Here is a 288,358-nt window from a genome sequence, read left to right on the forward strand (position 1 = left end):
GCACGGTGCTTAACTTTAAAGAAACGTCTGGAACTCTGGTGCTTTATCCACTAGAAAATATGAATTACCCCCCCTCCCCTCCAACATTTAGTTTACAGTATCATAGTTTAGGAAAGTCATAAGTAGAAGTGGGATAAATATTTCAAAGTTAAATGGCAACTGCTTTGCAAATGTCAGGCCAGCGTTGTATTTTGCCATTATAAAGAAAGAACGCATCCAGCATTAATCCTCAGATTCACTGCAGATACAGGCTCCTCCTGTTATCTACCTTATCCTTTAAGAAAAAAGTTGTTTCTCTATCATTATTTTTGTTTGCAGATATTTTCCTCCATCCTCCTCCGTGGATGACTTGTTGGGATTTCAAGAGACAAAAAACGGAAAATGCACAGAGGGGATATTCTCGATAACATCTGTTACTATTTCACTCAATATGCAGAATCAGTTGCCCCCATAGACCCATTTCCCTCCCTTTATTTTATTTATTTGGAGAAAAGCCTATATTGTCTCATACACCACAAGCTGCACCTAGGAACCTCTACGCATGGCTAAATGGGAACTTTTATTGCGGTCCCTACCCAGAATGGCAATTAGCTGCGGTAGACTGGGGAAAAACACAGAGCAGAGTTGGTATGCAGAGAGCTCTGCAAAGTTAATGGACTTTTAAATCGACGCCGTGCACCAAATTCCCTCATTAATGCCATCCCTGGTCCCTGCCTACACGACCGTTTGATTTCAAAGGTCAACTCTCAAATGTCAACATAGGAACGGTAAATAGAGTACACTTTTATGATGCACGCACTGTGTGTTCAAAGAATGCGAACTGAAAGAGTGGCAAAGTGAAGAGGCCCTTTGGATGGGGCTTTTTTCCATCATTAGTTTTCTTCCTCCATACAAGACATAGTGAGTTCTTCTGCTCTCAAACGCATCGCTGCAAAGCATCTATAAAGATAAGTGTGTATACACTGAAAATAATGTAATACTGTAAGTTTACTGTAAGTAACTGTTGTTTTAGCACAATATCACAGCAAAGCTTATTATACATGTTACTGCAATGCCGACGGCATCACCCGGGAGTCAGACATACCTGCCTACATATGTGCCAACAATATACAATTATTTTCATGATGGCAACAAAGGTCCACAACAAGAAGGTGGAGAAGACGGTGCGTCATTGATCTATTGTCAGATTTAGCTCCAAGAAACTGACATCCAGTCAGGAATTGTTAGTGCCACGAGGGAGGCTTTTTGTTTGACTTTAAATTTTACACATTCTGTGTTTTATGTTGCCATTTGGTAGCTTTATGCAACAAACTAAAACAAAACCATTTATGATTTGGAAATTATCACGGTTTACGTTCAAAGGTCGCAACAAAAACATTCATAATTTAGTCATTTTAACCCTGGTGAACAAAGGAAAAATGATTTTCTTGTGAAGTCTTAGTACCACGTGACACAGACACGCTCTCCCGTGGTGGACCTCCTGGTTTATTAGACGCTCAGGTGTGATTCTAGACCAAATATTCTTTTCTTTTTTTTTTGTTCAGAGTAAGTAGCTTTTCATTTTAAAGTGTTTTTTTGGTTTCTGAATGTTTTATGAGTTTTATGAATACAAAACACTGGAGACCAGAGCAAACAACAGTCCATAAACTGCACATGTGCTAAAGGTGCTGAAAGATGAACAAAGGACTACAATAAACGTGTGTGTCTACAGCAATTAGACTGATAATCTGGTGTAATAAAACACAACAATAACGTCCTCGTTGCAATAGTAAATCTGATAGTAATTGTGGGTGGTAATGGTAAATGTGATCAGAAATGGAACGGTTGGAAATCACAGCCAGTTGAACGAAGTGGGGGACCGTACTCCATCATATCATCAGTGTGATTGTAATTAATTGACATTACATTCCTGTTTTCTGGCTGGTTTTGGATGAACTGAGGAAAGCTGATGTCACATTAATAATTAAATTATTGCAACAGCAAATAAAATTTGTCTTTTGGTCTGTATTCAATGAGTTATTTGCTTATTGAAGAGATTAAGTTTTCCAATAACACTTTGGCACATACTGACACTTGGTCAGGGGCCCATCTGACATTTGAATGACCTATTAACATAATTATTCAATTTGCAGAGTAGTGATCTGTATCAGTGGTCTGATGTACGGCGATATGCTGCCTGAGGGCGGATAGAAACTGTCCCCATTTGGACGTTGAAGGGGTGTGCATGAATAAAATGTCGAAGTCTCACCCAGTAGTTCGGTTGTGTATCATGGGTTTTTCATTTTTGCTTGTAGCTGCTGATTACTTGTTATTAGGGATCACTCCTCTGCATCTCAAAGCTTAAAGGGTACACTGTACAATCAAAGGAAGTGCTATTTATCTCCAAGTTTATGACCCTGAAAGTGGTAGTTTTCAGGTATTGTGAACACAAAGCAAAGTGATGTCGCACAGAGAAAAAGACGGCAGAAGCTGGTCTGCTGATTGAACCGTGGAAAATGGAAATATCAAACTGAAAAACAAGAATTTACTTGTATAATTCCTTTATTAAAAGAGGATAGAATAAAAAAAGGGGGGGAAATCTTTGAAGACGTGGAGGTGATCTAAGAGAGTTTGAAAGATGTGATGACGAATAATACCAGGACAGAAGCAGGAGAGGTTGTCATGAAAAGAGATGAAGATGCAGAGCATCGTGAAGGGCATCTCAAGATGAGGACCATGCCCTGGGACTGCTTCACTGCTCTTGGAGCTGGAAGCAGAAACATACCATACAGCAGATCTTTACATCCAGCCTGAGGCTGGAAGATGTGAGTTTTGACCCCCCGACTTTGACTGACTGTTGAGGAAATATTGCAACAGGCCATAGCTGCACTGAAATGTGTCCGGTATCATCGAAACCCTGCATTATTTTCGCTCGCAAACACACACATACACACACACACACAGAAATATCCACACAGACGCTAATCCATTAATCTGTCAAAGTGAAGATGTGCTGTCAAATGTACCTCAGTATTGATTGCACTGATGTAGCTCAAAGTGCAGAGGGACACCAGAGCAGTTAACAGAGTAGAAAGAATAAGAAATGGAAAAAGAGGGGGGAAAGCACAATTCTAACATGGCCTCCAGCAAGCTGAGTGTATCTGTCTATTTTAATTTGCTTTCCTAATTATCTGATTACTGCTTATGCCTGTGGATTCATTCCCTGCTCTAAATATAGTCCCAGACTGTTCTAAAGCGCTGCTCACAAAATCTCTTTGATTGTTTGTTGATGAAAAACCTTCAATGCATTGAAGGGGGCCCTGTTAAAAAGTCCCCTCCCCCTCAATTTGAAAAAGAAAAAGAAATAAAAAATTTAAAAAGCTCAGCGTTTGTTAATGTGCCTGGAAGGCAGGAGCGTTTTCATCTCCTGTCCCAGTTGAAAGGCCCTCATCTGACTTTCCAGATGTTTCCGTCTGCCCTTTAATCCGCCTGCTTTGTTGTCAACAAAACAGAAAAGTTTTGTCTCATTAATTATTGTTTGCTCTCTGCCTTTGTGTTGATGTGTCTTAAATGCCACGTTTGGAGCCCGTAATAGAAGCCGTGTTGTGTGCCTTCGTCTGGGCTGAGGGACGCGGACGTGGAGAGGAAGTTAAAAAACACAAAGACACAAGGGAGGGAGGAAAATGTTAGCATGTGGCAAAGAGAAAACCGGCACCATAGACACATACCCACAACATTTATAGGGGAAATATGAGGAGAACTGGTCTCTTCTGGATCTAAAGATAAGATAGAATAAAGATATTTCTGTGACATATCGCTTAGAATAACCAAGTTCGGCTAGCAGGGGAAGTATACATTAGTGATTCTAGTAGTAATTCCGTCTAAAGGCGATCTGTATTTAGACTGACCAGCAGCACTAAAACCGCAAAAATATATAACTTTAGTAAGATTTAGGAATTGCTCCACAGTAAGTGTCAACACTATAATGGTTTCGGTGGTCCTGAAGGTTAGCAAGGTCGTGTAGCTCAACGGATCACACAAAGCCCAAACATGAATGTCTTGTGAAAGTGCTTTAAATGTCTGAATGTCTTTTCATCTGTAAACTCACTTTTCCGTACAAATCTTGTGAGCTAGTGCCCTCGGGGTCGGATGTTGACACAGGCAGATTTTCTAACACCAACCCTGACCGTTTGAACTTCTAAGCATGACGAAACAGTTCATTTCTTAAGGTAACCATCATGTGTTTACGTGTTCCCAAGGCAACCAACAAACTGCAGACCATGTTGATTAGGTCATTTTTTGAAAAGAACATATTTAAACCATGCGCGTGGCTTGAGCGGTGCGTCATGTTATTAGATTGGAGCATTCGCAGCGGCTGGGCGGCGTGATGTGATGCAAACGTGAGGCATCTAGTTTTGGTGTGGTGCCGACTTTTCACACGTCACGGAAGCTCAGCAAAACTTACGCTAAAAACTGCTGCACCACATTTTTAAAAGGGTCCAATCTTGAGTTTTTAACTGAGATATCTGTTGAAAGAAACTGTAGGTGCGTTTATATGGACACGTTTCGTTTAAAGAGATTACATGTAATCGGTTTATTAGAATTCGACCGAACTGTATACATGAGCCACAAATAAAGAGATTAAATTTCTTCCGAGTTTACATGTTACAGCAATTTAATCCGATAGGACGATGTTTTAACAAATGTTGCAGTATGTCTGAGCTGTTTCTTTGCTTTGTGTTACATGAAAAAATGAGGTGCTGTTTTTTTTCTTTAAAAAAATAAAATAACATTTAAAATCCCGACTAGAACTCGTACGCAAAGATGTCTATTTGGTCGCGCAAGGCTGTCGGTTTGTTTTTCTAACCGTTTTATACACTGGAGTACGGGAACCTATGAAGGAAGAAGAATGTGATGCTGATGCTGCCAGCCACGTATGACCCTGCCTGCCTGCCTGCCTGCCTGCCTGCCTGCCTGCCTGCCTGCCTGCCATTAATGTTAATGCCCTGTTTGATTTTAAATTATGTTATACAACGCCTCTTCTTTACAAAACATAATACGCGTTAAAAATTACATCTGCCGAAGAAAACGGATAAACTGAGAGGATTGTACACAACTGTTCAGTTGATGAGGATGCTAGCACGTCTGCAGTTGCTTCATCTTCGTAAACCAAGTGGATTAGTTTGACATAATTGTTAGCTTTCCTGTGACCGAGACACCGATTTCAGGTAGGACAGTTGGATTTAATGGGTTTGATTTTATTAATTGTATGGACAACTTAAAAAATGTAGCGGATTGTGGTGACACAGGCTAACTTCCACTCTTGGTCAGACAGGCTGTTATAGCCTACATACTGGTGCTACACACATAGAAAAAAGATCTTTGGCTACTTACTAGTAACATTTATCTCCTCCTCAAATCCGACATCGACACCATGGCTGACGTCCGAAAGGGGTCTGCCTCCCAGTATGTCGTCCATTTCCGTCTGATACGCGAAATTGGCCGGGCTTGATCCGCTTTTACCATTTTGCCTTTTGGCATTGGAGTAGGCGGCCTTCAGGGCTTCCATCTTGACTTAATCTGGTCAACGGACCGGTCAAACCCTGCCTCTTTCAAGGCTGTGTGGACATCATTAAAGATTTCCGAGTTCCTCATCTTCCTCCCGTCCAGTTTTGACATTATATTTTGCTCTTGCAACGTTTTCAATAAAAACACCGTTTCCTCCCCCGACCAATTTTTGTTCTTCTTCACTGTCGCCGTCATTTTAACTTCGATATCTTCCGTTATTTGCCGTTTAACTAGAACTACACAGTCTTTATTAACTTTATCTCGCCCGCCCTTACACTTGCGTAGTGCCATGAAACGTGTTCTAATAATCGTTTTATCCAGGTGCGCCTGTATATATGGGGAGTTTCCTCCTTCAATAGGATTATATGAACGGTCCAAACCACCTATTGTAATCGGTTTAAATATTTAACCCATTTATATTTAAAGAGATTAATTGACTGTTTACATGACGCATATTTAATCTCTTTACACGTGTAATCGGTTTAAATGTGCATTTAATCAGATTAAACGTGTCCATATAAACGCACCTTGTATGAGGTCTAGTGTGTAATCTTTGGGGTATTCTATTTCAAGAGGGCATTTATAGAAACCACAAACAAGTATTGCCTTAGGAGAGTCTTGAACTCGCACCCAAAAGGTTTTGAAAAACAGTTTTTGGTGCCTTGCCAAACAGGTGAAACTAAAAAGGAAAGAGAATATAGTATTCGCAGTCAAACTCAAAATATTTGGCCCACGGTCGTGTTGAACGTGGGTTGGCCGACTTACACCTCCAAACGCGGGATTATTTACAGGTCAATTACGTACGTGCTTGTGAAGAATAAGGCAAGTGCTGTCAAGAAACATTCACTGCCAAAATACCAAATATTGAGGTGATGCAGAGTGTCAGGTTTTCTCAAGGGGAATGTCAGTGCCTTACCTTGGCGAATGGGCTGAAATAAGTGGAGGGAGGGGAAGCAAGAGAATGCTCAAAGAAAATGTGGGTCACTGTACGGCCATCTCCTTGGAACATCAATGTGGCCATGAATCCACACACAGCTTAGATTATATGCACGCGTCAGATTCCTCTTCATGTTTCTCTGTGTGCATCGATTTCCCTGTTCCTCCTGCTTGATTGATAAGCCGGACACACTCATCTATTAGTTTTGGTTCTCCGAAGCAACAACTCGAAATGAAAGGGATGCAGTGTTTTTGTGGCGAGAGTCTTCGTGTCTGTGCGCTAGGAGGCAGCTGCCTGTCCACCATTGTCTAGACAGAATCATGCGCTTGCATACTGAGAGGAGGAGGTGGCACGCCGAAAGCTGCCCGTTGTGATAATTTTGTGCCACACTCATTTAATGTGGCAGAAACGCAAAAGTTAGTTGTTGCAAAAGTTTTTTAAGAAATTAAAGCAGCGCAGGGATTTAAAGCAAACATCGGCTTTTCAGCATGAAACACTCAACAAATATACCAGCACTGCGTTAAGGGGATTATGATTATAAGGCTCGCAAACTTTCCAATACAATACTATCAAATGTATGCATACCCCACTGTGTCTTCTCTGGGTGTTTTCCACCATACGAGGCAGAACTGATGTCATAAACTGCTCATTATTCACTGGGTACAAAACCACGGAGAAATACTTTCAATGTGACTGCATGAAAGGTCTGACACATTTTCCACTGCAACTTCTCAATCCTCCGCATCTCCTCTTCATCTTTAATGGAATCACCACATACACCATCCCCAATCGGCCCCCATAATGCCTTGCTGTCTGCATGCCCGTGGGTTATGTCTGTGCCACGCTATAATGGTTGCCCCTTATCTGACACAGAGTTATGCAAATATTAGGTTCCACACGAATATCTGGTGACAAGAGTTTCCCTTGCTCTCTCCGTTTACCCTGATTATGCAGCGATAGGCTCGCTTGGCCTGGAATAGACTGCTGGCGTGTAAAAGTGATTAGTCATATCTTGTATTCGCAGCGATGTAGAGCCCATCACTGCCTGGTCTTCATTGTCAACGTGTGTGCTTCCGTTTGTGTGCATGTCGCACTGCCGGACAGCAGGAGACAGACGGGAAATTCTTTTTCATGCTACCGGTTCGGGTGTTATATGTAATGTGCTATGCACTGTGTTTACTAATGACGACTTGTTAAAGCTTGAAAGCTGAACAAGCAGTCAAACACTTTTTTTTTTTGTACCAGCCGTTTAATTACTGAACCACAAAACTGAGATCACATTCAGGTAAAATGGTAATCAGTTTGTGTTTTAAGCCGTTGCCCCGAATGTGACTTTACTGCACTGACCGACTTTGGTTTTTCTACTTCTGCAACGCTGCACTTTCGACTGCTGGCAACACAAGCCTACACAATCAGAGCTGTACACTCTGAATTCATGATTCTGTGGATGTCATGCCTTAGCTCTGTAGGGTTTAACTTCCCTGACAGCGGTTGGATTTTAAAGTAAAGCGACATATCACGGAGACCGACTGGAGCGCAAATGACAAATGTTTCAAAATTCGGGAAAATGCAGCCTAAAATTATATGAGACTGACCAAAAGGTGACAGAAAATCAACATCATACCTCTATAAACATCATCAAGGTATAGCGGGCGTCTTTCATTTTGGTTTGGATGATTTAAGCAATCATACCTCACCCAAATAATAATAATAATAATAATAATAAACAAAAGTTACAATACTCTATTTAAAAAAAATAGTAAATGTTAAAGCCGTACAATCTAAGATGGAGGAGGTGAGGTTTTAGGAGAAAACAGGTTCCATAAACAGGGTTCATGTCTGCGGTGTGGATTTAGCCCAAAAAAAAAAAAAAAGGAGTTCCAGAGTCCCCATAACTCTGCATGAACTCTCTGAACTACCTCGTCCAAAAGTGCTTAATGCTAACCGCTGCACCACCATAATCCAAAAGCTACTACAGCAAAGCCACATTGTCACCTTATAGAGAACTTGTTCTCAACACAGCTCAAGTTGACACTCATAGCAGACGCAGAGTAACATCAGATTTCATTTAGAGTTCCCAGCGGCTAAAAGCTCCCTCTGTTGCTGGCTACAGTAGTTTGCATTTGTGTTTTTATGTTAGCACAGAGAAAGTTTGTCCGGGGTTTCCAATTGCGTCGTTCTGCTGTACAAACAAGCTTCATTAACTGTAATTAGGCTTGCTAATTAATCTTAATCCGACTGTAGCGCATACCATCGTCAGAAAAATATCATTTAAGAGAAAACATACTGCGAATCTAATGCGAGTTTGTTAAAAATGGGAAAACTGGAGCAGCACGAGGCACAGGCATGCATGTCAAAAACCTGGAACATTTGTTAACATGTAAATACAGACAGCCTCCTCATTACGGTGCATAATTGGTCACATAATGTGTTCATGTGAATCCATCTGGTCAGGTCAAGCTCTCGTATGGCTCGACTCGGTCAGGTAATAGTGCCAAGCGAGGCTCTGACAGCACGACGGGGTGTAGTAGAAGAGTACGTGAGGAGTAAAATAACAACCAGTCCCTTTTTCACTCACTCTCCCTTTCCATCACACACATACACACATCGAAACACTCTCCCTGCTCTCTAACGCACACAAACTCCATCTCCCTGAGGGCTAGTGATCTGTGACTCCTCAATGTTCTGTGCACATCTGAGATGACAGCGCACACACAACACGGCCGGCGCTCCAGTCTGGGTTCCACATGATCACCCGCAGCAGTACTGTACGGCAAACAAGATACAACCGCAGTGTGTACTGACAAGGAAACAGCCCTGGAATTCCACTGAATCCAACAGTGTCAAACACAGACTGGGCTGCACAGAATGTACAAATGCAGCTCGTGGTGTTTCTCTGCGAGCCGGATACAAGGCCTTTGTCAGGACACCAAAATGCTTGTTAGTCGTTAACATATTAGTTAGCCTCTTTGCAGATGAGATTTATTTGTTACTAGGGCTGGGAAGGTAAACTCGTTATTTTCGCGTTAACGCAATAATTATTTAATGCCGATAAATATTTTATCGCGCATTAACTCTTATTTTTTTATTAAAACAAAAGAAAATTTTGAGGGCTTTTGTGTCTTTAATGGAAGTTCAGAGAGACAGGAAGCAGGGGGCCGAGAGAGGGGGAACAACACGCAGCACAGAGCCGTCCGATGCGGAACTCAAACCGGGGCAGCTGCAGCGAGGACTGTAGCCTCTGTACATGGGGCGCCTGCTCAACCCACTACGCCACAGACCACCCCTGTTTTATTATTTATTTTATTATTGTAAAACTCTGTTGCTCACAGGCTTTTATTTTGTAAAAGTCTGTTGCTCACAGGCTTTTATTTTGTAAAAGTCTGCTGCTGTCTGCTGTGGAACCGGAAAAGAAAGTAATCGGCGGATCCACCAAACATGGAGAAGGGTACGGAACTTTTACTCGGCCATTTTCATTTTAAAGTTCTTCCAGACGACAGAGTCGACAGAACCAAAGTCATCTGTAAACACTGCCAAGTTGAATTGTCTTCTCAGCGTAGTAGTTCCAGTCTAAAATATCACTTAAAGGCAAAACACACAACTGATAGCAGCAAGTCATTCAAGGAAACAGACAGTGGAGCGAGGCTTCTACATAAAAACTACAGAAAGATGCTGATGTTAAAAGTGTGTTTGCACAACAAATGTTATGTCACTTTCATTCATATGCAGCACATTTAAAATAAAACTAAATGCTAAAAGCTATACACTACTTTTGAATTCATTTTTGGATTTTGCGTACAAATGCGATTAATCGTGATTAATCAGGGAAATCATGTGATTAATTAGATTCAAAATTTTAATCGTTGCCCAGCCCTATTTGTTACATCTGAACCTTTCATGATGCATTTGCCCTTAATGTGACCCTGTAAATGTTGGAGCTACAGCAGGACTCATTCAATTCGAGGGGAATGCGTCTTTAAATCTGAGGAAAAAAAAAAAAGGAAACGCTAAAGAAACGAAACCTATGCACTTTTATATCTGCAAGGTTTAAAACATGAGAGCGTTTCCCCCTTAATATCAGCAGAGGAAGTGTGAGCAGGCCAAATTCAATTTAAGCAGAGGTATTGGATCATGAAGGCATTTCAACAGTCGGGTACAAATTTGATATCTGTCTGGAAGTCAGAACCCAGAACGTAAGTGTTGTCAGAAAAAAGTAAAATGTTGCTTTACGTGCCAATCCAAGTCCAATTTCACATCACTGCCCAACTTTTTTTTTTTTTGATCATATCATTTTTCTGACATTTTCATTTATTTTTGCCCCTTAGCAGCAAATCGTCCTGGTTCTGCTTAAATTGCATCTCATCAAACTCTGACCAGTCACGCTTTGAAAATCCTCTACAGCGCAGCAGATTTCCAAAGTAGACAGAGGAAAAGGTGAGATTCCCATCTTATTCGACTTTTTTCCTTTTGCAAGATCAGATTTGTGGCATGCCAGGAACCCAGGCATCATCTCCGCTCGTTTGAAACGGGATGAAACCAAAAGAAAATCGACAGGTCAACAAAGATGCAGCTTATATATGGATGATAGATACTGACAGATTCCCCTAAATCCGCCCCTCCTATTGTTTTCTTATGTATTTACATTATGGAGGAAACAGAAGTAAAGAAAATACGTGTTCATATGACGTGAAACACATATGTGCATAGAGGTGACCCATTTACATTTATACATATTTTTATTCCTATTTCTGAAACCAGCAAAGCATGTGAGATAACTGATGAGCAAACAATTCCTGAAGTTGTTTCAACACTCCCCTGGAGGGGTAGTAATTTACCACTGTGCAGGTCAAAAACCATGCATGCATGTTCGCGTATGGCTCCAAACAAGCTTCGCCTATACGCTGCAACTGTGAGCGACAGGAACACATAATCAACTTGTGCGAATATAGCAGCAGATAACACGAACAATTAGTAAAGCAAACAGTAACTCTGGAAAATTCTCTTCTCAAGTCAAGTCAACAAACGCATAAGTGTCATGTCATAAGTGTGTATGAGCGCCATCAGCTTATTTTTCTTTTTTAATCCATTTCTCCGAGCTTCGACTGCAATTTTTTCCATTTTTCCGATCCGTGCATTTGCCTCGTGCCTTTTCTTCCATTAATGAAGAATCAGCCGTTATGCAGGGGTCTCTCGCATTTGCTAAAAAGGCAGCAGTTAATAAATACAAAGCTACCGCTGACCCATGGATTGTTCAAACAATGCAAGCTGCTTACAGGGCAAAATTTGATTCAGTAATATAATTACAGACCATAGCTCTAATTGAAAAGAAACATATTTTCTGTGCTGCTCTTCAAAACATGCTTTGTTCCACAGATATTTGCTCTATGACCTTTTTCTAAATGAAATGAACAAGCTGCCTCTCCTCTCTCTATAGACGTGGAAGGTATTTTTCTCCCAGGTTCTCTTGTGCAGCCCCCCCCCCCCCCGATTCTCCAAACTAGTCATGCCACAAAGTCAACTTAATTTGGTTGAGTGGCTTGCAGTCAAAAGCTGGTTCATCAAATTTTCCCACGAGTCATTTCTCTAACCTGATGCATCGGATAGTAACGAGAAGTACGTATTTCAGGTCATCCAATTAAAAATGTTTGTAAAAGGCCAGGTTCTTAAAAAAAATAAAATAATAATAAAAATACATGTGTGTGGATAAACCATCCGTCTCCTGGACGTAGTTTTAACCAATAAGATCAACAAACCATGACCAGTTTGTGGAGCCAGTTTGTAAAATTAAAGGAGAAATGCAAAAAAAAACAAACAAAAAAAAAAAACACCTTCCCCAGAGGGAACTCATTGTTTTTCTTTGCTCTCCTTTCAATGAATAAACAAGTTCCAGTTCAGATTTTATTGATGATATAGACGCATTACACAGAAACCCCGCTCGTAGCTGCCAGCGTAGGACAAAGCCTTTTAAGATGCACCCTCTTTGGATCGTGATCTTGCAGATCTTAGGAGAATCTCTCTGGCCGGCGTGGTCGCCATCACTCAAGTTCATCACAATTTTATTCTCACATTTGTCAGGGAGTCGGCTTCTGCCAACCCATGTGTTCCACCGGGTTTAACTAACATGCATTTTCTCAGTTTCCCGTTTCTAACTGTGCTACAAACTGTGGCAGCGAGTGCTCAGCATGCTGACCCCATACTGGATCAGCCCGCTCTCATTTCCAAGTTGTCAAAGAATTACTTTTCATCAAAGCCGCTGGCGTCTCTGGGGGCGCAAGGTGTCCTTTGACGTCAGCTGCAACAATATTAGTCACCAGCTCGGTGTCAGTTAAGCTGCAAATGCTATTCTTAACCATTTACCAATGAACAAGCAACAAGGTCCCCATGGTGTGCCTGAAGCCGAGTGGAGGCAAATCACAGGACCTGTAAACATTATATCAACTTATGGGGACTATTTTTTTCCAGTCCTGGTCTTCATTCATTCAGTGTTTACTTCTGAGTTTCACTTTGCTGCCTGGACAAGTTTTGGCATCACAGCTACTTGGTAAAGCAACTTCATTTTCTGGTTAGGTTGAGCTTCATTAATAAACGTTTATCGGGCTCATCAAGTGGACCAGAGAATGACATGGAAATACACGGTTTTACCATATTTTACAGGCACATTAAGAAGCTCTGCATTTCCAGAAGTCCTGTCAAATAGCGGTGTATGACAATACTCGACTGAGATCAGGCTGGCCTCAGCTGCCGGTGGCTGCACATATAGGACACTAACAGGGCTCTAAATTAACTTTTTTGATCACCAGCCAATGTGGCTAGTAAGTTTCTGAAGTTACCAGCCAATCAGAATTTCCACTAGCCACATATTTTTCTGTGCAAAAAAGACAGATGAGAGCCACTGAATTCATTTGATCAATTTATTAACTAAAAAGCTTTCAATTCATTTTACAGTGAAATTGGGAATGTATATCCAATTAAAAATAATTACAATAATTAAACTTATGTACATACAAAACTTATTCTAACATTTCATTACTCCTCAACCCTCACATAGCCTACTATTCAGGGTCACGTTTTTTGTACATAAAAAAATAACTTTAAAACTGATTTATATGTGAACCCTGAATCTACAAAAATTGAAATATTTAACAACTTTCTAACCATGTTTTAGTGCAGATAATGCACAAAATTAAACACAAAACTATGTGCAGAGACTAATTATGGAATTATGGATACTGTGAAATGCTTAAACATCGTCCGAGCTCTCTGAACTGTCTTCGGATCCATCTAAATCAGTTCCATTTTTCCCTTTTCTCACAAAGTGTGGCCGGCGTGTGCACAAACTGACACCATGCCAGATTCAATATATTCAAAATATCATCCTCCTCCCCTCCTTTGGCAGGCATATCTTTTCTCTTCACGGCCGGCTGTCCCAACCATCGCCACATTTTGTTAGTGTCTGTATTTGTACCAATAACACGCTGTTAAATAATGCTCCCCCTTCTCAATGCATTCATGACAATGATGGAGCAGAGGCACCTAAATAAAGACAGAAGTGTCCCAAATACAAAAATCAAATGGTGAATGACACCCCATTTGTGCACGTTAAGCTAACTGCTTGTTAATACGATAAGTGTTTTATTACTTTGCTCGTCTTCCTAAAGAGAAAATAATCAGACGCAGGGTAGCAAAACATTATGGGCGTGAAAACGAAACTTAGAAAATCGGCTCGGCGCATGCGCAAAGTAGCAATTCTCGACAAGCAGGAGAAATCGACTGAACACCGGCGTCTATTGTATTTCCAAACCAAGAGTGACCCACTCCCCTAGAACGGCAGCCTCGGCAGATGCGTTCCCATAGAAACTGCGCTCGTGCGTCCCGTGCATAGACTGTATATAATAATTTCGCGTCCCGCGAAATGGATGGTAAAGTTCCTCATTTATCATCGGCCAAGCCGGCTAGTGAGTTTTTTTTAAATACACGCCAAAAATAACTTTCACCCGCATTTGGCGGGTTGGCGGGTGTTAATTTAGAGCCCTGGACACTAATTAGTCCGGACTTTCCCTATGCTGCCTCAAAAAGAATAGCTTGGAGCCTGGCAAGATGGACGATTGGGACTTTACCAAAGTAATGAGAATCCAACTTGCTTTGTCACATTAAAAGTTGCAAATAAAACGCATCAGAGTAGGAAAATCATTATTGTTTGTTTCTTAGAAAAAATTATTAATTTAGGGCCTTTTCGCATAGTCCAACATAAAATATCAGAAGTGTTTTTTCAAGAGGAATTTCAACATAAGTTTACTGTTGATAATCTTTTGTTTTACTGATAAATGGTCGTTTTAATTAAGGTTTGAAGTCCATAGCTTCAAAAGCCTTTTTCACACCGAGTTGTTTTTGTTTTTTCGTTAACCTTCAATATTTAATACTCTCTTCAGCAGCACTTACATATTGAGTATTCTGTTTTTACAGAGAATTTGATCCATGCATCATTTATAATCTGATCATCTGTTACATCGTGTTTTTGACTGTTGACACAGTAGTGCTTGATGTATTTGATAAAAGGAGATAAAAACAAAAAACACCAAAGATATAATTATTTCTTCGCAAACACAGATTTTAATTACAGCCCGACTTTTTGTCCCTCCTATTTTAGAACCAAAATAATTCTTTTGAAATGCATCTTTTTTCTGTCAGAGCTTGTGACAGCCGAGCACGGCGAGTGCTTGAGTGAAGCATCAGGTTGGCAAGATAAAAAAAAAAAAAATAGATGTAGTGAGAAGACAGAGTGAAAAATGTGATGGTGCCAAAGGTGCCGAGGGAGGCCGGTGATGCAAAATGAAAGCATAACAACAGGACCAAAAGCGAGGAGAGAAAGAATGAGCCAGTGAATTAGATGTGTTTAACTGCAGGGGTTTGTGTAGGAGTGATGGGAGACCCTGCGGGGCCCCAAGGTAATCTGTGGGTTTACTCGCTAGCTCTCCGTGACCTTGCAGGTGTGTTGTAGTGGAGATGTCACAGATATTTTTATTTTACCCCCAACACACACACACACACACACACACACACAGCCACATCCAGGACAAACATAAAGATCCACAGCAGACTGTAAAAGTGCACTCAGCCCCTCGTGTTGTCGTCTCAGAATTTACTTACTTCAATAAAAGCAAGAAACAACAAGCTCTTTTCATTTTCCTCCTTAAGCCCTCTTCTCCTCACATTTTATTTTTTATCCTAGCTCGGTTTGCTAGCGATATTAATGATTCATGTTTGTATCTATGGTGTAAGAGGAGACCTGTGAACACCACCTCTCATTAAGTTAACGATATACGAGCAGCACCGAGCATCTGAAAGTCCTGGTTATCCGTTTAGATTCAGGTAAGACTATCTAATCAGATGCTGCCGTTTGAACCGTCTGCTTTTGTTTACCCCCACAGTCATGCACACTTCACTTACAATCTTTGAAACTTTGAAAACTTAGATTTGGAGGACTTTATTTAATTTCTTCTCATAGATTCCTGCACTGTGAAGGGCCCCTGTACTCCCGTAGTCTACTTCTATGCCGCAGAATGAAATGAAAAGAAAAAGAGATTTAATCAGCCCAATCTCCTTTTGCAAACAATTAGATTGCACCTTTGTTTTCTTCCAATTTGATGAAGGAATCCAACCTGATTCTTCCCCACAGTCCACAGTCATACATTATGGAGATGGCAGAGCGTGCTTCTGTTAATAGGAATTGACAGGAGCTACTGCAGAAATAACAGAAGCAGACTTCTCCATCATCTCGAGCCACACCTAAGACACTGCGCCTCCGCTTATATGCATGTGCACGCACGTGCACGCACACCGCCGTCAGCGTGCAACAGCAGTGGGGCATCCGTGAGACTTCCTCATCAATTATGAAGGAGCTCCGAGTACCATCCATTACACCCAATCAGCTGGAGAAATCACTGTTTTACCACCATTAGCATTTTTCTATTCATTAGGAAACCACATGCCCCCCCCCCCCACACCCCCCACACACACACGTCTGCAGACAATGCATCCAATAAGCCAGGATTATTATGGAGGAACTAAACGGTGTTCGGAATGCAAAGAAACCAGTTGCAGTCCCGAGTTTATTCGTGACCTAGATAGCATGCCTGCACAAACGGGCTCCGACTAATGCTAATTAAGCAGAAAAGAGGCTTGTTAGGACGAGACAAAATTGATCAATCCAACGACAGTCGGGCAGATATGATGGATTGTCAGGAGTTAACATACAAACAACCAAAAAATAAACATTGGTGAGCTTTTGTGTTTCAAGCAACAGGATGGTTTTGGAAGTGGAGGCATATTCCAGCTGTTGGCTACTGGATGGTCAAAGCAGTGGCTCTCAAGCTCAAGCAGGGGGTCTGGACCGCCAAAAGGGATCACAGGACAACTATGAGAAGACACGAGATGATTAAGGGGGTTCTGAAACAACCCCCTACTGGGCCAAAAAGATTAATTAAACCAAAACTGATTTAACTTTTGGTTTCATACTGCTTTACTTTAAATTCCTGCGACTGAATTTCAGCTGAACATGCAGATCCAGATTTGAGAAAAGACCCAAGGAAAGTTCAGCGGCGTCATTACGGAGGGGAAAAAGTGTGCAAATCAAACTTTTGAAGTATTTGTACAAAAACAACAACTGAGAACTGCACTATAACCTTTATGTACTTTAAAAAGATGACTTAGCTCAAAGATTAATTAAGGACAGGGCCAGTTATAACAAAATTGTAATGACCAGAATCATCTTCCAAATGAAAAAAGAAATTAAATAAAAGAATGACATCTCAGTGGCCTTTCCCTGGAGGAGGAGACGGAGAGAAACAGTGGTCCGGCCCCCTTTATATAAGGATTACCTCCAATCAGGCCAGTGCATGTTTGCCTGAAGGGGAAGCGCATAAACAATGATGAACAGAGAATGTAGATTGCTGTGCCAGGGGAGGAAGCATATGCAGCAACAGTGGCCCCAACTGGTAATTAAAAGATACACTGAATGACCCTTTATTTCCCCAGATTCTCTAAAGTCAGCTGCTTCAAAGACACAATCGCATTAATCTTTTTAATTTTCCAATTACAAAACAGCTGTAGAGTTAGCACTCACCACTCTGGGCACGCTCACATAGTCACCCTTTTTTTCTTTCCTCGACAAAGAAAAGCTTTGGAAGCCAAACCAAAAAGTTGCTACGTGTTGCAGTTCCTTGCTCTGGAAGACTTTAGCAAAAAAAAAAAAAATAATAAGTCAAGACCCACCACACTAATGCAGACTCACCACTTTGTAATAGATAACACAGGCGAGGATTAGGTGGCAGCTCTGTCTGCAACCATTACCCCAGAATTTAATCCAATTCCCCCAAAGGTATCTCCATCAGATACCTGTTTTGTAGCTTGGTTAGGAAATTGAAAAATCAATCAAAGTGTTGAGGTGGAACATAATGAACAAGAGGCAGCCAAGATTAAAAAAAAGACATGTGGATGGAAAAGAGTTACTGTTTAGCTGTTATTGGAGAAGTACTGAAGATCTGCAGGTGTGCGCCATCTCCCTTGGAGAGCTGTCAGGCTGTATTTTTGATGTTGTTGCATTGTGCTTTATTATGCATGCCATATTGAACCAACCCAATAGGTAATCAAGGCGAATCAAATATTTATTGGAACGCATTGCACTTAAGGCCACAGAGCGACCCCGGTCGGAGTCACAGGGGACGCATCAAAGCCAAACAAATGCCGACTGTATTGTAAAGGCTGCAGACAGAAGATTTAGTTGGCGGAAATTCAGAAGTGCAATGGTTTGAGGAGACGTTCTCAGTGTGTGAAAAACATAACATTTGAGAATCTCTTTGGATCTCCCAACAGCAGCAAAATCTTGCTTTTATGCTGTGCTCTGTTTTCCAACAGTGATCATCCCTAACACAGATGTCTTCATATCGGACAAGTTAGGAAGGCGATTTTTAATTTTTTTTCCCTACTATGAAGAGAAAAAAAAAGAAAAAAAAGTCTGCCATTGGGTTAAAAAACTGTTGATGCGCTGGAACTACTCTTATCATCTCTGCCTTTATCTTCAGCCGTCCCTTCCATCCCTTTCCCTCTTCTCACCACGTCTCACTAGAGCACTTGCCCCTCACCCTCGGTCTGCCTTGATCTCTTTTATATCCCCTTGTGGGAAATCAACCACATGCACGCCAACAAAGCACACACCCAGGTGCACCCACACAGACACATAATTTTGCAGCACCGAGGGGCTGACAGAAACTTCTATCAGTGCAGCTTTGTCTTTCGGATGGTAATTAGCAGCCATTGTTGCTGTTCTGCTAATCAGAAATCTCACACACCGATGAGGGTCATTATCTCGCCATCAGGGGGAAAAAAAGACCAGCCTGGCTGAGGGAAGATGGAGAGAGATGTGTGTGTGTGTGTGTGTGTGTGTGTGTGTGTGTGTGTGATGTGATATTTGCAATGATAGAGTTCACAGTCTTATCAAATGAAATTGCAAAATTAGATATTTTTCAAATCATTTGCATTTAGAGGAGCTTAATATCAATTATGAGATGGGATTCAGTGATTCTCCGAGCGAGTCGCACCTTCAGATCTATAGATACATTACTTTGAAAAACCTTTGAGGCTAGCTACAGTGTGAACAAAGACGTGCCGAAAACTGTAGTTCAGAGGTTTAAATGAAGCTGAATACAGTCAGCAATGACAAAGGTGTGGTAATAATAAAATGGCCTCCAACAGGCACTGAGCACAGGCTTGCTGACTTGAATGAAATCCAATCATACGTTTTTAAATTAATAGAATGATGGCGGAAATGGCAATTTTCCTGTCACAGAGAACTGTGGTTTAAAGTTACAAAATTCTTAGTTAATTAGCCATAACTATAACATAAAAATAGAAAATGCTTATTGGCTAAGGAATATTTAATAATTTTGCTAACAGACTGCTGCTGTGGTTTCAGAGCAAAGTCGACAGCACCAATGTTCCCTCCAAAAATCTCTGCATTTTATTTTTAAAATCTATTTAAATGTCTATTTTTTATGTCAGCAACAATTTTTAATTATCTTTTTTAATTTTCTCTTTACAGAAAGAGAAAATTAAAGAAATACATTTCTAGAATTCCACTGATCTGTTTCAAGTTTGGTAACATCAGCCCTACAGACTGCTAGCAATATCAAAAGCTATATTTTTTTCCAACATAATCTTTACAAATATGAAGACGTAGATATAACAACATCACAGGTTATTATGCTCTGAAGACTCGAGTTAAACATTAGGCAGCAGTAGCAGCAGCTTATGCTAGTTACCTAGCTTAGTTAGCAACTTAAAGCGGCACTATGCAACTTTTTCATGGTCATAAAATTGCTTGGCAATCATCAGATTGCTTGGCTGACCCGTTCTGATGAAAACGGTGACATTTCCATCTCCATCTGGTGGCCCTAGCCCGAAACAGCGCTTGCAACTTTGCCTGTGGCGCCGCGTGCTTTGTTTACCTCTGGAAGTCTCGCGACACACGAGAGCCGAGAACTACTGCTTCACGGCAGGTCTAAAGGGCTCTGAGCCGAGCCAGGGAGCCTGATAAGACACACCTCTCTCCATTAGCTGTCGACGGCTAAATTGAATGCGGTTAGCTTCTAGAGTAGTAATATATAATATGGCTAGACTGTTGCCTTATTTTCTACGGAGCTCCCCCTACAGCTTTTGGGTGTGTATTGCATGGTAAACAAACCCCGTATTACTGAAAGTTGCATAGTGCCGCTTTAACACATTGGGCCTCATGCAAGAACATTTTCGTATTTTTAATTCTAAATTTCTCTTACTTTTTTCGGAAGGTCTCGTACGAACACGCCACGTCAGATTCAACAAGCGCTCTTAACTTCGGAAAAAGTGTGTAAACGACCTGCGTAAATGATGAATCCCACTTGTGCGTATCTAAGTTCACGTGCACGAGGATAGTAGATTTGCATACTCCACGCCCAAAATGATACCATATAAGGCTGTGCTTCCTCTCTCCTGTGCCAGGAAGTGTTGAGTGTTGAGTCATGAGAATGACATCAAGGTGCAAAAAGAACAACTTTACGGGCTCTGAGACTGAAGTTCTGCTTCCAGATATCCAAAAAGGAAAATCTGTCATTTTTAGCAGTGTCAGCAGTGGAATTACGGGACCTGCTAAAGCGAAGAAATGGGAAGCAATTAGGAGTGCTGTTAATACCATATCACCAAAATAAAAAAAATAAATGGTTTGATATGAAAATGGCTTAAAAAAAGACGTCTCGCCCTGGGCAGGCGTTCGATGACTGCAACTAAAGCCGTGCAATCAGTTGTTGCCTCATCATGATGGCACTTTGATGGGGTGGTCCATGAGGGGGGTCTTCTGGCACCACAACTTCTGGTCTGCCTGGGCTGGTTCAGGTGGAGACCCTCGTTCATGGCAATATTGCGCCATGAACGAGGTATTGAGACACACCCACCTGGCCTTCAGCTCAGTGCGCTCCACGACAGCACGGGTGCTTTGATGCGTATATGTGTCTCGTGCTCCAATTATGATTGGCAGTCCAGCCACGGCATGAAAGTCCCTCTTTAAGCCTGATTTATACTCGGAAACCAGGTCGTCTGCGTGTGTGTCGCAGTTAACGCAGACATGCCCCCCCCCCCCTACGCAGACACTCTGGTGCACCTCCTCAAAATTGTAACTCACCGCAGAGATCGTAATCTGTGGATGTTGTGACATTGTACAACCATTACATGTTCAAACATTCTTATAAGAGGGCATGAGGACAGAGACAGTGGACATATGCCAAGTTCCAGTCCCATTTGACCTCTTATTGTCCAACTACCTTTTACTTTTTGACAGCTTTGAGTCAGAATCAGGCATAAAGACTAGCTGTTTAGGTCTTGTTACATTTTTATTCTCTAATACCACCGAGTTACTTTTATGCAATGACAGTAAGATGTCAGAACTTGACTGGTGACTAAGATGGTGCATCAGATGTTACAGATACCCTCAACCAAGGACGCCTAAACTTCAGAGGACAAGCTCCCCGCCACTCTATAGACTCTTTGCATATTTAACAAGAAATTGTTTACAACCCGTCAAGTTTTTTTTCCTTCTGCACCCCCTGTGTTGATAACTTCATTTAGAACAAACAATCTCCAGATGAAGGTTACTGTGAATGAACTGTGTAGATTGGAAGGGAATAAATAAATAATGGACACAGAATGAGGTAACAAATTGAGCTAGTCTCCAATTCAAATCAGTGGTGTTCAATCTATATGTGTGTCCTTGGGATGGTGTGGTGTAGAGAGCCGTGGGGTATCATGGTGTACAAGAAATTGCTGACCGTCTCATGTGGTGTGCTGCTGGTAACTCAAGGGAGCAAACTGCCTGCTTTAATAGGATGGTCAAGGTCTCGGCATATGAACTGAAAAGCAAAACAGGGACTCTGGGTTTTGGGGTTGTGAGTTGGTTCAGCATTCTTCCTCTCTCCCTCATGCACTTCTACTCTAGCTGTGATGAATCAGTTTCAAAAAGTTATATTTCTCTCTGTCATGTCCCTCTTCTGTCTGCTTAATCCTGTGTTTGCTTCCTCAATAGAGGTAATTCAGACAGTCAAATGAAGGTATGGATAAGGCAATTTAGCTTTACTTATCATTGCATTTTTGGAGCAGGTCACTAAATGAAAATGACCGCAAGGTTCACAGGTCCACCTTGATCAATTCAAAGCTCCCACCTATCAAGATCCTGCGCCTTCACCAAGTGTCGAAACTAAAATACAGCCTGTCAGACTCTGGTTCTCGCTGAAAGTTTATCAATAGTAGAATCATTCTCATCTAACAGCAGTGAACACAGTGTGGAGGCGACATGTCTGTGTAAACCTGAGGATTTTTTTTTTTTTAATCATTATCTTTAAAGGTTGCTCCAGAGATGTACAGAGGACTTGAATACATATAGGAGACTTGCAAGAGACAGTTTTTTTTTTTAAGAAATAAATGGTGAAAAGCTGTGCAGCAGTGCCAGAGAAAACCTGACCCATGACTGACCCATGCTCCAAATATGCTGAGTCTTATTGTATCACAGAAATGCATGGTAAATGTCATGGTTTAAAGAACTTTTATTTTCAGACCTTGGATGTCGTCACTTTAGAGCCTCAAAAGACTTTATACAAGGGTTTTTACAGGCTGAAGAGAAATCTGCATGAAGTAACACAGTCTTCATTCAGGAAATCAGCCTGGTCCGATACACAGCTTATCAGCATCTCCAGATTTTTCAGAAACGTAATTAACTATGGTGCCGAGGAAATTGAAAGCCTTTTTTTTTTTTTACCATAAATGGAAAAATAACCAAACATTTCAGAGGTTCATAGACAGGAAGTTCACTCGAATGAATCATGTTGCAGAGTGCAGTGAATTCAACTAATTCACGATTCCTTTTCAAAAGAGAAATTTACCATTTTAATGACACACAAACAAATTACCTTTGTACCATCGTGCATTGATCCACTTTAAATCAGTCAGACTAAAAGAAAACTTCACCAGCAGGAAATTCATTTTCCATTTTGGACTGTACACCTCGGCAATCTCTTCCTGTGCTTCCATCGACTAAAGCACACACGGACACAAATTTACTTTGACTAACTCAGTGCAGTCCCATCAGACAATTTACAGGGGTGATTATGGCCGTCTCGATCCTGAAATGGCTGAAGTTTAATTGACTCCGACTGGTCATTCATATACCATTCATGGTAGTAGTCACATCAGTAATTAGACCAGTGCAGGCATCATAACAACTCGCTCTTACGCCCAACTTGTTATATAAAGATGCTTAGTCAAGACCCTACTGCATCGCTTTTAGACACACAAGGTACCCCCCCAGCCGTCCCCAGGTTGGACAAACATTTATATAGGAGCACAATGGAATGACATTTTCCTGTCTGGCTTAGTCAGCACATCGCTTACCACCACAGAAATACATCCAAGATAACTGTCAATGTGAAGTTGCAGAGCAGTTCCCTGTGCGTCGGAAAGTAATGGTAAAGGGGTAGCCCACGTGTTGACAACTGACAGGAAAGGCTCCCGACAAAGTGTTAAAATGTGAAATATGTAGAATATGTTGATCACTGTTGTATAGTTCTGCCAGCAGAACGATGAAGTTCATAGGAGTTGAGAATGAACATGTGTTGTAAACAAGCACATAACCTGTGCTGGCTCTGAAGTAGTCTACATGTTCACACACAACTCTCCAATGCTGTATTCTTTCTCATATTACTTTTGTTCTTTTTGGCAGCATTTCTTTGGAACATGTTTGTATCTTGCTGTGCTGTCTCTTAAAACTGGAGGTTAGAAAAAAAAAACCTAATAATATTGGCAGGATTTATGTGAAAAATGCATGTGTTTATTCAGCTACGGATAACTCGCCTGCCTCCAGTAATTTAAAAAGCAAAATGGGAATATGCTTTAGTTAAAAGCCTGTAAGGTTACAACAAAAACAGTGTTATCACTGAGATGTCCTCCATCTGGAAAATTCTTATAATCTTAATACTGTAGAAAAATATGAAAATGACCTAAAAGTATTTTCGTTTTTCTCTTTTTCTGCCACAAAGTTTAACTGGAATGTTTAATATTCCCTTCTTTATTAGCTCTGCAGTGACATGCTCCTTTCTTCAGCCAGTAAGGGTGGGGTGGGAGTACTGATTGAGCTTTTAAAGACTCAATCCCAGTTGAAGTGCAATTGCAGAGACTTTTAATTAGATAAAGCTTGGCTGGTTTGAACATATACTTTACAGCCATGTCAGGCTAAAAGGGTCTATGTGTCGTAAATATCACCCAAGACATTAACAGAATTGAGATTAGAGGCTGGAATGTGTGGATCAGCGCAAAAAGGCAGCTAGCAGAGGGACTTCATCCAGTGAGCTATTCATAGCTGTTAAAATGGACGTCCCCATTAATATAAGGCTTACCCTTTCTGGAAATGTAAATCACCAGGGCCATGGCTCATCGTGCATGTTATACAGCTGCAGTGTGTCAGAGTTAACAGGACAGTTTGTCTGATTTACAGCGGCCAGGGATAAAGTAAAGAAAATAGCTTCATTTCTGCACGTGTACCAGCCTTACAGACATTTGGTGCATTTTGAAAATCCAAATGTGTACAGAGCCATGTTGAGCCCTGTCACTCATCTGTGCTCTATCATTTTTGCCCTTGATGTTTATATTATTCCCTGCAAGAGACAAAGAGGGAATGAGAGATCGGATTGCAGCCTCAGTGGACACTTCCACAAGGCCGGGGGCTGATCAATAAGCTCCACATTTCAAAACTGCATCGGATTAAGCCCAAGAAGGCTTGCTTTTCAAAGCACAGGCTGCAGCTATAATTGAGAAGCATCTCACGTCCAATCAGAGGGTTCATGTCTGTTCTTTTGAAATGACTTGTCATCTGTTCTATCTTTCAGCAGCATATCAGTTGCTCCTTTACTCTCTAATCCCCCCCCCTCCTCCCTTCTGTTTTGCTGTCTTTACAGTCTGTGTGAACGACACATTCAGCTCAGGTACTCTATTGCTACTACTGCTTTTGTAAATCACTACAGGCATGCAGTGTATGACTCAGAGCAAACATCCTATGAACATTTAGGATGTGTTCATGCAGACAAATCAGATTTGTGCTTCAAATCTGGTAATTAGCAGAAACAGTTTGCATTATTATTTGCAAGTGACTGGATCAGGTTTGCATGTCCAGACACCATTAATTTATCAGTACTGGTTGCTGTGGTAACCATTTGCCATATGTTGGTGGTGCGGCTTTCTAACTTTAGGTACCTTCAGAAAGCCCATTCTAACGAGAAAACGTGTAACAGGTTAATTTGTCCACATGTCCAAAATGTAGAAGTCTCATAATTCAGGGTTGTAAATTGAGAAAAATTGCAAATAACGCCCAAAACTAACTATGGTGCATGGGTGAGACGGGAGCATATGAGCCAGAGGGGTTCCAGTTGGAGGGGAGAAAGAAAAGTGCAAGGTCTGTGAAAATGGTTGTGCCGGACAAATTTCTCAAATGACAAATTCAGATTGGCACCATCCTCCCCTTTTTGTCAGCGTTTGTGGACAAATCAACAGTTTGGCGGAGGCCGCCTTCCTCACAAATAAGACCCTGTGGGTGTTGTTCTCATACAGGCCAAAACTACGATTTAATTTGAAAAATATGCAAACCTAAATGGTTGTGAGAAAAACTGCAGGTGAAAATAAAAACAGCGTTCACAAAGGTAACGGTCCCACTGCAAGAAGAATGTATTTCAGCCCTGTCCACGAACGTTTTCTATTCCTAACCAAGTAGTTCTGATTTCTAACTTTAATCCCATTATTGCTAAAAGTGTTCAGTGATGTAATGTTGTCAAGTGAACATAACTCAGAAGTATAAGAAACAAAACTGTTGTCATATGTTAATCTTGAATGTGTATCTCATAGTTGAAAAGGCACGAACAATTTCGCTTACCCTCCTGCCTCCATAATCACGATTCTGTGGCTTCTTAAAGGAACACTTGAGAAAGAAGTCTGTTCCGATGTGAAAATGTTCAGATAAGTAATGTTTACCCACTTTCGCTTTTAGGGATGGCACTTTACAGGATGCTGTTATGGGTCATATTTCAGGGTAAGAACAAATGCAATGAGAGGCCATGAGTGGATTTTTGGCCCTTTAGTATCTGTTTGCAACTTTTTGTGATTTGGATCAATATGTTCTGAGACTGGGTCAGTACAGACTCCCTCCAAAGGGCAACCTTGACAATTTATTGTCATCTGTGACGCTTGCAGATGACCGAAAATACAGAACAGAGGCAGGTATAGAAACCAAGAGCCTTTCAATTAACTTACCAAAGCGATGGAAGGTGCAGTCAGGAGGATATCCAAAAGATAAGTCCAACAGAACAGAGTGGGTCTGGGTCATGGAGCTTCTCTACTGAAAAGAGTAATCAGCTGATGAAATACAGGTGCAGAGGCACCTAAAGGCAACTGAACGCTGGTGTGAAACTAGGACAGGAAGCATGGCTCTACAAATTAAAAAAAAAAAGGAAGTAAAGCCAAATAAAGTGCTAGAAGGAATTTCCATTTCAAAATACACCTAAAGGGAACACAGAACATTCTAAAAGGGCAAACACTGACGGAACACAAGGTGCTTTACAAAAGGAATGAACAAATACAAAAAAGACTAAAAAGGCTGACCTAACAGAGCCAGGGGACAACAAAACATAGATTTATTAACAAAGAAAACTTTTACAGAAACCACAGACGATGACATTTACTTCAACATCTGTCAGAAAACTGTTGTTTTCCGCAGTGTCTCCCAGAGCTCTCTGTTAGATTCTGCTCAGCACTGCCATCACTCATGCATTTGATATCCTCAAGGTTTCGGCACAATGAACGACACATTTCTTTGACGGTTCAAACTTTCAAAAATCCATAAAGATACGGTCTAGATATACCAAAAATAAACTAGACTGGGTCTGGCACTGAACGAAGCTTTTGATGCTTACAGTTGTACATAAAAGTAGAAATGTTGCTCTGACAGAGTAAACTTCAGCAGGTCCAAGGAAAAATGGTTTGAGTATGAAAAATAAAAGAGCTTTCTCTCTTTTCTGAGAGCCCCCCCCCCCCCCCCCCCCAATGATAAAATTAGATATAATTTTGCTGCATTAACAAACAGCAGCATGTTCTTGGCTTAATTTTCAACATCCTATTCCCATGCTAACTCATGCCACGTTTCCATGGTAACAACTACAACTACTACCCCAGCGGCAACAAATAAGTGAAATTTGTTTTTGTTTTTTTGTTTCTCGTGAGGCTACAAACACTTTGCAAATTAAAAAGAAAAAAAAGACAACATGAACTGCGTCGGTGGCGTTTAGGGTCGGCACGTGTCACCGGAGCAGCTTCAAAGGCTTCAACCACGGCACCCGATTCTTCCCCAGGATACCACACGTCTGTTTTCACATTGCCCTGATGGGTTAAAATACCCCCTTAAAATACCCAGACCACAGCTAAATTAATCCAGAGCGAGGGGAGCTAAGTTGTTTCACATTTTTTAAATTGAAAATTGCCTCAATTTATTCAGAATTCACAGCAAATTACTTCCAATTTAGGTCAAACATGAATGATAGCCACACAGCTTTATCAACACCTATCAGATCTACACACAAACTGAGGGAGCTAAGTCTCACAAGGGTTAAATGAACTGGACTGCAGAGCTGTTGTACTGGTTTATGTAATATTCTGTATATGGATCCACTGAAATGAGCTCGTGATTGGATGTAAAATCCAGGCCTCCCTAACTAGAAACTCTGGGAGTCAAATAGACGAGGTAAAGTCAACCTTAAAAGTGAGCCTAAATACAGTGCGTGACACTTTCCTTCTGAGCTACTCACCATCATTGCACTCACACAAGCTGCTACCCTCCAACAGAGTGATGTGGTCAAAGTCAGCACATTAAAAAAATGCTCATGACTCTGCAGGACTTTTTCACTGAACTCTCTTCCACCATATGGTGACCTTTGGACAGCGTAGGCCTCGAAGGGATGAAAAAAAATGCTGGGTTATACAGACACAGAGGACAACAGAGGTAAATATACATTCAGACGACAGCCCAAGGAAGGACACGGAGGACGTGAAGATAGCATGGTGCCAGTACAAGTAGAGCAGAGGGTGCCGTCGCTATTTCTTTGAAAAGAAGTGAGATTTTAGACTGAGGCTTCCATGGAATGCTGAACTAATGAGTCAGAAGCACCTGACTTGGACCTGAATGGAATTAACAGGCTTCGGTATCAACTGTGCGCCTGCTTGCCAGCTGAATGACGGAGCTCACAACAAGCCGGTTAAACATCTCAACTGGTAAAGTAGAGTAGTAATATAATTAACATGCTTGAATATAGAAAACACACCTTTCCGCCATGCAAACAAAACCATAATAAGAAATGCTCAGACTCTGAATGCGCTAATGTGGCCGCTCTATGATTAGAATATAAGGACGCGAAACAAAGGACAAGCAGCTGGAGTATGAAGCATAATGAAAATAAATATGAATTTTTCATGGAGGAACTTGTGACAATTGCCTGCGTGTGCATTTTGGAACCCCTATACATTATTCAACAAAGGAGTGTGACTTGAGACATGGAGTTTATTTTTGCATTTCACTCGAGATGAAGCAGATTTTGGTGTAATTTATGAATAAATAGACAATTTAATTACATATTAATAGGACAAGGACGGATGGCGTCTCCTTCACGTTGAAAGCCGCATTCCGGCTTAAATCGCAAGACTCTACATCTTAGATCTTGCAGATGTGGTCACCGAACGTAATGTGTCCAATAAAAAAAACTAAATCCTCGAGTAGCCGGAGCACATTTACCTGGTGGGGAGAAAAAAAAAAAAGCTCAATTAATCTATTCTAGCAACGTAGAGACAGCAGATGCATCATTAAAATAAAAATAACACAGATAAAAAGCTTTCGGCAGCTGAACAGGAAGAAGAGGAAAAAAATCTAATCATGATGCATAATAATAAACCTGAGAGCAATGTCTAATTATCAGTAAACATCATTGATGTTTATCACTCTCTGAAACTCCACATCCCGCTCATCATATAAGGCTTGTTTTATTTACTTTACTCCTTAGATCTGGATGCAGTCTCATTTTTGTTGCTATAAAAAAAGTTGAACATTGCCAATTTAAGGAGAAAGAAAGAAAGAAAAAAGAAATAAATCTCCTTTCCTGTTACACACTCGCACACGGCCGACACCTCTACCAGCTCCACTGCTCCAACCATCTGTAATTCTGTGGAAACACAGGAAGAGTAGCTCCTTTTGCCAGAGCTTTTGGCAAAGATGAGACATTTTTAATTTGCACTACACAAGAGGTGCAGCAGTGGCACCAGGGAGAAACCAGCATTCATCCGTTTTAGGAAAATCTTTTTAAAGTAACAAGTATCATGCATGCGGGCACACCTAGCCGTGTTTTTACATGTTACATTCAACAGAAAAGAGAGCAATTTGTGCTCAAATACACTAAAAGCGTTCCCAGGGTGGAAGAAAAGTGACATATGGCAGTAATTCTGAGGCTCACCGAGGCCCAGTAAAGTAAACCACCTTCTGAACACGTTTCTGTCTGGCTTCAGATGAAATGACAGCACTGAAGCCGCTTTCATGAGTACGTTAAATGGTACTCACCTGAATACTGATTCAGGTAAAGCAGGAATTTAGTTGCCGCTTGATCTTCGCGCGACCTTTGGAACACGGCGTCTCTATGCTGATGCATCGAATGATTAAAATTCCAAACAGATCATTGAAACAGGTGTTGACCCCTCTAAGCTAAAATGAGACTTTATGGCAGACGGTAGCTGTTCTACACTTACTGCTCTGGTGTGCTTTAACTTCACACTGCTATGCACCAGTTCTGAAGAGGCCGATACACCAACATAACCTTAGTTAAACGTACAGAAACAATGAAGCGGGAAACAACACAGAATGTAGACATAAACATACAAGAGGAAGACAAATAGGCACCACAGAGAGCACGAGGGAAAAGGTACACAGAGCAGGGAATGAAGTAAAACTCAACAAAAAAAGGACACGTACAACTTCTCTTTGTTATCAGCATCCATCTTGCTTTCTTTGCACATGCTCAGTCGGTGCTCTTTTCATTTCAGGGTCGATCGATTTCTGAGCATCATGTTCCACCCGAGCTGAAAGACTTCCATTTCTGCGTTTTCCCGGGCTGTTTGACACACACTGCTCCTCTGAGGCCTGTCCAACGAGGTTTAGGTCGGTGGACTGTGAGGGCAATGGTGAAACCTTTGACCTTTGAGGCATCCGTAACTTCTTTGAGGCACGTTATGGATCTTCAGGTGGATGTTTGCATTCACAATTTGCTCGCTTTTACATTGAACCCATTCTTTGTTCTTCCAGTGAAAAGTTTCCAGTCCCACGAGCAGCAACACAAGCCCCAAAGCATGACCGATCCACCTCCATGCTTGCCAATTGGAGAAATATTCTTACAATCAAATTCTGCACATGAACGTTTGCAAACTTCTGTCTCCTCTTCTGAGGACTGACATGGCTCTGCTTTCAATCACCTGTTCTAAAAAGCCTTTCTGTCAGGATTCCCGTCATTTTCTCTCTAATTTTGTGTAAAAACGTCTAAATATTCAAAACGTCCTTTGGAGAAAGGTTCATCTGCTGGTTCTAAGTATTCAAAGTAAGAGACAAACCTTTGCGAGGTTCACCAACAGACTGTCGTCTGATGGAGTCACTCCATCAATGTTCAGCGAGAGCTAAAAGCCATCCGTCATCTGAGTTTTTTCTAAAAGCAAATCAAAAGATTGAAAGTTATGACTCAGCTTGATTCCAAAGATGAAAGGCTCATTTCGAACTCCCTGTGTCTTATTTGAGGTTTAGCAGCCACAGCCAGGCAATAATTAAACCAGTATTTTATCAACTCATATAAATAACCAAGAGGCAACAACTAGAGGAGTGTAGTCTGGTGCTCCAGAAATTCAGAAAGCTGCTGCCTTCTTCTAACAAGTATCCAGAGAAATGAGCACATTACTAATGCTTACATTAGCTCACCATTATTTATGGAACATATTCTAAGAAGCTGCTGCTTATTTATGAGTCTCTTGTTAATCTCAGGGACATACAATCCTCTTAAACCCCTTTTAGAAACCAAATGAAGGCCTTCTTGTTTGGTTTCTAAATGCCTTCAGGAAGCGGTCGGCTTGTAGAACCCCTCAGAGCAGATCCAAACAAGATGGAACAGACTGTTAAGTCTTTCCCACTGACCGATCAGTTCATCTATCCTCCTGATAGGCGTTGTTTAATGTCGTCAGGGTGAAGTTTAGCATGAAATGTTTTCTAATGGGAATAGGAAGGTTCAACATGCATTAAGTTGGTGGCCAATTGGAAATAAGTAACCATAAAAGATTAAGTTGATGTTTATTAATATATTCACGCTGTACATTAAAATTACATTTGAATAAAGTTTAAAGTGGTATGCCACTGAACTATGAGCTTTAAAAACACTGAAACCAGTTGGACAGGTAATGGTTACAATATTAACAAATGTTTAAAAAAAACAAAACAAAAAAAAAAACAGACACTTTATTGAAAATAAATAGTAACAAAATACTTAAGTTTGTCCCCTCATACCTGTTAATATTGACCCACCATCAATGGCTTAATTAACCTGCTCTTTCTGCATTTCAGCTGCATGAACACACTGAGGAATGTTTCAATCTTGTGTGGAATCTAAAAAAATGGGAATGCTGAAGTATATACAACTAGAATAACATTCTTTGGCAAAAGTGCAACTAAGTAAAAAGCAAAGGTTCATGGAGAGAATAACGTCAGTGCGTTAAATAAAAACACTTTTTAGTTGTGGCTGAAGCACGAAGCATAAAAGCATGAAGTAAGAAGTGTTGTGCGTGCTGGGGTCGGCAGCCGAGGTTTAACTGAGCTCCGCAGTACCCCTCACCCGTTTCCCAGATCCCACGCGCATCTCTCCTGAAATACCTTAAATTGGGGGTGTTTTTTTGCCATTATTATTCAAACTAAACAGGTTTCTCTTCCCTTTAGTTCTCCTCCTGTCAGTCACTGTCCTTGCGACCGGTCTTGCTCAGCACCAAGTTTAGTTCATTGAGCAGATTAGAAGGCAAAAGACCCTCCCCACCTCCAACCGGCCTTTTGTTGAGCGTCTTACAGCCCCCCTGAGGAGGAACGGGCAACGGCATGGGCTGCAAGTGTCTGGAGAGGCAAGGGGAAGTCGACCGATGCGGCAGGCAGACATCCACAGAGGTTCTTCTGTGTTGGAGCCCTGAGGCCTTGTGCTGGTCACTGGTCTTTGGAGGGGGGGCTAAAGTTTTGGTTTTGGGGTTGAGACCGGTAACCTTGGCGGCGGTCTGCCAATCTGCATCCCCAAAAGAAACCCTCCTGTCTGTCGGCTGTGGGCAAACATAAAAGGCAAAGGTCAACGAACCATTAACAAGAGAAATAAACCAAATAAATTGAAAAGGAAACCAACAGGTGATTTATTTCTCACCCGTTTGCTGGAACTGTGGTTGTGTGACGGAACCTTGACGGGTTTTGTGACAGCTTCCCCTGTGGGAGATTTCTGATCTGCTTTTTCTTTGGAGGTAATCGTCTTTGGATGGAGCTCAGACCCGAACTAAAGACACACAGAAAACAGAGTAACAGTAACGACAGGTTTGGTCCCTGGTGCAAATTCTCCTTTAAAGGACAATTCTGGTATTTTTAACCCTGTATTTGGGTGAAAAACTCCATATTGATCAAGAACACCATCACAACTGCAGAAGCACAAGAAGAAGAAGGGGGGACAACGTCTTCCGAAATGTTTCTGACAGGGAGATTCCACCTCATATAAAATACCTACAAACCTCACAGAGCGTATGTCGTCTACCTTCACGAGATTGGGACGTGCTGAAAAGGCTCCAATGGGGGGGAGTTTGGAAGTAACCTAATTCACTAGCATCATCTGGCTGTAGCGCTCTCCTCTTGCTGCAGTTTATAGGAGCAGCTTTTCCTTCTACTTCAGCTCAAATAAGTAAGAATAGAAAATCTAAATCTCAATCAATAATCCGTTTTGTCTGCATCTGAGGACATCGCTGACATAAATTTGAATGGTTTTGTACATGAATACAAATAAATTTGATTTGATTTGATAAATGGTTGCCATGACTTCTCTTTTTGACATCACTAATAACGCAGCCACTACACGGACCCCATCCAGAAAGGTCTGCCTATAAAGGAGCTTTCCTTAACGTTCTCAGTTGTACAAATATTTTTACTCTGTCACAACGTTTTCCTCATCAGATCCCTCTGCGGTTGTTTTTGCTTGTTGCTTTCGTTCAACACGTGAAATCCAAATCCAGAAGGGGAAATGGGCTGAAATATAATAGCTGTGATTTTCCTTTAAGCACCACATCTGCTTGGTATGTGAAGATGTCAGAGTCAAAGGTAATATACTGAAGCACACAGTAGATTTGGGTGACATTAGGTGTAAAGTAAAGTTCTGCTAACTCAAAAAGAACTATGGCATTTACTTTTTGTTTGACCGGATTAAAGCCAGCCCCTTTAAGAATGAGTCAGACTGTGATGATTTGCTGCTCCGTGGCAGCAGTCCAACTATGTTCTGATCTCTGGCTAAACTTTCACTTTAACAATGTCCCCTTTTAAAATCACTGCGACTCCCAGACCTACAGAACCATCTCTTCTTAACAAATCCTTATTTCATCGCTGCAAGGCCCTCTCCTTGGACCTTCACGCCCTCTCTCTAACCCTCATCACCACCTCGCTTCTGAGTGAAGTCCTCCATTGCTTGTTGCTATGGAAACTGTGGGAGCGAAATGCTCGCTACCAGGTAAGGCGAATCGAGACCGCTGAAGCTCTCAGTCTACTTTCTCATCTACACTTTCTCTCTGCCCTTCCCAAAAGTCCCGTGTCCTTCCCACAATCCTCTCTGCTGGAGGCTGACAATCCTCATATTTAGAGGATTTGGGTGAGGAATCCTAATATGTTCAGCCGGCTCCAGTCTACTATAGATTTAGGTCTATCGCTAAGAGCTTCTCTTGATCAGGATAGTCCACTGAAATAAACACCATGAAACACTTAAAACAAAAATTGCCCTTCCCTTTAGATCAATCCCTCCCTGATGGCGTTGCCCTTTTTACTTGCCAAGTTAAACTAAGGCACTAAAAGGCTTTTACAGTAAGCACCTGTGATAAACAACACCGTGCCGCAGACGGGTTCCCATAAAGGAGGATGAGGAGAGTGCTAATGCTGATAAAATGTGCTGAGCACACAACGCAGAGCTGGAAGATTGTAGTTTGATCTTTCTGTATGGGAAGAGCGTCGTCTTCAACTTTGGCTATTTACTTAAAAACGAGCAGAAAACAGACTCGCACGTCTAATCTAATGAGGAAGCAAGAAGCTATTTAAGCATAAAGAGGAGAGCAGCACTGGCTGCGAGAGTGAAAAATGAACCCAGAATATGACAGATCCATAGCTGCTCTCTCTGTGTTTGCTTGGCCTGCATTATTTATGTCGTATGTGCTGTGTCAGCGACTGACAGCGACAACACAGGGCTCTATCTGGGGGCTAAGTACCACAATGTGATTGTTACAGTCGCCTTGACCTTATTCTCACAGCTTTTCCACATAAAATGATTTATGCTATTGTTGAGTGACCTCAAAAAACTTTTCAGCTCTTCCTTGTTTATGTTTTTTTTTTTTTTTTTTAATCTGTCTTACAGTTAAATGGAAATGGATGATTGGGGGGAAATACTGTTCATCATTTCACCTTGTACCGAGATAGGGATCTTAAAAGAGATTAATTATTTCCCCAATCGAGTGTGTTTTTCATTCAAAGGACGAGAAAAGGATATTTTCTGCAAGTTATTGAAATCATACCCCACGCACTTCTCCGTCACTCCCTGAGCCACAACATCCTCCTGTCGGGTGTCGCCTTACCTTCACGCCGATGATGTCCGTCACCCAGCTGACCTGCGTCTCCCTCTTGTCGCAGCAGAAGTACCTGAAGAGGCAAAGCTCGGCCACGTCACTCACTGATTTCCAACCATTTTATCCAGGAGACTGAATTCGGCGAATCACCGAACATCGTCTCTTCCGAGAGGACACTTGAATGATTACTGTAAATAGACTTGACTAGAAGGCGGAGCCTTTGCCATTAACTATCATTATGTGAGTCTGCCTGAGTAAAAATATGCCTCTAAAGCACTGATTATTGCTCCAAGCAGGAATCTAGGATGATGATTAAAGTAATACCTACCATCCACTCAGCGTTGGTGCTACTGTGGTTCTGTACTGTACCGTTGGAGGAAGGACTCGCTATTATGGAAGTCCTTCTGGTGAATTCAGTGTATAAATAACACCAGAGGGCATGGACGTCGGAACTATTTTCTGAGAGGGGGGGCAGGGTTTTTGTTGGGAGGGGCGGGGGAAGCAGGCACACTGATCAATGATTTTATAATAGCATGCAGTTATAAGAGAACTAGAATGGATGAACACGGCATCTTTATTGTTCAGAAAATGAAACTTTGATAACTAAATCAAGCCATTTAAGGAACATAACAGCATTATTTATACGTTTGAATGTGTCGTTAATTCAGCAGCGATACTTAACATATCCAGGCAGAGCAGATAAAATACACCACCCGGTTTTTGCTATGGACAATGTGGGCGACCGCCCAGGGTCGCCCTCAAAAACAAAAAAAACAAACAAACAAACAAACAAACAAACAAACAAACAAAAAAAATCGCCCGCTCAAGTTAGTGGAGTGGGCGCTGGGGCGCCCTCATTGTCCCGTCAATTTGCTGCTGAGAATCAAGGGGCAAGGGGGGGAAGGGGGGTCGATTGATGCCAAACTGTATTTCATTCCTAAAATGAACATAGACCCATATACCTTCATGTAATCAATTGGGTTATGTGAAAAATGTAAAAAAAATCTGTGCAGTCATCTACGTGAATTTGTTTATGTCACGTGACTCCGGTTGATTGACGGGTGAACGGACGGTGGATGCAGATTTCTATGAGTGACGTAGGCTATAGGCTATTTATTAGCCTCTTGCTAACATGTTGCTATTAGCCACGACTGTATTTGATTTTTAGTTTTGCTGAACTAGAATTAGAATTGAGGCATCATGTCATGCAACTAATTTCACCCATAGGCAACCTAGTCTAGTTTGTGTTTGCAACACAACAAGTGCAAATTCCCACAGAAGTCCTGACTGTGGATTATTTTTAAATTAAATGACGTAAATAACTCCTAATATACATTGACATGGCATTTTGTAAGTTACATGTGGTATATTTTTAAAATAATACAAACAATATAATATGTTGTTGTGTTGGTGGGGGGGTAAGTATCTGTCTGACAGCATGGAGCGGGTTTGGGGCTGCAAGGTTTGCAGGATGGACACAACATCCTGTGACCAACAGATCAAAACAACAATGCGCGCGAAACAAAAGTCATGTTTTTTTTATTCGTTTAGCCTACGTCACACTGGGCTGTCAGATGCAGATACAGTAGACTATGCAAGAGGGCGCTTCTCAAGCAAACACTGTTCACCGTGTTGGTCATCTCAGTTTAGTTTTGCCACCATTATTCACATTTTTCATCCGGACCAAAGTTCTGCAACCATCTGCCCTTTATGCCTGAACTCCTATCATGGTTTCTGAGAATCTACAACCAGCTTTGTTGTTGTATAAAAAGTCTGTGAGTCAAGTTTGTCATCCTGTCTTTCAGTTCTCCTACATTTCACCCTTCCATTACTAGTGTAATTAGTGTATAAGCATTTTCATTACTTTTGTTATACTACTTGTTTTAATTATGTTTTCCTAAATGATAAATGACAGATTTTCTGTTGCAAATTATATGAATAAAGAATGCAACCCTTGAAAAAAAACAGAGGCCTGGTTTTGTCTTCATTATATCACAGCTGTTTTAATCAAAATGGCTTTGAATTGATTAAATTACTCGATCGTTTATCACTCGTTCCTTTTCAAATTTACACACAATTTCGCTGCATCAATTTTTAATTCTTATGCATTTTCATCACCTCCACTGTTATCATTTAATCTCTGCGACTTCCACCTCTCGCCGTATTACGTGAGAGACTTTCAAAGCCTTTTTGATAGCACACACAACGGCAATAAATACCCTTTCTGCAGCACAACTAGTCAGAAAATAATCGAACGCAGCAACAATTAGGCCCTTGAATGTTTTTTAATGCAGATGTTTTCTGGCTGTACGTAATAAAAGTTTGTATTTGTAACAGATGTTACAAACACCATGCTATAAACAAATGTTTAAGTGGTCAGTCAAAATATGAACTATCACTCCTGAGAGTCGAGCAGCAGCATTTATCATTCGGTCACCATTAATATGCTGTTAAAACAACTCTGTGCCACTTCATTCCCTCTGTTTTAAGCAATTTTAAGTGGAAATATTACATTCTTCAACCATGCTGTATCGTGTGCATTACTCACCACTGTTGTTTATCAGTATAGACCGTGAAACCCCAGCTGTGAAGAAAAAAATGAAGACAGATAACTGTCAGATATGCAAATTTCTGTTCTGTCAACCTACAGAAACCCAGAGGACAACCGAGTTTTTGTGACAGGACAAGAATGAACCACTTTAAATCAGATATAACACAGATATAAAACTTTTTGAGTCAGTTGGAGAAGAAAAACTTTTCACAAATACAGTGTAAAAGAAAAAAAGAAGGAATAAACTTCCCAATAAAAGCTGGTTGCTTAACAGTGGAATTAGTTAGTGCAGCTCTGGCCCGTATGTTTATGCATGAGCAGACGTCGATATGCTCCGGGTCAAACTCTACAATACAAAGAGGACATGCTGCTCACCTATAAGACTTAAAAGTAGAATTTGCTGGAAGAAATGGCTAGAAAGCGGCCTTGCCAGTGAGAGACTGTAACTGATGCCGTTTCAGGTACAATTAAAATCTCAGTATGATGCTGCGAGCCAAATAAAACGACTCTCTGTGTGCTTCAAAGTGCGCAAATGCTTGTATCTATGCGCGTTTCAGTGCGAGTTAACCTGCGCCCAGGCAGTGGAAGGTGAAAAGACCACCTTCCTCCTCCCTGAAAACCCTCCCAGCTGTAACCGAAAAGAAGCAGAGCAGTTGGGGAGGTGAACAAAGTCAAGGAGGGGGCAGAGATGGAGAGCCTGCAGCCTGGAGCACCACTCCTGTGAGTTAAGGCTGCAGATCCAACGCCGCAGCAGGCCGCTCACAGATAGACCTCTGCCTAATGAGGTTCTGAAGCCTGCCGATCCCAACGCTCTCACTACAACTCTCGCCATTCTCCTCGGCACTCTTGTCTTTATTTCTTTATTCTCCGTATCACCTCTCATGCAGCCCACTCAACAGCACATCTCTGATACAACGCTGCAACATCCCTTCTTTGTGTCCCTCTTCATCTTCCCCTCCCTCCTTCTCATCCAGTTTTTCTCCTGCGTAATGTTGATAATCGCTTGCTGCACTCATTTTTCACACTTCCCTCGACTCGAAATTGCGACACGGGGGAAAATTATGAGGAATTAGAACAAAGTAATGTGAAATATAGGGCTTGGCTTCTCAAAAAATTTCCTCTTCGTGTGACCAACAAGAGCCGCGGCGGTTTTGGCATGTGTCATAAATTACAATAACCAAAGATCATTAAAATAAAACAGTGGCGGCAATGTTTTCTATTTGCAGAGGCAGAGTTTAATAATTTGTATTTGTTAAAATGCAATTACATTTAATCAATTTCATTACAGTGAAAAATAAGATGGGGTCAGGAGTGTCCTCTCTGGTCGCAAAACTTTCGGGGGGGAGAGAAAGCGTAATATATCTTTGGGGACAAATACCTGACACACAAAGAGTTGTGGGGAAGCACACGATTAAAAAACCTGCTAAATGATCACTGGTTGGTCTCCAATAACAAAAGGCCTAATTTGATTGGAACTTGTGCAGCTGCTCCTTTGGCACTAATGAGTTGCTATCTGCATCACCGCAACCCTGCTGCCAGAAATGGCTGAGACGCTGAGCAACGTGTAAATAAATACGGAATCATACCATTTACGTAGCATTTAAACTCTGTTGTTATTGCAAAGAGTAGAAATTAAGCACATCAAAGGTTTAAACTTGAATGTACACCACTTTAACTGCGCTCTTAACTAGGGCTGGGCAACGATTACAATTTTTAATCTAATTAATCACGATTTCCCTGATTAATCAAGATTAATTGCATTTGTACGCAAAATCCAAAAATGAATTCAAAAGCAGTGTATAGCTTTTAGCATTTAGTTTTATTTTAAATGTGCTGCCATATGAATGAAAGTGCCATAACATTTGTTGTGCAAACATACTTTTAACATCAACATCTTTCTGTAGTTTTTATGTAGAAGCCTCGCTCCACTGTCTGTTTCCTTGAATGACTTGCTGCTATCAGTTGTGTGTTTTGCCTTTAAGTGATATTTTAGACTGGAACTACTACGCTGAGAAGACAATTCAACTTGGCAGTGTTTACAGATGACTTTGGTTCTGTCGACTCTGCCGTCTGGAAGAACTTTAAAATGAAAATGGCCGAGTAAAAGTTCCGTACCCTTCTCCATGTTTAGTGGATCTGCCGATTACTTTCTTTTCCGGTTCCGCAGCAGACAGCAACAGACTTTTACAATAATAAAATCTGCGTTAATGCGCGATAAAATATTGATCGGCGTTAAATAGTTAACGAGATAATAACGAGTTAACTCGCCCAGCCCTACTCGTAACACTTCCTCCTCTGTTGTGTTTTTCCATAATTCTCGACATGTTTTCATGCTCTGGATTGCGGGCAGGTCAGTTTAACACCTGGACTTTTACTACCTTTAGAGTGCGGCTTAGCTTTTTGTTGCTGGAATAAGAAAAACCTTCGATGAAACGGATGGCAGCTGGTGTCGAGCTTTATTGATGTATTCGCAGATGTTCAACAGTTGTATCAGACAATTCCACTGATGCTATTCTTAGATGTAGTTTAGTGGAGACAGGAAAATATGTATCAAAATATATATATATACGTATACATAAAATATGTATACGTTGTTTTATATCATATATATATATATCATCAGGGAGCCCGGATTCATTGAATTTTTTTTAATGATATTGTGCACATCAATCGTAGATTGTGAAAAATCCAAATATTTCTAATTGCATATTGACAAAAGTTATTCTTTTAATGTTTTGGATTGTGTTTTATTTTGCACTCTTGTTGCACTTCCAAGCCTGCTTCCTGTCTCACTGTCGCTCTGTAAAGCGCTTTGAGTTACACTTAAAATATTGAACTTTTTGCCCACGCAGTCCACCCCCGTGCAGCACTCCACCAGGATTAAGAATTGTTTTGGCGCTGGCTCTTTTATACACTCTACGCAAAACGTGCAGGTTCTCTGACCTTGCCTCTCGGAGGCTAAAGGCAGTGCTCCACAGATTCCAGCCATTTTGCTTGTGTTATGTCCAACAACATGAAGAAAAAAATCCATGTGAACATGTTAATAAGGATAAAAACTGTTGGTTAATCCCTGAATTCTTTCATTTGCATTTCACTTAGAGAACTTTTTGTGAAACAGGGTTGTGTGAAGCCGCACTAGCAAATTGCTAAGAGTTAATGCTCCACAAAATATGTGAGGATGGAATGCAAATTATACCAATGAGCTTGAAAACTGGTTTTTAAAAACTGTCCGACTGTTCTGGGCACAGGAAGCCGCGCCTGTGATTAAACATCTGGGAGAAGCCAGTGTGAAATCAGGGTCAATGTTGTTTTAATGGCAGCAAATGGAAGACAGAAACCTGCGCTGTGAACATCTAAGTGATATCTATGAGGTAATGAAAGCCTTTTCAGCTATGTTGGCAGATCATAAAGCAGCAAATGGTTAAACACACATTAAACGCACTTTAAGAGGAGCTCAGAGTACAAAACCCAAGGACAAACTCTTTGTCTGAATTTCGGTTTTCCAGTTTTAGTCGTTTGTTCTTTTACAGCCAGAAAAAAAACTTTTTCATGTTTTTTTTTGCTGTGAGTCACAGACCTTCATGTTTAGCTTAGTTTCTTATTAACCACCTTATAGTTGCTAGTAGACTTACTGCATGTATTAACACCATCAGGTGCTAATTGCATTGCCGTTAGAGTAACTACGCAGCTGTACTGATTTAAATCAACAGTATAAGGGAAAACATTTTGCAGTGCAACATATGCAGCTGAGATTGTAATTTATGTGGTTTTATTTCATCTGTGCAGACTGTTGAATCCCTTTAGAGTTTCATTATGCAGGTGAGTGCAGTTTACTTGGTTGGAGGCTTGAGCTTTTTCTTCAGGCCCAGGTAACACTTCACACTCTTCAGCTGGATTGCTTTCTCTGCTTTGTTGCTCTGAGAAAAATAATAAAGGAAAACGAAATAGATCTGAATGAAATAATTAGTAAAGAAAACAACACATCAAACTGAGGTCAAAATAAAATGCCAACTAACTATCTGCGCTATTTCAATTAACCACTATACGGCAATCAGTCTGAATCGTTACCGGCAAACCGCGTCTTCCATCTGACGAAGAACAAAGTAAAAAGAACAAAGCAAACAGAATCAAAGTTATAGCTTGCTTCTGACACCTACACATCACAACCCACCACCCGTTCTGAGTTTCATCCAACATCATTTGCTCTATATATAGACCTAACAATAATTGCAGAGGCTAAAGAATATCAATTAGATTCTAGTAACACTTCTAATTTCCTTTCTTTTTACTCAGTAATTAGCCACGTTATTGTGCAACCTCATACTTAGAAAAGCTTTCAGAGAAAGTAGCCCCCCACCTCCCAATCCCACCCCCTCCGATACACACACACACACACACACACACAAAATACCAAAATACCACCCTTACCCATTAGACCTGGTACCTACTCCCCCCCACAATCCCACAGCCAGAATTACTGCAACTCCATCAATTATTAACACTTCTTCACAGTCTTTTAAAAATCCCATGTTTCAACTGCAGAAATGTGGTGAGAAGAAAAGCCCTCCAGGGAACTTGGTCCTGCTGGTCCTCTCAGATGTGCACACTGTATTCTTCCCTTTTTTTTTAAAAAAAAAAAAAGGGTGGGAAGCCCGCTGCCATCAGTGCGTTTTATTTTTCATTGTAATTTGAAAACGTAGAACCTCAAGGCACATTTCCAGGGTGATGAAACACACAGAATTCATGTCACAGACTCTGGCTGGGTTTTGGTCTATTCGGCTGCAGTGATGTAAGCTCCACTGTAACACATTTTTGTGTTATTAAGCACTTTTAAACCCTTTTACGATCCCTTGGGGTGCCAGTCATTCTCTGTACCTTCAAGGATTTGTATTTGGAAGATAAACCAATGTTGAATTTTTTTTTTACTGCAAATGTGACAGTTGGTGAAGCCAAAGCTAAAGTAGGGTACTTACTTTGTTATCCCTGTAGAGCAGCAGCTTCTCTGCATGTAGCGCGACATACTTGTCCTGAAACTTGTGCCCCGAGAGAAGTTTGGAGGATCCATCACTGAACTTCAAGTAGTCACGTTTTATGAACTGCCTCTGGTCTGTTGCACGATAATAAAACAATTAATTGAAAGATTAACAAATTTGTGCAATCTTTTAACTGATTTAATATTTGAGTTCAGAAAATATATGTTTTAAGAGTAGCCTAATGCATCATATTCAATTGAGCTAATTCTTAGACTGGTTTAGTTGACGGATGGGACTGGACATGAACACAATTTCTGTCATATTAAATATATTTAGGTTGTAATTAGCATTAATTTCAGAGCATTCACATCCTAAGTGAAGAGAGACTTTTTAATTCTATTTTTTGTAGCATGTCCCTCGAGTCATTTTGAGACCTTTCAACCACTTATTAAAACACAAATAATGTTTAGAGTAAATTGTCCATGTAATACATTTTCATACACATTAGCTAATTTATTGATGTTTCTAGCAAGCGTATTTTATATATTACCCTATAGCCTATATGGGAATGATAAAAAGGTAGAGAAAAAATGCTAGCTGCAATTAGCTAACATTTCAAGCTAACATTAATTGACTTATATCTATTTCTCAATTAGCCATGGCTAAATATTTTAATTGCATCTTTATATTTCCAGTATTCTAGTTCACTGTTTATCAAACACTGTAAATTAACAACAGTTATGATGTTTAAAAGCTACATTTAGCCAACATATTTGCTGTGCTAACATTACTTTTAGCTAACGACATTTAGTTATTTAGTACTTTCAGCTAGCAATTTATCAAATATTTGCACAGTTTGTTTTCTTTAGTTATTTTTAGCAAATGCCAACTATCTCAGCCTATGTTATTTTTAGGTTATGATTGCAACTCCAATGTAGGATTTTATGAGTAAATTATGCTTATTTTCTTTGAAGAAGAAGTGGGCAAGATGCTAGCGGTGCAGACAGATTCAAATGAAAAAGAAGAAGAAATCATCAGAATGATGACAATAAATCAGTATAATTTTTGTAGTCCCACAGAGACTACAAGGACACCATAAAGCTCTTTGTGCAAATGCATATGTGTATGCATTCAGCGTTAACAGGAAACATTTTGTATGGTTTTGCACCTTTGATAGTACTCTACCTTTACCATCAGCCATTTTTCTGACCCTTGCAAACTTCTTTATGATAAGAAAAGCAGAGCTTGGGCAGTCCAAGCTACTCCACTCCAACACCTGCTCGAGTATCTTCTCATTATGATGCAACGGCCGCTCTGTTGAAAAATAACAGACTTGGAGTCAGTAGGTGGAGAAAAGGTAAATGTGGTTGTAGATGGCAGTGGTCAACAACAACAAAGCTATTCTGTCCTGTGGCCTCGAATCATTTCTAAATGCCCGAAACAAATCCACAGCCCCACATCACGCAATGCATGTCTAAATCATGGTAACCAAATAACACAATTATGTTGTTGTTCCTCCCATTTTCAGCACAGAGCAGTTTAAATTATCTACAGCCTATCAGGATCCGATTATAAAAACACACTCATGTGCAAAATAGACCCATTATCTCTTCCTAATTGGCGAACAGGGTGCATGCTGTCAGCCAAAAAAAAAGCAGATAATTTGTGTACCAGCATCCCGACTCTGATGCTTCCATTTCTACACTCCCATGTTTTTCATAACCGAAGGAGGTAGCAAGAGACACAATGGCATAACTTACTAATAGCAGTGGGTTTATCTTATTTCTAAAATCTCAGCAGACCCTGGCCATATGGAATTAGTTCCTAATTACCCAACAAATATCAGCTCCCCTTTCTGCCTATTGTCCTCGGTAACAGTGTTTATTTGGAGCTATCCTCCAAAATGGCTAATTATCGCACTTTCCCTCCCCTCTTTATGGTTTTATTAGCCAAACCTGTCACGCTTCAGACTTTAAAATAGCTTGACTGTTTACTCTTCCTCTGACACACTGATTTTAGAATGGAAAATATCCTGAACTGTCAGCAAATATATTCAGTATTCAACACACCTTTCCCTTTTAAAAGAGGACGGCGTGTCCTCTGAAACTTTGTGAAGAGGAAAACAAACATGAGAGTGAGGTGTAAACTCTCATTGAACTGACGAGCGCACGGGGACAGCTTTTGCGACAAATCTGACTTCCTTTCTCGCCTGCCTCTTCTATGATCAAATGCAGATGTGTGAGGCATGATGAGCCGCCGGTGCATATTAATGCAAGATGAGTTGGGTCAGCTCTCTAGGTTGATCATGCAAGAAAGATGAAGGTAATCTATGACATATGATGGCAAAGATAATTAATTAATGTGCATATCATCAAACCAATGATGCTCGGGTGATTTCTCAGTGTGCCACCACGTTCACAGACACTGGTTCATTAGAGAGATAGCATAATCTTCTAATCATGAGGTCCATGGATGAGAGGAAGTGCGATCATATGAGAATAGTCACTCTAAATGGTGATGTGACGCTAATTGGATATATAGCACAACGAAGGAAAGTTAGAGCCAAGACTTTCACTACTTTGGGATGGGGGGTGTTTCATTTAATTTCACTTAATGAAATCAAAGTTTCACGGGGAACATAGCATCTTCTGGTTGTATAGCAACAGGTGTGTAAGGTTATACGATGTATTCAGAAATGTACTGAAATCAAAGCTGCTGATAAGAGCAGTCAGGAATAAAAGTGGAAGCTCAATGATGAAAATAATTAAAAGAAAACAACTGAAGATTACAATAAGAGGTACATTAAATGTAGATGACTTCATGACTTAACTGTACAAAAGCACAGTAATAGCATGACTCTAGACTAAAAAACATGGACTAATAAACTACTTCCAGGGGATGTCTGTGTGGAAACACAACATTAGCAAGGCTTAAACGTTGCCATTCAGTTACAGAACATATGGCTCCCTCAGACTTAAGTATTTGTTAACAAAGATGCTTTTCTACTTGATTAAAATCTGCCTTTAATGTAATCAAATGGATTCTAAAGAGCGCTAATTTGTCAAGAGCGTTACTGTAAAAAGCCTTACCTATCTGAGGTGCACAAAAACACGTTGCCCTATAGAGAAAAATACTCAAGTGTTGATTACACTGTAAGACAATGGAGAGTAGCGGTTTACTTTGCGCTTACAGGAGATGCATGTTCGCAGGGCTTCCTACGATGAACCAGCATGAACTGACGATAATTAACAGTGAAAGTAATTATATTTCAGCTGGAACCAGAACATGCTGTTGTGGAGAAACATCCGTGAATCCACAGTGCAGTTAGTAGGAGCTCAAAATGTCATCAACACACCTAAAAACATGTTACCCATGGCAGATCAGACTGAGTGATCGACTGGCTCAAATGGCATGCATGAAATCAAACCTCTGAGCTAAATGCTGCCCTCAGATACTACTTTGCAGAGCTGATCATTTTCCAGTTGCAAGATGGTCATCTAGTAGGATTGACCAAGCAAGCCATAATAAATATAACAAGTTAGAATCAAAGCCCTGTGACAGATGTGTGAGAAAACTGGGTTTGTGACGGATTTAACGAGAAACAAACTGACCAAAGTGCTCACAAACAGCTCATTACAGCAGCTGTCACCACTTCCTTGCATGTGGCAGCTGTTGGATTTCTGATGTTGAGGTTGAGGAGTTTCTTCTGACTTTTCCAAGTCGTAAATTCAACTTCCGGGGGTGTTCAAATGGAAAGCCCCAATATGTCAAAACATGATCTGGCTACGGGTGAATAGTAGTTTTCTGATCCACGGGATGCAGACTGGAGGGAACCAGAAAATCCTTCATACCTAGCTCGCCATTTTCAATGACTTCAAAGGTGGTCCAGAGGTCATCGGCTTTAAAAGTGGCGTTCTTCATACTCAGCGCAGTTTCTGCAAGCTCAGAGGGCCGCATACTGGGAGAGACCTACCGCAGACACAGCCAGCAAAACACAGAAGTAAGCAGAACACAAAGTTAGCACATTCTGTGTGTAAAAACTCTTTGTTGAGGAATTCCATGTGGAGGGCTCATAAAATACAAAAATGCAACGAAGAGTCAAGGTCAAACGCTGCTGCTGAACACTCCTTTCTAATTCTTAGCCCCTTGCTGCAGCCCCATGAATAGAGTTTGTGACCTAAAGAAAATAAAATTACTCACACAATTTGAACAGATTTTTTGATTAGTTTGCCTTTGATTAATTTCAGTAGCGGTAATCCCATTAGGTTAGACCACAGATGTCCCACCTCTATTCAATCAACCTCCACATCTCTACCCACCTTCTTTCGTACTCCTGCGTCCCCACAACCCCCATCTCCCCTTGCTCTCCTGCTTCACCTTCCTAACAGAACACGTAGAACCCAGGGGTATACACACAGGCGCACACCCTCACCTTTATCAAACAGCACTGCTCAGGCTCTTTTTTTTCCAGGTAGACCTCGAAGATCAAATCCCCGGCCGGACAGAACTGGATAGGAACAAAATGCAGGATGGGAAATAAAGAAAAAACACGTCAGCTGAATGAAAAATCAGAGCGGCGGGATTTATTTGACTAAATTCTATTTAAATTTCAGCTCCACGTTGAATGCAGGAAAGTGGGAGAACTAGTTAAAGGGAACCAGAAGTTGCTTTTGGAGCCGGAGGAAAATGAAACAAGATGGTGTTAAATGAATGCAAAACCTCTCTAAATAAAGAGAACGTGTGTGTAAAAAAAAAAAAAAAAAAAAAAGGTGGGAGCTCTGGGTGAATGTTTCACCTTCACAACAGCGGTGCCAATGACTTAACTGACACCGTGTTTATTTAAAGTTTCAGTCAGTTTAAAAATAATAAATCGGTTTAACAGTTCTGAAAAAAAAAAATATGAAAAATGGTCAAGCGTTATGGTGAGACGAGTCATAATCTTTCTCTGAGGTCTTCAAAAAACCTGAGAGAACAAAGATGAAACAGAAAAGGAAATATATGTTCATTGGGCAGGGTGCCCAAGTATAATAATGGCTACCCAAAGTGCTTTGTTACAGAAAATACTAAATAAAACATTAGGCTCATTAGTAGGTCACATAAATGGATCTAGTAATTCAAATACAAGCCGTGTATAATTTTGGGAAACGTGAGAAAACAATAGCTACATTTGAGAAGACCAGTTGTGAAGAAACACCAAAATAATGTCACTAAACTTTAAGCTTTTCTCTGGCTGTGAGATAATGACCTCCTTGGTGCAGCCTCACAAAGACACAAAGAGTGCTCTTTACAGAGCAAGTCTCAGAAAAACATTTCAAAACAACAAATTAGTAGAAACCCTCTTCTGAAAAATGCAAAACTTACCAGTAATATCTGATTTATCAGTGAAAATCATGGCTACTTTTCTTAATTCATTTGACCTGAAATTCTCTCAGAGTCTAATCTAAAAAAAAAAAAAATCAGTTAAATCTGGATTTCTGGAAGCTAGTGGGAGAGATAAACTATCTCTAGAAGATTAATCAATCCATAATCCTCCGTTTATCTGAGGTCGGGTCGCTGGGGCAACAGGTCCAGGAGGGAAGCTCAGACAACCCTTCTCCCCAGCGACACTTTCCAGCTTCTTCCTGAGGGATCCTGAGACGTTCCCAGGCCAAAAGGAATACATAATCCCTCCAGTGTGCTCTGGGTCTGCCCCGGGTCTCCTCCCAACTGGACGTGCCTGGAAAACCCCCAAAGGAAAGCAACTAGGGGGCATCCTAATTAGATGCCTCTTTTCATTGTGGAGGAGTAGCGGCTCTCCCTCCAGATGTACGAGTTCTTCACCCCATCTCCAAGTCTGAGCCCCGCAACCCTCCAAAGGAAACTCATCTCAGCCACTTGTTTCCGTGAATCTCATTCTGTCTGTCAGAACGGGTCTTACTTTTTAAGCTATGTAGAATTCACAGCTACTTTCTCTCTTTCTGGGAACTTTAATGGCCAGTAGAACTCAAGTCCATTACTGGCTTGAACTGTTTTATAATAAGAGGGATGGGGCCCCTCCTGACTCCTGTCGCCCTAAAATGACACAAATTACAGTCATCTAAACCGATGGTGCAAAAAGCTGTAATTGTGAAAATGTCACAGACAGATATGGAGCCACCTTGCACTGCTTGCCCCCCCCCCCCCAATCCTCTCCCTTCGCTGTTGTGTGATGGGAGGACGATCAGACACACTTTACAAACAGGAAATAAAGAGAACCAAAGAGAACCAAGGCCTTTCTGATCTCTCTAATTAAAGCCATCCTCCACCCTGGCTGTAAATGCAGGCATCGATTTTAAAGCAGCAGCTCGAACTTAAAAGACATTACAATGCCTCGCACCTCATTATAGCACCGATACACTCTGCTCCCCACTGTAAATCGAGCCATCCTGTCCACAAACCCCCCCCCCCCGCCTCTTACTCTGTACACTTAGAAGCAAACCGGTAAAGTCGGAGCATTCACTTGCAGGTAAATGTCAAAAGCAGTGTGACCCGAGATTCATTTTTCTGAAAAATCTCTCTCATATCCAGGCTGAATTGTTAAAAATAGCTGGATATGAAGCTCCACCTGTTTGCTGTTCCAGGCTAAACATTCAAGCAGCTGTGGAGTTATCGCCATTAACTTTTATGCAGGACTTCTAAGCTATTCCTCTATTGCTAACATGACATTTATATTTTGTGGTTTTGAGTTAAAACTGTTAACAGCTCTCTGGGATCTCCATGGAAACTGGCATTAATGTCACCACTGGGATGAATACTAAGAACGTTTGTAATCCTTTAAACACGCTATCACTCAATGCTAAATCTCAGCATTTTAGCACTTAGCTTACAGTACAGCTGTGTCTACATTCAGCCTCACTGAGCCACCTGAATAGCTGTTGACATGGTCACGAATCAAACTGACAAAGAGGAAACAGCTTGCTGTTTCCATTTGGCTTCCTCAAAAGGAAAAAGTGCAGGAAGTTAGTTTGTAGGTGCATCACATAATAAAGGGGAGGTCAAGATAATATATGATAGCGAATTATAGCAAATATTGGAGTTTTTAACACATTGTGCTGTTGCACTTCACCTAACTTCTGCTAATTCAGCAATACCACAGGACTACGGTGGCCCTGAAGTGCAAATCACAAAACAGAAAAGGTAGGTACCCTCGGGCGACATGAATCGTCGCTGATTGGACTGGTGTTGGTCCGTGCTTTAAACCGGAAAGACTATGGTTAACATATTTTCAAAATATGAGCGCTGCTAGTGACAACATACATACTGCTATTAAGGAATATTTTGATGCGAATATCCCGCCTTACATGCTGCTTTATCTCTTAATGTTAACAAAAAGATCTCAAAAGATGTTGAAAAGATGTTATTAAACTTTATATGGAGGAACAAAAACCACTGTATTAAAAAAAAAAAATCAGTAATAATGAACTCATATGATAATGGTGGCCTTAACTTTTTTGACTTTTACACTTTAAATAATTTTATACCAACCAATAACTTCATACCAAATTTTCTCTAAATTAGGAGGCCAAAATGTCTTTTTACTTTGTAATTATAATGTTGAAAAAAATCCTCTCAAAACTATCCTACTTTCATAAGCAGATGCTTCTTTCTTGGTCATTGATCTACAAACATATTTTTCCCCCACATAGATACTACATATGGAACAATATTGGTATGAAGTTCCAAATTGAAGATGGGTTCTTGATAAATTGTTTAAGCCAATTTATTTTGAAAGTATTATTTCCGTTTGGTTAATGTCGTTGTGTTTTCTCTTTTGCTGTTGTGATTTGCACTTCTGGGCCACCGTACAGGACAGAGGCATGAGGCTGCATATGTGGTAGGGCTTCAATTTCAGTTGGTCTCCATTTAGAAACTTACAAGGTCAACTTATTGACTGCTCTTGTCTCCATTTTTATAGCTTCTGAAATGTAAAAGAGACCCTGGGCACCAGAAACAACTGCTCGCTCTGGTACTGGGAGAATGCTGGGAAAAATTCCCCGAACAAATGTATTAAGTTTGAGAACATTTCTTAATATTTAACGCCATCCTACAAAGAGGCTCCTCGTGATATTACATCAAAGGCTAAAAGCTACACTCAATATCACATTGCTCTCTGTCAAACAGCCTAGACCTAAAAAGCAATATTTTTGCAGCTTTCTCAGACAGCCCAATGAATAAAAAGGGCACTGGAGTACTGTTTCATATTAGGATCGCATATATATATATAAGCCTCAGACAGATACCTCTATGAATAAACTGAATGTGTTCACTGTAACCGCTGCAATGCAATCTTTTATAAATCTGTGGGTGGAAAACTACATTTTCTTACACTTTTTTTTTTTTATATTTTCAGGTGCTGAGAGCTACTAGAAGGCACCTCTCCACTCAAATACATGAATAAAAGGAAGGCTTTTGCTTACAGTTTTTAAAAGGTTTCACCAACCCTTAGAGACACGTCGTTTAGCGTTTAAATGGCTTGCACAAGAAAAAGCCAGTGAGTGATCAACACTGACACGAATAAAGTAAAATAATGGTTATTACGATAAACAACTCGATGCTAAATCATCCCTAAAATAAAGCCACCAACTGCGCTCTGTGCTTACTTGTAATTACCATAAACAACTCTGTTTAATTGGAAAAGTCTAATGTTTTCTCTATTTCAAAACCCTAAGAAAAAAAGAAAACTTCAAATTCAGAGCGGTAACATAAATGTCATCGCAGTTCTCAGCTCTGACAGTTTTATAATAGTCCTAGCTTTCCAATGACTAACCCTCCCGCCTGACAGCAGCAGACGTTCTCTGAAACCCTACAGGCAAGGAGGAGGGAAGACGGTGGGGGCAGAGGAAAGCAGTCATAAACAACTTATTCCAGGTTCCAACAACAGTGGCACCGAGTGATTCAATTTTTCCCCCCTCTGTTATCGGAACAAAGCGTTTTTCTCGACATCCAGGGGGGTTGAAGTACTTGCCGTGAAAGGTTAACGGGCACAAAGCCCATTTTTCTCACCCACCTGCTCCTGCTCTCTCTGCGTCCGCCTTCATTTTCGCAAGAAAAACAGGAATCTGGATCGAATAAATCCCACCTTTGTGTCCCTGATACATGCGTGCAGGCGGGTCAACGCACACATGCAGACGTAAACAGAACACGCGTTTCCATTTGGGCTCTGCGGGTCGACTTACTGAGGTGTCCTTCTTGTCATTCCACCGTGTAATGAAGCCATTTTCTCTCTCCATCTGTTGCACCTGGTCCTCATTGACCTGTTGGTAGCACCAAAAACACACACACATCGCCGTTGGAAGTCAGCTACAGAAAAAAACTTGCTGATCAAGAAAAAACACATTTGAGAAGGATGAACAGAATCTTAAAGCCATTTTGCGACAGTCCTAGGAACTTTCGGCACTTTAATATGACACATAGCACATCAGAAAAGACTGGAAAACGTGCTGTAGGAGTGGGCCATTCAGCAAAGGCTGAAAGAAGTTGGCTGAATGTTTGACACAGCTCTGCATCAAGTGAATACTCCAAAGTATTGGGGAAGGATATTTCTTATTCCAGCATTTTTATTCATATCATTATCACTTTCAGAGAACAATTTGCTTTGTTACTTATACACATGGCAGAGAAGATTGTGGAGTACTCACAGACCTATTGTGTGTGTTTAGGCCTGATAATGGGCCCTGTCGACAACATCCAGCACAGAACTGGCACTTTAATTAGCGAGATGTCTCACTCGTTTTATGTCACAGTTAGTGTATTCATTGCCACTGGGCTCGTGATTGGTGGAGCTTAATGTGCTATTTGTCATGCGAATGATGGCGTCCCGAACTGATTCGGAGAGAGTATTCCTTCTTTCACACGTGAACAGGAGGGATCCGGGCGCTCCGCGGGGGAATTAGCGGCGCTCTGGCGCTGCGTATCCCGTAAGCCAGACGGCTCTCCGAGGGCAACGCTGATCCCGCCCATCCTCACATCAGCAAAGTCAATGCTGTTGTGGAGACTTGACAACAAGAGTTCTGCTCCACAGATAGTTGAAGTAAGAGCTTGGTTTAGATATGCAGTATAATAATATCTGGATTCTCCGTTTATCTCTGGTACCGATGGTACTGGCCTATTCCATTAGAAGTTACCAATAGTGTCTGTGGCGGGCTTGCTGGGACAGATAACGAACAGATCTCACACTGAGGACTGAGCCACACAGTTATTGTGAGTGGTTTTTAACAGGGCGGTTACTGACCATATAATGCAGCTGTGGTTCAGGGGTCAGAGCAAGCTGCCCAAGATAACTGCAGTGTTGTTGGTTTGGCCCCCGGCCTTCTCCAGACCCCACAAAGCGACCTCGAGTGTGTATGAGGAAATCAATACACTTAATGCAAAGCATGAATGTGTGTATGAATAAAGCGCTCTTGTGGTCAAAAGACTAAAAAATTCACAACACAAGTGATGTTTGTATCATTTGAAATTCAATTAAACAACTTTTAAAGGGAGATTTTCACCAGTTTTACTCTTCGAGACAGAAAGGCTCTGATAAACCTTTGATATCTACGGCAGTTACAGATGGAACTTTGTAAAGGCTGAGAAAATAAGTATTGATGATGTCACCAGGGTTATGATGAACACTTAAAGTTTCTGTGTTACAAACTGGGAGGGGGCAAAGTTTAAAGGCATTAAGTCCACCAGACCAAAAAGTTAAGAGTTTGGCAAAGGGATGGAAGATGCTCTGTGTGAAATGGAAGCTTTCGTGTTTTTGGAAGCATATTTAGTAACCAAGTACAACTCGGCTTTCTGTTGTCTTCCGCAATGTGTCAGGAAAAGTTCCGCACCCCTATCAACGCCGTCTAATAGTAAAAGAAATGTTGAAAACCACTTTGACTCACACTGAAGAGTGTAATGTAGTTGGTGATTAGGTCGTGAACCACGCTCGTTTCCTGCGGGGTTTGTCCCCGAGTCTGAAACAAGCAGGAGGAGAAGACGGAGGCCAGCTTTTCACTCGGCATGCTGTTGAGGTGGGAACACTGCTGAATCCTGAATCAAAGAGAAAAGCGATTAAAAAGGATCCCTGAATGTGCATCCCTTCCACAGTCATTCTAAAAATCCCTCACATTAGCACAAGTGTTAGCTCTGAAGCCAAACTCAGCCCTGCGACAATTAGATCTTCCTGAAACAGTCCACATAATTAGCAGCTAAATCATAACCATTCAGCGCAGGTATCTGTGTAATGTGAGCATCAGTGGATGAGACATGAGGACAGCAGAGTGTTTGCATTTTAATCCAATTAGATGTGGAGGAGCTAACGGCTTTGTGCTGTGATGCTGCAGCAGGACGGGATCCAGGCTCTGCTGCTGGCTTTCTCTGAAACTGCAGCTTCTACACAGCACTGTTGGTCGTGTTAATTACACTCCATTCAAACAAAGTTCGGCTATATTTCCACCACGAGCTCCTCTGCATACCAAAGTGTTCGAGAGTCAAATGTGAGGCCATCTGTCTGACGGTAAAAGCTTGGCTGAAACTGGGTCACGCAGTCAGAGTTCCTGAGGAGACCTCAGAGAGCCGATGCTTGTGAACCTTAATGAACTGAAGCAACATCGTAAAAAAAAAAAAAAAAAAAAAAAAAAAAAAAAAAAAAAAAAAGAGCCACGATTTCTCCACAAGGATGTGAGAGACCGAAAACATCAGTGGGAAAAAAAAATAACTCTGAGCTGTGGTTCTACGGGCTCCTGAGTGATAATATGACCCCTTGCTTCTGCATTTTGTTTTTGTTAAATATCTCACCATGAGGTCATTTTAAACACATTAACATACAGCTGGTCTTCAGAAGTTTAAGCTTAATGTGTGTTCGGTATACGGTGAACTTCATGATGTTAAATTCAACCCGTCAAAAAGTGTCATTCTGATACGTCGCACTAAAGAAGACAAATATAGGATTTTCCCTCATTTTAAGCTGTCTGGGATCTTATTGAACATCTCAAATGAAGTAAAATATCTCGGTCATGTGCTGATGTGGACATTTTCCGTCAGGTTCAAATGTTATACGCTCAAGCTAATGTTCGAGTTCGGAAATTTGGATATTGCTCTGATGAAGTTAAACTGAACTTGTTTAGATCATATTGTACCTCACTGTATACGGCACACTTATGGTGTAATTATAAAAAAGCCAGCCTTCAGACATTGAAGGTGGCTTATAATGATGCATTAAGACTTTTGTTAAACAAGCCCAGATGGAGCGGTGCCAGTGAACTGTTTGTGTCTGCGAATGTCAGCTCTTTGATGGCTGTTTTAAGGAAGCTTATGTATAAATTCATTTGCCGGTTAAATGAGTCTAATAATAGAATTATCCTACTGTTGACTAACATTAAATATAGTGCAGTAAGATATACTTCTGTATATTGGAAACATTGGTATGATTGCCTCCTAAAAGATTAGGAGTGTTTTTATTATTATTATTATTATTTTTTTTTAATGTTTTTTTTAAATTATTGATTGTTTTTCTATGTGATCTGGACTACGAGTCTTTAATGAAATCTATCTATACATACAGAAAGCTTATAAAACACCATAATGCTTTAGTAACATCGTATTTAGGGACCTGTTGTGCTCACTGATTTATTATTCTTCGACTACATTGCAGCAGTGTTGCTTTGGCTTCTTCTTCTCCCGATTTTTACATGTTACACACTTGAACAAATGAAAGCCCTCTTCAGGACTTTAACGCTAATCTTAACGTTGAACTTTGTACACACTCAACTGAATGCGTCTGTTGTGTAAAGCCCGTGTGTGAGCCTGCGTGTGCACACCTGTACAGATGTTGTAGCAGAGCGTCGAGGGTTGACCTGTTGATCTTTGGCAAACTCTCGATGTAAGTAGAGTACTTCTTCACTCTCTGCCTCTTGTCCTTTTCATCTGCCGAATCAGACGGGTGACAAACGCAGGCAGAGAAGTACACAGATTTGACTTCAAGTGTAAATTTAGAAACTACTTGGGGAAAAAGGCAACAAATGAAAAACGAGGGTTTTGTTGTACATTACAAATGACTTAAAGTAAAATATTCGGTTGCCAATTCGGTTTAAAAGCCTATCTAATCTAAAAGGTTCGAGAATCTACGGTCAAAAGTGACATCCCTCCTGCACCACCGCCTCACAGACATGACACGTACCCAGAGCTGACACCCAGTAAGGATAGAGCTCCTTGGTCAGCAGCGCGTCCTCCGCCTGGGATAAGAACGTCTTCAGGGTGTCCGTCACATCCTCGAGCCGGTGCTCCTTCTCTCTGAGCTTCACATTTCGGGCATCGCGGGTGAAGTCCTCCAGGAGGAGAGACACTCGAGCGGGGTCGCCGGGCCTCTGGTAGAGCCCCTCCTGGCACAAACCTGAGAGGAGCGTCAGAACGTGGTGAATAAATGGGAGATTGGCAGAGCGCTTCTGTCCCTGCGCATCTTTGAAGGAAGAGCAAATGGAGCGGCCTCGCGGTCACCGGAACCCGTGGGATTTAAAAACATTTCTATTCAAATTGCAGGTAGGATGAAGGAGTTGGCGTAAGGCGTATTAACCCTCTTTTCCATGATTCAGTTTCAGGCAGAGTGTTTGGAATAATCATGCACTGCCATGGCAACGCTCACTGTCGAGTTCACATTTTGTTGGGAGCTGTGCCACAGTAACACGGCAGCACTTTCCACATCATAAACAGAGGGTAACATCACTGCAGTGTGCCAGAAAACCTTAGAAAGGAGCAGAGTCCCGTCTTTGCGCAGCGTATCGGATGGATCAGCGCCTCATGGGGAAATATGATTATTATTTACCAAGAACTTATCTTTTAAAACTTTTTCCTGGAGATAAATTTACTGTAACTCACCATACTGGGTGACAAAAGCAATGCAGCTGTCGAGAATAATGGGGACACCGTTCTTAGTCAGCTGTTGGTCACTGAGTGCTTTGCCATCTGTGCCTGCAGCCAGCGTGATGGCAGAGTGCCACAGATCAAAGTCCGTCTTGTTGAAGCCATGGATGTAAACCGTTCTGTTGAAAAGGAGAACAGAGGGGGGGGCAATATCAGTTCATAATAATATCGAGTTACAACATGGTGTTTTTGTGTTCTAACGCTTAAAGTTTATATTTTTGGAAACGCACTTCTTATTCATTAAAAAAAAAAAAAACAGCCAGCAAGATTAAAGGAATCCAAAAGTGCATCTGCAGAGCACGCATCTATAAACAACTGCTGCTTTCCCACAAGGTCTGATCAAAAAACGCACAAACAAACAGCAATTAGCGGAGTAAGCACAAAGTCTTGTTGTATTAGTCTGAAAGCGAGACTGAATTTCTCAGCTTGTGTGAGAGCTGCAGTGTGGAACCGACTAACACCTTCTCTCCAACTCAGGCAGCCAGTCTAGCGAGTCTTTAATTACCACGAGTGCATTCGGACTAACAAGACAAAAGGCAAAGTCAAAGCTAACAGGACTGCCCTAATGCACACTGTTGCTGTGGCACACATATATTGCCAATTAGCAAATGCTCTATTGTTTTTCTCCCCGAGTCGTACCTTCCACCCTCCACCATCAGAAGGACTTGGATCTTGTCCTCACCCTCGGTGTGTGTGGACACAGCTGTGGAGAGAAAGGACAGAGAGTTGAAGAATAAAAGAGACAACACAAAGAAATGCAGACTCCAAAGCTGTGCGCAGCATATTCTGAGTTGGGAATGGTTTGGTAATTGCAGCAGTTGATGCATTCATAACCCGTCACTAAAGCTTATCCAGAATACTGCCACAGCAGTGGCCCTGTGGGGTCAAAGCCCTTCTTAGGACGGCCCGGACAGGCAGAATATGTCTGCTGCACCAACGCCAAATGGAGTCATAAGCAGCTGTACGACAATACAGATAAAAGCAAAAATAAATCTGAAGATATTGAATCTCGCACAGCTGTGTTCGTGTCAGATTAAAGAACAAACATAACACAAAGACTTGTTTTCCTGTGCTATTTTTGTTTGAAACAGTAGCCGTGCCTCACCTCATTCTGAAATGCATTTATCATCATTATTTAGTTAGAATTTTAGACAAAAAAAGAGGGGGACAAGCAGACCAAGAGTCCACAGATGGGTCACCACAGGGCAACGACAAATGCGCGACACGCTTGATGTCGTGGAACAAGAACAAGCCGATTGACTTTTTTTTCCTTTAAGAAAATAGAATTAGTAATACTGGATTTGCAAAGGATCATGCAAATTATTAACGGTTTGGGGTCTGCCCGCTTCTGTATCCTCAGGTCCATTGTGCCAAACTGCAACCCCTGGTTCACAGATTAGGTATACAGCCACAGCCACGCGGTCAAGTATAGTTTTTAGCTTTTCCAGTTTTTTTCATAGCATATGTTTATATAAATAAAATTATTTCTATGCATTTCATCGATAGAAGGGAACTCCTTGCAGAGCTACATCCTGGTTATTGTGTTTTTACTCCCTTCCAGTAGTATTTATTGTAAACATCTGTCCCGTGTTTTCAGCCCACTAAGAATGATTATGTTAACATCAGGTCGAACCCAAAAAATGTGTAAATCCTCAGCAAACCATCACTTCCACGCTTGTACTGAGGATCGGATTAATATCACTATATTCATGTGACATCACTGCAACATGCACAGATTCTGATAGCCCAGTTGGGCTGGAGAAAAAGACATAGAACCTGACTGTGGATATGAGGGTTGAGGATAAAAAAAAGCAATATCAGATAAGAAGTGCGCCTTTCCTCTAACATCCCTTCTGCTCTATTCCCATTAGAGAAAGCAGCATAAAACCAGTCAAATAATTTCCGTGCGGCCGAATGCTATTCTCGCTGCCGCACACTCAAGGACACCCTTAGATGTTCTTTGTCTGCATCCTGACTGCTCGGAGCCCTTTTATTGGGGATGATGTCGTATGCAGCAGTGCCGAGCTCAGCAAATTTAAACCATCTGCTCTGACTGGACTCGACAAGGCTTCTGAAGGTATATCCTGAGCCGTGTGAGGAGACCGATCGATGTGCTTGGCGTGCTCCTTGTGCAGCTCCTCATTTTCTCAGCTTTGCATCACACGGGCCGTCTGCACAAGGAAATCACAAACTAGCTTTAAGGTAACCCACTTTTTGAGGAGTGCAACCTTAGCAGGTTAAGCCAAGGTCTTCAACTCTACCTGCGGGTGGTTTTGATGTTTTAATTTTTCCAGTACAAAATGCATTCCCCTGGATTTAATGGATTTAACTTGTTGTGATGAGAAACACAAATTCAGGCTTGGTGCTCAGATCATACACTGTTATGCGTATACAATTTTTACATAAATGGTCGAACTTCGAATACACAAGCTTGTTTTGCAGCCAGTACTCATTAAAAAAAACAGACAGCTGCTGACCTTCGTCATCTGCACAATCAATCTCTTGAAATCGGAATAAGAGCGCAAGCTTCAGGAAAACTGTGCTGACGGACTCAAAAAAGCTCTGCACGTAATCTCTTCGGGGGCTTCAAACAGCTGCTTGGATCATGGCAACAATCACACAAACAGGAGAACGCTCTGCTCAAATCTCCTAGCAACAACATCTGGCACTTTCATCGCACTCGAACACTGTGTGTTCTCAAGTAATGGATACAAAGATGAAAAATACAGAGAAGATGGAGGATTTCGCCTGAAACTGGCGATCTTAGTGAGAACGATTGCCACCTAGATACTGTAACTACTAGTTTATCTTCATTTCTAATGAAAGAAAGTTAGTTTTCTCACTAAAGAATCAAAGATTTAAAAAAAGAAAATGCCTACAGTTTCATTTGAATGTGAGAAAGAAGTGAGCAGCACAGCTCTTTGTATACTCAGCCAGACAGTAAAAACAATTAATCCCCAAAAGTCTTTTCGAACTAATTTCCTCGTTAGCTTTTTGATTTTGTCTGGCACATTTTCAAGGGCACAGTGTTTCATTCTGATCCAAAAAAAAACCAAGAGAAGAAAGCAAAGGACCTAAGATATGGACTTGAGAGAGGTTTATTAACCGCGTTATCAGGTAAATGCAAAACATTTGTCATAGTTGTTTGAACAAACACGCATAAATCCTCTTTTATCCATCTAACAGCTCCGTGGAATTTTTTCTTCCTTACTTAATAATACTTGCGTGATAAGGAACTAAGTCTGCAGCCTTGTTCTCACCAAAGAAGATTTTGTTTTAAGGCTTTCTCTCTTAAAATGAGGAAAATGTGTTTTTCTTTCTTTCCCCACATTGTGCTCGTTGTTTTTCTGCCATGGCAGCGGCTCTTTCTGGTCGGGTTGGATAAGACACGTGCAGATGTGATAACAAGCTCAACTAATGTCTGACTGGCGGTGGATTCATGAGGTTGATTCAGAGTTTTTCACCGCCCAAGAACGCTACTCCGGTTTTTGGCTTTGTGGTATTTTTTTTGGGCAATACTTTTGATGAGCCTTGTGGAGGGTTGTCGTAAAGAGCCCCGTTTCCTGCTAACTGTTAACATCCAGCGAGCGGTCATCTTCCTCCTGTCATCAGTGGGACATGATGAAGAAAAATCAACAATCAGGTGACCCTTCCCTCTCAGGGAGCCAAACCAGAACTGCCAAATCCCTTCACTCTATCAGCGAAAGCACAGGCGGTCCTGGCTAGATTTACGCCCTGGGCGAACCATCCCTTGCCCCCCCCCCCAAAAAAGACTTACCCCGGCAAAAAAAAAGGCAAATAAATTAAATCACATCACTCATAGAGATCTGCATCCCTTTATGTTTTGCCCATTTCTCCTCTTCTTCTTTTCTTCTCTTTCTAAACTGGGCACCAGATGGCTTCTTTGGTCTTTTACCATGATGATGACCCATGATGACTCCACATTATTACCTTTGCTTTTCCCATTAACACCGTCCATTCACCCGTCAATCAACTGGAGTCACTGGCGTTTTTTTTTTTTTTTGAGGGCGCTCATGCGCCCTGGGCGGTCGCCCACATTGCCCATTGCAAAAACCGGCCCTGAGCGAAGGTTTCAGCTTTTTCTGTTCATTCATCATCCATCAGTGTTGCATCATTTTACCATCCAATTATCACATTTGTATCTTTGCGTGAATGCACGAGGTTACTGAACACTTAAAAAAACTGCCCCACAGCTCAAATATTCCACAGAGGACCTTTAATCGAACACTTTATCTGTAAAAACCCATTTGAAAGAAAGAATAATCAAAATTGGGATTTAAGTGGTTGGCACCAACTGAGGCACTCGAGATCATTGTTCAGATTTATCTACACCGGACTGGTTTTATTAAAATTATCTTGCGTATTGTGCGAGTGCAGCCTGTGGCATTAAGCGGAAAAATATCACCCCGATCCAAATCGACATCCAATTGAACATAAATGATCGTGGCCGTTCCTTCTCTTTTTGAACGGGTTAGCCGTGATTGCTAAATGTAATATGAATGAACTTCGTCGTGGACATACTGAAATGTGGCCAACGCGGCCGCTGGACTGCAGTCTTTGGCTGATTCTCATCCTCAGCAGAGCAGTGGGATTCACGTTCTTATCCCGAGTCGACCGCTGTAAGACAGATCGAGGTGGAACACGTTTAAAGTTAATGCGCTTTCATTTCCAGATGCATGCAGATTTGTGCTTTCTGACGAGTTAATGATTGTCCAGCTCCTTCTGCAATTCTTTTCCCCTCATCTTACTTTTGGGTCTCACCTTTACCCAAGACAGGACAAAACGATCAGTCTCCTCTCAATTACACAATATTGAGAATATAAAGGTAATGTGCTCCCATTCTTTAGGGAGAGGGTTCCTCCTTTTATTTAACTCGCGAGTTTGTCGGAAACCACAAAGAAGTTTGCCGTCGAGATAAATTAAACTGAACAGCTGACAAAGATAACAAAATCATGTCTAAACACAAAATAATGGCACTGTAGATATTATGAATTATCATCATTGGGTGAAGTTGAGTCAGGGTGAATGACAGACAAGAAAATGAAGAATAAAATGAATAAAAGTCAGATTAGAGCTGCTTAACACTCAATGTAAAAAGCATTTACATATGAATTGGAAGTGGCAGAATGATTGAATCTTTGGAATCCTAAGGCCACAAAAAAGAAAAAAAGAAACCCTAGTACGTCCGTACAGTTTGAAGTAAACGCCTTACACAGTCTGAAGTGAAGCATGTTGGGAACATGTAGTGATTTTAATTGAAAAGTGGGTTTATTTAATCCCTCAGTGCGACACAGGGGGCACCTTTCATGTGTCGGTGTCACTGTAGAGAAAATAACAGCTAATCCCGTGTCACAGACTGCGAATCCTAAAGCGATCCTTTTAGTGCTCCACAACCCACCCCCCCCCCTGACAAAACCCACTCCCCTTCTGGCACCAGCGGCTCCCCGGCTGTGACAAATATGGTTTGTGAAAACTGGGAATAAAAATGAACACCGCTGCAGTTCTTTATCCCGCCCCAGGTGAGAAGATGGGGCGGCACTTAGCGCGATTTGATCCATGTCGAGCTGTAAGTAGATTAAAAAGATCCATTGATTCTCTGCTCCTTCTGTTTGAACATCACACTGGTGCAATCAATTGAAATCTTCAAAACTCTTCATCATCTGCTGAAGTATGCTCCAACTTCAGAGTCTTTCACTCTTTCTGGCACATTCCCAGACTTTAAATAACTCCAGTAATGTGGAAATATGGTTCCACCATGAACTGCTATTAACCTCTTCTAAAATGATGTTGTCACTCCGGCCAGCGTTGGCCAAACTGAATCCCTTTCCGTCTGACGACTCCTTGTCAAAGCACGATGTGATATTGACCCCTGCTCGCATCTTCTCATATGTTTTCCTTGCTATTCCAGGCGAGCCGGTTCGAGCGGCGTTCCAACTGAAATGCGTAATGATGTGAGAAGCCGAGACGTCTTCCGACACCGGTCGCTTGCAAGGAGCCTCTGACACCATTAAGGAGTTATGAATGCAAGCGGTACGAGGCCTGCATTCGTAACTACTCCCAGAGACAATAGGACAAATACTGTGAAAGTTAACAAGGCGGAAATCTCAACACATCCGCTGTGAAATTATTGCCACTGACCATTTGAACTGTCAAGTGAAAAAAAGATAGCAAGAGCGCTCGTAGGCCGAGAGACTTTAGAATATCTGATTTGTCGCCTTCTAAAAGGTCAACAGCAGCTATTAAAGGGACGTCTTGCTGTAGTAAACTGCAGCAGCTCACAGAGATCCCAGGTGTACCGAGCTTTTGTTTTTATTCTAATCTAAGTGTTTCTGCCTCTAAATAATCGATAATTCGCCCAACTTCCCACAAATAAAGCGCTGAAGAATTCGTTGAATCGAGTTCAAGTTTTTCATTCCGTTCTGTTGAATTGGATTCCATTAGAGGTAGAATAGCATCATGTTAGAGGATTACTGGTGTTTTTGTGTCTGCTCGTACCACGAGGGGTCCAAAAACTGAGACGAGTCAACTTATAATGCCGGCCTGGCTTCTGCAGGGATCTGCATTCATATCTGTTTGCAGTGCAGTTTTAACTGGACGGCCAACAATGGGGCTGCTCTACAAACATATTAGATGAGGAGCAGGTTATCTTAGCACAGACACCCCTCCTTTAAACAAGTGCTCTGTGCGCAGTAAAGGATGCATTCACACACTTTTTAAATAAAAGTTATGGTTTTAGTTATTATAGTTTGTGTTTTGTATCTTAGATTTTTCTAAAAGACAAAAGAAAAATCTGAATTATTTCTACTCAGCAACAGAGGCGGACCCAACTCACGCTGGGAAACTGGAAGTGTTGGGAAAGTGGTTTGGGGCAAACACTGGGCTGCTTTTTCAGCCTTTTCCAGCAGTGTACACATACAGGAAGTGGTAGAGGAGTTACACAACTTCATTTTTTATGCACAAACGTTTTCACTTCGCGGTGACAGGTGAAAGAAAAATACCATCAGCACTCTGCACTTACAATTAATTGAAATTAAAGTTCAAATTCAGTTCAATTGAAGCTTAACATTCTTATAGGGTAACAAATAATATTGCACCATACTGTAAAATCTTGTTCAGACTGAGTTCACTGACACCTTCGTTTTTTCAGCTTCCAAGTAAAAATCGCAGTGAAAAGCGTATTTATGGAGGACGAAAAAAAACCCAAACCATTAAGATAAGTGTGAAAGTAAGTGAAACGCTCACTGAGCTCCTGTAGTTGTTTGAGTTGAAGGGCTTCCTCCTCTCCCTCCTCGTCTCCCGAGCTGAAGCGCAGGGCAGATCCTTCAAGCATAAACCAGCCCGTCCTCCAGTGGTACAGGTCGTGGCCTTCTTTGTAGTGGAGTCTGCCGATCAGTTCCACGTCTTTTGGCACGAGTCCCTCCACTTTAGACGGAATGAAGCACTGCAGATAAGACGAGTAAACAATAAGAAAACAGGCCCACAAACCAACAACGTCTGCCGTTAACAGTGAAACTTTTTTCAGTGAATCATCTTAAAACAAGTATAAGACAAACACAAAACAGGTGCGAGCTTCTTTGCTAAGTTTCCAGTCCCTGAGCTCTGTCTGGCCCATTGTGTTGTGATTCAAATTCATATACGGAGGCGTGTGAGGCCTCTGGTGCAGATGGAGAGACATATGGACTAATGCCGCAGTGCCTCTCACTACCAATGACTGGGATGCCTGGGACCAAAAAGATGAAGGCGGGAACAGGGGGCATATTTATTTTGGGCATTATAACAAGATCAAGGCAGCATGCGGAGGAAGATGGCAAAAACCTCTTCTGTTATTGGAAGAGGCGCCGGCAGTATGGGCCTCACTGAGGACACCGTGTGTGCTGCAAAGCACAGGTGTGAATGAAAGAGTGAGATACAGTACTGAGCTGCTGGAACAAGTTTTAGTGGAAAACGAACATGTGAACTTACAGCAGAGGAAAGTGTGTTTCTGTGTCGGTGTGTCACCTTTGTTAGGGCCTGGATCCAGTCATGCTGCGTGTCCTGGGTTTCAGCTCCCACAATGAGCACTCGCTCCGCCTGCAGGTACAGCTCCACGGTAAACACGGCCCTGCCAAAGACACAAAGCTCGCCTTTTAGATAGCGGCGATTTAAAAACGTCCACACAAACACGTACATCTAGCAGATTTCTTTCCAGTCATATCAACTTAAAGGATTCTCCATGGTCAGAAACACATTTAACACCTTCACCAGGATCAGTGGTCTCTGAAATGCCCATTAAACCCACATTCATATTTGCTGTAACGGAGCAGCATCACTGTAGCAGTTGAGAGCCAACTTGCTGAACGTCCCCACCCAAAATGATCCTGTTAAAGTCCTCCGGTGCAGTGATTCCATTTATTGAGGTATGTATGCTCTTAATCACATTTAAACTACTGATTTTATCTATTGTTCTTATTTCTTTCTTTTTTGTTTAACATTTAAATCGTGCTTTTTATTTCTACTGTTTTAATGCATCTGTAAAGCACTTTGAATCGCCCTGTAGTTGAATTGTAGCCTGGGCGAAAGCCGACTGTTGACTCTGTCAAACAGTCTGGGAAAACCCAAGAGGAATCCGTTTCCATGGAGGGCGGGACCTTACCCAGCAACTTAAATTCATTGGAGTAACGGAGTTCCCTTAACCAATCATAATGTTTAGAAATGACGTTGGTTATGCGCCGAGGTTCATGCTTACTCTCGTGAGGCTCTAGCTCGCGAATCACGCTTCCCACATCCGCTTTCATTATACCGGTACCATTTGATAAATCAAACTTTTCCCACAGCCAGTTGGAAGGAGAGCTATGACATCCTTGCCACTAACAATATTGAAGAGGCATTCCTCTTGCTCTCGTTTTAATTGTGTAATGCTCTCCAGAGTTGAGACAACTTCATGGATAGCTTCTAGCGTTCTTCCGTCGCCATGTTTATTTCCGCTGCGGTTGAACTACAATTATATGGACTACAATGGACTCCGCGCGTGAGTTCTGCGTCACCACTCGCAACTGTTTGCTGATTGGCAAAACACTGAGCGAACCGAGGTAGGGGGATTTGGCCAGACTATGTGCGGAGCCAAAATCTTTGGGCGGAAGTACGTAGGATGGCGTCGCCAGGCTAGTTGAATTGTGCTGTACAAATAAACTTGCCTTGCCTTCGACAGGACACACGTAGACAAGCAAATGTGTTATCTACGACGCCTTGTTCCATCATGCGTCCTGATAGGCCACGTCAGTAAATGTTTATGCCCAAAAATGGATCACTAAATGGATCGGAGCCATCAGTTAGCTCCTGACGCGAGAACAACATCCATTTCCAAGAGTGTGTGCTTAGGGTCTACCACACAATGTTGATATCTGGAAATATATTTGGCAGCATGACTATGCATTCTTATACCACACTGGTTTAACACCCTGTCACGCACTCGTTGGAATAATCGTCACCGAACAGATTCAGCGACTTTTCGGCGAGCTTTTGCTCAAAAAAGCACTGAGCAAATGAACGTTTTGAACAATGATAATTCCTCTGTCCTGCTGATCGTAATACGGTGGTTAGCAGATTTTAGCAGCAGGTCATTTGAGTGTTTGACCGCATCTGTTCAGTGAGTGGCAGAACAAACAAGGAGCAGCGAGGACAGAAATGTGAGTGTGAGAGAGGAGAATTTTGGGTCTTTTTGTCACTTCTAATGTAATTTGAATAACATTAAGTGGAAATATTTCTCCACCTCCCACCACTCCTGTGTGTAACACCATGCTTGTGAACAAAATCCATATTTCCTCTTTATTCTCCACATGTCCATGTTTACGACGCATTAGAGCTATAAATAATAGTGGGAAAGAAGTAGCGAACATGGCCTCCAATTAAAGCTTGTGTTTGTTAAGTCCTGACATCTGTTTGCTTGCAGAAAATTTAGAGCTGCAGCTTAGTCAAGGTTTGCTTTCCTTTTTTTTTTTTGCTCAGTAAATTCAGAGGTGCAGAATGATTTCAACATTGTGTATGAGTCAGTCATTAAGAGACATTCATCTGTTTGGATTTGAAGATGAAATTATACGTGTGCATTACACACCCACCAAAACACAGAAGCCTTCAAAGGAAAATGAATTAAGTGCGCTTGGACTTTTACAGTCTTTCACTCACATATACAGACACACACTTTCAAGCTAAACCCCACAGTCTGAAGCAAAAAGTTAGCTTTTAATCTCCGCTGAGTCTTTCTCGCCTTGTTGTGTTTGCCTCCACCCTCCACCTTTGTAACATGGAGGTGTTACAAAGGTGAGTATCTCTATCTTAATGGGCTGCACACACACAGCTTAGCAGCTCTTCTTTTTCTTGCTATATGCTACCACAAGGGCAGCTCTAAACGCTGTAGCACCGGGCGTTTAGGGGGACGCGTCACCGGGGTCACGGCAGCTCCGAGTTGCTCTCTTTCCACGTGCGTCATGGGAACAGGCGAACGTGGCTGTTTGTGTGCCCTCGCTCCTCCTCGACCCCTCCGTGAACCCTGCAGTCTCCGTGCTGGCAGGTGTGCAGGAGCTTGTTAGAGGGGGTCCCATAGGGAGAGAGTGGCAGAGGATTATATTGTTGTTCTTGGCGAATGCTAAGGTAAAGAAAGAACAGTGGGGATGAGAGATGAACACTGCATTATGGGAGTCCCAGAGGGGGAGAGGGCGTGGCAGAGGAGAGGAGGGGAAACCGAGGTGATGAGTAGAGGAATGTGAGCCTTCCATCTGAAATAATCTCTGCCTCTCATGAACCAAATACCTTCATATCTTTCCCGCCTACCTTCAACCCTATTCACTTTGTTGAATTTTAGGTTTAAACTGAACAGTACTACTACTACTACTTCTTTATTTATAAAGCACTTTAAAACAACAGTAGCTGTGACAAAGTGCTGCACAGACGGAAATCAATAAACATGCAAAATATGGAAAAGACAACAGAAACAATAAATTACGATAACAGAATTAAGAGCAAAAGTCTCAACACGTGTTAAAAGCCAAAGAATAAAAATGTGTCTTAAGATGAGTTTTAAAAGTGGACAATAAAGGGGCACGTCTAATATGTAACGGCAAATTGTTCCATAATTTGGGAGCAGCAACACTAAAAGCTCTGTCTCCTCTGAGCTTTAGTTTAGACCTCGGTACCTCCAGGAGCAGCTGATCAGCTGACCTGAGGCAACGAGCGGGAGAGTATGGGTGAAGCAGCTCAGACAGGTAAGATGGGGCAAGACCGTGTAAACTTTTAAACACAAATAAAAGAATCTTAAAATGAACCCAAACATGCACAGGCAGCCAGAGGAGAGAAGCCAGGATAGGGGTGATGTGCTCCCTCTTCCCGTTAAAAGCCGAGCAGCAGCGATCTGGATCGACTGGAGACGCCTGAGGGAAGACTGGCTAACTCCAAAGTAAAGAGCGTTACAGTAATCCAGCCGAGTTGTCATGAAGGCAAGAATTACTGTTTAAAAATCTTTTCTTAAAAGAATCTGCTTAATCTTTGCCAGCTGCCTAAAATAATAGAAGAGTACAATTGTTGTCAAACTATAGCAGGAGCAAGGCCAGTTTAACCGCCTGTGAACGATGACAAGACAGTCGGGCGATTATATGCATGTTTACAGGTTCATAATGCTTAAAAAAACTGAAGTTCCCATGATGCTGCACTTCTTGTTAGTTTCTGCCTGAAACTCTCACTCTTGGAGACTTTTCTCCATAAAAGGCCCAGTTTGCTCCGATTGGTCTGCAGTTTGGTTAAAGGTTTGGTTAAAATGGTGAAGTGCAGGTTAGTTTGTTTGCAGCGTGCCAGGTTTGGTCACTGTGGACAAGTGAGTGAGGAAAAGTCAGCGTCTGAGACGGCTCCAGCTGAGTGTCGTCTTCAGGAGAGAAGAACGAAGGGGAATAACTTTGCAAATGTTTTACGTGCTCAAAAAAAACTGACAACACGACGAGGAAAAAAAACAACAAAACACTCTCTCTTTAATACTCTTATTAAACTCGAATTAAACATCATTTTGAATGTCATTAATACGTGAATAATTATTGGTTAATCTTCTGAAACACACCTAAAAGCAAAAGACAGCGAGCAGACATCCATCCCGAGAGGCATATGGGAGGCATCCTTCCACCCCACAGCACCTCAAAGCGACTCCTTTTGATCAAAAGAGCAGCGGCTCAACTTTAAACTCCCTGCAACCACTGAGCCAAAGGTGACGCCTCTTGGAGGGAGCTTATTTCCCCTGTTTGTATCTGCAATCGTATTCTCTCAGTCGCTACCCACAGCTCATGGCCTAAGGTGAGGATAGGAACATAGATCAACCGGTAAACTGACAGCTTCAACTTTTGGCTCTGCTCTCTCTTCACCGCGACACACTCGTAATTGTCTCTTTTGCACCGACGCGCCTGTCAACCCTCTGCCTCGCTCTTCCCCCACTTGTGAACAGCAACCAGAAATACTTTAACTTGTCATCTCCGAGTCATCTCAAGTGTCGCGGCAAGCACCAACAGAAAGCGTTTCGCTGCGTCTGACCACGCAAATATCAGGCTGCGGCAACCTTAATTATAACTTCTGCATCATAGTCTTCTATTTCAAATAAATACGTTGAATGTATGTATATTTTGTAGCTGGCCGGCTGCCATACGCCTGTTTTTTTCTGGCTGTAATATTCCAACATATTATAACACATAGTAACATTTACATAAGCAGCTTACTGACATTATTTGTATGTTTACCATAGAAATGTTTTCAGCCACATTCAAACCTCTGAGAGGATACACACCACCTAAATTTGGTTTCTCACCTGAAGAGCAGTTTGTTTCCGATGGGATTCGATGACAGGGCTACAGATCGCATCATTTCTCAAACCCAACGATCTCTCCTCATACAGTTTACCAATCTGTTCAATACGACAGCGCCGCTGTCAAAGCAAACCTGTGCGCACAAGTGAAACGCTTTGGTCTGTTCTTTAATTAGCTCCGATCAAACTAAAGAAAATAGGATTCGCTGCATTTCGTTAGCAAAGAAATGCAAAGTAAATTAGACTTTCCCTGTGGAGAAGTCTGCTGAAAAGGGTTCACAAGCACAGTTATCTTGTTTTGTTTTTTTATTCAAACCTGAAGGTTTTGATTGTTCTTAACTCTCTACCCCCCCTCCCTCCCTATTATGTGTAGAAGCCATGTTTAATTGGTGTGATTGAGAGAAGAGAATGGTAAAAAAGAAAAGAAATAAATAAATGTTGTAAAAAGCAAAAGTCTAACAGAAAACAAAGAAAGAGCAGATGGAAAGTGGGTTTTTCCGAAGATTATTCATTGGATTTCAAGGGCAGTATTGAATTACAAATATTCCTGTTCAAACAGGCAGATAGTCTAAAAAAAAAAAAAAAGTCCCTGGAAAACCTCAACTTATCACCAGCCAACATACTCCCTTTGCATTAATTCCTTAGGAGTGGGCTTGTAATATTCATGCAACTTTAGCAGACGCAGGTTTCAGGCTGCTCTATAATTCACGTTGTCCTCTGCCACGGTGAAATTACCCAAATGCCGTGTTTAATGGAAGCGACACCTACGGCCTCCTGTAGCGCTGTGATAGGCTGCTGGTGGGAGTGTGTCATCTGCATACATTAATATTCATGAGTGGCAGACAGTCAAGAGGTGAGACGTCCCTGCGCTCTCCGTGCTTCGGCATGCTGGGAATGCTGGAAGCAGCAGACGTGAGAGGGAGTGAGGCAGAGTTTAATCTAGTGAAACGTAGGGCCATTAAGAGTGTTAGCCACAGAGAAATAATAGCCTTTCTCGGGGTGACGCCGTGACCTGTGACTGGGATGTATGCAGCAAGCTAAAAACGGCGCTGCTTTGTGGCGAATGTGCACATCCAGTGACACTGTAACCCGTCGTATTTGTGTGTACGAGTCCAGCTCATTACTCATTAGACAGGTCACAGTTTTACCTGGACAGATGCGCTTCTTATTGGCGGTATATAGATAGCAATTTACAAATAAACGCATTGTCTCGTCTTTAAACATCTGCTGGCATCATTAAAGAGCTGGCTTCTGCTTTAATCATAAGCCATTATCAGACTGCTTGCTTTGGAAGCGAAGCATATGCACACGGACACACACACTGTGTGATCCAGTGGGAGTGTGAAACACAAGAGGAAAGGATCCAAGCATCTGTTTCTTCTTTGTGTGTCTAACAAGAAGAAATAAAGCGAAAGTTTGTTGGAAGAGCAACTTTTTAACTGTATCATAATCTGACAACAAAGTGAGGAAAGCGATAGGGAAAGCGGTAACAGTGAAGTTAAGACAGGAAGTGGCATTTACGGCTGAACTATCCGCCTGCGTCGCTGCCAAAGCAGACGGGAAATATAGCGCTCATAAAGCCCCGATGGTTCAGTTAAAGTGGCTGATGCTCCGTCTCAGATTATGGTAACAAGACAGATGATGAGGAGGAGAAGCCTGTGTTTACAAGCGTGTGTGTGCTTATGTCAAACCAGGATGGCATTACGTGTGCAGCAAACTCAGCCAATGAAAGAAATAAGTCGCTGGGAGGATTTTTAGTTCTATGTGTGGTATGTCCTAAAAGCAGGCTAAATTTGGATGAAGAAGAGGGGATGCAAAGGGAGCTTTTTAGTTGGGTTCTGTTGTATAATTGGGGCTTCGCTGCATAAGAGCAAATTTGAAAACTGGCTGTAAATTAAACATGGCTGATTTCCTTCAGAAATGCATTTAGGGTGTAAATTATAATGTGATGTATAATGATTACCAAACACAATATTTCATTCTGAACAAAAGTACATACAATGTTTTAAAGGTTTACCTTTAAAATTTTACCTAAAGAGTCAAATGATCTTAAAGAAACATCTAAATCGAAGTTCTGGACATATGATATCCTTCATGGAAAAGCAGTCTGTGTGTGTGTGTGTGTGTTCATACCCTGCTCCGGTGATTGTCTCCGACTTGCTCACAGCCAGGGTGACCACTTCAGTGATGTCCACTCTTCCCATAGCTGAGGGGCTTCGTTCAGTCTCATAGTAACTCAGGAAGCCGCCCTCAAACGTGCACCACCGCCGTGCCATATCTGAAGCACACACACACACAAATCCATGCATTAGAAATACTTTAGCGTTCCTAATTGCAATATTACTTATTATGCTAGTGGCCGCGGAGTGGCTGAAATGGGTTTCCTTCAGAGGGGGGCTGGGCTCAGCCTCAGAGACCGGCTGAGGATTCGGCCATCCGGGGGGGAACTCGGAGCAGAGCCGCTGCTCCTCCACATCGAAATGAGTCAGCTGAGGTGGTTCGGGCATCTGGTCAGGATGCCTCCTGGTCGCCTCCCTTTGGAGGTTTTCCAGGCACGTCCTACTGGGAGGAGGCCCCGGGGCAGAGCCAGGACTGGCTGGAGGGATTATATGTCCCTTCTGGGCTGGGAGCGCCTCGGGATCCCCCGGGAGGAGCTGGGGAGTGTCGCTGGGGAGAGTCTGGGTTTCTCTCCTGGACCTGTTGCCTCCGCAACCCAACCTCGGATAAGTGGATGAAAATGGACGGATGGACGGAATATTACTTAAAAATAGTTATTTATCATGCTGCAAACACTCTCCACTTACATGTGGCAATAATTTATAGCTCCTTTCAACTTAATCTTTTCCAAAATCTTCAGGTCTTAAGGGAGGACTTAAGTAATTTTTGACTTTCAACGACAAAGTAATGAAACTCAGTAGTAATGAAGGGACAAAAAAAACCCAACAACCTTTGAATAAACTGAAGACTTTTTTAGTTCTCTCGACATGTATGAAATGTGTCATTGTTTCATTTGTCGGAAGCTATCTGAAATGAGAGTTAAATCGACCAATCATATCTTCTCCTGAAGTGAGTGGGCTGTGTGATCACATGACAAGTTTGGCCTGCTGTGGGACAACCAATCACAAGCTACCTGAAGGCATTTCAGTGTAAGTCTCAACTTAGCCGGTAAACCTGTTGCTCTCGATAGCAGCAGAAAGTGGGGAGGACAACATCAATGTTCAGTTTATTATCCGTGCTCAAGACAACTTGGTGTTAGCTGCCAAAAGACATACACCGAGTGCATGTGGTGCAGCATATTAAGGCTTTTGTGCAGCATTTGGACTCCACCAGCTCATTTTAAAGCGCGTTTTTCACTCAAAGATGTGATTTCCCAATTCAAAAAGTCGCACGCTAACCATCAGTTTTCAAGCATCATTTAAAGATAAGCCGTTCAAAATGTTGTGGGCTGCTTTAATTCTTAGCCAAGGTTTTGCAACCCGTGTTGAAGTCATTATTCTCAATCAATGTAAAACATTAAATTCATTTACGAGCCGGTGTTTTGATCTGATATCAGTTATTAGTGCACGTGGTCCCCGCTCTCCGATGCTTGGCTTGTGTGTGTGCTCTCACACCGCGTGACATCGCTGTAATCGAGTTGGTTTTCCGTGCTCAGCTGGATTTTGCGTCCCGCTCCACTGTTGCCATTCATCACCTGAGTGTACACAGAGCCGGTGTGACGGCGTAATTATCAATCAGGAGGATTGACATTTTTCTCCAAACCTGAGCTATTTTTGATTTTGATAATCACGCCGTCTCATACAGTGAACTGCCACTGCTGTAACTTTTGTTACAGCCGGAGAGGTTAAGCGTGATTTCTGCTCTTGGACAATTATTCAAAGAAGACGGTGGCGATGGAGCGAGGGAATGAGGGTCAAAGGGTCGGAGGCCCAAGGTCTGGGAGCCACTGCTCACGACTGGTTAGCATGCACTGAGCGAGCAACTGTTGGACACCTTTTTACTTTTATTTTCAGATTGAAATTGATGGCACAGAATGTCAAGATACTGAAAACGCTTCTTCGTTACTGTTTTTGCTTCCATACAAGCAGAACAGAGGATGAAAATAAACAAACTGACCATGGCGTGTGGAGTAAAAAGAAACAATTAATCAAAGCCTGCAATTTGAGCGACTGATTTGAAACAATTAGAGCCACCCCAAACATATTTAACCTTGCTAATGAACCTCTGCAGGACAGAGAATATTCTGCATTTCAGCTTCCACACCAATGCAGACGGCAGATGTGTCTCAGGTCTCCCTCGTAAACTTCCTGTCTGATATTCCTTCGTTTTAAGAAGGTAGTTAAAAGTTAAAATTAGGGCTGGGCGAGTTAACTCGTTATTATCGCGTTAACTTGTTAATTATTTAACGCTGATAAATATTTTATCGCGCATTAATGCAGCTTTTATTATTGTAAAAGTCTGTTGAATGCATCACATTCACACAGTTACAGCAAACACCACAAAGCATGGAGTAATAAAATAAAAATATATAAGCAGGTAACATCAGCGTTACAGGTGCTCCTCGGCCTCTGTGTGACGCTCACGGAGCTAACCGGCGCTACTTCCTGTTTTACTTGTTTCAACATAAAAGCACTAATTTCAAAATAAATTTAAAAAAAAAAAAACTCCTGCATTTACAGCCAAGTTGAATTGTCTTCTCAGCGTAGTAGTTCCAGTCTAAAATATCACTAAAAGGCAAAACACACAACTGATAGCAGCAAGTCATTCAAGGAAACAGACAGTGGAGCGAGGCTTCTACATAAAAACTACAGAAAGATGCTGATGTTAAAAGTGTGTTTGCTCAACTAATGTTATGGCACTTTCATTCATATGGCAGCACATTTAAAATAAAACTAAATGCTAAAGGTTATACACTACTTTTGAATTCATTTTTGGATTTTGCGTACAAATGCGATTAATCAGGGAAATCATGTGACTAATTAGATTAAAAATTTTAATCGTCGCCCAGCCCTAGTTAAAATACAACGTTTTCATCCAAAGTCGAGGAGTTTAAATCATCCCGTCACTTGAAGGCTGGAGTTTCAGGTCACATCTTACAGGAAAGCGCCAACAATAAAGGATGAAGAGAAAAAAAGGACGTTTGTGCACCAATCAGACAAGGAGAGTCCAAACAGGACTGACAAACAGCGGCCTTCATTTCCAAATGATCCAAACATCTAACTGTTAAATGCCAACACTTGTAATGTAATGTATGAGCAGACTGACTGTCAGTTTTCGGAGTATAAACAGTATGTGAGGGCATACATATGCGCACGCACATGCAAAATTAAGGCTGTCAAGTACCAGGCAGATTTCTATCGACAAACATCATCTCAGCGGAAAAGCTGGAAAAACACACAACATTGTCTTTCATGACTGTCTGACTGTGTGATTTACATAGCCAATGAGCATGAAGTTCATAAAAACATACCTAATTTTGGATTTTTTCAAAGTCACCGTGCCATCTGCTTTTTTGTTCCGCAACAAACACACACACGCACGCAAACAGCTTCCCAGCCCGCACCCCCCGCCGCTCGCAACTCCAAAGTTCCCACTGTATCCATCTCATGAATATGCTAATTGTGCTTTCCTCTGCCAACTGCGTGTGATGTTTCTGAAGGAACAGATATAGTTCCAATAAAAAGGAAGTGTCTACAACTGGATGTTAAAAGAAAAAGGATGTGATAAGCATGAAAAAGGAGGATGTCAGTTTTGCTCCATTCACCCTTGCGCTGCCACTCCATGGCTTCCTCCGACTGCATCTTTGTGCTCTCTGTTTGGGAAAGAAATCAAAACCGTCGGACGCGGCTCTGCAAACAGCTCGAAAAACAGCTAAATAAGTCGCATTTTGTTTCCCGCTCGGCATATAAAAATATTCTCCATCTGACCTCACTTCACTTCAACAGAGAGATTATTCCCGCAGCAGCAGATTCATCATCTCCAGTTAAACCCCACGCTAAATGAAGAAGTCCTGTTAAATGACAGAGAGAAAGTGTGTCATTTAAGGCCATCGCCACTCTGATCCATCTGACAGGATGCAGCACTGTCTTGGCAACGCAAAAGACGGAAACACACTTCACTTTTGGTCTGTGGATCGGTGAGGTTTTGTAGAAAATGTCGCGTCCATCATTCTCAGCAGTGGAAGGTTAAGTTCTTGTTTTGTGCTACATGTCTTTTTCATTTGCTTTTTCCCCATCTCTCTTTCACCTATGATACGTCCATTTGCAGGTTATCACATCAAGCATTCCCTATTTCTGCCACATGACTTTCTTATTCCTGTCTTTTTTTTTTTTTTAACATTCTGTTTATTGGATTTTTCCGTATTCAAGACAAGTATTTGAATAACTCATTGGCTGTGTTCGAAACCGCATACTTCTCCTACTACTCATACTGACTTTTTTCCAGGATGCATACTATATTCGCCGAAATCTATGCATCATGGGGTTACTACTCATACTCAAAATACCCAAGATGCAACGTAACTTGACGTCGCCGATCATCATTTCCTGTTAAAACGGCAGTTTCAAGCTGGCTACAAGGAGGGTAGGTTCACTTCCTGTTTTCAAAACAAAAGCACCAATTGTATCGTAATGGCTTTCCCTATGATAAAAGGCAACGGGTATGAACGGGTACAACGGGAAAGTGCGTTGCTCACTGCGGCTAGCTTTAGTAGCGCCGAATTCGTCGGAACAAAATTGTAAATAGCCGGTATTTTGGCAGGTTTTCAACATGTTGGGGATCTAAAAGACTACTTTCTCACCTGAAAATGTTTCAAATGTTGCTAAAGTTTACAGAGTTTAGCAAAATCAGCTTCAGGCCGGCTGATTTCGGCTCGGGTAGGAGCGAAATGCATTGTGGGTAAACGCTCTGCATACTGTCTGATCGATGATTATGCAGTATGTAGTATGCTGTTTCGAACACCGCCATTGTGAACATATTTTCAACCCAAGCCCCCCTCCCCCCATTTCCCATTACTGGTATATTGGTCTACAGAAATGTACTTAAATACAAATTCTAATACAATAGGATCATAACATAAAATAGGCACAAAAAAAGGGAAAAAAAGTAAATAAATAAATAAATAATATAATAAAACAAATGAAGAGAAGTACATAGGATTATTCGTGTCTTCATTTTCTAAATAATCTGATCATTTGTCTTCTGTGACTGATTTTAAGAAAGAAAAGTAAAACACTAAAAGTAAAAACCCAGTAATCTTGATGGTTTTCAGTCGGAAAAGCTTGGAAACTTCGAAGTCCCAACGGTCATAGACTCTGAAATATGTCAGTGAAGGGACTTAAATATCACAAAAGCTAAAAGCTCTCATCCCATGTTGGTAAATGAAGCACTCAGATCTCCATCTATATCAAGGTCACCGAGGAAATTTTAAGAATTTCCTCCGCACCCTAAGGACAGAGACAGTGGAAATCCCACTGTGGATCTATAAAACAAATTGCTGAGGGATTACGGGTCAGACACTGTGGACACAATAATGGGCTCACAGCTCACAAAGCAGTTTGTGAAGAATTATTCTAAAAAATGGCACACACAAATGTGTCAGATGCTTTAACATTCCCAGGTAGACAAAGAGCTTAGGTGTGGTTTTACTACTTCAGTGAAGTAAAGTCTGGGCAGAAACTTCTGTGATCATGACTCCAGGGACGGAGCGGAGAAAAATAGGTTTGAGGCCCTTTCAGTAACAAAATGACTGTGGCATAAATGTGGAGCAACTCAGTGAGTTTAAAGCAATACAATGTAACTTCTCAAAAAGCCCTACAATGTAACCTCTCAAAAAGCCCATTATGGAGCTCCCCCTACAGGCTTGGAGGTAATGTACGGTTACACTGTCGTAAATACAACACCCTTTCGCTTTCACGTTTCACGTTTGTTGACGAACCGGCGAGGAGTCAGAATGTGCAAGCTATGTCGACCGAGAAGGGAAGAGTAATCAAATGTACCTGGGAGCGTGAGAGGGTCTATTTGTTTTTGCGGTAGGTGTGCCAGAAAGCAAGTCGAAGTACTTCCGCTCAGCTCCCGGGCCGCTCCCGGGCCACTCCCGGGCAAAGTTACATAGCGCAGTTTTTCCAACTCAGACCCACGAAGGGCATAGGAGACAGGCCAATCGTAATATTAAAACTCATTCTAGCCGCACAATTTTTTTCAAGCTGTTATTTTAAGGTAGAAATGTTACATAGTATTGCTTAAAGATCACGACCGCTGAACTACGCACGATGAAATTTGTGAGAAAAAGTTTTTTTGAACACCATTAAGACATTTCACCAGGAAGCTGGCTTCATCAGAAAGCTGCACGCCACCCAGCGATGAGCATCTTTCCCCCCTTCTTTATTTGTGGTTCAGCATTTGCTTGGTGGCTGGGACACCACTAGCGTCTACACAAGCACCGGCACAGCACGGGGAACAATAGTGCTTGATTTACAATCAGGCAGCTGCGTCCATTGCCAGCTGTTCCCCCACACACACAACGGCCCCGTGGCCCAGCCGTTCTCCACGGGAGTCCGCAACCAGCCGCAAGAGACAACGCTTGCGGAAGCCAACCGTGGTGCATGCTTCCACCAGATAAATTGGGCCAATTAGCTCGTGCGCCAAGAGAGCTCGCTGCATAGTATTTTCCAGGGGATAGGCTCTTAAATCAGAGTAGAACTTTCTGTCTCTCTTTTTATGTTTCTTCCCCTCTTTTTTGCAGCAATTTGCAAGATGCGCTAAATGCTCCGAGAGTGGAGGATGAGAAGGTTGATTCGACGAATCAAGTCATTGATGCGGCAGTTTAACCGTCTCATTGTTCTTCTGAATGGATCGAGTTGGATGGGAACACATCTGCCTCAAAGGTTTCGACTCTGAATGTGTATCAATGTCCCACTGAACTTTTTTTTTTTTTCTTTTTTTTTTTAAAAATCGACATGGCGTCCATTTCAGCTTGCATCAAAATAGCAGGATGTGTCCGTTTCCGCCGAACCCCCCCCCCCCCCCCTCACTCACACTCCCACGTCCACGTCTTCAACCAACCCTCTGCCTATCTCGCCATCAGACTAAAATATCTGGGACGAAGACATGTGGTAGACAGCTTGTCAGGGGAGCGGGAAATGGAAATCGAGAAACTGAAGGGATCCGAACGATCTGTCTGTGCCAGAATAAGAGTCCACTTCATTACAAGGGAGGGATGGACACATGCGGCATAAGAGAAAAAAAACACAAAAAAACACAATCTGCCGTCTATTCCTGGCTTTAGCAACAGTGCCACACGTTTATGTTGGTAAGCACTTAAGACAAAGTGACTTGATAGTGACTCTGTACTGCTTACGAAACGTTAAACACAGCAAGCGTCAATGTGACCGTTTGGAAAACACAAAGAAGATCTGGGTTATCATAAAAAAAAAAAACAATCTCAAACTTTGCAGCTGAAAGTAATTGAATTGTTCATATGGGCTCAATAAAACGTAATTTGACTCCCATCCACGGCCGCTCCTCCTCAGGCGAGATCTGAGTGGCTGTTTCAAGCAAAAGCAGAGCGGCGCTGATGAGGAAAAGCCTAAGCTAATCAGGAATTAGGGGTGCCATTTCCCTGCTGCTACTCACCATTTCAGACAGTAACTGCCTACCGTCTCCCTTTTCCCTTCCAAGCACGCAGACACGCTGACGTCCACACAAAGCGCGCACACACTCCTGAACGCAGGAGCAGAATGAGTCACTGCTCTACCTGTTCAAGGGGGAGCACTTCATTTCCACTGAAATCAACTGTCTGCGCCGGATATGCTGTGGAGCTCACCATAACGGCAAATAGTGTCAGGAAGATGATTTTTAGCTCCAATAACACAGCACAGATCACTGTTTTTGTTGTTTATCCAGAACTATACCACGTGCCGTATTTTGGCTGACTATGTTGTGTCTTAATGCCCCGTCCCACTATTAATGTAGCTTCAATCAGTGGAGGTACAAAAGCCTATTGGAGTCGTCCCCTGACGGAATAAAGAAAGTTTAAGACACTGTAGCAGAGTGCTTTTATTACGCCCCGAGCACAGCCTATGAATTATTAAGAACGAAGGCACATCTATAGACCATCAAACCATTAGCCTGGGAGCGAAAGGCATCCTGTAGTACATTGGAAAACACCTCATCTCCCCATGCCCACGCAGTCCTGACAGCGCTCCGTTTTGATCGAAGAAGTTGGAGCATGTCGAGTTTTAAACCCAACCCCTCTGAATTTTTCAACAGCTGCAGTTAAAGCGCCATTAATGCACAAAAGCAACACTCGGCATCAAATATTAAATAACAAGGTGTTTATCGGCTGACAAATCACAAGATCTCATCTGTGGGGGGGAACAACGTTGGAGGGGCCTGAAAGAGGTGCCTAAAGTGGCCCTCAGCAAAAGAGACACTGGTACTGAAAGTATGTTTGAAATATAGACTAAAGGCTTTTATATGGCAAGTTTATCGTCTATTTTCTTTTACTGCAGTTGTAACCCGATGGAAAGAAATTTCAGAAATGCTTACGGAAGGGTTCTCCAGTCAGTTTTTATGCTGCTAATCTTTGGCAAGATACCACTGAAACCTGCAGTTAACTTCAGCTCAAAGGAAGTTTTAGTGTTTTTCAGCTCATTGCTTGTTTTCAAGCCCACCAACGACCTCACTGTTTTGGTTTAACTACCACAATTCTCCCGGTCTTTTTCAGACAAAGCAAGGAGCTGCTTTCAGCATAAATGGCCAGGCAGATCATCTCTAACTGCCTGCACCAAACAAATGGGAAGTGGAGCGGCGGATTTAAAACAACCGTCTCCCGAGAAATTTGTGGAACCCAAAGCAGCACTGGACGTAGTGCGAATATTAAAGTTGCATTTAGCGGATTAGCTGCTTTAAATAACTGTTTGCTAACAAGCAACATAAGTTAAAAAGAAGATGAGCTGTGTGTGGTTTTGTTGTAGAGCTTATCCCTGCATATCCCTGTAATCAAACTGTATCTGGGAGTAATTTTGCACACGTAATTTGTAAATTAGTTGCTGTTTTAATCCATTACGATGCACCGCTACATGCGTGTGCATCCCTTTAAGAATCAGACCGAGTACGGCGAGACAAAACATAACAAGAAGCTGCAACGCATCACGCATGCATGAATCACTGAATCGTGTGAGGTGATACAGTCAGGACACCTGCGTCCTGTCATCGTCATGTCACATTGGACTCTAATGGCTAAAGCATGGAAACACAGTTCAGGTCTTAAACGGTTGCACATGCTGTTTAAATGCCATATCAGGTGAAAAGGATAATGCAGGTTTGAGGCAAAAATGTAGCTTTTTTCTCATTATTAACAGCATTTCAGATACGCTCCCTCTTATTAAAGGCATTAAAAAAATCTACTTTTGCGAGTATAATATGGTTGTAATCAACACCGGTGAAACAAATTTCAATGTATCCTAATTGTCTTTCTAAAATGACTTTAAAATGAAGTTTATTTGTACAGATAATGAGATTTTGAGGAGACACTCGGATAACATCTCTCTCCAGCGCCTGTGCGAGGCAATCTCCCAGACCTCAGCTCTGTTCATTAGCCAGTGTGAACAGCCACCAACGAGAGGCCGAGGCCGCGTGGGGTGATGGAAATAGAGATGGATGTCTTGCTCAACATGAACGGGGCTCAGCTTATTCAAGTGGCAGGTCCCGTTTCTCCTGCATCCCCTCGTTCCTTATCCCCTTCCTCCACCTTCCAAATAACCCCTTTCCCCAGAGGCAGTACCCATAGCAGGCTCCTTCTCCTAATTACCCATGGGCCCCCGAAAGTGCTCCAGCTGTTGGGAGAAGTGGGACCGCGGCTGAGGAGGAGGTGCAGCAGCAGCTCAGGCGTCTGAGTGGGAAACTGGAGCCTGATTAAAAGTTTTCAACTGCCTTGGAGGACAAAGAAAGAGGAATTCTAAAGTTTTGGATGGAAGCATCTCGGGTACATTTAGGAGAATGATGTAAAAAAAAAAAAAAAAAAAAAAAAGTTCTTCCATTCGGTCTATTTATCTTTTTCTTTTTTAATCAACTGACCATAGTTTGGCCTGTGCCGCTAGAGCATCGCAGCTCTGTCATCCAGCATACGTCGCTCTGACAAGGACTCCCAGAAGACTATGCAAAGCGCGCCTGAAAAACACATGCATTGATCCTTTTGACTGGACTGTTTGCTGTACGGATTAAACGATTGGCAGTTTGACAACTGACAGACTGACACTGATTGATCGATCAGTGCTTAAACCCCTGACAAACACGCGGCTTAAATTGCTTTCAAATAGATTGACGGATGGATCGGCCTCGCCAGGAGTTCGCAAAGCGGTTTGCACTCACCGTCTCTTCCGCGCCGATCCAGCGTCGCCTTGGCGGGGCCCGAGGAGATGTAGAGGAAGCCGTCCATGAAGAGGGGAGCATCGGGCAGGGAGGCCGTCTCCGACCACTGCTCCAGTCGAGGGAAATCTACAAGGAGACCAGACACAGTAGATGAGCAAGGGAATGGTTTCATCCGGGAAAAAGTATTCTGATCACATTGTCACATTCACCTACTGCTGGAACATTTTCCAATCTCAAATACTTTTCATTTAAACTCAACCTTCAGTGAGTCCAAGTGTACAACAGTGTCTTATTCCCATTCTGTAAAGATCTGGCGTTAAAAAAGAAAGAGATTTGAGCACAAAGGTAACTTTTACCAAGGCCTCATACCTTATTTACCTCGAATACCTACCTAGAAATACAAATCTGACTCCTTATTGGACTGTCTCAGACCTTTAGGAGGGTGTAGTGACGTTTCTCTGGAAAAATGGACAAAAATCTCCAACACAAGAACCAACAGCCTCTTTGCTGGCAACAATCTTTTTAATGCTGACCAAATAAGGTGCCCCGACTTCTGCTCCGGTCTTTGTCCTATTTTGCTCTTTTAAAAAACTGAAAATGATCAGTCATTGACACTTTATAAATTACTGACTTCAAAAAAAAAAAAAAAAAAAAAAAAAAAAAAAAACACTCGCATATGGTACCAGGATAATTCTTCAACCAAATAACATTAAGATTGGATCGGTCCGAGTGCATCTGAAAACAAATTGTGATGTGCTTTGTACCTCAGTTGCGACACTTTACATGTCTACATCATCCATGATTCAATCACACTTCATTCATCACCGATACCTGCCCCCCAACCCAAAAAGAAAAAAAAAGATCTATCCGTCCCCAAGCAGGACAACGAGTCCCCACCAGTTTTCTTGATTGCCGTTCTTGAACCAATGCTCTGACCTCTAACTTGAAGAGTGTTTTCCCAGGAGTATTAATTTAGCAGCGCGGCATTATCCATTTTGTCACAAGTGGCATTAAACATGATTATACAAGCCGCTGTTTATTTAGTCATGACTTTGTCACATGGTCACACTCCTGCAAAGTCAAAGATAAGGTGCTCTGAGAGCTTTTCAAGGCACAGCCCACCGTGTGCTCGATCTGTTAAAAAATTGTTTTACACTCTGTCCTCATTTCATCTTTGTCCATTTAAATTCAAAGCCTTCCTCGCCCCCCCCCCCTTTACTTCTTAACTCCATCTACCCATTCCTTTTTTTTTTTTGCAAGCTTTAAGAGCTCCCTACATTCAACCATATCATTCTCAAATTCAATTAGCTTCAATTCTGAGGCTCAATTTTTCTGCCAGAGCCTTGGTAATATCTTTACAGATTTTATCTTCAGCACCTCCAGCGCTCTCATCAAGCAAGGTAAAACAGCTTTAATTGAAACCACTTTTGATTGAAGTGACATTTCCACCCTTTGCTGACGCCTCGTCCCTGGTCCCATCGTCTCACGGAGAAGAATCGTTTCATTAACAAGACAAGAGGAAGTATTTGCTCTGCGTTGACTCATTACGTCAGGCTTATCAACTGCGTTTGACTGAGCATTATTAATCTTCACTTCACAGCAAGGCAGTCATTCGTTTAAAAATAAGCAAAACGGATGTCATGTATCGTATTTCAGAAACTAATGGGAACGTGTTTCAATGCTTGATCGTACAAAACAGTGATGATAAGAAAGTAAAGGCCGCTTCTTTTAAAGATCTTAATTTAAATACTTGTGAGTGAAGAATTTAAACTCAATGGACAATATCTTTTGCAAGATGATACAAATCTGAAAGTCGTGAAAATTTAAGATAAGTTGGGATAGAGGCATCCTTCCCAGCATGTAGTTTTGGGAAAGAAAGCAGGATGTTCTCTGATTCTTGCTGGAAATGGTATTTAAGTGTTTCTAGTACTTGGTGACAGGTGTGGACTGTAGAAAGGTCAGTTTAGCACACCGACTGTCATGATGTCATGACACAGGCAGAACGTCTTCCTAAAATGAGCTTTCCTGAAATAGATGCCAACAAAACCTCTATATATAAGGTTCAGAATAAACGGTGCCTTCGTTCGCTCATGCCATGTGAACTTTTTACTCCCCAACCATCACAGACTGCTTTATATTGTTACGTTTAACTTGGAACTGATTTTGTTTTTTTGGTTGTAATGAGAGGTCGAGTGAGAGATAAAACGAACACCTAAATGCAGAGATGGGGACTCGAGTCACTGTGACTTGGACTCGAGTCGTAGTTTTGATGACTTGTGACTTGACTTGACAAAAAAGAAAAGACTTGAGACTCGACTCGGACTTGGAAGTTGAAGACTAGGCACTTGACTTGACTTGAGACGATGACTTGAATGACTTGAGAGTTATTCAGTTCATGTTTTCAGTTTGAATATAAAAATTTATAATTAAAAAAATAATATCGTTTACAACATGTCAGCGGGAGGGGGACCGAGAGTCGGCTTCGGCTTTCGTAATTACCATTTTGACGGCAAATGACGAACAGCATAGTGCAAGACATGCGGCATCAACATCTCGGACAGCCAGACGACAACTTCCAACTTTGTTCGTTATTTGAAAATCCATTCAGACCAGTAAGTGCTTGTCAAATTAGCTCCTGTTAGCCTAGTTGGTAGTTAGCTAACGTTAGCTTGAGGTGATACGGGGTGGGGGTTGAGGACAGTTACTTGTATCTTGTCTTTTCACTTTATTAAGATCAGATTCTGCAGGTAAAATTGTAATAATAAGGTGACTTGACTTGACAAGAAAAAATTACTTGGGACTTACTTGAGACTTGAAAGCTAAGACTTGAGACTTACTTGACACTTGGTCCCATCTCTGCCTAAATGCACCATCATCATAGGTCAATTACAAGTCTGCCTGACAGTATATGCAGCAATTGAGTAAACAACAGGGGCATTTCTGGCATCACACTGTCATTTTAATGCACGATGGCCATCTGTAATAGGTGCTTTATAATTTTGAAGCGAGGCCAAGGAATGCAGCCCCAAGTTAGTTAGCAACATCTGTAATCTTTAAATCTAATATAGAGAATGTGTGTGCCAATATCAGCATAATAAATACATTGAATCTGACATACGTTTTCAGCAATAAACCCCATCAAAGTGAGTGTAACACACACACACGTTTCTCCAACCACTCAGATTGAGAAAATGTAAATAAGCTGGTTGCTCTATGGTGAATCAGTCTCTCTCTCTCTCTCTCTGTGAGCCTGCTAAAGAATCCTTCTGGGGCCATAAAGCTGGACTCTGCTAAGATGAGACTGTGATGTCTGCGAGGGCGGCAGTTGAGAAGTCTGGCCTGAGCTGATTGGTTCATTCCCCAGTGAAGGCTGGTGACATGACAGAGTGCTCAATTAGCCATCTGGTCGCCCACGGCAACAGTCACAAAGCGGTCTCCTGCAGGCGGCGGACAGTGGGGCTAATCAGAGACGCTTGTTCACACGCTTGCTCTCAGACATGGGCATCGAACGTCAACACGAGAGATAACCTGTGCAAGAGGCAAGAAGACCGTAGTCCCAGGAGAAAAAACATAACCACTCACGTGATGACGGAGGAAAAGATCTTAAAAGGTTTGGAATTTAAACCACCGCATCAGAGAAAAAATAAATAAATCTTTCATTTTCCCAAGATGCTTGTGATCTCTTGACCCTCGAACTGCCTTGTTTACAGTTGTGTGCATTGGTGGAAAACAAAAAAAAAAACAAAAAAAAAAAAGCAGAGTGGAATAGAGACAGGGCGTCTGATTTAGTGTGCATTTGTGTGTGTAGTGTGTACGTTGTTGTTGTGTCAGTGGCATCTTTTTATTGTCCTCTCAGAAAGCCTGCCGAATACATTTTTAATGTGTTGCAAGATTTAAGGCGCCAGGGATGCTACTGTTGGGTGGCAACAATAAAACCTGCTTGCCTCTGAAACCATGATATGTCATTTAGAGAGAATGGTAACAGTAAGAGGCGCTGCCACAGAGCGTGTTTTTACCTATAACACAGAGGGTTTGCCTTGCTTACTTCACAGTCTGGGCATCGAATTGTGTTTTTATCCAATGACTTTCTGTGAAATAGCTGGCAGGCCTTCAGGGTCCTGCTGCAAACCAGGCCAGGTGTTTAATTCAAACATGCATGCTTAAAGCCTTTGACATCATTTGTAAAAATTCACTTTGCATTTGTAGAGTTAAGACCTTGATAAATAGTCTCTACATGTATGAGAACAGTTTGGAGAAATGTGAAACAGTCCTAAGGAACACTAAGATTTCTGGAGGGTTTGTAGCAGCACATTTTTGACCAGGGAAGTCAGCATCTAATTTCAAAACGGTTCTTTCCATTTCCACAGCCTAAATACCAGCTGTTGGTCAGCAAAACTGGTGCTAGTCTAGCACCCGCTCCTTACTGGTTTTGAGCGAATAACCATATATGTCAAGGGCCAAAGCTGTGCTGTCAATTTCTTCAAATGTCAAGTCGCATCAGTGCGTTTCATATGAAAAGTGCTGTTTACAGTGGGCGTATCCACAGTGACTCATCACCCAACTCTGCAAATCCTCTATGGTGCAATATAACATAGGATGTACACAAAATAGGGAGGTTTCCACATTAATGTCAGACATTGGTTCTGGTCTTTTTTGCAGTCACAATTCATGCTCTGTACAAGGGTTAAATCTGTCTGAGAGCCAGAAGGACACAATGTAATGGCTCACTTAAAGCTGTGGCTCCCTTAGTAATGCAAAATATAAAGCCTTTATATCTTCATATCATAATGTATCTCTTGTATGTGATCAATGGGGAGATGTTTTGTACCAGCCTGTAAACATGTTTATTTCTGCTGTGATGTTGGGCATTTTAACTTGGAGTTCTGTGGGGACTGACTCGCTGGGGACTGTTTTACTGGATATGAAAGTTTTCTCTTTGTTTAACAGTTCACCAAACATATCATATCCAAACTAGAATTTCCTTTCAGATGCAATTCAAACAAAAACTGAGAAATTCAACACAAACGGTAACTGTGGGACTGCTGCTTTTGTACTTTTTGTTTGTTTTTGCAGTTTCTGAAACCATGATTAATGTTCTGTAACGTTTTCATAGACTATTAATGTTCATTGTGGATTCTTGGAGGACTCGTTGCATATAAAGGCAAACCATATGGGACTTCAAGTCATTCAACTCTGCCTCATTTGCAGCAGGTACCTTGCAGACTGTACCTTAGCACTGGGTTAGCAAAGTTAGTTAGCAAAGTTAACATGTTAGCAAAGGCTAAGTTGGTTTGGTGCACAACAGCAAGATGGGAAAGGAGTAAATACTGGATTTATATCTACCATCAGGATAAAATAAGTTCAAATAAACAACAACATTTTAACATACTCAAATAAACTTTATGAAATATATCTGAATAGAATTAGCTAATTCTTGTGTGACCTTGCTAGACGCTAGTTAACGCTACAGCTGTGGGATGGTGGATGCGCTCACAAGTTTCTATCGCAGGGATATGTCTGTTATATTTACAGCTTTAGCTTATTACACTGCCCATATGGCTCCTGCAACGACAAACTTAGCATGATATGATGTGAAACAACAGTCTGTGTAGAGATGGTTGAACATGTCGTGTAGCGACGCTATCTGCAAAAATCTTCCATTAACGTGCATTCAAAGCCAAATTTACATCTTAACATAAAACTGAATGTGTCTGAATGAATTTAAAGATTCTAACTCTATGACAGTGAATGTAGGAAGAAAACTGCAGTTGTATTTTGTTTCAAACAGTGCATACAAACAAGAATAGGGAACTGAAACTGGCAAGGGGGCCAAGTGGCAGGTGCAGCTTGGTGGCTAATGTTGCACACCTGCAACATCTATGAATCAATTACCAGCTTGTGTCTCCAGTCCGACAAAGATGGGTGGCAAGAACAGGCCTGGGGACAAGGCTAAATACAACCAACAACTACAAATCATTTAAGCTTTTGAAAAGCATCATCACCATCATAACAAAAAGGCATTTAAATCAATTTGAATCAATTTTTAGACCAAACGTTTGCTGATTTTTCTATTTTTTTTACAAAGTGCTCTTACAGAACAGATCCATTTACATGTTCAAGACCTCAAGACATGTTGCAAGTCTGCATGCTCATCTGCAGATTGCTTTACACATTTTCAAATCAGGCTACATACCCTCTAGGTCTAATTCATGAATCTGAGGCCACACATCTAAAATGAGGTTAAGCTTATCTGATAAAACCATGTGCTACAAACAACACCCCTGATCACACTTCTATCAAAATCGGCTTCTATTATAGTGCAAAAAGTTTCATGGAGAAACTTTTTATTCAGGCTCTCTAAAATGTCCCTTTGTGTCCACTTAAAAATCTTAACAACTGTGGTATTCTGCTGCTGTAAATTAGCTTTCAAAAAGTGGAAACATAACACATAGTTTTGACAGTTAATTTTATTTATATGGTTTATGTGCCCTCTGGAATGAAGCATATGGGAATACACTCATAAAAAAATATATATATATATGTATAAAGTAAAAATATGCACGAGACACCCACAGTAGAAGCCTTTGACTATAAGGGATAGAGCACATCACTGAAGTTGCCTTCCTAAAATGCGAAGACACATGGCCTCAGAGAGCTGCATTTTTTTTAAAAAACAGAATCTGGGATGGTAATATGGAAATGAACATGCTCCTACGGTATCCCAGGGTGCTCTCGAGCGAGCAGGTGTGGGCGGGAGAAGGAGGCCCGTCGAGGCTCACGTGCATGCACTCACATTTACAAAGAGAGAGGGAGCTAATGAAGTGGCCGTGCTCTGCTACGAGTGGAAGTCCTAACATCGGGTCTACAAATGAGCTGCTGTGGAGGGAATAGGCTGTTCTGGGATAAGCAGGTTGACAGCTCTCTTTTCACTCACTATATCCAGGGGAAATAGTGGATTTTCCTATTTTTATTTTTACAAACTGAGAGCACGATTCACACTGCGAAGACAGGCGGCGGGGAAGTTTTCCGCACACTCGTCCAATTCAGAGTTTAGTTCAGAGGAGACCATTTTTCCACAGAGTCTGATTGCTTACTGCCAGCTCATTCCTGTGTCCCGGGGGGTCATTAAAAAGGGAAAAGACCGCATTTGTCATTATTTTCTTTTAAAATGGTGTGTGGTTTACTGCTCTATGTGGTGGCTGAATGGAGGCCTGAAGTGTGCTCTTGCTGTGAAAACAAGTTTTACAAGATAAGCGAATTGAGGAAAAACTGTGCTCAAAGCCACACACACCGGGACCCTGCTGCAAACAAGTGAAATAAATATATCTGCCCTGATGTTACCTAGCATGTGTGCACTTGTTATCCCGCTGAAAAAAAAATTAAATCGGCTATAACCCAAGGCTGAGCTCCTTTAAACTCCAAAACAACTCTGAACTCTGTTTTGTCCCGTATATTGGCTGTCGTTCCTCTCCTTTTATTCTCGCCTCCATCTTCCCTCTGTCAACGCCAAGCTACGCAGTTTAGAATGGTGTCATATGGGAATTGAATTGTTCCCTGAACCAGCCAGACACACGAGTGAAAAAGTTCCATTTCTGTTTAATCAAAAATGTTCACGAGTCTGTCTCTAAACACAGGGGAACAATGCAGACGCCACTTTCCACAGCTTTGTGCGACGTGAGAATGTGTCAGACAGTCGGAGAAAGTCAACGGGAGGAATTTGGACAGTATTTCCTTGGGAAGCCCTAATCTTTTCACAGCCCAGCTTGCTTCTTCTTTCTTTATCTACCGTAGAGCACGTCTTCAGATTCATCTTCATTCATCAGCGGGTTGCACTGAAGCTCATTTCGAGTGGTTATGGATGACAGGCCGTATACAATACCATAATAACTGACATCAACAGTTCTCTTTTTGCAAGTAAATCCAGAGAGTCTCTATTATGAGGAGAGGGAAAACTGGCGGCTATTTCCGGGTGGTACTGCACTCTAGGGGCGCCAACGAAGCAGTGCAGAGCACGCCAAACTCTATGGTGGTACTATGAAATCCACCTTAGATCCAGCCATTGCTTTGGATATAATTTTTTATATTTTTTCATTTTAATTTTCCTAAAGGCAGGATAAATTATCCTTTCAAACGGCACTTGGTTTGATTTTTTAGACTCACTAGATTTGTTTAAAATACACATTTATTGTCAGTATTGCATCCAGAGTGACTAGCGCTGAGCTAGCAGAGAGGTGTTAGCTCAAATAGTTACAGATTTCAGCACAGCCCTTTTACATACTCTCTGACTAGCCTCTGACCAGGTTTAGCTTTCGTTGTTGTTAGCGGCACCAGGTTAGCACTCTGGCACAGTGGACGAGTGCCGTAAAGCAGCCGGTCGTAATCAGCCGTGCGTTCTTCAGATTCCGTTAGCTAGATGCTAGCAGATACTGACTCGCAAATGCCAGACCTGTAAGAAAACAGAAAGCTATAACTCCCAGGTTATTGTACTTTCGATATAAATCCACATCCCTCTGTCAGAAATCACAGTATTATTTTCAGGTTTCAGCCGCTAGCGGGGACATTTTTTGAGTTATTAGCGCCAGCCCTATGGAAAATGGTCATTCTGCACTCGCTCGCCAGCGCCCCCAGAGAAAATCAACTGAACTGCAGCCAAATTTTTTATAATGGGGCGAATAGGAAGTGGAACGGCTGTCTGTAAAAGGGCTGTGGTAAATCCCAAGAGAAGACCAAAGGTCACAATGTGTCTTTTTCATCCCGTCTGTGACATTCAGACCCCCAAAAAAAACACTCATTCAACAGCATGCAGTTTCACTGAAGTGTGTGCAACTCAAAAAGGTGTAAATATTGCTTTTATAGACATTAGTGGCATTAACACTTGCTGGATTTGTGGCTTTTTGTGGCATTTGTGACCAGGATAAATAGAATAGCAATTTCCCCTGGCCCGACCGCAATTTATTCTCTCTCTAAGAGCTATACTTTGCAGCAAACACAAACGTTTTTCTGGCTGTCCTTCACAAGAAAATGAAGCTGCAATATTGACTGGAATATATAACACTCCAAAACTTTCACTTAAACAGTTCTCCAAAGGAGGTGTTCCAGGTTATTGGTAAAAAAACTTTTTGTACAGATAAAAATCAGCTGATTCATTGCATCATATCCAACTTTATCCCCAAAACACCAGTGTGTGTTTGTGTTCTCTTTGGCTTCAAAGTCTGAGCTGATGTGACTTTCCCTGCTTTTTCAGCAGTTCAGGATGTGTTGGCGCTTTAGTGGTCTGATGTGATTGGTTTCAGGCTTTTTTTCACCAGACAGTTACTGAATATTTCTAAGTGCTTCTTTTAAGTGTTCGTGTCACAGCCCACCGCACACATGTGTGACACATGATGGGAACCAACCTGCAGCTTGGCCCACCTGACAGCCGGCTGATCGATCAGTGAATCTCTAAAAAAAACAAGAAAACCATCCAAAGTGTAGTCGGCTTATTGTATACATTCGCAACACAAATGTTTCATTTGAGAAACAAAGTGAATCATTTTGTGAGACGTCATTAACGATGAATACATTTGCATGTACGGTGGCTCAGAGTGGTCAAACGACTCTTGCAAAACATTGGCTGATGCGAAAAAACACATAAAATCAAACGTCTTCGCAGAAAAATGTAATTACTTTCAAGCTTAGTCAATAAAAAGGTACGCCGCTTCCTGCGCTGGTACTAAATACCTGGACTGAACATAAATCATGAGGCTGTCAAATACAAACACAATTGCAGTGAATAATGTGCTTCTATTTCGGGCCATCATGAGAGAACTGGGGTCCACACACATAAAGACGCGAAGCAAAACACCTTCCTTAAGGGTGGTGTCGAAAATCCCTTTTAGAGGGAGCTCATTTAGTTCCAACTTGCAAAGTGCTGTGCCGACTGCTGTCCCTGAGGCAACATGTCCCTACAGCCAAGGGGAAGTGTCAATCTGTCAAAGTAACAGTTGGGTTCCTTGACCCAGGTCACGACTGCCAGCCACAGTAAGTCAGCTTAGTTAGACATCAGTCTCCGTAGGAAAAGTCTGGTGAGGTCCATATCTGTCTGTTAACAATGAAGCTCAGTAACTTCCAGTCACATAATGAGCACACAAGCCATCTGCATGCCACACATTTCAAATGGGCCCGGCCACACACATGAATACCTGTGTGTTTCTCTAGCCTTCATCTATGTGAGTCTTCTGGCACACCTCCAGTAATTGCCATCACCATGGTTACCAGGTGACCCATGCCACCAATTAGCGAGTCCCTAACAGGATCGGTGCCGGCGAGCATACACAGATATACGGTAAACATTATGTAAAATACAGTCTCAGAGAGAGCCCCCCCCCCCCAGCTCCAGCCAGCGGCCTCTGCTGCTCCTTTAATCCGAGAGCGCTCTTGTCTTCGGCCCCGCGTGGAAGCGCACCAACAACATACACCAGTCACGATGAAGCCCAGCGACGCGGCACATCTGCGCCGAGGCTCCGATGCAGGGGCAACACAAGGTGGGTAATACAAAGGAGAGTTTGGGGGAAAAGTAGGAGAAACCAAAGCCGTAGACACAGAACCTTTAACTCAAACTTGCCGGTTTCATATTTGTAAGTTTTTCTGCCTTCATTTCCTTTTCATGAAAAAGACAAAAAAATTAAAAATAAATCTCCCACTGAGCTTTCATGAATGCGGCAGCATAGTATTGAGTATGATTTTTAAACCTGAGCAGCTCGTTAACGTATCAAGACAATGGGTAGAATATATTTGGCACCGATGGTTGTAAGTAGCACATCAAGTTTAAAGGGCTTTTCACACATTTATAAGGTCAGACCAGCTTTCTTTCTTTATCTATTTATTTATTTCAGGTCTGGCCAGGAGAATCGTAAGTTACTCTTTTGCGGCCTGGCATCTCACCTTGGTTTAACACTGGCCCTGAAAAACTCCTCTCTTCTTAGTAGAACTCTTGTTACCTTCATTAATGGATGCATGAGCACGAACAGCAAAAAGTATACACAATGTGGACAAAAAAAATGAAAGCATAGGAACAGTGAATGCTTTCAGTTTGCGGTTACCTTGACCGGCAGATAAACTGATGGGGGGCTTACCGGTGAGTTTATTCTGGTGCAGGAACTCCATCTGCAGTTTCTGTCCTGCACGCTGAGCCAAAAGGTAAGGGGTGGAATAGGTTGAATCCCCGGTGGCACACATAACATCTGCCCCGCTGAACACGAGCATCATGCTCTGCAGCACATCAGGCGACACCACAGCTGCACACAGTGCCTGTGTGGAGGAAAGAAGAGAGAGGAGCACACCATGACTTATCTATCGCATGCACTCCTTTGGTTTATGACGGACCTCTCGAGGGCTCGACACCATTTATAAAATCATTCAATAATGCATCCATTCTCTATACCAGCTAATTACTGTTAAGGATTGCGGTGAGCTGGTGTCTGTCCAAGTTAAAATTGGATGATAGGTGGGATAAACCCTGAGCAGATCGCCAATTTGTTATTTCCACATGATTCTAGAAGCTCTTTAGTGGTCACACGTCTTATTTATCAAAACCCACCTGCTGCAGTAGCATAATATGAATTATTGGAGTAAAGGCTCATTGGATTTCTAAGTAGTCTTCTATGGCTGGATTAATTGCTTTAAAAACATTCACATCCCAGACAATGAGGCAGTGAAAATCCCTGGAAAACGCAGCCGTCATCTCCCTCCTCTGCGTAGGAGGAGCAGCTCCGAGTCGTGTGCGAGTCCACGCTAGGCTGATAGAGGACAAAGAGTCTATAAAGCGGCGTAAGAAAACCATATAAAGTTTGAAATTGACTTCCCCTCGCTGATCTCAGGCGATAAGTTAGAATATGATCAAACTTTAATACTCCCCGTGGGAATCATTACAGCCCTAATCCCTGTGAAAAAAAGGCAATATAGAAAATAAGAACAGTACAAATGGGCCGTATTAAATATAATGAAACACACAATTTCAAAGAGGAGAAATGTGGGAATAAAGACGAGAAAAACAATTAGGTGAGCAAAAGAAAATCAGCGGACCATACTGAGGAAATAAAGTGTCTATATAACATAAGAAGTTCCATCAAGGACGCAAAAACTATATACAGAAGGAAAGAGAAAAATGGTGACGTGACCTTCCAACAATGTGTCAGTGAGGAAACTGTAGGGGTGAAAAGGCTAACTGAAGCATATGCACTTTGTATGCATGATAAAATATACAATGTACTTCCAGGACTGTGCAAAAGCCTTGATCCACTCTTTATTTCTTCTTCAGGCTGACGGGTTCTTCCTTTCGTCTGTTATGCTACAACACTTGTATTACTGTTGAATCAGATGCTTTTTTAATACTTGAATGATTTATAGGTCAGTGCTAAGCGACTTCAATGGGGGGAAGAAAAAAAAAGCACATTCCCCTAGAAACTGTCAGGCCAAGGACGGGGCAGAAAGTGAAGGCAAAAGCAGCCAACGTCCAAAGAAAAAAAAAAAAAAAAAAAACACCAAAAGATCTTCAAAAAGCACAGAGAACCTTTGCTTTACGACCACTTTAAAAGAATACGAGAAAGTCTGACTGCTAGGAAGCAGGATAGATAAAATAAAGGATGTTTCGAGACTTTTGCTCAGCACTTCATGTAATTCATACAAACACACAGGTTTGTCAGCTTTTATCTTGAACTCCGTCAGCAACAATGCAATCTTTATGGGACTGACCACACAGAAGATGCATTAGGATGGAAGATGGTGTCGCCAGCCTGGGGTGTGCATTGTCAGACCTACTTAAAATATTAAGAAGTTGAAACAAATATGGCTTCCATGGTTTGCGAAACAGCCTTTGCGTTGTGTTTTCCAACCTGCAAATTAGTCATGTGGTAATCTCCTCGTCTTGGATGCTGTGGGAGGGGATCTCGGGTTATATATCATAAAAGGATTCTTTACATAACTCATGTCTGCCTTTGTAATACACTTGCATCACAAAACTCCTCAAAATAACATTTTATGAACACGAAGACGTGGAAACCTATGAACGGTATGCACCTTTAAATGAGCATTACGTGGGCACTCGAACAAACGTGCTTGTGTTCTGCTTCTCAAACTAAAAGCTTTTAGAATACTTTTATAATTTCTCAAATATCTGAAGCTTAAAGCTACTTTAGAAAGCTCATCCGGAGCATGAGGAGGTCAATAGAACTCTTTTCAACAGTCCTAAATCAGTGGATTGCTCTTAAATGAATAACTGTGACCTCAAACTGGACCATTTTCTACAATCCTGTCTCTGGCATAGAAAGGCTCAGATCAATTAAGCGGCAAACACCCATAACAGTTGGCTGTTGTAGGCTGTGATGAGTCTAATGTAGAATATTTGTACACATGGAAGAGTTTGTGATCTTAACAGAAAAATATGTTGAAAAGGTACAAAAATAGAGAGGAGAAGAGAAAGCTCAGCTGAGACTTATTTCTTTTCTCTGTCTCTTTCAGTAAAGCCCATGAAAGAAACAACAAAAAGAAAAATTCAGCTTGGTTTAAATATAGAAGGAAGGTTCTTAAGCACCAGCATCCAGTGGACACGGACAGAACTGCAGTGCAGACTCACTTCAGCCCTGAAAGCTGGCACCGAGGACCGCTAAAGCTTGTACTCTTTAGATAAAGTCTGCTCAAGCCCTCCTTTACAGCGGGATAAGAAATAAAAAAACGTATGCAGTATGTGCACCGTCTAGCCACGAAGAATTTCTTTTCCAACAATGATCCGGCAAAGATTAACGGATAAAGGAAGCAAAGTAATACAGTCTGAGCGGGGACGATATTTTCTTTCTGCCTCCGTCTCCTTCTACCTGTCCAGCCAATTGATGTGACATTGTGCTCGATGACCTGCGACAAAGTAGATCAACAGAGGAGCCGAGAGGCAAATAGCGGAATTTCAACGAACAACTTCTCCTTTCATCGGGCTCGGGCCGAGTCAGTGGGTTGCATCGATCTGCCACAAACAAGCAATATCCGTCTGAAACAGTGGCACGGCGAGGCTGCGCGTATGGACACACAAACAAAGTACCTGTCAATAAAACCTGCCCACACACACACACACACACACACACACACACACACACACACACAGGGCCAGCACTGAGATGAAGATGTTTAGGTAAGTGTGTTCCAACACCGGAGATTCATTTATCTCCATCTGTGTGCGCAGTTTCTGCAGAGGCTGCTTCATCTTCATCAATAGGAAACAACAGCTTAAATTAATTCTGTCTTCATCTCTTTTGCTCACACACAGGACCGGGTCAGATTATGGCAAAGCGCTCCCGTGCAGCTTGGCCTTATTCTGTATTGTCTCTGGAAATGACCTTCCGTGTCAATGCAATTACTGTAGCCGCAAGAGGCTTTGAGCGTGTGAGCGTGTGTGCGTGTGTGTGTATGTGTGTGTGTAATGATATAAGAAGCTCCTTTGACACCCCCTTCTCTAGGTCATGTGGTCTGCGGAGACTCTGTGGAGGTCAATGGGATATGAGCTCCTAATGGGGAACATGGGAATAAGAAACAAGAGAGACTGGGAAGAAGAGAGGGCATGAAATGACAAAATATAAAATAAAAAAATAGCAAAAACATCTCAAAAGAATATAGTTACGATGCTGCAAGTGCGCATATTTTAGTGTTGCCTTATACGTCCATTTCTCTTTTTTTATATAACTTGAAACGACATCTTAAACGCCGTTTAACAGAACGCTCCGGGTGAGATTTGTGACCCTTGAGCCCAAAAAACCTATTAAATGTCATCCTTGATTTTAATAACGCATGAATGTCAATGAGGAAAGTGTCAGTATCGTTGTCTTTGTTCCAAACCGAAGACTCCCAAAGGAAAAGGTTTTATATAGAATTTGATATCCGTCCTCACGGTAAGCACATGTGACGCCGCTCTGGAACAACTTGTCCAACCAGATTAAACTCATGGCCCTTGTTTTTGTTGGTTTTCTTTTCCCTTCTTACGATTCTTATTCTTTTTAAATGTATATTTGGCTTTTTGAGGAGTTTTCTAACTGCACAAACACAAACACACACACACACACACACGTGTTGAGTCACGGTGTGTGCATTTACCTGTGTGACACACTGATCCCCATCGTATCAGCAGAGCACTTCAATAAAAGCAGACCAGACAGTTAGAAAGCAAACACGGCCACCCACTTCCACCAGTTTCCTACCTTCTTCCGTCAGTCTATTTCCCTCATGACACACACACACACACACGCACACACACACACACACAACTCCGCTGGACTGACCCTTTTAGGCAGCCACACTCTGTCACACTTCCCCTCCTACACCACCTGGCAAGAAACTCCCACTGGAACAGCAAATTCACACATCTCAAGTGGAGCAGCACGCATGTTCACACACATGTACACACTCCCATGTACGCACGCTCGTGCACAGGCCGCAATAAAACCAACCCAAGCATTTCTGTTGTGGATCCTAATCCACTTTTCCACTTAGCTTTGCTGGTATATCTTTTCCTCACTTTCTCGCCCCCCGCACGCGCGTCTCTCCGTCTCTGCTGCGAAAACAATGCGAGGGGTTGATCTGCGTAAATGCTGAGGCAGGTGGAAACTTTCTTCATTGCTTTGTGTGTTTAAGAGCCTTTTTTTTTTCTTTTTTTTTTTTTAAATAAAAAGAAGGCCCCAAAAAACCTGGCTCTATTTTTTGCCGCAGCAGCAGCGATAAACCCCCGAGCCGTATCAGGTCTGAGCGCCAGCGTGCTTACACTCCAAAATCGATGAGACTTTCCCTTTGACGTCTTTAGTCTTAAAGTAGAGATTTACTGATGGTCACGAGGTCAGGAAAATATGGGATTTTTCAGGTCCAATGGATTTAGTTAATGGAGTGTTCCGTGTGACATCTTTTTAAAAGAGCATACAATGCTATAGGGCAGCGGTCTCAAAAGGTTTTCTAAAGAGAGAGATTTTCCATGTAAATTACAGTAAATACGCCTACTGTATACAGCAGATCCATCTTAGCTGAATTTTAGCTTATTCAATGAAGGTTATTGTTATTATTTATTAGGGCTGGGCGACGATTCAAACTTTTAATCTAATTAATCACATGATTTCCCTGATTAATCGCGATTAATCGCATTTGTACGCAAAATCCAAAAATGAATCCAAAAGTAGTGTATAACCTTTAGCATTTAGTTTTATTTTAAATGTGCTGCCATATGAATGAAAGTGCCATTACATTTGTTGTGCAAACACACTTTTAACATCAGCATCTTTCTGTAGTTTTTATGTAGAAGCCTCGCTCCACTGTCTGTTTCCTTGAATGACTTGCTGCTATCAGTTGTGTGTTTTGCCTTTAAGTGATATTTTAGACTGGAACTACTACGCTGAGAAGACAATTCAACTTGGCTGTCAATTCAGGAGGTTTTTTTTTTAAATTTATTTTGAAATAAGTGCTTTTATGTTGAAACAAGTAAAACAGGAAGTAGCGCCGGTTAGGTCCGTGAGCATCACACCGAGACCGAGGAGCACCTGTAACGGTGATGTTACCTGCTAGTTTATATTTATTTTATAACTCCATCCTTTGTGGTGTTTGCTGTAACTGGGTGAATGTGATGCATTCAACAGACTTTTACAATAATAAAACATGTGTTAATGCGCGATAAAATATTTATCGGCGTTAAATAATTAACGAGTTAACGCGATAATAACGAGTTAACTCGCCTAGCCCTATTATTTATGTTATCATGTTAAAATGACAAAGCATAGTCTTAAATGGAAATAGCTGAAATCACCAAATAAGAATAATAACATTAATGTTAGATAAAAGCCTGTTTGAATAATCATATTTTATTCCAACATTTGTGAACTCAAACAATTCTATTTGGCATAAAAAAGAGAACGAGAGTGAATAACAGTTAAGACCATTTTAATGCCATATAAAACCACGGCTTAGAATTGTTGAGGAGCCTATTCTTGACACACAATACTGAGGTGAGAGCAATGTGAACGTAATGTCATGATGACTGCATAGGATTCCAAATACGGTGGCCATAAGAGGACAAAAATCACTTTATGTTATTACATTTGCAGCATTCGATAAATAGGCCAGAGCGTCTGAAAAAGGCTGTGCAACAGCGCCAAAACATACCAGTGTCCAAAAAAGGAATGACATATGTACTCTCCATAGAGAATGAACGGGGAGAAATAAGTGTTGAAGTGGGAGGGATGGAATAGACTGCGGACATATTTTGGAGGGCCATAAAAAATTATGTGGCGGGTTGAGTTTGGCGACCATTGCTATAGTGGGTGGTTTGAGCACTGGCTCAGTGAACTTCAACATAACTGAATATTCTTTACTGTGGGATAAGTTTTCAGCACCATTTGTTTGTCTGTTTATTTGTCTGTGAGGGTCGGGTCAACAGATGATAACATTTTCCACTCACTCAGCCACACATACACACACACACAGCATGACCAAACAGCGCAGATGGTCAGGCAGCAGCAGAAGGAGGGAAGCAGAGGCTGCACACGAGCAGCTTCTTTCATCAGATAAGTCTGTAAAAGGTATCCACGGAGCTCTAAACTAACAAAGTTGTGAAAGTAGTGTGAGGGGCACATAAAAAATAACACACGGAAAGAGAAAGCTGGCTTCGCTTTGCAGTGAAAAACACAAATGAACTTTGTTTGATCTGCAGTATGTGTGCTAGTATGGGATGAGGACGGCTTGGACATTTGGTTTAACTTTTGATAACAATAGAAAAAGTCTCACAACACTTTTGTCACAACAAAAGTTTTGATACGTATTTAAAGATAATTTGGCACATTACCAATAATTTACTCGGACGTGTTTTTTTTCTGCAAATCCAAAAGAAACTTGCTGTTTTTAAAAGTTTGATGCAGGGAATACGGAAACATTTGAACGTCTGTTTTCCTTTAAGCGTGTACCTGATTGAGCTGCTTCAGGTCCTGAAACCCCTCCAGGACCCTTCTGTATTTCCTCTCCCGGTACTTCCGGCGAATGAACGTGGCGCGCTGCTCGGCAGAAGCTCCGCTATGGAGCTCCTCCTCCAAGGGAAGGTTAGCGGCCCAGAAACTGTTCGCATTCCTGTTCCCCACCTCTAGGAAGAGCTGAAACATGTACAAGAGATGTCTTTAGGTGTATATTGTTTCTAGAGCAGTCCCTAGGATATGAAATCAACCTTTAGCAAGTCTTAATCCACATAAGAAATCCGAATTCTGGTAGAAACCCTCAATTATATTCATATTTTAAGCAAACATGATTTGTATTGAGACGTAGAGTAAAAATGTGGCAGATACCTCCACAAGTTCGTTACTCCAGATGCTGATGTCCAACTTTAAGCTCCGGACCTTCGAGAGGCTCGGCCCGAGGGAGCGGTGCTGTCCTAGCAAACAGGAACAACAAGCTGTGAGTGTATGGATTTATCCAAGCCTTTGTTCTATCAAGCATTTCTCAATCAAACATGAATCCCAGGCTCTGCTTTCATTCCTCAGAAGTGCACGTGACAGGAAAAAAAAATATATGCGCAATGCAGTCTCCTTATTGTGCACAAACACACACCAAATGTCAATGATGGAATAAACAGTAAACAGCTACAAGATGGAGAAACGGAGCATGACTGCGAGCTCATTCTCTCACTCACAACAGACATATTTAGTCCCCTCAGCTCTCCTAATTGGAAATGAAAGCAGAGAATGAGGGCCATTAATTGCTAATGAATCATGAGTAATTCATTGTGTTTGTTGGTTGGCCTGTTTATTTGGGTGAACGGGAAGCTTCTGGGGTTGCTTATGGCCAAAGACAGAGCAGACATGCATAATACATTAGACAGAAACACGCTGTATGTGTGAATGTGAATTATTGTCCTGCGAGTAACGGCGGATAATTTTAGATTTACACTTGGCATGATCTCATTACGGTTTTCTATTCAGTAGAAAAGTAGAGCAGCTGTGAATGAAAATGAGGGGCTACAAGGTGTGACGGGCCATCCTGACACAGTTCGAGACAGCAAAGGACCCCAGCAACCTTTGAATTGTTTGCCATTTAAGAAATGAGAAAGGAAATTTAAATGGAAGTCATTTCCAAGAACTAGCTCTCAGCATCTGTCTCACTCTCTTGAATAACACCGACATAAAACCATGTCTACATCGAGCAGAGCGAAAGCAAACATCATCTTAGGCTAAATGGCATTTTTGTTCAATGTGATGTGATGCAATCTCACGTTTGAAATAAAGCCGCTGCGGTTTTAATCCTCGGTTTAAAAAACATCGACCTGCTTTTTTGTTGTTCTTCTTCTTCTTTTCCCCTTAACCCTCATACCCGATTTAAAACACAACTTAATTTCTGAAAGGGGACATTTTTGTCCCCTTTTAAAAGAACTTAAAAACATCATATGTTAATATTTTTTCCCCTTTAAATACTGTTTTTTATCCGATGTGATGTGATGCAATCTCACATGCAAAATACCATATTAACATATGGTTAATATTAATATATGGTTAATATTAACATATGGTATTTTGGGGATCATTTTAGAAGGGGACAAAAATGTCCCTTTTCAGAAATTAAGGAGTTGTTTTTTTTTTAAATAAAGCATAACAAAAAAATTAAATATCCCTAAAAATCAATGTTGTTGCTAATCATTGACATATCGCAGACCATAATTATTCCTACTCAATAATTCCATTTTGCATTCCATATTTTGAAAATACTGGCTCCTAAAGGCTTAAACGTTGGGCTAAAAAGTTCAAATTGGCATCTAAAGGGTTCATTTTTTTTAAATAATTGAAAACTTGGTAGTTATGATCAGAACTGAAGTGGAATAAAAGATTTATGAAAACAAAAGTGGAAAAAAAATATTAATATATGATGTTTTTAGGTAGTTTTAAAGGGTTTTTAATTGCATTGTATATGATGTGTGTTTGAAATTCGAAAAAATAGTACCACTGGACCAAATATGTTGAGTATCACTATTTCCAGTGTGAAATTAGAGCAGAAAGTACACCCCAAGTGGACAAAAATGTCCCCTATCAGAGATTAGGGTTAAATAAGCACAATAACTCCAAATCACTACAACTTGGACATTGTAATTAATGATGTCATTGCATGTGCAAACTGTCATATTTCCAAGGCATCTTATTGATATTTGGGAACAAACGTTATTGAAAGTCATGTGTAGTGCAGCGACAGTAGTAGCACATATCATTGTTCATTTTGTGGGTAGACGATGAATTGATCTCCACAAATAATGTTAAAGATGAGACGCTTTTCCCCCAATTTCTCTTATTTCAAGCAAGAATTAGCTTGTTAGCACTACGGTCTGTTTGCAGTCAACATGTGGAAAGGCCAGGAGATGCAATTTCAAACCTCCTGTACGCAACTGTCAAACACACTGAATGGAGGCTTCGCCACGGCCCTCACCGTCTCCAAACAAGCCTTTTGCATGAAAAAATGGTTAAAACCCAAACACGAACCAGAATCAGAAGCGGATTGTAAAAAGCAGCAAAAAACAAAACTTTGACAAAAGCAAAGAAATCTGTTCATCGTTCGCTTGTTTTGGTTTTACAAGAAATATAGATTTTGCATGTCACTGTACCACTGAAAATTAGACCTTTTATCTCTACCAAATAACAGCATCGAAATTTTGTTGCAGCTTGTAATAAAACGAAGGGAAGACGAGTAATGAGCCAGTTTGAAGGACAAATCGTTTAGTTCTTTGTCTCAACAGCCGAGCACAGCTAATGTGATGTGCAATGACACTTTTTGTCTGAAATTAAATACCTTTAATTAAAGAATTAAAGGTATTTCAACAGGAAGACACAGTATTCTGTGTTCTTCTTGTCTCTTACCGTTTAAAAACAAATGTCAACTGATTTATGGGTGGAAAGTGTAACTCTTTTACCCCGAGATGTTTCCAAATATTGATATGAAAGAGGAAGGATCTGGTGTGGATGAGGTTTAGTTTAAATGTGGGTTCTCTAAGTCACATCACAAAGATCTTTGAGATCTCATGTGGCTGGTTTGACAAATGAAGGCCATAAAGCCAGATTTTGTCACATGTACCTGTGAAGGAGGGACAACATTTGGCTGTGGTAGCCTGCTGCAATGCGACGGCCGTGCTCCATCCACTGAGCCGTGCAGCGCCACAGGACCATTTTCGCTTGTGTAAGGGTAATGAAGCCGAAAAAAGTGTGCATGCGCATGTGCCACGGGGTACACAGCGAGATCTTCTCGGATAAATAGCCTGTTGTAAATGTCTTCATCTTTCCTGTGGAAGCAAAACAACACACAAAAGGGCATTCCCATCATGACAGCTTTCACAGAGTGAGAAAAAAGATGGCTCAACCCACCGTGGATTTCACCTCCAATTAAAAAACTTTCCAAGCGACTCAGCCGACAGTTCACGGAGCACTTTTCCAGCCCTCTCTACTGTTGTGGCAGTTTCCCCTTCACTTGGTCAAGTCAGAGCGAGACAAGGTGGACTGCATTTCTGCGTTACCGTGGCAACTGTTACCAGAAGACACATCACATATGTGAGTTGCCTCCCGGTTAAAAAAAAAAAACAAAAAAAAAAGTTTACTGCATTTACTTGTGTGGGGAACAGTCTTAAGGTCATTTCAGGTGATGCCATCTCCTCTCTGCCAAGGGAGAGAGGGGGAGATGGTGTGCAGCAGAATGGCTGAAACCGTGGTTATTGGAGAACAAAAATGTCAAAAACAGAGTCTGTGACAGAAATGCTTTAAAATGGAAGTAATTTACTATAATTCACCACGTTATGTGAAGTAACTTGGTCACTAAGAATAATAAAACAACATAAACAGCTGGTTGGACTGCTGGACTGGACTAGTGATCCTAACTTAACATCCACCCTGAGTCAGTGAAGCATGCCTGACCTGCACATTACAGCATGGTGGACACGGTTAGCACCGGGGCTGAGCAATTTTATCGATACTGCGATATATATCAATATTTAGTTTCCCGATAAAGTATCGATTTTTCAGCCGCGAGTAACTTTATTTATTTAGTTTAATTTTTATTTTAATTTAATTTATTAATGCAAACTTTATTGAAAAGTCAGACGCTACAATTAGTGAAAACACTGAACATTAAGGTAATACAATACAATGCCAGGGGGTCACATTATACAAAACAGTGATAAATTAATTCATAAAAATGTTGTATAAAGTGCACAGCTCTCACGTTTGTGACATGTTCGTTTGTTTGTCTGGCTGTGTTGTCCTTCCGTTCAAAGGTCGGACCACCAGTCCAATCAGCGACGATTCATGTCAAATCACACTGTCCCTTTTTTTCCCCCAGAAAATGATGTAAGTGTATCGAATCGTATTGAATCGTATTGTTGGCTGAATATCGTGTATCGTATAGTGTCGTGAGATTAGTGTCTCACTACAGCCCTAGTTAGCACCTAGCTAAAGGATACAGTGGAGCATAAAGCAACTCCAGAGACAGATGTTCAACTCGTGGTTGATAAGAAGGTGTTGATAAGAAAAAAGGTTGAATTTCATTCAATGAAAATTGTGAGAGCATTAAAAAGGACAGAAACTTGACTCGAACATAACGCTAACGGCACTACTTGAATGGAATTAGGACGCTGCCTGCACCTCAACTCATCAGCATAACTTGTTTTGAAAATGTGTTTAAATGTTGCTCCGATGCCCCCAGTGGCCAAAAACATTACTGCAGGAAATTGAAACCTGCTTTATTGTGTGATCCGTTGCTTATGAACAGAACGGACTGGTTTGGCTTCCTGTGCAACATGAGCTGTGATAGAAGACGTCGGTTCATGTGAGCGCAGATAGAGAAGATCATGTTTGGTTGCTCTAATGAAGACGCACCTCCTTTGTAGATGAACAAGCTGCGAAGACAAACTGAAGCTGATTGGGAAGTAATCTGAACACAGACTCTGTTATTACTCTATGGCCACAACTCTGTCCAATCAACACTTACTTCTTAAAGCGAGCAGATTGTCAATTGTTAACATGAATAAATAGAGGATGATTCCTTGAATGCTAGCCTTGCAAACCAAGACAAAATACTGCATAGAGTGACGTCAGACGCTGTTTGAATTCAGTCTGTCTTGGCCCAAAAAGGGGAAAGCCGATCTGGGATCATTTTCACCATTCGCCCTCTCATTACTGCTTACCTCTTGTTCAGCATTTCTCTTTATTGTCCATGATAATAAAGCGTAAGAGGGTTAATTAAAAGCAGGAATTGGCATTCCGAATGAACAACTGCCTGATTTCAGGACTGGAGGACAGCTTCCTTGTTGCAAAAATTCATCCGTTCGCTCCCAGCATGTCGACAAAATGTGATATTAAACACCTCTGCAAATTAAATCAATTTAAGAGCGTTTAGAGAGTCGATGTTGGACATCTGATGCGTACGAGTTACGCTAAGGAGAAGAATCCCATTATGCGTGACTGTGGGAGAAATCTGGAGTGTATTAGGAAAAAAAACCCAACCAGATGATATCCCTCCACATCAAGCGTGTCCACTCCATTTCTCTCTAATCATGTCCAGCAGGTCAAGAAGCAGTCTGTGATACCCCAAGTTCTCGCCTGTGGGGGTAATCCTTGTTGTCATTTCATCTGAGCGATCCAGCATCGCCAAATAGATTAGAGAGTCCAGAGGCTGGACACCGACTGCCATAAGTGGCTTATCACCTGAGATCTTATTCCAAAAGAGCCTCGGGGTCAGAGCACTTTCTCACACAGGCACAGAGAACAGACCTCACATGCAGAGAGAAGGGCCAACCACGAGTCCTGAGTGCAACTTTTCACACGAAGCATGGAGTTCATTCTGCTCTCACTGTATAAACCAAGAGCGGAGAGAAGAGTAAATGTTATTCATCTGGGATAAAATGAGGAGGGTGTCTGTTGGTATTTCCAGCTGGTTTCTCTTGCAGCTTGTGACCTTTTATAACCAAACAGTGCCAACTTGTGCTCCCACATCACCGGTTGAAATAGAATTTCTATGAGCTGTGAGCAAAGAGTGCCGCTTCCTTTTCAAATCATTTGATTTGAAGAGTCTGGAAGATATAAAGCTGTCTGAGACAAATGTAGGGAAAAAAAATAAGAAAAAGCCTTTTTTTTTTCATCATGTCTGCTGAAGTTTGCTGTAAATAAATTATATGGAAGACATCATCTCAGGACATCACAGGATTCAGTTGGAACATTTTCAACCGGAAGTTCCAGACCTTTGAGTCTCTCCACTTAATGTTAAAAAACAGTAAGTGCAGTGATGAGAAAACTAAGCCAAAAGAAAACTAACGATTAGTCAATCAGCATCATGGATGGAGAGCATTAGCATTTTAAATCAGAAGAGCCTCTTTTTCAGGTATGACTACAGATGGAGTTTTACTTTTGCTCCACAGCACTCTGCAAACCCTGGAAGACAGACACGTTGTAGTGGGTGCCTATCTTTGATCCTTTATCCACCAGACTCCACACCTTCAGGAAGAATAAAGGCTCTTCTGCTACTGGATCAGAAGTGGAAATAGCCTACTTTGTTTAAACATAAAAGATTCTAATAAAAGGAGGAACAAAAAAACCTCTTTATTGAATTATTATTGACTCGAACGGCATGTGTGTGTGTGCCTCTTACCTGCGCATTTTTTACAGATGACCACACCCAGGTTGACCGACGCCCACTCCGGCTGGGGGGCGCGACACTCCGCGCAGCTCTGATTGGCCTCGTTGAACCAGACCTTCTCGGCCACTTCGTAGTCGTAGAGTGTCTCAGCGATCGATTCTTGGACCGCTTCAATCCACTCCTCTTTCTCCTGTTCTGACTCTGCCGTGAAGCTGCAACAATCAATTTTTTTTTGGCACACCCCCCCCCACCACCACCCCGACCGCAGACCTCAATGTTATTGATTGATTTGAGAGAGCAATTAAACAGCATAGTAGCGCCTGGCGGTGTGACAGGGTGTGCAATCTTTAGAGCACTTTTGGGAGGGAGTTGCTAAGTGCGTGGGTCTGTGTGTGACTGCGACAGATTCAGTGAAACTGATACAGGGAATGGGAAGGGGAGACAAGTAAATCAATCTGTCGCAGCGTGCAATTCAACAATCTATAAACTTCTAATGCAGGATATTTTTCCAGGATATTATTTCAACATTAGACCCCAGGAAAAGTTGAGAAAAGTTGATGGGAAAAGTGTACCGATATATAACCTTTTTAAAGCTTCAATATACATTTAAAAAAAAATCAAGACTTGGAAGGAGAGCGTTGCCACGGTGAAACTGATAAGATTAAAAAAAAAAAAAAGAAAGAAAGAATGAGATTGGTGATATACAGTCATGTGAAAAGATCATTTACCCTCCTCCAAATCATCTAAAAAAAAATCATCTGGTCTTAAAGTTAGCAGCAAATGTTGCTCCCCATCGATCTCCTCAGGGCTACGAGGTCATTTTCAGATGATTTGGACTCATCGTTCTACAGTGAGAAAGACTATCCACAAGTGGAACACATTTAAAACGGTTGCCAATCTTCCTAAGATGTCCAAGCAGGTTCATACTAAGGCCGGACTGTGCAGGCAGAGCAAAGCGCCATCTCAGACTCTACGGGCCTCAGTTAGCATATTAAATGTTAAAGTTAACAACAAAAAGCCTCTTCTCTCTAAAAAGAACGTGGCAGCACAGCTCAGGTTTGCAAAATCACATCTGAACAGCCCACAAGACTTCTGAAACAACGTCCTTTGGAGAGATGAGAGTAAAGTGAAGATGTTTGGTCATGCACAGCAGCACAAACACCTCATACCAGTGGTGGCCATCAAGGCCATCAAAAATGTTTAGCCCAAATCAATAGGGTGTGCTTAGTTTTAGAATATGTAATGACTGATGTTTACATGCACTGCAATAAGCTGGGTATGAGTATAATTGGATTACTCCATACACACTTAAAGATGCACTGTACGTCATTCATGTCCCTGAGACACAGACATGGTGGAATGACTGCGTATTATTACTGCATCTGTCTGACAAGCATGTCCAGATATATCCTGAAAGGGGAAGTCAGTAGTTTGGTGTTTACATTCCAAAGAAGTGGTTAGAAGCAATTAATAGCTCGAGATTATCCACATTATGTATGCTGAGTGTAGTAGGTTTAACAAGCAACGTGCATGCGAGACCAAACAGGGGTCAAAGAGACTGACAGCGTCAACGACAAAGATGGACGGAAATATACAGCTGGGAGGAAAGAGAAACGGAGAGCACACTAGCTTGACTGAAAGAAGCACTTAGAAAGAAGAAATTAGACCACTGGTCTCCATGGCAACTTGGCAACCAGTGTAAAGTAAGACAGAAGATGTGAAGGGTGTGTGGGGTGGAAGGAGGCCGCACTGAATGGTCGGCGGTGGGGAATTTCGCCTGGAGTGGAGGATGTGCACCAGGCCAGCCTCGCCCCAAACACCCCAGCAGAGGTCAATAGGTTGATTGGTTCGGCTGTTCTGTGCCCAGTCACTTTGGAGGGCCCCAACGACTGCTCACACTGTCTGCGGGACTACTTCACAGCCTCCGAAAACCACAGGGGAGCAGAGGGAGGCGGCGAGAAAGGAGGTGAAAGTGCCGCAGAGTGGCAGCTTAACGTGGTGAATCGGATGGAGCCGCAAAATAAACTACAGCTTCAAGGACAACGAGCGTATAAAAGCAGCCGAATAAAAGACAGAATTACAACTACAAACAGAGTAATTATCTAGTTATCAGAGCTGAGTGATATCTAAGAGAGCGATGACTACTTTTAGATATGAAAGCAAGTTGGATTATTGAATAACCCGTTTTAACAGAGAATAAACATGTCAAATGTTTAGAGGTAGTTTGAAGGAATACGACTACTCGTTCCTTTTCGAGGTGCCGAAAAACAGTGACAAAATGATCACTTTTTCTTTTCTCGGCTTGATAAAGCGACACTTTGTCCACAGCAAGAGTTGTGAAGCTGTCCGAATATTTCAACGCACACCAGCGAAACCCAAAAAGCAGACAAGCTTGTTTTTTCTCCCATCGAGCCCTGGAGCTAGGCATTCATCTGCCGCTTCCCTGTAGCACAAGCGCTTTGTGATCAACGGCGGCCATTGCTGCACGTCTTTGCTTTGTATCGTCCCCCCTCACCTGAGCCTCATTGTCATTCTCTGTGCTCGGAGAGAGCTCGCCGTTGTATCCAGCACAACGGACTGCACGCTCCGTCCATTTAATGGGAGCAAAACAATGGAAAAGCCAAAGTGAGTCTCCACAGCTTAAAGTGATTAGATGAGTTTCTCACTAATCTCCACCTTGAGCGGGTTGGAGAAAGCTTCCAGGGTCACCAATCGATTGGATCCACAAACACACGCTCGCATACAGAACAAAACCCTTTTAGCAATCACCTTATCAAAGCAATTCGGAAGACCTGAGCTCATTTTAATTTCACTTTTTTTTGTGGCGGTGTCCAATTACGACGGGGTTTGTTAACGAAGCGGCCGTACGATGGGACCATTAAGGCAGCTGCCGCAAACAGATCGATCGGACATGCAACAGACAGCTCGGGAAACAAAAAAAATAATCTTTATACATGGCAAAAAGAAGGGGTAAAAAGAGAACGCGACGAACAAGCGTGCACAAACAAACGAGCCGAGCTTTCTTTCCAGGCAGCTGTCACGCTCCTCTTCTAAATGGGCCATTACAGCACAAGCAAGCAGCGCGCTCATTGATTGGAGGCCCCCGGGGGACAGGAGTCACCTGAAAGGCTCTGTGCCCTACAGAGGCAGAGATACCTGCACACGTCTCAGGGGAGCCTTCGTAAAAACAAGCCTGATCGATAATTAGTGCTTTTTGTACAGGACCCTGTTCTCATGTAGTGTGCACAATAAACTGATCAATACATCTGCGAGCCGTGTTGTGGGTTCAGTGATTCACAAGGTGCTCTGTGAAGGAGATTTGACAAAAGTGCTAATGAATGAAGGAAAAGTAAACTTGGGAGAAGATATTCTTTTGCCTCATTAGAGCAGAGTAATAACTTTGAGACATGCCTGCTCATTACTTTCATGTTTCACCTCTCAAAAAGGGACAACTGCACGTGCACGGATCAGCTTTGAGTGCTTCGGCTGCTTTGGAAGTGAATCGGTGGGTCGTCGTCTTAATGTTCAGAACCTTTCCAAACAAACGAGTAAGAGTCGTATGGATGGAGAGGCAGCTTACTGATCAGATGGTTTTAATGATGAAAAACAATCAAACTTAACTTAAAGCGAATTCTGGTGACCAACAGTGAGGCACAAACTTCCGTTTTTGGCAGACCAACAATCTGAATGAGCTTTGGTACGACTTACAGAGGAATGATGTCCTCTGAGGTATAGATTAGCCACTGAGGTAACTGGTTAAACGTGCATGTAAAATCCAAGTCTAGCATTTTCTTTCCTCACCTCCCGTTTCCCCTGACATAATAAGTCCATGTCACATGAACACAGAAAGATGTCCAGTTCACTGGTAATTCTATTCGTGGCTGTGGCAGAGCGACTGTAATTTGGGGAGAATCTTGCCAGGAGGGTTTTTGGCTTTCTGGTGTGAAACGTCATCTTTATAGATTTCCAAACTAATTGCGTATCTGCTCACATGATCACAGCCTTTCATCGACAGAGCACGAGAACTGGAGCGGAAAACGTCATTTTGATGACTTCTGTTTGTAATTTGCCGCTAGCAGCTGACAGGAGCCAAAATAAAGTTTGTGGCGCAGTTTTGTGACTTCTCAAGAATTTGCAGCTCTGCCCACACACTCTCACACCACTTTTTGTTTTTTCCCACCATGCCAAACTGCATGTTAACTCGTCGCACATGCACATGGTTTACACCCCCTGGATCTTACACCTTGAATGATGTGACAACTTGATGAAGTGACAAGTTTAGACCCCAAATTAAACGAATCTCCACATGTATCCCCCAGTGACCACTTGTCATCAGATCTCACTTTTGTGCTTTATATCCAGATAAACTGCAAACAGGATAGCAGCAGGCCCCGTTTTTCTGGGAAATCTCAGATAGAGTGATCTGTGAGATCTTCGTCAACTCTCAACACTTTCAATTATGGACCTTTTTTTTCTGTGCAGGATTTGAGGAGACGCCTGAAACCTTTGACAGAGCTGTGCTCGTTGTCAAAAGTAACTTTACTGCCAAGAGTTTCCTCAACTATGAGGTTGGATTGAGATGAAAATCCATCAGAGGACTATGTATTGTGTCTGTAAATGCATGAACATTCACGTCACACATATCCTGTTGTTGTGGGAAAAGGGGGCAGGGCCAAACGCATAGATTGAGATGTACACACAGTCACATGCTCTGCACAAATGCATATGAAGAGCCAACATACCAGAAATTCTTGAAGGGCGTGTTGACTTCAAAGCCCCGGCGGTCCACGTCTCTAATATTGGCGGCAGTCAGTTCCACTTCACCGATAGCCAGCCCCGCTTTATAGTCCTGAAACAACAACAGCGCCAAACACAGAGATGGAAATGAGTAGGCACAATGATAAACAGTTATTTTTCATTTCCAAAACTCCTACAAGGGACTGTCAGCACATGCCATGCTGTAGGTTTATTCACAGAAGATCGTAGCCAGGTTCATCTGTGGCTGATCAGTATGAGCCCTGAGGTGGTGAGCACCTGGGGCAAAAAGACAGGAAGGCAAGGACAAAGTGAAACAATTTGTTTCAAAGTGAAAAATTAAATTAATTTTTATTTATATAGCCCCAAATACAACAAATGTCATCTCAAGGCACGTAATAATAAAGTCCAATGCAAGCCAATTGGAATTGAATTCATTGTAGTCATAATTATTTATAAAATAATCCAATTCATTCATATAGAGCCAATTCAAAAACAATTTCCTAGCAAAAGGAAACCAACAGATTGCACCGAAACTTGTCTTCAGTCCAATCTCCCGTCAGACGCATGACCGGCGCCCCGCCCCTCCATGAATCTTATTTATCAAGTATGGCCTATATAAAGACTTAATAGTTTTTATTGTAAAAATGACACTTTCCATGTTTTTGGGAATAATTCTTGTTTTCATTTCAAAGCGAGTCATTAAATGCAAAATGTACAACATCTGAACAACGGTTGGTACTTAAATGTTACCACTAAATGCAAATAAACACAGAGAGACAGCTGTTAGAAGACTTTCTTCTGAAGGTTTCCTTCCGATTTATTTTTTTAACACATATTCAGCAGCAGGATGTTTATTCATCAATTAGCCTATTTTAAGAGCGACTCATCATTTATATTTATAATTTCATATTTAAATGTAAATAAAAGATATAATACTTAAGAGTTCCTGATTATTTATTTATAGACTAAATCCATCCTCCTCTCTTTATGATAATCATGATAAGCCAAGAGAAACGTTACAAAAAAGAGAGAATAGACTATATGAAGTAAATTCATACAATCACCCCCCCACCTCTAGTGCAGCGACCCTATGCGCCGCATATAGTGCATACCCACTTTTTGCGCCACAGCCTCTAAATGCATTGAGTTGCGGCCATGCGATTAGCCGTTTGTGTTAATGAGCAACTGAACAGGTGAGGCTCAAGCTTAGGGACTACAGGTGGAAATTAGCAAATGCTGCTACAACCTGGCACAAGGCATCTCTTCTCTCACAATTAATGCTTTTGTGCATTGTCCCCGTTTTGACTAAATAAAAAAATGCTTTAAATAAATAAATAAAGCTTCATGTAAACCTAGAAAAAGTTGCTGCAAAGTGGTGCTTGTTGTCCAAGGATTCTAGTAATTCATTCTTAGGCCAGAAATATACAGAGGCCTGCTGAAAATAATGGCACACCGGGCAGTCGCTGGCTTTTCTTCTTCTTCTTCCCAATGACGCACAAACTGTCTGTATGTGTCTGCATGGAATAAAGAGAGACATTAGGGAGGGAGAAAGAGGCTTCCTGTGTATTGTTATGTTGACCGAGATAGTGTATGTGTGTATTTACACCTGAGCACAAAGGCAAATCTCTATGAAAGCCAAAGCAAACCACCTCAAGCTTTCAGCCTCAATGTTTCCTGACGCCCATTTTCGGAAATTGGGGTTAGATGCAGAGGAACAGTTCTCATATGTTCCGCTGTAACTCTGCACCCAACCCGTTTCCACTTGACCCTCAACACTCAGAGCAGTTTGGAGCATTTTCTATAGCGTTGAGCTCCGAGCCAAGAAAGAAAAACAAACCGGAAGACCGAGGAAGTGCCCCAACACCCACACATTTACGCTAAGCATCAAACATACAGGCGTACAACGTTACATTACAGGAAACTGTTCACAGAGGCAAAGATGAGGGTTACAGGGAGCAACAACAAGGAGATGAATGAATGGAGAAAGTGTATGTTAAAGAAGGTTAGAATAGTAATCTGGGTGAGGGGGGCCAGCTGAGCATTTGACAGAGGAAATTACGTGTGGAGAAAAAGCCAGAACAAAGCACTATTTATGCCAATACAGCTCGATGGTATTCCAAGATTCTGCTTGAACGGGGAGCACAAAACACTGGCGTGCTCTGCCAGCTATAAATCATGTGCATTTTCTGTGCCGACTGTTCCTCACCAGCAAAACAATTTACACTAATTACACTAAACAAAGAAGAAAATGAATCAACACCATCTTTGTTGATTGGGCGCTTTTTTTTGGGGGGGGGGGACATGGCCCTGCCAGTGAAAACGAGTGCGTCTCGTGTGCGTGAAAGGGAGCGCTGCCGCGTGTCTCACAGGATAATTAGTGTCAAACTTTGCAGAGCAGCCAAATTTCCCAGACTGCAGCACAAGATGGCACTTCCTTAAATATTTGCATGTTGCAGAAATTCCAGCCTGATCTTTTCACATCGTGTGGGATGGTTCAATTTGGGCTGTCAAAACCTTTCGTTTTGACAATCGTAAGCTTCAATTATACCATTTCACACTAAATTAGAAGACTGGTGACAATTTCCCCTTCTCGCCACAGTGATACTGAGAGGGGACGATGACACAGAATCGTGAGCAACACTCAGACCCTATGAAGCGTTATGGGTAATTAAGACGCTCTGATCTTAGAAGAGGATGACAGAAGAAGCCAGAAGAAGATAATGTGTGTGAGGCCAGTGAATACAGAGTATGGAAAGGTCCTAATTGAGCTAAAACTTTTGATGTGAGGGCTTCGGGGCAGCTGAAACTTGCCTCTATGTCCTATCAATTATAACTATGTGGAGTTATTGCTCTTTTAAGTTCAGTATGTTCGGAGGTTTGGAGATGCGTGACGCGATAATGAGAGCGTGGGGGTGACGGAGTGTAAAGCAACCTCATCCCAAGCTCATTGTTGCTAACCATTCGGTTCAATCGAGAATCTTGGGGAAACAGAAGACTGTAATTCAAACACAGAGGGATCAATGGTGTAACATGCAGAGCTGGGCAATAGGAGAAAAGGAGCAACAATGTGTACGTGCATATACATGCAAGAGCATTCCGCCAGTGTGGATGTATGTGCTGAGAGGGCAAAGCAGTCACCTATACCAAATGACCCTCATCCCTCTCAGGCAGCCAATTAGAGAGCTGGGTGTAAGCGGCCGTCCAGCCTTCGCCCCTCGTTACCTACCCAATATGTGCAGTGGCCTCCTGCCCCTCTCCAGTTAATTCACCAAGGATGGAAGGAAGGAGGCATGGAATAAGGAAGGAAAGGGATAAGGGGTAATAGCAACTCACCCAATTACAGCCGGCAATGGTCAGGTGGCAATAATGGCGCTTACAGAGGAAGAAGGGGAACGTTTGCATGCATGTATGACTTGATTCACTTAGATACTTCTTGCCCACGTCCAATGCAAAGATAAGCATATCTAAGAACCTAAAAGCAGAATAAAGAAAAATCTTTGCAAGATGTTAGTACAAAAGAACTTTTCTTGCACCTACAATGGAAAATGAATAGCGTTCACTTCTTCATGTTTGTTCAAAGGTTGGTCTGAATACACTAGAAATGCATCCAATTATAATTTCTCTCAAAAGGTTTCCGACCGCTTATTGTTCGAATCAGTCACTCGTCAGTACAGAGCTGCTCAATAAGGAACCCGACAAATAGAGGCAGCCTCTACTACCTCCAATTCTAAGTTCACTCAACCAATCAAGCTGCTCTAAAAGCACGCCGGGTAAGACTCGCTTCACAAAGAGGTAGGCGAGTTGAAAAGAGCGCACGCTCAATGAAGAAAAATGTCCGTGGATTATTTCAAACATCAGGCAGCGAGACAGCCGGGCCAAGGAGGCAATGATGAGTCACGAAATAGGAAGGGCAAAGACAGCTGAGACGTGGAGGATAAAATAAAAACAGAAATAAGCAAGCGACGGATGCATTTACAGTTGAAAATACTAAATAAAATATAACCATAAAGACCTTGTAAGTCTGACGGCTGCTTGAATGTGATCTAGCCAGATTTCATGAATCTGTTTCGGACAATGATAAACTGACCACCTGACTTTATTCAAGATCCACTAGGAGATAGTATTTTGTAAATATTTTGATTTATTTCCAAAAACATGGCCTTCCCATAAGCCTCGGCTGCACTACGTTGTAATAAGCATCTTTCAGCTCCCTGTACCACGTTTCCCAACTTTCCCATCTTTGGTTCATACACTGCTCACACAACCTCCTTTCAGCCAATGTTCACTGTACACTACCTGCACAGCAATAAATAGAACACATAACCAGCAAGCAGCCTTTTAATATATATATATATATATATAAATGTCATGGAAGAGTAAGTATTGTACATTGATGGGTGAGCAGGAACACAACAGCTCCAAATAAATACTAATCTTTGTCTGAGTCTGCATCAATCGGTAAATGTTTTCTGGCACATTCACCTTTTCAACTTTAATATATCAGTTTTGGGGTAACATATTGTTGCACTGCCCTGAAGTAACAAAAGGGGGATAAATACAGGTTCTCCAGAAAAAGGAGTTTAAACTTTTTTTTACTATTGTTAAGCTGTTTTCAGGTCAGAGAAAAAGGGAAAGCTCCTCGTTGTTAGCGGATTCAATTGAAGTATTTATGTAATAACACTTTGTTAATCCTAAAATTAGAAATAATGTTGTAGCATGAAGAATAAAAAACGTTATTAGTCATCAGTAATTGTAAAAAAAAAAAAAAAAAAAAGTAATTGTGTATCATGGACCGTTTTTTTTTTTTTAAACGGTGACGGAAAAATCTGAAGGCCATCTGTCATTTTGACAGATTGCAATTCACACCCTGACCACTTGGTGGCGAGTGAGCATATTAATTAGCTATTGTCTCTCTTGATGCATGACCTCGATTAGCCTGGGAATTCCCATGCTGCTTTGCGCTCGATTTCATTCTCACTGCAAAGTCAGCCTGGAAACCACCGCCCTTATTTTTGCTAGAGTTTGGGAACCAATCACAGAACGGGGGGGGGGGCAGCAAGACAATGACGACGTTTATGCGCTACACCGAAGCTTGTAGAGTGTTAATCCAACATGGCAGCGGACACAACGTTACCGTTCGATGCAGCCTTAGAAAGTGTTTCGGAGTAGATTCACCCTGGGGTCATTTGAACCGTGACATCCAGCCAAGTAGCCCACCCGAAGTTTTTCCGATATTGGCTGAACATCAGCTGAGTTACTGAGTTATCCCGAATAGCTTAGTACAAGCGCTAACGGACCCTGGCAGTATCTCCAAAATTACCACACTAAAATCACATGTCATGACACCAAACTTCTACAGTTGTACAAATATGGTCTGTACTCACAAATCGATGCATTTGGAAGTTTGTACATAGTCCAGGAGTTTATTATTATCATCAACACAAGCCTGATAGCTTTTCTGCTGCTAAAGCTTCGTTGACGTCACTTCTGGGAGCTGGGAGCTTCAAAGTAAGATGAGGGTTGATCTACTACTGTAGACAACAAAGCAAGGCTGCTCAATTTCTCCATTATTAAAATAAATTCACAACTCTACAATATAAAAATTCATGTAGAATATAGCATATAGGCCTACTTTGTTGTCAATTTAAGTAGCTTAGAGCGCAAGTTTACTTTTATTTTCCATTTTTTTCTTCTTCCTCGTCAAATTTCTGTCGTCATCTGGTATAAGTGATACAATTGGCTATGAATCGCGCGCAAAGCAGCATGGGAAGAACTTGACGTCATTTGATAGACATTCGTAGCGCCCAATAAACGGCTCTAGGCATTCGTAAACCACGCCTCAAATACGAGAAAATGCACACCTAGTTCCCAGACCACCATCTCATCGAGATTGTGGACGCGTCAGCCAGGCTAGACCTCGATGGCTTCACTAGGAAAAATGTAACGGCAGCTGAGCGTCCGAAGTTTCTTCAAAAAGCCCAATAACGATGATGGTGTTGATAAAAGAGGTGAAAAAAGAGGGACTGATGCAGTGGAAGATGAAGGACTAACAAGTGATCAGACTTTCAGTCTTTCAGTGACTGGATGCAAAACAAGGGAGCGTTTGTGATGTATGGGATAATAAACATGAAACAAGGAGCTCTGCTTGTAGCAATTTACCTGCGATGCAGCACGAACCGGGGAGATCATTTTCAGAGTAAAGGTGAACATGCGCGATGCACATAATGCACCGTGTGACTTTCTTTGCCTTGGTGTTTAAATGACCTTAAAACACAGCTCCATCACAGGGCTTGCGGCCCGTAAGAATGGGGTAGGGGTGGCGAGGGAGGAGCTGGGAGGATGATGTTTCCAATAGCTCGTTCATCATGTTAGATTAAATACTCCACTCCACTGAACTTGAACGGGACAACGGTCTGCCTCCCTCTCTGCGCTCTTGTTCTCCATCACTCTCTCCCTTTCTTACAAACAACCAATGCTCATTTTTTTGCTCATGCAATCCATACATCATAGAAGTCTCTCCATCCCTGCGCTTCATTTATCTCTTTGTTACTGTCTCTTAACTCTCTCGTCTTTCACTCCGTGCCTGCTTTCCCCTCTGCAAAATGCACTGCCGCTGCTGCAGCATTTATGCAGGGGATTTAGCTTGTAAGCTGAAATAATACAATTAATTTGTCCTCCCCCCCCCGATTCTCTCTTTCCCTCGGTTTCTCCCGCTGTCTCAGATCAAGGAAGTGGAAATGTGCTGACATGGAGGGATACCCAAAAGAGAATTCTAACAAAGATGTTTGTTCACGCTAATGAAGAAAATAATGAAAGCCAAACAACAAAACTGCAAGTGCGAGCAAAACGAATTGAGAGCCAAGGAGAGATGGAAATGAGTTGAATGCAAGCAGCATTATCAAGTATGCACAAATATGAGTGAGGTAATAGTATCACTGTGGAGAGGTATCTTTCAATCTCACCCTGCTTGTGGGACAAGAGCCGGGGAACAGAGCAGAGAAGCTGTGCATGAGCAGGGACCATCAGGGTTTAATTGGCCTGACATCAAATAAGAAAGACTCAAGAGAAACTACGAGTAAGAGAAAACCCATTTCCTCTTTATTCCACAGCTAAAATTGGAGATTAAGCTCTTCTTATCAAAAACAGTGTGTTAATCTCTGGCAATTTATTCTGGGCACACAACAATACCGAGGGAGATTATTATGGGCTTCTGTGCTGTTTGTTGCTTTTCCTTTTCAAACCGAAAAGTCTGAATTTCAGAGTTCCCCTAGAAAAGGACTTCAAAAGGATCACGTTCATAAATTAGAACTCCAACCTGGAAAAGCGAAAGCCTCAGCCAACACGGACTTAAAGATCCAAGATGGCCGCTTTGCTTCTTAACAGTGGTTAATGCTGTAGTGACATACGGTACATTAAACTACACTTACATGTTGGGGATAGTTGAGCCTTCTCCAACACATATTTAACGGCTCAGAACTGCATCTGACTAATTTACATCTATATGGGGAGTATCAGGCTCGTACAAATGTTTGTCTGTTGTTGTTTTCCCCCTTTTCCTGATTTTTGCTCGCCCTATCCTGAAAAACCCAAATGGACAATGGTTGTAAAGTAAATCCGTCACCCCTATGTGTCTTTCTTTGTGAACTGGGGGGGGTGTTTTCACCGCTAAACTAAAAATAAAGATGTCTAAACTTCTCGTTCATAACCCACCTGCACCGGAAAAGGCCAGGAATACTCACTTTAAGATGTTAAATGGGAATATTGTATCAAATCACCCATAATCCTGAGGTTATTTTCCAGATAAGAACTGTACTGCGCGGCATCGTTTCAGATTTTGCCCTTTCAGAGAAGAATTGCAAAGCTTTAAGTGCACAAGGTCAGAGATAAAAGGAATGGAGCCTGAAAAAAGTTTAAAAGGGTAAGTGCGGCACTGTTAATATTTGATAGAAGAGAACTCTGGATTTAGTCCAACAAGCAAAAACAATCAGAATTCTGACGGAAGCGTTGCACCAAACTTTTGGACTGGAGGAAAAGTACACGATCATTTCCTAAATTCCTCCATTTTAGGCTCTGAATTTCAATTTTTTTGAGTAGTTACAACTGCAGTGTTAGAGTTTTTAACATTTTTCAAGGTGGTATATAAAAATAATTAAAGTAGCTGAAGTGTTGTAGCATAAAATTAACAGTGCTGGTAGTCCCAAAACACTGGCAGTGCTTAATTTCCGTTTTTTTAAATTGGTGCAGCTTAAAAGGAGAGCGGTACCGATACGTCGTATGAAGGACTGAGAATCTACATCAACACAGACATCTTGTTCCATCAGCTTGTTTAGGCTTCATTATCTGTGACACAGATCGGCTCATTCCCCCCAGGAAGACAGAGAAAAAGCAGACTGGACAATTCTAACCTGCTTTACAACTGCTTGGGATTTTACAACCACAGACCACAGGTCAGAGAGAAAATAACACTAAATGGGTGAGAAAAGAGGCGCTGCTCCCGCATCTGTTGCTTTAAGTGCGACACTCCTGCGTCGGCTGGATCAAGGATCAATGGGAACAAAGCGGCACCCGAGATTTATCTAAACAGAAGGTCATAAAAGTATTCTGAGGAGCCGAGACTCGGCCTGCAATTCTCTTTCTTTCCCCCGAAAGTAACAACAACTCACCTCTGAGCTGATCAATCGCACTAAAAAACACCAAACCAGGGCTGGGCCCCAATCTGACTCAGTTTCACATGAATAAAACGTGTGTTTTTCATTGTGTATTAATATTTTTGATTGATCTCACCTATAGTTGCAGTTCCTGACAATTCAAGATCTTTAAATGCATTTCAGTATGAAACCACATACCAATAAACTTTAAAAGAGCGTCTGATCATTGAACTGAGAGAGTTAATGTTGTGTAACATTTATTAGTTTAATTAGTCATGCAGTCCTTTTAATTGCCTTGAATTGCCTTGAATTCCTCCCTTGGCTCTCTTTAATCAAAGAGGAGACACAGACTTGTGTCTTAACTTTATTTCTGATATAAATAACAGACTTTGAAATTCTTGATGCTGACTTTTGTAATCGTTCCCATTTTGACCGTTCGTTTTCTCCTGTCCTGTTTTTATTTGTTTGCCTTTAGGTTTAGTTATCCGTTCTTAGACAGAAAAATAGTATTTACAGTGACTTCCCTCATCAACCGCGTATATTATAAGCAGCCACTCTAGAGTGGCCTCATTCAGTTCTCCGGCTTTGATATCGCGCCACTCCCTCCAGAGAGTTTAATTAGTTTTGCTTTGTTTGGTCTACGACCGAAGTTGTAGAACGTCTTCGTGAGGAACCGGCTTGTCAGATTTATCACCAACTCCAGAGATGCGGGGCAGCAGAGAGAAGGCAACTCATTAAACTAACAGCGGTGCAGAGCAAAACTCAATCCAGCAGATCTAATGTCTTCAGGACCACCCACCTTCACCCGACGTGTTCTGGCTCCATCCGACACCCGATTTAAGTGAAACTTCACAGAAGGAAAAACACCGTCTCCCGAAGTGCTCATGGCTGATGTAAGATTGGATATATAGTGTACGGTTATCATGTATTTATAAACAAAACATAACCTAGTCTTTTATCAGGCCACACATCAGGCGTTTTATTTTTCATTGTCCAATATGCTGCAACGAAGAGAAGAAAACAAATAACTAGGGCTGGGCGAGTTAACTCGTTATTATCGCATTAACTCGTTAATTATTTAACGGTTAATGTTAAAAGTGTGTTTGCACAACAAATGTTATGGCACTTTCATTCATATGGCAGCACATTTAAAACTAAACGCTAAAAGCTATACACTACTTTTGAATTCATTTTTAGATTTTGCGTACAAATGTGATTAATCGTGATTAATCAGGGAAATCATGTGCTTAATTAGATTAAACATTTTAATCGTTGCCCAGCCCTACAAATAACAAAAACTCTACTCAGTTTAAAGGCTCACTCAGGGGTTACATAGAGTCCATGTCTCACATCCTGTTAAATAAATATTCGTATGCGATCTCCAAAGTATTTCGGACGCTGACGTAGGCTGACAAAGTTTCCATCTTTGAGAGCCGTCGACTCGTCTCTATTTGCACACCACGTGCCACTTCTTCCCGTCTTGCTGCTCTGCACTAATCATCTGCATAAAGATGCGATCGGGTTGTCCCCTGCTGCTGGAGGATCCTTGCAAACTAATAACATTCGACCAATTACACTGTGACACCTGTCCGTTTCTTCCAGCTCACATTCGGTCCGCTGAAACTGCAGCTGCAGAGACACGAGCGCGGCTTTCAGCTGGCGTCCACGAAAAAAAAACAGCATGCCGACTGCTAACGGCAACGGCCACACCTGCAGACGGACAGATGTTCAGTACTCAACTTTCTGAATCTCAGCAGTTGCGCCGTGAGCTGTGCACCCTATTTGCTCCCTTTCAAACCACTCTTTGTGTCACTCTTTGGGCTTTTCCCAAAATAAATAATAAAAATGCTTTAAGAAGATGTTCAGCAGCACGATGTAGTCGTCAGGTAGGACAAAAAGGAAAAACTCTGTACCGCCCGACACTTAGTGGGAGTTTCCAGGTCATGGGTTTTATTTCTATGCCTGAACACCTTAAGGCTAAACTATTTTAGAAAAATACATAAGAGATAGAAGAGTCTGAACAAGCACGTAATTCTACCAAAATGCTTTTTTATCAACTTAGAAATCTTTTCAAAATCTCAGAAACCCCTAAATATGTTGCAAGAGCACCGTATTTTGCATTTCTGTTGGTAATTTCTCAAGAGAGGGCAAATTTGTGACTCAAGGTGCATATCCCCAAAATAAATCTTAAGAAATGAACAAACAGTAACAACAATTTATTTGATTGGCCTGAGTTGAGGATTGCTAATGAATGGGGAACAACGCTGCTTGATTCAGCTCTTTTTTTGGGCAGCAGACCTCCAAAAAAAAACTGTCCGGTTAAAGCAAACTTGAACAAGGTCTGCTTGATTGAAACATCAATATAAAAGAAATATATAATAATCAATGCAAGGGTGAAAAGTGTGGGCTGAATGTGTTGTTTTCTCTCAGCTGGCTCACTTCCTATCGCTGCAAGGGTTTTAATTCATATTCACAGCATAAATCTTTTCTCACCTGATCTAAATAGTCATGGCTTTGATTGAGCCTCTGGTCAACATGAGTATAATTAATCTTTTTTTTTTCGAATATATTTAATTTGCCTCAGCTTTTGGCTGCATAGAACAGCAATGGCTTCGCAGACAGAAACAGCTGGAAGATGAGGTTAAGGGAAAACAGTCGGAGAAATTCGTACGGGCTCATGACAGCCGTGTCCAACAAATGTCCGACCGCACGGAGCTGTGATGTTCGTCTTGTCAAGATTTGTCATGGAGGATAAATCCTATCCAAGATGTAACAGACAATGTTACATTATCAGGGTTGGTAATTACAAAAAGCGCCACCAAAGGAATGTGTGTTGTCACACATTCTCCCTCCCGTCCTCGTGTTTATTTGTGCGCCTCACACGTAGCGCGACAGTATGGGAAGAATCGAACTTTTCCGTGAACGTCGCACTCACACTTATCTTCTTTCCTTTCCTAAACGATACTCCAGTAATTCCCACAATGAAGGGCGCACTGAAGTGTTTAGAGAATTCAACCAGCGCTTATCACACTTTCTGGTTATTTCGCTTAATTTTATCAGTTCCCAGAGTCAGAAACAGTGTTGTTTTCGTCAACGATGACGAAATCATTTCGTTGATGGCACTTTTTTTCATGACGATAACGAGACGGTGATGAGATAAACATAGCTCTCTGATGACGAAAACATGACGAGACGTGTGTGAGTTTTTGTTGACGAGACGAGAATGGACGAAAATGTTAGTGGGTGATCTGTCAGACGTTTAAAATGCATGACATTTCTGCTTATTGTGTGTGTCAATTAAAACCTAAAAAGTATCTGCTGCGGCACCTTAAGGCTCGCCACAGGGATATTTTTTCAAAGGTAAGTTACAAATGCTGTTAACATAATCGATAAATTTCATAGTAAGCTAATACATTAGTACCTTTTCCACATACTCCAGGCGCAAATGGGCTGCTAACTTCAGGCTAAAGTTAGCTTTTGTTACGCTAACGTCAATTCATTATGTGTGTGTTATTTTAGCAGCATGTTTAGCCATGTTTACATTCAGTGACGGTGTGGTTATCTCTTTGTGTGTACGTTCTGTCAGCACGTAACTTGATATGTTAAACAGGTCGAGTTACTGTTATACGTAGAGTCTGCTAGCTTTAGCCTAAAAGCCACAAGTGACGTTGTGCAGCCCTAACCAGGACCTGTGCGTTTAGTGCGCTTACAGTAAAGTTGGGACACACGCACAGTACAGAATGAAAAATCAGAAAGCTTTAGTACAGGGTCAGTTAATAAGCTATGTATTTTTGTTCTGCTTGTTGGATAGTTAAGACCATACTATTTTCTTAACACGGTAGACTATACTTATTTTTTCTTTTTTTTTTTGACTAAAACTAGACTAAAACCCTTTTGAGATTTCGTCGACTAAAACTGGACTAAAACTATCACATATAGAAGTGACTAAAATGTGACTAAAACTAATAAGCATTTTAGTCCAAAAGACTAAGACTAAGACTAAATCTAAGATGGTTGTCAAAATCAACACTGGTCAGAACCAGACACGGAGAAGCTGCATTCAGCTTCTATGCTCCACATGTCTGGAACAAACTCCCAGAAAGCCTCAGATCAGCTGAAACACTCAGTGTGTTTAAGCCCAGGCTGAAGACACACCTATTTTCAGCTGCGTTTGAATAAAGCTCCAAATCTGAAGCTTGAGTTTCAAAACTTAATCACATTTTAACTACTAATTTTATCTATTGTTCTTATTTCTTTCTTTTTTGTTTGTCATGCTTTTTATTTCTACTGTTTTAATGTATCTATAAAGCACTTTGAATCGCCTTGTTGTTGAATTATGTTATACGAATAAACTTGCCTTGCCTTAATTCAGTTCAATTCAGTGTTATTTATATAGCACCAAATCACTATAAATATCGTCTAATGGCAGTCACACACTCAGGTGGGACCCTTCCTATCTGACTGGACCCTCAGCCTTGCTGTATGAGGGCATGTGCTCAACCAGGAGAACAACAGGGAACCAGAAGTTTCTGTGCGTTAGCATGTCCTTGCACTCAAAGCACCTTACATTTTTGTGTAGCCTGAAGCACTTTACCACATATATATTTACTTTTTGCATTACGCATTCATGAACATCTCTCCTTCTCCCCGTCCCTGCTTCAAGTTAGGCTTTATCATATTCCTTCTTTTAAACACGAAGCTGTCATTCTGTGCAGAAGGGGTCCCGATGGTGTTGGAAGTACCTGTTCTGTTTTGCAGAGCCTGACTTTACTCCCCACGAGGGACACCAGCACTCTGCCTTTGTAGCCACGGAGCTCCAGCAAGCCCCGCTTGTTTGTGGAGGAGAGGTGGGAAAGGCTGTCGGAGCGCTTCTGGGAGCCGCAGGCGGGGGGGCGCGTGGCTGTCTTAAGAGTTTCCATCCACTCCTGGCGCTCCCCTGTGGACACGTGCATGAGTGAGAAACAGAAACAGGGAAAGAGAGAGAGAGTGAGGCAGATGGCTGATAAGGATACAAGAGTGAGTGTGTGAGAGTGTGAATGCAAGAGGGAAAGGGATAAAAGAGGGATCAGGGAATGCTAAAGTCTTCCAATCGATGTGTTAATTGATCAGTTTTGCATCTCTTCTGTGAGTTACACTGGTTTCGTGGCTGAGAAAGTGCCACTGAATGCTGAGACTGAAAATTACAGTAAAAAGAAAAGTAATTGAAAAACAGAGGTAGGATTGGTGTAAATTAACGGAGCCCTTGGAGAGGAAAATCCTGCAAAGTTAAAAGTGCCAAGTTTAGCACGAAAGACATACATAGCTGCATCTCTGAGATTCGGAGGCCTCCAGCAAGATGTGTTAAAGGTGACATATTTTACCTCTTTAAACAAGTTAGAATTGGTCTATGGGCTATACAAAACATGTTAATGAAGTTCTTTGCACAAAATCACTCTCACATAAAGAGATTTCACCAGCTATTCTTGCCAGTTTCAGTCTCTCCCAAATTGAGCCGTTTAAAGGGCTCTGTCACTTTTATGCAATTTATGTCATTTCAGTCTAACGCATCGTTAAAATATATACGACTGAATGAAATGCAGCTTCTAATGAAACAGCAGCCACAGCTGCGTGAATCCACTGATTTATCTCAGGCTGGAAAACAACAAGGAAAAGTCACGGAAGTGTGGGTACGCATTTCAAAGGAAAGTTTATCTTGGTATTTAAGGAGTGTAACTTCACATATCGGTGGTGTTTTGCTGTCAGATCAGAGACAGTTTTGCTAAGCCTCGCTATTGTTGTTATATAAGAGGAAGAAAAACTGAATGTTGCAGATGAAGCTCTGCACTCAGGATAAAAAGGGCCAATATACACAGCATATTTGCTGTGTAGTTTCTGTTATGACAAAGAATTCACTTGACCACAGCATCTCTTTGATTACACTTCGTTCAGTCTGCCAGAGATTTGCTGACATTTTAAGGGACAGAACTTCTCTCAATAAATATACACACAAATAAATATATATGTACCTGCTACTTTTTTTCATCTTTAGGACTAAATTAGTGTAACATGGCACGAGACGGAATTAAACTCAAAGCATTACTGTATCTAAGCAATGAGCAGCTCTCTCTACGTGGCACGCAAAACAGGCCTGTGACTGATAAATTAAGATCTCTTTACCTAACGTGTACTTCTAAATGATGTTTTCATATTCATGATTAAAAATAAAAAGGCTGTAAGGGTGAAAACTGTGTGCAGAAACCACAACATTAGTTGGGTTCTATAACAACTGAGACTGATGGAAACCTCCATCCATTAGGGTGGTAATTAGCTTGTTGGACACATTAGCATTTGCTATCACCTCAGAGCAGCATTTACTCGTCCACTGTGTGAGTCGTGTGTTCTAGCGAGTGAAGGAGTGGGCGCAGGCTCGGTATCAAGCTTTCGTACAGCCATATTACCAAAAGACAGGCACAGAAAGGCTCTGAGCTAACCCTAATACCCGACCCTTTTCAAGCAGGGACTGGTGCGATATCCTTGTGTAAATTGTTACATGAAAGTACACAGTTGATCCGCCGCTGAGCCGTCAAATGAGGTACTAAATGGGCCCACCTAGTGTGTGCTTGCACAAATCGAGCCAGCATCGTGGAACTCGCCACTAGCTAACGCTGCTGTCGTCACTCAGCCGGTTCTAAGTAAGGACACAGCGACACGGGACAGAGCCGCCTCCTTAGCACGTGCGTACTGCATGGAGCAACAGCGGCAGGTTAATGAAGATGTTTTTCACCTATAAAGCCTTTAGCATGGTTGCCGCGTCTGCTACCGCGAGCGGTGTTGATGACGTCACGATTTCGTGCCGGCTATATACGGTGGCGCAAGTCGATGCGCCAGTATTTGCAATTTTCTCCGTCACAGAGGTGTCGCTGCTACGTGAAGGTTACCGCTACTCTACAACCACGAAAGTCGAAAAGAAAACAATGCCACTGTCAATAGCAGGAACACTGTCATTAATGATGCTGCTGCAGTATTCGGATAATTCTAATTTTTTAATACAGTTAAAAGAGGTGGAGGTCTGAAGCCCCCGGCATCACCACTTGGAGTCTCTGCTCTCTTCTTTGCCTTCACGTATCTGTCCTGTAGCTTCTTCCACACATTCTTACAGAACTCTCCCTCTTTCCCCAAAGTTCTGCCAATCTCCGTCCACCAGTTTTGGGAGTTTACGTGCTCCCTGTTCTCTTTCACTGCAGTTTCGTACAGCTGTCTGTACAAACGCACCTCCGGACTGAGACTGGTCTCAAATTGGTCCATCCGGTTGGTCGTTCTCAGCGCAGCCAAATTACAAAAATCGACTGGTGCACGACAACGCGCTGCGCCGCCTTTTCAAGGCAAGCGGCAGGCCTGAAACGTCATTTTAACGTCACGGGCCGCCACCGCCGTGAGCGACGCATCAACTTTAAATCCAGCTTAAGGCGCAACTGAGTCGTCATAGTACAGAGAAATATGGCCAAAAATCACTGCACAGAGGTCTGTGACTTAAGCGGATGATGATGTGTTTGTGAAATCATAATTCTATTAAGAGCAGAGCAGCAGCCTCACAATTCATTCAAATGGGCCGCGGTTGAGCACTTGGTCTTAATCGACCACTCTTCAGGCATGATTTCAGAATTTTTTCACCGTCTGAGAACAGGTTCAGAAAAGTAAATGAATCAGAGCAGCTTTATTGGAAGTTTGGCTAACTTAATGTATAATTAATGTATGTTAGTACAGAGAGTGGAAGACGAGCAAGCGGTGCGCACGAGAGATAATTACATCGATACGCTAATTAACATGTCACTTCATTTAGCAACATCTGGCAACTTTTCAAGCAGACTTTAGCAACATTAAATTAGATATGGTTGGCAAGACTGCTTCAACAGATTGGGGTTTGCACATTGGAGTTTCATAGGTTTTACACATGAGGTAAGTGTAAGGAAGGCTGCTCTCAGCTAAAATGCATTCACTGGTCATTATAATGACCTGAGATCAGGAACAATACAGTCTTCACTGCAGTTTCAGAGTTAGGACGCATAAGGACACCGACATCGAAAATATACCACCAAGTTATGATGATGATTTACTTTGTATGCCGTTAAAAGGGACTTTTGTGGCTGTATGAAAAGAGCTGCTGTGGTTATATTAGAAATCCAAAGTGGGATACAACTCTATTCATATGGTGATAGAGGTAAATGCCACTTCTGGAGTCTTTCCAAGTCGCCTGTCTCAGTTTTCTAATCATACCAAGCATGGATTACACAAAACTTTGTACATCTGGCCATTACAAAAGCCAAAAAGCTTTGAAGAAATCAGGTTGTCCCGATACTAGAATTTCAAACCCAAAACAATACCATGGAAGGAAAAAAATGCAATTTAAGATCAATAAATGGTTTTTAGTAGCACTGGTGGTCAAAGGCCAGCTATTTTCTTTCAGTACATTACTAACACATGTATCAGCACTGATGTTTAGAGGGAATAAATTTTCATGTGTGATGTAGCACGTTGGCTTAAGTTGCTTGGTTGTCACCTTCAGTGGGCTGCACACGTACCGTGTTCTTTCTGAGGGTCAGATATGCACTTAACTGCGTTTTTCTCATGATTATGATTTAAAGCAGCACATGGCAGCTCTTCCTTCGTGCCGTGATCGAGTGTAATGAATTTTGTTGTCATTTCACTTTCTCCTGCAGACTAATTAGCCCATTCCAGCTATTCAACATGCTGCTGGCAGTTCACCTGCAAAGTTTATGCACGAAGCTGTTCTTGCCTTTAAAGTTTGTGGTGGAGTCAGCACATTTGGAAGCCTTTATAACAACAAAAACAATGTTAAGTTGGTTTCATGCTGGCATCAGTAGCAGCTCTAAGTTGTGTGTCCCCGTCTCCTGCTGCCAGTGAGGGGAGGAGCTGCCTGTCTGTCTACGATGGTGCTGGATTTAATCAGGTGCTACATTTTAGTATCGATTTGTATCTTAATATTTTTTGACAATGCTCCCGGGCAACAGCTTGGCCACAGAAAGGTCAGCAGGTCGGTTCAGCCACACGCAGCCGGCGTGAAGCCGACCTAATGCCTCAATTCCTGATGCGATTGCTGTGTTAGGTTTTAAAAAAGGTCCATCAAAGCATTTGTATACACACTCACTACAGCTCAGTGCAAACAGCGAAATAAAAAGATTGACGGGCATGAGAAAGTAAGTATCGGTTGCTAAGCAACAGTATGATTGGACAATTGGTGATTGAAGGAGGGGTTTAGAAAACTGTCAATTGTTCTGTAACTGGCAAACCTGACATGTTTGGTGTCTTCAAAATGTACGCGTCCTTGGGCAGGACACAGAATCCCTACCTTACTGTAAACCCCTCTGGATTACAGCTCAGCTTAATAGCCCCAACACAGTGAAACGCATCTGTTCCATCCAGAGTTTACATTCAAACAATGTACACTCAAAAGGCCTGTCAGACATCTTCCGCTGCAACTTTTCAAACGGACTTAAAAGAAGACATGAAGCCGACGCTGTAAAGCCCATTCCCCCACCGCCCAAAACACGCCGCTATCAAAGCCTGCAAAGTGGAAACACAAGAATCACCAAAGGATCGCAAACACACAGGCACACGTAGACTTAAAGACATAAACATCACAGGTCCAAAGCAAATCCCACCGAGGCCACTGTTGAACAGAAGCCAGGAAAACAAACTCAAATGAAATCGGCAAACTGATGTGATTCTCTGCGATCGGTCGGGAGGGTCCTGCGAATTTGGGAAAGTCAAGAAAGTACTTTTCTTTTCCTGTAAAAAGGGACTTTTATTCAAAGTCTGACAGAAGGACAGAATCTGAAATACACAAAGTGATGCTCTCAGGGCAAAAATGAACATTTGTGTGGTTTACAAGCAGCATCACACACACAAATGTTTGGATTTCCGTACATTTGAGCAGGCTGGAAGACCATTTGAGGGTTCTCTGTATGTATTTTAAGTTGTATTCAAATATAATGGCTGCAGAATAAAACCCTAACTGTTCATTATTATGCTCATCGTGTGCCCAAAAATTAAGGAAAGCATAAAGAAATGTTTGTGAAATGTTAAAGGGGCACAGCGGTATTTTCAACATTAAGCCTCTGCAATGTTTTAGAACCCCCCTCACCGCTTTTTTGATGTTTACTGCTGTCTCCGGTATTTGCCTAATTTTGATTCTTCTCAACCTGCTTCAGAACGGCAAGTCATGCGCATGTCTAGAAAGGTCCGTAAAAGCACAATAAACGTCCGTTTTCAAAATAATCAACTCACCGGAGTGGTTACTGGTGTGCACTGGTAATCCATATCAAATTTCGTGGCGAAAAGTTGCTTCTGTCGTGTTTTATTTGGCAGCTCGTTCATGCTCGCACTATTTTCTTCGCGGTGGCGGAGTAATATCAACGAACATCCAGTACAAAATGTCAAATAAAACACGACAGAAGCAACTTTTTGCCACGAAATTTGATATGGATTACCAGTGCACACCAGTAACCACTCCGGTGAGTTGATTATTTTGAAAACGGACGTTTATGGTGCTTTTACGGACCTTTCTAGACATGCGCATGACTTGCCATTCTGAAGCAGGTTGAGAAGAATCAAAATTAGGCAAATACCGGAGACAGCAGTAAACATCAAAAAAGCGGTGAGGGAGGGTTCTAAAACAATGCAGACGACTCAGAAAAGAGGCTTAATGTTGAAAATACCGCAGTTCCCCTTTAACAAATCATATTGCTGAAGTGAGTCAGTTTAAAAAATAGAGACTAAATGCTTCTCTCGTAGTTTATTGATCACCTTGATGGAAGAATGTGTCCTTTCACTCTCTTCCAGCTGCTTATCTAAAGCACAGAAGGCTTCTGTGCTAACCTTTTATCACAAGTTAGCATCAGTCACAGATGCCACCGTAGCGTGATCCCGATCACGTGACAGGATGACCTTTTCCAACTTCACTTTCTTTGTCACTTTTCTAACATCAACCATGGAGAAAAAAAAAGCAGTCAACAGGATTTAGCAACAAAAAAACTAACACTTTTCATGGCCAGCGGGAAACTTTTTGAATACAGAGCAAGGAGAGAAAGAAAAATCTCTCTGTATACATAAAGCTAGATCAACAATATAAAAACATGTCCCATACACCACAGAGGGGTGCGCGTATGTCTGCTGAAAAGGCGGAGAATGGAATTAATATTCATAACTAACAAGCTGCGCAGCTTTTATGCAGCGACGACTGTCAGTTCTCTCCAAGCCGTTCACCCGACATCTTCACAGGCCCACATTGTTCTCCAACTTCATCTTTAAATAAATCCATTTCAACTGCTGCAAATGGAAATATATAAAAATGTTTTTCACACTGTTTTCAGACTTTCCGAGTGTCCTTGGGTTTCTGTTTTCCTGCAAAGCCAAAATAAGTGCACCACGAACGCTTCAGTCTGAATGAGCACTATTTAAACAAATACTTAAAACGCACGAGCACACTCACTCCAACCGATGGTTTAGACAATATGCAACCGATCTATAGGTGGCGCTAACAGGTCAAGTAACTTCAGCCGTCAAAAGCAGGGAGGAAGAATGCTGTTAAAGGGATATGCCACCCCCAGGCCAAATTAAGTGTATCCCCGCATTCCCAATACATAAATAACCGACATGAGCAAACCCAGCCTTCCGTGTAGATTTACACAGTCATTTGCACTCGATGTGAAAGTACACCACTCACACAGTAATTAGAAGGTAAATCAAGTAAATTAATTCACGTTGGGCGAAATATTTCGAGTGGCGAAAAGGCAACGGGTATTTTATTTTGTGAAAATAACCGGAAGTGCGTTGCTCACAGCGGCTAGCTTTAGTAGCGCCGAATTCGTGGGAACAAAATTGTAAATAGCCGGTATTTTGTCAGATTTTCAACACGTTGGGGATCTAAACGACTACTTTCTCACCTGAAAATGTTTCAAATGTTGCTAAAGTTTGCAGAGTTTAGAGCTTAAGAGAAATCAGCTTCAGGCCGGCTGAAAAAAAAAAAAAACAAGGTCAAATCGCATAACAAAACCAAAAGAATTGGCAGCTTTTAATATTCAATGTTGATTAAAGGTGAATATACACAGCCTAAAGGAAAATACAAGTATAAAATTCAGTTAATATTTTCAGAATCATCATTTAGTGGGTATTAAATGTATTGATTTAAGACAAAATCGACTTCTTCTGACAAGTTCTCCGACTACTTTCTCTGGCTTGAGGGGCTAAACCGTGAGCGTGACTCTTGGAGTCAGTGTGTCCTCCACACACTCCATCTCTCTGGAGTGACGGAGGAAGAGGGGCAGTCTGTGTGACCTGTCAATCTCTTTTTAGTCGCTGTCAGCCTGTCATAGCCGTAAATAGACCGTAATTATCTTCTTGACTGCAACCTTTCGACCCTGCTGCAGCCTTTGCGGACATGTCTCTCCTCGACTTTGCATGCAAACCCAGCCGCCGTCGCCCACCGCTCCTGGGAGAAAGTTCCTGATCTCTTGCTTGTCCTCCTCCACACTTTACTCACCTGAGATCCCAAACACTGCATCTGCTTCCTGTACCTGAGCTCATCTTTAGTCAAGCAACCCTCCAGTTTCTTCTGAATTCACAAAGAGCCGGTATTAATAATGAACCGCCTGCTCAATTATTGACTGCTCTTTACATCACTACTCTTTACTGTTCTGTACCCCACCCTGCTTTCTGAGGTCCATTACCTGTCTCGCATTCACTTATTTGGCTATTCATTTATTCAGGGCCTCCTTCTTCTCTCCCTCCATCTCAACCAGACTGTCAGTCTGAGCCCAGGAAAAAGCTGGGAGGACTGAAACAAAGTGCTGCTTGCCCATACGTCTGCATGTCTGCACCTGACTTGTGTGCCTGAGTGTGATTTGTATATGGTTGAGTGCATGTTTTCCCTTCATTATGACATATGAACCTTCATTATTTCTTGCCAAAGGGATCTTTAACTCAGTACGCAAACACGCCCTCACCAAAACAACGTCCACCACGCTCTGCCACTAAAATCCAACAGCCGCCCAGCTTCATCGCTTATTACAGTGTACATGTACGTATGGACGTCTAACCAACAGATGATTCCACTTTACATGGAGAGAGACGAAGAGAGAGGCAGATAATCCTCTCTGAAAGTGGATGAAATCAGAGCCCGGTCCACTCGGCGCTCGACAGAGATCTTAGAAGCCGCCCACAGTCTCCATCACCGACAATAAAGAATAAAAAAAAAAGGAAATAAAGCCCATGAAGCTGATAGACTTTAGCCACTTTCTTTGTTTCTCCTCATTTCAATCCTTTAACTGAATAAAACACAGAATCTAGTGTTGAATCTACTTGATTGTTATTTACTCCAATACTGCCAACCTGAAAGATGTTATAAGCCAATTTGAGTTTAGCACAGATTCACTGCCATGTGAAAGGATATCAGTTCAAAAACAAGACATTGCCATGATATCAACTAAAAAGAAGGCATTCTTTTTCAGCTGTCATATCAACTATGTTTATTGGTGACAAATCATTATCTCAGTGAACATTATCAAATGCATTGATACTTTGACAACCCAGAGTGTTTTAGCAGTAGGTGAATACAAATGAGAAATGCTTGCAAGTCTGATTATTCCGCCTCGCAGCGTTTCTGTCGGCTATACCTTCCACTTAATTCTTGTACTGTGCCAAAGTGAACTATGCCCGAGCCAAGCGGGGCAGGTTCCCGGTACAAGCACGGCACACCGTTATCAGACTGGTCAAAAAAAAAAAAAAAAAAAAACACGAAGGAGATGGATTTTAGAGTCCCGAACAGACGGTGTGTTCCACTTAGTGTGAGTGCAGCCTAAAGGAGGGCTAAAGGAGCAGTGAATGTTGGACTTCTCCACATCGAGAGGGACAAAGAACTGCTTATTTAGATGTTTTCTACAGTCATTTTATGGCAGCGGTACTGTAAAGCTGCTATCAGTTAGATTTTTACAATATAGGGTGAAACGCTGATTGAAAAAGGTACAATTAGTGTGAAATGCTCAGTAGTCAGAGTCAGCTACCCTCTTTTTTTGGTCAAAGAAGACAAACGTTTGCTGCCAAAGCTGCCTAAAAAAAAAAAAAAAAACTAAACACTAGTAGCTAAAGAGCCAGATATTTCCCACAGCTGTTGGAAGACACCGAGCTGAAGGAGGGACTATGGGATTTGCACTCGGCGGGTGTGCTGCGGGTGCACAGAAGGAGGGGCAAGTCTAAAACTAACAGGAACAGGGAAGCACAAAAGAAGTTGAAGAGAAATATGAACAGGAGCATTTTAAAAATCCCTTTGGACTTTTCAGTGTTGTATTTCTTGATAAATCTGTCATCATCCGACTTTTACACATAGAGATAAGGTGTCCCTTTTCTTTGAGGCTCAAGGATTAGTGATTGTTCAGCAACTGAAATGGCCCCCAAACCCCCCAGCTGAAGGGTTAGATGACCAACACTCCTCGGTGCCCGAGCTGTTGACCCTAACTGGAGGAGTAAGGCGGTTGGTTTGGCCTAAAATCACACAGTTGGTCATTTGGTTACGGAGGAAGTAACGCGGTGTTCCAGAACTGTGAATGAGCCACGTGAACCTTTGCTTTCAGTGTGATGTGAAGACGTTGCGTAATAACTGCTGCGATGGAACATTTCTGTTGCTCAGTTCCGTCCATCGGCTTGGAGGAAATTCAGCTTCATGAACTGTTCATTTCGGTTCCGTCCACGATTTCTACTGGATGACATTCGGGACTTCTACTTGGACATCTCAATATATTTACTTCAGTTTTTCTGCTATCTGCTATCGTTATGCCGCCAAGACCCTCTTTCTCATTTCTCATGGATTCAGAATTCATAGTTCCATCAACGATGGAAAATCGTCCTGAAATGAGGCTCAAATCATCATACTACCACCACCGTGTTTCAAAGATGGAAAAGGGTTCTTATGCTGAAAAGCTGTGACCTCATGTCTACAAACACAATACTTTGGTCTCATCTGTCAGTGTGTAACAGTTTTCCAGCACCTGAGCTTCTTTGCTCATGCGAACGTTGAAAATCTTACTTTGATACGCAGATATCTACACGATTTTCTTACGGGTGCAAGAACTTTCATACACCGCTGCACAACTACAGTCCGAGTAAAGCTCTTCCTGAGTTTAGCATTCTGCATTCGTTCCGTCTCTGGCCAGCTCCCAACCAGCAACCATTGTGTTGTTCTGACTCACTCATTCTTTACAACTCTCTAACCCTCTTTCCTGTCATCTCCAACAAAACCAACACGTGTTAGGAGCAGACTTGTGGAAAGACAAATGCCAAAGCATCAGAACACACATTTCTTTACACAATAAATCTCATCCTGTGTCTTGTCAGATGTTTGTCTGCAGCCTCTCCACAGCCCACCGACACTCTCCCCCTACGTCCTGTCTGCTTTCCATCATTCTCTCCCCGCTCTCTTCTCCCTCCTTCCCTTCCTTCCTCCTCCCATCTTTCCTCTCTCAAGCTGACAGTACCTGAGGGAAGAGGCCACCTGCGGACCAAGTGGAGAATCAGCCGACAGCTGTGTGCATACTCTCTCCGGTGGCCTTCAATTATTCACTCACTTCTCCCCATCTTCACTCTGCCCTTTTCATCTCTCCCCACCATCGCCGCCTTTACCTCTCTGTCGCTTTTTCACACAGGGATTGCGTGTCTGCCTCTCTGGATTTATTCACTCTTGTTATTCCCCGACTTAATCCCCCCCCCCCTTCTCTCGTCGCTCCTGTCCCCTCTTCTTTTACCCCTCTTGAATGCCTTTAACTCACTTACACATACCACCGACCATCACTCCATCATTTTGTTCCCCTTCTCACCTCGACTGCATCAGCCCAGCAGCTCCTTACCGCCACTTCACTAACCTACTCCTGCTCTTTCCCGCTGTCTCCTCATGCCTCCCTCTTTCTCATGTGCTTCCCCAAAGATTGATGACTCTCCAGCGCGAGGCGAGTGGGCCTGTTTAAAGATGCATGAGGTGATGAGGCCAAGTTTTTCTCCTCCTTCTCTTTTGCTCCCTCTCCATTCCTCCTCCCAGCCCCTTCTCCTGATAGCAGCCGCCACCTCTGCGAGAGGCTTCCCACGGTTCCCGAGCGGTCAAGGGCCACCACCGAATCAGACAGCTCCCTCTTTTTCCCAGCTCTTGTCAGGACGGCTGAGTGTGACGTATGACAAGCACCAAGCAGACCGTGTGACAAATGATGCCGCCGAGGACCCACGACACACGAACGGACAAAAAAAGCTGGCAGCCATCGATATGACGGCGCAGTGAATCGACGGGGGGAGAAGGGAGAGTCACCGACGCTCTGTGGCGAAGATGAAAGTAGTCTGAAGGACAAAATGTTGGTTACACGGCTGTTAATGAACAAGCTGTGATGCAAAATGTATGAAAAGAAGATTCAGTGCCAGACTGGATATGAAAGCAGTTGATGCTACATGTGTAGCATTTCTATGTTCATGGTTGATTTCTCATGCATTTAGTTTTTGGGGTTTTCCAAATCCCAAAGACCTTTAGTTGGATTTTGTATGCATTGGTTACAGGAAGGACTGTGCGGTATTACCAACGCCGTTTTATGTCCATATTATGCTCCAAAAGACTGGGATGGGTACAACTTGGTAGCATAACTTTGAACAGTTTTTAAAATTGAAGGGTTTGAGCGATTGGCATACAATATGGAGGGGAACTCCCTTGTATAGAAGAACCCTAACCCGATGGAACATTTCTGTTGCTCAGTTCCGCCCATCGGCTTGGAGGAAATTCAGCTTCGTGAACTGTTCATTTCAGTTCCTTCCACGATTTCTACTGGATGACATTCGGGACTTCTACTTGGACAATTCAATATATTTTTTGCCGCCAAGACCCTCTTTCTCATGGATTCAGAATTCATAGTTCCATCAACAATGGAAAATCGTCCTGAAATAAGGCTCAAATCATCATACTACCACCACCGTGTTTCAAAGATGGAAAAGGGTTCTTGTGCTGAAAAGCTGTGACGTCATGTCTACAAACACAATACATCCGTAGCTCTTTGGTCTCATCTGTCAGTGCGTAACAGTTTTCCAGCAGCTGAGCTTCTTTGCTCATGTAATCTACATGATTTTCTTAAGGGTTCAAGATATAGTTGATACAATATGGAGAGCAACTCCCCTCTATAGAAGATATACTGTTTGTGTCCATCAGGGAAGCAAATATTCAATCCCTTTTTTCACAATGGAGTCGACCAACTCTTGAAAAAAAAAAAAAAAAAATCTCTCTTTTGCTGAGAAATGCTCCACTATACTCATTACCGTCTGCAGGATCCTTAAGTTATGACCTCAGCTTGGCTCGGGATTTGTTTCCAGGGAAGAAATGTATTTGCATTCTGCTTCGTGCCAGCCGGCCTTTACGTCTCTTTGTGTCTCTTCCACTCCCCCTGGTCACATATACTGCGTATTAATACGGCCCATTTCCCAATAAAGCTGCTCTTATCCAAATATGTTTCTGTTTCTTTTGTTAAATGGAAAAGCGATACTAAAATTTTAACTTAAAAGCAGACAACGTGTTGATCTGATGGCACTATTTGAGCATTTAAAATCCTGATATTTAAAGACTGTGCTGGGGTTTCAGCTGTATTCAAATAGAGTTAAGAGAAGAAAAAAAATAGACACTATGAGGTGCTGTAGTGCTGAGAGTGAATAGGTCAACAAGACTGGAAAAGCGTTAAACAAATGCAGTCCATTTACCATTTAACTGCGGGAGCTCGTCTTAAAAGCAGCCAGATTTGAGGGGATCTGAACAGTAACTAAAATCGTTGTTTTTCAATAGATGAGAAAACGGATGCGAGTGTTGAGAAAAAGCATAAACGGCTCAAATCTCAAGCTCAGTGTGTAAAACCTGAGGGGCCCCAAGCCGTCTGGGTTTATCGTTGCCTTTTCTGGAGAAAAAAAGCTTGCTGCTCCACATCTAAAAGCACCTGTGGTGTCTGAAACGAGCACCAGCAGGCAGGTATCCTGTTGGACCAGTAAAATCTGGGAATGTTGCTCCAGCAGCTAATTGCTCAAAGTAAATCCAAAGCGATGAGCTGGACGATGCTAAAATGCTCAGTGGAGCAAAACGGAAAAGTAGCACCGAGTGAAAATCAATTGAATCCACTTACAATCAACAGAAAATGATTGATCAATAGAGCTGGATCAGACTCAACCTCACTTCTCAACTACTACACATCCACACTAAATGTTACTTTTTCAGTAAAAAGAACATGTTATTTCTGGTTTGTTTTGCTGATACTCTTCGAAGCATAAAAAAATCATCCATTCAAGACCTAAATCAGTGAGTTTGTGTCATGTTCGTAGTTCACAGCTCAAACTTTTATACCTTTAAACCAACATCTTTGTTTTAAATAATGTTTCACCCAAAGAAGTCCACATAAAAATAGCTTTAGCGTCACTCGTCTTTTAGTCGAGCTTGTCAAGTTAAAAAAAATCTGGTGCTCAGTGCCGATGATGGGCAAGTTAAATATCGACGCTTCCGTTCTTGGCTCAACGCGTCAATATGTCAATAAAATGCTGATTTCAGCTCAGCCGGTTCTCACGAGTTTGCGCCTGTGCCGCACGATGACTCAAAGGTCCTCATTGCCATCATCGTGCAAACCTCCATCTCTCCAACCTCCCTCATTGGTGGGAATCAAAGGGCGGGCAATATCTGACAATAAATGAGCTGTTTGACCTGAGCCGCCTAATAGAGCGCCATCGAGCAGGCGGGGGGTTTATGGTGGGAAGAATGGAGCGAAAAAGCGTCTTTCTTCTCTCTTTAAGGCCGACACGGACAGTCTCCACCTGAGAGACGGTAAGCTGAGACAACTCTGGCTCCGTTTTGTCGGATGAAGAAAGAAAGCAGGAATGAGACTTTTTAAAGAGGCATCGACTTTCTCTTTTCCTCACACTTTTCTCTATAGTCTGAGCCTTTAGCTTGACTTTAGAGCACTGCATGAAGTCATTAAAGCATCCAAGATTTCTTTGATCTCCGCGCACACGCAAATGCCCGCTACGTAATATTTTGTGTATAATTTCAATACTTGAGGAATAGCATTTCATTAAATCAATTTACTGCTCTTACTACTGTTTGCCTTGAGAGTTTGTTTCTTTTTCATCTTTGGATAGAGCCACACCAGCCATTTCAGTCCAGCTTTTCTCATCTTTTTTACAAATACAGTAGATTACACTTTTGATGTGACAAAAAGGACATACAAAGTGTTAATTAGTGAGCTTTAGAGATGCTGCTTAGTACATTTTTTCACTTCTCAAGAAGCCTGGTTTGCTGCAGGAAGCCATGCTAACTAGCTGCTGATGCTTCAATGACCGGGTATCTTCTGTTTATCCCAAACAACTGTGTTTTTAAGAAAAAGCTCAGTTATTCATTCGCAACTCTTCGTCTCTCCACCCCTTTGTGCTTAATGCACAGGCATCAAACGGTTATTGATCTCCTTTTATGCATTTTGAAAGACGGAATTGCACAAAACCATTTTATTGAGCTGTGTGGCGCTTTGTCATGTAGAAGCTCTGATGAAGCCAAATGGAAGCAGGAGAAAAAAAAGAAAGAAACTGCAGACAAAAGGTGCATTTGGAGAGAGAGAGGGAAAAAAAAAACACAAAACTAAGATAGAAGATTGCCACAGAGGCATTTAGAAAGTGAGGCAACCATGCAAGACTAACAGAGAGGAGGCGGGGGAGACACAAAGGACGGCGAGAGAGGTAGAAAAACAAAGCCGGGCCAGCGTATCACACGGCCAGAGTGACTGATAGGTGGCTGCAGAATGCAGAACAAAGAGGAAAAAGATGCACTTGTTGTACCTTCTCGTTCAGCCCGGAATATGAAGGTCCGGAGGGAAGTGACAACCTCAAACTTGTTGTCACCCAGTCCTCGCACCTGCCTGATGGCACTGGCCAGAATCATGCCTTTGGAGTACATCTCCTAAACAGAGAAAGAGACACACAAAGCAACCAGATGACAAGTGCTGCCAAAACACATACAGCTTCATGCATACTAATACTGTTACTGAACTATTACTTATTCCTGTTATTTGCATGCGTACACCCACACTTGTTATTTCCAGCAGACTGTTTGCATCAACAGATGTGTTATTCTGGGTGGTGTTACCATCAATTTGAAACTGCACTGCCAGACATCCTCGCCAACGTAGAACCACGTTCCATCAGTCCAGCATCAAATAAGTTACCCTTTCTCCTTTTTCGGCGACAACTTTGGCAAATGGTGTTTAAATCAAACAAGCGAGAAGCTCATACGGCCGTGTTTTACAGCGAGTCACAATCTGCATCAACGTGCGCTTTCACCTCAGCTTCCAAACTCCGAACATGGCTTCAAAAGTGAATTACCCCAAAAAGCCCAAAACACAAGAATAACACACGTGGAGGTGTTATTTTGGGCGTTGGGTGACTTGATAAAAACACATCTACAGACGGGAAAAAAAAAAAACTCAAATATTTAAAAGAAGATATGCACGATGTTCTGGGGATTGGAGCAAAGCACAGGAAGCGATTGGGTAAAGTGGGATTTGGTTGTGTGCGCATTGTTTCATTACCCCCATGTTTCCCCCCCCCGGTAGCTCGACTGGAAGCATCAAAATAAGCAGCGCGTTGCACTGGAGGCTTCGTAACCCTCTTTACATCTCCCCTGATAATGGCAATTAAAGTACTGGGTCATTTTGCATGTGAAACAAACAGAGAAAAGAGAAATCAAACCTTAATATTATCACTGCTAAGGGAGCAAGGACAGAATGGTTCCGCTGAGAAATCAGTATTCAAAACCCAACGTGGCAAGTATAACACAGAGCTGCCCTTAAAGAAGTTGGAAAAAAAGCTCAGAAGATCTGGAATTGTAATGTTTTTTCAATAGAGCGAAAGAACATTATGCTTCTGCGGCCTCGTGAAAATCACTTGGATATTAAAAAAGGAAAAAAAGGTCATAGCAGACATTGCATTATTCATGTTTATAATGTCATTATCATTGCAAAGTAAGAAAAAAAAAAACACTCTTTCTCTCTCTGTCACTCTTCATGCGTATTGACCTGAATTGTGATTCTGTGCAGTTCTGCTGAAAAGAAAATGACTTGTGTTGGTTGCCGTGCGCAGGCTGCATGTTTGCTCTACTGTCCTGTCCCGCGGTCATTTCCAGCAAAGACAGAGAGCGTGAAGACGAATGGAGAAAGCAAAAGGCGCTGACCTCCTGACTCCCTCTCGCCATCCTTAATTAAGCCGGTGACCTTGCCGTCCAACAAAAGCCTATTTCTAGAAACCATACGGCCAAAAATATACCAGCCGGCGCAGTCACTTAGGGAGAGCGGGAGCAGGAGGCAGGGAGGGACGGATGGATGGAAGGAGCGTGAAATGGAAAAAAAAAAAAAAAGAGAGAAATTAGGTTTGTGTGAAAAGGCCAAGGAGAAAGTAAGAGAAAGAAAATGGAAAGAGTGCAGAGATACAACAGAAAAAGATAAAAATACAGAAAGAAACAGTGATGGTGCAGGGGAAGAAGGACAAAAAGGAGGCTTGTGGGAAAGAGAGACATAATGTAGAAATGAAGATGCCTAAGAGGGTCAGGAAGGGGTCCTTCTCATATTAAAGCAGGATGTTAACAATGGCAAGAAGTGGCTCAACCTAATTACCGACAGGCAGCCTTGTGCACTTCTCTCCCCGGGAGTTTCACACCCGCATCTCCCTCTTCTTCCCTCTAAATTTAGATAGAAGTTACAGGAAGGTGAGGAAAATCTGAGCGTGTGAGGATGAATTATCTCTGTGGCTGCGTGCTGATAATTATACCCCGGGATGGGTTTAACGGTAATTAATTGTTTTAATTCTAGTTTTTGGGGTCGTGACAGGGAGAGCTGTTTAATTGCAAGTTGTGCATCTGTAAATATTCTGCTGGCAGAGCCGGCGGATGAAAGGGAGCGGTCAGCGTTACAGTGACGGTGGATGGAGGACTCCGGCACCGCAGATGCCCACTCGTATGTTTATGGACTAATCTCAAGAGGACGGGCTGCCAAGGGAGCAATGAGGCCTAACTATCTGTCTGTCTGTCTCTAACACACACATACACACACCTGAATCACCTCCCTCTGACCTCCTCCCTCCTGCATCCATATTCCATCACATATCACTGCTTCTCACTTTACCCTCCCAACATTTGCAAACCTCTGTCGCATCGCAGCGTGGCGTCCTTCCGTTTTCACATGAGTGGAACCGCCTCTCTCTGCCTCTGCGTGGATAACTTGGCTCTCTTTTCTTCTCAGAAACAAGCTGATAAACTTTGGGAAACGATTAAGGCAGCGGCAATGGAGCTAAAGCCTACAGTAATGGAGGCAACGTGTAGAGAAAACAGGGAGGAGGGCAAATAAGGGTGGAGGGCTTTTTTTTTTTTTTTTTGGTTTTGCAGCCGTTATGGAGTTGGAGGCTCTGGCATCTCAATGGTGCCAGATTTACAGTGGAGGGTTGAGGACACCAGCTGGTTGGAGCAGAAAACTACACCTTGGTGAAATGCTGATGCAGTGTAGTCCAGAGGCATTTTCATAAATTGAGAGAAATTTAAGTCAAAACTCTTCACAAGGGGCTGTTATTTGCATTTTCAGGTGATTGCCGACCTTCAAAGATGCCAGTTTACAACCCTGTGTCATCTGTGGGATTCGTTCTCCTTATGAGCATTTCAAGATAAATATTTCATGTCTAATTACTGACAATTAAAGCTCAAATCCAAGGCCGGGATATATCAGTCTCATTTTATTTTGAGTTGCTCCAGTGCCATGGGACTGGAGATTTAGTCCATTCTTAATGTAGTCAAATCTCACAGCAAACGAGTCTGAGCCAAGATTAAGTCCTCAATTTCGTACTGAAGTTTGGTTCCCCCTCCAAGTCTTTTGTTTAAGGCTAAACTTAAAGCCGAATCATTGTTTTTTATCCTCTTCTTCTTCAGAAACAGACTCATCTAATGCAAACAAACCGCACTCATCGATAGCATTCTTTCGGGATTCCTTTCCCGTCCATCAATATGCATTTTTCACTTCATTTCTTTTCATCTGACACCCAGTCCTGAGCAAAATATCTGGCTCTATATTCTCCAGTGGCATCAGTGAGTTACTAACTCTGTCTGACATGTGGGGCTGGGCAGGATGTGCGCAGCAGGCTCGTGGAGCTCGCTGCCAGCTGAGACAAAACAAAACTGGCGAGGGGAAGTGAAAGTGAATCGAAACAGTGATTTTGCAGATCATAAAAACAAAAACGCGGATCCGACAGGTGACATAAAAACTCGAGATGTTCAGAAGAAGTCAGGAGACGCATCAGTGTGGGTTCACAAACAGAATGATTTGATTCACTGCTACACTTTGAAAAGAAACAAAAAGAGTAAAAGAAGTTCTAAGAAACATTTCTTATTGAAAAAAAAGAAATAAATATGCCTATAAGTCAGTACCCATGTAAAAAAGATATATACTATATCTACATACCTATTGTTCTTCATTATTCTCCCCATAGCTTTAGAATTTCCCATTTTCCTTCCTCCTATGTAAGCTAATTATGGTATAGAACCATAGTTCTCATGTATTCTTCTACATTCATCTTCTACATCGATTACTGTAACGCTCTTTTAACTGGACTTCCCAAAAAGAGCATTAAACATCTGCAGCTCATCCAGAACGCTGCTGCTAGAGTTTTAACCCGGACTAAGAGATCTGAACACATCACACCAGTTTTAAAATCTTTACACTGGCTTCCAGTCAGTCACAGAATAGATTTTAAAAGCCTGCTGATGGTTTACAAATCCCAGAATGGTTTAGGCCCAAAATACATCTGTGATATGTTCAGAGAATATAAACCCAGCAGAGCTCTTAGATCCAAGGACTCAGGGCAGCTGGTCCAGTCCAGAGTCCAGACTAAACATGGAGAAGCAGCATTTAGTTGTTATGCTGCAAACAAGTGGAACAAACTGCCAGTGGAGATTAAACTTTCACCAAATGGAGACATTTTTAAATCCAGGTTAATATTATTTTATGTATTTTTAATGCTTCTTGCACTCCCTGCTGCAATGCTTTTATTTTATGTAAAGCACTTTGAACTGTTTGTACATGAAATGTGCTATACAAATAAATTTGATTTGATTTGATTTGATTTGATTTACATATACCTCTTTGAATCTAAAACTTTATTTTCTCGTTCCCTCAGAGATTTATTCTCTTGTGACACTCTAATTGACGCTATAATTTAATCGATTAATGGCCCTGATGTGAATCTGAACAACATCCATCTGTTAATGCTTTGCAACGTGCGAACTAAGCCAGGAAAATATGAAGATTCTGATAAAACTATCCGATCATTAGGCAGAGTTCTGGTGATCAGAATGACACTCGACACCTGGAGGGTTTGAGAAACCATCAATACGGGCATCTTGGGAAGATCTTGGTGGTGGTGAGTAAGAAGAAGAGCTTTCAAGCTTGTTAAGGCAGCTTTTCAGCATCAAGCAGAGACACAACTGGACTGGACCGACTCTGAGAAACTGATCCCAAGCGCAAAACTTCATCTCCCCTTTGGCCTCATGTCCACGCTTATCCCTACTCCCTATCCCCCATTCCTTCATCCCCTCACTACCCTTAAGCCAAGTTTTTCCCTAACACACACACACACACACACACACGACGCCATATAAGGACCCTGAAGACTTCGTCTCAGACCCAAAGCTCTCTCCAAAGTCAATCCCAGCGTTGACGAAATCGGGCGAAAGGAGTGATTGATCAGACAGATTGGAGAAAACGCTGCAGAGGGGGAGAAGTGAGACAGAGGATCTCGCTTCTCTCCCACGCCATCTCCGCTACCCCCATGATGGCATCACCGCGGCCAGAGACCTTCAAGCTGCGACTATGATTAAGTGCGATTAGTTCTGTCTGTGGCTGACAAATCCCAGAGGATTTCAAACTACAGAGGAGTTCTTTGGCTGTTCAAAGTTGGAGAAATAGAGCGAGCATGGGAACGTTTCGGTGGACGGGCGTTTTTGTTTTTGCGAACTGATAGCAGTAGATTAATATGATACACATCACCGTGTCAGTCTTCATTTCAAGTTAGAGCCTGAGCCAAGGTTTAGTGCAGATGGTAGAAACTTTGAGCATTTTTATGATGATGACAGATACACGTCTTTACTGTCAATGTTCTACGCTTGAGGGGAAAAAAAGCCCATTCTGGCTAGATTTAGCAACATTTAACACCCTTTTCTACTGCTTTTAATCAATAGACTGCATTTACTTATTCGATAAACGCTGATGATCCATCAGAAGGAGATTTATACTTGTAATTGTCTTTAAGTCACCAGATTCAAATTTTGAAATAAGATAATACTTAAGTATTCCTGAGCTGTAACCACTGTGGCGACAAAAGTAATTCAAATTTCGTGAAGGCATTAATTATGGCAATTTTGTTTGGATTTAATGATATATGACAGCCGCACAACTGGAATAGGATCATAGAGACTGACTGAAAGTGTCTGTGTTCATAAGGACATGAGCAACACAGTGATTATCAGATTGCAGTTAAGATAAGCCCTTAACACGGTTTTGAGAAATCCAATTATGTTAGATGGAGGACTACAAAAACAACATCAGAAAACATGTCGAGGATTATGAAAGCGTCTGATATCCTGCGCAGGTCAGTTTCGGTCAAGTCACTAAACAAAAATGCAATAATCGCAGCAGCAAAAGCCCATCACTGATGAGACAACTACGTTTTGTCTTTCTGTAATGGAGGATTTAAATACACTCTGAAATTTCTTTCTGTAGTTACCTTGGGGGGGGGGCTTCATTGACCTATTCATCTTCTAATTCCCAAAACATTGAGGACACATTATCACAAAACATGGCCAAAGATTACAAAGAATTGGTGGCTGTGCAAACAACATGCACGGATCAGAAACATTTATCGAGTTTATAGGGACAAGAAATACCATATTTCTATGATCAAATATATAATTTATATGATCAAATCCAGACACACTGGCCCTCATTTATCAAACTTGCGTAAGACGAAAAACGTGCGTAGGTCGTGTGTACGTTCTTTTCTGCGCAAAGGTTGGCATTTATCAAATCCATCGTGAGCGCAGGAAAGATGAAATCGCCACGACAGGTCTGAGGCCGTGTACGCACTTTTCCATTTTGACTTGCGGTGACTGCAATACAGCAGCGTCACTAGTGCGTGCTCAGGAGTCGCAACAAATCCCTAGGTTAAAATTACAGACTTATCACTTTGAAGAAGGCCCATGTTTTATTTGACTTCAACATAAATATAAACATAAACGCAAATTAAATAAATTAAACAAGTACAACTCCGTAATTGGAAGAGTGATGGCTCATTATTCAACCGTGCACCCTCACACCGAACAGGAGAGGCGCTTTAACACTGCGCATTCGCGCACGCGTGCCACTGTGGAGAGGTGTATAGGACTCCTAAAGCTGGATCTGTCTCTCGGCTGCGGGGGGAACCCTATACGCCCGAAAAGGTATGCAATATTATTATTGCATGCGGGGATCTCCATAACATTGCCCAAAAAAATGGAGTGCCATTTCCAGATGTACATCCAGAGGACCCCGTACCCAGAGATCCCTTCCACCAGCCTGCACAGCCAAGAGCGCTCAGGAGGAGAGAGGAACGTATTCAGCGATTCTGACTTTTGGTAAGCATTCTGTTCAAGGAAAAAAGAAAGGAGAACAACGATTTCTTTCAGCATTTATTCTGTGACTTCAGTGTTTCATTTATGTCTTTCAATGTACTGTCGATAGATTGCATGGTGTGTGTTAAAGCCATCATCCACTTCACGATCTCTGTTTGTCTTTCTAGGACCTCTGTGGTTAACACGGCTGGCCGGTGTGACGCTGCAGACCGGGGGGCAGAGGCAGAGGCAGACGCTTCGGATGTTGACGGGCCGCGTATACAACTGTTTTATTTAAACGTCTTGGGTGTGCAGTCATTCTTACCATTCTCGAGCTCTAGCATGGGCGCATCAGTGTCAAGTTTCCCTGGCACACCGATGAGGACGTCGCTCCGATCACGCCAGCCACCCTCTCCTCCTCCTCCTCCCCCCCCCCCCCCCCCCCTGTTTGTGACATGCTGCGCGTAGGAGAGCTGCGACCTTCTTTTTCATATCGGACAACTTCTTCCTGATCTTACTGGAGAAACAGTAAAACATCGCTCAATTTTAGATTTCATTTAATCTGGAGTTTATCACATTTTATTGACCATCACAGTAGGGGAAAATGCATAACTCGTCCGGTCTGCGATTTACATCGCCAACGCTGTTGACAGCCCTCCCAGCTGTCAACGCTGTTGACAGCCCTCCCAGCTGTCAACGCTGTTGACAGCGTTTCTTTGCCGCCTTTCGTCTATCCATGTCGCAAATTCTAGAGGTGCGGCCTCTCAGCCCCCTTTTGTAGAAGGCGTGGTTAGGATCATTACGATGGATTTCAGCCACCGGATTTATCAACAGCCGCTCGGTTTTACCATGGGATTGGTGTGGTACGCATGTTCTGTAAATCTCACTTGAGCCTCTGCGTACGACGAGTTCTCCGCTCATATCAACGATGCTTTCTACGACGGCTTGATAAATGAGGGCCACTGTCTCTTCTAGTTAAAGATGCACTTTTATATGCCCAATACTTTTGTCTAGACCAAATATCTGCAAATCCATCATCCTTCATCAACAGCTATATCTGAATGCTAGCACACTAGCATGAAACAACGAAAGCTAACCTGGTAAACATAAGCATGTTAGCTCAACACATCTGTTTGTTCCCTCTCCTACCACCTGCGTTCATATATTCTGGATGTTAATGCAGCCAAACTCTAAATTAAATCTAGTTTAGATATTTTTCTGATTCTGTTGTAAGAGAATGGAATGAGTAAGAAATAGACAATGCTAATACGGAAAAACTGCTTTTGTCACTGTGAAGTCATCTTACAAAATCCACTGCTAAAGACCAGGCTGTGCTATGACTTCAGTTACATTTACATTAACATTTACAATAGCTTTAAAGTTAAAAGTTAGAAACAACAGAATGTCTTCCTGAAAAGTAGCTAAATCTTTGTGTCTTTGGCGGGAAAGCATAACCTTGCGCTAGCGGTGCCTCACTGGCGACTGTCTTCATACACAATAGCTAAGCTTTGTTTAAAAAGAAAAAAAAAAAAAAAAAAACCTAAATTTGTTGTTAGGTGCTTTTTTTGAAAAACATGTTACTTGAAGAGTCTGTATATTCATCAAATCTAACTTTGATGCTGCTACATGGCAAGTAGTTAGCATAGCTTCTGACTCATTTCACTAAAATCAGACTGAAAGAGGCAGACTGAAACATAATAGATAACATAAAAAGTTGAGTTTAGTGTAACTTAATATCTTAAATTGTTTAATCCGCATTTATTGATGTCATACCACAGATAAAAACCTATAAACTGCAATAAATTGAGCGAGCCTAGCAATTTTCTATGATTGCTAAGCTGCTGTCAAACTGTCAAAACAGCTTGTAGTTAGCTAGAGTTGATGGATTTTGGCGAGTTGGGACACGCAGTATGGCTGCACACACAGCGAGCAGTTGCTTATTTTGTGGAATAAAATCAGTAATTTTCTTCCGTTTCAGATCTTCCAACAAGAATAATTTAATAATGGGTACAACTTCTCCGAGATGAGATGAGAGGTGAATTTAAAATCTTAAGTGTTGCGTCAATATGTCAATAATGTGAGTTACAAAAATGTATTATGTACTATGTGTAGTAGTGCAGTGTTTGTAGTCTGCACCATGAGGGAAATACCTACTTACTCATATTTCCATTTCTCACACAATGTAAAACAGTGTTGAGAGATATCCTTGTAATCTTTTTCTACCCCTTTTCTGCTCACAATGTGGAGGTGGTATAGGGTAGCACGCAGGAGGTGCAGGGCATCAGCTGCCTGCACAAAGCAAGGATGTCAGAGAGATTGTACACAACCTTTCCGTTCACCCAAAACATGATGAAGCTTTCTGCTGTCTCAGAGGGCAGAGTCACATTGGCTTTAGAGGAACTTTAGAAGTCTTTAAAAAGTCTGAACAACAATCCACGTCTGCACACACACACACACACACACACACACACACACACAAAAGCAAACTTTCTTCTTCCAAACACTGGAGTGTAGTGACTCTCCTGCCTCCCTGTCGATCCCACCCTAAAGTCGACGGTGCATGTCCTGATAAATAAAGCAACAAATGTAATGGAAACAGAAAACGGGGGGGGGGGGAAAGAAAGAGACACAGAAGCAGCAACAGAGCACGGAGGGCTATAATTAGTAAGTGATTAACGAGTAGGCATCAGACAGGTCCCACATCATTGATTGTGATGTTGTGCAATGGTTTTGCAGTGAAAACAAGCTGGCCCTAGGAGGGGGTGGGAGGGTCACAGCTCTAACACCGGCGAGCAGAAAAAAGCACAGGCAAACAAATGTGTTTGCTCTCACTGCAGAACACATCAAAAAGTCATTAGTCTGAACACTGACGTAAAGCGCAATGTCAGACTCGAGGCTCACTTGTGTAGACAGGAATGAAAGCCGTCGCAGTAATTATTAAAGGGCTGTGAAGAAACTAAATTCGTTTTTATGTTATCAAATAATCAAGGGAATTCACTCAAGAGCTGAGTCAATCTTTTAAGTGGCTCATACAACAACTGCTTTCATTTTGTTTCCTCAACAAATATCGACACGTGTAAAAAGGCTGCGACCAAAAAAATAAATGTGAAGGTTAGACTCCCGTCTTGCTTGCATCAGTCTAATCCCACCCCATCCCATGGCTGTCCTCTCCCGATGAGGCGGGCAATGCGAAGCCAAACTCCAACTCGTCTGTCACACAGAGGGAGAATGAAGAGGTGCAGAGGGAGGTGGAAATGCTGAGGAAGGCAATCGGAAATTAGAGTCTTCCCTCACCCTAACTTTTCCTCCCTGTCGTTCTTTCCTAAAGATCTGGCGAGGTGCCAACATCAATGTACTTTACTGTATGGTTGGGCGGGCACAGGGAGTGCTGGCACGTCACGCATGTTGCTCCGTCCTTGCCCCTGTTCCTAACTCTGCCAAGCTAATGATGATGAAAATGAGGAGGAGGAGAAAATGGTACCGATTTCTCTCACTGAGAAAAAGAAGCAGACTTCCTCCGTGTGTCCATGCAGGGTGTGGGTGCAGAGAGCAGGAGGGAAGGGTCAATGTTTTTACGAGTTTTAAGCTTCAGCAACGATTAGCACGTTAAGCGTGGGCGGTTTTCCTCGCACCTACCTTATCGTTGTTGTAGTATGCCAGACTTTCACCATCAAATCTCACCCACCTCCTTTGAAAGACACATTTTCTGCAGAGAGAGGTGAAAAAGGCGAGGTGAAAATGTGTCCGACGTGCACCTGAAATTCGATCAAACCGAGCCACGAGCCACTGTATTCTGAAGTAAAAACAAAATCCTATAATGGGAAGACAGTGCGCCAGTAATTTGCTCTGTCAAGGTACTCATATTTCATCATGAGTGCCACAGATTCATTAATGTCAAGAGTCGTATCAACAGCTGTCAATTATTATAATCAAAATAAATGGCCACATTCAGTTTGAATATTCAAGAGCTTGAAGGCAGTTTGCCAAACCCATGCAAATCTGGTGGTGAAGGAGATTATAAAAAAGGAAAAAAAATAAATGATTGATAGCTCCGGCTCCCAGTAACAGTGATATATGTAGCTCCCAGAGACTCAGGAAAGAGTATATAGCTTCACCAAGGAAGTCAAACTAAGTAAAAGCAAACGTACCGTCGTGTGCATTTCACCATTACGAGTTTAACTCCCATCTTCTTTCCCTTATCTTTTGATAGTGTTATGCATTATAGATGGATCGGCTTCAGGCATCTGTCTGTGGTATAATTCACCAGCTTTAAATAATCATCAGAGATAGAGAACACACAGGGAAGCAGGGAATGGTGCTAAATGACGTGGGTGTGCTAAAAAAAACAAGAAGCAGTGACTAACTAAGACTAGTGTTGAATTTATTGGCCATTTTAAAGATTAAAAAAAACTGTTAAAAAAAAAAAAAGTGGAAAATAAAGTGGTTAGTAAATATGAAGCGTAAAACTCGTGAAAATTACATTTTAAATTGTGATTTCCAGAGAATTTGAGAGGAGGAAATGGACAAAATGAGGTGCTTCATGACGCCACAATATTTTTACTTTTCTTAAAAGCAGATATCTAACAACTACAAGTTACATAAAAAAAAATTTAAAAAAAGATTGTGATGTACAAAGTCTATGAAGCTTTTCTGAAATTTCTGAAATATCTGAAATACGGACAAAAAGTTCAGTTGACCAATCCCTAAAACAGATGACGTCATTTAGAAATCAAATTATCCGTGGATCCCCAACTTAAAGCGTGTCATTCAAACTTCGATCAGTGCTGCACAGCTTGGGGGGGGGGGCATTGTTACACAGGGCCATGCAGAGAGTTTAAACTCTTTAGAAAAAGGCAGGAAACTTTGTGAAAACACTTATCAGATGAGTGGATGAAACTCCTGTTTATCAGCGCCTATCTTGAGCCAACTTCAACTAATAAGTTCAACTGAGAGCTTCCCAAAAGCTCTGCAGTAAATAAGATCTGTCCTTGTTAAAGCATTAAAACCCACTGCAGGCTGCAGAATGCTGACTGGTCAAGTTTGCACATCCTTTTTGTCCTTGACAATTTCTCTTTATTACGCGGTGCCTCGTCCACTAAAATGTTGCACACTAAACACGAGAGAGAGAGATCATGCAGTGATCTGATCTGAGTAGGACATGAATATTTGCAGAATGTGAAAATGGTAGTTTGACTCACCCTTGGGGTGACAGCTTGTCCAGCCAGCCCACTTTGAGCACTTGGTGTTTGGGGGCTCCATAGAAGCATGCATAAGGAGAAATATCAGGCAGTGCGTTTTTGGTGACAGCTCCTAGGGCGTCTGCGGGCTTAGAGTAGAGCTCGCACTCCACCATCGTCATGGATCCATCTTTAGGACCAACAGCAGCTGTGTCAGGGGTCGAGGCAAAACCTTGGTCCAAACAGACCCGCGGAAACATGCCGGCACACTCGTCCACAGTTGAGTACTCGTCTGCGTTGGGATCTGGGATAGTTGGGGCTGGTGGGCACGGTTTGTCCATTGGCTTTTTTCTGCACGAGCGCAAATAAAACTGTGAGTTTCTTTGATGTTATTTCTAAAAACTGTAATAAACTTCCCGTTTGTGTGATTGTAAAATTGAAAACGTTGCCAAAAAAAAGATGCATCAACACTGATGCTGAGACTGTGATGCACACCCTAAAGTGGCAACAATTACATTTATCTGTTAATACTGATCTTATTTTAATCAGTAACACATGGATTTAGTGGAAGTTCAACTTCACATAAAGACCAGCACAGCTTTCGGTTCATGTTGGTGATGAATAATAACCTGCCTCATAGACAGTAAAGTAAGCCATGCTCAGATTAATAAACATTTTATGCAAAACACATTGAAAATTGAGTACAATTATCATTGAATGTCTCTCGCTGTTCAGTGAGTTGTAGTGAGAGTGGCCTTCCTGTAAAACCGAAGCAATTTGTTTTTGTAAGAGCATTTTTAAACTCCTGAAAGTCTGAAAAAACTAAGCTAAGCTTACCACCTCTTGGCTCCGGCCTCCTTAATTAGCTTACAAAAAAAAACACAGAGTGTGGTATTGATTTTCACATCTAAATCTCGGCAAGGCCAATAGTCGCGTTTCCCAAAATGTCAGACTGGTCTGTTTTTTAGAAGCCCTTCTACCACAAACGAGAAGCGGGAAATAATTACACCCCTCCCCCAACACTTTACCCTGACTAATTCTCACCTTTATGATTTGCAAGGCAGCTCGAGACTCGTGGTAATGTTTCAAATAAGACCACGAAAGCCCTACGCAGCTTTTTTTACCCATGCACCCCACATACTGCTCGCGACCACAAAAACCAGCAGTTTGCGTTTTGAATCTGTGTGAATTTGTGTTGCTATATCTAGACTGAGAGAGAGCAGCTTAACATCAGCATGCGATACCTCTGTTTCCTCTGTTTCATCTTGGCCTTAAACCCCTTCTGCAGCCCTTGTTTAGCACCTTGGTCCTACGGAGCACAAAAGAGATTAGCATCAGATGAAAAGAAAGTGTCCATCTTTCAGACACCATTATCAGGTAGGTGCACTAAACTATGTTAACTTTAGAGGCTCGGTGACATTTCAATTAACCTCTGGGTGCAGGCTGAAACGAGCACATTTTCCAGTGCTACGTGTCCGTGGTGACATCATTAACACTGAAAGGGAAGCTTGGTGTTAATGTGGCCGAAACGACTGAGATAGAACTGAAGATCTGAGAAATGTCAGTTCCTCTTTGGTAAGCTGCTTGTCACTGTCCACAAGTGGGCGTGTGTACCGTCTTACCAGAGCAGTTTCAGGGTTGTTGTACAGGACTCTTTCCCCATAGGGAGTAACGGGCATCAAGGTTCTTTGAAGTGGAGCTAAAAAGGACACAGAAACAGCACAATGGTGGGTTTTGTCAAAGAACAGAAAGTTGAAAAACACAGCGTGAAGGCCTAAACGTGGTGCTTGAAACTAAGCAGCTTAACCGGATTGTTCCAGTTAAATTCGAAATCGCTTAGATGTTATAGTTCTCTTTCATTAAACCAACTCATTGATCTGAATAAATGTGTCGGCTCTTGATCCGTGCGAGCGCAAACCAATTAAATTTTGCTTTGGCGCAACTATCTCTCTGCCACGGCCCTCTTCCACCCACTAATGGGAGTGTGATCCGCCTCGGCCCGTCTCAAACAGACGGAGTCGCTGCCAAGACCCGTCTCTCCGTCTTCGTTCCTGCAGGAACTGTGGTCTGTTGGAAGCGAAAAAATGAAGGAGAGGGGGAGAGACTCTAGCCAGACACTATTAGTCTGGAGGCCTGGGGCCACCCTGCGTGGGCTGCTGCCTGTCACTGTGAAAAATGACACCACCATCTCCCGAGGATTGTGATGGCCAGAAGATGCCGCCACAGGGCCAGGCGCACACACAGGCACTGGTGGAGGGATTCAGATTCGTGCTCAGACAGCACAGAGATCGAAACACCATCAGATGCCTAGAGACAAATACAGACATGAAAGGATGGATGGCCAAATGAGCAGAATCTCACTCTCTTATAGACAGCAGTGCACCACTTTTTTTTTTAAAGCTGAACAAACTCGCACTTCCAAACAATGCGAGCCATTACAGAAGGACACAAAGGGGTGTTGTGCTGCGTTTGGTAAGCTTCATGAGGAGGTCAGTATCCTTGATGATAGAATGCACTCCAACACAGCGTCCCTCTCCGAGGACAGGCTTGGTGGGCAGAAAGCGACCATCAATCATCTTCTATCAGCCGACCTTCAGGCCACTCGTGCATCTCCCCGAGGGCTGTTGGATGCCACCGTACTCTATTCCTGTCCGACTCCCTCTACTCTTCCCTCACTGGCTTCGTCTCCAGCATCTTCCCTTTTGTTTCTCTCGGATGCTTCTTTATCTGCCCATGACCAGAGTCTGTCAATTTGCAGTCTGAGTGGCGACCTAGATGCAACCCTCAGCTCAAAGTTAGTGGGGAGCTTTGTTCCGAGTGTGGCGTTGGCTTCTTTTAAGTTGCAGGTCACTTTGCTATCATCCCTCATTTTGATGTGAATTCAAATTAGTCATCAAAAACTACTTTCTGTCACGGGTTTCCTGACTGTATGAGAATATAAATTCAGAAAAAAAAGGGCTGTGATGATCTTTTTTCTCGTCTTAACACTAACATGAGTAAAATGCTGTTTGTTGACTGCAGCAGAAGTGGAAATACAATAACAAAAAGGATCAATCAAATCATTAAGTGCAGGCAAATGTGTAACTGAAAGCTTGTGAGGAAGTGAGTGGACCGAGTAGTTATTTTTCAGTGAAAATCATCAGTGTAAAAACATATTTACAGTAACAAGAGGCAGAAAGTACCTGGAGCTGTACCTGTAGCATTAGCATTAGCAAGCTAATTAGCAAAGACATTTAATTTGTTAGATCAGCTCTGTTGCACAGCTTTGGTTCTGACCCCCACATGAGGGTGCATCACAGGGGGCGTGCAAGGCCTTCACTTTACAAAAATCTGATTTGCACATGTGCAAAATCAATTCGATTCTGACAGCAGATGGATGTGTTTTTGATTGAAACGACACAACTTGTGAACACTTTCACTCTACAATGAGGCCAACAAGCAGATGCCTCTATCAACATGCACTGCAGAGTTGCACTTAATGTGCAGAGTGGAGGACAAAGGTGAGAGGAGTTTAAATGGGGAGCCACAACAATGTCCAAAATAGATTAAACGGTTCGTGGGCGTGTGGACAAGTCTTCAAGTAGAAAATCAAATCTCGTTTTATCGATGTTGCTGAAATACTTGGATCTCTACATTTCCAGCTTCAAAGTCCTGGAATACATTTGCTTTGAAAACACACTAATTTACCTTCAAGCGGGTTTAGTATCAAAGAGAAATGCAGACAAAAAGGGTGGGATCATCAAAAGACACGTTGTTGCATCCAGGCAGGCTAAAAAAAAAAAAAAAAATGCAATTCTACCCTGTTGGACACAGCCTTTAGCACCGCTAACAACGCAAATAATTAAATGATTTAACAAACTGACAGGCTGACATCTCGTCTCTGGCCACAGGTACGTAAGCTCAAGCTCGTTTATAAGGGATGGTTTATTAAGTTTTAATATTCTTATCTTGGTGTGTTGGCGTCTGCATGTGCACCAGCAGGCTTGGCAGCAGGAGGGGGGCTTCCAGGAAAAAAAAAAAAAAAAAAAAAATGGCGCAGCTGGAGGCGGCTGAGACGAGGATGCACTGAATTTGAAACGAGTGTATCAGACGGCTCGCTCAGGTTGGACCGTGTGGGCATGTGGAGAGATGCTGGGAACACTGGGAGAAAGATGCTGAAGACGGGGCTGCCGGGACAGAAGAAAACAGGGAGGGCCAAGAAGGAGACTTCCATTATGGTTGTGTGCAAGGGAGTTGGTGCAAGTTTTTTCTCACCTCAAATGTTGTGCCTGGAAGACGGTCACGCTCACGTCTGATTGGCTTAAGACTTCAGGGGCCTGCATTTAGACCTTTTTCACAACTCTTTTACTGGATCCATCAGTAAATAGGTTTTTTTTTTTCCTGTTATTGTGAAATTCCATGTATTCACCTAACCAACAATGCTCATCGTGAGATCACTACTATTGATCAGATATCAGTGAATAAACCTGGATGTTTTGATCTTTAAACAGTCCTTTAATAATGTGCCTGTTTTCGAGTCAAATGTCCTCAGAAACCTTTGTCCTGCCCATGGTTTGATGCAAAAAGCTCCTCTTTGCTTGGAGTTTGAACTCTAAAACTGCTACATTTATAACGGGTGAACAACAGCAACATTTACCTGAAACCTCTGCTGATGAAAACAAGGAGGCTCTCTTATCATATAAGAGAAAATCCGTAAACTCTCACATTAAAAAAAAAAAAAAAAAAAGAAATTTGAATTTCAAAAATAGGTGTATTATTGAGAGGAAATACTTGGGGCTCACAACCTTGTTTATCAAGAGGCCTTCGGTTGAAGTGGAATAAATCAGATGAAAAGATTTGATTGTGTGACTCGGGACAAGGGGAGGAGAGTCGGTGTCGTTTTTGTTTGCATTTTGCATGCTCTGATTGATTTGCACTGAATGGATGAACAAAACCCTGAAATATTCCGTTGATGGAAACTGAAACTGCTGAATTTTGATGTTCTTAAAACGTGCTCATTGTCTCTCCAAAACCCTGGAAAACAGATCTAATAAGGGTTCATTGTGATTTCCCCCAGCGATACGCGCCGTGCCCGTCACAAAAACAAAGACTCTTCAGATTTATAGTATTTTCTGAGAGAACTGCCTCAACCAAGCGGCGTATGTACGGTCAGCTATTTGGGATTATGTATGTGTCTCACTATATCAAAGGGCTTATGTGCTGCTGCAGGGCTGCTGAGGCAGGAGGAGACGAGTTGTTCAAGCTGTGAGACAACACTGCACATTTTCTTTTGTGCACTCTGAACCTCATCTTGTGAATCTTCAAATATGCTCCGGTACAATCATACGTCCAAAATATGCCTTAGCTTGCTAGCTGAGACCTGAGCTCCCCCGCGTCCCCACACTGAGACCTACGTGGCTTCTTCTTTCAGTCCGCCTTGCATCCTTTTCGTCCTCGTTCCTCCCAACCCGACTTACTGTCTCGCCTCTCCGTCTACCGCTCGTCTTGTTGGAAAAGTTGGGGAAAGCAATGTCTGCCAAGAGGCGACAGCATTGCAGTAAAGAAAAGACATGTTTACAGATGTTGAGGTAGGGGGCTGTGGTCAGAGAAAAGCGTCATCTCACTGTATCCTAAGCGACAGCGACTAAACCCAATAAAAGCAGCTCGGGAAGAATTGAAAAACATATTTGCACTCGTCGTATTACATGTGTTGTTGCTGGTGTAGTGGACCTGTGGGTCTTGGACACAACCCAGGTAGTCAACCCGTAAGCTCCTCCCTATGCTGTATATAAAGCCTCAAAATGGCTCCATTCAGCCTCCTGCTGAGCTGATGTGGTTACCTAATCCAGGTGGTGAGTAGGGTCCCCGTTTCATCCTGCATGTGTGATGCAATCTTTGGTTCCTACTAACATGTGTTTTTGTCTTTTTAGGTTTACTTGCTGCTGTGCTGTAAGTTTGTTTGTACAGTTCTGTCGTGCAGTTTTGTTTGGTTCGTTCTACTTTTCTTTTGCTTGTGTAGTTCTTTGTCTTTTAGTTTGATTATTGATTAAGTGTAAGGTTTGTTAACCTTTCCTCTTTTTGAGTTTCAGTGTGGTCTGGGTGTCATCAGGTGGGATGCCAGGCACTGTGGTGAGGACCTCACTTCCGTTTTAGCATGCAAGTACACTGGGGCACTTTTATTGTGTTTGTGGTGGCTTTTCAGTCGTAGTGTTGCACCCCAGCTAAAGAAAGAGACACACATGCAGTAGTATGCCTTCCACTGAGGCCCCAGCCCACTGATTTTAATTCTGTTAGTCATTGGCTTTTAGTATTGTTATAGCCGGCCTTTTAGCTTTCTGTTAATAAAAATAATTTACGAAATTCGTCTCGTGTTTAACCCTTTTCTCTCGTTTCTTCGCAGCAGCAGCTTTACTCAAGTTTTATTCATAAATATCATTTTCAATAAATATATTTTCTTTACTTTACTGTCTCTGCCTGCTCAGACACGACGCTGTGTCCTTACAGCAATTGGGCTTCAGTTGTCATATCCTGGGGTGCACGTCCCCAGGTGGCGTTGTTGGCTCTAACAATTCCATCCTTTACTAAGCTCCTCGTCACGTGGGCAAAGTTAAAAAAACTTGTGAAAAAGTCTGGAAAGCTGTGCAACAAGACTACATCGGATCTCCCTGAGAGACGAGATGTGAGAAAGCATATTCCCTGTGAGATGAACATTTTAAAGAAGGGGTGCCTGGCTTTTCCCACGACACGGCCTCAAAACACCCCCACCATCATCGCCTCCTGCTTTCATGCAGGCAAACAACAGCACGGTCTGACTCTGCCGCTGCATGAAATATTCATGGCAGAGATGAAGGAGCTGAAGCTGAAAGACTGCGTATACCTTTCTGAACGCCGTTTGCACCGGTGGGACCCTCTGAGCCGGTTAGGTGTTCGGGGCTGGCTGCTTGCGCTGCCAGTGGACTCCTGAGGAGCAAGAAAAATCAGCGGATTAGAACCAGCCGTGTAGCACAGAGTCCTAAAGTTAGTTCAAGAGTTCAAAGGTTTGATACTGAACAGATTTAATGGTATTCATTGAACCATTTGTGAGATTAGAGGCCTCAATCAGTTTAAATAGAAAAAGCAGAGACACAAAGATTGGGCTTTATTCTAATTCATGCCATCATCACTTTGCTATTTGATTAGTAAGGCGAACTCTGACTTTTTTTTTTTTTATTCAACTGATTTCCCTCACATACATCAAACCCTCACATCACAATGGCACATGCAACACATCAATCAGAAATGGGAGGGACGACCATTGGGTCACAATGTTGTCAACTACATCTAGTGACTTTAAACCTTTTTTGAGACACTTTTAGCGTCTTTTTTTCATGAAAGGACCTACTAAAAAAAAAAAAAAAAAAATGAATAAGCCTTAATTACACTCGGTTTAAAAACAGCGAGCCCCTCTCAGGAAGTCTGAGCTGGGAAGTCAAAAGTGGGAAAAGTAGCAGGATTTGCTCATTGTCACAAATACTACAGCTGCTAGCTGGCAACGCACTTTAGCCTGATTCAGCCATAGTCTTGATACTAATGTAAGCTAACTAGGTGCAGATAAAACTGTTTAATCATCAGAATCTTTGCAAACAATTCTCAACAAACAAAAAGGTTTCACGAACTATCAAACTAGGAATAGAACTTCACAGAAGTACCTGTCCTGAAGAGGCAAAATGGTCCGATTAGGGATTTCCGGAACAGGTCGGTGCCTTAACCTGTAGGAGCGAGTAAGTCGTGGGCCTGCAGGAGCCTGAAAATTGGGCTGTGTCTCATAGATCGAATTGTCCACCATTTCACCATGAAAACCCCAGCTGTCCTCGGTTGGTGCGGGGAGGGGGGCTTCCGTGGCAGAGAGCGCAGAGCCGACGTCAGGACGGAGGGGCTCTTCTGAAATGACCTCCCAATCCGAGGGGACTTCAGAGCTGGATAGGTACTCGCTGCTGCTGCTGCTGGAGCAGGTGCAGGCAGGCTGGCAGGCCTGCGCCGGCACCGATTTCTGGATGTTCTGGGGGTTACGCGGGGTCGGTTGAGGTGGAGAGCGGTATCGCCCGTCTGGAAGGTTCTCGGGGTCTGCTCCCAGTCCTGCTCCTGCAGGCAAAGTCCGACTCCCTCCATCATACTCTGTCTTCTCCTTTGGTTGTTGCTGCTGACATGATGTCCCTCTCTTTCTGTCCTTCAGGAAGATGCGTCTGGGGTACGGCGCCGGCTTCCTTTGACCCGTCTTGCCGTCTGGATCTTGCTGCTTGTCTTCATCTTCTTCTTCTCCGCTCTGCTCCTTTAACCCCAGTGCTACCAAACTGCGAAGGATGCGTCTTCGGTGGCCTGTTGGCAGCACTTTCAGCTCCATGAGGCAATCATCTGTAAGGTATTTGCAGTCTTCCAAAGCTCGATAGCCTCCCTGCTGGAAAAAGGGGACATACTGGGAAAGGCGGAGGGTGGAGAGCCACTCCGCGACTTCCAGGCTGGGCTCTGAAGGCTCCAACATGGCGCTCTAATCCCACGTCTGCCACATTAGGAATACTTGCAGAGCACGAAGAAGTCCAGTGTTACACTGTGGACACAAAGAAAGGTAAGGGATGCAATACTTTGTAAAGGGAACATGTGAGCAATCATTCAAAATGTAAGTTCCTGTTTCTCTTTATTATTATTCCGCCAGTTTTCGGCACCTAACTACTCCAGCATACTTTCAGCTATTTCTACAATTTTGGTATCAAAACGTTCAGCTCTTTCAGCAGATTCCTGCTATCATTTTTTCCAGTGTTTTTAACTTTTACACTTTTTAAGATATTCAACTTTTATTCAAATTTTCCCGTCATTCAAATGAATAGAAACTGCTTTCAGCTCTTCCAAATCATCTTCCTCTTTCCAACTATTTCTGCATGCTTTCAGCTACAGACACCCTTCAAACTTTAAATGGGTCACAGGACATTCAGCTATTACCAATTGTTTCAGCTTTTTCAAATCTTCAGCCAATTTTGAAATATGACAGTTTCAAAAATGAGTGCGTGCTGATAAGTTTCAAATTCTTCAAAACAAATTCCTCTAACTTTCATACAGTTTAACTTACAGAAACAAATTATACCTGAAAATGTAGGAAAAACTGTCCTCTTTCAGCCAATGTAACTACTAAAGAGCTCACATTTACAGAATATCAGCTATGAGCCTTGAACCGAGATCAACCTCTCAAATTCTCTGACTAACTCCAATGTTAAGTTTGGTAGTACACAAAAATCACAAAATCCCTTCAACCAATACCTTAGCAACAGTTTTTACTGCTTAAATTCAACTATTTTCAGCTTTTTTTTTTAGCATGGTCAGCTATCCCCATTCAGCTCATAAGTATTCTCACTGCTGTTTCGCAGGAACAGCTCTTTCTAGTTGTTCACTAATGATCCACCCACACGTCACCATCGTAACTTAAAAAGGAATTCCTCTTTAAAACACTGAAGTCGGGATGTGCAGTTCTACACGAAACATAACTACAGATTTTACCCTTGAGAGAAGTTGCAGGTGAAAATGAAAAGGGTTGAATATCAATCTACCCCAGCCATAGAAGCCTCGCCTAATGTAAAGGAACAGTTCCGACATTTTTTGGAATTCAAATTGCACCATTTGCATCAGAGATGCAATAGAAGAGATAAAAATATATATATATATATATATACATATATATATATATTTGTATGTCTGTGTAGGGAATAAGAAGCTACACAAACACAGATTTCTTTTTTTAGTTCGGGTAAAAACAAACTATTCACACGCTGTGGTTTGACTTCAGGAAGTCATTGCAATGAATAGTTTAGGACATCTTGCTGTTGAACCACAATATCTGTGTAATTGTCCCTGTGTGAATTTTGTTTTCTGATGCGGGTTCTTCTAAAACACTGATATTCTCGTGTACTCACAGCAATAAAGGAAGCCAATTTTATTTATTATAACAGAAACTCACTTAAAAAGGATCATGGTGCGCGTGTAATAAATTACATTTGCAACACTCCTGAGAGAAACAGCAGGAAACAGCAACAGCTTTGAGGAAATAGCAGGCACCAATGAAAACTTGCACAATTTGAAGTCTTCAAAACTTAATGTCCTTGTTTTTTTTCTCTTTTTTCTAGCAGCAGCACTTACCACAGCAGACTTAAATAATCCAGGCTTTTTACATCTCGCTTTAATGCCCTGGCAACTCGCTGTAAAACTAATATTTGTATTCACAGCAGGTTCTCTTCCAACGGCGACGAAATGAGCGGCAGAGCTGCCCTGGAACGACCTATCTTTTTCACACCCTTGAGACTCACAGAAAGATACAGAAGCGTTGACCCCTTGACATGCCAACTTCTCTTTTTGTTTGCAAATCTACACCAAACAGGGGACCTGAAGTGTTACTTCTGCTTTCAAGTAAACACAATCTCCCTGTATGCATTTAGTGCAGTTCAGAAAACAAACAGAAATTACTTCGAGCCATCTTTTTTTCCCCAATTCCCCCAAAGGAGGATGCGGCGTCGTCTCCTCTCGCACAGATGATCTTAAAAAGTAAGTTCTTAACAGTGGCAACATGGTTAAACTCTACATTACTTTGCATTAATAGAGCTTAGGATGCAGGCACAACATGACTGAATAAGTCCCCATAATAGAAATCTATACAGCCTATCAGAGCAGCCCAGCTGAGGGTTGCACCAACAGGCAGAGATGTGTATTGGCTCACAGCCAGTGCAGGCACACAGCAAACCTCTGCCTCTGAGCACTTACACAACTGTGGGCCATCATACACACACACACACACACACACACTCAGTAAACATTATTAAAGATTGGACACACCAGTTTTGATCTGCAGCTGCCTCCAGGCATCCAAACCCACAGATCAATAGTGGAGCAAAAAGAGAAGCCCACTAGTTTAGCAGCTTGCACATGCCACATGGGTATGGTGACATGTGAAGCCGCCTGTGTGTGTACAAGGCAGCACAGACACAAAAAGTAAGTAAGCACACAGCTTGCATGAACTCACCAGATTGTTATAAACTAATAAAACCAAACAGATTTTCTTCCATGGCTGTGGCACTAAAGAGGTGTGTGTCAGGTAGGGTTGGACGGCACGGTGAGTCACAGCATGCACGCCCATGCATGCACACCAGCACTAAAGTGCCTCATATTTCTGTGCATCCCTCTGAGCAAAGTCCAATATGTTTATCCTTCCTGGTTTGAGGGAGACATACTAGTGCACACGGTGCAGTAAGTTGTACAACTAAATCTTTGAGAATTCTTCCCACAAGGAATATTTGTTGAAGGCAAATCATTTCAAACTTAATTCCAAGCACTCTTGTAATGGCACCCTTCATCAGAGTGTGCTCAGCCGCCTGGACAGGAGTCGAACGACACGCGCACGTGCGACTGTGCTCATTTGTGTTTACACTTGCGGATAAAGGGTATTACACCATGAATATCATGTGAAGGATGTCAAAGAACAGATTGAGCACGCGGTTTTGCTTCATGTTAACTCGCTGCTCCACCTCTGACACACAGAAACATCGCTTAAGCTACCCTGGCTTATTTTGGTCTCGAGCCCCTCTTTAGTAAAATTGTGGCACTTGTTGACACGCGCGCGTTCATTAAGCTTACCTGCGAGCCGAAAACAGAGAGAAACTTCAGGCACTCACACCCTCGCGCCGTGCCCACTTTCTTTTTACTGTCATCACCGGTTTGAATTGCTGTGACTTTCGCATACTCGGTTTGTTTCCGCTGTTGACGGTAAAAGAAAAAAAAAAAAAGAAAAAACCTCCACGCCCAACAGGAGAGAGCGAGGCGCGCGCATGGATCCTTCTTTTCAGAAACACCGCGGCAATGTTCTCGGCGTAGCACTCACCTGCAGTCAAAATGTCACGTTGGGTGGAGAGGTCAGTGCCTCCGAGCTCCGACGGGCCCCAGAAACAATACAAAAGAAAGAAGCGCGCGACTGTGATGAGCAACGGATACAGGTAAAAGTGGAAGCATCAGGGATGGCGTGTCCCAGCTTGATCCCGAAGCTCCGGGCGATGCATTCAACACGGGCAGGAATGTTCCCTTTACCTGAAATATGTGTCTGATTCCCATGTATTCACAGTGAATAAACAGTACGTTTAGGATTCAAAATATGACAAAAATGCAAAATCATACAATCACATGACAGAAATATATACTATTAAAGAAATATTGTTGCCTTTCCAAGGAAGAAATATGAAAATAACGTTGAAAATCAATTGAAAACATTTGAGATCTTTAGAAAAGATATTTTGTGGCTGTCTCCTTATTTCTACTACAAGTGATTTGTACTGTACTGTAACTGACTGCATTTCAAGGTCAAATGACTATGAAAATGATAATCTCTCAAGTGGTTTTGATGGCACAAAATTCCAACTAAAGGTACACAATGAAGCTGAAATAAATGAATCTTTTCATGACATTTTTCAGCTTGTCATACTCATATTCCGTAAGATTAAACATGAAGGGGAATGTTTGCGCAATGCTTCTGTGCAACTGTAAATAAGATGATCTCATAAATGCTGCGTTATCGTGTGGTTATCGAACTTTTCCATGTGTAAAGTGCTCTGTGGTGTGGTTTTGTTGTGACTTGGTGCTGTATAAGCAGAACTGAACACACAGTAACTAATACGTTGTGTGTTTCTTGCCTCACACGAAGGGGACGGTGATCAGAATCCGCCACATGATGGAGACAAAGTGTTGCAGTTCTGTTGTCTGGCTCTGAAAGCACCTTGCCTCATCACAACAGGACCAACACAGGCAGAACTCAGAAAATCAACACTATTCATTCACTAATGCCATTAGTAAGCGCTTCTTATGTGATCTTATGATCATTTGAATGTTGAAATAATGATGACGTGGGCTTGAGTTTTAAGAGGAGACCTACAATGCAGGTGTTTCACGACTCATAAGTACTCCTAAACTGCGCTGAAGTACAAATGATCATGATTACTTCCCCGTGCCAGTCACTAATTACAGCTGGACTGTACATGCAAAGCCTGTGGTAGTGTTTGGTCTACCTTAAACGGGTTCTGCATTATGTTATTCAGCTACTTTCAGTGCAGGACTTTGAAGCTTGTTTCTGTCCTCTGTCTTCTTAAAGGGATAGTTCGCCTCTTTTGACATGAAGCTGTATGACATCCCATACTAGCAATATCATTTATGAACATTGACTTACCCCCTGCTGCGTCCTGTGAGCCGAGTTCCAGCCGAGTTCTGGCATTGACGAAGGTAGTCCGGCTAGTTGGCTGGGGCCACAAAAATAAAGCGTTTTGCTTCTCAAAACAATATGCGTTCAAAAGAGTAATACATTTGCATCACAAAATCGTTCTCCAGGAAAAAGTCAGACCTCACAATCGCTTGGCACTATTTTCTCTCCCTTGTATCACTGCGTACAGCCACCTAGCGATAGCCGCACCTGTTACGGTGTTTGCTGCTCGGAAGCAGGGGACTGCTCGGTCTGCACGATCTACACAGCACGCAGTGATACGAAGGGAGAGAAAATAGTGCCAAGCGATTGTGAGGTCTGACTTTTTCCTGGAGAACGATTTTGTGATGCAAATGTATTACTCTTTTGAACGCATATTGTTTACAGAAGAAAAACGCCTTATTTTTGTGACCCCAGCAAACTAGCCGGACTACTTTCATTAACGCCATAACGAGGCTGGAACTCGGCTCACAGGACGCAGCAGGGGGTAAGAAAATGTTCATAAATAATATTGCTAGTATGGGATTTAATACGGCTTAATGTCAAAAGAGGCGAACTATCCCTTTAAGGACCTCAAATGCAGAAATTCCACAGGAAACCCACAAAATGCCACCCCTTACAGGGTTTTTGTCTGTGGCCTTTGTGCTTCCATAAAGGGCTCTAAAGCCCCCATTTACGCTGACCTTAACATAAACACGTCCTTGAAACATGTAGCGTTTCAGCCATTTGGAATAAACAATATCATTGGGGTACTTGAGACTGTGTGCTCGAATAATTCGGGGGTATGTGAGGAATCTGAGGTCTCTTATCGTCTGCACACATAAGCTGCGAATTGAATGGCAGAATAACAGAAGATGACTGGAGGACAGAATTCCCATTGAAGCTTTTGCTCCGCGTCTCCCCTTTTGTCCATCCCTGCGCCGCCTCCAGGGGTCACCTTGGCAACATGTTTTACTGCTGGCAGCAATATAAATACAGCTTTGGCTCCTGAAAACTGGGATTGCTAAGGACACAGTAACACTCAGAGCCAAGGACACAGAAGAACCAGGGGAGCTCCGGCTAAAAGGAGGCTCACAAGAAATCATGATATAATTAACGTTATTTTATTAAAGTTACGAATTTCCTTTGCATAATGCAAGATGGACTAAAAAGGGGTTAGAAAAAAAAGCATTTTTCAGCTTATTATGGAGACTAATCTGCATGTGAGTAAACGGATCAACGAGGCGAACCCTCCTCTCGGCACGTGGAGCGAGGACGGTCTCATCGTGTCGACTGAAGTTGCTCGGAGGGTTGAAGGTGTCAGAGGCTGCAGAAATCATGGTGGAGGATCAGTGCGTGGGAGCAGAGAAGAAGGGGAGCTCAGTCCATCAGAAGATCAGAAGGAGGATGAAAGGAGGAGTGTCGATAAAGAGCAGGAGGAGAAAGCATGCAAGCAGAAAGTTCTGGGTGTGCTGAGAGAGCTGAGTGTTTTTCATTCAGAGAAGCTGACAGATCTGAGAGAGGTGATCAGAGAATGTGCCTTAATGTGCAAGAGGTCTCCACCAGGGGGCGGCGTTCAGCGTCATCCAGGTATGAGATTTTGTGCAGGTGAGCCACAGCTTGTTCCAAAGCTATTAAAAACTAGAAGAGGCTAAACGCATTTATCATTTACTTATAGGCTGTAACTGTTTTTTAACTTTCAAAGTCCTAGAAGTTATCAACCCCCTAAAAACTCATCTGTGTTCCTCACTTGCCACCAAAAAGGAAAGAAAAGAAAAGGAAAGAAACGTCTCGGAGCCGTGAAATTGCTCGGTATGGCTCCAAACATTTCCTCCTCATTCAGTGAATGGGGATCAGTAAATATCTGACCTAGTTTTGACAATTTAAAATAGTTTTTTTTTGTCAGATTTAGCTTCTAAATCTACTTTTTTTTTTTAACTAAAAACTACACTGAAAAAAGTGACTTTTTGGTGAAGTAAACTCTATTAGAGTAGCTGTCATAATTTCTACCTTGTATTTTTAAGATTCAGTAAGAACTAGAGCTTCTTAAGTAAAATTAAACATTTTATTAACGTAATACATGAATTATTGGGGAAGAGTAACTTTTGATTAGGTTTCCTACAATTTAAATGTTTAATAGTTGTATGTACATAAACCTAGAAATACTACATAAACTTTACTCTGAAAGTGTATCGTTAAAATCTACTAAGTTACTTCATAACAGTAAATACTACAGATATTTAAAAATTACTTAAAATTTTGAGTAAAATTATGTTCCTGCCTATGAAAAACAAGTAGACTTTACCTAATTTGTTTAAATAAATGTAACTTAAAACTAATATCTTCAAAACAGTTGTGTTTTATGGTAAGTAAAATTTACTTGATACTGGCAAGTGAGTGTTGCTTGATATTGCAGCATTAAATATTACTTAAATCATTTGAGTGCAAATACTTACAAAAGGGTTTTTTAAGTAAATCTTATGAGTTGTTTTTTTCAGTGTAGATTTAGCCACTTTTCAGACCCCGTAAGTGATGTTTTCTCCAGAAAAAAGCGAGCGACTGGCGACAAATCTTGCAACTTTTATTGCAAACCTTAGCAACTTCATAGAGAGGAGAGTCAACAAAATTGCTCTGCAACCACAGGACCTGTTCACTGTGTGAGTGTGTGGTCTGGTGGAGTGAGAAGAGAAATCTCAGGTGAAATAACTTGTGCTCACAATATAATCGCATGAAATGTAGAAGCAGCCGTTGACAGATCACTATAACTTATAGAAAGTGGATGAGAGGTTCTGCATGTCCTAACTTGCTCTCTGAGTGATCATCATACATGCAAATATAGCCAACATCACTGCAAAGATGTTGAATTTAACTTAAATTGATCGTGATTTTGTCAGATAACACCGTATTTAGGGAATCAGACGCCATGTGATTCTCTCAAAAGGTCTGCAGCTGAACATTTAGTCTAAATTTGGCCGCTTTTCAATCATGAAACCAGACTTTTTTACTTTTTTACCCAACAATAGAGAAAAATGAGAATAAGAGCATTTTATTGGGAATTTGACTGTAATAAAGTACAGTGCACGTGAGCGCAGAGAGTACCAGAGTAGCAAACAGATGTAAACGTTTGGAACCAATCAGAATGTGATGATGTTATCAATATGCTAATGAGCAACCTCATCTTTATATTGTAACCTCATCGAGTTAAATTTGGTGATTTCTTATTTAAGGCCTTGTTTGTTTATGCTACGCAAGGAAGTAACTAGTTTGAATACTGGGGTAACTCAGCGCTTCATCAAAGTGTGCCATTAGTACGTTTAGCATTAGTTTTTGTGCCAAAAGTACTTTAATTACATTTTAAATGATTTTCCTTCAACAAATAGCCTTTTATGGGACAAATTCTCAAAGATTTAAGCGTACAGCTTGTGTACAGTACAGTATGTGTGTAGTTTTTGCAACACATGAACTAGTTCCTCAAAGCAGGAAGGATAAACTTAGATTTTTATTGGAGACTTAAGTGTCCACAGTTTATCATTGCAGTAGCAGCATTTTCTATATTTTTATTCTGTTTCAGATATTACAGAATGTAAAACTAGGTCCTGTTCAGACTCCCTCAGCGACACTTTTCTGAGTGTTGAAGAGGGCATGGAGGACATTATGGGCAAACTGGGTAAAATCCTGACCAAGCTGGATTCAGCGGTTCTCCAGTTATCTTCAAACGAAGCCTCGGCCGGTGTTGCTGAAACAGCTCCGGAGCCCAGAGACACAGAGACTTCAGCACCTGAGGGCATCAGGAATGATCAACTTAAAATTGATTTGGGGTCTGAACTGGAGGCTGAGGAGGATCAAAGTCACACAAGCCCATCCCCCGACTCTGAGCAAACACCAGACACAGGGTTTACAAGTTCTGACTGCAACAAGGTGGAAGAGACCGGAGAACAATTACAAATCCACTGTCCAGTGTTCTTCCCAGAGACACCTGTTCATCGTCAAACCGAGACAGAAAAGGAGATAAATGATGCAAAAAAAGAAGATAAAAAGAGTGAATGGATTACAGTGGGGTAAGCTGACATAAGCATAACCTTTTCTACTTGTTAACCTCTCATTTTGTTTTCCTATCAAGCCCGAGTTAACATTACTCTGAACTAATGTTAGCTTTGCTTCTTAATTCAATGTTTGTCAGACTTAAGCTACGTGGCAGCTGTGAGTAAATAGGGATTCACCATGACCAACATGGAACTATTTTCTGAGAGAGGGGGGCGGGGTTTATGTTGGGAGGGGCAGGGGGTGCCTGGGCTACTGTATGTAGTCAGGCTGCATATCACATCAAAAGCATAGATCTATGCATTAATTATATGAAAGAGATAAATGCAAGTCAGACAAACATAGTTTAAATTCAGATTCTTTTTTTTTTTTTAAAGCATCATACAGTGGGTAGAGAGCAGTGGCAGCTCCTAAATTTCTCTGGGGGGGCAACATGATGACTAAAGTGACCCGTTCAATGGGTAAATTAATAAATAGCAGGTCATCTGTCACAATTTTTTTTTGGTGAAGTAAACTCTATTAGAGTAGCTGTCATAATTTCTACCTTGTATTTTTAAGATTCAGTAAGAACTAGAGCTTCTTAAGTAAAATTAAACATTTTATTAACGTAATACATGAATTATGGGGGAAGAGTAACTTTTACATAGGTTTCCTACAATTTAAATGTTTAATAGTTGTATGTACATAAACCTAGAAATACTACATAAACTTTATTCTGAAAGTGTATTGTTAAAATCTACTAAGTTACTTTATAACAGCAAATACTACAGATATATAAAATTTACTTAAAATTTTGAGTAAAATGATGTCCCTGCCTATGAAAAACAAGTAGACTTTACCTAATTTGTTTAAATAAATATAACTTAAAACTTAGATGTAATTAAGTAAATGTTACTTAATATCTTCAAAACAGTTATGTTTTATGGTAAGTAAAATTTACTTGATACTGACAAGTGAGTGTTGCTTGATATTGCAGCATTCAATATTACTTAAATCATTTGAGTGCAAATAATTACAAGGGTTTAAATCTTATGAGTTGTTATTTTCAGTGTGTGCTGCTAAGCTAATGTTTCCGAGCACAGCTTGCTTGACGCAGTTTTCCATATGAACTCTTGATTGTTCGTGCTTCTTGGTGCGTTCGGAGAGGTGCTTCAAGTCGGTTTGTCCTGACTGTGTCCACGTTAATTCACATTTGTCACTTTTAAGAAGAATGCAGGGAAAACAGAAAAGCGCATTGGCTATTGCACAGCCTGTCAGCCACAACTTGAGCTCAAGCTCAAGTTGTAGACTTTATTTTTCTCATTGGTCTGCTGGTTGATCATAAGGTTGGGCTTGTTGGGTCCCAGATCCTTAATCCAGATGGGCTTTGATCCCCCCTCTCCCAAACACCACCTTACTGTTTTATCAGTCTGAGCTATCTGCCCTTTAATACTTTCACACAGACCTTACTTTGATAGTTGGTCTCTATCCCTGAAAGAAATGATGATTAGATTCCTTAAAGAATAAAAACTGGAAGTCCACAGAGTATTTGAGGGAATTGAACCCAAGATGACCCCAACCCCAGGCAGAGTCCCATCATCCTGAGCTACTCTTTCTGAACACCTTAGCTGAACTTTAAAAGTCCTGTGATCATAGTTTCCACGTTCTCGGAGGCTGAAAGCTTTCAGCCAACAGCCTGAGCTGTTCAGCCACAAACTGAAAGGTTGAATCCTAAAGTTTCTCTTTTCATTTTGGCTTCAAAAATCCCAGCCTGCTCTGAGCTGAACAACCTGCCCTTCCTTTTCCAAAAGCAATCAGCATCAACAGGAGTTGAACCCCCTCCCTCTACTTCCAGAAGCTGCTCTGCATCTGCCTGAACCACCAAACCACAGCTTCAGCCCCCTTTCTGAGCTGGTTCCAGTCTTCTGTTGGGATGCTGAACTGCAGAGTTTATTTCTTTAAAAGCTTTGATCCCTCATCTTGACAAACTAAAAGCTGCTCAGTCACAGTTTGAGCTATTAAATCAGAGAATGAAACTTTCAAACTTAAAGCTTTTCACTCTTAGCTGCATTCGGACAGAGCCGTTCTAAGAACGGTCCTCCTCGAATTTCGTTCTGATAACTGTCCTTCCCCAGCGGAACTGTTTCAGTCCACATTCGCACACGAGTCGGGACTGATGCGTCGCGCGCAGCCGTCTGCGACAGCGACGTGCTACTTTAGCGCCACATTCAACAACTAAACAAAACTAAACAAAACCCGGTAAAAGTAAGGAGAGAAGAAAAAACACCACCAAGAAGCTAATATGGAGAGCGGGGAGGCCACCGAGTTCATGGTCTACGTGATGGTGATATTAATCATGGACGATCACATCGGGCATCTAATATCGAGGCTGCAAGAGCTCACAGAGAGAGTCAGGAGACGAAGGATGGAGCGCAGGCCATACTTTTTCATTTCATGAAGGAAGGAAGGAGAGCAGAGCGCCGCAGACAAAGGAGACGACGTGTCAGTTTAACTTATTAAACACACCAAGGTTGTGTCTGTGTCCTATGAGTAAACATTTCAGCCGTGATAGCATAACAAGGGGCGGAGCTACCATCCACCAAACACCTCCGTCAGATGTGTTCCTATGGAAACCAGAACAGACCCAGCTGAGGAGAAGGAGCTAAAATGGTTATAGGAACTGAGAGCGATGGTCCGGAGTTCCTGTATGTGCGAATGAGGGAGAAAACAGCCCCGTGGATTAAAAGGTTCTAGGAACTGCCAAAGGTTCCTACAGTGCGAAAGCGGCTATAGACTCTCTGAGTTATGCCTCCGCTTCTTTGTGCTGCTTTCTTGGCACTTTTTTACCTGAGGCTGATGACTACAGACACTATCTTTTAGTCTTCCAACATGTTTCCTGTGAAGCAGCTTTGCTCATCAACTGTCTTTGGTTTGTTCAGCTGCTTGGTGTTGGGTTGGGACTGTTCTGTCTCATGCTCTGTATCCAAATAAAGTCTCTGACTGGTTGGTTTCAAAATTTGAAGACTGAGAAAAATTGAGTAGTACCTGGAAAAGGCTTGAACTCCGTCCATCTGCCTTCTCAAGCTGCTCTCTAACAGACAGAGCTGTTGTTCCTGACAATAATCTGGTCTTTCTTGAAGCTTTTGTGTCTTTTTTTTTAGTTTTGGCCTTCAAAATTAGACCTAGTAAAGCCTTGAACTCGGTCCCTAAGACTTCACATAGTGCTTTCTAACAGCTTGAGCTATGTGACCACACAGCTGAGATGCTTCTTGAGCACAGTTCAGCCTTCAGAAAATCCCTTTCAGACTTAAACACTTGTGCTAACAGCCTGAGCTGTTAAAGCAAACAAGTAGATTTCTTTCTTAGATTTCATTTCACTCATTTCACTCTTTTATTCTTAGTGGCTTTGACAAAATTAAATTTGAACCCAAAAACTCTGCAACACCAAGCTTCTTTCTAGCATCCTGAACTGTCTGGTGTGAGAGGATTTTGCTCTTTACTTTGAGAGTTGAGCATGAAAATGTTTCAGCTTCGACAGCTGACAGCTCTAACAGCCTGAGCAAACACTCTTTCTTAAATCCTGTGTCTGTGTCTGCCATTGAACTTCAGTTTAATTACACTTAGTTGTTTCAAACATCAGAGATCGAAACAGAAACAACTACGACTGTTAATATAATTTTATTTCGAAAGGTACCACTGGAAGTGTCAGTCATTTGTAATATCTCGAGCTTTACCTTTTCTGTAGATACCATTTGTGGCCACTAGAGGGCAGAAACGCCCTGCTCACAGTATAAAGACTGAATCTGTAGAATGCAGCTGGTTGCCTTCATCATATGTGTGACGGGTCACCACTATCTACCACGGACGACGACGACCAGGTGGATTATGGGGGTACTTTATTTCAGCTCTGCAACACAGTGTATGGCCACAGTGGTGAGGAGAAGTTAATATCAGTCACAGGACAATCACGTGAAAATCCTCTTTCCTCTGTGTCAATTAATAATAAAATAAAATACAGAAAACTGTCAATATAAAATAAAAATAAAAGTTACATCCTAGTGTGATCGTATAGTGTATGTTGTTATCTCGTAAATCAGGAGTGCAAAATCCCCACATAACCATCATATAACATGAAATCAACAAACAACAAATTAACAAGAAACCACAAGTAGCTTATCAACGTTAAATTATAATTCATAAAACATATTACCTGCAACACAGTGTATGGCCACAGTGGTGAGGAGAAGTTAATATCAGTCACAGGACAATCTGAACACGAGGGAAAACATTTAAGCTAAATTAGCATAATTACAACTCTCTAAACATTATTTTACAGTCCGACAACTCACAGCAATTGCTCAAAACTGTTAGCACAGCTCACAGCAAACACTTAACTTAGGAAAATACATAGCATAAACATCTGGAACTATAAGAAATTAATTGATCATCCCGGACCATACAAGCAAACGTCTTACCACGTGAAAATCCTCTTTCCTCTGTGGTGAGACGCACGGTAACCACTGCGCCAGTAGGTGGCGGTGTTGCACCATTTTCTAGCATGCTTTAATAAACAAATCTATCCCGTTACATACACCCCCCTTAAAGTATGCTGAATAGGGGCAACATAGATCAAGCCTACAGTAGCAAAGGAAAAGAAACCCGAAAAAAAAACATATCCATACTACAGAAAATGGATCCAGCATAAATCAGGAGAGAAAAAAAATTTTTTTTAGTGAATATCGAGCAGTGATGTACAAAAAAAAGTCAACATCAGAAATTCCTCCTTAAGAAGTGTGTAAGAACAGGGTGGTACCAAAACCTATACTTATCACAGACTAACAGAGATGCCATCTACATCTCATAAACGCGTACATTCCTTTGCTCTTTTAGTTTATAGTGTATCACATACACCAATTCAGAAGCAAGACTGAACCAGCAAAACAAACAAACAAAACAAACAAACAAAAAAGAAAAACAAGCGAATGCTTGTCACTAAGTCACTGAGGTTGTTCTACACACAAAATGGCATGTGTACATTAGCTGCAATGGCACCAAATGCAGACCCCAACACAGGTGCAGTATTCTCCACAAATCTCTGGCCTGACATCTCACAAATAAGCCTATTTGGATGCCTAACCATTCTCCCATATCTTGTGAAAACTGAAGGGGCCTGTGTGGTTTGTGGATGTGTGCAAACTACCTCTTCTAACTCAATCTCATCTGGAATGAGGCTTAAGGCAACAGGTACATCAGTAGGCAAGTGTCCTGTGTCATGCACTGAGAATGATGATGAGGTAGGGTGTGCACGAGAGCAGTCATCATGGTCAAAGTCGTTAGGAGCGCGGTCTGGAAGCTTTTCTGACTGCACAAGTGAGGTGGCAGCGTCGATGCTCGCTTCAAAAACACTCTCGTCCCCAGCCTCAGCCTGGACAGGTGACTGCATGAGCCAATTCATAGTACGAGATCGAGCCTCCTCCTGATTAACCACAACAGAGCTCCGCTCACTTCCACATGGCACGGCCGACTGTGACTCCCCACAGACTGCTTGGGAATCAGCTTGCTCAGGAAACGTCAGGAAGTCGACTGGGAGCAGCATGTTTCTGTGGACAACCTTCTCCTTTCCAGTGACATTATCTTGAATCCTGTACACATTAACTCCAGCTCTCACAGACACCACATCGAAGGGGGTTGAATCCCACCGGTCTGCAACCTTCCTCTTGCCTTTCTCACCTCGATTGGCTAACAGCACCCTGTCGCCTACAGTCAATGGCAACCCTTTTACTTTGCGGTTATAGATTTTGGCGTGACGATCTTGCTCGCCATAGGCACGCCGCCGAGCAATCTGTGCGGCCTCAGAAAGATCCTTCCTCAGGTGATTTACAAACTCATGGTGGCTCACAATGCTGTCATTCTCCAAGACATGATGGAACATGATGTCAATGGGCAAGCGTGGGATCCGTCCAAACATCAAGTAAAAAGGCGCAAAGCCTGTGGTCTCATGCACTGTGCAGTTATAGCAGAAGGTCAGCATCCGGAGCATCTGCGGCCACTTAGACTTGTACTGTGGGGGGAGAGTCCTTATCATGTCACCAAGAGTTCTGTTGAATCTTTCTGCGATACCGTTGCCCATGGGGTGATACGGAGTTGTATGGGACTTGTGCACACCTGCCATCTCAAGAAGATCTTTGATGAGCCTACTCTCAAAATTAGCTCCTTGGTCAGAGTGGATCCTTTTGGGGAAGCCATAGATGCAGAAGAATTTGTCCCATAAGCAGCGGGCGACTTGCTTTGCAGATTGGTTCTTACAGGGAAAGGCGAGAGCCAGCTTTGAGAAATGGTCTGTAACAACAAGAACATCAGTTGTCTTCTTGTCACTTGTCTCTGCTGTCCAAAAATCAATGCAGACCAGCTCCATAGGAGCTGAGGTGCGAATGTTCTCAAGGGGAGCTCGGGCGTCTGGTTCTAAAGTCTTCCCCAAAATACATCTCTGACAGTGTTTCACATGCATCATAACATCCCTTCCCATGCCTGTCCAGAAGAATCTCTCACTGGCTAGAGAGAGTGTCCTTGAACGACCCTGGTGGCCAGCTGCATCATGAACACCGTGCAGGACGTGATGTTTCAGAGACTCTGGTACAACAAACTGTAAGATCTTCCTGTTAATGCAACGGTCTCTCCTCACTCTGTAGAGAATCCCATTACGCACCGTCAATTTCTTCCAGTGCTTCAACAGCCTGAGTACACAGCTCGACTCAGCCGCCCTTTCATGTGCGTTTGGCCTCTTATGCCGCTGAACATAGAAAAGTGCCCTGCACACTGTATCATCCTGTTGCTGCATGTTATGCAACTGGCTGTGGGGAATGATGATGGATGGGTCTTCATCAGGTAACTGCAGTGAGGAAGGGCTCGTGCCCGACAGAAGGGAGACACCACCAGTGCGATGAGCGTCCAACACGGCTGACACCTCCTCCGCACCAATAGCACCTCCAGACAGCATACAGGTATCTTGTGCTGGACTAAGATCCACATCAGCAGAGTCATCAGCAGTCTGAATGGCCTGGCAGTTGGTGGTTAGGCGGAAGGCATCTTGCACTTTCCCAGTGACAACTCCATTGATCTCATCCAACAAAGACAGATAGGGCTCCTTCACCAGGCGATGGCTGATGCTGGACTGGACGAAGGGTTCACGACTCAGGGCATCAGCGACAGTGTTCTTAGGCCCAGGGACATATTTCAGGTCAAAATCATATGCCGCCAGCTTCGCCACCCACCTCTGTTCACATGCATCCAACCTGGGCTTTGTTAGGATGTATGTCAAAGGGTTGTTGTCTGACCATGCAGTAAAATGCCTTCCTTTCAGCCAATGGGAGAACTTGTCGCATATGGCCCACTTCAAGGCAAGAAATTCTAGTCTGTGAGCTGGGTAGTTCAACTGGGATTTTGACAATGTTCTGCTGGCGAAAGCGACTGGCCTTGCAACTGTCTCGCCATGTTGAAGCTGAGAAAGAACAGCTCCAATCCCATCAAATGAAGCGTCTACAGCGAGAATGAAGGGCTTCTCGAAGTCTGGATGGGCTAGGGTCACACTGTGCGACAGTTCATGTTTCAGAGTGTCAAATGCATCCTGACACTCAGACGTCCAGTCGTCTTCTGAGAGCTTCACTTGACTAGAGCGCTTGGTCACATGCATCCTCTTACGTCTGGTTTTTCCCCCAGTCTTTTGTTCTGAGAGGAGCTTGAAAAGGGGCCTCGCCTTAGTGGAGCAATCTTCGATGAAATGCTGATAATACAGCACCATCCCCAAGAATGACCGAATCTTTTTTTGTGAGGGAGTGACACCATCGCTGTCCATCAAGTCAGACACTTGTACTTGGTTAATGGCTTCAACCTTTCCAGGATCTGTCTGCACCCCTGACTCGGAGATGACATGCCCGAGAAACTTTACGGATCTCCGCAGGAAGTGGCACTTTTTCGGCGCCAGCTTGAGGTTATGGTTCTTCAGGCGAGAGAACACCATCTCCAAGCGCTCAAGTGCTATCTGCTCATTCGGACCAAAGACCAAAAGATCGTCCAAGTAGCACAAGAGGCTGGTGAAATTCTCATCTCCAAAGATTGAGAGCATCATGCGCATGAATGTAGCTGGGCTATTGGACAGACCCTGAGGCATCCGGTTGTATTCATGCAAGCCAAATGGGGATGAGAAGGCAGTGTACTTCTTGTGATCCTCATGCATGGGCACATTATAGAAGCCAGAGGTGAGGTCCATGGTGGAAAAGAAGACATTTCCCCCCAGTGCAGCGAGAGCATCAGCCTGATGAGGCAGCGGGTGCGCATCCTTTACTGTCCTAGCATTGAGCCATCTGAAATCTGTGCAGATGCGCAGATCTCCATTTTTCTTCCATACGAGGACAAGGGGTGATGCATACTCGCTGGTGGATTTACGAATGATGCCTTTTTCCTCCATCTCGTTGAGAGCTGTTCTCAGCTTCTCATAGTGGCTTGGTGGCACTCTGCGGTAGGGCAGACGGAATGGCTTCTCATCCACTAGATGTATCTTGTGCACGAAGCCAGTTGCCTCTCCACAGTCCATCTTATGTTGTGAAAAGATTGACTCATGTCTCTCAATGATCTGGAGAAGCTTGTCTCTCCAAAGGTCAGACACTGCGCACGAATCCAAGTCCAGATCAGATAGACCAAGCTCGTCTAATGCTCTCCTGACATCCTCCTTGGACCTCGGTGTCGTAGGACCAGCCATGGATTGAGAGTGAACTTGGATGTGGTCAGGTTGAGACAAATCTTCAGCTGCAACACAGGGAAACACATCTGCCAGTTTTGTGTTCCTCTTTAGCACTATGAGCTCGTTAGTGGGGTTGATGACTTTCATGGGCAGACATCGGTCACCCCACATAGGCGTAACAATCCTGCCAACCAAAACTTGTCTGGGTCTGCATCTTGCTTGGGTTGGTTCAACAATCACTGTACTGCCAACTGACATAGGTGCTGAGGCGGGAAGCATGCCCCACACGAGGTGTTCACTTTGTGGCTGCAGTGTCACACATCGTTGCAACTTTAATGTTCCAACCTTGTCAGGCACTGTGTCACCCCTCCACCTCTCTGTGTTGGAAAGAAGAGAGAAGAAGTGATGGCAGTCTTCATCAAAGACGCTACTGGGCTCAGACATGAGTCGCCAATAACCGTCAGTCTTTCTCATCAGTCGAATAATTGTCTTTATGGCATTGCTGCCCAAGATCATGTCATCAGTCTGTCCGGGAACCACGAACATTGGAATGATCATTTTACAATCATACACCTCTACTTCCACATCACATACAGCTGAAGGCGTGACCTGATGACCCCCACATCCAATAATGACAACATCATCAGCAGAGTACTGTCTCAAACCTGGATTCTGTTGTAGGAGGCGCTGCGCAGCTGGTACACTTAATGTACATCCTGTCGAGCCACTGTCCATCATCGCCTTCAGAGAAACACCTGCAGCAGTGACAGTAGTGTAGAACAAACTGTCTGACTTTTGAATTCTGTGCGTGGCTTGAAATATGACAGTTTTGTCTGGGGGCACACTGGAACAGGCCGATGCAAAGACTGACTCAATGTCCTCAATATCACTTGTGGGAGGGACACTAATAGGATCCACACCTTCCTCCCCTTGATGCAGATCCACTAGTTTTCCGACTGTGCAGACGTGGTGGATGACACCTGCACAGGGCAGCTGCGTCTGGAGTGATCAGGGGAGAAGCATTTAAAGCAGAGTTTCTTGTCACGGCAATGAGAGAGTGCAGAATGGTTTGCGTCGCCACAGACGGCACATGGTAAGTTATTCAGACCCTCAATCCTGGAGGGTTTCACTCTAGGGTGTCTGGTGGTATTAGCTGGGGTTGGAGTAGATCTCTCCAGCAGAACTTTCTCCAGCATGGTAATGACACGTTCAAGAGCAGCTAAGTCTGGTGACTTGGGTGTGTGAGAGTCTTTTGAGTGAGGCGGAGGTGCTACAGTGTGAAGCGCTTCAGCTTTGTTCACATACACATTCTCGCTAGGCTTCCTACTCACAGCAGCAGCAGCACGCCACGAACCTCTCTCAGTGTGGTACTCATCCAGCACATCCTGAACCTCTACTGCAGTCCACTTATTGATTGTCTTTGACCTGAAAGTCATGGCAAGCTCTTTGGAGGGACAATTCTTTATAAACATACGCGTCACCTCCAGGCTGGGGCAGTGTAGTTCCTTGCCCTGTTCTTTGAGGCGGTCAGCAGCGACGTCTGCTGCTTGGTTGAGCCTCAGCCAGTAGTCATATGCATCCTCATTACTCTTTGGCAGAGTAGTGTAAAAGTCTGCCAGGGGGAGAGGAGAACAAGGGACAGCAGCAAAATGTCTACGGAGGGGAGCATAAATGGCATCTGGGTTCAGAGTTACATCAATGCCACAGTTCCTCATTGCGACCTTCACAACATCTTTAGCCCGACCTCTGAGGTGAATGAGTATTTCCTCAGCCTGCTGCTCTGGTTTGACATTTGTCCTCTTTATGTAATCCTTCATCAGGTCTTCCCATTCGTGCACATTCACAGTGTCTGAGTCGTCTCCTCTGAAGGTTGGAGGCTCTGTCACTTTCCTGTGAGGTGCTAGTTGGACATGTGACAGATCTAAACTGTGTGCAGATATGTTAGCTGGTGTAGCATGTACAGTTGGGGTGCTCGGTGTAGGTGTACTGAGTGTCGGGCTGAGGCGTGCAACTATACTATCTGCCAGCTGTTGGCCAACATGCTTAATTATGTCACTCATCTGACTGACTACATCAGGTGAAGGTGAAGCAGAGTTTTGTGTGAGTGTAGCAGTAACCTGTGTACTCGGTGTAGGCACAGTGTGGTGGCTCTGAGAAGGAACCCTTTCTCCACCAGCCGAAGTGGCCTCAGCCAGAACCTGCTCACCTCCCATCATGTGAACAACACCCCTCTCAACAGGACTGTCAAACTGCAACACCATACCCCTGCCCCTACCTCTACCAATACTAAGAGGCGTACTAGTATTCTCTCGTATGTAACTCATTTTCAAATCCCACTTGACAAAATCTTATGAAACTAAACAAATACGGAAAAGAATACAACAACACAAAGAGACTGGTTGAGTAACAACGTGCACCAGTTATGTCATACACTGGTAAACACACTGTCCACCTGAAAGCGCAAGGTAGAAGGCGGCCAGCAAGATGATCCCGGTCCGGGGTGAAGAACCAACTCCAGACCAACGAGTCACGGCACCAATGTGACGGGTCACCACTATCTACCACGGACGACGACGACCAGGTGGATTATGGGGGTACTTTATTTCAGCTCTGCAACACAGTGTATGGCCACAGTGGTGAGGAGAAGTTAATATCAGTCACAGGACAATCACGTGAAAATCCTCTTTCCTCTGTGTCAATTAATAATAAAATAAAATACAGAAAACTGTCAATATAAAATAAAAATAAAAGTTACATCCTAGTGTGATCGTATAGTGTATGTTGTTATCTCATAAATCAGGAGTGCAAAATCCCCACATAACCATCATATAACATGAAATCAACAAACAACAAATTAACAAGAAACCACAAGTAGCTTATCAACGTTAAATTATAATTCATAAAACATATTACCTGCAACACAGTGTATGGCCACAGTGGTGAGGAGAAGTTAATATCAGTCACAGGACAATCTGAACACGAGGGAAAACATTTAAGCTAAATTAGCATAATTACAACTCTCTAAACATTATTTTACAGTCCGACAACTCACAGCAATTGCTCAAAACTGTTAGCACAGCTCACAGCAAACACTTAACTTAGGAAAATACATAGCATAAACATCTGGAACTATAAGAAATTAATTGATTATCCCGGACCATACAAGCAAACGTCTTACCACGTGAAAATCCTCTTTCCTCTGTGGTGAGACGCACGGTAACCACTGCGCCAGTAGGTGGCGGTGTTGCACCATTTTCTAGCATGCTTTAATAAACAAATCTATCCCGTTACATATGAACAAAATGACTTTGAAACAGATTTCACTCCGTTTCAGACCCAACGGGACAACAATGTTTTCAGTAAAATATTCAAACTGACAAAGTACAACAATATTTACGAGAAGTTTAATCCTTAAAGGTTTTTACCAGTTACTGGTCCTACTTTATATCTTTTCATTAATCTATCTATCTATCTATCTATCTATCTATCTATCTATCTATCTATCTATCTATCTATCTATTTATCTTCACTGAGTAATGATACAAAATGTAAGCTGTGGTAAAACTCCAGCATTCATAATCTTAACTAAATACACTGTGAATGACTGCTCTCTTCCATCATAAAACCTAATTTGATAAAGATTTCCCACATTTCAATATTCATACTGACTTTCAGGGTGTAGTTACAGCTTATGGCCACCAGAGGTGAAGTATGGGACAGATGCAAAGAGGTGTCAAGCCAGCAGATACAAAATTAGATATCACTTCCGGTGAGGACATAAAAATAAAAGCCTCCTAAATAATTCTAAGCGCTTTTTTATCCTATATTTCTGTATATAATAACGTAATTTAAAAGACATGAATCTTAAATCTAGTTTTCCTTTTCCTGCCTCAGCTCATGTCCCACATTTTCTCCTCCACTGTTTTTCTTGCAAACGGGTATCAAATCAAATCAAATCTAATTTATTTATAAAGCACATTTCATGTACAAACAACTCAAAGTGCTTTACATAAAATAAAAGCATTGCAGCAGGGAGTGTAAGAAGCATTAAAAATACATAAAAGAATATAAAGAGAAACAAAATTTGTTGGAAGCTGCACCTCGCTCGTGAAGTTCGCCATCATCCCGCTGATTTACCGCGCTGCGCAAACCTTTTCTTAACCTGAAATCTGCTGCTGGGGCGATTTTTTTCAGCGCCCCAAGACCATAAAACCGGTTAACCGGTTCCGATGTGGATTATTACATTTATCCAATAAAGTTACTGTGATAATATTGAGCTTACAGTGGTGTTTCACTAGTTTCTCATTTCTTTATGTAGATGAATAATACATGTACACTTATGATAATCCGATAATTGCACAGTTTAGAGCATCTCTTTCACCTTTTATTATGTATATTATTGTACAAATATTCCAAAGCAAGGGCCGTGACTAACAATGTTGTAGTAAGACGGTTGGAGACGTTTTCTATGAATATCAATCTTTACTCAGTATTGCACAGATGAAATAATATGAAAATGAACCTAAAACTATGAAATTTGATTATTTAAATTTAAGAGACAATTTTGGAGTTGTTGAAATTTGCATCTGTTAAATCAGATAAACAAATGTATGATGTAGTTATATAATTCCATTCCAGACTCTCTTTAAAGTAAGACCTGAACGGTCTGCGTCTGCCGAAATATGCATCCTGCGAATGGTATTGCTGTCGATTAAAAAGTTTTCGCGAGATTGTTCAAATCTTCTTCTGTAAGCTTTATTCACGCTGGATATTCCTATTTGGCTCATTAGCACCACTAGTGTTTTGACATGGAATTGCATTCACCTATAATCTGATCATCGCTCTCGGACAAAGGACAGATGAGTGACAGGACAGGGGCACTTCAGGGGGCCAATCAGATTTCAGTTGGGGGCCAATACACCTGTGGCCCCGCCCCTATAACCGCATAGCGGCGGGGCCACTAGAGAACTGAAATTTTCAGTGAAAAATTTTGTTTTAGTACAATCAGTTTACAAGATACAATTATTTCACATATTATTCAGATATTATTAAAATATCTTCTTTTGTTTTCACATTTTGGGAGAGGGTTCCTCCCTCCCCCCGTCACTTGACAAAAGAGATGAAAGAAATAAGTGGGGTACAGAATTAAAATAGGGTAAACGCAAGAACTGAAATGTGCAAAAAGTATCATATGTTCAAGGAAGGCCTGCAAATCAAATGATAAAAAAGTAAGTCCAAAATTGGACATCCAAATGCAGTCCTTGGCTCCATATTTTCCCCTTTAGTGCCCCCTAACTCCTAAGTAGTTTCATTCATATGAGCTTGTTCTGTCCTTAGAGGCTGGATGATGTTTAAAAACTAGATCTCTGCATGTCTTTATCAGCATTTAACATAGTGAAGAAAAATCAATAAAGCTCCAGAAACTTGCTTGTATGCCTGGACATGAACCGGATCTTTCCCCTCATTTCTCCTGCTCACTGATACAGAGGCAAACTCCCACACAGCACACGCTTGTTGAACTCACGGGCTCAACAGAGCTTCATATTGCAGACAGTTCACTGTGAGGTCAGTGCTTCCTTTTTTCTCTAAAAGCCAAACAATCCAGGTCAGAGGGGCAGACTGAAATCTGGGAACATCTGACGTGGAAAAATGCATGTTCAGGCATTTCAAAAGCCAGAAATGTTGCTCAAGGACCTACTTTGTTTCTTATTAAAACTAAAACTTGTCTGTGACCACGTATGCATATGTGTGATTTAAAACAATGTTTAGGCTCACTGATCAGCTGGAGGACGGCTCCTCTGATGTACCAGATGCATGTTTCATCAGAGCACCTCCTGGTGTCGCTGAAGGTCTGCGGTGTGAGGCGGCTGACGCCCTGAGCTGCCTGATGGTGTCCAGCTCGGAGGAGCTTGTCAGCAGAGTGATCCAGGTCAAAGCTCAAAGGGGAGCCAGCCTCCTCTTTCCTGTAACCGTGGCTGTGCCTTTCCGGGTGCAGCATCGCGGCAGCTACAGGGACGTCGCTGTAAAGATAGTCGATGAGGAAAAGAGGGTGAGCTACGTTGCCCCCGTGACAACAGAGGGTGTGTATGAAGGGCAAAAGGTAAGGCTTTCTTCTATATCCACGAGCTTGAAAAGTAACCTCTAATTATTTTTGATTTATGTTCTTCCGATTCCTAAATAAGCGTTTAAAGAAAGAGAGACTTATCATAAGACATGGGTTGTGTTCGAAACCACATACTACATACTACATACTTCCATACTACATACTTGCATACTGCATACTTGCATACTGCATACTTGCATACTGCATACTCATCGATCAGACAATATGCAGAGTGTTTACCCACAATGCATTTCGCTCCTGCCCGAGCCGAAATCAGCCGGCCTGAAGCTGATTTCACTTAAGTTCTAAACTCTGTAAACTTTAGCAACATTTGAAACATTTTCAGGCGAGAAACTGGTCGTTTAGATCCACAACATGTTGAAAATCTGACAAAATACCGGCTATTTACAATTTTGTTCCGACGAATTCGGCGCTACTAAAGCTAGCCGCAGCGAGCAACGCACTTCCGGTTATTTTCACAAAATAAAATACCCGTTGCCTTTTATCATAGGGAAAGCCATTACAATACAATTGATGCTTTTGTTTTGAAAACAGGAAGTGAACCTACCCTCTTTGTAGCTAGCTTGAAACTGCCGTTTTGACAAGAAATGACGATCGGCGACGTCACGTTACGTTGCATCTTGGGTAGTTTGAGTATGAGTAGTAACCTCATGATGCATACCCAACATTTCGGCAAATCTAGTATGCATTCAGGAACTTCTCAAACTCGCATACTAACTCAAAAAGTTAGTATGAGAAGTATGCGGTTTCGAACACAGCCATGCTTTGAATCTGCTGGCCAATTTACTGATTTCAATACGTTTGTATGATGAGGCCCAATCAGAAATCAGTTCCATCTATCGTTTAGGAAATGTCATAAATATTATAAGAATGATATTTAAGGGTAAGTTCAGGGAAGTAACTATATATAGATAATTATCATCTGTGTGAGAGTTAGTTTTCACTGGCAGGACAAGCTCATCTATAACAATACTAAAGGAAAACAGAAGTTATTTAGTTCAAACAAAGATCCCTGAGAGCCTTACCTTGGTTAACAAGATCAATCTAGAAGTAGAATAGTTTTTATAAGCGGTCCTCTGAAAGGATTAGTGAAGGATGCATGCCTGACCACACTGGATCAGACAGCGAACTCTTCTTTCCTTCTGGATCTCTCGTTTTGACTTCTTTCTACGGGTGCATCAGTCACTTCCTGTTTAGCACTACAGGCCGAGGCTGCAGCTGGTGGGACATCAAGGTGACTTCCTGCTATTTCACATTCATGCACACCTCAGATCCTGGTCTCTGTTGTTTTATGTCAGCAGCATTCAGTGTAAGGAACACATGGGTATTTAGCATATTAAACACATTACCAACGCAACAAACGGAGAACGCTCTGACCGCTGTCCACAACAGGTAAAACAACGCTACTCATAAGTTAACCCCACCTGGGTTTAGTTTTGGTTTGGTTGTGGAGTGTGTTTAAATTTCATTACAGCTGATCGTGTGTCGTGTATTTTTAATGGAAGAAAGGACGCTTTTAATAACAAATGAGACTGCTGTTAGAGGACTTAATCTGGTATTAAGGAACACCTGACTGAACATCAGGGTGAATGTTCTGTCAGAAAATGTTGGTCATTTCATAAACTAACTGTCTAACTCACACTTTGTGTCTTTTCAGGGTTCTTTTGCTGAGGTGAAGGTGTACTCATTGGGTCTATTTGCAGTGGTATACTGTCTAAAAAGAGAAAATTACATCATTCCCAAGAGGGGGTTGTCACTAAAACTCCCCATGGACTCCCGAATCTGCCTAAATTACCTCCCAGGATCCTTTGCTGCTCCCGTAATGGCACAAACAATGGTACAAGGATGATGATTTGATCACCACCCTACCTCTCTCCCAATGTACACTCATACACATATGGTAGGCAGGTTTGATGGCAGCTTTACAAAACTGAGAACTGGTTGGGGTTTGAGAAATTGCATCAAACGGGTCTTCAGATCAAGACTCTTAAAATCCACCTGTTTAAAGAGATGTAAGATGGAAAACTGTTCATAAAAAGCGAGTGAGGGGCAAAAAGAAACACACTGCTTCCCACTTCACAGACTGTCACAGATGTTTGCCGTGCGATTAAAAAACACAAACAGCCACGGCTTGTTTTTAAATTGACACGCGAGTCCAATTATTGGTGAACTAACTTCGCTGCAGCAGTTTGTTGCTTGATCTTCCGTCAGAAAACATCAACTCCCACTCTGCAAAGCTCCCCTTTGATTAAAAGAAAAAAAAAAAAGAGAGAAAAAAAACACGATGTCGGCCAAATTAAAGTGTCAGAAAAAAACTTTTCTAACGTCAATCAGCCTTTCCATCAAAATTACTGCCTGAATCATGCAGAACAGCTGTTTCCTCATCTGCTTCAGATCCAGCCGGTGGACGCAGTCCTCCTCGCTGCCGCCAGGTCCAGAAATGATGCCTATAAACCGGTGGTCTCTGCCAGCCCGCTGCTCTACCTCACTCATCCGACCTCACAGCCCCTCAGAAGAGCCCTCACAGTCACGCTTCCATGCCCCCCAAACCCCGAAAAAAACAGGGACACGAGGGGACAAGACCATCGAGACTGCCAGCGTCGGACGGTTAGAGCTTCCTTACTTCCCTCAGACAGAGTGAGGTGGGGTGATTGTGGCCAAATTTCTATTATTTCAATGATCTGAAATCTGTGGTATGAGATAAGAATGACTGTTCAGGCATTGTGCTGTAAAAAATGCGTCGTTATTGAGGTGTTTGTTTTCTAATGTCGCTGTCAGAACCTTGAATGCTACTGTGAAGTCGAAGGAGATTGCCAATGAGTCGCTGCTGCTTCTGGGATCGAGGGACAAACAGTGGAGCGTCCTCGATAAAGTGGCTGTCAGGAACCAGCAGATTGGCCTGGTGTCCTTTGACCTGATGGAGAACTTGGACAGGTTTGTCTTCGCCGGTCCCAAACAGTGACATGTCAAGCATCATGCTTACGTGAAGAAAGACACAAATAAGGAGCCGATGAATGTGGAGTTTAAGTTGTTCTTTTGACAACTTCAGATTTTTTTTTTTGAACAGATTTTTTATTGGTTTTCAGCAGAAACACAAAATATACATTTTGCCATCATGTCAGTAACAAAGATAGATAAAATACAGTAACATATTGCCATCCATCTATCCTAAGCAGACAAATCTTCCAGTTAACTGCCCCCCATCTGCCCCCACAGTGCAAACAGGCCCCCTCCTCATATTGCTCTGTATACATACACATCTCCCATTAATGTAGTCCAAGTCACATCAGCCTCCCACAGAGTAAACAGTGATACATCTAGCAGACTTAATATAATTATATGGTAGTATGTAACTGCAGGAAAAGACCCTTACGGATTTATATCAGGTGGGCGTGGCCATTGTACGGAAGACTGGCCCAATTTTGTCTGGTAGATAGTTGAGCAGAGGAGCCCACATTTCATTAAAGTACCTCTCATTACCCTTCACAACTGCACTAAGTCTTTCATTGGGGAGGACCCGGAATATTTCCCTATACCATAAGGTGACAGTAGGTGTTTTAACATTGATCCAGTTAATTAAAATACATTTTCTGGCCAATAGTAGTAGTTTGTCGCATAGTTTGAACTTCAAACGGGTTAGAGTCACCTCCTTTGAGGGGAGGATGAAGAGGCCAGGGTCCCCCCTCACCTTTGCTTGAAAGATGCCACTCAGTTCCTGTGAGATCGTACCCCAAAATCTTTTTATTAATTTACATTGCCAGAAGTAATGGTAATATGTTCCTGCCCCTCTACAACACTTGTTACACAGAGGTGAAACCTGACGGTCCATCTTATTTAGTATGTAAGGGGTTAGGTGTAGACGGGAGTTCACCGTTCTTGTTTCTTGAGTTTTTCAAACGGAGTTGCCAGTTTTGTGCTGCAGTGCCACAGGAGCTGAGATGGATGCTGTTTGAGTCAGTCTGCACACGATCCTCTTCAATGACGAGGCAAAAACACACTCTCTTAATTTGTTAAAGTAAGACTGAAATATCACTTCACATCAGTATTCACCAGCTCAAGCACTTGGTACTCGGCCAGAGCAACTTTGGCAGCAACGTTGTCTTGGGAATGAGCTGAGAAGCTTGGAACCCCATTTTTTTAGTGGAATGTTCTTTGGGAAAGGTTTTGTGCTCCAATCTTTGTTTTTTCTGTCCTGGCTTAAGTCTCTCTGGCTCTGCCACACAAAGTCTTTGATTGTAGGGATTGTCAAAATCAGTTACGAGAGGAGAGGGATCCGTCTCTACCTCCACAGATCTCTCGAGGATTCATCTCTTTTGAGAACACTTTGTCTTCTAACACCTCTAACAACCTCACTTACACTTTCTTTGAGTCATTCAGGTGCCTTATTGCAAACTGCCAGCAGGCTATAATAAGTTTTCCAGTGAAGAATGGCTTCTTTCCGGCTTCCCTGCCATAAAGGACTGATTGGAATAGTGCTGCACTGATTGGCTGCCTTTCTATGAGGTTCTCCCCTCACGGCAAAAGAACTTCGGATCTTTGCAATTGATGACCAAAATCCTTTGTCATCAATTACTCTGTTTGTCCGGGTAACTAGATCAGGGAAAAGTAAGGAAGATGGAAGCTACTGTGCTGCTGGAGTTGGAGAAATTCTATTTATATGTGCAGAATTATTTTCTTGTATCCTCCTTCAGATCTGTGCCTTCACACAGTCCTGTCTTACAGCTTTTAAATGCTAACCTATGAACACATCTGTGCACTAATTTGCACTAAATTGCAAAAAAAACAGAACAATGAGTCTCAATATTTGCTCGTAAATGTCAAAATTGTCATTTGTGGAGAACTGTGTGTGGACTGATGGAACAAGAAAATAATTGAATCCATTTTAAGATGAGTGAAAAGGTTTGAAAACTCTCCTGTTTCTTTGTTACTGTTTTGTTTTGTTTTGTTTTTGCAGATAATTACTAGAATGGCACATTCAGCCTTAAAGCCATTCGGGACTTACTTGAGGGAGTCAACGCTAAGTGGATCAGTTTTCCGGTGTCGTTAGAAGCCGTGCTGCAGCACTCAGAGACCAGTGTTGGGCCTGCAAAAAATAGGTCCGGGCTTAAACAGTCAGAGTGACTATAAATTGGAAACACTAAAAGATTTTTTTCCCCAGAGGAAACAAAGCTACTAATATTCTAAATCACTCAGAATAGGCAGCCATTTTCTCTCTTCCTCTCAGCAAATATCAGTGCTGAGTTGATTATCACAGAGAATTCGTCATCAGACTAAACACTTAACTTGAGTACTCCACTCTGACAGCCAGTGTTTATTTTCTTCATAAAACAAGGGAGAAGCTCAGAGTAAATATCACCATTTTATTTAGCTCCTGCGTGGTTTGAATGGAAACGTATGATTAAAAAAAAACAACCGTCACAAGTTTTAAGCGTCTCCACGACAACATTTTCAGTGTATGTGTTTGAGTGTGCTCCAGCCTAAACAGACAGCAGCACAAAGTGCAATATGAGGCAGACACATCCAAAGCAGGACAGCAGACAGGGCGGCCAACCCCAGGGCGTCCCATGTTGGGTAATTCTCACTTGTGGCGCCCTTTGTCTTCACTCCAGTCCTGATTTGTCCAGTTTGTTCGCCCAGTAACAGGTAAATCTGACAAACACAAAAGCAGAATCTTAACGGCACCCTTTAACCCTCAGACCTGATTTAAAGCACAACTTCAACACTCTGAAAAGGGACCCTTTTAAAACGACCTACAAACATTCATATGTAAATATTTTTTTCTGCTTTTTTTCCATAGATCTTTTATTCCACTTCAGTTCTGATCATAACTACCAAGTTTTCAATTATTTTCAAAAATTTAACCCTTTAAATACTGGTTTATATGATGTAAAATTTCTGTAAAAAAAATAAATAAAAAAAAACACAAAAACTGCTATATTTTCAATATATAGAATGCAAAGTGGAATTGTTGAGCGGGGATAATGATGGTCTGGGATATGTCAATGATCAGCAACAACATTGATTTTTAGGGATTTTTCATTTTTTTGCCATGTCTGATTTAAAAAAACTCCTTAATTTCTGAAAAGGGAATTTTTTTTCCCCTTTCATAATATTTTTTTCCATTTTTTTCATAAATCTTTTATTCCACTTCAGTTCTGATCATAACTACTATCAACTAACTATCATAACTAAGTTTTCAATTATTTTAAAAAAAAATAACCCTTTAGATGACAATTTGAACTTTTTAGCCCAAATTTGAAGCCTTTAGGAGGCAGTATTTTCAAAATATGGAATGCAAAATGGAATTATTGAGTAGGGATAATTATGGTCTGGGATATCTCAATGATTAGCAACAACATTGATTTTTAAGGATTTAAAAAAAAAAAAAAAAAAAACTCCTTAATTTCTAAAAAAGGGCCATTTTTGTCCCCTTCTAAAATGATCCCCAAAATACCATATGATTAATATTTTTTTCCACTTTTTTTTTCATAAATCTTTTCTTCCACTTCAGTTCTGATCATAACCACCAAGTTTTCAATTATTTTCAAAAAATTAACCCTTTAAATACTAGTGTATATTAGTTTTTAGGTTGTTGAAAAATTGCATTGTATATGATGTGTGTTTGAAATTCGAAAGAATTGTCAAAAATGCACAACTGGACCAAATATGATGAGTATCACTATCTAACAGTGTGAAATTAGAGGAGAAGGTACACCCCAAGTGGACAAAATTGTCCCCTATCAGGGATTAGGGTTCAGTGCGTTTCTCATGAGCTGCAGTTAATCCACGTGTCTTACCACATCTCCCCTTGCCTGCACCTTTCTGCTAAGATTCACCAGCCACCGCAGTTTATTTGTAGCATCGTGTGATCTCAGCTTGCTTCTCCCGCTCAGGGTCAGTATGAGCTGGCTGCTGCCACCGCAAAGTAAGATGAAGATAGTTCTGCACCTGACCGCAGAGCAAGAAAAAAAATCATGCACCGCAGTACCCAAAGTGGCACCAAGATGGTTTTCAGTGATGTGATGTCTTTTGGGCTAAAGACAAGTTTTGGGAGCCTTGAGAGGCAGCAGAGGAGAAAACAATAATGTAAACAGCTGTCTTTCCTGTTTTTTATATTTGAAACAGGTGAAAAAAAGTTTTGTGAGTAGAAAAAATGGTCAGAATCATTTTAATATGTTTTTATAACTCAGGCCACAAGAGGGCGAAGCGCACACCGACTGTGAATCATGAGCGGTTTGACTCAGAGGGGAAGGTGAAATATTAATGCACATATAAGGTCCAGACAGTGGAGGATTTGTAGTGGATGCACATATAAAGTGAGAGTAATGAGAAGCAGATGGAGTTTAACCAATTTACCTGCAGGGGCGACAAAAAGCTTGAGATTGAGCTTAGATTTAGGGGACATTTTTTCTTTTCTAAAACATGTTTGAAGTCATGAAAGGAAAAAAAGAAAAAACACACACACAGAGACACACAATCTTTTTCCAAAACCTTTTCCAAACTTGATATTTCTGTTGCCTGGACAAAAATAAATATATAATAGCTGAAAAAACTTTCATGGACTTTTATCATTTCCATCGATTTTCTTTATTTTTTTTGGCAGAAAAGCTTGGTTCTCTACTGAACCGGCTTGAATCTTGTCGCTAAAATGAAGATTACAGAAAAGATGCCAATAGAAAAACATGGTTTACCTTAAAAAAACACACACACACCAGAAGCACCTCTTTGGGCTTCAGCACTATTTTCTACTCTGTAGATAAACACTGAAGCCAGCAGCACTAAAAAAAATAACATATGGAATCGTGCGGTAAAAACTAAAATGGAAAATACTCGCAATGCTGTCACAAAGGTAAACAGACCAAAGTGTGCTCTTTGAGGAATCTATGAAGTATGAATAGTGTGTTGTTTTGTATCTCTGTACCTTTTTGGAGAGATCCAGTTAGTAGGTGTTGACTTCAGGCTTGTTTGCTCCTCAGGGAAGCTCGGAAGATCCCATAAAACTACTAAAACATACGCGCCTGGCAGCGATGATCTCGTCATATCGAGAAGGCTGCAAAAACTGGAATGAACACAAGAGGACAATTTATAAAATATGCTTAAAAAAGCTTAATTTTCAATGTGTATGAATGTAGTAAAGAGTAAGCGAGTTCCCTTAAAACCTGTGAGTGAAGTAGAGCTTTTTCAGTTTGGCTTTTACCAAAGAGTTAGCCTGCAAGACACAACAAATATTTTTTCATTTACACATTGCATGTAATATTTGAAGCAATGTATTCAATTGAAATGCTGAATCGGATTTCTCACAACTAGCGCTGGGCGAGTTAACTCGTTACTATCGCGTTAACTCGTCAATTATTTAACGGCGATAAATATTTTATCGCGCATTAACGCAATTTAAAAAAAATAAAAATAAAATAGTTTAAAAAAGAATTTGGCTTTTGTGCCTTTAATGGATAGGAAAGTTCAGAGAGACAGGAAGCAGGGGAACAACATGCAGTACAGGGGTGTCCGATGTGGGACTTGAACCGGGGCCAGCTGCAGCGAGGACTATAGCCTCTTGTACATGGGGCGCCTGCTCAATCCACTACGACCACCCCTGTTTTATTATTTATTTTATTATTGTAAAAGTATGTTGCTCAAAGGCTTTTATTTTGTAAAAGTCTGCTGCTGTCTGCTGTGGAACAGGAAAAGAAAGTAATCGGCGGCTCCACCAAACATGGAGAAGGGTACGGAACCTTTACTCGGGCATTTTCATTTTAAAGTTCTTCCAGACGGCGGAGTCGACAGAACCAAAGTCATCTGTAAACACTGCCAAGTTGAATTGTCTTCTCAGCGTAGTAGTTCCAGTCTAAAATATCACTTAAAGGCAAAACACACAACTGATAGCAGCAAGTCATTCAAGGAAACAGACAGTGGAGCGAGGCTTCTACATAAAAACTACAGAAAGATGCTGATGTTAAAAGTGTGTTTCCTCAACAAATGTTATGGCACTTTCATTCATATGGCAGCACATTTAAAATAAAACTAAATGCTAATAGCTATACACTACTTTTAGATTCATTTTTGGATTTTGCATACAAATGCGATTAATCGCGATTAATCAGGGAAATCATGTGATTAATTAGATTAAACATTTTAATCGTTGCCCAGCCCTACTCACGACATGTTTTTGGTGCCTGAGGCCCATGAGTCCGATGAGTGCGTTTGACAGGTGGAGCAGGTTATCGGGGTATTGGGCCATCCTCACAGCCACGTCCACGCAGGGACCCCCAGCAGTCAGAGTCACCAGGAGTCCTCCAACCACACTAATGAGGGCGAGGACGCTCCCCCTGGTCAGAGCGGGAGAGCATGAAAAAAGGAGGAGATGATGAAGGAGAATTTGCGTATTTGCACAAAGACGGTTAAAACTCATGGATCCTTACTTGTGGACAATCAGAGGTGGTAGAAATTTCATCATGGAGAGCTTTGAGTGGAAAAAAAAACATATTATTATAATATTTTCTGGTAAACAACAACACATATTACACTGTGTCATTATTCCTTTAACAAAAAGTCAAAATGCAGAAGCAGTGTGTGAAAAAAACTAATTCATCCCACGATTCAACAGCTCGTGAAGCACCTTTAGCTCAATAACTTGAAGTAGCAGTTTTCTGTAATACTTTATCAGTCTCTCACTTCAATGCTTCAGCTCATTGAGGTTTGCAGCTTTGGTTTCTGCACAGCTCTCTGAAGGTCCCACCACAGCATCTCAGTCAGGCTGAGGTCTGGACTTTCACTGGACCGTTGCAACACTTTGATTCTTCTCTTCTTCACACATTCTGCTGTAGATCTGCTGCTGTGTTTGGGATCTTTGTCCTGTTGATGAGCCAGTTTCAGCTTTAGCTGTCGGACAGACAGCCTCACTTCTGAGGCTCTAGAACACTTTGGTATCCAGAGGAGTTCATGGTGGACTCAATGGCTGCAAGGTGCCCAGGTCCTGTGGCTGCAGAACCAGCCCAGATCATCAGCCCTCCACCACCGTGCTTGACAGCTGGTGTGAGGTGTTTGTGCTGATATGCTGTGTTTGGTTTCCTCCAAACGTGCTGCTGTGCATTATGAGCAAACATCTCCACTTTGGTCTGGTCTGTCCGAAGGACATTGTTCCAGAAGTCTTGTGGTTTGTTCAGATGCAGCTTTGCAAACCTGAGCTGTGCCGCCATGTTCTTTTTAGAGAGAAGAGGCTTTCTCCTGCAGCCCTTCCAAACAAGCCATACTTGTTCAGCCTTTTTCTAACCGTGCTGAGATGTAGCTCTTGGGTTTTTGACCTCGGGACGTCCACTCCTGGGAAGATTGACAGCTGTCTTGTTTTCCACTTGTGAATAATCTTTCTCTCTGTAGAACGATGGACTTCAAATTAATTGGAAATGGCCTTATAACCCTTCCCAGATGGATGGGCAGCAACAGTTGCTTCTCTAAGATCATTGCTGATTTATTTCCTCCTTGGCATCGTGTTAACACACACCTGAATGCTCCAGAACATTAAACTGACAAAATTTTTATAGAGGAGCTCACAATTACTGATGATGAATTGATCAATCATCCGAGGTTGTCTTTACGAAATATTAAGACCAGGTATACATTAAGACCCTGGGGATTTTTTTTTGTTATGTCCTGATACCTCTTGAATTGAAAAAGGATGTACCTTCCTCCTAAACATAGTGCTGACACTTCCCTCAAGAGCAAACAAGTCTACTGAGGTGTGACCTTGTATTTTTTTATACATATCTAAGTTTTAAAAGTGGAACTGTGTCACATATAAGCCAGTAAAAGTTAATGAATTGTATCAGTTCACTGAAAGCTTGCGAGAAGTCGGCACGTTAAGCTTTAACCTGACAGTGCTTCACACACCATGTACCGCCGGATAAACACTTACAAGTAAAAAAGGAACCAGTTTAATTTGCTTAAGCTATAAATCCATAAACAGAATAAATCATCTGGAAGTACTCACCGCTTGCTTCACTGCAGATTTGTTGCTGAGGTGCCTTTGATCAGCACATGACTAACAAAACGAACATATATGCCGAACACTGCAGCTAACAAGCAGAATGAGGGAGAAGCTTTTCTTAAGAGGTTGGGGGAAACTTTTAAGAGGTTTAAGAAGGGCATATGGAATAGAGGGAGCTCTAAATGCTTTAAATTCCAACCTTTGGCATTTCTATGTCAGAACATAAGGAAGGAAGGAAGTAACGGTCCAAGGAGAAAATAAAAGAGTCAGAGAGCTTCCTTGTTCTCGTCACCTGTTTCAATTAGAAGTATTAGATCTATTATAAAGGGTTCTGATTCTCCTCCCTTATCTGAATCAGCTTCATGGAGGAATAATAATATCTGCCCATGTCTTTACTCTGTGTTAAGTATTATTACCTGTATTCTGGCCCCTGATAACCGGCTCTTTCCTCTGAAGTTAAACTTCTTAAGTTTCCCTCAGTCTGCCTCTGCTCCCATCAGCCTGCTGGTGCTTCGTCTCCTCGCCCCACCGCAGCCTTGTCTCCTCGTCTCCCTGGCCGAGGAGCTGGAGGAGTGCGCCCGCTACCACAACGTCACCGTCGTCCTCCAGAGGCAAAAGGACGAGCCTCACAGTGTGCTGGTGGCTGCGCTGCCCAGTAGAGACCTCAGCTGGGAGCTGAGCAAGCTGCGAGCTCAGGGCCACGGCGGCGACCTCGTGGAGACCTCGTCAGAGATCTCAATGTGTGAAGCAGATCAGCTTCTCCTGCGTTTCAGTGGCAACATCAGCTCCGCAGGTAGGACATGAGGCTGAATGAAAGCTGCACTGCAATGCATCGATATCATAACCACAGAATTCATAGCGATACACGGAGCAGCATGAAGCAGCTGGAGATCATTCCAACTTTTAGCTGCCTAGTAGTTGCAACTCCAGGGATGTGGAAGTGTTCTTCCTCAGCCGAACACTTCCGGTTTAATTCAGGGATCACAGTCTGAAACAAAAACTTCTGAATAGAAATTAAACAACAAACAAAGCAGATCAGAAATGCAGTTTGCGACTGTAAATCATACATGAACATTCAGACAAAATATAGTTTAAATGAGTTTGTGCATCATCAGGAAAATAACTGTTTTGCTTCATCTGAAAATGTCCCATCTTCCCTTATTCTCTATCAGCATTTCACAGTGTGAAGCTGGCCTTTATCTAAGGTGGGAAGTTTGTGCGATTCCACAAAAATTTCCCCAAAAAGTTGGAGCAACAAATCTATTTGAAGTAGAAGATGGAAAAGATTAAATGTTGAAAGTGAGACATTTTCTTATTTTATGGGAAAAATGAGCAACGCATCTCAAAAAAGTTGGGACACTGGGAACAAAAGGCTGGAAAAGTGAGTGTAACTAGAAAGTAACTAATGATGGTCAATGTGTAACAGGTCAGTCGCACGAGTTGGTGTTTTAAAAAGGTTCAACGGTCTGCAAAAACCTGCAGAGCAATTTAAGAGCAACGTTCATTGTTAAATGTGAGGACTGTGAATATTCCATCATCTATGCAGAGATGCTCCTGATCTTTGGACTCTTGGGCAGCGCAGCATCAAAAACAGACATCATGCTGTCCTGGAACCGGCTCAGGAACACTTTCACACTTTAACTTTAATCACTTTTAGACAAAATTCCAGTCAAAATTCATAATGAACCAGTATGTTTCACGCAAGAGTGAAATGTCTCACTTTCAACATTTGATATGTTTTCTATGCTCACTGTGCATAAAATACTGCTTTATGACATCATGAAATCATTCTGTTTCACACTTTTTTTGGAATCTGGGTTGTAGAAACCAGTGGAAACGTGGTTTTTACATCGATACATCTTCTCTCATGTCCTGTTCTATAACTGAAAAGGCATTTTTTGTAGTTTATAAGCACAACTTCCTTGGAAACAGATTGAGAAGCATAAACCCTCGTTGATTTGCTCAATAACATGACGAAATGTTTGTTTAGATGTTTATTCCGTTTGACATATTAAGAAATCCGACTTGTTATCCATTACAAATGCGTCTCTGAACGCTGAATTCTGCTGCTGATCCTGCATCCTGGTTAACATCACATTCAATCTACTCTGACTGTTCAGAATAATTGCCATGTAGGAATACTGAGAGTCCCTGGTACATAATCTTGTTTTGATATAGTCTTTAACAGCTGTGGCTGTTCGAAACGTTGGAAACTTACTCGTCATCCTGTTCCAGGTTCAAACAGGTTCATCGTGCTGGTTGACTGCTTGCCAAATAATAAAGTGGATGAGTGATATGTTTACACAGGCAGCCTGCAGGATGCTCATACAGCATGACCTCAGGTATATTGTCTCATTTTGCCCTTTGTTGATGTTTTTTCTATGACATCTCGAAGACGTGGCTCTGCTCAGATATTACAGTTCAAAAGGCTTGAGGCCAGCCGCGTTATTTACTGTAAGATCTATTTGGAAAGATTGTGTAGCCATCTTTTTGATGATTCATGTTCTGCAGCTTTTGGTCTAAACAACCAAAATGAAGGAGAGCGACTCACCTTTCACAGCCAGCGGAAGAATCAACTCTGGGTGCGTCTCGCTGAAGTGGACCCGTTTGGAAACTACAGCTCGCCTCACTACAAGGGGACGGTCCTGTTCTACAGAGTCAGCAGAGGCCAGCTGGAGTGGCGAGGGGACAACGCTGTCCTGAGGGACACAAAGCTCCTGGGAGATCCAATCTGTAAGATGCCCCTGACTTTGCCAAAGGTGCAGAATCCAATGCAGATTTAGATAATTTACCTGATTTTTGAAAAAGAGGAAAAATATCACCCAAAAGTTGGGACACTGTGTGAGACGTAATTAAAAATGCAAAGAAATGTGAATCTTATAAAGCAGTTTATTCCCAATAGAACACAGAAAACACATCAAATGTTGAAAGTGAGACATTTTGCAGCAACTGTGTAGCATCGCCTCTTCTTTCTGTCTTTCTTTCTTTCTTTCTGTCTTTCTTTCTGTCTTTCTTTCTTTCTTTCTGTCTGATACAGGAGTCTACCTGCTCGTATTTTGAGCTGCACAATGTACCAAACGTTTTCAGCGTTCTGTAGTTTAGAGGCTGAAGCATCCGTGATTTACGAAAAGTAGAAGAAAATTCCGCTTCATGTGACCACAGAAGAGTTTCCCACTTTGCGTCGGTCCACTTTAGATGAGCTTTAGCCACGAGAAGATGAAAATGTTCACATATAGTTTCTTCTTTGCATGAGAGAGCTGTAACCTGGATTTGTGGACGGCACGGTGAGCTGTGTTCACAGCTAAATATTTCTGAAAGTATTCCTGAGCCCATGCGGTGATTCCCATGACAGAACCATGTCTGTTTTTAATGCAGTGCTGCCTCAGGGCCCGAAGGTCCCTGGCATCCAGTATAAGGTTTCATCTCTACATGAAACCCAGAAGCTATTGTTTTTTTAATGATATGCAAAGTCCACAATTTTAGACTCTGCCCATCCTTACTTCTAAGAGACTTTGCTTCTCTATGGTGCTCTCTTTACGCCTATCCATGTTAGTGATCTGTTGCAGCATGTTCCTCCAGCTGTTTCTCTTCAGTATCGCTTACTTTTTCAGCTCTTTGTTGCCAACATCCCAACTTTTTGAGACGTGGCGCTGCCACGAAACTCAACATAAGCCGACACCTTTCATGAAATAGTAAAATGTCTCACTTTCAACATTTCCTACGTCTTCTACGCTCTGTTGTGAATAAAATATTGATCTAAGTTATTTCTCGTGTCCCAACTTTTTTTTTTTTTTGGAATGGGGGTTGCAGAAGAGTACTTACAGAATTATTCTGTTTCATTTCAGAAAGTGAGAATCATCAATCGGCCCCTAACAGCAAGGGTGAAGTTATGTGAGGACACAGGTGTGTGACTCAGCCATCATGCATCCACTCTGCCCTCCTCCTGTTGCCTCAGCTAGTTCTCTGATCCCACAATGCATTATTCCATGTTGTTTCACTGCAGCTCCAACTAATCAAGCGGGAACCAACTTTTACCGACGTGGTAACATTTGCCCATTTTACTCATAATTTTTCATGATTTCCCAGAGAGGTTCATTTCTAGTTAAAAAGGATTAGGGCTGGAAGACTTAACACGTTATTATCGCGTTAACTCGTAAATTCTTTAACACAGATAAATATTTTATTGCACATTAATGCAATTTTTTCTATTATCCTTATTTTTGGGGGCTTTTGTGCCTTTAATGGATAGGAAAGTTCAGAGAGACAGGAAGCAGGGGGCAGAGAGAGGGGGAACGACACACAGCACAGGTCAGTCTGATGCGGGTCTCGAACCGGGGCCAGCTGCAATGAGGACTATAGCCTCTTGTACATGGGGCGCCTGCTCAACCCACAACGCCACAAACCACCCGTTTTATCATTTACTTTATTATTGTAAAAGTCTGTTGCTCACAGGCTTTTATTTTGTAAAAGTCTGTTGCTGTCTGCTGCGGAACAGGAAAAGAAAGTAATCGGCGGATCCACCAAACATGGAGAAGGGTACGGAACTTTTACTCGGCCATTTTCATTTTAAAGTTCTTCCAGGCGGCGGAGTCGACAGAACCAAAGTCATCTGTAAACACTGCCAAGTTGAATTGTCTTCTCAGCGTAGTAGTTCCAGTCTAAAATATCACTTAAAGGCAAAACACACAACTGATAGCAGCAAGTCATTCAAGGAAACAGACAGTGGAGCGAGGCTTCTACATAAAAACTACAGAAAGATGCTGATGTTAAAAGTGTGTTTGCACAACAAATATTATGGCACTTTCATTCATATGGCAGCACATTTAAAATAAAACTAAATGCTAAAAGCTATACACTACTTTTGGATTCAGTTTTGGATTTTGAATTGAACTTTTTTCACAAGTTTTGATTAGAGCAGATGCTGAATAATTGAATGAAAAAGACTTCTCTCTGCACACAGAGACTAGACTTCTACTAAATAACTAAAGAACATTTGCCTTGTAATGCTTTTTGTCCATTTTTTCATGTACAATTTCATCTTTTTGAACACAAAAACATACTTTCTTCTAGTCTAAACTTGCTGTTAATGTTTGAAAATGTTAAATCTTCACTGCTGTCATTCTTCTCATGCACATGCAGCGGAGTCACTGTCAGACGCTCTTCTTCTCTGGCTGTCTGAGGAGCTCTCACAGGAGGAAACGGCTCTACTGGTGTCTTGTCTGCGTCTCAGACGCAGCGCCGCCCAGCTGGTGAAGCTCCGAGCTGGGGACAGCCCGTCGGCTCAGGCCTTCCAAGTCCTGGCCATGTGGAGGCGAGCGCTGCCCACACTCCCGCACCAGCCAAAGGCCTCCCATCTTGCTCAGTGCTTGGCCAAGAGTGGCCGGCCAGATCTGGCCAGAGAGCTGCTGCTGCGACAGGCGGATCTCGCTGAAATGAGAAAGCTTAAAAAGTAAATTTCCTACAGAATCTTACATGCTGCACAGAGCTAAATGGGTTTATGGTAGTGCTTTGTTTCATCCACAAGAGGTCAGCAGTAGACTGACGATGCAGCGCAGTGCTCTGAGCTCAGTGGTTTCAAACTATTTGGCTTGAAACATCTTAACTCACAAATCTGTAGAGTAAATGTCAACCAGGTATATTTTGAAATGTAACATCTCAGCAGCCTATGCAGGAACAGAGAATTGAGGACGGAAACATTCAGACTTAAATGAAAGAAATAAAGAATTAAATTACACCGTGGTTGTCTTTTGTAAATGTTTGGCAGGTTTTTAAGGCAAGTTTGTTTTTTTCCCAAGTCAGAACTGTTGGCGGCATTAATCTCTGATCTCACATTCTCACTTCATTCCGAAGTTTGTCTCCACAGGCAGGAGAGTGATTTAGGGGACCAGTCTGCCATTTTTTCTCTCCGTGTAAACAAACACTGACACTGAGCTGTGACCTCTTTTCAGCTCCTCAACGCAAAGTCATTTTTAAGACGTGAGAGTGTCTGTTGATAACTGATTGGATGGCAAACGTAGAATTTCTCAACATATATCTCTGTTTTTATGTGTGAGTTGGACAGATGTGGCAGATACACTGTGTGAATTGTGTCAGTTTTGGATGGGTATTTATTTGAAATAATGACATCAAACTATCTCTCTAATTATTTTATCAAAATAATCTCCTTTCTTTTTATTCAGATGGGTCTCCGGAGCTCCATAACTTTAAAAACTTTTGGAACGATAAAAGAAATATCAGTACCAAGCACACATCTATCCATCAGAGGTTTCCAGATCTGATGCAGATAATTAGGGCCCTTTTATGGAGTGACAGGTGGAAGTGACTGCCTCATTTAAATCTCTGATGTATATGATCGGCTGTAACGTGGTGTCATTATGCAAATATCAAAAGAACCCATTCCTCCAAAACAAACTGTGGAAGTCTACGAGTCAGGAAGTCCAATTTGCTTGAGATAAATCCAACCAGCTGTCAGGAAAGTGCTGCAGTTTTCATCCACCTGCCAGTCTTCCCGGGACTGGCAGCCCTTGCAAATTCAAGCCAGGAGCCGACTGTCTGATAAAGAGGAAGCCTCCGTGAACCCTGACATTTTATCACAGGATTTACAATCAGAAAGAGCTTGCTCATATTTGATCTGCAAACCTGGAAAAAAAAAATACTTTGATGTCCGAAAGAACATAAGTGCAAAACTGCAATTTGCCAGTAAACATGCAGGCAGAAATCAGGCACTTTGGAATAATGGGCTCTTGACGGACAGTTCAAAGAGAATTGTTTGGCTCTGATAACAGTAAACACATTTGGTTCAGGCCACAGATTTTTAGGAGAACATCATAGCAGATGTCAAACATTGGGGGAGAAAAGTCATGGTTTGGGGGAGCTCCACTTTCACTGGGGATGTGAGACCATGTGTCCAAAGATTAAAGCTGAGCTGGAAATAGACCTTTTCTAGATGATATGACCCTTTTTCACTCCCAACTCCATGACTGTAACCCAGTACTTTTAATGCCTAATGACGTCGTGGGTCACAGCATATTAAATAGAGCAAAGATTGGAAATAGAAGTAAAGACAGAAAATATAGGAAATGAAAAAGAGCAGTGAACACAATTAAATCACATTTTCTTTTTGCTGTTTGCTTTTGGTGAAGTCAATAAGTCACTATCCACCCCAATATAGCTGGCAATATGCAACAATAGTGTTGTTCCTGATGTGTTGAAGACTGATTGAAGGGGCTCTTGACTACATGGCAGAATGTGATGAGCTGGGAATGCGAATATATACCTTTAAAACGTAACAAATAAAGGATTATGGAATGGTGGAGTCAAAGACAAGACATGAATGCTATTGAAATGGTTCATTGTCTTTTCTGTTGAATGGAACTAGACGAGCTTCTAAGGCCAAGACTGTGTGTTGCCTTTTTCCTCTGAAGAATCTTAAATGTAGGTTTCACTTTTTCATTCCCTTCGATGTTCAACTTATAACACTTTTAAAATAACAATTTTGTCAAATCCTGGTTGGGTTAATTCGATAACATCACTTGGTTAGTGTTATAAATCAAAACTACTTGGTTAGGCTTTAAAAAGTTTTCATAGTTAGGGGCCATAGTTTGGGCTATGCCACCATCACATCAATGGAGGCCATTTTTTCATTTTACGTGCAACTGATCTCACAAACACAAGAGGTATACATCTTCCCGTTGTAACAAACGACCCAGGAAGGGTAAGGAAAACAGTTCAACCAGTCTACAAAAGCTAAATATTTCCATAAATTTTGCGCCGTTCAAAGTCAAATGCTCATTGTTGTAAAAGGTCACAGTGAAATTTAAGTAGTAAATCTCACAGCAAAGCTCTTAACTGCATTATGTTCTTAAAATGATTAAGAACATTAATTTGGCAACATTGGTTGGTTCAGCGAGTTACAAACTTAAAATGATCAAAAGCTTAAGAATAAACCTTGTTTAAAGGACATATAAAAGTCTGATCCACCGACTACTCAGACATTTTGAGCATCTAATTTCAAGACAGTTACATAATAATATCTGATGGTTTCGATTGTGTGTTACGATGCGGCTGCTGCAATAAGATTTTTTCCTAAATACGTTCCATCCTATTTGCAGCCGGTTTCTATGCTGTGCTACAATGAATCCCTTCTATAATCAAAATCACAGGCAGCAGTGCTGTGCTCCATCCTTTTTTCCAAGACATTCACAGTGGTTTTTCCGCCCCATCTGTGTTTGGAGGCTCACGCTCCAGCTGTGTGACATTCTGCAGGCCCTGAGCTGAAGCTGGGAGGTAATGATAGATGTTGGGGTCCAGGTGGGGGGTGTTGGACTGCTCAGGAGGAGAGAGACGAGACCACCCGGTGCTGCATATCGGGGGGACAGTAAGTGGGTTGTGAAACGGTAACAGGTGGAGCTGATGCATTAAACAGTATCAACTCTTGTATCAATCAACCTTTTCCCTTAGGTTTAAGCTTTTATATTGGTACTCAGCTCCATAAACGTAGGTAGCAATACTGTGTTCATAGCTCCTTTTGAAACTATTTGCACCCCTTCTTGATGATCTTTTCCTTCTTCTTTCCCTCGGGGTGATTCAAAAGAACACATGTGGCACCACTAGCAGGAGAGTTTTGTCCTCCGAGTGTGTGAGCCATTAGTCTTGCAAAGGGCCATCAAACACACACACACACACACACACACACACACACGAATGGCTTTGCTAGAGGTAAATGTCACACAGGGGGCTCCAACAGCGCCGGGAAATCGTTTCCTCCCTCATTTTATCTCTCTTCTGTCCCCCTCTACATTATTGAAAAGGCCACGCAGCAAGGCACTCTGGGTGGTTGCCCATCGTCCAGTGGGGGTGGATACAGAGGGCTGATGAGGTGACGAAGAATTCCCGTGGAGTGCCAGCAGAAAGAGATTCTGATTAAAACCTCATCTGTTTCATCATTTCATTTCATCATACTCTTCTTCTTGACTCTCTTTTTTTTCTTTGGCAAGAACCCACGGCTGCCTTGATCAGCTGCTGCAATCACGCTTTTAGCTGTCAAGGTAAAACAGTCTGATGGGATTGAGATGAAGAGGAAGTCAGGAATGAACATATGCGTCGTCACAGCCGATCATGAGAGCTATCAGACCGTGGCAGTTACATCTGGAGAAAAACTGGCTGCTTGTCTTCCTTCCTCTATTTACCATAAAGTATAGAAGTTGAAAGGCTGTCAGTTAATGCTTTAATTACTCAGGCTCTTGTTTTTTCTTTAAAACAACCAACATTTTTTATTTATTAACAAGATCTTCATAGAGATGCTGAAAAAAAAAAATCACGCACCGTCACACTTGGGTTGCAGTTTCTAATGGTTACTGGTTGGAGTTTCTAAGCAACACAGTAGCTATAAGTTCTGCCCACACAAAGAATAATATTAATTGTAGCTTAAGTCAATGAAGTCTGGAAATGAACTTTTTCTTCCTTAACGTCTATTATTTTCACAAACAGAAATGCGAGAACTCAGAAAGCAAAATGCTACTTTATTATGCAGGAAATAGCCTATAAAGCTATAGCTAGCAGCTGGTTAGCTTAGCTTTGCAAAGTCTCTACACAGGGAAGAGGGCGTTACGTATAAAAACAGACTATAAAACATGTTATACTGCATGTTTGTTGTGAAAATAGCACTTTTTAGTCGTGTCAGATTATTTCTCGTGTCTTTATAAGGTTTCAAAAAATGTTGCTATTGCTAACATCAGGGTCTGAGTCTCTGGTTTTCATCCTGGGTGGTGGCCCGATCAGCAGAAGAAAATGTTGCCTTTTTATCTTTTGTTTTCCACATATGATCTTAATATTGCTTAACCTAAAGAGCCCTGTCTCATTCACAACTGTATTCTTTAGCCTAATCTAGTAGTTTTGCTTCCTGTGTTGGTACCTGAATCTAATCAAAAATGTAATCCTTCAGCTTCAAGATAAAGACTTTGGACGTCTACATCAATTGTTGCATAATAACGCTGACGCTAAAACAATGAAACAATGAAAATATGCGTGGTAACTTTTTATTCCAAGACTGGGTTATGTGGGTTGAAGCATTGTTTAAATCAGAGCCTTGGTGCCAAGGATTAAGGCTAAATCCATCTATTCCGCGATGAAAGATTTAGGTCCATACTGCTATCATATACTCTGATAAGAAAATTAAATCACGCCGGAGTTATATTTTGATAGAAACTCTGGAAAATAGAACTGTTAAAGCATCCCAAGGTCCAGTGCGTGATCAGGGCTGCTGTGCTCTGTGATGAGTTAAAAATGGAGACAGCTCCAGTGTGGCTGCCCACTCAAACAAAAGCAAGGGTGAATAAAATCTCTGGGGTGATTCTCTGACTCAGCCTGGCCCTAGCTGCATGTGTGTGTGAGAGAGAGAGAGAGAAAGAGTAATAGCGAGAGACTTCTGAGGTGTACTGCTCACTGGTCCGTGACGAGATCTTTATTTGTCCCTCATTTCAGTGGAAGACAGGGCAGTTGGGCTGGGCATCTGTGACCTGAGGTGCTGAGAGTTCCCTTAGAGACTATCCTCTATCAAAGTGAAAGAAAATGTTATACCACCATAAACAGTAGGCACATTTTCATGACATTAGGAAAAAAATAAATAAATAAATAAATATTGCATTAGTCCGACCAAAACCAGATTTTTGAAATGCATGTTAACAAAAACTATATGAAATGGAGCTTCCCCAGCTGGGGCCTTTCTGTGTGGAGTTTGCATGTTCTCCCCGTGTATGCGTGGGTTCTCTCCGGGTACTCCGGCTTCCTCCCACTGTCCAAAAAATCATGCATGTTAGGTTGATTGGTATCTCTAAATTGTCCTTAGGAGTGAGTGTGAGCGTGCATGGTTGTTTGTCTCGTATGTCTCTATGTGGCCCTGCGATGGACTGGCGGCCTGTCCAGGGTGTACCCCGCCTCTCGCCCATTGACTGCTGGGATAGGCTCCAGCCCACCCGCGACCCGATCGACGGATTCAGCGGTATAGATAATGGATGGATGGATGGATGGAGCTTCCCAAAACCAGACTAACATGCCCAGATAATGCTGATGGAGCTTCAATCGTTATCATATGTTTACCCTCAACTAGACTCGATGCTCCACATATGCTCCAAAGTGACATCTTTTTGTAAAAACTGTGTAAACCGTGTCGTTTAAAGCATTTCTAGACTGTCGCTCTGCTCTAATAAAATCCTAATTTTAGAACTGTAGCTATCATCATTTAAGTAAGTTAAATTAAATAAAATCTCATCACAAATAGTAAAATACGTACTTTGTTTCACAGAAAAGTACGCAGGAAATTTACAATAAAGGCTGAAAAATTGTACAAGCTACATTAGCCATTCTCAGTTTTCTTCTGTTGACTATTGCAACATAATAATGTTAACTATTGTGGCTCTTGACCTGGACAAAAAAAACAGTATCGAGGGCTGGAGGGTTGCGTTAAACCCCTGACAGTCAGGTTTTCTTTTTCTGAGTGTGTTTATTGTTGACAGTTGATTCAAGACTTTCTGCATATTCAGTCTGTGGAAAAGAAAAAGCACTTGTGGGTTCAAGACTCTTCCCGTACGATAGCTTCAACAGTCATTGTACTTTCTACTTTCCTCCCACTCATGATACTTTACTTTTCCACTGCACTCTCAACCATGAAAAATTAGGGTTACATTGAATGTACAGTACTTTATCAGGGTTAGAAATACATTATTTGCTTGTTATGGGATAAATTAACATCTCACAAGCACCATCTATTGTAAATTACAACGTTTTGGACAAGTAAACAAATGTTTATTTGAAATTTAATGTATTTCTGGTGACAATGGGCAGATAAACGCTGCATCGCTGAACTGGTTCATTGGTGTCCAAACGTTTTGTGCCCAAGAGAAACCATGCAGCAGCCAAAACCTCAAGGCAAACCAATGTAATAACAATACAAATCTATTCAACTGAAGCTACAACACAACTAATTTTCATAATACTGTCTATCAACAGCTTTTAATTCAAGCTGCTGGGTTGTCTGCACTGATGGTTGGTTGTTGTTTTGTCTGCAGCAGAGAACAATCCATTTTCTACCCATGGATTTTATTTTCCTCTCGGCTATCTATGAGCCCCTTTGATGTGTGACACTCTTTAAACTCCCACCAAAATGAGTGAGATTCCAACTGAAAAAAGGGTGCTAAAGTTTTTTTTGTTTTGGAAATGAGTGTCTATTGTAGCAATTCAAAAATAAAGTCCTTATTTTAGTAGTATTTCTTTCAAATAATTATGTACAGTTGTCACAATATCTAGTGGCACACCACTCTACTGCAGCACACCATTTTGGAGCCGCTGACCCAGTTAAAACAGACAGAAACGTCCGGCTGGGGATTTCCCCAGGGATATCAGGTCTCACTGTTCAGCAGGCTGGCAAGATTGACACCTGTCAGTGGCATAGAATTCCCTCTCCAAATCAAAACTAATTGAAAGCTAGTCATGCAGCAACGTGGCATAGCTGAGACTGAGTGGGCAGAGCATTAGAGGTTGGAGCCAGGATATAAAGAACTGCTGAGGATTCAGTGCAATGCTACGCTTTTTGGAAGCGGTTTTTAAACATCAGTCGGGGTTTGGTCAGGTTGTTTGTGCGAAATTACATCCTGGGTTTGCCACTTTGTGGGCAAAGATGGCAGCACTGTCAAAAATAAACATAAAAATGTGCTATATACTGCAGCTTATAGTGTACCGCCTTGTGTTGTGCTCCTCATCTGACACAAGACAAGCCTGAAATTACAATGCGTTTGTAAAAAAAATTCATCTACATTCAATTCAAGCAACACATCTCCGTACTGTCGACCGTTTTCTGGTGGAAATAAATTGGTATTGTTTACTGTGGATATTCTCCACGTATGTATGAAATTTTGTGAGATGGTGCAGGAGGAAAAAAAATGGTGGGATGATGAGAGAAACAGTGGAGGGAGCATCAGGGGTGAAGAAGTGTCAGAGGAGTGACAGAGGAGCGAATAAACAGGAGAGATGGCACGAGGGAGGGAAAGAGGAAGGTGTGACGCAATGGGAGATGGTGAAACGTGAGGGTGAGGAAGTGTAGTAACAGCCTGTCCACTGGTGTGTGAAAATGCCGGATGGGCATCTGCAGAGTGTGCAGTGAGCACAAGAAACCCAAGACACACAGAAACCCAGCCTAATTTCTCCATCACACATTCACAAACACGTTCGTTTTCACTGTGAGAATCTTAAAGGGTGAGAGGGTCAAAAACAGCGCGTTACTCTACTTTCCACAGAGGTTGAGTCTCACAATTAAAGAGCAGCCAACTATACCACTGCTATACCTTCGGTGACATTTGAAAGTAGAAATCTAAACCTACAGAATTGGATTAGTTTTTAAACAGTGACCAAGCAAGCAAACTATCTTCTTTTATCATGGCTAAAACCTGAGCTTGAACTAGTAGTTAGGGTTTTAATGGTGATCTCACAGCATTTTGTGGCATTTCTGTGATAATATCTTCTTTATAACCCTGTCAGTATGTGATTCTCACTCAACAAAGCAAGTCGCTTTCCCCTGTCACATTCAGTGGTGGTGGTGAGCAAAACTCACTGAAAATGTGTCAGTACTTATCTTCCAGCCGTTGTCATTCTTTAAAACAAAATCTGATCATTTACCTTAAGAGCTAAAGAGGCAGTCTGAGTTTCACGAAGGGTTTTAAAATGATCAAGAAAGGAAAATTGTCTACAGGTGGCATGGATTTCCAATGACTTCCGATTTATTCTGGACTGGTCCTCCCAATTAATTCAGCTAGAATTCAGCCCTATCCAAAATATCAGGATCTGCAGGTAACTTGTGCAACTATCACTGTCGAAATGTTGCATATATGTTGCAGAACTGAATCCCATTTAAATGTTTAGGTGGCTTTGAAATGAGCAAAGCATTTCAGAAAACCCTCAGACATCTTGTGATTGAGGGCGCATTTCAAAAAGCCAATTTCTGTTCATAGGGGCAATATCAGCCAAAAAAGATAAGGAACTTTTCTATTGATATATTTGTTGCATAAACTAATGAACATTTTCTTTTGTGGTTTTGTTATTTCACATTTATCTGCAGACACAGTTTCAGATAATCAAATTTTCCAAATATGTAAATAAAAGCCATTAATTTTCATTGAATGTACCATGACTATACAACTGTATGACATATGAGCAAACCAAGGAATTCATTTACAGCTCATTGTCTTACACAGTTGAAGTGAAATCGGGGATTTTTTTCATCCGTTTTGACTCTTTGGGAACATTATTCGCCTGTCATCCATGTGTGTGATATGAATAATTTAACGCACATACAGCCAGCTCAGCTGGCCATGAAATGGCTTTTTCAGTACTCACACTGTGTTTCTGTGTTGGAATTATTAATGCCTATGGATTGTGGGAGTTCAAACTAATTTGGTTCAGGGATTATTCTCAGATTTCCGAAACTAGAAGTCTATGTTTATGAAGAAGTAGAAAAATAGAAACATGATGCCTCAGGCTCAACAGCCTCAACAGGGGGGCATAGCTGAGATGAAATCACAGTGCTTTAAATACCTGCCTGAACTATAAGGAAATATAGAATGTTTTCCACTTTAAAGCAATTCATCTCATGTCATCAATAAGTAATGCCATGATTATCTTGTTCTTAATGGAAACCTCAGCTGTCACAAACAAGTGAACTGCGGGTCAAAGTGCATCTAAGAACATCCCAAAAGACAATATCAGCATGCTATGCTCGTATCACTGGCTTCCACAGACGAGACAGAGGGCATAAATTAGTCAACATTGTAGTGACTTCAGGAACAACTTCTGCAAGAGCTTTACTTTTCTTTTTTTAGTTTAGAAGTTTAATTTTACAGCATGATGCATCTTAACCTTTAAAGTTAGCACGACAGATGTTTGTTAGCCAGCTGTTTGCTCAGTTTTCACAAACATTTTCAGTGAGAGGTTATGGGGCACAGGGTGCTGAAAGGACGGGTCGGGTCGGCTCTACAGGGAGAACTGCTGCTGTTGGGCATGAATTGAGAAACTGAGTCTGAGTCAACAATTAAAAAAATGTTCTGCTTCTGTATCAGTTGTGTTTGGGGGTTTTAACGGGGGTTTTAACGGTGTAATAAACACGTCACATACTGTTTACACTGCGGAATCAAACTTTAATTTCTTGTTGTGTTATGAAATCATGCATGCTGGGACATTAACACCTTCCTGTGAGAAATGCTCGCCCATTTCCTCCGTACATGAACATTGTTGCCTGGATTGATTTTGTTTTGTTTGGCTAAAGATGGGCAAAGCTAGTGGAGAAGAGAAGAAAAAAGGTGAAAGAAAATACTTCAGCATCACTGAATGCAAGACCTCCTCATTAACAAGCTGTTGTGCTTAATTCTGATCTTTTTTGGCTAATTTATCAGAGTAAACTAATAATAGTCAGCTTTATCGTACTCTTTATGTGTTATAATATAGAAAATCAGTAAAAAATTGATTTGATTCTTTATTTGCAATGGACAGATCTGTTCAACATTTGGTTATGAGGATGAGAAATGGATTGAGATGTGATTTTAGAGGCTGATCCAACAGTTTGCATATAGAGTTACTATAAAGTTCAAATTCGAGTTCTGTGCATATAAAAGACTCAGAGCAAGCGACAATACAATAACAAACAAACAAACAACTTTGCATTCTTTACAGAGACCAGGCTTGGACTCGGCTCCAAAGCCAAGACAAGCAGAGAAGAACTCACATGTGGTTTTAAGTTTTTGTGGCTATGTTCTTTGAGAATGTTTTGGTGACATGTTATAAAAAACACAGCTTCAGCCACAGCAGTCCTGCATCAATAAATCTGATTCCAGAAACAAACTGGAAGCTTTTGGGCTGATTTGAAAACAATACAAATGCTGATGTGATCCAAACTTAGGTAACATTTGCATGTTTGCTGATGGTACAACAGCACACAGATATCAGACTGTGACTCACAGTCTATCTGCAAATTTTTTTATGTGGCGTTGAGTTAGAAAAGTCACTTTCTGTAGGTTTGACACCATTAGCAACTTCCAAACTAATTGCATCCAATCTTTATGTAAATGTACTGACTATAATAGCTGATAAGTCCTGATTAAACAAAAAAAATTCTGGGTAGCAGGAGAGTAGGAGGGAAAAAGAGAAGGTTGGTGTAAAAACAAAGATAATTCATGCCCTGCCTGATGGCCTCTGATCTCTTATCCTCATGTCTCTGCCTCTGCTTCTCCCTTGCTTGTCCATCATTAACTGATATCTCGTATCTCGCTCCGTTCCTGCAGATATTCCAGCATGCTGAGAGGAGCCGATCACACGGCTGCACACTATGCTCGGCACAAAGCATCGCATTTTAGCTGCATTTGTTGGAGAAACTTACGAAATACGACTCTGCAAGTCAGGAATAAAACAGGTTAACATGGAGGAAGCTGCAGTAAAGTTTAACAGCAAATATAAGATTCAAAAGTCTCTAAGAATGAATTTATTAAATCATTTTGCAGTGTGAATATCTCACAATACTGTGGAACAACAAGCAGTCTACATTCTGTACTAATTCCACCTCCACTTGTTAAACTCTGAACTCCAGACGACCACATTTCTAAGTACTTTCTTTGTCTTCAACACGTAGCGAGTTTTTTAAAGAGGCTTATTTTCATTTGGATCATGTTGTCTCACTTACAAACCGATCGATAAAAGTAATTTCTGATTTTGTCCCCTGCGCAGCGCTGCTACTGACAAATAGACGCACTGAAGACACGCCCACATTTGAATAGCTTAAGTGAATTCTCTGAATTGATATCCGTGATGGTGTGTTTTCTGTTGTTGTGACCCCAGCGGCTCACATCACATTATGATGCACCGCCTACCATGACGGGAGCAGAGAGAAAATCAAAGGACGAGAACCCGATCAGAACACTCAGATTTCTCCCAGCAAACAGCGATTCACAGTTTCAACACGTTGGTGCAGATGACTGGAGGCAATAACGGGTCTTCTTGTAAACACTGCAACATATAGAACGTGTGTTTGACCATACATGTTGATAGTATTCTCATGTTTGCTTTCAGCAGTGAACAGATTCTGTATCTGAATACAAATGCCTTGTACCATTATTTGCCATGGATTTAGGTATAATTATACTTCAGCATCATGCAACTGTGTGTTTAAAATCCTGGGTTCATTGGGGGCACTGGCTTCATGTAGCCATTTACATTACATGAGCATGCTGTTGGTCCCTTTGCTGACAGCCAACAGTCTGTCTGGCTGGCAGACCTCTTTCTGGCCTCTGATCTTTGCTCCTTGGCCAGCATGGCACGGCAGTTGCTCAGGGAGATGAAATGAGCCTGGCAATATTCAAAGTGTCTGCAGCTAGAAGACACGTGCTGCTATTTGACTGGATTTATAGTTGTGTCTGCATTAAAATGAGTTTATCTGTTTATACTGTATATCTGTGGGGTTAAACAGAAGCCGTGAGCATGGCCTCAAGCTCGTGGATTGGGTCGAACTTGGGTTTGGATTTGGTTTGCAGAATCTAAATATTCATCCACATGAAAAACTGAATGTTTATATGCAGAATTGGTGAGAAAGGGTTTCAAAAAAACAAGACTCGGTTTATTTTCAAAAACAGAACAAGGTTAACACAAGGCACGGCTGAGCCGGATGACAAAACTAGAACTATGAAAACAAAACATGATTAAGACAAAACAAAGAACATGACTTGGAAAAAACTTAACTTAAACTTAACTTGAACTTAAAGCAATACTATGTAACATTTCTACCTTAAAACAACAGCTTGAAAAAATTTGTGCGGCTAGAATGAGTTTTAATATTACGATTGGCCTGTCTCCTATGCCCTTCGGGGGTCTGAGTTGGAAAAACTGCGCTATGTAACTTTGCTGGACCGGCCCGGGAGCTGAGCGGAAGTACTTCGACTTGCTTTCTGGCACACCTACCGCAAAAACAAATAGACCCCTCTCACGCTCCCAGGTACATTTGATTACTCTTACCTTCTCGGTCGACATAGCTTGCACCTTCTGACTCCTCGCCGGTTCGTTAACAAACGTGAAAAGTGAAAGTGAAAGGGTGTTGTATTTACGACAGTGTAACCGTACATTACCTCCAAGCCTGTAGGGGGAGCTCCAGAGTGGGCTTTTTGAGAGGTTACATTGTATCGCTTTAACTTGAACTTAACTTGAACTTAACTTGAACTTAACTTGAACTTAACTTGAACTTAACGTGGCGTGGCGTGGCAGGTATATGTGCATGGAGCAAGGATCTCACCATGACAGAGCAAACAGGGAACCTAAGTACTGCGGGGACTGATGAGTGAATGAGTGCAGGTGACGTGAGTGAAACTAATGACCTGGCATGGGAAGTGAGGGAAAAGCAAATGGCAAAACTTAAAGCTGCGGTCGGCAACTTTTTTTTAGTCATATTAGCTTGAACTGTCATGGGATTCTGGAAGTAGAATATTAAATAGGCTGTTTAGGAAAAATAACGAAATCTGTAGCTCCCTCTGAAGCCTGTAATCATGCTTGCAAAAACCGAGCGCTCCCGGCTGTTTTTAACCAATCAAGTTAGGGTGGAGGAATCCTACCTGTCAATCACAGCTTGTGCACACGCTGCTGAGCGTGAGTCTGCCCCAGGCTTGTGTGCGCTCACACTGGTGTGAACTCACGTGCACAACCTCGTCCACAGAGGGGGAGGGGTTTGGGGGGCGATTCGGAGCTTGTTAGAGGTTGGGGGAGGGACCTGAAAGTTGTATCAGTTCGAATTTTCCGACTTTAGACCCGCAATTTTGAAAACCTGCCGACTGCAGCTTTAAGTAAACATGGACTAGAAAACTAAAGACTAAACACCAAAGCATGAGAAACTAAAACATGATAAAACACAAAACTAAAAACATTGCGCCAAACCCCATGTTCATGACACACAGTTACTAATCTAATAAGAATTCATTGTTGTCTGATGGCGTTTTTGCTTTATTATTTAAAAGGTTTTTTAGGCACTGGTGGCCTTTATTTGACAGAAGGTGTCAAGGCCTCAACACCAACACGGGACTCGAACCTGCGTTGGCTGCATTGAGCAGACAATAACCTGTGTGTTCCCAGACTGATTTAAAAAGCCAGATCTCTTAGCTGACCAATGACTTAGTCACACTGTTTATTACAGTGTAAAACAATAGGACCAACCTCACAGCCGACCAGACTGTGAGCCTTACCGGACCTCTGCTTCTCTAGCACCTATTTTACATACAATGACTGTTTTTACCTTGAGAAGCACAGCTTTGCCATAGGTTATACTCTGTTGCCAATCGTGCCGCAGACTCTACACGGAGAAAGAGAACAGCAGAGCACTAAACTCCTACAAACGAACAACACAGAGACGCTGGTTCAGATATGTACAGTAGATGACACCTAGGTTGAAATCCGAAGTAGAAGCATTCAGTAAACACATCAACTCATTGGACAGCAACATCAAGTTAATTATAGATGATGCAAAACATAGAAAGTTGTCCGTTTTTTTTGTTTTGGGCACATTGAGGAGGATGGAATCAAAGGATGGAGAAGTAGAACACAGACTGACCTTAATCAGAACTCCACAACATCGGGCTGAGAATGTCCCAACTGAGGCAGGGGGAAAAGGAACAGAAAACACATCAAAATTGCACTTCAGATGTGTGGATACAGGCACTACATCATTGGTATTCAGTATATGGCAGGACTGTCATAAAAACCTTGGACAGAGACTGGACCGCCCTAAAGGAAAAAAAACACCCGAACACAAACTGATGGGTATTGTACATGTGGTCCAATGCAGCAGACGGACCTTTATAAAGGGGAAACTAAAGAACCACTTCACAAGCACACCACAGAACAGCCAGCTCCTCGGGTCAAGACTCAGCAGTTCACTTGCACCTCAATAATAAGGGACAATGTTCAGGACAGAAATGTCTGAACAGGGAGGACAGACGGGTTGAGAGGGGAGTGTGAAAAGCCACCAATGTTAAAGGGGAAAAAACGACTTTAGACAGAGGTGGCCTCAAATATCACCTGTACAGTGCTTACAATGCAGCCTGGGCTCTCCTCCCCAGGCAGTTTCACAACAATTCACAGCTTGAATTTTCTGACCAAAACACAATTTCACAAGTTTCTCAGGTAGGTAAACAACTCACAGGTGACCTAAATGACTCAGAGAGTGGGTGGGTGGGTCAGTGACACATCCCACCTCAATGCTTTTCAAAGTGTGAATGCACCAAGAACATGTTTATAAGATTCAAACTGAATAAGCCTTTCAGTTCATTCGAATTAAAATAAAAGAAATCAATTTACAACCCAGTCTGTCAGCATTAGTGTCTGAGATTAGAGGGGTGTGATTGTTGGTGTGTGTGTGTGTGTGTGTGTGTGTGTGTGTGTGTGTGTGTGTGTGAGTGTGTGTGTGTGGGCGCATGTGGATCTCTGGTGTGTGTGTGTGTTGGGTTTGGGTGGGTTGTAGACAGATGTGTAACACATCTGTTTTTTATATGTATTGTAATTGTTTTATTTTTGTTTTGCTTGCTTTTTTGCTGTAATTTATTCTTTTAATTAATAGATCATTTTGCCATGCTCCTTCTGGCAGGGGTACTACCAAGGGAAACTAGCCTTTTGGCTATAATTGGGTGCATTTACATTTTCTTTGTAAAATGTCAATTAGTGTGCACTGTCCCTCTATAACAAATGAAGTTAAAAATAATAATAAAATAAAATAAAAAGATAAGAGCTGGAACATGTTCAACAACAAGAGGTCCAGTGGCCTTCACTTCAGTTACTTAGGAAATAAATATACATGGAGTATAGATGGAGATCCACTAAGACAATATCTATCCATCCCATCCATTTTCTATACCTGCTTAATCCAACTGGGAGCCCATCCCAGCTGTTGGTTGGTGCTTATTTGAGTTACTGCTGCCTTCCCATCATCTTGAACCAGTCTGCCCAAATTTGCGGCCATGCGATTAGCTGTTTGTGTTAACGAGCAACTGAACGGTGAGTGTATAATGAATATATGTGATGAATGGCACTTCTCCCAGCATTGAGCCCTTAGACAGTCCCTCACTAATAGGTCTAAATAACTTTTAACATTGTAGGATTCACTGTGTCACAAGCTTCATGTAAACCTCGAAATATGACTGCAAAGTGTTGCTTGTTGTCCAAGGATTCTATTAATTCATTCTTTGGCCAGAAATATACTTTGCTTTTGATTATGGATACATGTGTTTATCCCAGCTGCCTCTTTGTTTGAAGCGTCCCAATTGCGCTTGCCATTTTCTGCGCCTTTGCTTGCAAAGCAAAACTAGCGGAAATGTAATTTTTCCGTTTCGCCACCAATTCGACTGCGACTGAAATCGAGACTCGTCAGACCAGGCAGCGTTTTTCCAATCCTCTATTGTCCAGTTCTGGTGAGCCTGTGTGAATTGTAGTCTCAGTTTCCTGTCGTTAGCTGACAGGAGCGGCACCCGGTGTGGTCTCCTGCTGCTGCAGCCCATCTTCTTCAAGGTTCCACGCGTTGTGCGTTCAGAGATGGTATTCGGTAACTGTTTCCTTCCTATCACCTGGAACCAGTCTGCCCATTCTCCTCTGACCTCTCACATCAACAAGGCATTTTCGTTCACCTCTACATGCCTAAATGCACTGAGTTGCGGCAATGCGATTGGCTGATTAGCTGTTTGTGTTAGCAAACAATTGAACAGGTGTGCCTAATAAAGTGGCTGGTGAGTGTACGTGTTTGTGTGTGTTTGTGATACTAAATGGATACCACGCAGTAAGTGTAGTAAGTGCAGTAGCAGGAGAATAATAGTAAACATTCACATCATAATCATCTTAATGAGCAGCGGCACCGGAGCAAAGCGCTGCCTCTCCCTGTCTGATTATCCATCACTTTTCATTTTTTTGTGTGCCGACTCCCAAATCCCTGATCTGTCATCTCTGTCGTCTACATTTCTGCAAAAACAATTATAAGACACATATGGAAACAGGCATACATCTAAACTCATTATCCCCATTTCCTCTTTGTTTGCTTGTCTGTGTTGATTTAATTGATTTCCATGTCTAGATCATGGGTCATATCTACGCCCCAAATCCCACATTATAAGAATTAAACCATTAGTATGTTTTTTTTTTCAAATGGATTTATACAGATCTGTATTGATTAGCTTTAACAGACCAGCTACAGGTGGTGAGCCCACTTGGAGGCGTCATCCTGTGGATTCACCAGGCACTCACTGGGAAGTATCGCCTCCTCGGACCTTGCTGCATGGGGGTGCCCCTGTCCCACTTTTCAAGTTGAGATGACTTTTACTCAGTGGTGTTGCTCCATCAAGTTCTTTGAGATTCATTCCAACTCTCAAATATCTCGTGATATTTGGGTAGTGACCAAAAGAATGAGATCACAGATGAAAGAGGCTAAAAAGAGATTCCTTTGGAGGGAGGCCAGCTCGTGCATCTGGGGAAAACTCAGAGTAGAGCCGCTTGAAAGGAGTCAGCTGAGGTGGTTCAGGCATCTGATTAGGATGCCTCGTGGTTGCCTTGTTTGGGGAGCGAGTAAGAGGAGACTTCAGGGTAGACTCAGAACATACTGGAGGGAAAATACATCCCCTCTGGCCTCGAAATGCCTTGAGATCCTCCACGAGGAGCTAAGGAGAGGGATATCTGGGTTTTCCTCCTGGATCCGCGGCCACCGCGACTCAACCTCGGATAAGTGGAAGAGGATGGATGGATTACATATTTTAATCATCCAATAGTACAAAATGCCAGCTGCACAGTCCCCATGCAATTAAATTTCAGGTTTAAGTAGTATTATATCACATCTTTGTAAATGTGCGACAGTTGTGACAACCACAACAAGTGGTTTTACATTCTTTTTGCTTTTATAGGACTTGTGGGTTTCTGGAACACAAATAGAATATAAATAACTCATCCAGCCCTCTGCCATATGACAGTTTTGTGTCCAAATGGTACATAAGAGATGTCTGTAGCTGTGGGCTGTTACTAACTTGCAGTTTTCTAAATATGTGAACGTGTTGGTGGAATAACATATTATCCAAGTCTGATTTAACATCTCACTCTACATCTTAGAGAGCCAATATAAGCGTGACATGTTCTGGATAATCAAAAGAACCAATAGCTCACAGGTCAGAAGTGGTGAATTGGAAGTTTTTTGGATCTAGACCCTGGTGATCATCTTTGATATTTGATTTAAGCTGCTTTTTTTAACATATCTTATGCATAGTTGTGGCTGTTCCCTGCTTAATCTGTTTACACTTCACTATTTCACAGTTCAGTTCACACTGTTGAATTGAATTGGTTTGCGTTCATAGTTCACCATTAGAAAATCTGAACAAAATGCACTGTCTTATAACTACTCAACCCTGAATTAAAATGACTCACTTTTTTATGGGAGCCTCTGCTTACACGGAAACGGCGTTACGACGTACTGGAACGTGGGCGCCACAGTCATCTGAGCAGATGCGTACACATCTCAGAGTTATAGTTAGCCATTTCATGACCAACTCGAAACTAGTTTGATTGAGTTTAACAGAGTCTATTTAAATACAACCTCAAAGGTCACACTCATTATACCGTTCTTATCACAGCTTTTCTGCATCTGTCAAGTTAAATAATAAGTGCTCTAAGTGATCATTAACTCTGGAGCTTAATCAGTCTACATTTATCATACATTTATCAGTTCAATTCATTTCTTTTTAAAACTGCACTCTGGTGCCAAAGGGAATCAGAACTGTGCTCCTCTACAATATGTTCAAAGTGGACCCTGCCCATCAAAATGCATCCAAAGTATGCAAACTTACTCTTTAGTCTGCAGCCTGCCTTCTTCTCCTCTCCTTTCTTCCTCACCACTTGCCAGTCGACACCAACTAAATAATAGTATGCAGCAGAGGGCCCACGACAAACACTTCAGTCCCACAATTAACCTCAAACCAACAGAGCCTGAGCTAACTTCAGCCACAGGTGAATAAAACGCTCTGTCAAAGCAAACAGCAAGATTTGAAATGGGCCAAAGAGAAACAAAGAAAAAAGAGCAGCAGCATGACTGAATCTGTTCTGAGAGCGTCACAACAAATATAAATCACAATTAATGACCCTGAGTCAGTGAAAGCTCACCTGTCTGCACCAAGTCTAACACAAAAGTCATTTTGCTTTGTTATCTAGAGAAAATTCTCATCAGCTCTTTTAAAGTTTGCTTAGCTTAAGAAAGGCAGAAATGAGCTAATAATTCTCTACTAGTGCTTTTTCCAGCTGTTTCCAATTAGAAAATCTAGTTTCTGACAGGCACGCTTTGTTGTTCTGCCTCTAAATAGTTCAAACACAGAGGAATGGCTCGACAGAGAAGCTCAGGCTTTATGGAGTTTGTATGTGTCTGAAGACATGATATGAGTTTTAAAGGCTGTTACAATCTACAATCAACACATATTTAATGCTATGCATAATCCAATTGTGCCTTAAAGAGGGATCAGTACCAACTATCTCTGTCCAACGTGGAGACAAAAGAATCCTAAGTACATCACAAACAAACTGCTCGTCATGTACTTCTGGTAAAAATGTGCCTCAAGAGAGACTGCTATTGGCCACAAAAAGGAGGCATGACCTTGTGAAAAAAATGGGTAGAGTGAAATAAGTGGGTCACTCCACACCCTAAATGAAGTTAACGTGTAAAAAAAAGTGTAAAATAATTGTGGGAAAAGGTGCAATTTACTGTATGTTTGTGGTATTTTGATAAAAGCACAAAATAGCTATTCAGATTCTATCAAAAATATCCTAATGAATAGATTTCATTATCCAGTCTTGTAGAAAAAGACACATTTAGAAAATAACTAAAACATAAGGCAGAGAAAAGGAAGCTTATACCCAGGTGATATGTTGTAGAGGCACATACATTCCTTTTATTTAACGTAAAGAGCTTACATTTTCAAGGAATACAGAACCAGCACCACTCAGAAATGTCCCCATTATGGCTCCATAGTGTACCCAATAACCCCACACTCTCTCGATTAAATGCTTTTACTGTCCAAGTTTCTCCCAGTTGTTAATGGAGCGGCTCCAAGAAAAGTTTCCTGTCATTTCAACGCTATGGCAATAATTTACATTGAACTAGAGACCGAACCGAAGGCAAATCCAGGGATCTGTGGATTCCACTGTACAGCTGCGACGCCTTAAACAGAAAGAGTTAAAAGGATTTCTTTCTGCAGCCAGCCAGACGGATGATCAAGTTAACCGGCTTGATTAAGAAAAGTCATGTCTGCTTAATGTCTCCTGTAAATGCAGACATATGCTCCCTCATCTGCGGAGGAAGCTACGCTGCGTGCACGTGTGCAATGAACAGTGCTCTTGTAAATACAGCAGTTGTAATCACATTTTTGCATGTGAGGAAATGTGTGTGTTTGTGTATATATGAGAGATAGACAGGACAGCAAATACGTGTAGAACAAATGTGTGTTTCTGTGTCTGAGCTCTGCCAGCAACATTTGGCAATTTTCAAACAGCTGTCAGCTTCAACCAAAGTGTTTCAGATGACTGATCCTTAAACTGGGCCAATAAGTTCCCACACAATCCCCTGCACATGGACACTTTGGGTATATTGCTGCATCTATCTCAACACATCACTCTCCATCCTTCCATCCATTACTCTTTCTAACCACCCCCCTTCTCCTTTGCCACTCTGTATTTTACTCTGTAACATCTGTATCATATCTTGAGAAATTATCATCTTAAAGAGCTTTGTTCTTTTTTATTTTAGGTGTCTTTACTCTGTAATAACATCTTTGTCTATTTCCCAAATCTTTCTAAGCTCAAAGTAATCTCAATTTAAGTTCATATCGGAGTTGTATAAGGGAAACAGTTATTTCATCAAGTGCTCCAAAAGGACACATGTCCACATGACATGCTACCAACAATGGTTGCTCTTCTGCTGTGTTTTGGGCAAAAGAAGATAGTGACACAGAGTTGCTGCCTCCAGATTTAACCATTTGCTGTTACCATAGTAACCACTGGTGTTGGTAAATCAACTAAGACTTAAATCTTGAGACTTACAACTTAACCACCGGGCCAAAATAGATGTGAAATCATGCCATGTCTATATTTCTGCTATCGGCAGAGGCGTTTGGGATTTTTTTTTGCAGTACTTCGTATGGAGGACATAGATTAGTATGTAAAAGTTCTTCAAGCATGTGCTTTTGTGTGTGTTTATGTGTGCGGGAGGCGAGAAGCATGACAGAGCTGAACCATCTCCTCTGGCCCCCAACTGCCTGCCCTCCAACTACCCCCCAAGGACGGCCAGCCCATTACAGTAATTAACTAGAGAGGGGGTTGATGGGATGGAGAGAAAAAGAAAAGGAGGTCTGTGTAAGGAAAGGAGGTATAAAAGATAGAGAAAGTGGTTTTGAGTGAGAGAGGAAAGAGAGATGGAGGTTAGCTTTGCAAAGGATGGAGGGGAAAACAGGGGTGGTGGGGGTTTGTGTGTGGGGGCTTTTTCTGCAGAGGCAGCAAGAGGGTGGGGGCCATTGCCTTCCTCTGCCTGCCGTTAATCCCTGAGTGACTTTCACTGCGTACAGTAAGCAGCGCAGTGCAGCCCGTTGCCCCCGCAAATTAATCTAGCAAAGAGCCTCGGATGTGGCCGCGCTGAACCCCCCGCTTTACAGCCCCCCCTCGCTAAAAGACTTGGGAGAGAGGGAGGGAGGGAAGGAGGGATTGAGAGGAAAGAGAGGCAAGAAAAGGAAGAGCAAGTAGGGGCAGGAAGAGGAAGACTGAGATAAGCCGCTGCTGTGTTGTCCAATGAATGGAGAAAATGTGGCGGACAGAAAGCAAAGGGGACAAATGAGAGGTGGAGGGTCTGACAGGAGGTTGTGAATACGGAGAGAGAAGGAAGGGGGTGTGCGGGGGGGAGATAAGGAAGACAGTGAACTATTTAAAGCACAAGAAAGGATGACTGAGGACCCTCACGTCAATGACATCACTTAGGGATGTGATGATGTCACCGGCTTTGAAGTGCTTTGCTGCCACTCCATAATGATGGGATTTACTGCTTTGGACTTAAACCCAAAGGTCCTGTACCTCTCACTTCCTGAGAATAACTTTCACGACGTCCATCATGCAATTCAAGTTTGCATCTTATCTTTTAGCGTAGTAGTTTAACATTTTGGAAAAATTTTGGAAGATTTTTATTGCATTCTGAGATTGAGATAAGAAGAAATTTGAGCTGGACTCGCTTGGCTGACCAAGCTCTGTCCACAGTAAAAAAATAGACCAACTGACAAGTCTAAAGCTTGCTTAAGAAAAATAAAGAAAAAGGCAAAAAACTGAGCCAGAACACGAATTAGGCCATAGAGACATGTGCATACTATAAAAGCTGAGAGGTGTAAGGTGCCAGCACTGATTTCTAAAGATAACAGATGGTGAAAAATTGACTTTTTAAAATATTTTTTCCCATAACTGAAATGTGGAAAAAAACAAAGACAATCCTCTCATTTATCTACTTTCAAAAGGTCAGAATGTGTCTCCCTCTATAATTCGCTAAGAGCTCTAACTATAATATGTCTCAGTTATGAGCTAAATCTGGCCAATGTTTTGTTGATGGCTGCATGCAAAAGTCATTATGCCATCCTAGCATCAGTAGAACTAAAAATCTAGTAGATTACTTTTAGAGTGATGACCCCACAACAAGAGCAGAATACTCACAAAGTATGTCGGGTTAGCATGTTTGCAGCTAATGTGGCTAACATTAGCCTCACTGTTACAATGTGTGCTCATATTCTCTCATATATTCAACGGTTTTAAAACATCTGATCCGTCCCATTTAGGCTATATATATTCGACTTTTTCTGTTGTCAGACAATCAAATGTCTTTTTAAAGGCATCACCATACATAGATCATCATAATCTAAAGCAAATCGGACAAACAGATTCACTTGTTTTTACTGGCCAAGTGCTAGGTAGCAAATAATATAAAGAATACAGAGGAAATGGATCACGGATGTTATTAATCTTCTTTTCTGTGCGTTGTTCCAGTATTGCCAGCAGGATGTCAAAACCCAAACATCCTGAAATATAGCTGGGATAACTCCCCAGCTCTTTTATTTGCTGCTTTAACTTTTTTTACTCTTGTTGCCCAATAGGATGGATCTCCTAATGTGAGCATCTGCAATGGATTTTATAAAAATGCCTCTAACTCGTGTGCAAGCTTTCTGTGAATAACAATTTTTGTTGGATATCGCATACAAAAAAATATAGCTTACATGAAAAAAATCCACTCAATAATGTTTGTTCACTGTTATTATGAGTTTCATCTCTTGACAGTTACAGCTGGCTGAAATGGCACTGAAGAAGCTAAACGTTTAGTACAACGTAACGCCACAAGATTGCATCGTTTTGAGGAACGAGAGGCCTTGGCTTTGTTGCTTTGTAGCTGCATGAGCTCACTAAAGAGAGGGTGGGTGGTGCTGTAAAATGTGGAGCCCAGTTTAATCTCTATGGTTTCCAAGCAGAATGCCCTTTTTCTTTTTTCTCCTCCTCATCCATCTGTCTGCGTATCGCCCATTTCAACGCTGCCTCGTCAGTAACCAAACAGCCACGACTAAATGATTGGAACCGGTTTCTGTCGAGATGGGAAATCAAAACATGCACATTTCCAGTCATTCTTCTATTCAACTCACTCTTTTCTGTCTCAAATCCTCCTCATTCTCATTCACTTTCATAAAAATATATAGTTTTTACCCTCGAGTCTCTACAATAAGCATCGTGCATCGTTACCAGTGGCAGTTGCCAGTCTTTCTTAATGGGAGAGGAATAACCAAGCAGCACACGGTTACAGCCAACCGAGAGACAGCAATGAACAATGATAACTCTAAACAATCCCCCAGTTTCCTCTTTCATTTGCTGAGCTGCTCCTGAGGCCTGGAGACGCTCATTGAGCTCTGCACCACGGCCTTCAGCCCGGGGGTTCCCGTACAGTTCGCCCACACTGGGCTTGATTGACCTCATACCTCACGAGGATGCCAGGCAGCTCTCTCATTTGTGACTGCCGCTCATTTAATTTAATGTCTGTGCCGATTGCCGGACCAAGCTCAGCGGGAGAGGAAGCAGTATTTGTTTTACCCGACAACGAGAGCAAATGAGGGAGAGCCATGAGCTGAAACAAATCGGCTGAGAAATCGCACGCTGCCACACAGCTTGCACCCGCTTGCAGGCTCATGTTATCAGTCATTAAACTGTGCACATGTAAGAGATAGGCTGGCCCAAAGCTAAAAGTGCAATGACGGAAAGAAGACGGGCCCAGCATCACTGTCACACCTGTGTCAAACTGAGTTGCCTCTCCTGCTATTTCCTTTTTTTAACCCTCTCGTTATTTTTTGTGTTGGAATTAAACATTATGTGCTTTGTGAAAATAGCCTCGATACAAACTAAACAAGAATAATAATAATTCTGCAGCATTAAATGAACAGCATTTATTAGTAATTAGTCATTGTGAAAGAGTAATATTGATAAGTCTCTGTGGAGAGTGTTTACTGTTGGCAGATATGCTGAGGAAGCCTCTGACTGAACCCAGTTTGTTGCTTAATCACTATGTTATGTAGAGGCTGTCCAACATTGTCCATTAGGATGTGTATCAAGGGGTTCCAGAGCAGTCCGCAGCAAAGAGCAGCTATTTCAGCCAGTTTTTAAAGTTTATTTGAATTGATGCTGCTGGCCCAATAGAGAGCTGCAAAGCAGATTGCATTCTCCACCGCAGACTTATAGAGGATTTACAACATCTTCCTCCAAACACTGAAGGACCTAAGCTTCTTTGAGAAGTAAAGTCTGCTCCGTCCCTTCTTGTAGACACCCTCAGCGCTGCATTTCTGGTTTAATTCAAGTGAACACCTCGTTATCTTTAGTCCTCTGCCACCTCCACTTCTTTTTCTAGTATAGAAACAGTGTTTGGCTCATTCATGGTCGTCCTAAAATCCACAATAGTCTCATTTGTCTTGTTTACATTCGCAATGAGGTGATTGTTCCCTAAAATAATCACACTGCAATTACCTTTAATGTCACAAAGTAGAGGTTTAAGCTTTAACATCGAGTCAGAAGAGAAAGCTTTTAGTAAAAAATGTGAGGTCACAGGGGAAAAAATGCATTTAAGACACGAAGTAACCTCACTGATAATCTGTATCCATGACCTTTACGTGCCTTTATAGTTCACTGGAAAAACAAAAAGAGGCTGAGAAGGTCATTTTGTGAAAAAAAGCAACAAGAATGATAATTAATTTCCTGAATTAAGAATAAACTGAATAAACAGACAAATTAACCAAAGGGAAAAGGGAATTATGTTTGGTTAAATTAATTTGTAATTTCTTGTTTGTGAGTTTTACTTTTTAATCTTCAGGACTTTAGAGACAAACAGGTCAAAACATGATCATTTTAAAGCTTAACAAAGTTGTTGTTTTTTTCATACAAGGACAAATGCAAGTTGGTCCCTGACATTGAAGATTAAATAATGTCTTATTCCTTCAAATCATTATGATAAAAACCCTCAGATGTTGACAGGAAACCTAAAAAGTTGAGGTTTTTCAAGTTTACTGTCAGACAAGAAGGTCTTTTTGTGAAAAACACAGCCAAAGACAAAAGGCATTTGAATGAAACGGCATCACATCTAACTTATCAACATCTTGTTTATTGAATCAAAGTGTTAAGTCTTACACAAAGTCACTGCTCCTCCCCTATTAAGTCACAATGATATTTTTACAGGTATAGCTTGGATGTTAACTGTGGGAATTCATATGCTCTCATTGTTGGGCAAAAATGATCAAAAAAGACGGCCATGCACCAAAAATGTCATTTTTTTTCCAATCCCAGTTTGATTTTGATCACCTCGATGGTCAGTCATAAGATTGATAAATGCTTGGATGTGCATTCATCTACTCAAATGGCCGTAGTGCCCGCGTTCTAGTACCTCATAATCCCATGTTGAGAGTATAATTGAGAATAGCTCATAAAAAAGTGAGCTGAGAATATGAACTAGTTCAGTTTAAATCTATGTAAACTGAACTTTAAATGAGTCTGGGGTGTGAACTTGCACAACATTGCTCAACACTCAAAAATAGTCTTTATTATGATTGCTTTGATCACAGTAACAATAATGGGCTACCCTCAGGGGAAATTTCATCAGCTACAGTGGTTATATGGGCATGCGGCTCATCTAATCGTCAGATGGCAATTAGCATTACATTAGCTCACATATCTAGCTTGAATATACAGTAAAAATGTCTGCTAACATTTGTTTCTGCCTGGTGTCCCATGATCTAAAGCAGCAAGGACTGAGTACTGTCGACGAGGCAAACTTATTGATAATGAGTACGTTTATAGACAGGATTTAAAATTTAGGAAAAAAATTTGAAAGGCAAGGCCAAAGGCAAAAAAAGATGCACTCACTGGGACAACACAAGGATACACTACTGGAAACCACCGGTCACAACAGGGAGTAAATCCACAGAGCGAGAGATGACTGATTACAATCAGCTGTGGATGTCAGGGGGGGGGCAGTGGGGTAATCAAACCAACACAAAACAGGTGAGAAGCAAACACGGGGAGTAAAACAAAAGAAATGAGCCGAGGCAAAATACATTTGAAAAAGAAAAGAAAAACGCTGACAAAAATCAGAGAACAGGCACGTTTAAACCAAGACATTTAGTCATGGATGCAGTAAATAAAGGTCTTAATCAAAACTGCTTTGAATCCGAACAGTAACATTTAGATTCACTCACCACTCACTGTAAAAGGTGTCCTCAGTCACAACAGTTCACATACAGGATAATCTCATTCAACTGATTCCAGCATTGGAAAAAATGCCCCTCCAAAAATAAGTAAAAACACAACAAATACGAGACGTTTTTGCTTGAAATAAGCAAAAAAAATCTGCCAATGGAACTAGTGAAAATCGGCTCGTCAAGATTTCTTGAAATAAAATGTGATATTTAGGACTTTTGAGTTAAAAGTGATCTTGAAATTAGCTTAAAAACCTCTTCAAATGAAAAAAAAAAGCTTGTTTCATGTGAAATATGACTCAAAACAAGATGTTTTCAAGACTTTTTCACTTAACAAGATATTCAAGTTGTATTGTATTCAAACAAGTCCCTATATCTGGCTGAAATGGTACTTGTTAGGCAATTGTGTCTTATATCAAGTGTAATGAGATACTCAATGAGACAAATATACTTGGTAAGATTTAGATTTTTTCCAGTGAGCAGTTGGTTCGCCGGCTGACAGAAAAACAAAATCCTTCAACAGCCTGAAAAGCAACTAATGAGACTCAGCTGATACACCTGTTGATGAGCAGCATCGCCTAATAAATTTGGACCAGGTGCCAACGAACCCACCCGAACTCTCCCAGCAAGCAGTCGTGACTCTAATTACAAGTGAATATTGTCTCCACAGAAGCGATTAGCCACCCCTGACACCACCCGAAGCGTCCCTTGTTACGGGGTCAAAGGGTCGTCCAGCTCGCTGGACCAAAACCAATAAAAAGTACATGGCCAAAAAGACAATAACCAGAGGTGAAATACCATGGCAGCTACTTCCAAATATTCAATTCAATGTAATATTAAAGAGGGTCTTGGGAAAGTTTGTCAGAACCAGGGAGGTACTGGGCCTGAAAGCTGGATATAAATGGATGATGTGGGGAAGAAAGAAACGTGTCTTGGACGGCTTTGTGTGCTCTAATTGCCTCCTCTGGCTCTCACCTTCACAGGCCGCTGAGTCTGAGCAGACACTGAGTATAGTAGTATGAATGGATGAGGCCAAAAGGTGATGTGGTACTGCTCTGTGCCACTGAGTCTGCGAATATCACTGACTGTGCTCTTGCTCTATGGGAGCAAGTGAGAGAAAAGTGCACGCGCGATTTTCTTTTTGTTTTTTTGGGGGGGCTTGCTGGAGAAAAACAAACGGAAGCAAGAAGGAAGGCAAAGCTGGCTGCTTGGCTAATTGAGCTACCACAGCACTTCTCAAGAGGCTGGTCGGCTCGGAGATTGGATAGATTGATACGGATGCGCACTCACACACACGTTTGCTGTGAGAAAAGAGAAGCACAGCTACTGCACGGACAGATAGAAAATGCCTCAGACAAGCTTTCACCTATTGTTTTTCTTAAACAAATTCAATTAAGTTCTGCGCAGGGAAAGACAGACGAGATCGCAGCTCGCCCTTAAAAAGCTCGGAGAACGTTTATTTCATGTGTTTGACAGCTTTTTCTGCAATTTAAAAAGAAGATTATTCTGCACACAACACCCTCACATCAAAGACCTTGAGGTAAAGAATGACTTCAAAAAGGTTACAACATCCACTCAGTCAGAACAGGAGCACTGTGCAGGAATTAGTCACATATTAAAAGCACTAAAGAGAGTCTGAGAGATGGGCTGCAGAGCAAGAGAGACCACAAGCTTTGCGCAAGCAAATAAATCTCTGTATTGTTGTTTTTAATCCGGTGTCAAACAGGAAAGTTCCTGCGTCATCCGGAGAGGCAAACGGGCCTTTTTTTCATTCGCAGCTTTGCATCTTTAATATGGCCGATCCCTACGCGTACAGCGCCCCTCAGATTAACACATCAGTTAGGATTTTTAAAGACACCCCAAGGCGCTGCCATACTTTTTTATAAAATGATGACGGGACACACACTGTATTCTCTAATTCTCTTAGCACATCCTTCAATAATTCCAATGTAGCAGTAATGACACGCGACTCCATTTTATATCTGTCACCAGCTCCTCCAGCTCGCTCTGGTGGCCGCCGCGACCCGACAGAGCAGTCAAACGTCCCTCATAGATGTACATCACCGCAATGTGGGGATGCACCAAACATGATGAGCTGTAACATGGCACTCACCTAGCTCCCTCCACACAAATCCCCCCTCCTAGCCCAATTCAAACCCACTTAATGAGACCCCAACGAAATACAATTAGACAGTCATCCAGGAGCTAACCTTTACCATTTTCTCAAACTTTGTGAGAAAACCTCAGAAAGTCCCTCCACTAAAATCCTGGTCCTTTCCACTGGTCTAAACAATCAGAGCCAGGACCCTAAGCCAACATTCAGTGTGCACTCGTGTTAAATATGTGATGTTTTACTGCTGTGAATGTGAGTTTGTTGGTGGTCCAAAACTGCTCTAGCACAGTCCATTAAAAATGTATTCCAGTTTGTATTATTTCTACTGCAATGTCTATCTCTTCCTAACTTATCAGTGTGGCCTTTAATCAACTTTTGTATATAAACTGAGGTCATCTGACATTTAGATTACACATGAGGGGACTTAGCTGATCCAATTATGCGATTTGAAGGGAACTGACACGACTATTTCTTAATTTGGGGCTTCAATAGACTAAATATTCATACAAAACCAAGTCTTACATGTAATGTTTTGAGAACATGTTGAACCTCTGTTTAACATGTGACAAAGGGGAAGAGACCGGTGAAAATATCCCACTGTCTTTCAATCATGGGTAACACAACATCTTTGGTAAGCTAAGCTTCTAGAGAATATGATCAGAACATTGGTCATTACATTAGTCGTGATGTTAACTACAGCTTTACGCCACACATGATGGTTATAAATGGTTATAAAAATGCAGTGTTAACTCGATACGAAGGAATTAAGATCAGATTTAATTGTCATTCATACAGTAATACAAAAAAAATCTCCTCTTCTTTTAACCCATCCAGGTTGGCACCTGTTAAACATGCACAGGGTCACACACACTCATAGAGACAGATGCCATACACTGGAGCGATGGGCAGGCATCATAGCGCCTGGGGGTACGGTGCCTTGCTCAAGGGCACCTTGGCCGTGGCAAGGCCATGGACTGACACCCCTCCAGCTGTCAGTTTCACCCATTTTGACTGGTGAGAGTGGGAATTGAACTGCCAACCTTCTGGTGATTGGACAACCCACTCTAACCACTATCCCAAAGGAGAAGGAGAGCTTAAGAGCACCTTGGGAGGAACACCTCACCACCACTACAAACATCCCCCTGAAAAGTAAAACGCCAGTTTTACTGTGAGTGAGGCCAAACTCTGCCAGGTCTGCCTGGAGTATTATTTTGTACAGTGATAATGTAAAAACTAAGCAGGATTATAAAATCATGCTTAGGCTTTACATTGTTGGCTTACACTGGAAAAAATGCCAATGGAACTAGTGAAAATCGGCTTGTCAAGATTTCTTGAAATAAGATGTGATATTTGGGACTTTTGAGTTAAAAGTGATCTTGAAATTAGCTTAAAAACCTCTTCAAATGTAAAAAAAAACCTTGTTTCATACAAGACTTTTTCATTTAACAAGATATTCCAGATGTATTGTCTTCAAACAAGTCCCTTTATCTTTCTGAAATAGTACTTGTTAGGCAGTTGTGTCTTATATTAAGTGTAATGAGATATTTGGACTAGAAATGAGACAAATATATTTGGTAAGACTTTGATTTTTTTCCAGTGTAACCTATCTCTTAGCCACTAGCATAAATTTTCTGGATAGAAAAGCCTTGGTTGGAACCTTAAGAAAGCAACCTGCCATGTATTTCAACTTAATCTCTAACTTAATTCCTACAACTGAACAAACCGTTCATTGCCACATATGAGCACATTAACAAACAATCAGTGAGGTATGAGCCGTGATAATGTGCCGCATGTTGCACAACATTAAGTTGGCTTGAAAACAGTTCGAGAAGTAATTAAAACTACTTCTGGGCAGCGATTCATTTCTGAATTAGCTGAAATGAAATTGAGCTTGTCACACATTCAATAACAGCGTGTGCAGTGAAATATTACAGCCTGACAAAATAACTGTGTTAACCTTCATTCTAGCATCCCCACACGATTATCTTGGCTGATTAACTCCTTCTTGGTGATGCTCTATGCCGTGCAGTATGTTGAATAGGAAAACAAACAGCTGCATTATCTTGGCTGATATGCACTATTACCTTTCCCCACTGGATTTTGAATGACATTTTACACCATATAAGCACAATCGGGGGGGGAAATAATACAAGCTTAACTAAGCCCATGGGACCTTCTTAGACTACATTTGTGATGACAACTGGGCCTCAAGGCACATGGTGGACAAATCCTCCCAGAGGAAGCAAACAAGCAGGGATGACAACAGGCCAGGCCGAAACCACCAGATTTTACTCTCACACTAAATAATTCCTTTCACTGATAGAAATACATGAATAATAGCGAATCATATCACTACAATGAAAAATGACATCATTATACACAAAAGCACTGTTTGCCATGTCAGAAATTCATGGAAATCCCAGCAGTCCATGCATGTCCTGACCAACCCTGTAGTTTTTTTGGGGCAAATGTCTGTTGCTTGAATTCACAAATAGGCATAATTAGTGAGCTCTGCAGTGTTTAGCCCGCCATCTGAACTGTGTTTTTCTTCAGCAGGACAAACAAGGACAGTCTAATCATAGTGTCTTGACTCCACGGTGGCAGAGCTGCATTTAGAAGGAGTGCCTTTGAGCAATTAACAAGAGTAAAATAAGTCAGACTGACACATGTCAGAGACGGCACCCTGTCGTGTGGCAGCTGCATCCAGCAACCAGAAAAGGATCTTATTTCATCAGGACATCTCCCTAAACACAAGGGTTTTAGTGCTGTGTAAGAAATATAACCACCCATAGCAACACGCCCGAGAGGCCAGCGCACATGCAAATGTTTGTGATGATTTTTATCTATATTTACATTTCAGATTCTCAAATCTTTAAAAAAAAAAAAGATAACGAACAGTTGCTTGGGGGCAGAATTAAAATTTTTGTCAGCCATATCACAATAATCGACTGCTGGCTCATTAAGTTAAAAGAAACCGTATCCATGGTAATGTTCACATTCATTAAAGGGAGAGATGCGAGAGGCTGAGAAAAAAAACCTTTACTGTAGCCATTTACTGTAGCTGCTCCACTGACTGCGACTATCTCTGTGGGTGCACAGGATGTGGGCCTTTTCCTGTTGGGACTCAAACAGTCCCTAATTTCAGTTCACTGCAAATAAAGCCATCACATTGAGTTTTAAAGGTCAGATTTTTAAATCTTTTATCTCATAATGAGGATAACTATCACGTCGATGCAAGATGTCTGCAAATTCCCTGGCTTTTAACCCAGCATGAGACTCTGTTTCTGTTATTGTTTTATTGTTTTTATTGTTTTAATATTGTTCAAATATTGTCTTTTTCCCCCATTCAGCGAGAGTCAGTGACAAGCGTTCAGTCGCACAATTAACAGCACACTTACATAGTGTAAGCTAACTTCGGCAGCGGGTGAAAAATTTGCAATTTCAAATCAAACAGCAAAATATGTAACAAAGAAAAAAAAGGGCAGCGGCAGCTGTGTGTTGTGGGAGCACTACAGCATCATTTTTCATCCAGCTTCCAGTTTTCAAATTAGCTTTCATCTTGCTGTCTGCCAACAGATGTCTGTGCTGTCCTACAGCAGATGCATTATGTTAGTTACACCTTTATCTGGTGTAGAAATGATTGTTAAGTCTCGTGCCTTCTGCTGCCGGTATCCAGCCACAATTCATCATGACGCGTTCGCTGCGTTCGTCAAAAAATGCTGCCAGAAAGAGCCGTGCTCACTTCATGTTTGTCAAGTTAAAAGCGGCCTCATGCAGTTCAAAATTCACAGAAAATACGAACAGCACTCATGAACATGGTCGTTTTTGTGTGTTTATGCACAAGAATGCTTCCTGGTTGGCTTTAGCCAATAACTCCACTTGCCGAGTGAATAAATGAAATGAGAAACCTGTAAATGAGCACAATATCAGCTCCTTAAAGCAAGGAGAAATTTTGGGTTTTTATGGCTACGGAGCCCCCTAGGGGAAACGGGGGGGAAAAAAATTATGGGTAAAAAAAAAAAAAAAAAAAGGACTTTCACGAGATCTCGATCCTGAGAAAGTTTTGCGGGATCTCGCAAAAGTCCGTCCTTTTTTTTTTTTTTTCATGTCTCCTAGGGGGCTCCGTAGCTATTTGGATCGCCAGTTAGATTTTATGACTTTTACATCAGCATCAACAAAGTTTATAACCTTAGTTACTTATTTATGTCAGGAATTCTTCAAAATTTCAGATCCCAAAAGGTTCGGTTTCATACATACAAACAATGAAAAAAAAAAGCTCATTTGCACAATTCTTTGCAAACTGAATAAGTAGAGAGTGGAGAAACATAATTAAGCCATCTGGCCTAAAAGGATGGTATTAAAAAACCTTAATGTGCAATTCTGAAGAGTAGAGAGGAGTTTAATCAGTGCTAAAAGAGGGATTTTAAGTATCAATGTCTTTTTGAGACAAAGCTGAGATGAAAACTGTCACTCTTTCTTTACCTCATCATGAGCATTATGGAAGATATTCATGAAGATGGTAAAACGCTGCAACATGTTCATTCATGCTGTAAGTGTATGAAAATTGCGATTCCTTTTTATGTTACCCCGAGCATTCAACCATCCTCTAAAGAGGTTTAAACAGAGGTTGTTTTTAGTGTTTGACCAGCCATCCGGGACAGGAACAAGCTAATTTAGAATTCTTAATAGAGACTGACGAGTACGAGCTACATAGTTTAATAAGGCAGCTTCCGAGTGTGCTGGGAACTGTAACAACTTTGCTTACACATCAGATGTCATGGTCTGTCTATTAAACCTTTGCTCCGCTCATCCTCTAATTGTTTCTCACGATGCAGCTTTTCATCATCCTTCCATCACTGCGTGTGAGATATTAGCAACATGATCCCTATTAAAACGGTATCACTCTTCTTTCTGGACAGAAGGCGTTTGTCAGGATGGGTGTAGAAACTAACCTCCGGGAGCCATTAGAAGCTTGTGTTCAAAGTCAGAGTGATGAAAGGGCTCTTTGTTGGACACATAAAAGGGAAAGAAAGTGAGTGGGAGAGAAGAAGGAGAAATGAGAGATCTCTTGCTTATGTCCTGTTAATCAACACAACGCTGTCCTCCGAGCTCAACTTGTCCCTCATTCAGACAGCAGGCTGCTTGGATGCCTATTCGAAGCTGCACTGTCAGCTGACTGCTGGCTGATTCATTGCAGTCATCGGGGTGTTGCAGTTAATTGGTATTTGAACATCACTATTATCACTGCTGTGCATGTCAGATGTGGTACCGGAGGCTTTGTAAGCTCCCCCGTTCGCTCTCTTTGTCTCGGGAGCATTTCTTTTTACATGTATGTTTCACCAAGGACTGATGCTGGAGGACTTGTTCAGCAATTTGGTACAAACTTTTACATGTTAACTGCAAAGGTCTGCACAGAAACGAATGACAACTACATGATGTTCATGTGTGAACGCTGCTCCCCTGCTGCTTTTCTTTTAGCATCACCGACAGTCACATATGGATCTATACTTTATTGGCTTTAAGGAACCAGCAGGCAATCTTGTGGGTTTTACTCTACTTCTTCAAAGAGGTAGATATACCCTGTCTTGTTTAATTTGTTCTCGCATTATGTTGCCATTATTTCAATACCTTATTTTGTTCACAAAATTGCTTTACAACATGCAAAACTAATGATATATCGATCAACGCCAGCTCTGCTTGCTTACTTGGTAATTAGCAAATGTTAGCATGCAAATCCTGCTAGCTGTGTTTCCAGCTATGCTTCTTCAAAGCATATTTGCATTAAGCTTGTTTTTATAACATGAATTACATGGTTAAGAGTGAATAAATTAGGCTGCGTAACGTCGTCAGCAGGTGCTGGTGTCGGCTGAAAATGACAACAAAGAGCAGCATATTCTCTCAGCAGAAACAAAACGTTAATGAAGGCGACACAAACCTGGGCCACGATGACAGGAAAAAGGAGAGAAGTGGTCTAAAACTCTTTTCAACTGGATACGTTGTTTATTCTTTTCTGTCAGAGCGTTTTGGTCCTGTGTATATCCTGGAAGCTGAAACATCAAACATTCACATGATCAGCAATGTGACGCATTCCTTGCATCAGACCGGATTCCAATCGGCCTTTACATCGACCCCAGTGAGAATCAACTCTAAAGAATAAAAACTCCTTTCACTGAGTGTTAAAACTTTTTACCTCAAATGAAGTGAAGGACGTTTTTATGAATTTTCTCAATTCCATCATCTATTTCTAATGCTCAACATCAAAATGTGGGATAATACACTCGTGAACTATTGAGCATTGTAAACATTGCATGCCTTAAACATGCTAACACTGGCTAGTGACTACATCTATATGTACAAAGCTGTCGCCGGAGCCCATTTGTCTTAAAATAGCTCTACAATGATGGTGGATTCCCTCCGTCTGCCATTCCCTCAACAACTGTCTTGAAAAGGTTGGCTTCTATATTCACCCACCTGTAGCACGAATGTTCAGTTTGTGGGAGTGATTTCAACCGAATTTCAACTTTGTGGACACGAAATACCACGAATTGACCTAAAGTAGATGGTGCAAGTAGCTTCAGTAAGGAGTCTAACAGATGTAGTTGCAAGGAAATGATCCTTTTAGTACCACTTGTGCAGTTTGTGATCAGAAACACACTGTAAAACTTGCAACTAGCTGCGTCAAGGGAGAACATCGTGAGAAAATTAGACATTCATCCAACACAGAACATACTGAGATTTCTTTTTGTTATTAACTGGATACCAGTTGGTGAGACACATGAAAACTATGTGCATAGCCTTGTCTCTGCTCAGTCGAGCCGAGATGTTGAATGGAGCTTTGCTGGGTTAATTTAGAGCTCAGTTGGGTTCCCCCACGTCCCCTCGGTGTGGCTCAGCTGATAACCTGAGTTCAGATGAAAACTATGCAGTCCTCTGGCTGAATGCATGCGGAGTGATATGAATGTCGTGAATGGATTTGTTTAATGTGTGCAGGAGCTGAATTTACGACACAACCGAATAAAAAGATCTGTGTGATTTTTGCACTATTTGAGTGTGACTGTCTGCTGCTATATTGGATTTACCCACCAATCCCCAGTGATCAAGTCCAACTCAGCAGCCCTGCCCTAATAAGCTCTGCACATCAAGGGTTTCCTCCTTTTTACTCCTCGCCTTGCTCCCTCACGCTTATCCTTCCTCTTGCCTCTGACTGCCACCCATTAGCCAACACAGACCACACAATAGGACTCAATCGCATCTGCCAATTTAAATTCACTCCATTTTCTCCATCTCTTGTGCTTCAAAACACCTCTCCACTGAATGGGCCCAGTGCTTCCGCTCTACCAAGATGATTTGCTCCCATTTATCTGTGTGCACATATGTGAGTGTGCGTAATTATGAGTGAATGCTTCTCTGAGCAGAACAAAAAAAAAAAATCCTGGAGCCTCGCAATGACAAGGCCACATTCGTTAGGCTTTGTAAAGCTACTATAACAGAATTCCAGCACTATTCTATCGAGAGCAATTAGTTTTTGCATATTCACCGCATGCGGTGTGCATATACAAGACGACAGAATGAATTAGCTTGTCATTTAGAAAATCCCTTGCCATCTCTTTTTAGTGTTCGTTCCTTTTGAGTTGCTGGCAGGGGAAGTGGGCCAAAACACACACACACACATACAGAATTAAGAAATAAATGCCACGTTGTCCTATTTCCTCCTGTTAAGCGAAAGCATCATCTGAGAGTGCTTGTGTGCTTTGCCGTTGTTTTTGCAATTAGCTGCATTCAGCTGTAATTCAGCAATGTCGCATCACACAAGCATGTCCATACACTCGTGTTTTCCGCACCTTCTGATCATATTTTATTGCTTTCTCTCACTTTACACACTCAGCTCACACCCTCACACGGTGTTTCTTAAAGGCAAAGCCTGGCAGACAGTTTAACGCCGTGGACCTCTCTGTAACTGATTGGGAGTATATACACATCTGAAGGCAGTGACACCTCAAACCAAGGAGCAGATAAATCACCACGGCAAAGAGAATAAAGAAGCTGGGGGAATGAGATAAAGAAGCCTCGCTGTCGGGAGCAACGCTGCTTTGTGTGCCAAAGAAATCAATTAGAGTAATGTGTTGTACACATTAGAGGCTGTTTTGAGCTGTAAAACTAAAAGCAGGTGCATGTAGTTTCTTGTATGTCATACGTATCCCCGAATGTTACGGCTGATGCGGTTTATTAGGGATGTAAAGTTAACTGATACAAATCGGAACCCCAGTTCACTGTTAAAGATATAATGCCTTTGGTATGTGGATCTCTGGACTTAAATGCACCATAAACTGCTCAATGGACTGACACAGTTAAAAGTCGGCTAACTGAGGTTTTGTTGCTGGTTTCTGTGTCAATACCTGAGTAAAACATCAGAGTGGGTGTGCTGCTTCACAATGCTAGCATAGCCTGCACAAACAGCTTCAAACAGCTTATAAGGCAGCCTGCACACCGGATGCCCCGTTTAGCTCTACAAGCAAAAGTGGCATAACCACCCAGAATTGTTACCCTCAATATAGAAGATGTAGAGTAACGGGCCTGAAAAACCGACGCTGGCATGGTTCACATTGCAACATGAAATATAACATGTAAAAACTATCAAATGCATTTTTATCTGTGCTATAAAGTGCAACAATTATTTGACTCCGACTTTCCTTAAATATATCTATTTAGATCAATACCACAAAAATGACTTGAAAACAAATATTTACATTAAACAAATGTTAATAACTGTAACAGACTGCATCAAATCAAATCACATTGAATCGTTCTGTTTGATGTGTTGTTGCTGAATTGTATCATATCACATATGTTTAGTTGTGTATCATATCGGCTAAGGGAGAGATAGAGCTCCCTTTTTACTCATTTTCTGTTTAAATGTGCATTGTTTTTCTGTACCTACTAATGTAAAGAGTTATTCATAAGTTCATTTTTAAATGCTCTTTTGATCCTATAATGTTGGTCACTTGAAAATACACACGATAATGATGTAATCTTAAGAACCTGGCACCTGATATAGCCAACATGTTTTTGCATCTGTTTTGTAATAAATATTCCTCTCACTTTCATCATTATTAAATAAGAGCCTGTGTAAGCTTTAAGTTAAACGTACTAACCACCGTTCAGCACTAAAAAAAACAGACTTTTTCACTTGTTTTAATACATTTAAATCACATTTAAACTGAGAAGTTTTGATTCAGTAAAAGGATGGATGAGGATGAGCATTTACATCGCTAGAGACCTTGATGCATCTCTTCCCTTCCACCACCTCTACCTATTCTTATCTTCTTTTTTAGTGTCTCCCTCCCTCCCTCCCACTCTTCTTTTTGTTCCTTCCCTGTCTGCCTTTCTAACTAATTTGGTCAATCAATCAATAACATTGTGATCATTTCTTTCCTCTTTGCACAGCTCATTCAAATGTCAAAGATTCGGGCCCGTGTTCGACTTATACTGCCTAAAATAATCCAGTCCTCCCCCTCACCAACCCAATTAACCTAGCAAGTGGGTGCTGCTAGAGTAATTAGTTTCATTGCAAGCACCACTGAATGGTTCCAGTAATTCATAGTTAGCACAGCTCTTCCCCTTGTGCCACTGTGATGTTGTTTTATTGTGATGCAGCAGTTTGAATTTACCAAAAGTGGTGTTTATAGTCTCTTTTTCAGCTAATTAGCCAACTGATGGCTAATTCCATTTGTGTTTATTTTGGGAAGGAAGCAGTGTCGTATTTGATAGAATTCCTCTTGTTTGTTGTTATCATCATCATCATCCCCAGCACACGCGGGCTACAGTTTTACCTCATCAGGTTGTCACTGACTTTACTTTGTGACGTCTGCGTTGATGAGGGCAGCGTGGCGAGCAGCTGGGGAGCGGCGGCATTCGGGAGTGATAAAATCCCTTCAGGTGGAACTCTGTCAACACCTGCCACCTCTGCTTTGCTCTCAGTGGTCGCGGGCAGACACCGGGGCGGAGAGAGGAACAGCGAGCACAGCAGTGCAACGCAACACGTCTACCGTCTGGTGCATCCAGCTGAGAGCCAAGGACAGGTCAAGTGTGTGTCTGAGCTGTACGAATATCTACGGAAGGGAGGATAACGCAGCATCAACTGAGCTGCAAACTTCACCTGGAGTGCAGATGTTTTACCACATTCTGTCTTCGACAGGCCTGCACTTCAGTCTGAATCACTCATTTGGACTTTTTTTGGTCCCCTGGACGACACTTTTAGCTCCTCTTGCCAGCATCCTCCTCCTTCAAAGCTCTCTTCCCTTCAATCTTCTGTTTGAAAAGCGAGTCATTTCCTGCCGTCTTCCTTGTGTGACAGCCTGCTCCCACTCCTCTCCTTCAATAAATGATGGCCCCCTTCTTTGCCGTAGACACTAACAGCTGCATATATATGGATCCAAATGAGACTGCTAGTTTTTTATAGCTTTTCATGATATATTAATATTTATGCTCCCGCCAACAAAGATAAAGATAGCTCTTGAATTTAGCCTTCGCAATTAACAAGTTCCAGCTGCCACTCTTTGGGTGTGTGTGGATGGGTCGTACTTGTGTAGAAATTACCGTGCACTTCTGTGTGTGTGTGCTCAAGAGCTCAAATGAGAGAGCATCAAGAAGGGAGGTTAAATGTTCCATTTAAATGTTATGTCACGAACTAAAGGACTGATTGAATCAATCTTGTTGAAACCCAATTAGGGTTTTCCATTATGAACATGATGCTTCTTCTTGCATACAGAGATTATGGCTCAGAGAGCTGAACAGCGAAGAACGTCCATAAAAGGGTTTGTGATAACCCTTTTTCTAATATGTTATTAGGATGCAGCAGACTGATTATTGACCTGATTTAAATGCGTTTTTAATCATTATTCATCTTTGATGTTTATCACTCTAGTTTCTCTTCCAATATTTATAGCATATTCAGGCTGAGACCTGAAAATAGAAATGCAATGGTGAGCTGTAGCTCCCACCAGGAGCGTACCCCGTTTGCTGCTTGATGTCCTCAAGTCTCAGGCGTGTGGTGACATCAACGGAGTGAGTAAAATTATCTTAACCCAGACTGACATGGGAGGAAGCCCAGGGGGCAGAAAAAGCACAGCACATGACAGCACCTATTGAAACACTTGATTGAGGACTGCGGGAATAGTGCAGTAGAATGGACACATGTGCTCGTGCTATCTGTTTCTTTTTAGGTGTCCCCACAATTGTTTCACTGCCACACACAATTAGTCCTCATCTATTTCTAGTTGCAAACAATTACAGTTCCCCTCTTTTCTTTGTGCAATGCATTGACCATCAATAGTGCACAAAAAGTATTTATACTGCATTTTGACTGAAAAAATACACTTACATCACTTTTTATGTATAAACTCAACCAGACTCTAAGTGCTCTGTACAAAGTTACATCTATTTGCATCTTTTGGTAAAAATGGTAAAGTTTAATGGTAAAGTTTAATGGTAAAGTGTATGTTAATACAGCTTAATTCCCAATAAAGCTTATCTCCTGTCACGCCCATGGGATTTTCCCCATGTTTTTAGTTAATGTTTTACCATGTTTTAGGTTGTTTTATGACTTGGTTTTGAGTTCATGTCTTGTATTTAGTTTACCATTGTCTTCCCCACAGTTTCTGTTGGCTCATCAGTTGTTGTCACACGTCACCTGCTTGTTATTGTCACCAGCTGCACTCAGTCACCCATCACTCCCAGTTCCCTATTTAGTTTCCAGGCTCCCCTGTCTTTTGGTGAAATCCTTTCCCCGATATCACCTCTCCCTTACCACGTCAAGCCACGATCAAGTTAAGTGTCCTTCATGTTGTGTCTTTTGTTATGATTTGTTCTTCAAAAAATATTCATGTATTTATTCCACAGTATGGTCTTGTTATCCGGTTCAGCTGCGCTTTTTGTTTAATTTGTTTGTAAAATAAACCAAGCTTGCTTTTCTCACTTCTGGAGTCCGAATCCGTGTCCTACCCACCACCCACTCACTCCATCAAATTAAAAAAGGATCTCATTAAGACATGTGTCAACTAGTGGTCATTTAAAATATTTCCCGACGGTTGCTCTGCTCTAATGAAATATTGATTTTACAACTGCAGCATTATCAGATAAAACCACTTTTCAAGTAACTTAAAGTCTGACGAATGAATTTAATTATACTTGTGGCCCTCAATTACCACATGTGTACCAAGTTAAGTTAGTGGAAGTAAAGCAAGTAAAAATAATAATAATAAACTAATAAAAAAAATGTAAAAATTAATAATGATAACCCTGCAGTTGTTTAACAGAAATGCCACTGCTACATTTACACCAAGGTAGACCTTGTGCACCATTAACTCTCTGGTAAAACATGCAACTTTCTGGAAGATTTAAGTTTAAATAAATTTTCCTTTGGTTGGTTGGTGATTTAATATCCATCCATCCATTTTCTGTACCGCTGAATCTGTCGGTCGGGTCAGGGGTGGGGGGGGCTGGAGCCTATCCCAGCGGTCAATGGGCAAGAGGCAAGGTGCACCCTGGACAGGCCGCCAGTCCATCACAGGACCACACAGAGACAAACGAGACAAACAACCACACACACGCTCACAAGGACAAGTTTAGAGACACCAATTAACCTAACATGCATGTTTTTGGACAGTGGGAGGAAGCCAGAGTACCCGGAGAGAACCCACACATACACGGGAGAACATGCAAACTCCACACAGAAAGGAGTTGAACCTGGAACCTTCTTGCTGTGAGGCGACAGTGCTAACCACCACACCACCGTGCAGCCCGTGATTTAATATTTAATACTGAATTTAAATTAATTGAATAATACTTTATGAATCTCCAAAGAGAAATTATATTGCTGCAGTATAACTGGAATAGCCCTTTGATGGAAAATGGATGGATGAATGGATGGCTAAATAATAGAATTGAGGAAAAATAGCTAAATAAATAACAAACAAAATTAAAATAAAAGAAATAAATACAAATCTGTCGACTAAATGATGTCAAGTGGAAGTGTGGCAGAGAAGGGTGTGGTTTAGATGTGGAGAGATCGTCATAAATGCACTGGGGTGTTGTGTTTGTTGCTTGGCAACAACTGAGCTTAAGAAATCTCATGTAATGTTGACAGACCACTCAGAAAACATGGACTGAAATTCACAGCTGACATCCAGGGCACAGAGATGTTCCCTCCTAGAAACAGACCAAGATCACACTCTCTGCCATCCGCATCACCACAAATCCCTGCGCCCTTACTTCTACCGCCCAGTACACAGTGTCTGTCTACCCACACTGTCTAACAGCCAAGTAGTGAGGTGCTGTTGTCTGGAATACGCTCCCACAACCATGTTCAGGCAAAATACACACTGCACTCCCGATACTCCTGTCCTGCTCCTGCCAGAACTCCAAGCTTGCCCACCCACCCTATTCGCCAGGGACCTCACACTACAATGATCAAAGGAAGAACTAGCTCAAACCTCACACTCCCTGCGGTCCGATCTGCTCCTGCCACACAACCACTTCTCCTGGGTTTTGGAAAGCTCGGTTGGCTGCTCCCACAACTTTCCAGCTGGCTTAGTGACACATCATAACAAAAGTTTAAAAAAGTGGCAGAATTATCAGCAGTAGGCTAATCATTCCTGCAGCACAGCATCAAATCCAACGATAAAGAAAACATTTGAGAAACATTTGTTTTCACAGAAAAGAGAAACGCAATCACTCCAGAGCTACTACAGCAGGCTACCACTAGTACAGCGCCATTTTGACTTTAAACATTTGCCTGTGACTGATAGATGATCACAAGTTGATACATTAATATCCTACCATGGTTTAATGCCAGTACTGTTACCACAGGATCTACTCCAACTCAGCTGTCTGTAAGCTTATTTAGGCTAAAAAGCAGCTAGTGGTGACTTTGTGCTGGTTGTGTAGGCATGAGAGTTGTGTCTGTTTTGTCAGCTCTGAAATCAGTGACATTAATAACCAAAATATCAAACTATTACTTTATTGCCAAACGTTGTTTGGGGCTTGGTTAAATTAAGTACATGCTAATCTCAGCATGCTAATACACTCACAATGCTAACGCTAACATGCTTATGCATGTTGTAGTTTCGCCTGTTAGTATCCTTCTATATTCATTGATGTGAGAAATGTAATTTATTATCGAGTCATTGGTTCTGAATGGATTAAGCAAAATTTTTGACTTAATGATAGTAATAAAAGTCAGAGAATACAAATCTATCCAACGGTTGTTGAGGGCTTTTATTCAAAGCTAAATCACAAAGTGACACTTGAAGTCAGGGAAAAAGGGGTCTGAAGAATTCTTCCTTAGGCGGCCATGAATCCCTGCACAACATTTCAAATCAACTATATATATATATATATATATATATATATATATGTGTGTGTGTGTAGATATCTCTGTCAGACAAAATGGCAAATCAGTCAAGAGAGTGACCTCCCTTTCATGTATTTCCATGCTATAGTTGTTTAACCATCCTGTTCGTTCGTCTGTCCTCTGTAAATATAAAACTGGAAAAAGTGAAATTGTGTCTCTGACAGCAACAAAAATATCAATCGTGACAGGTCCTCTCCCAGGTCAATTCATCTTAGAGAGACTGTCACAATTTAATTGATGGAAACACTGCTCATAGCATTAGCATAATGAACCTTTCGTCATACCCAAACACAAAAACCTAATCTTATGTGTGCATGCTCCATCTCCACTGACAGCTCAAATAATTAAACTAACTCTGGTAACACACACATTTGTTTTGCAATAATGATTCAACTTTTTTTTGCATTCGACTTGTCAAATTGTGCTCATCTGGCTTTTCATAGTCCTAATGAGGTATTTTATGTTCTCCATAGCCATGGCTCGACTTTTCCTTGCGGATACTGGCCTTTTCTCACAAACTGCTGAGCCTAATAAGAGCCTGAGCTACAGGCAAGTGAAGACATCCAGTCAGCCATCAGAAAAGACAGACTTGGCTGGCCAAGTCCAGCTGCTCATTAGTGAACCAATCCAGTTATCCTTCCTGACAAGTCAGGAATATGTAACCTCACCATCACATAGCCCTATTCTAGATATTTCTCAACCAGTCAAGTTAAAATCGAGAGTCATGAGAGCCATCAATCCCCATGAATATTTCACAAAACCATACCACTACCAGTTTGTATTTGGAAAGATTGGAGCAGCTGTATTTGTGTGAGGATTTTATTCTCCACATTAAGCTCATTGCCTATTGGCAAGAAGAGAGAAGAACTATTGATGGCTGCATTTCATCCACTCAACCAGGCTACGCCTCAACTCTTTATTTATTTTTCATTCAGAAGCCAGAGATAAAATGGCTGCCAGTCTGACACTGATGTATGAGCATCTAATTGTTGCCCCAAAATGTCGATCCTATGAATCCAAAGCAAAACTAATAGGCAAGAATTGAATTTAAAGTGATTAAAAGCAAAGTGAATAAAACCAGGGGCGAAGAAAAAATACACTGTCATAGCACTGCATAAAAGCGAACTGTCAGGACAAAGTGGGCAAGGAGGAAAATGTTGCAGATTTCATTCTCATTTGCTAATTGAGGAGATAATGTAAATCATTCTCAGAGTCAGTGGAATAAACGGCCCCTTTGAAAATCAATGGGAGTTCAAAAGCGCCTGCTTGTGTAGAGTGAATCAGCATCTCTGTGAGGGGCATCTTATCCTGGGCTTTTCTTTGCCTCTAGTCTTGGAAGATTGAATGCTTTAATTGTGCTAAAGGTTAATAACAAATCCACAAAGAAGCAGAGGGACCTGAGGACAGAGCTTATGTAGGGAACCATCCCGCCATTAAGACCAATATTGTTTTTGTGAGGTTCCATAATTGAGATATTCCTTTAACAAAAACATGTTGGAGCAAATATATAAACAATGTTTCCATTCTATAGTTTTGTAATCAGAAATATCCAATCAGATCGTTTTAAACTCCATATTACCAGCTATTCTTCAGGTGTGGTAACTGATGCCAAAAATAAGTGGCAACAGCAAAACTTTGTACTATAATGCTGGTTTATAAACAAGCAACACAGACCATGTAAAGGTGCACACCTGACTCCAACAATACTCCTTGAATATGTGCAACCTTTAAACTGCTGTTTTTAACTACTCTATTACATCTTAAAAGAAAACATCATGGTTAGACATCCAAATACACAATATGACACATTTTAATGCTGAAAGCTTTGGCCAGCATTTTCAACATTACTATTGTTGATACATCGCACTACTGGGAAAGCCCTGCATGTCCAAATTGGATGCTATGGGAGTGTCTTTATTACTAACTCTTGACAACGCATCAGTATGTGATGAGGTGGGAATAGGGATAGGTAGGGGTCTAAAAATGAGAAAATAGTCTCCACGGTGTTACTCACTGGGTTTTCAAACAGCCATTTTGAAGGTAGGAGTTTTAGATTTTTTTTTTAACAAGAAAGGCCATATCTTGGTTGAAACCCAAGTGGAAAAATGCTACCATTTTTAAATGAAAACACCAGCACACTGATCACGAAGAGTGAATCTAGTGGATCTAATGTCACCATTACAAATCATGGGGAAAATGTATTGACTTAAAGGTAGGGTAGGAGATCCTGGATTTTGAGTCCAGCGAAGCTGCATTTTGAAAATACACAGGTAAAAAGTCCCAACCCTTTTCTTCACTTTCCCCCCGAAGCCTCGCCTCTAGAGTACATGAACGCGCACGAGCACGAAGGTGCACAAGCGCTGTTCTGACAGCAAGCATCGATCGTTGCCGTATTTAGTATTTAGTATATGCTAACTATACGTTTAATAATGCTAGGTGCTAGCCAAGCTGGCTCTAGTTTAGCTTCCTGCCAAGCTTCGTTCACGGAGCAGGGTACGCGCACAGGGGGAAGGAGGGGGAGGGAGGAGCAGATTGCAGTTTGATAGACGGCATCAGAATCCAATCATTGTTAACGATCTGTTCAGTATGATTGGATACTGTTTTTCCTAGATTGTACGTTCTAGAGGCCACTAAACTTTTCATATTTGTGTCAAAACTTTTAATTAATTGGTTGCAATGGGGGTGTGAAGAGTATTTCAAGCAATATGTAAAAAAATGCTCCAGAAAAAGATCCCCTACCCCGCCTTTAACATTTTAAGTCAGTGATGTTATACAGTTCGTTCCTGGTGGCCATCAGTGATATTGTAGTTTAAAGCACTCCAACTCTGGGGTGACATGTAACACCTGCAGTATTTGTTATTATTATTTTTTCTTTGTATGCAGTCTATGGTCCTGAAGTTCATCAACACACTTATGCATCATTGCAGCAAGGGATGACGTTAGCCCAGGGCAGCAAAGATCCGTAGTTGTTGTTACGATACCCACAACGTAAACAAATGTACATGTTTAGCATATTTGCTTCTAAGCAGTTCCTAAAATTACCCTTAGCACAGGTTCACATAGGCCTGACCTGTGGGAAAACAATCAAAAATAATGCTAATGTTATGCGTCAACTGACTAAACACCATACCAAAAAATTCAAATATAAGGATTTTGCTATTTTGCGATGACGCAGCCATGGAAAGTAAAGGTAATCCACTGTGCCCTCAGCTCTGCAGAGGAAAGGAAGACATGATGATGTTTGTTTGCTCTTTCAGCCAAAAGCTGAACATTTGGCTTGCGTTGCTTGAATCATGTTGAGCTGCGGCTCCTTATTGGGAATTTAAAGCGATACTCTGGAGTAGATTCAACCTGGGGTCATTTGAACCGTGATATCCAGCCAAGTAGCCCACCCGCAGTTTTTTCGATATTGGCTGAACATCAGCTGAGTTACTGAGTTATCCCGAATAGCTTCGTACAAGCGGTAATGGACCCTGGCAGTATCTCCAAAATTACCAAACTAAAATCACATGTCATGACACCAAACTTCTACAGTAGTACAAATATGGTCTGTACTCACAAAATGATGCATTTGGAAGTTTGAAAATAGTCCAGGAGTTTATTATTATCAACACAAGCCTGATAGCTTTTCTGCTGCTAAAGCTTCGTTGACGTCACTTCAGGGAGCTGGGAGCTTCAAAGTAAGATGAGGGTTGATCTACTACTGTAGACAACAAAGCAAGGCTGCTCAATTTCTCCATTGATAAAATAATTTCACAACTTTACAACATAAAAATTCATAAAAAAACATGTAGAATATAGCATATACTTTGTTGTCTACAGTACTAGATCAACCCTCATCTTACTTTGAAGCTCCCAGAAGTGACGTCGACGCAGCTTTAGCAGCAGAAAAGCTATCAGGCTTGTGTTGATAATAATAAACTCCTGCAATATTTTCAAACTTCCAAATGCATCGTTTTGTGAGTACAGACCATATTTGTACTACTGTAGAAGTTTGGTGTCATGGCATGTGATTTTAGTGTGGTAATTTTGGAGATACTGCCAGGATCCATTAACCCTTGTACGAAGCTATTCGGGATAACTCAGTAACTCAGCTGATGTTCAGCCAATATCGAAAAAACTGCGGGTGGGCTACTTGGCTGGATATCACGGTTCAAATGACCCCAGGTTGAATCTACTCCGGAGTATCGCTTTAAGTAGGTGGAGCTAAATCCTTTGATCCTACTCAGATGGATCTGTTCACCAGCTGGGATTGGTGCAGATCAAGTTTTGAATGCCACAGACAGCTGCAAACCTAAATAGCTTGTTAAGAGTAGCTGTTTTGAATAGATGGAAAATGGAAGAAACAAGGGACTTTGTCGTTCTAGAGGCACAAAGCTATGTTCAGAAATAATAAAGTGGAAATACAGAAATCCAAAGAGGTAAACCGTATCAACAGTTACTTTAGCATGCAGTCAAGTATGGCAAAAAAAGCCATTTCAGTATTATTGCAATTAATATTCCTTTGTTGGTAAATAGAGCGGATGGATATTTTATATAAATGTACAATACATCTTCTCTATGGAAGGAAGCTGCAAGATAAGCACAAGGTACAGTGGACCCGCTAAATGTAGCATTGCCATCCCATAATGTATAAGGGCCAGCAATATATCCAGCTTTTACAAAAGAAATCATTTGAAAGCAGGACCCAATTGAAAATCTTGCTGAATTCCTTGTCAGCCTTGTCAATTCTTAAATGACTTGCCGTTCGAAGAAAGCCTTGTCTTTTCAGTCTGAAACAATCAATAAAAAAAAATTCGATCCAATCCGTTGTCAAAAGGTTCTTGGCGAGATAGCATCGGAGAGAAGGAGGGGAACCCTTAATGAGAGTGTGGTTTCTTATACATCCACTTATCATGCCATGGCACAACTAGCATTAGTGGCTTGGCTTTGCTGGGCAGGATATTAGTTCATACATGAGGGAATTAAATGAATGCATAGCAGAGTTCAGTCTCCTGGAGAAAAATAATGGAAATCCTCACAGCCTCAAATATTGGATTTGTTAATGAATCGAGCAGCTCATCTATAGCTTGACTTTGAGAATTGTACCAATAATACAATATGAAAAGGTATTGGCATGTAAAAAAAGAAAGAAACAATGTTTGAAAGAAACATTTCCTTCACATTACAAATAATGTCCGTCAAATGTGGCACAACCATAAAAAAAAGCCATGAATGCACACGTAACACGTGTCAGATTCTTCCTTATGGCAGGTTTACATGAAGGTCAGCCTTTGTTCCTCAAGCATGGTCATTATCTGACAGGCAGGGAAAGATAAGAGGTTGCCGATAATAAATGCTCACCATGATTGGAAATAATCTTGACAAGAGCCTCTCCAACAGTCCAGAAAAGTCTGTTATTTAAACGGGATTCAGTATGACATTTTTTTAGTCTGTCCCACCCTCGTATAGCACAGATATTACACAATTTACATAAATCTGCAAGCAGAAGAATCTATTTGAAATTATCTATTAAAGTGGGTTTACATCAATTGCCGCTCACCTGGCAAAACGCATGTGCAGCTTTTACCTTTAAGAGACCAAATGAAAGAGGTCATATGTGCTTCTTTACACTTTAAAGCATGCCCAGAAGAGCAATTACCTCATAGGCTACGATGCCGTGAAGTACTTTAGGACATTACAGTTTGCAGTCATTTGAAGGTTAATGCACAGATTCATAACAATTTCATGTTCCTCATTTCCAGTCAATACATTTTTGGGGATTTAGATGAAAACTTTCACTATGAAGTTTTGTTGACTGTAGCTAGCTAGCAAAAGCAAATGCTAACTCAGCTTACTGCAGACAAAAAAAAGAAACGGCTGCCTCCATTAAGTAATCCCAAAATATTGAAACAAACGGCATAAAGATCATCAATAATTTGTGCCTAAAAATTTAACCTAACAATGGAGTACTCCTAACAGCTGCTTTTCTTTTAGAAGAACAGAAGAGGATGATGTTGGTTTAGCTAGTTTGCAAACTTGATGCACACATAGGGCCTACATTGGATTTAGAGTCTTCCAGAAAATCACACAAATTCTTTGTCTTACTGTAATTACAGCATAAAAGATTCATGCTTACCAAACATAACATAATTTGGGTCCAATTATACTTGAATAATATGTAGAGTGCAAAGTTAAGGCACCTGAAGGGCACTTACAGATTATGTATGATTGAGTATAAATGTCCATCTCCTGGCCATCATTCACATTTATGTTCTGTGCTCAAGTACACTTATGCTGTCATCCACGGACGACATTTGTACACGCAGTAAAAACAGGCACAAATTCAGGTATTATTATTCTCTATGGCTAACATTGTAATGGATATTGTTTTAATTTTATATTTCTGAATGCTTTCACTGGTTTATTTTTTTATAAGTTTAGTCCACCTCTTCCTAAACCTTGGAATAGATTGTTGTACTGTGTCCTGGGTACGGTGTTGCTCAGGAGGAAGGTCGGTGGTTCATCCCATGGCTTCCCCAATCCTTGTAAGACGCAGAACCCAATGTTTAACACTGTATAGACGTGCTGTATGAATGCTGAGTGGCCTTGGAAGTGGAAAAGTAGTTTATTTTCCAGTTTCTTTTGCAACGTTTTTAATTCTCATTGGGATAAATATCCAACAATCACAAAAAAAGGTTTTACAGTTAAGAGAGGGAGAAAACTATCTACCTATCTATGAAAATTACAATAGTGAAATAGAGAGAGATTCAGGGAATGAGTGACAGAGAAATCACAATAAATTACAAATAAAGGCCTCATACCAGAATATTTTCAAGGACACTTAGTTGTAATATTCTTTGATTAAAAATCTCTATTTCCACTGTCGCTTGTGTTGCTTTCCATCATGTTAATTTGCTCAACATTTCTTTTTGACAGTGCTTTTAATGGCATATTTTAAGAGCACTACAAACTCTGATTTTCTTATGAGAATTGTACTCCACACCTGTTCAAACTCTATAATTCTCCAATTGGTCCCAAGCACTGTGGACACATCACAGACCTATCATGTCTACCATAGCTACACTTTGACTGGAATGTTATTTCCATTTTTTTTTTTAATTTATCTGTGACATCAACCTGATCGAGCTGCATTTCTCTTCCTGAAGGCTCAATTAAGACCTATAAACAAAAAGCAGTTGAAGACGGTAGCAGTAAAGGCTTGACAAAATATAACAATGGAGGAACCCAGTTCACTAAATGTGTACTGTATTTGTAAAAACCCTTAGTAACAAAAACTGTGTCACTGTCCAAACATTTTCAAATTGGTATGGCTGTATGACTTATTTATTCAAGATTCCTCATCTACAACCTACTTTTGTTAGTATATTTTATTATGTTTCTGTGCATTTGTGCATCAGTTTGTTCTGCGGTGATAAATCAGGGAACTGTAAGATCCCTGCCAACAAAGTCAGAGAGTCATTATCTGATATTATCAAGGCTGTGCTCGCTTATCGGTGGGAACTCTGCATAATGTGGTCTTCATCAATAACATTGTGATGGATAGACAAGGCTCAAGGGAAAACTGCTCACTAAGAATGAGATTCAAAGCCACAATCAAGATTATTTTCTGAAGTTTTTGCAAGAAACATCCATCTTGTGTAAAGTGCAAATAAAAGTTCTGTATTGTCAAGCTTTTGTTTAGCTCTGGAGTCCAACTGCACGAGGGGCCATTAATCTCTGTTTACTCTCCATTAAAAACAGAGGATCGCGATCGATACTTTTCATCTCATTGTGGCATAAGCAAACTCTGTCTGGGTAAATTATGCAAGCGGTTCAGCTTGGTGCAACAGTAACCCTTTCTGGTGTTGTGTTATTGATCGCATGCAAGCAAAGGCGGAATTTCTTTTTAAGGAAACACGAGAGAGAGAAACCCTGGAGTGTCTCTGACGCCAATAGTTCACCAGAGTGAGTGACCGCACAAGAGCCAAAACTCAAAGGATTTGTGCTGGCGCTGCAGTCACCTCGGTAGTTACTGCATGTCCTCTGGGGACAATTTTGCGTAGGAATAAGTTTGTGAGGTGAGGTGGCCCCAGCTTCACTGCTGCTCACCTTTGTCTGTCCTTCTAATTTTTTGGTTGGCTAATGAGACTGTTGCTGATTAGCAGCAGCTGTGCCGAACAGCACACAGGTGTGGGTCATTAGAGACGATTATTGAAACCATATTCATTCTTGTGGCATGACGTCTTTAGTCGTGATGAATTTTTCCTGCGTTGCTCTTAAACTTTTACTACCAGATTTAGTTGATCAACACTGGTGATTGTAATTATTCCATACTGAATTTATTTGTGACTTAAATGCAAAAAATTGATCCCAGATATCATCCGATCATTATCATACTATATATCAATAAAGGAGACATACTATGCCCGTTGTTTTGTACACAATTTCCTATGGTCTTAATGAAATGTCAGGGACATGCTCTGGTCAAATACCAAAGGACTATTCCACTACAGCACCGTTCAAAACCATGAATTCACAGTTCTGTTCATAGCATAACAGGTTCAGGAAGCATGGGGGTTTGAGTAAACCAGTCCACTCCGGCACATATAAGATCATTGTCGCTTTGTGCCCATAAAAACATCCATTTAGACTCCGATTACACTCAACAACCCCTAAAGCGCGATTTTATCATGTGAAGAAACGTTACATTTGCTAGCCTGAGACCTAACGCCGCCACACTCAGCAAACAGAGCTCAGACTACCACACCCGAGTAATAGAAAAATACACGACTGGCAGTTTCCTTGTTAACACTTCCAAAAAATGTAGTGGTTTGCATTGGGGCTCCTGTAGCTCAGGAGGAAGAACATTTGCCTGAGCTACAGCCACCCACCAATTGGAAGGTCAGTGGTTCAACTCCAGCTCTGGACCACATGTCAAAGCATCCTTGGTAGTGGAGTGTGAGTGAATGGGTGACTGTGGCAGTGTTGAAACAATTTGAGTTGTCAATTAGACTAGAAAAGCATAATACAAGTACAGTCCATTTCCATTGGAAATTGTTGCTGTTATGGGCACCGTTTCGTGTTTAGTTCAGTTTGTTTTTGTAATGGTCTACTGATTGGGCATTCAATGACAAATGGGAACTTGGAATCTTCCACCCAGGAGTAAAAATCCAATAAAATGGAGAGAGGGGGTCAGATTTTGTAGATGGGCTGTAAAACATTAGAAACCATTAGATAAAACTGATTTATGAATGTTTTCATTGAACTTTTATTTTAATTTTAGGGTGATACATTTCTACTGTTAGCTGTGAGTGTGACGTAATGTTAGGCTGCAAATACAGATGGCTCACTAAATGAGTTTTTGAATTGTCATTTCACATATTTCTGTTTTTCAGAATATTTCCACTTTCACATAGAAAAACCTGATTTGTTTCAAAAACATTCTTTGTGAATCCAGGGCCTAACTTTTTTACTTTTGGACATTTTAATAATGAAATATTATTGAGCTACTGCATAGTGGAAGACAAATGAATCCCACAAACACACAAAACCACATCTCAGAAGGCATTTCTATAGCTCATCTCTTTCCACTAGTTGCATGGCGTTGGCGCCGATTCCAAACCACTTTCTGCATGTTCTAGTAAACAGCTGACAAACCCAGCACAAATTAATGCCAAACTGTGTGCAAGCCTGAGCCACGCTTTGCATGTAAAGCAAAACTAAGTAAGAGAGCAACGCCTTCAAGCAGAATTAATTTGCACAATGATCAGACCTATTCTCCTTGTCTTACCGAGCTCACTCTCTGCCACTCAGAGACATGTCCTGTCCACATCCTCCACACACTCGGAACACACACATATTGACCTACACCTCATTAGACAGACAGAGAACGACAAGACAAGGAGCATTTCAGACCATTTATATGTATATGTGTGCAACCAACGCACCAGGAAATACATCCTCTGTGCACAAATTCAAATGTTTTGTTTTCAAGTTGGAGCCACAAACGCTGTTTCATACATTACTTTAAATCCAATTAAAATGTGTTGTTCAGGAGTGTCAAGAGTGTCACCAGCGCACAAACGTGCACACTGTTAATGAGCTGTTGCACAACCAGCCACAGATTTCCTCCTCTCCGAGCTTTAAAGTATTTCTCCCTCTTCTGCTGTGTGTGTCAAAGGATTATGGTCTCATTTGGAGGTGGTGCTTTCCTTATGTACGTCTGTCAGGGGGGCTGTCTATAAGCCACACTGCAAAAATGTGTTGTTACGAAAACATTATTCATGCTGTATGTGAAATACTTCAGTAGTAATGGCTTCTCTTTGGACCCGTTTCATTTCTTATTTAGGAATAAATCTTAAAACAAGTAAATATGGCATTTCACAGTCCTAAATTTGAATTGGCACATGTGAATTTAGGATTTAAGTGCCTCAGAAGTTTAACGTTTAACCCTTATACCTTAAAAAAAATCCATAAAACCATTTTTCGTTTCCTCTTTTCCTTCCTGTCGACTTGAATGTACTAATCCCCCCCCACACACACACACACACCCTCACTTTGATGTCAGACTATTCTTCCCACTCATCATAATAAATGGAGCATCTGTTCTCGAAGTGCATGAGATTTTGGGAAAATGAAACAGGGAAATGCCAGGATAGCAAACTATCATATCCACCCTCATATGTTCGTTCAGTGAGCACACACCACCGCTCTCCTAAACAAGTTGTAGAAGACAAATAAGAGCAAAGTGACGCACTGATGGAAGCAATGAGCCGAGGGAAGGGGGGGTGTGAAAGGTACAAAAGATGAAAGCCAGAGCGTAAGACTGGAGACAAGAGACGAGGCGACATTTTAACAAGGAGCAAAAGAGCTTTTGCTACATTTTAATGATGAATTTACATGGCTTGCTGTTACTTTTTTATACGCTCTTTCCCTCCCTTCCTCATCTCATTCTTTCTCTTATCAGCAGTCCATCCATTTCTTCCTTCTCCTTCTCCCCAGCTCCCATGTTGCTGCCTACTCATTTGAATTAATTCATTTAAGCCTGACAGCTTTGGTAGATACTGCACTTAGTTCTTATAGGGGAGGTAATTCATCTTTAATTCTTCTAACTCCTACTGCAAGTTACATATGCTCAAGAGTCTGCACAATACCATGAGCAGAGTTTTGTAATGTAATACCATAGAATACCCAGGCATCTGTATCTCCAAATAAAAGTCTAAATTTAGATGTACAGGCATTAAAGATGATCCCTTTTGTTGATAATGGGGTTATCTCTGTAGGAAAGAAGGCCCTTCATTCACAGTAAATATCATTTTACTATATTTTTTTTCTAAATCTATACTATTTGATTTAAAGTGGATGCGACATGGAGAAATAAAAAGCTACATAAACATATTCTAAATTGTGCACAAGGGACCTTTCTCCCTGTTTGTAGTGCTGGACCTTGGACAGAGCATATTTCATCCCTTACAGGAATGTCAAAAACAAAGGAAAACCAGAGACAAAGAACAGATAAGACGTACCAAATGGTAGCTGCTGTGCAAGGATGATCAACGGACCTTAGAGCACATCATAAAACTCACCGGGGGGAACTTCATCTGCATTCTCTTTCCATCCCCACAATAAACACAACACACCTCTGTGTTGCCTCTCCTCTCCTTTGGAATTTGGATTGAATAACTGTTACATATCTTCTTCATCCGTCATACTAAACCTGCCAACCAGGCCAGACACTAATCTTGCTTGGTGCACATTGGTCTGGAAAAACATTAACTTTTGTGTTTCCTTTGTGTAAATTGATAGATGTCAGTGTAAAACAGTTTGTGATTAGCTTCGTCTGACTTTGGAGCCTCTTCAAACATATTTTCCTTTAAAACCACAGCATAATATGCCAGTTAAACTTTAATCAAACACCTGCTCATTGAATTAAGACCAGTTGTTTCCGTATTCTGGACAACTTTCCAGCGTGTTTAACATGCATTCACTACCTCATGAGAGAAAGTTAGTTTATTTTTGTGTTGGGTGGCCATCTCTCAATGTTGATGAACTATCCCCTGAAAAAAACATGTTTATGATCCTTTTCACATATTGGTCTTATCTGCAAAAAAAAAGAGGAAAGCTTGCTTGTTACCCTGCAGCTGTTCCTTCTTGATAACTTGCCCTGCATCGGCGTGTGCCTTCACAAATCAAGCCATCGTTGGTTAGGGTGGTGTGTTCCACGATGTCTGCTTGCTCTTACACACATAGGCTGTTTGGTCTCTGTTACTACCTTCTTTGCCAACTCAAACGTGTGTCGGGGGCTCATCGACTTCAACCCGCTTGGTAGTTTCACACAAGACACCGATGCACAACAAAGGCGCATCAGTCCTGTCTTGAAAGGCGTGTGAAAAGGCGTCATGTTGCCTCTTTTTTTTATAGTTTTTTACATGTTTGAGTTTAATTAATCCCTTGTGTTTCAAGTTTCCTCATTGCATTAACTCTTGACTTACAGCCAAACATATCCTCATTGTAACTTATAATATGTGTTGTTGTTAGCATAGAGGAACTTAGCTTAATGTTAGCAAGATTATTAACACGTTAAATGGCACACGCCTGCTACTAACCCACAGAGACGTTGTTGAAACTGACACTGGACACTTGCAAACAAGCAAAATAGCTAAAGGAGTCCTCACACAGAATGATATTAAAATTTTTAAGTGTACAAATACTTTTATAATGTCAGGTAAATCCTTGGTCTACTTCTTTGACTTCTTTGAGAAGGGTTCGAATGTAATTAAAGCGCATTCTTTTTTGTCAGCGGTGTATCTGAATCAAATGTTCAAATTGGAATATTTCCTGGTGTCGTTTGTGTTATGAATCTGTTGGACTATTTATGTAAGTCTGCATGTTAAGTAACAGCACACAGCTGCATTCAAAATGCTCAGACAGGCTTTAAAATAAATCCATGCAAATTTTTGGATGCAAATGCAACATGAAGCAAAAAAAGTCTATGCTAATTTCTTCTCTCCATAGATGCCTACTAAGTGTTGTATGCAATCTGCAAACAATGCAAGACTCCATGCTGGTTTATACTAACATAGACACATAGCCATACACACACACACATACACACACACACACGTACACACACAACACGCCACAGTGAGAAAACACTGGCTGCACTGAATCCTCTGGCTGCCTCACCAGATTGCAAAGACCTCGATTCACAAACACACACGAGGTTTAAACAGTACACACAAAGAGAGGGATTCCCCAGACACACAATTTGAAGATATGCAGACATTAGTGAATAAGCAGACATTTACAGACGCACTGTACACAATCAGAGCACCTGAATTTACACATGTAGCTGACCAAAACATGCAAGCGTTTGGGGAGATTTATTAACAGAAGAGGACAGGAGAGACAAAATCTGTGTTGCTAAAGGGCCTAATGACATAATCTGAGGCCAGCAGCCGACATGACTGATAACATCCAAGAACACACTGACACACTCCGCCAGAGGCCCATCCATTGCTGCCCTCTGCAACACAGCTCTCGCTGTGTGGTGGGGGTTTACGCCATGCTACATTGCACCCTGATTAGCAGTGAGCTGCACCTTCCTCTCACAGGGAGGAAAAAAAGGTGAGAAGTGAGTTCAGGCAGTGAGATGAGCCAGTGCAGTAGGGCTCTATTTTTTTTTTTTAAATAACCCAATAACACTGCAACACCACACACGGCCGTGTCTGTGTTCTTTTTAAAAAACTATTCATCTCTGAGGGGTCAAATTTCTTATTTTCTATCTTGGTAAATAATTCAGATTTATCCGTCATAAGTTGTTGTTGCTGCTGCTGGCATACATGACCTGTACCTGCCAAGGTCTGCGAGTCTGTTGTGTTTTTGGTTGTGTTACTCTAGATTTGATATTTCACACTTTCTGTGTTAGCATGGCATGTTGGATCTTTGTTTCACCTCCCATATTTGTGTTTCATTTCCTCAGTTTGTTCCTTTGTTCTTAGTTCGTCCTGCTTACTGCTCACCTTGTACACCTGGATTCAGTTAGCTACCCTGTGTTAAACATAAGCCTCCCCGGTAATAAATACTCTCTGGTTCCTTTGTTCGTTGCCATATCCTTGTCATAGCTCTCTCAGCTCCTTTTCTTGTTTGTTTTGTTAAGGAGTTCCTTGGTTTTTCTACTGTAGCTGCTCCTTTTGTTGAATTTAAATAGTCTTCCTTTCCTTCACCTCTCTGCCTTCTGCCTGTTTGGTCCTGCATTTGGGTCCTTCTTTTTTTTTCTTTACTGAAAACACCACATTTTTCATCACTGTACTCCCCACAACAGACTTCTAGACAATATAAAACGTCTTGGTGCAAACATTGAAGGACAGAAGTTTCCTCGAGAAGTACAGTCCACTGTGTCCCTTGTTGTAGACAGCCTCTGTGTTGTACTTTTAGATTACGCCATCATTCATGTAAACACTCAGGTATCTGCCATCCCTTTTAGGTGCAGGAACAAGGCAGCGCTGGAACTTTCTCCTGACTCAGGCTAAGGTTGAAGACGTGCCATAGCATAGATGTTCTATGCAGCTTTTAGGAACCCTGGGGCTCATAACATCTTGTTCCTGTTCAGTATTTTCAGCTGCCTCTTGACCAGAACACCAGACAGGGAGGACAAGGAGATCTCAGTGTGTTCTGTCAACTTTTTCAACTGTTTTTGAACAGTCCTCAATAACTCCCTTCCTCCTCATTGAATCATATTCAGCAGCTTTTTCAGGTCACTGGTGATCCAGGGTTTGCTCTCCACACAGAACTATATGTTGTCCATCATGCAGTCGTGGCACTGATGTCATCTCCATGTGGTTCAGAGTGCATTCCAGTCTGTGGCCTCAAAGCACCCGTTCAGAGTTTGTTCAGCTTCCTGAGACCACCTCTGCAAAAGGCTGTGACAGATTGTTGCTTAACGATGGGTGTATAGTTAGAGGTAGGGAGAACCAGATTGGGGTCGGATTCTCCCAATGGAGATGTGTGCATTGCTAACATTTGCATAGAATAAATCCAACTTTTTATTTTCTCTGGGGTTGACAAAATGTAGAAAGATTGTAGAGAGGGAAATGGGGTTAAATTCTCCAGCGATCCCAACAAATGTCTTCGGGTGTTTATGTTTGTAACCTGACGATGAATGAGCTGATGATGTCACAGACATGATTTACTAAAGGCTGATTCATACTCGGCGCAACCTCGCTCATACTAGCTGTTCGCAAATGGCGCAAACGGTCACGTGTCCCAAAATTCCCCCCCTTCGCAAGCTAGAAAATCCTCGCGCGGCGCAAGGGCGCGCACACAACTTTTTTTTCTGACTTCGCGTGCGCTCAACCGGAAACAGCTGACCAAGAAAAAGAAAAAATGAACACTGCAGAGACCGCGGTGACCGAGAGGATGCGCCTCTACAAACATCTGTACGACACGTCAATTAAGTTACACTGGGACAACGTTTCACAAAGTTCGTCTTGTTGCAAAGGACGAACATTCCACCTTCTCTTCTGTTTTTGCCGCAGCCGCTTAGCTCTGAGATACATATACAGTTCTACACCCAGAGTAAATTCATTCCTCATCAGATGTGCCAGCCTCTGCTGACGTGACACCACAGGTGGCATTGTGTATGCTTTCTTTCTGACGCTCGCTGGTCTGGAGAGAATTGCAAATGTGACGCATACTCGGCGCAAACTGCGCTTATGAGCTGAAGGAACTGTGAAGGGGCTGGCACTTTCGATGACGTCATTAATGGTTCTCGAGCCAGAACAGTTGCGCGTTTGCGCCGAGTATGAATCAGCCTTAAGGTTGCAAGGTGACATAAACACAGCTCCTAGAATAACACAGGTGAACTGTCTAGGTCGATAGTAATGAAGTAAGCTCACGGGTGACAGTTCTGCATCCCAGGAAATGCCTTTCGTTTACAGTGTCCAAGATTACACCGTCTGTTTTTAACAAGCACTGCGATAGCTTGTCTCTTGCTCTTGCCTCTGTTGATGTTCTGTCTGCTCATATAATTTTAAAGCTGGGTAGAGAGGCATTACAGTCCAGTGCAAGATCCTGCAGCCTTGTTTCACGATACTGCATTCTTGATATTCCCGTTGTGTCCCAAGCTAGTCAATTTTTTTTACTTCTAGTGCTCCTACATTCTTCATCAGGATGTGATGTGAAACTTGGTCTAATCTTCCTCCACTTCTTTCTCTGATTTTGCTCTTGCCTAAGATCGACGGCAACTTCTTGGGTTTTTTCTTAAAGGCATTCGTTGGCTACCCTCCCTCTCGTCCAATGACCGCTGGGATAGGCTCCAGCCCCCCTGCGACCCGACCGACGGATTCAGCGGGTATAGAAAATGGATGGATGGATGGCATTCGTTGGCATTTCAGAAAGGCTCAATCAGCTGTTTCTGTTTGTAACAACTCTTTCACTGGATACCCATGATAACAAACAGAGAAAAAAGTGTCAGGGGAAAGGGAGAAAAACACTGAAACACAGCTGCTAAACCAGCGCAGACAAATCTTTGTGAGAAATGGAAAATACAATATGCTGCTGCCACAATTGTGCAAAACATTCTATATGTTTCACACACAACTCTGTACAGACACACCTAACTATAACAGAAAGATACAGAAAAGGAGACAGATGTGGGTGTAAGAAGCAGATCAAAAGATGGGTTGTGAATTTCAGTGGAAGACATCTCATCACCTGTCTTCTGACTGGTGTTTCATTTGAACCTGTTCTCTTTCTTGACTTGCGTGTTGCGTTACAAGGGGTGTGTTTGCACGAAAACCCCTTGAGACCGAGGACAGTCGTGTGTCTGCTTTTCTCTTCCTCGATGTATTCTATATTCTGTTTGCACAAAAGCTTTCCCCATTCGCATCCTCTTTTCAGAAAAGACCTTGCGAGATACAATGTAGATTGATGCACGAGTTGTATGTCTTTTTCATGCACTTCTCCCTCCTTCAGAATAATTTGAAAGTGAAGGCCACAAAAGCAATCTAAGTATTAATGTCGACCTACCTCCAAGGCTGAAGAAGTATGTGCATACGTGTGTCTACAGCACGACACCTCTTAAAATGGATTTCTAACCAATACCTTCTACTTTGTTCAGCCCCCTGTGCGCCGACTTGACTCTTTCTCTAATTTCCAGGGTTGCACCCTGAGCCCATACTGTTTCCTGGATATCTGGACTTTTTTTTTTTCGTCTCATTACTTTTGCCTGATCCATTAGCAGGCCTATAGCATAAAGCTCCACCAGCTCAGCTCTCCAGGATTGGCTGTAAGAGATATCCATTTCTAGATGGAAATAAATCTGTTACTTCCCTGACAGCACAATTCATTAGCTCTCACAGCAATCTGCCTGTTCACGCAGAGTGCTTTGACGCAGCGATAAGTGTGTGTGTGCAGCAAGAGAGGGGGGTGGGGGGAGTGTTGGGGAAATTTGTCAGCTTGCTCTTTGGAGGTTTGGGTGCAATTACAGGGGGAAAATCCTTCCAGGCGACAGAAAAGCATGTGTTTGGGGGGTTAACAGTAAGTAATGACCCATTGTGACCTCACAGTTTTCTCTGTTTGTTTGTGATTCATTTACTGAAACTATTTTCCCTTCTTGAACCGGTAGGTGAATCATTTCAGGGGAGTAACGACTGAGCAAGTTTCAGGCAAACTTGAAGTCCAATGTCTGAAAAACAGAAATATTCTCACAACCTCAAATCAGACGGTATGGAAAATGCAAAAAAAGATGTCCTATTTACTTTGACTTTTATTTCGTTAAAGGTAGTATGAACCCCGGGAATTTCCCCTTGTTTTTTGTAAAACACTATATTTCATTTGTTAATAATAGGGCTCGGCAAGTTAACTCGTTATTATCGCGTTAACCTGTTAATTATTTACCGGCGATAAATATTTTATCGCGCATTTTATTATTGTAAAAGTCTGTTGAATGCATCACATTCACACAGTTACAGCAAACACCACGAAGCATGGAGTAATAAAATAAAAATAAACTAGCAGGTAACATCAGCGTTACAGGTGCTCCTCAGTCTCTGTGTGTAGCTCACGGAGCTAACTGGTGCTACTTCCTGTTTTACTTGTTTCAACATAAAAGCATGTATTTCAAAATAATTTTTTTTTAAAAAAACTCCTGCATTTACAGCCAAGTTGAATTGTCTTCTCAGCGTAGTAGTTCCAGTCTAAAATATCACTTAAAGGCAAAACACACAACTGATAGCAGCAAGTCATTCAAGGAAACAGACAGTGGAGCGAGGCTTCTACATAAAAACTACAGAAAGATGCTGATGTTAAAAGTGTGTTTGCACAACAAATGTTATGGCACTTTCATTCATATGGCAGCACATTTAAAATAAAACTAAATGCTAAAAGCTATTCACTACTTTTGAATTCATTTTTGGATTCCGCGTACAAATGCGATTAATCGCGATTAATCCGTTAAATCATGTGATTAATTAGATAAAAATTGTAATCGTTGCCCAGCCCTAGTTAATACACACAATTTTTTTGGCATTTCAGCCCAGCAAGGCAGCAGCTGCATGGAGCCACCATTCATCAACAGCTGATATAACCACATGGAGAAGGTATGCCTTTGGGAAGTCTTTGTCAAGCAATACAATACAGAGTAGCATTAACAAATGCCACTTCAAACTTTACTGCGCTGGGAAAAAAAACGTCTCATGTCAATCTTGCTCTGAGGCGACATCGACCTCTCTGGGTTCTGAGGTATCTGAAATAGATCATCATACAATGGAAATGTGTAATGTGGTCCGACCAATCAGTATTCAACATCCTTTTTGTAAGAAATGGATGGTTTTGTGCTCTGGACCAAAAACGAAAATGACCACCCAGGCTGTTATCAGCAAAAAGCCTAAAAGTTGTGCTCTGTGATGGCTTTGAGGTTGTATCAGTGCTCTTGGCAGAAATCGTTTAGACTTCCGTGATGGCAGCATTAATTCAGAAAAGCTCATTTAGGTTTTAGAGCAACGTATGCTCCCTTCAAGACAACATCTCTTCCAGGGTTGTTCATGCATTTTTCAGTAAGAAAACGCAAATCCGCATTAAGCACACAAGGACCGACCTCCCTGCAGATCTGACCTCTCCCCACGAGACAATTTTAAATGAAAAATGTGACTCTTACTGCCGCACACCCCAACATGTGTTTAAAGGAACAATGAGGCAAAATAACAACTGAAATGCTTTTTTTTTGCCAGAATATCTTTTACATTGGAAAAAATGCCCCTCCAAAAATAAGTAAAAAAATAACAAATACAAGACGTTTTTGCTTGAAATAAGCAAAAAAATCTGCCAATGGAACTAGTGAAAATCGGCTTGTCAAGATTTCTTGAAATAAAATTTGATATTTAGGACTTTTGAGTTAAAAGTGATCTTGAAATTAGCTTAAATACCTCTTCAAATGAAAAAACTTGTTTCATGTTAAATATGACTCAAAACAAGATGTTTTCAAGACTTTTTCACTTAACAAGATATTCAAGGTGTATTGTATTAAAACAAGTCCCTATAGCTGGCTGAAATAGTACTTGTTAGGCAATTGTGTCTTATATCAAGTGTAATGAGATACTCAATGAGAAAAATATACTTGATAAGATTTAGATTTTTTCCAGTGTAAGTGTTGAGGTAAAAGCTTTTTTTCTGACATTAAATTAAGAAGAACATTAAATACAGCAAAAAGAGAGTCAAAAATGTAATTTTACATGATGAGTTTACAGGTGCACATGGGCCTGTTTTCTAAATACCTTAATGAAGATCAGTTCTAAATAGAGTCCCTTCCATATTTTCTTCTTCTTAAGTCTTATTCCTGTGACTGCTGTACCCTGTCACATGCTAATGGGCTATGTTATGTGCTCTGCTTGCCTCGGCTCCTCCTGCTATCTTCATGTGCTGCTCAGGCAAATGTAGAAAGAGACATAACTTATGTGACATGCAAAGCCACACAGAAAATCCCCCAGAAGGTGCGTCCGCACTTTCTACACACTATTACATAATAGATGGGCTGTGGCAGAGAAGCAACGCAGCACAAAAGAAAGGCTGAGACCATTGTGGTGTGTGTGTGTGTGTGTGTTGAGATGGAGAGAGGAACAGAGAAAACTAATTAGCACAGCACTTTAAGCATCGCAGGCCACAGACTGCAGCGAGTGGGGACTGCCACAGACAATCCAAGTCAATTTTCCCACTCAGCGGAGAGAGCTGAGGCATGCTCTGACATTGTGTTTTATCTCAGCGGGCCTTTACAGTCACGTCAAGAGCTGGAAAGATAGGAAGGAGAGAACAGAGGCAGATGGAGGCGAGGTTGTTGGTCAGAGAGTAAAGAAATTAGGAAACGAAGGAGCTGTAAGCGCAAAGGTAAAGTAAGAGTGGAAAAGGGAAACGGGTTCAAGGTAAAATCCAAATAGACTGAGAGAGCAGAGGGCTTTCAGCACTTGAGGAGTTTAATTCAGAGTTATTCTCCGTTTTTTATAATGTCTAAGGTGTTTTAAAAAGACAATGTGTCCCACTACGGAAACATCAAATGACAGAGGAAATTAGCTTGTTGAAAATAAGACACGTATCTCAGAGACAAGTCAGTCCAGACAATTCAAAATAGCGGCTATCATGAGGATTTACTCGTTCTGTTGCAGTTTGGCTCACAGCAGGGCTCCAGTGTCTGCTTGATCGATGCCGCCATGTCTCCGAGCTATCCGTAAAAAACTAAATAAATCAGTGTTTCTCTGTGAAAGCACACAACAACAGTCCCGATGCATGTAGCTGCTGTCTTGAGAGCACCAATATGATCGCTGCGTGCACATGCAGTCGTACCTGATCTGAATAAATCATTGTATGAGGCAGGCTTTGCACTTTTATAGCTCTATTTTTATGGCCTCCGTGCCATTAGCATAGACACATCGTACCCATCTGCTCTTTCACACAATGCAATATGCATCAGGCCAAACTGTTAGCCCACTGGAAAGCATGATGAATGTCTAAATGTCACTGGAAAGTTACCACACTGCATTTGATGTCCATGGCCAAACATGATTAGGGGGGTTATATCATGCAGGAATGGAAGCAATAAAAGACATTCACTCTAAAGTTGATGGTCAGTGTACTTGTATTATTTTAGTTTTACATAAAGGGAATCAAATATACATGTTCGCTCTGCCCTGAGGTACTTTTCATCCATTCAGCAACGTTGGAGTATGAGGAAGACAATGAAACCTATCATGTTCAACTAGGGTGACCAGATGTTCCGAAAAATTTGGGACAGTCCCGAATTCTAAGCTTTTGTCCCGAATCTGGCTGTACGTGTCCCGAAAATTAAACTTATGCCAAATAATTACTTTTTAACCCCAGGTAAAGTACACATCTCAAATTAATGCTACTGGGAATGGGAGGGCAAATGGCTTACAAATGCATTGACGGATGAATTTAAGGCGTTCTGTAAAGTGTGCAGGAAGGAGTTTGGCGTTTCCCACGGAGGAGAATCTGATGTTATAATGAGTTTTGATGTTTTGTACGTTCAGTTCGTCATGTTAAAAGTTAAAAGTTAATTTTAACTTTCATGTTAATTTTATGAACCCCGGAATTTTGGAATGTGTACGTTATACCAATACACTGGAACTTGCCATGATATTACCCTAGTGTGCGTCTTTTATTGCAATTATACCCAATCTACACTAGAACACCGACGACAAAGCATTTTATTACTGTACATGTAAGTTAGCCCACCCGCGCGCGCGCGCCCCATCCCGAATTTCAGCCAACCTCATCTGGTCACCCTATGTTCAACCAATAACTACTCAAACCAAAACACACTGATAAAAAAATTCCAATATAAACAATATGCAATAACAATAATTTTACTTGAGGAAATCCATTGTTTTACTCTTTAAGTCTCTGATATAAATGGGCTTTTTTTGCACTATTTGGGGTGTTTTTAGTGCCCGATCGGCCCATTTAACATCAAACACAAATTTGTTTGTTTTGGTCGTAAAACCAACAAGGTAAATTAAGAATTATGTTTCCATAATGATTGCCATCTTATTATCATGATGATCGTGTTTGCAGCACAGATGTTATTGACAGTCTGACTTCAGCATCTACCTCAGTACACCTGGACAGCTTCACAAAGCTGCTGAAGAGACTGTAGATTCTTTTTCAGTCAAAGTTTGAACTCCCGTTTTTACACAATTCGCATTTAATAACTTTATGATCATTGTAGCCTTCTGAAAAAGACATTAAATGTCACTGTTGGATTCTACTTGGAATAACACTATCGTTGCACAATATGACAGGATTTATTTTAAAAAGTATGACTTATCTCTACATTAGGTTTTTAATACCTCGACAGTCACTTTGAATTAAGGAACCCTGCTGTTTTGATTCAAGTAATGTTTCAGTTTGATGTTTATTATTGCACAGAAATGAAGCCGTTCAACATTAGATATTAGTTATGAGCCTCAAAATGCAGCAACCCAAATCAGATTAACTGATTGTGTAATGATCTTTCTTTTATGGACGATATCCCTGTGTATTCATGCTTCTGACTCATTTTCTTATTCCCAGGCATCCCTACCCAGTCTGTTTGCCCAGTCATCCCCCTCTGTTCTCCATGTGGGGGTGAGAACAATAAAGGAAAATACAGAGAAGTGTTGGAAACTTCAGCAAAAGCAAGCATCCTCTCTCCTTCTCTACCAGCCCACTTTCTCTCCCTCACACACAGAGTCTGTGGGAATTCATTAGCCACACGCTGATTTATGTCGCATTGTTGTCAGTGCATAATTAGCAGATGAGGATTGTTTATGATGGCTTTGCAAGTGGAGCGGAAAGCATGGAGTGGGGAGTGTGGTCCAAGGTTAAGACGGGCCACGAGGGGGAAGAAAAGAGGGGAGGGAGAACCTGAAGCAAGCAGTGCGGATACAACAAAACAAAACAGCGTCTGCAAAGAGAGAAGGAGGGGAAATGTTCATAACATCGGCCTTATTCCGTAATCACGAGCAAACAGTAAACCAATTTCCATGATGCCAACACAACAAGTCGGAGAATGAATATCTACTATGACCAGAACTTTTTTTGTGATCACAGAAATATTGTGAAAGTTTACGTTGAGATCAACATAATTATACTGTGCTCACAGAAAAACAAAACAAGCAGCAATTATCTTTACTGCTCTTCCACAAGATGCTGATGAGCGTACTGAGTTGCATGATTACAACCCAGTTACAATTGCAGGGTTTTATGGAAAAGGCTGTGACGTTAACGCACTGCATTTTTCCCAACGTGTTGAGCAGTTAGATGTTGATTAAGATTCTACAAATGTCTCCTTGTCTTGAAAATGACACAAGTGAAGAAGGACCTTTGAGTTGGATTCAATTTGATGTCCAGCAGGCAAACCAATAGATGACATCACTGTGGCTACGTCCATCTTTTATCTGAAGCCTGTGAAAACGGTTCATATAAGCACTGATCACTCTGGGACTACTTGAGATCAACATCATACTGGTGTAAAGATCAACCAAAAGAATTCAGTTTGAATGTTCAAGATGTAAATACATCAACACAGGCCCCCTAGACTGATTTAAATGTACCTTGAACTAGACAGTGGCTTGAATTTACTGTTAAATGTCTGCTAAATAAGCAGTTATCCACAGAGTGGATGTGACATTGTCATGTCAATGCCAGAATCTAATGTCAGAGAGGGTCAGCACCACCACACAGTCAAGCACGGGAGTTTTCACACCATTTAAAGAAGTTATCAGACGGCCCACACACTGGATGCCCCAGTCACATCTGCAGCAAAGTCGACTATCTCATTGATCACAAGTGAAAAGAAACACGACATTACATTGTCTGATGACCAACACTACATCTGGAAATCGCTTGTTTTTTTCATTTTTAGAAAAAGGATCATTGGCAAAGTCTGCAGATGACTGAACAATATCAGCTGTGGTCCGAAAAGTCTCAAGACTCAGCAGGTGAGGCGTCACGGTGAGTCTCTGGATGCTAATTCAGCTAGCGCAAGCATGAAACATCTGCAGCAGCAACAGCTGGGATAGGCTTCCCTGAATTATGTATAGAAAATGGATGGATGGACTTTCAACCTGATGTGGTGTCCACATATTCATGAGACTGTCCCTGCAATATACCTACTGACAATCAACAAACGTCACATTGAATTTACAGCAAATTAACTGTCCGAGCAAAACCTCAAATCGGGGCAATTTATGATCATGTAGTTCATGTCTGGATTGGCTCCTTCTCTCCAATGTTGCTATAGGTTACAATGTTTTGTGCAGAAAGGTCAGTGGATTGATCCTGTTTGTGTGAGTGTGTGTGTGTGCACACACAAAGCCAACAGCCATCATTATCTGTGTCACACTCTATAACCCATTCGCAGATGCACACATCCCAGAAAATCAAAGGCATGTTCATATCTGAAGGAGGCTGAATCACTGTCTGATCTGATCTCAGGTCTGCTGGCCTCCTCTCAGCAAAGCATCACTCATGGTGTGTGTGTGTGTGTGTGTTTCGGATCAATACCCAGTTACAGACGGCTCAACCCCGCCCCTGGGCTCCAGGGAACATACACACACAGAAAGAAAGGGCTGACAGAGTCGTAGCTTTTAACCACCACATATAAGTTTATCTTTGCTTCTGGCACAAAAGAGAGAAACAGGTAGAAAGCAAGGAAAGGAAAAGATGGGGAGGCAGTGAATGGTATGCCCCGATGAGAAGATAGCTAAATCATGTGACTATACACAACAGAGAGAAAGGAGGGAAACATGGAGAGAGATTAGAAATGACAGATAAGGAATGTGACAAGGACAAAGAGACAAAGAAAGTAGAGGAGAAAGGGAAAAATGCAGTCAGTATAAAAAATAAAAAAAATCAAGACCCAGCAAAAAAAAAAATGTGTGTTGATGACCTTTGATTTTTTTAAATATTTTTTTAAATTCACTTTTCTCCTGCCTTCGCATAAATGACAATGTGTCATAAAAGCCCTGCTGGGAATTTCACATTGCGACTGCAGGAGGAGGCGAGCTTCTTCTTATTGTAGGACCAACCTGCACCCGATGGCAGTTTGGTGCATTTTTATGAGGCTCTTTCATTATTGTCTGGAAAACGCAGAGTCGTAAGAGATCAATAGACATGAGGGAAAAGAGAGATGGAGATTTCTTGGGGCATCTGCTGTGCTCCATTCGTCTTGGCAAGGTGTAAATTGAAATGAGAATGTGATTTGACTTTGATTAAAGACTCATACATTTCAATATTTCACCGTGTCTTCAACTTTGCCCCATGACGATGATGAAAAGCCTTGTGTTTCCTTTGTGTTGAGCTCCTTGCTAAGCATTACCTGAGAATTCATAAGACACCCATGACCCTGCGATAAAGCCTGTAGCTTCTTATCTTAGCTTAGCTTAAGGAGTGGACACAAAAGGGAACATAATGCAAGCCTCCATCACACTACACTTTAACTGTGATCAGTGAAGCTGGCCAGAGCATCAAACATGAAAACTGAAGGCAGTTCTCTTTTCTTTTTCTTTTTTTTAGAAAAACAGGCTGTAAAATATCTTCACACTTTACAAATCAAACACTAAAATTTTTGAGCATACGTAACCCATTTCCCCCACTTTCCAGTGTCCGTAAAGAAACACTGAAAACACAAACAGACTGTTTGGTAGAAGTAGAGGAAAGGTGAGCAATCCTTTTGTGTCCAACTGAAAACAAGAGAAAATGTGTTGCCTGCGTTAGATTTCAGTCTGATGTTAACTGGAATCCTGAATAATGACAGCTTAGCTAACTAAATGTTGATATGAGCAACTAGTTTTCATATTTTTAGTCACTTTAAATCAGTTTGCTGTCAGTGTCTAAGTAGACCTATTAATATTGGCTGCTTGATGTCAAACGGGTGTGATTTTTAATATTTGGACTATATATATATATATAATATATAATTATTTCTCCCACCTGAACCTATATATATATATATATATATATATATATATATATATATATATATATATATATATATATTGGTTCAGTTGGGAGAAATAATCATTCTGTTTTTAAACAGTTTGACAAACTGGATTAAGCACCCTTAATATAGGTAAGCTGTTGCATGCAGTTTGTATGCTCATCTTTCGTAGAAGCTATGCTAAAAACAGCAGAGTCTCTGTTCAGTTAAATTCAAAAGGATTCTAATTTCATCCAGTACAGGAAGTTCTGTTAAGCTTTTGGTTTGTCAGCATGTTTGCTGCTGCATTTATCCAACCTTCTGGCACGCAGCGGTCCACCGAAAAAGGTAAGCTGTACTTGAAATCTGGAGGAGGAAATAAAAAAAAGCCATTGGCATAGTTTTGCTCACTATTTTGCAGTTACGGAGAAATGAATGGGCCTGCAGTCGACTTGCACATAGACACACAGGTGTGTGAAACCTAGGTAAAAATATTTATGCTGATGTTTCCAGATTTTGTTTCGAGTTATCTAAATAAGTTACTGTGGGAAAATATGATAAATCAAACTAACTAATATGACAATTTGAAATAAAGGCCTGCCTTTCATACTGGTGAGTTTCACACATCCATCAAAGTTTATGGCGATTCCTTTAGGACCCATCTATGGGTGGCCAAGTCATAACATTAAAGAGACCCATCTTCCCCGGGTCACAAGAGGCAACATAGACTTATTGTTGATTATGACATGGAAAGCCTTATTTTCAAGAGACAGCAAGTGATCACATGCGCTAAAGGAAGTTAGACTTAATTCCTCCTGAACAAAGGTTAAAGATTGTCTGACCTAACAAATGCGGGAGAAAAGAGGAATCAAAATAAATAGCAGCCCAACCCCTGTTTGGTTTGGAGGAGAGACAGAAGAGCGAATACACCGACTTCATCTCAGGTCTTTTATATTTCAAGTGCCGATCGTCAGTGAGCTGTTGATCCTCACACCAATCATAGCCTGGCACCCGCACGCCACAATTTGAATACATGATTTCAAAGAGAGGTAACTTCAAGACATCGTTCATAACACATACACACACACACAAGTATGTGGAAACAAGAGATAAAGCAGACAATACAAAGTCCCAGCCTGGACGAGTTTCTTTGTTTAGAACATTTAACACGTCTGTGGTATCCATGAGCAACAAAGACACAAATGTGGAGATTCTGTGCAATATTCCTCACTCATGGAAGTTGTTTGCAGACCCTGCCATCACGTGAGATGCTGGGGACACATAAATCATGGTGAAACAGACTGGACAAATCTATGTCTCCATCATTTGTAGCTGATAGCTGGTGCCATACGAGAATGCAAAGAATATTAAGTGATGGTCTCCTGACAAAACCAAGAAGCACGGCATGGGCTTGCACGAGGTTACCTTCCCCATTTGCCTTCCACACCCCTCCATCTGCTGACCAATGCTGTTCTCCATCCCACTCAGTTCCCACACCGAGGGTGATCAGGCGTTGTTGGCATCAAGGAGTGGAATAACTTTCCATTAACAATCCCAATTTTGATGATCCAAAACTTCTTGTATGACTCCTCCTAGAAATATTACACATAATGCCACCAGACTGTCTCACCTGCAGTGGAAACAGCTCCTTTTTGACTGTTTTCCAACTCTGTTTTTATAAGAGTGTCTTTGAAAACTTTGAGCCCCCCCCCCCCCCATCCCTTGTTGTCTTTGGTGGGAAATTAAAGGAATAATCCGGAGTAAAATGCACTTTAGATCAATTTACGGGATGTTGGGAGTACATACGTTGAGTTGACATCAAAATCATGTCATTCGGATGTGTTTTGAGAATTTAGATTTGACTGTTTTTAGCCAAAAGTCGTTAGCCTGGAAGTGATGAGGGCATATCGTATCGCCGCTACAAAACGCTATTTTTATACCTCTTCTACAGCTCCAAACAACATAACACTTAAGTGGTAGTGAGTAGAGGGTCCCTAAAGCCAAACCGAAGTGTCCCGAGGTCTTCATGTGGTCGGATATAGAGTCCAGAATGAATTTAATCAAGCCAGTACCTTTCCGGAAATGTTGCTGCTGCAGCTGCCGCTAAAGACCGTGGTGAAGTTGGTTTGATATTGGATATTCGACAGAAATTAATATAAAATAGAGTGTGCATTCAATTGGTGTACAAAAAGGTGTGTGTGGTTGGTACTACACTCACTAGGTCACAAGGCTTGGGAGGTATTGGAAAAAAAAGACACCTTATTTCCTTATTGTGAATATCTGTCGAATATCCAATATCAACTTCGTTAGACTTCCAGGCTAACGACTTTTGCCTAAAAACGGTCAAATCTAAATTCTCAAAACACGTCCGAATGACATGATTTTGATGTCAACTCAACGTATGTACTCCCAACATCCCGTAAATTGATCTAAAGTGCATTTTACTCCGGATTATCCCTTTAAGGGAGCATGGACCCCAGGTTGGGAACCACTAGTCTAGCCCATCTTAGCTTATCTAAGATAAGCTAAACTATTCATAATAACACAAAACCTGTTTGTCGTACATCTTACAAAGCGAAATAAAATCATGCCCCAATACTCTGAAATATTTAGGATATATAAACACAGTACACAGACTTTAACATTTGACACGTCTATTCAGATTTCATTCATTTCTGATGGGAGCTTTAAAGATAATCGATCACATCGACCCTCCTTGTCTCGAATATACTCAGACGAGAAAAAAAAAAAAAAACATGAAAAGGCATCTCATAGATTTCATCCATTAACAAATACCTTTGATTATGTCCATGCACAGCCCTGCCTAACCAAAACACAAACTTCAATCATGCGCAAAGAACAAAAAACACTCCTAAAGGGTTGGAGGCTATAACAATGAGCTTCTTCTTTAACGATTAACTTCTTTGGCTGTGAGCTATGAAAAGGCCTGGCATGAACGATAGAACGAAACACACTGGCAACAAGACAAAGGGAGACGCAGACTATAAGACACATGAGGGTAATGGGGAACAGGTGGACACAATCAGGAATCAGGGAAGACACTCCAACATGTGACACATGAGGAAGGGCAAGTGACCTGAAACGAGAGGAGAGTTATTCTTCAAAATAAAACAGGAAATCACAAGACAAAAAACAACCCCAAAATAAAACCACCTCACCGCGGTGTGACAGTACCCCTCCCTCTAGGGCCGACTCCTGACGGCCCAGGCTGATCAGGGTGATCCCTATAAAAGTCATCTATGAGGCTGTGATCCATAATGTGGCGTGACGGAACCCATTGTCTTTCCTCTGGACCATACCCCTCCCAGTCAACTAAAAACTGTCTTCCTCGGCCCCGGTTACGTACTGCCAGCAGCTGCTTCACCTTGTAAACGGGGCCGCCATCCACCACTTCTGGGGGTGGAGGAGGCGTGGGTGCTGGAACCAGGGTGCTTTCCTTAACTGGTTTGACTTGGCTTACATGAAAGGTGGGGTGGACGCGGAGAGATCGGGGCAGACGAAGGCGGACCGCAGCCGGGCCGACCACCCGTGAGATGGGGAAGGGGCCCACGAACCGAGGAGCTAATTTCTTGGAGGGAACCTTGAGGTTGAGGTCCTTGGCCGAAAGCCATACTCTCTGGCCCGGCTGGTAGTTGGGAGCGGGTCTTCTCCTGCGGTCAGCTGCCCTCTTCATCCTATCTCCCTGGCGGATGAGCACCTGACGAGCGGCTGCCCAGATGCGGCGGCACCGGCGGATCAGAGCCTGGACGGATGGTACTGACGCCTCTGGCTCGTTGTCTGTGAAGACAGGTGGCTGATAGCCGAAGACACACATAAAAGGGGAAAAACCAGTAGCTGAGGTAGGCAGGGAATTGTGAGCATACTCTACCCAGACCAGGTGTTTGCTCCATGTGGATGGGTTCTGGGACACCAGGCACCGGAGGCCGGTTTCCAGTTGCTGGTTGAGACGCTCGGTCTGGCCGTTTGATTCCGGATGGTACCCTGAAGTCAGGCTGGCTGTGGCACCGATGAGCCGGCAGAATTCCCTCCAGAACTGGGACACAAACTGGGGCCCCCGGTCTGAGACAATGTCCTTTGGAAAACCGTGAACTCTGAAGACGTGGTTGATCATGACCTCTGCTGTTTCCTTGGCAGAGGGGAGCTTAGGCAGGGCAATAAACCTGGCCATCTTTGAGAACCTGTCCACCACCGTGAGGACCACAGAGTTACCTTGAGACACCGGGAGCCCCGTGACGAAGTCCAAGGAGATGTCTGCCCATGGTCTGAAGGGAATGGGGAGTGGATGCAGCAGTCCCATGCGTGATCTGGTGGAAGTCTTGTTGCGGGCGCAGACCGAGCAAGCCTCCACGTACTCCCAGACCTCCGGCTCCATGGATGGCCACCAGAACCTCCGGGAGATGGCAAACATGGTCCGCCGAACCCCCTCCAACCAGTGACGCCACTCCTCCAGTGCCACCTTCACAGCGAGGAGCTCACGGTTGCCAACGTCATAATTTCGTTCCGCCGAGACAGGAAAGCACATGGATGCATCTTCCCATCCAGCTCGGATCTCTGAGATAAAACTGCCCCGATCCCCTCATTGGAGGCGTCCACCTCCACCACGAATTGTCTCTGTGGATCGGGCATGGTGAGTATAGGAGCCGTGGTGAAGCGTCGCTTGAGGTTCTGGAATGCCGACTCGGCCTCTGTGGACCAATGGAAGGGCACCTTGGGGGAAGTGAGAGCATGGAGCGGAGCTGCTGTGGCGCTGAAGCCTCTGATGAACCGCCTGTAAAAGTTAGCAAAGCCAAGGAACTGCTGAACTTTTTTGCGGCTATCAGGTGTGGGCCAAAAAAAAAAAAAAAAAAAAAAAAAAAAAAAAAAAAAAAAAAAAAAAAAAAAAAAATCGCTCCAGATGGAGGAAGAACAGGATCTGTAAGAAAACTGAAAATCTCTCCTCAAAAACTGGAGGCTGTTTGCTATGGCTAAAGCGCAAAGAACAAAAAACACTCCTAAAGGGTTGGAGGCTATAACAATGAGCTTCTTCTTTAACGATTAACTTCTTTGGCTGTGAGCTATGAAAAGGCCTGGCATGAACGATAGAACGAAACACACTGGCAACAAGACAAAGGGAGACGCAGACTATAAGACACATGAGGGTAATGGGGAACAGGTGGACACAATCAGGAATCAGGGAAGACACTCCAACATGTGACACATGAGGAAGAGCAAGTGACCTGAAACGAGAGGAGAGTTATTCTTCAAAATAAAACAGGAAATCACAAGACAAAAAACAACCCCAAAATCAAACCACCTCACCGCGGTGTGACAAATCAGAGGAACAGAAAAGAATCAGAAGTCAGTTTCTCTGATGCTCTGCTCAGAATTTATTGATTGCCTTCCTTTTTCTGTCTCGCCTCCTTTCTTTTCCCTCTCTCTCCTCCACTGAATTTTCTAAAAAGGTTGTAATCGCTGGCAATTTGCAGGGCGCCTCGCAGCTGGACTCTTGCCCACTGCTGACAAAGTCCGAGCATGTCAGTGTGTGAAAATGTGTGTGGCTGAAAGTGGCTAAAAAGAAGACAGAATCAGCACACAAACGTGTATTTTAAACATGATCCCTTAGTGTTGGTGAGCCTCCATCCTGATCCCATGCATCATTAATCTTAAATCACACTGTATAATGTAGGACTATTAGGTTTTTTTTTAGTTTGCCATGTTATTCTAGCTTAGTTTATTTGGGGCCTTGGTGGTCGTTCCTAGTTTTTAAGGATTCATTTAGCATTTTGGGAATCAAGCCAATAAGCTCTCTTTATGAGTTAAACCGTAGATTTGGTATTATTTTTACATTTCTTCATTAAATGAAAATCTTCTGTCAGGATATGCGTATCTTAGCATAATCTAAAAAGTTGAAATCTTTACATATCTCCAGCTATAATCTCATAAAGTGAGATGTCATATCCTCTCAGTCTCGGGCACTGTTAGGGACAAGGAGGAATTTCTCTATATTTAGCTAATTCACTAAGCCATCTTTCACCCTTTGAGGTGATCAGTTGGGGATTCTTACGTGTTTTCAGCATCATAATGTTGTTGTAGAAGCCAGTCTTCTTCCATCCTAAACCTCAATGCTTGCTTTTTGCTCTGAGAATTCTATTAACTTTATAAAGCTTTAAGTTTAATCACTTTGTCTTTCCTAATGATGACCACAAGCTAAAGAAAAAAGGCATGGCACTATCAAGCTGATTAAGATATGAGTGATTTGAGACTCAGTCCTTTACTTTAGTCCCCATTCTATAATTCTTCACAATTTAGATTATACACTGTTGTTCAGTAAATGATGGTGATGTCTTTAAATGTATTCATTTTGGAGATCAGTTCTTCTCCTTCTCCCTTAATTATTCACAGCGACAGATACTTGGACCACTTCTGTTAATATTTCTACTGATCAGAAAGACCGTGTCCGCTTTCTCGCTGCACAACCTTTAAATTTGGGCACAGCACACTTAAGAGAAACGGTGGCTGCTTTGCTGATTTTCCTACCCTGCAAAGGCCGCAGCTGTCAGCATCAAGCCATTCAAAATGACTCTGTCCTCCAGTAGCCTCGAAAATTCGCTGACATTTTATCTGCGAGGGAAAAGTCCAAACTCAGCTCTGGTTAGATTCTATATGAGACTCAGAATATTGCTGCCTCGTGTGAGAAGTATGTTCTGCGGTTTAACGCAAGTCCGTTTTCATTTAGCTGGAGAAACTGAAAACGACACACAATTTCATATTGTGCCATGTAATATCATGTAATTAAGAAATGAACACTGAGAGACCGTGGGTCATTAGGCTTTTCATTGTCACGGATGTTGTAATGACCACTGCCAAATGCAATTTCCTCCCATTCATTTTCAGCTTGGTTTGTGAACCAATTCTGTGGTTCTTTTTGTCACTTTTCTTACATATATTTATTTTAAATGAAAAAGGTAGTTGGCTTTTAATATCAATGAAATATCGGTGAAAATATTCGTTAAATAAGACGAAGGGAGATTGTTTTGTGTATAGCTGTAACACACTTGGAGACTCGGGATGCGCCAACAAGATGTGCCCACTTGTTAAAGAAGAAGACACCGATAGTAAACACCAATGAATCGCTTCCTCTGAGTCACAAACAGACAAGGACAACGCTCGAGTGCAATCCATTTCACAGAAAAATCAATATCTCCAGCAGCGAATAAATGTGACAATAACGTAAGGACAGCTTGACGCAATCTGCAATATTATTCGGAAAAGAAACACACAATCCTGATAGCACCAAAGAAATAACCTCAATTACCCCAACCCAAGGTCAATAAATAAAGAAAAAATCTTTATTTTCTCCCAACCAATGGCCATCATACGATTTGTCATGCTTCAACAATGGGTAAGTTACCATGGGGCTGTGTCCATCCCCTGAGAAGAAGAGGTACTTTGGTGGAGAGATGCAAGGACAAACCTCACAGAAACACAACCCCCAGCTGCCAACACATTTTTACTGTACATGCCACCATCTCCTTTTCATTTGTTACACATAATCCCCGGACACCGTACGGTCACCCTGATGCAGGTTTTGTCATACTCTTTCATGGTTTTCGCCCTGAGATGACAAGGGCGAATTGTATGGGGAGACTTCTCCGAAAGGCATAGGGGAGAATGTTTTAATAACCCTGGGTGTGCTGATCCTGAAGACAGCCTGCTGAAGAAATACCTCTGGGAAGCAGAGGACGCACATCCAGAGGTTATCTGCCTGATGCAGAGAAATCAGTGCCGATCTTGTTGTAACCGTACTGTTCTGTGGATTTTGTGATCAGTGTGGGCTCATTTATGTTGCCAGTAGGCAGCTACTGTGCCTCCTGGTTCAGGTCATGAATTCTTACGTTGACGTTGTGCATCGTGACAGGATGTCTTAACTCTTTCGGTGCCATTGACGTCTATAGACGTCAATTTAAAAAAAAACGTTGACTGCCAAAGACGTCTATAGACGTCAATTGCGTAAAACGGAGCGGGCTGGGGGACAATCTAGCGGAGTTTGTCACTAAATCTTAGGCTTGTAAACACTAAACAGAGAATATACTGGCAAAATTACCCGCAAGGTGGCAGCAGTGCCACTTTGCACAAAAAAAAGAAGCTTGTTTTCTCCGTTTTTTGGGTCAAACAGCTGTTTTTGGTGAAACCAACCTATGTTCTACTGTCTATTACTAAAGGACTGAAAATGGTAGAAACAAACTTTTTTTTCCTGATGAAAGAAGAGAGTCTACTCTTTCGTTTGGTAATTTCGGTGTGTACATAGTCATAAGACACACTTTTCTGTGGGTCTTGGAAAATCAGTCAAAATACTGTAAAACACTTGGCAGTATGGCTCTCTCTTCACTGAAAATGGCTGGCAGCCAATGAGTTAAAAGTCAAACCATTATCTTTTCTTCACTCTAACTGGTTCGTTTTGATTTAGAATGTTTGGTTCATACTCGCCCACATGAACAGCAGTGCGCACCAAAATTGATGCCACAAATAGCTGGCACCCCGGGTGCTTTGGTGTCATTTCGTTCTTGCACCTCCAATTTTTGTAGCCTGCCATGCGGTATGAGAGGGATGTGTTTGGGGAACAAGAAAAGCTTCAGGGAAAGGTGTGAGGACAGCCATCAAAAACCAAGAGGTTTTAACTGTTGGAAAAACATCGAAAACCACCTAAACATGAAAAACAGTAATAACATTGGAATAATTTAATTGAATAATTGAAATGAAATTTGGCATATTGTACTTCCTGTATTCTAAAGTTGTTCCTGTGGGTTGTAGCACCATGTTCTCAGAGGTGAGGCTTTTTGTTTATGAGAAAAACCCCAGTGTGTCCAGTATGCCTGAAGCACTGGCATAAACAGTTATGCTGCCGTTTTGACATCACAATGATCAATGTGGCAATCAAAATCAGAGCCTTAAAACAAAGGTCGAAGAAATCTTTGCACTTTGGTCTTGTATCATACAAGTGAAGGCAATGTTTGTATTTACCCCATTCACCCCATTATGCTCCTAATAATGATGTTTTCTCCTGCAATATGAGCAGGCAACAAGCCTGCGACTAGGCAGAGAAGGTACACACAGATCCTACTGATAACACCAGCAGAACAGTGTTTTTGATGGTTCAATGAGAATGGCACTGCCCTCAGAAAGGTATGACAACAAGAATATCTTCTGGCACTTTTCATACAAAGTCAATAATTGGAGCACCAGCGGCAACTCGAGCTGCTCTGCTGCCTCGCTCTCTACCTGCCTGTCCAATCTGGGCGGTCTATTTAGGCTGCAAATTTTCCGCCGTGCCCTCTGCCTCATGCTTGTGCCCAGAAGCCAAACTTCAATCATAATCACTAGAGATACAGTTTGAAATCTGCACTCAAAGCACTTTACTTGGTCAACGCAGGGCAGAGTGTAGGACTGGCAGAAATTTCTATCACCTAAATCAAACTCAAAACAGATTTGTTTAGTTTAATCACATTTAAGTTTTGCAAAAAAAAAAAGGAGGACAATTAACTCTTGATGTTAAAGTCTTCATTTCTTGATTTGCTTATAAAGAATTGGTCGCCATAATGTAAGGCCAAAATGTTCTGTCTGCATTCATTTGTACGTACTGCTCTAAGAAGATGACTCATTTTGTCACATCTGCACGATGGTGTGATGCAGGTTTTTTCAGTAGCCATTCGAATGATGCTTCTCACTCTGTCCTCGCACTTTGGTCCAGTCCTTCGTAGATTCAAAAGATTCACAAAGGATATTCATCTGTAACCCACAGAGGATGAATCCTGCTGAGTTTAATGAAACTGACTTTGAGTCAGTAGATTTAATGAGTTTTCATAACTTCTTTAAGACCAAACACATGCTCTACTAACAGCATGGCCGTCAGAATGAGCTTTGCTTTGTGCTTAAAGAATGGTCCCATTAACAGCTTTATCTTGTTAAGTGTTGTAGTCTAAAGGGCGGTTTATGGTCGGAAACCAGGTCGTCTGCGTGTGTGTCGCAGTTAACGCAGACATGCCCCCCCCCCTACGCAGACACTACGCAGACACTCTGGTGCACCTCCTCAAAATTGTAACTCACCGCAGACAGTGTCGCAGACATCGCCGCAGGGGGGAGAGAAAGGAGGCCTCTGATTGGTCAACTCTACATCCGCTCTACACTATGCGTATTTCCGGTTTGCTAACCGGCTGACGCTAACCGTGCTAACCGTGACGATTCTTTCCCTCTCTGCCAGCTCCAGTAGTAGCAATATTTCTTCTATTTCTAGATCGATCAGCTGCATCTCAATCAAAGTGCGCATTCGTCCAGTCGCCATTGTTGTTGAATGACCTCCGTAACCGTAACACCCACAATCCTAGCTTGTTCGTGATTGTCCCTCTTGCGTTGTGGCGTGGGATTAACATAGCGCAGACAGCGCTTCAAGGCATAAATCAAAAAATAACTGCGTCGTGTCTGCGACAAGCTCATGCACCTAGCTAGCTGAAGCTAATGATAGCTACAGTCTTCTAGTGGACAAATAGATGAAAAGCCAAAGAATAAACTTTCTCAGCATACAATTAGAAATAAAATGGGAATTTACCATCTATGGGAGCTAGTTTTAAAAGATTTGCCTGTGTCACTGCATCGAACAGATCATTGTGTGGATGCAAAACAATTTTCTCCAGCTAAACTCAGACAAAACTAAAATCAATATCTGTGGCACAAAGAAACAAAGAGAAAGTGTTATCAGACACCTTGAGACTCTCTCTCTAAAACCTAATAATCAGGTTAGAAATCTCGGGGTAATATTGGACTCAGACCTGAACTTTAACAGCCACATTAAATCAATAACATCAGAAGCTTTTTACCATCTAAGAAAGTTAACATTGCCAGAATCAAAGGAATAGTGTCTAAACCAGACTTAGAGAGACTGATCCATGCGTTTGTCTCCAGCAGGTTAGACTGCTGTAACGGCCTGCTCACTGGGCTCTCTAAACAGGCTGTAAGACAGCTGCAGTACATCCAGAACGCTGCTGCTCGAGTCCTGACCAGTGTTGGTCAAGTTACTTTTAAAAAGTAATTAGTTACTAGTTACTGCTCCCAAAAAGTAATTGAGTTAGTTACTCAGTTACCACATTGTAAAAGTAATTAGTTACTCAGCAAAGTAACTGTGGTGTTATTTTTTATGTTCTATAACATCTTTAACATCGAATATGTTTATATTAACTGACTGAAGAGTAAGAACACTATATACAGTAATTTAGAACATTCGTATTCATTTGAACTCAATAGACTGCAGCCTGCCATAGAAATAAAAAAAAAATATTGAATATAAAATGGTGATGGTGGTCACCTGTTTCCAGGGTTGGGGAGTAACGGATTACATGTAACGGCGTTACGGTAAAAGGATACAAAATAAAAGTAACTGTAATCCGTTACAGTACAAGCAAAAACGATGTACTCAGATTACAGTTACATTCAGTGAGAATGGGGGTTACTTAACAGGATTACAATTTGTGCGAGGTTATTGCAGTGACAGAAGTACAGAGCGGCAGGGTCGGACTGGGGAAAAAAATCGGCCCTGGCAATTTTCCCCGGGACCAGCCCCCCCTCAGTATTAATTAGTATCTCCAATCTAATTAAATAAAAATAAAAAAAAACGAGCACAGACCGCTCATACAGTCAATGGCATGTACCCATAGAAAAAATACACACTCACACACACATCACACAACCTGACTATAGGCTAACAACCATGATCAGTAACCTACACAAACCCAGACACATAATGGCTCGGCGGCCAGCAATCGGATAAACCAATGAAGTGAATCAATCCTGTGAAAGAATGAAAACAAGTGAATGAAACCTGCACTCACCTATTATGAAGTTAACTCTGCCAGCCCCATAATCTTGCCCCTGCTCAGCCAACACCTTGACGTCGGGTATGGTTGGTAACGTTACAGCGGCTAGCATTAGCAACTAGGCTGCTAGGCTTGCTAAATCGGTAAGCATTAGGCTACTGAAGAAAGCTAGTCTTTTTAGCTACGTTATATTATCATCTTTCTTCTCGGCTATAAGTTAACCTTTGTTTACGGCCACTGGCCCTAACCTGACGCGCTAGCTGTCAAATCACCGGAAGTTTTCACCGGAAGTACTGGCGCACACACACAAGCAAGGGTGTGCAAAGAAAAATAAAATGTGATGTAAAAGTCTTACTTTGCTTATTTATTACTAAAGTAGAGCACTTCATTGTCATTCCACATGTATCAATGAAATGCAGTTTGGCATCTTATCAAGTGTAACGCGTGCAGATTGTATAGCATGCAGTATTTAGAGATAAAATGCAGTTATTTACAGCTAGTGTAAGGAAAGATGGTTAATAGATATGTGCAGAATAGATAAATTACCTAGAGAAATGCATGTATGTGCAGAGAATGTATAATGTAGTTATGGCAGTACAATGAAAAGAAAAATATCATGGTATAAATAAATGTGATAAATACAGATGGAATCATACAGATAACATACAGATTATCCTATACCATAAATAGGTAAAAGTAATCCAAAAGTAATCCAAAAGTAATTAGTTACATTACTTTTTTTAAGTAATCCAAAAAGTTACACTACAATTACATTTTAAACAAGGTAACTTGTAACTGTAACGGATTACATTTTTAAAGTAACTTCCCCAACACTGCCTGTTTCTGACCCGAAAAATGGAGTGTTGTTTGTTTTCGAGTGGCTCCGCCTCCTTCGCTGGGGCTCACGCTAGCTGCATTTGCGCTTGGGTTAGCACAGGGCTCTCAAGTTTCACGCAATGAGCGTGAGACACACGCATTTCAACAAGTTCACACGCTCACACGCCACACATGCCATTTCTCACGCTGAGAAATGGTCAACTTTGTCGCACAGAAATTCTAATGGCCGATACTATAAACAAGTCACTGGCAGGTTACTGTGCGCTCGTACAGCTCAGAACTAGCTGTCTTGATTTAGCAACCCATCGGCCAATCACAAAATAGAATTTCTCAGCCAATCAGAAAACAGAATTTCTTGTTGCCGGGTGAGGTCTGAAATAGCTTTCAGCTGCAAGCACCTGTGCAGAAGTTGTAGACGAGCTGGAGGTGGAAGAGAACCGTCAGGATCATCAGCAGGTCATATCTTCATTTATTTAAATCTTTTATTAATTACTATAGTTTTCCTACTCTTTGTAAAAGACCAATACCTGCCGATTAAAGTGTTCGTTGGAGTAGTAGGCCTAAATATTCAGCACACACCCTTTTACATGAGCAACTTAATGAAAAATGAAAAATATGTAGGAGTGTAATTAGGCTTCCGTGGTTCATTTTTTTCAAAGGTGACTGGTATGAGCAGATTCCCGGCTATCTACAGTTGCCAAACTGGTATTAGTTGCCACACTGAAATGCTGATGCAGAGAGGGTTTTTTCCATGGTGCTCAATAAAACCAAGACCAGGAACACGTTGGCTCTGAATGGAGACTGAGTCATCTCCCTGAAATGAGTTTTTGGAACTTGGGATGTCTGGCTTAGCTCCCATCTCTACACATAGTGCAGAGAACAGTTGCGCTTTCAGAGCTTGGGTTTTGATGAAATTTACAATGCCTACAACCTCTGTTAAAACCTCGTTTAGTTCGGGGCTGATCTGTCTTGATGCCAGCGCTTCCCTGTGAACTGAAGGATACAGTGCGTCAGTGCGCATCTGGAGCAACCCTCTTGATAAGTGCCTGGAGCCCGTTTCTTTTCCTCGCCATGGTCTGTGCGCCATCAGAGCAAAAGCCCACACAGTTTTCCCCATTTAAGACTGTGTTCTTCGAAGTAACTATCCATGATCTTAAATAGCTCATCAGCCGTGGCTCTCTTTTTTTTTTTTTTTTTTTGTTTATGTATTTGCAAAACAGCAAATCCTCGCACTGTGACTCGCTGTTCACAAAGCGGACGTATGCAATAAGCAAGCTGTCTTTATTGCTGTTGGTAGCTTCATCCACTTGCAATGCAAAACGAGTTTCAGCCTTTCTTTAATGTTTTTATGTTAGAAATGTCCGCTCTTCTCAAGTCTCTTAAGTTTGTAAATAATAAGAAAAATGAAAGACTTTTGAATGTTCTTTAATGTATTCCACTAGTTTTGTTTATTGTTTGTTTTTCTTTTAGTTGTTTAATGTAGCCTAACCTAATCTAAATGGTCCTTTACATTGTTATATCCTTGTTTTGCCTTATTGTCATACCATGTCTCTGTCATTGTTCTTTAATTGCAATTAAAAAAAAGTTAAAAAAAAAAAACTTTTTACACATCATCAATTGCTACATTTTATGATGAGCTGAGGTCCTTTCAAAACAAGATACTTCCTTGTTCACAGGGAATTTAAACATAAAAGAGTAAAAAACAACTTTAAAACTGCACATTAAAAGGCAACGCATTTTAAACATACGCATATGCAAATATGTTTACATATACTTATATATCCTTCAATGAAATCTTTCAACAGATGTTTTATTGGTTAAAAGAAAAATATTAATTTGAAAATCACTAACAGGAAGCGAATTAGTGAAATAAACATCACAGCCTGCTGTACCTAATCTGCACCGTCTATGGAATTAGATAGACAGAAGATTTCAGCTCTACCACAGGTAAGAACCATTTGCATCTTCTGCTGTTAAATTTCTGCAGTTATCTACTGATTTATGCCGCAATGTGTTTCCACAGATTTAAATAGATTTTGAAAGACGTAATAAAACAAAATTTTCTTATGTTGGCGCATTCTCAAGTGACTGTTTTCTTTTTTTCTTCTGGTTCAGACACCAAACAATTAATCCGCAGTGGCATCCTCCATAAAGAGAGATTACCCTTTTACAATGTAAATAAATCACAGGTCACATGTTCACACCTCTAAAACTAAGAGAAACAGGTAGAGATTAAAATGGGGGCTCTTTTTTCAAAATAATCCAAGAATGAAAGAAACTGAGAAAATAATCAAATTTCAGTTTTATTAACCACGAAAACTTCGGAAAGGTGAAGTAGCCTATGTTCACTTAAAGCACTTTTCATATATATATAGTATACCCAGAGTGTCAAGGCAACCATGTCCGGGCAATATGTGTACAGTATATGGTGCTGGAGACCTGCAATGGCTGCTTGAACAGGACCACCTCTTTGCCAATAAGTTTGATGTAGACAGTGATCCCATTTCTGTCTACTGCTTAGAGAAATATCTCTCTAAAGCTCTGGAGGAGTCACAGTAGGTGAATAGTTATTTTGGCATAAAGTCAAAAAGAACACACCCACTTCACCTGAAAAGGTGTGTCTGCGGTGTTGCAAGTTACTAAGTCGTTTAACTGGTTTTACGTGAGTAGCCTAACTGTAAGATGAAAATCGGTTATTGATGGACACCATCACTCCTGAAGGCAAACGTGCCGAAGCATTTCCAGCAAGCCAGACCCGTACAGCAAAATTAAATTTGCGGTCGCTAGGGGCGTCTGGATTTATAGGCTAGAAACTATGCCGACCGTGGGAAGCTCGACAACTCCAAACATTTTTTCTTTAAATTTTACTTTTGCTTCCACTTTTGTGAAAATCTCTTTAGCCGCCAAGCCCAATTTGTACTCAAAGTGAATTATTTGAATTGAATCAGAAATCAAATTGAATCACAACCTTCTGAGTTGGAATTGAATTGATTCAGGAAATCAGTAGCCATCCCCACCCAGGAATATATCAACTTTGTCAACCCTACAGCGGTCAGTGAAGTTTCAGTTGTAACACCTCTTTATTTGAAATTCTCGAAGCAGCTGCTGGCAGTGTCAGAAAGACAGATTTTCATTCAGATTGCTTTAGATTGTACAATTCTTTCTTTTTCAGGGCAAAAAGTGCATCTGCATCTTAATAAAGTGCTTTACACCCCAGTATATTTTATACCTAAGTTTATTTTCGTACTTTAATGATTTAGATTTTATGGTGAAATACATTTTTGTTTCGTTTTCCCATCTGAAACAAGTGTTCAGTTGCTTCTGCACTGTGGCATTAGGAACAAACTTACCACTTAAAGTCTGTAAAGCCAGGTGCAAAGGTTTGTTTTATATTTGGGAAATATTGATTGCTGTTTGTTTTGTTTGTAAATAGTTTTTGCCTCCTGGGGCATCAAAAAAGCCCCACAAAGGTTATCTAAAGAGCTTCATGCTGACCTGAAGTGGTAGTTTCATTTTGAAGAATAATGTGCTCCAACGCAAGTAGGGCCCGTGGATGAGGCCAAGGATAACAGCTTTTAAGAGGCAAGCATGCAAAGGCAACATTTGCATCATCCCTTGTGTAAAATATGGTGGACGTCCTATCATGCTGTGGAGCTTCTTTGCTGCCGTTGGTCGTTAAGCCAATACTGAATAAATCAGTGGGCAATAAAATCAGAGGTTGATCAAGTTTAGTGCAAAGTGTGTTATCCAGTCCAAGACACATTTCAAACATCCCAAAAGGAAACAGAACCCACTGAATGTTTTAAACTGGCTAGTAATTAACTAAAACCCATAGAAAACCTCCAGAAAGAGCCAAATCTGTCTTTTTCAAACTTAAACAGACAGAAGACAGGAAAAAGTCACCAACTTAAAGTTGCAAGAAGCGTCTGCTGCTGCCAAAAGTTAGGCAAACAAATGTTAACATTTTTCTTTATTATTTCACTAGATGAAATTATTCTTTGATGTTCAAAAACTCAAAAACTCTTCTAGTTGATTAATATTGAAAAAGATCTGAGCATTTAATACACGTCAACAGGATCTAAATAACAGCATGAAGGCAGTGTGTATTTTTAAAATGTTTCTCTTATCTTGTTTTTAGGAAAAACAACTTCTGGAATAACTAGCCTGGCTCCATGATGAGTGGAATTATGGGAAAACCCTTCCACTAGTGCCCCAGGACAAAGCCTCCGTCTGACATGTATAAAACAAGTCAAAATGTCAGCACGTGCCTTGATACGATTTTTCATTGAAAGATGAAAAATCAGTTAAACCAGTCACTTTTAGAGCAACATAAAGAATTACAGTAACTGCAGCTGGAGTACTGGAGTACAGAATTCACAATATTGCACAATACAATATTATACAATGCAGTTGCCGAAACGTTGGCTGCGATGGTTGTTGAAGTTCAGTGTTGCGCTGGGATCACTGTGGACGATTTTCCTTGTCTGTCAGCTGAACACGGACTGGGACCCTGTTTTCATCCACAAGTACAGCTGGTTGGAGTATACGGATGAAGATGCTAGCCCAGAGAAAGTGTGCAACTGCTCAGCAATCCTGCAGGGCGAGCAGGAGGCACTGGAGCAGGCCAAAATACTCACCATCACTAAGGACTTCCGTAAGAGTATTCAGATCCCTGATGAGTATTACAATAATGCAACCCAAGACTGCAGGTGTGTTGCTTCAGACCATATGTTTTTTTAATTCAATAACTTTGAACTATAAAAGCATTTATATGCAACATTTTTTACAGGAGTTTCAAGTTGAAGAAGTACTTAACAGTGCCATTAAGCAAGGAAGAGGAGGACTTTCCTCTGGCTTATTCTATAGTAGTGCATCACAAGGTATGCAGATTCTAAATTCTGAATTCAGTTGCAAACAAACTTAAAGGCCAACTTCCATAGTCATTTCATTAATACTGCTGTGTTCACCATTGTTATTGAATGCATTAGGCGTCGGTTCTGTTTAAAAAAACATGGTTGTTTTATTTCAGGCTGTTTTGGTGGGCAGGAAGAAAGGCTTGGTGAGAAACGACAGGGTTTTCCGGTCCTTCTCATGCATATCGGTGACGCGATAATGAGGCGTCTCTGATTGGCTCCCTCCCATGAATGAATGAACCCCCCCCACCCCTCCACCCTCCCCGCTCTGTGTGTATCCGAGAGCCTGCAAGTTTTCTCAAAACCTGTCGAAGATCAAACTTAAACACAACCCATGCGGTAATAATTTAATCAAGCGTTTTCCCTAACCAGTATTTTTCACCTCACACGTCAATGTTGCAAAATGTGGGCCTATGCAGCGCAGCGCTGAAAATCGCGCGGCAGGAGTAGTGATTGTGGTAGACTGCAGAGATTGTTCGTGGCGTGGAATATACAACCAAGATGAAAAGGCACAAACCCATTTTTGAATATTTCAAAGCAAAACTAGTAAAAAGCACAGCATCATCTGATGGGACAGCTGTGCCCCAACCTTCAACTGTGAACCAACCAAGCAACAGAAGCCCCTTTCACACTGAGGAATAACCCGCGTTTAATTCGCGATTTTAGCGTGTCCGCTGTTCCTTTCACACTGATGACCCGGGCTGGCGGGTCAACTCGACTCGCCTTTCGACCAGCGTCGGACCCTAGTCTTTTTGCCGAGCCGAGTTTGATGTGAAAGCAAGTGACGCGGGATGGACGTGGACGTGGTGCGACGTGAGGAGTTTAAAAGACAGAATGCAATACATTTCAAGTTTCAAAGCAGGTCCTTAGAGTCACAAGGATCTAATGAAATATTTTGCTGTGGGAAATACAAGATTTCTCACAGATTTTGTAACTTGTTTCACAGGAAGGATTAAAAATCTGCAGCTTCTGTTGTGACTACTTTTTCAATTGGCAGTGAATTGTTTACAGAGCGATACTTTACTGTTTCAGTGGATTTGCACTAAAGTAAATAAATTATATTTTAAAATGTGCACATGAAAAATGCAATCATTGCATTCTCTTTCTTTTTTTCCAATCTTTCAGGTGCAGAACTTTGAACGACTACTGCGAGCGATCTATGCACCTCAAAATATTTATTGTGTCCATGTGGACAGAAAAGCAGAGGTCTCGGTGTACTCTGCCATCAGTGCCATTACATCCTGTTTCCCCAATGTCTTCATGGTCAGCCAGGCTGTCAGTGTGGTCTATGCTGCCTGGCCACGTGTCCAAGCTGACCTTAACTGTATGGCAGATCTCTACAATATCAGCACAGAATGGAAATATTTCATCAACCTTTGTGGCCAGGACTTCCCTCTGAAAACCAACTTGGAGATAATAAGGAGTCTGCGCTCACTGAAGGGCGGTAACAGTTTGGAGTCAGAAAACATGCCTCCAGGAAAGAAGTGGAGAGTGTCATATGTTCATCAGATTGTTGATGGACAAATCCAGGTAATTTTTTTTGAGAATAAACACATTTATGTTGATGAAGTAGCAAGAACAGTCATGATAAAACTCCATGTTCAGACTGCTCTGACCATAACCATCATACTCATGTACTGTTTGATGTTCTTAGAATACAGGAAAGCAAAAGGATCCGGCTCCCTTTAACCTGCCCATTATGTCCGGTAATGCCTACATCGTGGTTAGCCGAGGATATGTCCACAGTGTCATGAAAGACAGCCGAATACACACACTGATTGAGTGGTTCAAAGACACCTACAGTCCTGATG

General features: G+C 41.7%; 3 protein-coding genes across 8 annotated transcripts in view; 2 read left to right on the forward strand and 1 right to left on the reverse strand.

The window, feature by feature from the left end:
* Positions 1-31,443: 31,443 nt before the first annotated feature.
* arap2 (ArfGAP with RhoGAP domain, ankyrin repeat and PH domain 2) lies at positions 31,444-163,486 on the reverse strand. Of its 3 annotated transcripts, none has more exons than XM_075450614.1 (33): positions 163,437-163,486; positions 159,232-160,127; positions 158,421-158,503; positions 153,187-153,263; positions 152,809-152,873; positions 151,586-151,915; positions 150,024-150,093; positions 139,547-139,667; positions 124,417-124,610; positions 111,011-111,117; positions 106,281-106,480; positions 99,959-100,044; positions 99,587-99,769; positions 92,744-92,918; positions 81,630-81,755; positions 71,394-71,538; positions 64,448-64,550; positions 63,692-63,890; positions 57,068-57,131; positions 56,384-56,547; positions 55,689-55,901; positions 55,330-55,435; positions 53,413-53,560; positions 51,718-51,795; positions 46,956-47,030; positions 46,375-46,492; positions 43,709-43,837; positions 42,524-42,657; positions 41,385-41,467; positions 37,548-37,583; positions 35,009-35,072; positions 32,563-32,688; positions 31,444-32,464 (listed from the first exon to the last, which is right to left on the reverse strand). In XM_075450614.1, the coding sequence occupies exons 2-33, from the start codon at positions 160,059-160,061 to the stop codon at positions 32,111-32,113; spliced, it is 4,986 nt and encodes a 1,661-aa protein (XP_075306729.1). In that variant the 5' UTR covers positions 160,062-160,127; positions 163,437-163,486; the 3' UTR covers positions 31,444-32,110. The 3 variants fall into 3 exon arrangements, with proteins under 3 accessions (XP_075306729.1, XP_075306728.1, XP_075306730.1); XM_075450613.1 differs by lacking the exon at positions 163,437-163,486 and adding an exon at positions 163,193-163,436; XM_075450615.1 differs by lacking the exon at positions 163,437-163,486 and adding an exon at positions 161,705-161,783.
* A 2,441-nt stretch (positions 163,487-165,927) lies between these two features.
* Positions 165,928-200,373, forward strand: dthd1 (death domain containing 1). 3 transcript variants are annotated; one of them, XM_075451347.1, is made up of 10 exons: positions 165,928-166,385; positions 168,349-168,835; positions 183,304-183,634; positions 185,316-185,495; positions 186,053-186,300; positions 186,437-186,592; positions 195,140-195,432; positions 197,151-197,398; positions 198,485-198,544; positions 199,784-200,373. In XM_075451347.1, the coding sequence occupies exons 1-10, from the start codon at positions 165,983-165,985 to the stop codon at positions 200,090-200,092; spliced, it is 2,715 nt and encodes a 904-aa protein (XP_075307462.1). In that variant the 5' UTR covers positions 165,928-165,982; the 3' UTR covers positions 200,093-200,373. The 3 variants fall into 3 exon arrangements, with proteins under 3 accessions (XP_075307462.1, XP_075307460.1, XP_075307461.1); XM_075451345.1 differs by lacking the exon at positions 199,784-200,373 and having other exon boundaries at positions 165,928-166,367; positions 198,485-198,600; XM_075451346.1 differs by lacking the exon at positions 199,784-200,373 and having other exon boundaries at positions 197,151-197,372; positions 198,485-198,542.
* Positions 200,374-283,314: 82,941 nt separating this feature from the next.
* LOC142369235 (beta-1,3-galactosyl-O-glycosyl-glycoprotein beta-1,6-N-acetylglucosaminyltransferase-like) overlaps positions 283,315-288,358 on the forward strand; it is a 6,950-nt gene continuing 1,906 nt past the window's right edge. The window contains exons 1-5 of one of the 2 annotated variants that reach the window (XM_075451547.1): positions 283,315-283,581; positions 285,773-286,343; positions 286,424-286,514; positions 287,673-288,077; positions 288,202-288,358. The exon at positions 288,202-288,358 is cut by the window's right edge and continues 1,906 nt beyond it. In XM_075451547.1, the coding sequence (XP_075307662.1) occupies positions 286,039-286,343; positions 286,424-286,514; positions 287,673-288,077; positions 288,202-288,358 (958 nt within the window). In that variant the 5' untranslated portion in view covers positions 283,315-283,581; positions 285,773-286,038. The remainder of the gene's footprint in view (positions 283,582-285,772; positions 286,344-286,423; positions 286,515-287,672; positions 288,078-288,201) is intronic. The other variant, XM_075451548.1, reaches the window with a different exon arrangement.

Source organism: Odontesthes bonariensis, chromosome 19 (assembly GCF_027942865.1).
Source record: "Odontesthes bonariensis isolate fOdoBon6 chromosome 19, fOdoBon6.hap1, whole genome shotgun sequence".
NCBI classification, from domain to species: Eukaryota; Metazoa; Chordata; class Actinopteri; order Atheriniformes; family Atherinopsidae; genus Odontesthes; species Odontesthes bonariensis.

Excerpts from the sequence above, each read along its gene's own strand:
- arap2 (XM_075450614.1), bottom strand. The coding sequence starts at position 160,061 with ATGTTGGAGCCTTCAGAGCCCAGCCTGGAAGTCGCGGAGTGGCTCTCC. Across the intron at positions 153,264-158,420 it reads TGCAAACGGCGTTCAGAAAG|CTCCACTTCAAAGAACCTTG; the intron begins GTATACGCAGTC and ends TGTCCTTTTTAG. Across the intron at positions 42,658-43,708 it reads AAAAATGGCTGATGGTAAAG|ACCAGAGGCAGTTCATAAAA; the intron begins GTAGAGTACTAT and ends ATCGTGCAACAG.
- dthd1 (XM_075451347.1), top strand. The coding sequence starts at position 165,983 with ATGGAGACTAATCTGCATGTGAGTAAACGGATCAACGAGGCGAACCCT. Across the intron at positions 183,635-185,315 it reads GTGTGTATGAAGGGCAAAAG|GGTTCTTTTGCTGAGGTGAA; the intron begins GTAAGGCTTTCT and ends GTGTCTTTTCAG. Across the intron at positions 185,496-186,052 it reads CCGTAATGGCACAAACAATG|ATCCAGCCGGTGGACGCAGT; the intron begins GTACAAGGATGA and ends CATCTGCTTCAG.